This window comes from Tachysurus vachellii, chromosome 15 (genome assembly GCF_030014155.1).
Source record: "Tachysurus vachellii isolate PV-2020 chromosome 15, HZAU_Pvac_v1, whole genome shotgun sequence".
In the NCBI taxonomy this organism is placed as follows: domain Eukaryota; kingdom Metazoa; phylum Chordata; class Actinopteri; order Siluriformes; family Bagridae; genus Tachysurus; species Tachysurus vachellii.
Window position 1 is genome coordinate 13,704,562 of NC_083474.1, and position 268,547 is coordinate 13,973,108.

A 268,547-nucleotide genomic window follows, 5' to 3' on the forward strand; every position below is an offset into this window, starting at 1 on the left:
TTTTTGAGTGGCTACTAAACTAAAACTTTGTATTTGATACAACAATATAAAAGAAAATACACAATATAACAATATAAATACAATACAACAATATAAAAGAAAATAAACTCTGTCTGACAGTTTTGGTGTACTGTCAGTACAATATTAACAGGAGTCACAATTATACCAAACTTGCATATGAATATACAGCCACATTAATTACAGCACTTCTGCCTCTGCTCATTCATGCAATCATGCAATTGGCCAGTCATGTGGCAGCATCGCAATACATAAAAGATATGCAGATACAGAGCTTCAAGAGCTTCGGTTCAGAGAGAGGACTTTGATTGTGGCATGTTTGTTGGTGCCAGACAGGCTAGTGTGAATATTTCACATAATCAGGAAATCTCTTGGGCACAGTGGGCATAGGCTCACCCAAAAGACAAGTGCTTTTCTAATATTCTTAACCAGATTTCATTAGAAAATGTCAAAATGTCACCATGCGAAAGGTTATCAATACATATGGTATACATACTGTATACACGAAAAGGATCTTTTTACATTTTGTCAAAGGCAGCGATAGAGTTTCCGGAATGCCTCTAGAGCAATTTAGAATAAAAAAAGTCATACCAGATTATTTTCCATGACATTGACAAAACCTTTGCATGCTCTTCTGTTTACAGCCAAATTGCCTATTTTTGTGGTCTCTACAAATATTTTCAGCAGTTTGTGCTGCAGTAGCTTTTCTGTGAATCGGAGCAGATGGGCTAGCCTTCGCTCCCCATGGCATCAGTAGGCCTTGGGTGCCCATAACTCTTGCCTGTGTTTTTTTTTTAAGCATCTGTGAGTAAAGGGATTTCATACGTTAACCTCCAAATTTATTCAAAATTTTAGCCTGCAGTTTGAATACCATTGCTGTAGTTAGCTGTATGTATATAGTTTTTTATGCTGTCTATGTTTTTTTTAAAGCTGTATAGTTGTCTTATTTAGGATCAGAAACTTACATGGAACCATTATCCACAAGCCATTATCCACAAGCCATTATCCACAACTGAAGATTACTTGAAAGGGTGTGGAGAGTTGTGTATCCAAACAAAAAGGCCAATCTGAACCTGGCACTGACCTTTGAACTCTAAGGGCATCATGGCCATCAGAGAGCAACATGTGAGCATTCTGGCCACTCCCTGTTCAAGAAAAAATCAGAAGGGGCCTCTGTCTGAGAAAAATCAGCAGTGATTCCGTGCCATGTTTTTTTGTTTTTGTCTCTCTTTAATCTTTAAGAGGAGGTTATGGAGGGTTTATTGACATGAACTTGCTGTAAGAAATACCAGCTGAGTAAGCAGGCTTGGAACACAGATTCATATTGGATAGGCTGACATAAGCCCTAGGCTACAGGCTTTAGTTTCACAGCTACTTCTGGCCCTATTTGAATGGTCATGTGACAGGAACTGCAGCTTAGAGGTGAGTAGGGCTGCAAGCTGCAAAGTCAGGCATGAAGATTGTTTCGTCACGTGGCGCTCACATCTCCTTCCTTTTCTCTTCTGCTTTTGCATTATAAGCTATAAATAGTATTAGATCATGGAAAAAAGGGCAAGGTTTCAAACTCAGCAGGTCTTGCCATACTATTTACTTTTTAGGCTAATCTGGCTTCTGGCACCTGTAAGTCAAAAGATATTTTAGATGATGCCAGTTGCTTTGTTTACCTGTTTATCAAATCTATATTTAGTTTATGGTGGTAGTCTTATTATAAAATCACTGCTTGGTAATAAGTGGTGGAGCAGATGTGTTATTAGATCTTGTATATACTTCCTTTTCTTTTAAATGTGACCTTGATATAATAATAAAAGCCTAATGAAAATATTGTCAAGAAATGTTCTGCTTTCCAGATTAACCTGCAGTATATGACGTGTCAAAATCCAATCTTTACCCATCAGTTCTACTCACAGCTCAGTACTGGATGTTAAACATGGTAAATAATTACAATTCAGCATCCTGTTGTAGGCAAATACTGATTGTCTATTGTGGAAACCCGATGTTAAGTTAACACACGAAAGACAAGTACACAACAACTGAACCCTGGCTGAGCTGAACTTTCGTCCACTGTGCTTGCTTTATGACACTGATTTGTGAGTACAGTCTGTAAGCCTGTGAGGCATTTGATTGAATATCAATCTGTTATTATGTCTGGCCTTTTTTTTTTATCTAGGATACTCTTTATATTAAGTTCAGAGAGCACAGGGTTTAATCTAGCCATGGGGGTCACAGTCCAGTGACTTCTGTGCCGGTCCCAAGCCCGGATAAATAGAGAGGGTTGCGTCAGGAAGGGCATCCGGCATAAAACATTGCCAAATCTAACCATGCGAGTTGTCAGTAAGAATTTCATACCGGATCGGTCGAGGCCCGGGTTAACAACGACCGCCATCGGCGCCGTTGACCTACAGGGCGCCGGTGGAAATTGGGCTACTGTTGGTCGAAGGAGTAGAGGAGGGAGGAGAGTGCACAGACAGAGAGAGAAGAGGAAAGGTAAGAGTGTAGGACTGAGAATAGGGACTCTGAATGTTGGTACTATGACAGGGAAAGGTAGAGAGCTGGCTGATATGATGGAGAGAAGGAAGGTGGATATACTGTGTGTACAGGAGACCAAGTGGAAGGGTAGCAAGGCTCGTAGTATAGGAGCAGGATTCAAGCTGTTTTATTATGGTGTGGATAGTAAGAGAAATGGGGTAGGTGTGGTCCTGAAGGAGGAGTTTGTGAGGAATGTTCTGGAGGTGAAGAGAGTGTCAGACAGGGTGATGAGTCTGAAGTTAGAGATTGAAGGGGTGATGTTGAATGTTGTTAGTGGTTATGCCCCACAGGTAGGTTGTGAGTTAGAGGAGAAAGAGAGATTCTGGTGTGAATTCGATGAGGTGATTGAGAGTATTCCCACGGGCGAGAGAGTGGTGATAGGAGCAGATTTTAATGGACATGTTGGTGAGGGGAACACAGGTGATGAGGAGGTGATGGGCAAGTTTGGAGTTAAGGAAAGGAACCTTGAAGGACAGATGGTAGTAGACTTTGCTAAGAGGATGGACATGGCTGTGGTTAACACGTATTTTCAGAAGAGGGAGGAACATAGAGTGACTTACAAGAGTGGAGGTAGGAGAACACAGGTAGACTACATCCTTTGTAGAAGAGGCAATCTGAAAGAGATTAGTGACTGTAAAGTGGTAGTGGGAGAGAGTGTAGCCAGACAGCATAGGATGGTGGTGTGTAGGATGACTCTGATGGTCTGTAAGAGGAAGAGGTCAAAGATAGAGAAGAAAACTAAGTGGTGGAAGCTGAAAAAGGAGGAATGTTGTGAGGAATTTAGACAGAAGTTGAGGCAGGCTCTGGGTGGTCAGGTAGTGCTGCCGGATGACTGGGAAACTACAGCAGAAGTGATCAGGGAGACAGGGAGAAAGGTGCTGGGTGTGTCATCTGGAAGGAGGAAAGAAGATAAGGAGACTTGGTGGTGGAATGAGGAAGTTCAGGATAGTATACAGAGGAAGAGATTAGCCAAGAAGAAGTGGGATATGGACAGGACTGAAGAGAATAGACAGGAATACAAGGAGTTACAGCGCAGAGTGAAGAGGGAGGTGTCTAAGGCCAAGCAGAAGGCATATGATGAGTTGTACACTAGGTTAGACACTAGAGAAGGAGAGAAGGACTTGTACAGGTTAGCTAGACAGAGGGATCGAGATGGGAAGGATGTGCAGCAAGTTAGAATTATTAAGGATAGAGATGGAAGGGTGCTCACAAGTGAGGAGAGTGTACAGAGGAGATGGAAGGAATACTTTGAGGAGCTGATGAATGAGGAAAATCAGAGGGAAAAAAGAGTAGAAGGGGTGAACTCTGTGGAACAGGAAGTAGATAAGATTAGAAAGGATGAAGTCAGGAAGGCCTTGAAGAGGATGAAAAGTGGAAAGGCAGTTGGTCCTGACGACATCCCGGTAGAGGTCTGGAAGTGTCTAGGAGAGGAAGCAGTGGAATTTTTAACTAGTTTGTTCAACAGGGTATTAGAAAGTGAGAGGATGCCTGAGGAATGGAGAAGGAGTGTGTTAGTGCCGATCTTTAAGAATAAGGGTGACGTGCAGAGTTGCAGTAACTATAGGGGGATAAAGTTGATGAGCCATACAATGAAGTTGTGGGAAAGAGTAGTGGAAGCTAGGTTAAGGAAGGTGGTGGAAATTTGTGAGCAGCAGTATGGCTTCATGCCCAGAAAGAGCACAACAGATGCAATTTTTGCTCTGAGAATGTTGATGGAGAAGTATAGGGATGGTCAGAGGGAGTTGCACTGTGTGTTTGTAGACTTAGAGAAAGCGTATGACAGGGTGCCAAGAGAAGAGCTGTGGTACTGTATGAGGAAGTCAGGAGTAGCAGAGAAGTATGTCAGAGTGGTGCAGGACATGTATGAGAGGAGCAGGACAGTGGTGAGGTGTGCTGTAGGTCAGACAGAGGAGTTTACAGTGGAGGTGGGACTGCATCAGGGATCGGCTCTGAGCCCCTTCCTGTTTGCTATAGTGATGGACCAGTTGTCAGAGGAGGTCAGACAGGAGTCTCCTTGGACGATGATGTTTGCAGATGACATTGTGATCTGTAGTGAGAGCAGGGAGCAGGTGGAGGAAAACCTGGAGAGGTGGAGGTTTGCGCTGGAGAGAAGAGGAATGAAAGTCAGTCGTAGTAAGACTGAGTACATGTGTGTGAATGAAAGGGAGAGAAGTGGAATAGTAAGGTTACAGGGTGAAGAGGTGAAGAAGGTACAGGAGTTTAAGTACTTGGGGTCAACAGTCCAGAGTGATGGAGAGAGTGGGAAAGAAGTAAAGAAGCGAGTGCAGGCAGGTTGGAGTGGGTGGAGAAAGGTGTCAGGAGTTCTGTGTGATAGGAAAATATCAGCAAGAATCAAGGGGAAGGTGTACAGGACAGTGGTGAGACCGGCCGTGCTGTATGGGTTAGAGACAGTGTCACTGAAGAAGAGACAGGAGTCAGAGCTTGAGGTAGCCGAACTGAAGATGTTGAGGTTCTCTTTGGGTGTGACAAGATTGGACAGGATTAGGAACGAGTACATCAGAGGGACAGCCCATGTTGGACGTTTGGGGGACAAAGTTAGGGAGGCGAGATTAAGATGGTTTGGACATGTTCAGAGGAGGGAGAGTGAGTATATTGGTAGGAGAATGTTGGACATGGAGCTGCCAGGCAGGAGGCAAAGAGGAAGGCCAAAGAGGAGGTATATGGATGTAATTAATGAGGATTTGAAGCTAGTGGGTGCAAGTGTTGAGGATGCAGAAGATAGGGTTAGGTGGAGAGAGATGATTCGCTGTGGCGACCCCTGAAGGGAAAAGCCGAAAGAAGAAGAAGAAGAAGAAGAGAGCACAGGGTTAATAAATATGGTTTTATTAGAAGAAAAAAAATAAATATATTTAGGAATTAATTTCTTTATTGCTCTACATAAAGCATGTGTTGAAATGTGTCTTTTTTTTTTTTTTTTTGTGATTTGGAAGCACACCTGAACACTCGTGAAGCCTTTGTTAAAAGGGATACCTGTGTTTATGCAAGTTCCCCTCTAAATGCATAACATCACCGAGACCCTCACATGCACAAAGCAGACTGGGCTGCATACACAACTCTTATCTTATCACTTTAATAGCTGTCCCTCCGTGAGAATAACCAGTGAGAACGCACCCACACCCACACACACACAATGTTTCTCAATACACAATTCTTTGCTTTCACAAACAGACCTTGATAATGTATCTAAGAGTTTTTGTTCACACATAAAGCAGTAGTGTAGTTAGGAGCCCTATAAAGCTACAGCTTCATGTCTTGAAATTATATAATGATATATGGGATATAAATAAAAATCTGTTGATGTTCTTTTGTCTGCTCCCTGATTGGATCACGTGGTCAAAAATAAAGATTAAAATAAATAACCTTTTAGTTTTACAAACTAGCACAGAAATCCAGAATCATCCTTAGTTGAGCAGATTGTCCAGTTGTGTATTTAATTTAATTTCTATTTCAATCTAAAGGTTAAATCTTGCATAAAAATATTCGAGAACAAATAATTTATTTAAAAACTCTATATTTGGTTCTTTTTCTCAGTTGTACTGCTTTTGTACTCCTAGCAATTTTGCTCCTCTTACTAAATGACTTTAAAGGTGATATCTGTTTAATTTCAATTAATTTAGTAAAACTTTAATAAGACATTCCTCTCTGGTTTGCTCTCAGTAAAGAACCTGAGTTGACACATTTATGCCTTGTCTCATTGACCTGGTGAAAGGCTTCTTGTGGTGTGGTCATATGATGATGTTTATTTGTCAGCATGTGATGATTGATATTTAAGGAAATTAATACTACTAAAACAACAAAATGTAAGAAATCTCAGCATATTTGTATGTATATTGACTTTATATTTGTAGCTGACGTTAATAGTTGCCAATTTAATCAACTGGGTATTTTGCTTTATTACGTCATAGGCATATTAAAACAGTTGTCTCATTTCTTATTGATCTTTGGAAACACAGCTCTCTGGTTTATGTGAATAAGTGTGCTATATTAAGGACACATGCTTGTATGTATTCTAGGGCAGAAGACTACGTACAGTAACTATTACTGATGTGGAACTCGAGTCAAGAGAGCCCTTTTTTTGTGTGTTATTTTGTAATGTACAAAAACTCCTGGAGGCAAAATGGAAGGGTGCAGGGAGTAATACCACTGGCATGTCAACACAAATCACCAGTCAGTTGATAATAACAACTTGAATTGTGGTGTCTTGTGCCTTGTCAGTCTGCACTTACAAGAGATTTCATAAACTTCAGCATGCATGTACATGCTCGTGTATTAACGTATTAACTGACTACATAGAATAGGATTTTCCTGCTTCACTTTGCAGTCAAGTTAATAAATAAATTCTAATCTTTAGTTGAATTATGAAGAGATGTTAGAGAGTTGAGGATTTACATAATGAACAGTCATTCTTTGGTGGCTAAGTATCCATATTCCTCCCGTAAGAAACTAAAAGAAACAGGAAATTGATATCATCGACTGAAATGAGAAAACTACAGCCATTTCCGCAATTAGCAATGCCTGAGAACATCGGAAACTAAATAAAATAAATAAAAGATTGATCTGATTATTTATCAGATCTCTTTTGAATGAAATAATATACATGTACTGTACACTTGATTTCATACTAATTTGCTTTTCCTTTGCACACTGAAGCAACACGTGATTAAAAAATAGATAATAATAATAATAATAATAATAATAATAATAATAATGTGTTTTTCTATTTATTTCTAATTTAGACCTTCTCTTTACCATCCTCTGTGTAAAATTGAGAGAGAAGCTGGAATACTCAAACCCTAACCACAAACTTGACGTTATAATAATTAAGGCCTTTATCAGCACACACTCACACAAGGCAGGGCAACACTGACACGCAAAGCCTAGACAGGCAGGGGATAAGCCAATAAATTGCATGGCTTGGAACATTATTTACAGAGCTACTACTGTAAATAATGTTCCACCTCTGCACCCCGGGATCCAGCCAAGACTAGCATTATAATGCAAGTCATGGCTGGATCCAGGGGTACAGAGGTGGGTTGTGCCTCTCCATCATCTTCTACAGACTCAGGCTATGTCCACACTAATATTTTTCTCATACTTTTCTCTTCATCTTGGCATTCTGTCCACACCAAGACGGCATTTTTGTCAAGGAAACTGAAGCTTTTTGAAAACGCTCTCCAAAGTGGATAAATTTGAATACACAGTTATAGCAGTGCAGTGTGGCCTGTGAAAACCCAGGCTTTCAGATCCGATGACGTAAGTGTAGTCAAGTGGTGAGCGACACTGTACAGCATTTGTTTTGTTTACTCTCCGTTTTGACAGCCTTGTTAAAGATTAATGTCAGTTTGCACATTGAAAATGATTGAAAATGGTAACGTGGATGTGGAGTGTTTTTAGATGAAAATGCTGTTTTCATGAATCTGGATAAGTGTAGTCACAAATGCAAACTTCAGCCAAAAATGTTACATTATGTTCTATTAAAACATGTATACATTACTATCTTCAAATAGAATATATATATATATACGTATACATATATATATATATATATATATATATATATATATATATATATATATATATATATATATATATATATATATATATATATTTATATATATATATATATGTACACACACACACAAACAAGTTTGTATTGGTTTGTTGGTTTGTATTTAGTTGTGGTGTGTGGGGGCGTTCCCCTGAAAGACAGGTCTGATCAAGAAAAAAAAAAAAAAAAAAAATATATATATATATATATATATATATATATATATATATATATATATATACACACACACACACAAACAAAGTATAAGGTGCAAATACTTTTATAAGGTTTGTATTCAGTTGTAGTGTGTGGGGGCTTTCCCCTGAAAGATATATATGTACACACACACACACACAAAGAAAGTATAAGGTGCAAATAAATATTGGTTTGTATTTTGTTGTGGTGTGTAGGGGGCTTTCCCCCGGAAGACAGGCCTGATCAACGTGCATGCACTGGCTAGGTAAGTTGGGCAAAAATATAAAACATACTCATCTATTTTACAGCATGTCCCACTCCACAGAATAGTACATTTCTACAGATTTATTACATATATTCCTGTACAGTAGTCCTGATGGATACCACATACACTTAATTGAGTTTTTCTATAATATTAAAACAACGCACGTACAGTATATACAACTGTGAGTTTAAGTGCCTAGATCTATGCATTAATTAGTCATAAAATATTATCTGACCTTCCTCAAGATCATAACAATACAAAAACACATTCAACCGAAACCAATAACACACTAAATACAGTTGTATTTTTCCTATGTCTATTGAATACTTTGATTAATCATTGACAGTTCAAGATGGAAAACATGTGAACCCTTATATTTTATAACCTTTATCAGCAATAACTATCATTACACAACCATAAGGAAGTGTTATATATACAAATATGACAGATACCTGTGACACGCCATCGTCGCGTCCTCAGGTCTGTATTCTGATATTTCTTCTCAATAAAGGGCTTTTAGGGGATGTTTATACAATATATGGCCAAAGGTGCTGTATGTGGACACCTGACCATCAAACTCATATGTGAGTCACCTCCCAACTCAATTGTGATCAAAACGAAGAGTACATTCAGTACAGCTAATTAAATTACTAAATGTCTCTGTCACAATAATATATTCTTAAAGTTTACTAGAGATTTAAATCAACCCATGTAATCATCACAACCGAATCGTTGTACCTCCTACATCAACCTTTCTCTCATCTACAGATGAAACCACAGGAAGGTGTTTACATGCACGGGTGACAAAGTTTGGGGTTTTAAAGCTTGCTGCCGGAAGTGGTGATATGTAGGGAAAACGTACCCATGCACCAATTCACCTGCAGGTTGTTGGTAAAAGTCAGTGTCTCAAATGCTCAATATCATACGTGATGACTCATTATTAGTCATTTGCCTGCAGAAACGGCTTGTGAGTTCCTCAAACACATCTAAAATAATTCACAGAAATGTCCAGAATTTCACAAGCCTGTAGATGAAGACAGTTATTCCACATATTATATACTGATTAAGGCATTATGATCTGATGGTATGTGATTAAGTGATAAAGGATACAGATAAGGTTTGTTTGAGGATTCTGACAGGAACACAGGTATGTAGGTTTCTGGGAAACTCACTGGAAGTGATTGAACAACCTGCATGCAAAGACTTGTTGAGTTAGGTGGGGTTCTTAGAATCTATCTTACAATCAGTCCTTCTGAATTTAGCTGCTCTATTGGAGTTATTACATTTCTCAGATCTATTTGTTAATCAGAAATTAAGCCTGGTTGTAACATTTATCACCATATATAAATATTTCGTAGACTTTAGCAAAATCTGTGTTACTACTGGTGTAATAGGAATAAATAAATAGTTTAAAAAAAACCGCTCATGATGGAAACAGGTCAAAGCAACATATCATCAGTGTATTCTCAGAAATTAATCCTTTGTATAAAAGAAAGGAAAGAAGAAGAAGAAGAAGAAGCACACATTAGTTGAATCATGAATTGATTTTCATTAAGTAAATCCTGGGACTACATAAGTGCATAAGTCGATTTAAAGGTCACATCTGACAAGCAAAAGAGCAATACATACTGTATGATGCACTCTATCAAGATGGTGAGAGATCATAACAAGATCAATTAGACATAAGAGCTGTGAACAGCAAACTCTCTGGGTATTTCAGATGAGTATCATGGGTGTGATTTCTGAGAAAATTGCACCAGATCTTATTCTAACAAGTGGAAAAATGCTGGTGCATGCTTTCTGACAGATCTGTAGTTAGTGTATATAATGTATTATTTCGGTTCTCATAAACTAGACTCTCACTTTCATTTTCAGGTAAGAGGTGCTAAGTATTGCACTTGGTGCACTTGTATTGCTAAGAGGTCCTCCAACAGGAAGCCATAACCAATAAAGAATGAACCCTTATGAATAATAAATGTAAATATTATGCACTGGCATTTAAAAAAGTGTATTCCCTTTCTGAATCTCTATTTTCTATGCAAAGCACAGTACAACACAGTCACACATTAAACCTGTAAATGAAGGTTTTTATTATATAAGGGAAAACAAAATCCAAACCCACATTGCCCTGTGTAAAAAAGTGTTTGGTAAAATATGGTGGTGTTAGTGTGATGGTCTGGGGCTGTTTTGCTGCTTCAGGAACTGGAGGACTTGCTGTGATAAATGGAACCATGAATTATGCTGTCTACCAAAAAATCCTGAAGGACACCTCTGTTCGTGACCTCAAGCTGAAGCGAACTTGGGTTCTGCAGCAGGACAATGATTCAAAACACACCAGCAAGTCCACCTCTGAATGGCTGAAGAAAAACAAAATGAAGACTTTGGAGTCCCTAGTCAAAGTCCTGATCTGAATCCTATTGAGATGCATGCTCAAAAACCCTCCAATGTGGCTGAATTACAACAATTCTGAAAAGATGAGTGGACCAAAATGCCTCCAGTTCACGTACATTTGTTGGTTGTCTTGCACAAACTGCACATTCAAGATCTCTGTGGATTTGATCATTCTCATGTTGGAACATCCAAGTGTCCCATGTGCAGCTTTCGTGCTGTAGAAATGTAGAAAAATGCTGAAAATTGTCTGCTAGTATTTTCTGATAACATGCTGCATTAAACTTGCCATCATTTTTTAACTTCCCTGTGCCACAGAGCTCACGCAGCCCCAACACATAGGATATACACCAACATGCTTTACAGTGGGGTTGGTGTACTTTTCACCCTAGGCCTTGTTGACTCCTCTCCAAACATAGCGTTTATGGTTGTGCCTATAAAGTTCAATTTTGGTTTCCCCACTCCAAATGAGTCCAGAAGCTGTGAGGTTTGTCTATGTGCTGTCTGGTGTACTGAAGGCATGGGTGCATTGGTGGCATACGTTTGTGGCATGGGTGCAGTAACGTCTTTCTCCTGGCAACTCGACCATGCAGGTCATTTGTGTTCAAGTACCTCTTTATTGTTCTCCCTGAAACAACTTTTTTCCAGAGCAGCCTGTATTTCTCTCGAAGTTGTTTGTGGGTTTTTCTTTGCGTCCCAAACAATTCTTCTAGCACTAGTGGGTGAAATCTGACTGTGGCTTAGTATCAACAGAACTTTACCAGAGTTTAAACAGTACTGACTGGCATTTTTAAGTGTTGAGATATCTTTTTATATCCTTTTCCTGCTTTATAAAGTTCAACTACCTCATTACACAGGTCCATTGGCAGATCTTTTGTCTTCCCCATGGTGCAGTATCCAGCCAAGTCAGTGCATCACCTCATGTCGATTTATGCACAGACACTAATTACAATTACAATGATTCACAGACGTGGAAACTTCCCTTTAATAACCATTTAAACCTCTGTGTGTCAACCTGTGTGTTTATAATATGGGCAAACATTCAAGGATATGTAAACTTTTAATCAGATTTATTTTTTCAATTCTCTTTAGGTTTTATAAAGAAGTCAAACAACTATGTGATAAGTAATGACTTCACGTGACCACATTATATAAGAATAAATAAGAAAAAATCTTTAGCATTATTAGTCATATTTTCAGGCAATTCCTTTCAGGGTATGCAAACATTTGAGCACAACTGTACATCAAAAAATGCAGCTTGTAATGTTAGAGAGAATTTGCAAGATATCAGCCTGTTTAAACTGCTCTTATAAAAAATTAATCAACATCTTCTTCTTCATTATCATCATCTTCTTCAAATTACTGCCTTATAAGGACTTTCAAAAGCTGCACAGACTTGCAAATGCAAAAAAAACAAATTCTTCAGTCTAGTCACAAAGTCTCAGAATGCTCTTTAGGGGTCTTTCCTCTTTTCCCCCTATTTAGGCCTAAAGGAAGGAAAGCTTCAGGACTGATCCATCCTTCTTTCAATTCTTTTAGTAGAGGTGGTGGGAGGCGTCACAGAGACAACAGGGGGCTGACAACCACAACAATGACCAAGCAGCCCAGGCGATCCCTAAAGCCCTGAGCACCTTTTTAAAGAAAGCAATGTCCGCTTTTTCCATTTTTAACTAAGATTGACCTTTAAACAGTGAACACAGAATGCATTTCATAAAAATAGAAAACAGAGGCTTGCCACGCTATACTCTGTTGTCCCCATGATCCAAAAAGAGTGTGGAGAGATAATAGTGTGAGACAGTAAAATAATAACAATGCCAGCTGCATATAAATAGAAATATCCTTGCCGCAAGTTCGTGTTCTTTGTAGAAATGTCAAAATATATAATAATAAAATAAATTTTATTTATATATATATATATATATATATATATATATATATATATATATATATATATATATATATATATATATATATATAAACTAGGGAGGTTCTGATATTTTATGAACATATATATATATATATATATATATATATATATATATATATATATATAATTATAATAATAATAAAAAAAAAATATATATATAACTGTGAATTTATATATATATATATATATATATATATATATATATATATATATATATATATATATATATATATATATATACATATATATATAAACTAGGGAGGTTCTGATATTTTATGAACATAGTAGAATTTGGCTGGGAATTAAATTCTGTGTAGCACATTTACTGCTGAGCCTGAGCATAATTATAGCATTATCAGGCTCTATATGGATAAACTTTAATTGCAGAAATACAATTATTACATTTTGTCTGCATTTTTCTACAACTGAGGGTTAAGGGCCTTGCTGAGAGGCCCAGCAGAGGCAGCTTGGTGGACCTGTGGTCAGTGCTATTAGTCAGAGAAGCCACAAAGTAGCCTAAGGTAACTTTTAACATGATGCTACCACCACAATGTTATACTGTGATGAAGGTGTTCTCATGGAAATCAGCAGGGTTGAGTTTGATAAACAAACATTTTGTCGAAGCCGCAATGTTTCATTATTATCTCATCAGACTAGAGAAACATTCCCCACACATTTTCTTGGTCTACAACATGCGATTTGGCAAGCTATAAACAGGTTTTCATTTGGCTAACCACTCTCCCAATAGAGCTGTGGATCTCCGATCTCTCCAGCTGCTTCAGTGTTACCCTTGACCTCTTGGATAAAATACAAGGTTCAGTGTTTAAAAGATATAATGTTGTACCCCAGTTGTCTTAACTGTAAAGAGTTAAAACTATGGTGCTGTTTAGGGTAATTTAATATTGCATATTTTTCCTATTATTTCTTGCCCACAACTGACTTTAAATATTTTTTCCAGTGTGGGATGCTTAGGCTAGTTTGGGAACAAATAGATGTAAAGGTCAAATGAATTAGTGGGCAGAGTAAACCTTCAGTACCAGATATCCAAACTAGTGGGTAATACCACAGCACCCACTATTAATCATGTATAACCTGTTTTGTGGTGACTAACAAGATTTACTGGGAGATTTGCTTTAAGTCCCTAAAACTGTACCATAACTGTTTAATCACCAGGTCAGGCAGCATCTGCTGAACACTTCCTCTTCCTGTATTTTATTCCTCAAATGCACAAAGAAAAAACCAGAGCACTTAACACAACAGTTAGGCTAGACTGAGGACCTATATGTCTGTGTATAGATGTGATATTAGAAAGGATCTTAGTGGAAGGAAATTCTGTAATCTCACATCATGGCCCTGATATACACTGAAATACTAATATCACAGCCTGTTCACAACCTCTGCCAATCATTCAGAAAAAACTACCAAAATCAGTATTCTCAAAACTTACTGACTCAGTGACTGAACGTCAGTGAAATAGCAAGATACCTAAACTGTGACAAGCAGACAACACATTTACAACAGAAGGAAATGTGCTTCACACACTGCACTGTGGATAGTTTAACACCCACAGTAGTACACTTTTACTTTTTTATGCACCACTGAATATATTCACACTTTGAAAAGTTGTCACACAGAATTCTGAGAACAGGAAGGAGTGTAGTTACATATCAGAAATCTAAGGGTCCACAGTCAGAAGACACATTGTTAGTGCACAATGTGTGACCATTGTACATCCAAACAATTATTACAATGGGACATTTCAAGCCTGATTTATTTTTTCTGAGACACAGCAGACATTACTTCATGTCCCTTTCCTGAAAGGGGAAGCGCTCTTTGCTCGCTCTGAACTGAATAGTGACTGCTAAAGGAACAGCACTTCTGTAAACTATGGAATTTTCCGAAACATTATGGCTTTGTCTCTGAGTATGTGTCAGTGGCAATTGTGAATTTATTTACATTTACAGATTTATGATAAATCTGTACCAAATAGGGTCCCACTGCAGTTGCAGTCATAAAAAGTATAATTAGTTAATAGTTTTTAAGTAGAAGTTTATACCCGAGGATACTAAATAATAATGAGACTGGACCTATTTTTCTACAGCTCAACAATTCAAATTTGACCCAACCTGACTGATTCTCCCTCAGGATTACTGCTAACAATGTCCGATGTCTTGAAAACAGACAAGCGTTAAATTCTTCCTTCCAGCCCTTAATGCCATCTGCCCCTGTCAGGAACAAAATGGACTAGCCCAAGACTATGTTACTCAAATTAGAAAGACACATTGAGTCAGCATATGGGCCACTATCATCTTAATTGTTGTAGTTTTGCATGTTGTTTCTTTTTTTATCGCTGCTTCACATAAGACAATGGGCTTTGGCTGAGGTCAAATTGGGAAAATAAAAAAAGGCCAGGGGGCCAAGTGTGTGCCTTGGGGCCACTCAATGTGTCTTTCAGATAAGGCCTAGATGCCAGTCCTGTGTTTCCTCAATTACACAGCCAAGAGTTTATCTCCAGACCAATGCACCCCAACAGTCACACTGCAGACCACTTAAACATGACATGAAGAGGACTGGGTGTAAAATTAGTGTGGAAATGTAAGCTACTGTACAGTTGCTAGGAGTCCAAACTCATAAGGACATTTTGGAGCAATGCATTAAGTGGTTCATATATTTACTTCCACTTTATCTATATTGATGAATATAGAAATAGGTTTAAAAAGTGTTACATATTTATTGAATAAATGCCTCATTTCTGGCTTTTGAACTCCAGCCCTACCCTGCCCTGCTCCTAACATATCTGATCCAGCTCATGATAGATCTAATAATGAGCTTATGACTTGGACCAGGTGTGTTTGCAAAAAGGAAAATATAAAACTCTGCAGGACTTTTGGTCCCCTAGACTGAAGTTCAGAACCCCTGCTTTAAGCAATCAAGGTCAGAGATGGAAAATATATGTGAACCTATATAAGCACTTAAAAGTATGTAATTGAAGTCAGCTGTTCCGATCCGAGTTTAAAAAGACTATAAAGAGCTTTGGTTTTCCAACAGTCCATACGCACCATCAGTATCAGATAAAATCATGATACCGGTGACAAAGAAACATGAAGTGACAGCTGAAATGCAGCTGAGATATTTTGTACATAATAACATCTGCAATCCATGATAAGAGATACAAGGAACAAAGGCACTTGTATGAAGTTACCACAGAGGAAAAGGGCATTCGTTAAAAGTCGCCTGGCCACAACATGTTTGAGACCACCAGAATTTAGCACAGCATGACAGGAACAATGTTCTGTGTATAGATGATAACACTGCATGGAAAAGACTGTTTAAAAAATTATGCCAGAGTTGTTCAGTTTAGTCAAAGTTCTCACTGCATTGATCACGTTTTCACAACGACAATTTCCTAAGATCTCTGCATGTCTACAAGAAATTAAGTGTTTATTCTTAATCATATGACATTCATATTTCAACTATTCCTCCACTCTGGTTCTGGTTCGGCCAGCTGACAAAAAGGGACACTTGGGGATCATGACACATAAAAGCCAGCAGTAATTCCTTCAGAATTCATAATGAGGAAACATAATGGATGGTTGAATTTTAGATACTTAAACTAATAGAAGACAGAAATTGAGCTAGTCTAGCTAACCTGATTCACTGCACTGCTTAATATCAGCTAACAATTATAAAGCTTTATAATTTATACACTGTAAAACCTATGCTTTATATTTAGAATCTTTTTAAATGAACAAGTTTTGGATTGTTCAACAAAGGAAAGCTAGCTAACTTAAACTTCCCAGCATCCCAGCAAATTTTGGCTATATGTGGGTTGTTGAGGTTTAGTACCCATGCCTTATAATTTAGTTAGACTTACTCATTACAAACTGGCAACAAATCCCTCAAATTCCTTGTATTTACAAGCATATCTTCTACACATGCAGATATTCTTATATCAAAGAAATGGCAAGTAAAACAATCTAGGATCCGACAGAAGTGTTTTGCGAAGCAATCCAATTTATGTTTATAGAAATTTTATTTGTATAAGATATCACCATCTATTCTGATATTAGAGGAGACTTGCCTTTGAGACCTCAAAATGCCTTTTAAATATATTTAGAGCTTAAAATTCTGTCTTTTAGAAACATATAGGTCAATAGGTCATGCAACCTTGATTTTAAAAATGTATGGAGTGTACAGTTGGTAAAACACGATAGAAACTGTTATATTTTATTATATATTCTAAATGTATCTTAAACCAGACAAGGGACATTACAATAGTTCAGGCTTTCACAGGGTTCCCCCTTGTGGTCTGCAACTTGAGCGGTATGACTGGAGTGAGGGGTGGAGGGCAAATAGGATATCGCTTTGGGCCCCCAATGGATCAGAAATTTCCCTGATGGTAAGACTAATAGATTCCAGACTGCACCAGGAAATTAAAGCTCAGGATATCTGGCTTTGATCTGGGAAACTGTAAAGAGTCTGGGTCATAAAATTTCAATAATCCAAGATACAGGAATAAACCAAGAGTAGTTGGTGCTGTTCCACTTCAGTGTATTTGTATATAAATTGTATTTGTATATAAATAACATACAAAAAAATGATGATGGAAGTGTTTGGGTTGTAGTAGATAAATAAATGAACACTTACCACTAAAATGTGCAGTATTCTGTAGATCACTTAACGTATGTGCATTCTTGCTGGACTAACTCTTCTCTAACAGGCTTTTAGCCTAATGGTGTTCTTAGATCTTGACCTATTCAACTAGCATAAGGTGTTGAATGTTTTTGATAGAGCTGTGGATAAGGATAATGGGTAAATCTTAAAATTCAATATAAATGTAACTCAGGCACTTTTTGTTTCAGTGAGATTGAATGTGTGTATGAAGATGTTAAGCCCTGTTAATACCTAAAATACAGAAGTTCAATGGATTATCAAATTTAACTAAGCTAATGACAATAATATTATAACAATATTATACAATTGGTCACTATTTTATAAATAGATTATCTTATTTAATTCATTCAGTGGAAAAGCTGTAGGAAATACCCATTCAGACATCTCTTAAAGGGTACTTTTAGATCTGTGGTTTTGATCTGGTTTAAATAAGGACATCTCTCTGTTCTGTTTGTATTCAGTAAAATTTGCACACATAGACGGATCCTGTTTTGTTTTTTACTTGTTTGTTCAGCCGAATGATGCAGGTTTTCCTTTCCCATCAAAGTAAAGAGGGCAGAAGGGTAATGCTGAACACCTGCTTATATGTTATTGGAAATGTCAAAGATTATTTCCATGGAATTTAGGTACAATTTTAGCATTTAGATTGTTCAGATGATATTCACCTACTCATCTTTCCAATGTAGTGTAGAAATAGAATGTGATCGCACCGAAGTGTGTAAAGCAATTATGATATAGATAATTCGTTGAAAAATCTCTGAAAATATACCACAAGGATTCCTGACAGAGATCACAGATCACCTGTTTACATTTATTTATAAATTCAAACAAACTTTTAAATTATGGTATACTGTACTGTATAGTCAGGTACACACATACGCCTTGATGAATTTAAAACATTTTTAGCATACAAACATTTTCTCCAGCTCGGCTTGCCAATCAAATTGGCAATCCTCCTCAAAATCACTGTGAATAGAGGAGAAAAGACAAGATGTTAATAGGGGAAGTAAAAAAAATTGAGGGAAAATAGAGAAATGAAAAAGGGAAGACAGGAGACAAACTAGAAGAACTCACGTGTCTTCGTCATCTGAACGGGGTTCCAGTCTATTCTGGTCAACATGAACTTCTTCAGGTCCATCTGGAGCATCATCATCATTCAGATCTACAAGACAAAGCAGAGCTGTAGTTCTTGCACCTCAGACAAACATGCACAAATACACATGCACACGCACACACACAAACACACACTCACACACACTCAGACACATACGCACACACACACACGCAAACACACACACAAATACACAGAGGCAAGATTGTCCTTATGTACTTTGCTCTGTGCTGGGGCTTGGCTTGTCATTTCAGAACGATGTCACTTCCCAGCATGCTGCAGCTGATAAAGTGAATTGTGAAATAACTGATGTTTAAGAGAAATGCCACACCTGAAGCTCCACCTTCTTCCTACTTACCTAGCTAGGAATTCTCATTTCTCTCTTTCACAAACTATTCATCTCCTCTTTACACGATAGAGTCTGTAAAGGTTATGCAAAGTCGAGGCTGCTCAGAACTCTCTGCATTGTATAGTTCCTCAATCATTCTTCATGCCACTCAGCTGTGGGTGTGGTTTTCACTCACAAATTGCCCTTTTGCCCCACAATCACTGATGTACCACAGAACTAGAACAATTTACATGCACTTACTGTGCCTGTGGATAATGTATGTGCTGAAGGCTGTGCTGAGAGGAGCTTTCTCCAGAAGGCTTAAAAGTCTTTCAGGTGGATCCTTGTCCCATTGCCTTCTTTCCAGTTTCTGCATTTCTGTAAATCCCTCTTCTATATTTATGTATCAAACATAAAACATTGTAGGAAAGAAATGGATTATTCAGAATTCTCTCAGAAATGCACATTCATTATAAACATAAATTGTCCTCCAATTAAATGATCCATATTCATATGTACAATTGTGCCTCAAATCCTGGAGGGGACAAGTAATCAAAATGATACACAGGGGTTTGAAGCTAAATAAACACATAAACAAATAAAAATGGAGTAGCTTGCTGCACCTTTTGTGGGGTCAGACCCCTGTGCGGTTGCCGTGTCACCAGAGGAAATGATGTCAGCATTCCTAAAGACCTGAAGCACTGTGTTGGAGGGTTCTTTTGCCCACCTTTTCCGGGCAACAATGTTACCTGTCCGATTCTCCGAAGAAATTTTGAAACTTATGTCTGAATCTAACAAGAAGAAAATCACTCAGTTTGTCACTGACCCTCACCATATCAGTGCTATTGCTTCAGCCATAAAGACATACAATACGAAAATGGAATATTGCAGTCAATCACAATTAAATGATGCAAGTTAAACATTTACATTTACAGCATTTGGCAGACGGCGTTATCCAGAGCGACGTACAAAAGTATCGATGAATACATTACACTGGTTCACTAGGTTACAGACTTAGGATACTAGGATACCATCAAACTAAAACTTTTTTTTTTAAATATACACATACAACAAAAAGCAAACAGGAAAACAAATCACAGTGTTGTTCCAGTCCAGCTGGTACAGTAAGTACCTTTAGTTGTAGTAGTGTTTAACAAGCTCTTCTGACCCAGAAACATGGCCACTTTCTCTCCTTCTTCTTTTCTCCACTGATTTACTCGTTTCTCTGTCAGTTCCTTGGATTCTTTCTTGAGTATTTGCTTATACAAAAAAAATGGTACCAATTTTAAAAAAAGATCATTAAGGCACCTAACTGGACCTAAATTGGTCTGTGGTACCTTTCAGGATACATTGACGCAGTTTGTACTTGTACTGTACTACTTGGCAGTGTATTTTATAAAACATGTCTAACAAAGCAAATAATCAGTGAAAACAAGCAGATCATTTTAAGAGCTTTTACAGGGTTCCCACTCTTTTTCAGAAATCATTTTCCAGGACTTTTCCAGGACATTTCAAATTTAGCAAAAAAAGACAAGGCTCACAGATTCACGGCCTAAAGTAATATGTTCTTCTCTCCAGAAGTCTTAAAAACAACGTACACTTTATGGCTATTACTTAACTATACTTTTAAAGACAATTTGTTATGTGAATGAAATTTCAACTTTTATAAAATAAAAAGGCAGCACATATTAATACCCTTTCCTTTCTCAGGCCAATGCCGTCATGCATGCTTTAGTTTGCTGTGCATTCCCCTTGCACATGATATTCAGATTAACAAGGTTAATATAACCTGCTTAACCGTCACCATTTGCTGAAAACATTCGAGCATTTAAAAAATTCCTAGCACCTGAAACCGCCAACACAAGACAGCATCATCCGTCACAGCGAGATTAAACAGCATAACAAAAAACCCGTCAAAACTCAGCGTCCCTGAACAGAGTGCTTTTCTGTTACTAACGTTAATTGTTTCGACCAGTTGTAAACTGTTCTTTAAATGATCAAGAACATTTAAAAATAATAATTTTCCAGGACAAGAAGATTTTTTCCAGGACAATTTATGTTTTCTCTCATTTTCCATGTGTTTTCCAGGACTGGAACATTGGTCATTAATTTTCCAGGATTTCCAGGTTTTCCAGGACGTGTGGGAACCCTGTTTTAGTCTCTTTCTATAAATATATAGCAGGTACTTTTAACTGTCTTTGTTTCTTTCAGTGAAGTCTATATTAAATGTGTGAATGCAATTTTCTCCCTTTTCCCTTCTGATTGTAACCGGGCTTTAAAATGATATTTTAATTTTTGGTTGATACATGCAAAAGTAACACACAGTTCAGTTTTAAAGTGCAGTACCTCCTCAGGTAGATGTTTATGGAGCAGTCTGGACACACGGTGAGAGCTAAGGATGGTGTGTATTGAAGGCCTGTCTCTCGGGTTAGTCTTAAACATGTGTTTAATCAAGTAGTGAAGCTCATAGGGAAGGCGGCTGGGCAAAGGCGTGTATGACCCACGACACACTTTTAAAATCAAACTCTTCCAGCTACGGGCCTCAAACTGAAACCAGAGGGTAAACAACCATGAGGTCACAGATTATACTTGTCATAATCATTCCTTGCCTCTTAAGACCAAAAGGGTAATAAATGTACACACCGGATGGCGTAAAGTGCAGAGTTCATAGAGCACACAGCCTAAAGACCAAATATCACTGTAAATCATATACACAGAGTATAGTATGAAGTACTTTGCCCAGCTTGTTACACAGATATATGAGGTATGACAGACTAAACTGTAAGTTCTGTACCTCTTGTTGTTGTATGGTTGGTTGTCCCAGATCTCTGGAGACACATAGTATGGAGTTCCAACGTACGTCTGGGCATAACCTTTTGCACTGTTGAATATCAGAACATAACTTTGTCATTATCACCTCTTTTACTTACTAGACAAATCACAAAAGAAGCTTTTCAACAGACTACCTGTTAAGAGCACATGCTGATCCAAAATCTCCCAGTTTGATTGTGAGATGGTCTGTCAGGAATATGTTCTAAACAAAGAAAAAATGTTAGAGAACTTAGACAATGAATAATAATAATAATAATAATAATAATAATAATAATAATAAGAGCAAACATCAGAGATTAGGAAGCTCTATAATATGTATGATGTCTATTTCTTACAATAATCATTTTTCTTATGTCAGTCACAAGGACATACTCTTCCCAGTATCTGACTGGACAAGATAGTAAAGTCTATTTAAACGCTTTGTTTAAATTCAAAGCTGTATCTTATCACAGTAAAACACATTTATAGTGTGAAAACTAATGAAGAAACAATAAATCAACAAGATCAGATGTCATTAAAGAGAATGTTTGGTCAGTGCTGTTGACATAGATCTTACATTTACATGTATTCATTTGTGCCACATAATGACTTTACATGTAATATGAATGTATAAGCATGTCAAGGGGGGGGGAACGTTTAATTCATAAAGTAGGGATATATGCAACAACTTCTTTATGTCTGTTAACTTATAAAGAATGTAACAGAATGCATATCTGCTTTTTTACCTTTGATTTTAAATCTCGGTGAAGCACTCGTTTATCATGAATGTGCTTTGTGCCTAGACACATCTGTGAAAACCATCTGAGTATCTGCGGAGACAGATTAAGACTACACACTAAATCTTGCTTGTATATGTTAACTAACATACGTTAATGTTGAGAAGTCAATAAAATGAAATGAATTGTGTTCTTTTCGGTGAAATTCTGATTTTACCACATCTTCAGGGAACAGAGAGCCATTTTGCTGCCGTATTTTTTGGAGAAGATCACCTCCACTACAGAACTCCATAACAATGTACAGATGGCCATCATCTGGAAAGAGAGAGCAAGAACAGAAAGAGGGAATAAAAATGAAAAACAATGAATCCAATTGGTGTGTATGGGGTATACATCTCCAGATGTAAGCCCAGAGACGCCTATCCTGGACAGGACAGAAAATTCACTCAGCTTTGCTGCCCCCTACAGTATGTGAAAGGAATTGTAATTGGAATACATTAAAAAGACACGCCTTGTTTTTCCTTCAATAAAGCTGTGTATGCATTGCCTAATTGTGATTAGGATTTAAAAATAAAAAAACAAGCTATAATTTCTGGCTGAAAACATATAAACACAAGCCTAGTCAGATCAATTACAAAAACTCTTGTTGAGATATGACTATTATAGGGTTAGGATCATGATCCACAAGATCAACAGAACAAGTATGTGTTATCGGTTATCTGTGTTGTAATTAATAAAAGGTAAAGATAATTAAAAAATATGTAAAAAATTTAAAAAAAAAATATGACCGGGACCTTCAAATGATTCTCTGAAAGCCACAATGTTTGGATGCGTCATTGTGGACAGCAGCACCGCCTCTGCGCGCGCACTCTCCACTCCACCCTCTGCCTGTATGCATGGAGACCACACGCATAAACAAAGCATCCGTGTTCTTTATCTGCTGTGATATCAACAGGTCATCGTACGTTACCTTTGGCAGTCGTATTTCTTTCATAACCCATTTCACTTTGTCAGTGTTGAGTTGAACCAAGAGCGCACGTCCAAAAGATCCTTCACCGATCACTTTAAGAACTGTGTACCGATCCATTGTAAAACAAAACAAAAAAAACAAAAAACCTTTTCACAATTTCCAAAAAATCTTTCCAAATTAACCGACTTATTATATAAGGTTTATTTGCATTATTTGCACCAAAACCAAACTCCGTGTGCGCAATTCTTTGTTTATTGTTTGCGTAAAGCGAGAATAAAAAAGTAAATGAGATTTTTTTGATGCCTGGGAGATTGTCACATAAAGCACACTTAACAAAAAAACAAAACAAATGATGATTAATAAATCCCGTTTAACCTGTAGAGTAATGAAGCTATTAAAAGGAGCTGATGCTTTAAGGTATTAAACTTACTTCCGTGTTATTTTGTGACGCACAATGCAATGGGCGTGGTTTCTGCTGCCCTGATAAATAAACAAATGTACACCTGCGGATTTCTGCACTTGTCCAATCAGCCAATCATGTGGCAGCAGGACAATGTCCAGATTAATGTTCACGTTATCTGAGGCTATTACAGGCATAGACTCACCCAAACTGGGCAGTGGAAGCTTCTGACAGTATAAATTCTTGTTCTTGGTTGACTATGGTTGATTATTTTACTATAGACTTCCTGTCAGCTCAGACTAGTCTAGTCATTATTCTCTGATCTCACATTAACCAGTGTTTTGGCCTGCAGATATTCTTCTCACAGGATATTTTATTATAAACCGAGTAACCTGGTACAAGCGGAAAGGATGTTTTGTATGTTGAGATGCTTTTCTGCTCACCATGTTGGTAAAGAGCTTACAAGGTTCAGTCAGACTTTCCCTGACCTTTCTGTCAGACTCTTCACAGTGATGAAAAAGAAAGATTTAGTACAGATTAAGAAGAAAATAACAGTAGTAGCTAATAGTTTAGGGTATTCCAAGTCTTTCCTAGGGTCTTTGATGGAATAAGCATTGAAAGGGTCCCTTTTTGTGTGGGGGTGCATTTAGCACTTAGGCTTCTTACTTACATTTACAGCATTCAGCCTTATACAACATCCTCAGTCTTTATACAACTGAGGGTTAAGGGACTTGTTCAGGGGCCCAGCAATGGCAGTATAGTGGACCTGGGATTCAAACTCACAGCCTTCAAGTGGTAGTCTGACACCTTAACCACTAAGCTCCATTCAGGTATTCTTTGGGGTAGCATCTGGGTTATTTATGGGTTTAGAAGCGTTACGTTAATGTTAAAGATAAGGTGAGATAAATTTAGCTCACTTTGAGCTATTTCTAGGCTACCACAAGTAAGAAAATAGATGATTTTCATTAAAATGATCTATTTGGGCTTTGTGCATGTTGATCCCTTCACCACAATGTTTCTCTTACAAAAATGGTTCCAATTAGACATTTTGTGTAAAGCTAAGACCCCTTAACTACCCACAAACTTGTGAAAAACTCCACTTATCATTTTTATTGGTTTACAGTCACCAGATGGCGCAAAAGGCATCGAAATGAAAAGAACTCATCAGTGTTGTGTTGGGCTCCATTGGCCATGAAGAAATAATACATCTGCTCTTGGAAAAAAAAAAAAGAGAGAAGAATATAAATTATGAATTATGTGAAATTGACATGCCTTTGCTAGCTGTCAGTATTTACTGTTCTTAATCCTCGGTCTGCTAATGTGAAACAAATCGGTTAGGCAACCTCATGAGCTGGTGGATTCATAAAATTATGCGTAACGTATCAGTTCTACAGCTGAAAATGTGTTTCAGAGTCATGGGGTCTGTCCCTTTCTTCATGAATTTAATGATATTTGTGAACTGTACTCATACAGAAGAAAACTCCTGCAAAATAAACATCCTACTTCCTTCCAAAATGGCGATGTAGACCCAGCTGTGTTTGTACAAGGATTCACTTTATTTATCTGGCTCATGTATCCATTCAGGCCACATGCAGCAGCATAATCTGCTTCAGATAATGTGATTCACTGATGAATTTAAATAAATGCTGAACTATCGTTGAGACGTCCTTTTGTTTCTTTCTTTCTTGTGAATGATGTCTTTCTAGCTCTTATTTGACCGAATGCTAAATACAACCATGATAACAAGGGGACAGAACTCTGTACTTGTATATTTGTGGATATTTTTCCCATCAAGTGTTGATTATCAGGTTTGCGTTCCACACAATAGCACAGACAGAGTATTTGAAACACAGACTGAAGAGATGATACCCTTCTTTCAAGCATTACTTTTTTCACGCTTCACACTAAGGCTTGATAACATCACCTGCATCTGAATCGAGAGAAACTGATGTGACACAGTGACAGTAATGTCACTTTGGAATTATCAGGAAATTCATGCTGTGTATTTCAGTGTGGTGTCATGTAATACCTTCTGTCAAGAAAAAATTGCAATAGTTCACTCTGACATAAAGGGGTTTACAAAGGTTCCAGTGGATGCGTTATGGATTCTAATGAGCACCAGTCTATGCAAAACCTGACAATTTTTCAGCTGTGGTATATTTTGTGCTGCAGATTGCTTTACAGTCTTAAGGAATAACCTGAAGAACCTACATACAGGTGACAAATTCAGTGTGGGTGAGTGGGATCTTGGGTGGTTAATGGCTGTTGTGTTGATTTTACCATTATTTGTCACCTAACTAACCTTTCCTAATATAGTTGTGTGAACCCGATCGTATATGTGCATACCACAAAAACAGGGAAAGACATTGTGTATTATAATAAAATGGTATATATTGAAAAGGTTGCTCGCCCTCTCGCAATCATTTGTATTCTGTACACTACTTTCAATTCCTAGTATACTCCTATCATATATAATCACCTGCTCTGCCTTTCTGTTGAGCTGAATGTGCTCGCCTGCTGCCTGATGCTGGTTGCCGTAATGCCACGCTATGGCTGCAATGCTCCTACACTCTGGATTTGCCTGATTGAGCCTGATTTCTTTGCTCTCATGTCTGCTTTTCCTGCTTCTTCATCGCAAAGATTTTACAATTTATATAATCTCACATAAAAGTGACTCACATGGTAGATAACCTGGAAATGATATAAGACTTGATCTTCCTTAGACCTATACTATGATTTTATTAAGCAACATTGCACAAGCAATAGTTATATAGTGAATTTATATTCTTGTACCTAAAGCCGAATTACAGTCACAATGATTGCATGCAATCTAGTTTTTATATAACAGTTTTCTAAATAATTTAATTCAGTTTGATTTAATTTAGTTTCAGTTTCTTTAGCACTTTAAAGCAGCTTTACAGAAGCATTGAAACTGAATAAAACTTACTAGTTACTATTTATCACTAACATTTATCCCTAATGATCAAAAAGGAACCCTTTCTCATTTGGGTGACACTGGACAAGTAAATAATGTTAATGTCAATAATGTACTTTCTATGACAGTTTGTAGTCGAGTGCAACTGTGCAACCAAGAGCTCCTGAGGAACTAATAGGTCAGAATCATTTCCAAGTGCATTACACTAATTCTTTAACACTAATTCCTTCCTGCTGAAGTCTTCTAAATAATGTCAGGTAACTGGCATTTTAAACCCAATATGGCGACATATTTTATTTTTGCTCCCTGACTGAAGAAGCCGTTTATACTGATAACTTTATCCAGTCCTGTCAGCTAGATGGCTTGATAGCTCACAACGATTTGCATTTCCTGTTAAATCTACATCTGTTGCATCCAGTGTCGCTTTTCCTTTTTATCTTCATCTCGCATGCTTGCATATTTTAAGTCAGAAATATATTATCTTCATGAAAAATGTATCATTCGCTGAGTCCACTGGAAATGTATGTGGTGAATGCATACAAGCAGAGTGATATAAGCAGTGCAAAACGTCCCATCTTAGTTCCCAGGGGAAATGTGGTAAGTTATGATGGGCTACTCATCAGAATGTTGTGAGTTAAAATCCTATAACCACCAAGTTGCCAGGCATCTAAACAAGGCCCTTAACCCACAATTGTTTGGTTGTATAAAAGTGGTAATATATATATTATTTATAATTCCATCCCATATAATCTGGTGTATCACTCTGAAGCAGATGGGATTACTTTTTAAGTCTGGTTTCTTTCAAGAATTCTTCTTTATGTCATCTAAGGGAGTTCTTCTTCTCCACTGTCTCCTGTGTACATACAGTAGGAGACTATACTGTACAATGAGCATTATCTTATCAGTAGAAAAAGGTGAGGCAGAACTGCTGGTATTCTAACATGTACCAGCACTAATAGCATCAGGATAAAAATGATGGCATATATTTGAATCGTTTTGTAGGAAGTGGTAATAGTCTGAATCACTATAAACCAACATTTAATTAAAAAAATTGGGCTGTTTTTTTGTATTACAGTTGAGACTGGATACCTTTTTTTAGCATGTGGAGGCCCAACAAAGCAACTGTAGTGGTGGTGAACTTTCCAATCAGCAGCAAAATCCATTATCTATCATGTTATAAGACATTACTTTAAAAACACTAATAAAGGTGTGTTAAAATGTTCTATTTACGGCAACCAAGTCAAAGCGCAAAGTCTTGTGCAGTGTTGTAAGTCAGGTAGCTAAACCTGCTTTACAATGTAAATCAAGTATAAGTGGGGATTTTATTATGCAACCTTGGCTCCTGGTTCAATTTTGACCTTGGATTAAATTCTGACCTCTAGTTCCTCCCACCTGCCAAAACAGGCAGTAAGTAGATTGGCTAAAATAAATTGCTCCTACAAATGTAAATGTGTGCTGATGGTTTGCTACAGCTTTCAATTCAGGCTGTAAAAACTGAGATGGAGGATAAACCAACAGAAGTTACACACTCCTCTATGTCAGGCTACACTGCTGCCAGATGTGTATCTGATGCCTGGCAACAATCACAAACACAAAAAACCTCTGACAGAACAGATGTTATTCAACAGAGGAAGTAATACAGAAAACCTCAGATTCCTCAGGCATGAGTAAGGTGGAGTCAGACTGCAAAAGAAAGCTTCAAATTTATTAAAAAGCCAAGCGATGGACTTTAAACTAAATGATGAATATGTCTATTAAATAGTACAATATATACTAATTAAATACTGGACTGCTTTATAGAAATGTATCCAGAAGCTATTATACCTGTTTGTGAAATGAAAAAAGAAAAGAAAAAGAAAAGAATGGCAAAAGAATTTGCCTTATTTTTTGGAAATGATTCAAAAGTCTGTGGTCATATATACGATCAGATTATCGCCTTGCCATCTCTGTTAGGCATAGTATGGTGAAACAGCTCAGTGAACTAAAACAGTAATCCAGTTGAAGTTTTTTTTTTCTAGAGTTAACTATCCAAAAAGTACTCTTAACTATAAAGAATGCAGAAACAATTTGCACCTGAGTGAAAACAGAAATGTGTTTGCTCCCAATTTAGTCTTACACGGTAGCTTCATCCCTTTGCAGCACATGATACCAATCAGGGAATGTAATTACACAAGGACACTTAGCAGATTGTTAGTGAGCTTGCTATCAAAGCTGAGTACTGGCTTTCATTAAGCACTGTAATTGTTACTAATGTTAGCTGCAAAGAGACCCTATGTGAAAAAACACTGGACAGTTAGCTGGCTTATTTGAGGCTTTAGCAGCCCCAGTTGATCAAGCCTGCAGATCTTATGCTGGTCTGTGCTGTTTTTTGTTGTCTGTTTAGGGACCTGGCAAATGGGTTCAGTTATACAGGGTATCCTAAAAGTCTCCTCACATACTGTAGGAGATTATGTTTTCCAACAGCACATGGGTTGTGCCTTTGTCAGTGGATGATTAAAGATGTCCACTTCTCAGTTGTTCTGCAATACATTCAGATTCTGTGAATTTGTTAATAGGTTTGGCAACAGTGTCTTGTGTGATGGTTCTTGTCATGATTTCTGTTAAAGTGCATTTCAACCTTGTGAAAGCTCCCCAATTCAGCCATGAGAAATTTCTATTGGTTCTTCTCGTATTCTTAAATGCTATCGAAAAAAAAGTATAATATAAGCAAAATATTAAACATTTTGGATGACATTTTTCTTAAAAGTGGTAATTTCCCCAAAATATAGAGTTTTTGGTCAATCTGTATAATAGTTTGGTTATAATAGGAAGCTTGTGTAATGGTCTGGCTGCTTTTTTAATCAGTGCATTACCCTGATGTGAGCTAGCTTGTTAGTGCTTAGTTTTAATTACTTAAGTCTTAATTGGATAGCTAAGACAAGGGCCTAATGCTGAATAGATAATATAGGATAATCTAGCCATAGGATAACATTAACACAGTTCCCAGGTAGATGGTTAATTAGCAAATACTGCTATAAGAATATATTTTTGTTTGTTTAAGGGTTGTACCGTGTGATCAATGCTAATTTTACCCTGCTGCAAATACTCTCTGTCAATGAATCATTTGTATTGGAAAAAACATCAGTAATACAGTCAACCAGGTAGCTCAGTGGGGGCAGAACTATACTGTCATACCATCTACAGTCCCTGAAGACTTTCAAGAGCTCTTTAATATGGAGTACTGAAGCTCTAACCCCACATATGGTGCTATTTATATACACAGCTCTCTGCTAACAGCCAGCTAGATGAAAATTGTCGCATGGAGGATGATCTACAATGAATACAAATATTTTCAATTTATTTACACTTCATGGATGACTTTCTTAGTGGTTACTGTCAAATTTGATGCCACTAAGATTGTATTGATTCTTAGGCTGAAGGTGTCATTTAAATAAGCCACAATATTTCAGGTTCCTATGCATTTAAATGATTACTTCACCTGCAATTATGCAAGAGATCTGTCCTCACATTAGTATTAACATTCCTGTGTAAAGTATCCTTTTTGTGCCAGCGAGACAAGGCAGTCGAAGGCATTTTGCAGAAAGGGCACAGGACCATGGTTGATTGCTTCTGCAGGTCAGTGATTGAGACTTTAAGCCACAAACTTGTTACCTTGTAAATGCTTTAGCAATTCCCTCTGGGTAACGAATATTTGATCTTTAGAGCCAGCAACAGTAATACCTAACCTCAGTACAATAAAGCATCAAACCTCTCCTGACCCTTAGCAGTAAAATGACATCTTTAGTTTTTCATTTTATGGATTGAAGTGGTATGTACCATATGTGTTAAAGCACAACCTATTTACCAGGGGTGGATAAGTGCAGAAAAAAACATGAGTGAATGTATGGGGTATTATATCTCATTGGGTATGGATTTGACAGGATGACTTAAATAGACTTGTAGATATTTTAATTGCAGTTCAACTGATTCATGTAGGTCATGCACTTTAAGAAAATGTTTAAAACAAATGGTTAAGTAAAATGTACACCCATTGTTGATTTTAATAGAAACATTTGTATACACATTCACTCTCTCGTCAGCCAATCAGGGGTCAGTATAACAACTCAAGAAACCATGTAGATACAGGCCATTTGTTTGGATAATAGATGAACGAGCAGGAATGTTTCTATTAAAGCAGGCGGTGAGGTTTTTTTTCCTTGTGAATGTAATTTGTAAGTGTAAATATATGCACCTCAGTCAAATTATTCATTTTCCTACATACTTTGTGAAAATACAAAGGGCAAATACCACAAGATTATTTTGGGTGATTTGTCATTTTGTAGTCACATAAATAACATAATGGAAAATATCCAGTTTATTTATGAAATACAATATTATGAAGAAAAAGTTAGATGTCAAAGCAATACACCTAGCAGATAATGAACACCCCAGATGCCTATGCCAAACTTCGAGCATAAAATAGCATTACAGACACAGATGTATTATATTACTGCATTAAATCGACTCTTAAATACTCTGTAAGCGGTTTGAAAGAAAACCAGTTGACTGTACATGGAAAACTCAAGTCACCAAACATTCTGTTGATGAAAATTCTGTTTTATTTACAACATATAATGGCTAATACATGTTTTGTACATGATCACAAAACGTGTTTCGATATGAAGCATATACTGTATATCATAATGTACGATTATAGTGTATACTTTTCCATAGTATACATGATCATAAAATGATAGACATTAACCTTTTGATAATGCTTATTTAACAATGGATGTTGAATATGACATTTATTGCATTTTGTAGTTTTATGTAAATATAAACAATTTATAATAACGATGGATGTTTATCTTTATAACAGATTTTACCAGCTCTAGTACACAGAAAAAAAAGAGCACTCTCTGTAACAGAAGACAACAAGGGTAATTGGTCCTTCTAATTATCTGACATATGTCCTCTAGACATGTTTGATATGAAAGAGCATCATTTGCTGTGTGTGATCAGTCTATTTTATGTCAAAAGATACTTCCATGTGAGTACTCAGTGATGAGAGGATTCCAGCAGCCAGAAAAAGAAGAATGAAGAAAGTGCTCATGCCTTAGGAGAAAGAGCATCTCTGCTCTCTGTAGTCCACACTGAGGCATTCGTCCTTGGCTGCTCTGTGCTGTTGGCTCTGTGCTTAAAGCTGAAGATAAAGCTAAAGCTGTCTGAATCTCTCCTAATATGGGTACTGCTTCTGTTTCTTGCCAGCGAAGCAGGCCAGCCAGGTGCAGATCAGCATGGCTGTAGCTGCGCCCGCTCCGGTGCAGTAATACGCCCAGCCGATCTCACATGAGCCTACACACACACACACAAGAAGTTAGTGGCAAAAATTACTCTTGAGTCCACTTCATTTAACAAAACCGTTTTTGAACGGAGAATAACAAAACCTTGTTTTAAGACCCAGTAATGTCTTAGACAAAACCTCTTTCTAAATTTTGTATCTGGAATGTGTTGCTACAAGATTCCAACCACATGCTTTTGCACTTCAAATGTTTCTCTGGTTAGCATCTCTGATTTAAAAAGAAAAAAAAAATCTCTGTGCATTTGATCACCACTCTTTCTCAGCTATTTTATTCATGGTTACAGTTATTGACTACAAACTTCTAAAAAGTTTGAAAAAATAGATTAAAGATGTATAATGTAGCTAAAATGCATTTCAGGTGGTTGGGGCAATAAATAAACTGTAAATCTGATTGTATTAGATTCTGTAATCTATTTTTTCTTACTATACACTATACTATACTATACTAACCTATACTATATATTATGACTAATAAGATGTGATATGTAATAGTAATATGATATATTACTAATATAGTTATACTAATACTTTTTTTAGGTTAGTCATCTTACAGGGTGGTTATAATTCTGTCCTTTTGAATGCATTTACTCATACCTTGGTATTAGTTTCTCATTCTTGCATGCATTAAACTTTTGAAATTTTCAGCTCTAGTCTTGAAGAATTAGCTATGGCCCTGATCTTAAAGAATATAATTCACATTGTAAATGGTACATAGTTCCAAGAGTGAGGAGTTTAAATCTCCTGCCATGAATGATTGTTTTTAGAAATGTACACTGTAGTATATACAAATAAGCTACTTATATACTTATCTTCGCAGTAAGGCTTAGTGTAATGCTTGTCTTATTGATTTCAGAAGAGCAACAACAAAAGACCATTTACAATCTTAAAGTGTTGCTCCCTGGTGTGAAACAGGGCCAGTCATGCATCACACAGAGGAACTAAACCCCAGTGAAACTCATTTAAAGAACCAAACTGAAGGAGGATGTACAGTAGAACCATGAAATGTATTTGCTGTCTTCCCTTGTCTTACAAAAAATGCATACTTTAGCAAACATTCGTCCTTCTCACAAACTTTCAAATTCTCTGTCTGGATTTAAAGACTGTTTGGTGATTAAAAAAATTCTAGAGCATTCACATTTCTCCAGTAAATCTTGATAACACATTACACGTTTGATTGTTAAACTCCACTGACATGCTTTTTTTTTTTTTTTTTGCTGAAATCAGTGTTGTTTATAGCATTGAAATATTCCAAGATGACAAACAGCATAATAAACCAGGCACTGGCCTTTAACAACCTCTATTTCCGCAAATATTATTTCATGGTGGTCTCTTACAGAGCAGTTATAGCTGAATACAAAATAGACATGAAAAAAAAAACAGGAAAAACATTCTCTCTAAGACAGGAGCTGTGGTTTTTAGCTAACTGTGCATAATTTGAGGGAAAATACAATAATGTTTTCCACTTGTCTCATGATATACAGTATAATAACAAGAAAAAACATATAATATCTCAAAGAAGAAGTGGACAGTCGATTTAGTTTCAAAACAGAGAAAAATCAGTTAGCGTAAAATCTCTGTAGGCTCTTCTTGGAGCTCTTTGTATCTTGTAGCTCTTGTGATCTTATTGTGTTATTCTGGTGCATAAGTGTGACTGAATTTTTGCCTTTTGTTTAAACAACTATGGCTTTTTTCATGCTAGGAGAACCTTTTGAAACTAAGCACTTTCTTTAAAGGTCAGACTTGGACATTTGTTCTGTGCTGCACATTTGTCTCTATGCTGTAATATGATGAACAGCGCCTATGCTTTGGGATCACGCTCAACATTTTCCCCTGAGAAAGTTTTATATTTATGAAGCTGTGAACAATGAAGGAAAGAGAAAGAACACGACAGAGTACAATTTATTTTATCTACCTCGGTGCTTGAGCTGTTGCAGCAAAAAAAACTGCATTTTAGTCGCAAGATCTTATGGACAAAATCAGACATCAAATATGCAGAGTTCAAATGTAATACATTTAAATGGGTGATAGTGTATTTACATGTGAAAAGTGGAACATATAGTACTGAATGCTTTAACACCATAATTCCCATTCAACACTTGCTGACAGCGTGCACATTTTTCTGCTGGATTACACACAGTGCTGTTTTTTGCATAAAGTCTACACAAAAGTGAGTTTCAACTGGGGCATTAAGTTCAACTGCCATTTGCATTTATGAACAGTGAGTAAACTACACTGTAATGGGTACTTATGCATTCAAAGTTAGATTATAGAGACCCTGAAGGTATAATTCAGATGACGAAAAAATGTTAAAAGACAACAGAATCAGTATGGAAACAGCAGCATGCTTGAGCGCCGGTTTGTGAATGGAGGTCAAAGCTATAGAAGGTGAAATGTAAGAACTGCACACCGGCGGGGAATTAGATAAATGAATGTCCTGTGTTGCAGTGAGCGGTCGTGTGGGTTAAAAAAGGAGAGATTAGCGCCTTGTGAGAGAGAGAGAGCCAACCAGCACAGTGTTGTGTATAGAAAAAAACATAGTTAAATCACCACAGACATAGTTAAACTGGACTTAGAAACTATACAATCTTCTCCCATGTCTCGAGTGGGTGATCTGCCACACAGTGGCACAAGAATGCTGTTGGGTCATGTTAAGATCCCATCTTGGCTAGGGCTGAAATACCCACCTGATGGACCAGGCCTGAAAATAAAAGTAAAATAGTTGTTCCAAGCCTGCCTCTAATGTTCTCACAGTCAACTCAAACCTAAAAGTCTGTAGTACTGTTCATCCTGCAAGAAGGTCTGCATGAGGTGCTCCATCATTTTATGACACCCATTTTGCATCTCATCTTAATAAAGTCTGGGTTCTAAAAAGTCCACAAACTTCTCCCATGTAGCAAGTGGAAGTCTGCTCTATGATGGTGTCTTTTTTTGAGTTTTGGCACCATTGGAACAATTCCCAGGTCCAGGAAATGAGGAAGATGGATCCATGCTAAAAAGGGGGCTTAATTCTTCCTCTTTTACTCTTGTTTATTAGCAGTTTTATTTTCTACACATGGCTCTTTGCTGGTTGGCTTTCTCTCATGAGGCACTTGTCTTTCTCTAGTTTTATGATATAAATCAAAAACAGGTAGACTACGTGCAAGGCTGTGGAACATATGATGGCACATACACTAGACAAGGGCAAAAGCTTGACATGCACAGCAACCAGAATTGAAATAGGGCTACTTATTAAAAGTACAGAACAGGTTAAACATGTGACATGGACATGTGATGTGATTGTGCTGGCAGGTAAAGGAGTTCAGCCCTGATTTTAGTGTAACCATGACAACTAAGGACACAAAGGCTAATCAACATCCATAAAAGGACACGACCATGAGCTTAGCGGGATTTGGTATGAATTAAAGTATTACAAGCTTTCTCTTTACCATGTTTGGTACTTTTGATGAAACACAGTCAATTAATCAATAAATTCAGATGCCCATCAATTAGACCTTGCGAACCTAATATTACCATAGTTTAAGTCACTGCTAAGACTATTCACTTTTTCATATGAGGAAGCTCTTTTGTCAGCATGTGACATTTACATGAGCAGCTAAACAATAAATCTAACAGAAATACTGCACGATATGAATTCCAATTTCAGTCAGATTTATTATCATGCATTTGTATTAGCTCAGCTTAGCTTAGCTTTACTTCTAAATACTTCTGTTAGCTCTGTGAGATCAAATATCTCACACAGAATCCAGAAGTGTCATCACTGGAGAATTAAAGATTAATGCTTGCTGCAGAATACACAAGGTTCAAATCCTACCAAAGTTATGCTAACAGTTCACTAAGGTTCATGAAATAACTTCTGAATCTTACAGAAATCGGGCACTCTTAATGTCACAACACTACTGCATCATTTCTATTTGTAGATATTTTTACCAGGAACAATCTCATGATCTCGTGGTCCATTTATATGTGTTCACTGTGATGATGGAAACACCCCACACTTGTGGTATGTGTTATGTCTGAAACTGAATGTCATGAAGCAAATCACAAAACCTTGGGGTAAAAAAAATAAAATAGAAGGCAGATGCTTTGATGCTGCCTTATGAGTTTTCAAGCAGCACTTCATTAGTTAGGAATACAGTTTGAGATATGCTTAAAAGGTAATATACAGTACGTCACAAAGTTGCTAAAATATATATACAAAGGCTAATAGCCACTGAGCTCATATATATGCTCATAGACTATATGAAATAAAAGCTATTAGAAGAAAGCTATTTACAGTCAAATATAACTTGTTTCTTCTACTATTTTTCAAATGACATTCAGGATTAGCTTAAATGATAAATATACTGTGTCCTCAAAAGCAGTGAGATAAATAGCTCTAGCAGTTAGCATTCTACGCAAACATCTGACTTTAGGACTAGATTAGATGGCTTCTTTAACCATTTTCAGTCACATTATATTTTCAGAGCATTGCAGCAACATTATATTTGTAACACGGCAGCCTACATTCTGTCAAATGCATTACTGAACCTCTTGATAACATTCTGTGTTAGCTGGCACATGATGAGTGTTACTAACATTAGTCATGTAAAAGGTTTATTCATGCCATTGCTCCAGCATGAAGGCAATACGTTTGGTGAGATTAATGAATTTCCTTTCAAATGATATAGTTAGATGGACCCACCCAGTTCAAACTGGTCTGAGCGGTTATCACACGTCTGTCTGACCTCCTCACTGTCCCAGCCGAGAGGGTACAGGGCACATCCAGAGCCAATGAGAAGACCTGCAGAGAAGACACAGAAATACAATTAAGGATTTTTTAAGTAATTGCCATGTTAAACAATGTCTCCCTCTACTCAGAACTCATAATGGAACAAAATCACGTCTATTGGGAGTATTTTTTAGTGTGCTCAGTAAAAGACCATTTAAAAGTATTGGTCTTGAGAAGGCATCATATATCCTGATACTTCATCTTTCCCACTGAGGGCTCTTTGACAGCATGTATTACTTACATGAGCATTTAAAAACAGATAAATTAAAAAACTAATTTCAGTACTGCTGAACATGACAAAAGATGAGAGTTGGAGGAAAATAGACTATCTATGGTAATTCTTTTCTGTAGTCTAGGCATGAAGATGAAGAAGTCAGCAAACACTTTGAATGTATAATTTGGTGCCTGCTTAAGCTGCTTTGTGGCAGTAAGTGATATTAAAAGTAATCTAAAAGACCTCATTTGAACCCCAGTCCCTCATGCAGCCTCATGTCTGGTGTCACAAGAGGATTCTTGCTGCTCTTTGCATTTTTCTATTCACTGGGTCTCAACACCGAGCTGCAAGGTCAGTGCTGGATGGATATTAGCTCTCAATGCTCCGGCTGAGGGCTTTGCTGTCACATGAGGTTAATCCCTTCCAATTTGCCTCTTGCTCGCCTATCAGTTTTGGGCCAGTCAAGGAGAGAGCGAGACATGCTTAGGCCCAACCCTGGATAACCTTTCTGCATGGAAAGGCAGAGAGAGATAAGGAGAATAAATCAATCCCTACACAAGACTATCATGTGCCTCAGAAATGAGGAAAGGCAGATACATTCCTTATAGCCACAGTCCACTAAAGAGCACATCGACACTCGACAGCTTTCCTACAGTACGTAAACTCACTGGCACTTAACACAGAATATACAGAATGCATAAAGTAGTTGTTAAAAGACTGCACAGAAGGATTCACAGCCGGATATGTAACCAGAATGGAAAGAATCCTCAAATCCGCTGGTGTGCAGAGAGGCATGGTGAACATGTTGTTCAATGGTGTTAGCATTTATTTGCACCTAATAAGGAACTCACATCTTTTCTCAGCCTCCACAGAAGTGCACTGTATGGCAAATTTCGTAATTAGATTTTAATGAAAAATATCACCTAAGTGATGGTGCTGATGGTCATAAAAAGAATGTCTTATGTGAGAAACAACCTGACAAAATCAATAATCATGCAATCATTGCAACGCAGTCACATGTTGCCATTCCCAGCACAACAATTACTATTTTATGGCACATGATTTTTTTATGTTGCCATGTGTCTTTATTTCTGTTTTGACCCCTTTTTGTTTCATAATTAGCTTGTTGCTCTAATTATTGTGTGCATTTCGTGCATGATTTTTCACTACGCCTACATTTACCTTGTCTTTTCCTATGGACAGTGATTATGCCTCATAGATGGGAGATTAGATTAGCCAATTCTAACTTAAAGTAAAATTATATAGATGTCTGTTTACATGCAACATGTTCAGATTCTCGGGTCTCTTTCTCTTGACTCACTGTCCTAGTTTTGAAGTGTGGGTGGGTTTCTACCACAGTGAAACACTCAAAAGATGAGACGAAAAATATGCTGAATCAAAAGCTTCCAGGATTCTCTGATGGTCACTATTAAAAATAACACTGCTGAATTTTTTTTTTGCAATTTTTTTGGAGCTCATATAATCTTCTGGTGCCTGCCATAACAACTGAGAGAATGCATAGTTCAAAGCCATATTTAAAAAGCATATTCATTCTAAATTATAAAAAAAAAAAATAAAAAAAAATTGTGAATTCTCTTTCAAGTCGTCAGGAATGTCAACAGATAAAGAGGCATGTAATCAGCTTGAAATGTCCTGTGGTGTTGAAAAACAGAAACAAAAGGAGAATAGATTTTCTTCTCTCTACAGCTTTGAAAAAAATTATATATATTCATTTTGTTAAATCTCATGAATGTTTAAAGTGCAACAACTATTTGCACAGAATTAGATATAAATACTCTGTTATTTAAGAACTGTAAGGTGTTGTAGCTACCAAATATAAGCCAATTTTGTTCAGATGAAAAAAAGCCAGAAGAACTAATCACAAGTATGTACATGCCCTCTAGCCCTAATTGCCTAGCGCATAATCCACTAACATCTAACAGACACAGGACAACCAGTGAAAAGTAGACAATAATACATCTAGTGCATAAGTTATGACATGCACTCCATTTCAATTCATTTCTTTCATTATAAAAAGCTGGATGACAGAGAATAAGGGAAGCAGGTGGCTCCAGTCTCCAGCGATCATTCAACTGAGGTATAGCTTCACTCTTTTTCTCTTTTATCTTCCTCCTCTCTGTTCTTTCTCTCTTCGTCTGCATGCTCTATTCATCAATCCTTTAGCAAAGCATGTTATCAGCTCCAACAAGCATGGAACTTGTAGCAGATGTTGGCTGTTGATGTTCCTGCACATTTATACATTCCTACACAAAAACATAATGAAGTCCACTGAAAAGCTCAACTGGGTCTGGAATAGTAAACCTTTTCAAAGAGGATACAGAATTATGTAACCATAACAAAGACCAATTTACTTTTCGCTGTTGAAGTTTACAGCAGTTTTATCTGAAGGAAATGGTCATTGGTCAAAAAATAAAAATCTTATCAAATACTTCCTCAGCACTGTTATTCTGAGCCAGGTCAGTTTTCCCACAGAATTGGGTTAAATTTGACTTGATGTCATGACTTAATTTGAACATCTTTCACACATTCGAATAATTATATCAAAACTTTGCAATTCAATTATATAAAGAATTAACAATTCAAGTGCTTTGCCTAACAAACAGATGGGTGACAAACTGCCAGAAAAACAAATATGATGAGGTTGAGTAAGACGATCAGTTCATTGATTAGAACAGTTCGTGAACATCAACATACTTCTGAAACAAGTGGTGTCTTGGTGGTGGTGGAGAACATAGTCAAACAAATCACTCCAAACTCTCCTGTAGGTGTTTGGATGGCTTAATGATATGGTGATTATGAAGGTCATTGCATATGATCTACCTTATCTTTATATTCATGAAACCATTCAAGTGAACCCTCATGCCCTGTGCATGGTATGGAGTCATCCTGAAACAGAACACTTTCTTTGATAGAAATCTTTCATTACAGGGTTATGGTGAACAGTCAGAATGGTTTGTATTGCATTACAGTGAATCTTTTCTCTAAGGTGACAGAATATTAGAGCACCAACACAGACAAACACAGAAATGTAAAGGGGTGGGTAGGGAGGCTAATTCAGGACCACTGATGTAACATATCTAAATTGTTTTAGCATGTGTTTGTTCATACAAACATATCATGCGCATGAGTAGCAGACTGATTTTCACCATGTGGCCTCTCATTGCTCATTCCTTTGCATTTCATTAGGTATTCTGCATGCTTAATCTCATCCTCCACACTCCCTATGTGGGATATTGAGAGCCTGAGCTTGGGTGGTGAAGAGGGTGGGTGAGGATTACTAAGAATGGAAATGGCAACTGCAGATATGCCAAAATGCCAAGGGGGCAGACTTATGAATGACAGCTTGAGCTTGGAGGCATCCCTCTTTAATGTGTTTACATATTATAAAAGCTATTTTGGAAGTTGTGTACAATGATAAATATACTTTAGGTTGTTGGGAATAAATGCATCATAATTGATGAGCACCAAAGGGACCGATGCAGATCTATCAGTGTTTATTCTTCTTATTACTCCTTTTTCCACTTGATCTGAACACTACATTAGAGCTTTTGGAAATGTAACATTGTAGAAGTGAAGTTAATGCTGATGTTCCAGGCATACAGCACTGAGCAAATAAGTGCAAAGCATTTAATGACTAGATCATAGTACATCAAGTTACTCTGGAAGAGAGCCATCAAATCCAGCTGGAGACCTTTAATGCAGCAAAGTAGTCAGATGTTCAGATCACAGGACAGATGACAAAATATTCATTACTGTTCTCTTCAACATGGAATTTGGTGTCCTGGACGCACACCAAACACTTTACTTTTGTGAAAAACACTAAACATGTTGTACTGCTGGTTACAGTTGTTAAAATATAGAAGACATGATTTTATAGCAATTATTACAACAATTGTGGTGCTAAATGAATATTATTTCTCATGAGGTTTTTATGGACAAATACTAAGACTTCTACAGATTGCTTTGTGGCTGATGGTGTATGGATCATCTAGATAGTTTATATCTTGCTACAAAACCAAATTTTAAAATAATAGTTCTTTGAAGTAATGCATTTCTTTAATATTCCTAAAAGTATCTTTCAGTTTATGGGATATTAACCATTTTAGTTAGTACCAAAATGTAATAATAATAAAATAATAATAAATATTTTTCCAAGCATAAAGAATTTGTATAGAATTTAATACAGAATTCTGTACAGATTCTTTAGCTCATTGCAAAGCCAACAACAGTCGTTAACCACTTATCCGTCATAGATTCGTGTCATTAAGGAAAAACGATTTTGGATCTTTTTTATTTATGATTTTCCATTTAGCACCTTAAAGTCGTTTACAGTTCACAAAGATAAAAGCCTATAATAGATTATTTTACTTTCAGTAAGCACAAGGATTGTGTATTATTTATATTACCATGCATATCATTTTTATAAATGCTATAGACACAGCAGATTGTAATGAGATTTCTTTGGTATTCTCTCTGGAGAACCAGTGTTTCTCTATCAATAAATAATGTGCAGAGAACCACTATTTACTGGAAAAGCCTGTGAAAAAAAAATTGCTGTAGTCTTTAGAATGTCTGTTAAAATTCCACCCCTTCGACACACCTGACAAATGATTTGTAATTACACAACTAAAACAAAAAATGTGTAATAATGAAATACATTTCAAAAACTGTGAAGAAAGAGGTGCATCTGCTTTGACCACTGCAATCATGGAAACTGCAACTGGCTAGTGCTACAAACCCACAGCCTGCGACTTGCGACAGCCTGCAAAAATCTTAAGCACTGTAAAAACCATAGTAGCACACAAATTGTCCTCTAAACAATGTGATGCAAAGCCAGTGCAAGTACAGAGCCTTAACAGAAATGAGAAAAATGCAAATGAGATGTATAGCTACAGGCTGTATATTTGAAATTTGCAGACCTAACAATTTATTTATAACATATGCAATATGCGACTCACTAATACTATTATGTAATACTACTAATGGCTATTATAATGAATTCTGTAGGCTAATCTGAGGAATCAGCATGTTACCTTCTCTTTTGACATTCATACAACTTTTATCTTACTGAAAAAAAATATGACATTATAAACATAACCTGCATGGCAAACAATATACATCCATCCTTCTACTCCTCATACCCACATATACATATCCTCAATGTTCAATACCTTTTACAGACACTACATTATCTTTCACAGTGTGTATGACCTGGTCTACCAGCAAAACATCCCTTTTTCCTCCATTAGTGTTCTATATGCAGCCATGAGTGGGCCCTGATGAGCACTTGTCAGTGGTTGCTGCTTCCTCTGATTCTTGCTGATTGAACTACAGCTACTTATTCAGTCTAATCTAAGACCATTATGTCTACTTACAAGTAATTAAAGATTTAAGATGCAAACTTCATACACTGAGGAAATTGTGGAGTTTAACAAAAGCCCAGTGAGACAAGAACCAATTTCTAACCTTAAACACTTAAAGAAAATGTTACGATGGAGAATTAAACAGAATATAAGATATTATTTTTTGTTTACTTGGTGCGGTATATATATATATTTCATTATATTAATTGTGTGTAAAGAAAACACTCCACAAAATGTAATGGTTTAGAGAATTTAACAACGGTAATAAAACATTACTCATGCTGTTGTAGATAATAATTGATGAATGTGTGGTTTGGAAATAAACTGTTTTAATTATCTTATACTACAGCAATTTGCCTATGAATTTAAAGATTGTATGTAATACAATTAGTTACTTTTACCCATTTGTAGTTATAATCATGCAACATCTGTGAAATTAGTGTCTGTTATCGCTATCATAGCAGCTATTAAAAAGCAGTTCCCTCACCAACCTTACCAAGCATACAGGTTGTCATGTTACTGAGAAACTGCAACGTTTGCTGTACTGAAAACACTGATTTGAGTAAAGATTACAGCTTTAAATCTGGCATTTACAAAGCGGTAGCACTGGAGACTCCGTTCAAAAATTCTAAATATACTTCACATATACACATACAGTATATTTTGTAAATGTTATGTAGTGCATGTAGATCCTTATGAAATTTATTACTACAGAAATGATAACATTCTTAAATGGCCACAGATCTGTGCTGGTATAGAAAATAAATCAATACTTCTTTCCTTAGGACCAATCAGAATTAAGAATTCATCCATGCTGTTATATAACAGATTTAAAAGATCAGCAAAATACAGTAGACGTTACATCTGACTATGAGTGATAGCATAAAAGTAAAATTAGAATGTCACGGTACACCACAAGAAATAAAACTTGAATGACTGGTCTATGTTTATTCATGTTAAAATGTTTGGTGAGTGAGCTCCAGTCCAGTAATTGAAGGTTCACATAAACAATGTGAAATTCTTTCTTGTTATGAAAGCAAGGTCATGTCACTATTCTGAGGCACTCATTTTTTTTTCAACTCTTCCCCGGTTTCATCAGTGGGGTTTCTGGAATTCTGTGTCCCCTGCTCTCAATGGTCTCCTCAATTAGCATTCAAATAGATGGAGAAAGGAGAGGAGAGAGAGGGGAAAAATAATGACTGGCTTGGTTATTCAGTGGAAAAGGGGTGACATGAATAGGTCTGGAGGCCGTTTTAAAAGAGTATCCCATCATTCTTGGACTTGGAGGACGAAGAGGTGGGAACGAAAGAAGAGGAGTTGTGAAAACAGTGCACCCAAGTGCATTGGGGTGAAGGAGAGTTTTGGACAAGATTTGTCTTTTACATAAGCAAAAGAGAAAGGATGGGGTCAGAAGCATGGAGAGAGCAAACTGAGAACACATGAAATGTTCAGTGATTAAAAGAGTATTCTTAATATCTTAATCCATATCTTTCTGTTTATATTATTTTGGTAAGATTAAAATATTTTGGTGATATTGTTTAGTAAGTGATAATGAAATTGTGATATTTTGCTTATATGATCCTATGACATTTAACACCCACATGAAAAAAGACCAGACAGACAAGATACTTTTAGGTTTTGATCTTCTGCGCATTTTCTTTGTTCACTTGTCAAAGTATTTAACTGACCTCATGCTTCTCTGCCAATGTTTTGCATAGAATTCAAACAGGATCAGCGGATTTCTTGTAGGAGCTTTATTTCAGGTTGAAGGAATCCAAAGAAAAGGATCTATAGCATTAGTATTTAAGACTGGAGAAACTTCCATGGGAAATTCAGACACCAGAATGTGGATAAGAATGAATGAAAGTCCAAAGGAATACATTTCTTTTGAAGTTAAGACACAGAACAAACATAATTTCACACCATTCAGATTTGATCATCATCTGAAATTAAAAGCGAGAATGAGTAATTAGTAGGCACTGTAGCTTCACAGCTCCAGGGTCTCCAGTTTGATCCTGAGTTCTGGTTGCAGAATGTGTGGAGTTTCTATGCATGTTTTAACCACAAATCAATCTTCTCCTCTTTCCTCCGAAAAATGCCAGAAAGTGGTTTGCCTCAACCTAATTGCCCCAAGGTGTGTGTGTGTGTGTGTGTGTGTGTGTGTGTGTGTGTGTGCATTGTGCCTCGCAACGAACTGGCATCTCATCTCATCCATGGTGTATTCCTGCTTCACAAGCATTGTCCTAGGATCGTCTGTGTTCACCACAGTGATGAATCTGATTAGAGAATTTTAGATGAAAGGGTAACAACTAGTCTGATAGCCATAACTACAACACTGATGTTGTCTGCATCTAAGCACCAGCAAACTAAACATATTTCAACTATAATTTAGGTTTAAAATCATACATATTCTACCAGTCACTGACCTCCTAAAGACCAAAGTCAAAGCACCCTGCTTAGTGACTGTAGGTATTCTTTAGATGTACACAAAGCTGTGAACATTCTTTTTACCCTGAACCTTCACTCATGTAAATCTAACATCATTTCAAGTGATGATTATGATCAGTATTATTATCCGCACTGATCCAATAAAGAAATGGGCTTGTATTGGCAACATCATTTAAGTTCAAGTATTTATGCCTGAGGACAGCTCTACTTCCAAATGCAGTAATAATGCATTTTATAAAGTTGAACAATAAATAAAATGCATTTACCAGGTACATGCCATTCATAATGCTTGTGCTCAACCCCCAAACACCTACCGGCCCTCCAAACTAAACTGGTCAGCTGATTACAGGGATATATGAGTTGTAAAACAGTCCAATGGAACTTTTGACATGAACAGGGTGACAAGCAATCGAATGCTGTTAGTGGACTATTACTAATGGTTGATAATTTTATGATAATTAGACAGAAGTACATTCTATTTTACACTGCTGGTTGTTTCTATTGAACAATAGCACGACCAATTCCCACGGGAGAAATCACCAGAACTCTGTGACAAGGATGATTTTTGTTCCTTGTCTCAATAGCTGTCATGTCAGTGTCTGACCCCACGCAACCTGACCCACTTTTGTCCTGTTGATCTCAGAGGCCTCCATTTAACAGCAACTAATTAGATACATAATAAATCATGCATGTTCGTTTACTTATTGAGTGTGATGATTAATTGAAAATATCAACTATTGGATTAATAAGAGAATCATTCATTCATTAAGCACTTGGGCCTGGATAGAAGTTGTGGTGGATCCAGAGCTATTCCCATGAATACTGGACAGAATAACAGTAAAATGTAATATTTCAAAACCATTTTGTCAGCTGTTTAAATTGTGATTCAATGTGCTCTTTGACAAAATGGCTTTAAAAACAGTTTGTATGAAAACCTCTATCAAAGACACCTAAACGTTCATTCATTCAACTTCTGGAACACACCCTGGCAACCCTGGGAATGAGGCAGGAATACAGTCTGAACACAACACCAGTCCATCACAGAGCATCGGCCACACAGATACACTCATTCATGCCTCAGGGCAGTTTAGAGTAACATGTTTTGCGGGGTGGGAGGAAACCAAACCCTTGCAGACAAGAGAAAAACATGGAGTACTGAGGCAATGCCCGCCACATACCTGTGTCAGCTTATTGCTGAGAAAACCATCATAATGGATTCAACTCACATTCCTGAAGATTACCAAACTAACAATTTCTGTGCTTCACTTTGGAAGAAAGTAGAAAAAGTAAAGAATGGCTTTGACAAAAACTGCATAATTACAGGGCAATGTTCTTGTCAAATGTTCATTTTTATAATACTATCTTTAAAAAATACATACACATCCGGCCTCTTTGTTAAACTGCTGCGAGGACCCCCGGGCACGTCACAGCTTAGACACCATAGTGTGGACTTCTGTGTGTGACTTTACTATTAAGCCAGTTAAACATTCTACTGATGTGTGAGGATTTTTACAATGAATATGACAGCTGCCCGTGATTTTGACTGAAAATCTCACAACAGTGTGCAGTGGAGCGGCGCACTTTCCTCACTCCCTTCTCTGAATGATTAAATGCACTGCACACTACTAAATAAAATTCACACTGTCAGTTACCACCAATTTAAAGGAATTCTGTTCACAGGTACATTATTAATGCAGAGGGCATACAGCAGACAATGCAGTATGCATTAATATAGATAGAAAAATGCTTATATTTAAAAAAAAAACATAATTATTCCCACCTTGTGCTCACTTTGGAGCTACCCTGTCCAGAAAAAAAGTGGTTGCTGAAGGTCTGCTAGTTTGATTTACATAATCAATGTATAAACATTTTTAAAAAAACTCTATTTTTCGTGATATGCTAACTGCATTGTTGGGCGTCCTAGTGAGGAGTCTGTGGGATGCAATAGCCTAGTGGTTAAGGTGTTTGACTACTGATCAGATGGTCATGAGTTCAAGTCCCAGGTCCACCAGGCAGCCACTGCTGAGCCCCTGAGCACAGCCCTTTACCCTCAGTTGTATAAACTGAAATAAAAAAATGTAAATCACTCTGGATAAGAGCTTCTGCAAAATGCCAGAAATGTAAAATGATGAAGGTTCGTTAGTTATAGAGTCAATTATTTACTTTGTCTGACCTAAAATAAGCTGTTTTTAGGTTTTCCACAGATCGGTCTTAAACTTTATACTAGAAAACACCTAAGTAGGAAACAGAGTTATTAACAAATGTATTATGCTTTAGCACCAATATTTCCTTCTGTGTTCATCATTTATCTATATGTATGAAGTTGTTGGTGAAGTAGCCGAACAATGCAGAGACAAAAAATGTTCTGTAAGTATGAACCACAATCCACACCCACATGTAGGTTTTTCAAAAAGTCAATTTAATTCAACAAAATCCACTGAATCTTCAAATGTCATATGCCTCTGTTTATTTTAGATTTAGATTTTTTTTTACGAGTGTAAGCCTCTGGGTTCATGACTGACTGACTGACAGCAGGTTTTTTCCTCTTTTAGCTGCATCAAAATACAATTGCAGAATTTCACACTGAATACATCTTAACCTGAAATTTCAAAAAGCTCGAGGTTCAGCTTGAGGTTCAGAGAATGAGGTGTGACAGTAAAACTGCACTGCTGGCAGAATGTGATGAGGTTAACTAAAGGAAGCCCCAATGAAATCAGCATTCATTTTACAAATGCATGCATTAAACAATATAAACTGTCCAACATGTCATATTCAATTTACTGTTAATTAAAGTTTTGAAACCTCACATTCTAGAATATTCTACAACTAATTTCAGGAGTATCCAGAATTTTATTCAGCACTAATAATTGTCAATGTTAATATTTCCAGCTGAGATGAGCTACAAAGAAAACATTGTACAGCAAATCAAAATTGAATTAAAATTGTATTTGTATAGAACCTTTAACAATAGGCAGTGTCACAAAGCACATTCGTATAAATTCAAATTTAGACTACATCCTAATGAGCAAGCTAGAGGAGACAAAGGCAAGAAACAAACTGTGACAACATGAGTAGGAAAACTTTAGTCTACAGTATATTTGTGAAATGATCCACTAAAAGTCATTAAACTGTACTAAATCTTTCAAAAATCCATGTGCACTGACATCAGAAAAATTCATTAATATAGATAAGGCACAACACAATGGTTAAAACTCAGCATTTGATTTATTATGGTAAAATCTACAGTGGAGGTCAGAACAAAGGCTGACAAGATGATCATGGCCTATCCAGAATGTAGGTCAAAAATAAACAGGCATGGGTCAGCGAGAACTTAATTAAAAACAAAGCTCAGTCTAAATGACAATCAAGGTGAGACACAGAACAGGTGATCACACTAAGGTAATCACCAGGGTGGTGACAGGACTAGGAAAAAAAGGCAAATGTTATGAACCCAAAACAAAATATAAAAGTATCACTTGTTGCATTTTGAGTCACACTGTAGGCTGGCGTGTGTGTGTGTTTGTGTGTGGGGGTGTGTTTGTGTTTGTGGGGGTTTTGTGACAGATACACTCACTCCATCTCTCTATCTAAAGTGCTCTCAAGCCACAAAAACATCATCAGGGACATATAAATCGGAACACCACAGTACCATTTCCATTTGAGAAATGGACTACAGACATAATCAAAAGTCTGACGGCTTACAGTAATGGAATGGAAATAATTTCACCATCACTCCAAGTAATACTCAGAGACACAATATTTAAATATTTCCATCAATCCAGGACTTGCTCTTCTAATCTTTGCGAGCTCTATATATGTAAGTATGAAGGGATCACCCATAAAATGTCTTAGTATTCTTGTCACTTATAGACAAACTGACACATACTTGATTATCTGCCTGTGCTGTTCTTTCTTCTCAGAAACCCAGTGGCCTTCTGCTGACACCGTAACATCTTTGAGTCCACCAGTCGAAACAGGTAATTAATCCCATTGCAGATTGAGCCTTGCAGAATGCTGGAAGGTAAATCCCTCCCACTTCTACATTACCACAATGTGCTCAGCTGCTGACAACCCCTCTGATAAGACATTCAGCTGGGATCATTACACCATTACACTACATCCTCCCAGAGTTCTCCCATCAGCTTAACAGCCACAAAAATCCATGTGAACTAACACATCCTTCTAACTCAGTACAACTGGAGTGTGAGATGCTGATGACTTTGCTTCTGAAAAGATGGAGCAATTTCTTGAGTCTAGTACATGTTCTGCATTTAAAGGTATAGTCAGCCATTTTGTTAAAAAAGGATACAAATACACACTTCAGTGTAGTGTGTGTTGTGAGGTGTGATATCAGGATCCAGCTGTGCAAAGCTGATACACACATATTCCATAATTCTGTATGCAAGTATACATCCTGTGATTATAGCCAAGGTGGTTCTATGTCTGTTTGGGCCCAGGAATGTGAATATTTATGCATCTGGGAATGTCTGTTTTTTTTTTCCTTTTAATTAACATGTATGTCATTTGCATATATTGTGACACTGAAATGATAAAAATCATAATAAGGCCCATGTTAACTGCAGGTAGTAACACAACAAAATGAAAGGTACAAGGAGGGTGAATACTTATGCAACTTTTTCAGTTATTATAATCATGTTGCCCAATTATAAATGCTACATATCCGTCTACACTATTTGCCTTTCAGTGGTTCTGAAACATTAGAAAAAAACTGACTCTTACCTAAGGTATCACCATTCCACATCTGGAACAACACTTTAATTCAATACAGAGTGAAGGAAAATTGTGCACCAAACATCTGGATGCAGTTTAGTTCCACAAAAAATCATGGGAAAAGAAGGGAGAAATTAATTCGCATAGAAGCATGCCAAAGCAAGTGAAAAGACTCCCTAGGTAACAGTAACAGCCTGCAGTTTCAATACAATTATGTTAAACTATCTTATAAGCCAGATGTTAAAAACAAGTGTTTCAAATTCTCATGACTCATTTTATTCCCTGTAAAATGTTCAAGCAGCATTAGATCATTTGGTAGAAATGATAAGTTCAGCTTTTCAGCTTTAGGCAATTCTACAAAAGGCACACTGTTTTGTGAGCAGAAAAACGTTTGGATCTGATGCAAGACACGTCATTATGTTTTTGTTTCAGATAATGAATGGACTGAAGAAATAGTGAAGTGGTTTTGCATAAAATTCTATCTGTAAGTCACAATCCAGAATTGGGGCTTTAATCACAACAGCCACAAACCACAACCCTGGTTTATACTTCAATGTGTTGAAATGAATTAGATGAGGAAATTTGACAAAGGGATTAAAGCCAGCTCTGACAGCAGAGTAAATACTGTTTTGGGATTGATGAGATCTTTGTGTGGGTACATTTTGAAGGCTGACTCAGTTATCGAGTTGATGAGATATGAGATTTAATGTTATGTTGACTGTACTGAGCCACTGACTATATTGAGTAGGTGAAGATATAAAATCCGTCTAGTGAAAATGAATTTGCATTAAAGCATGACCAATGTGGCTAGAAGCAGTAGACATTTCATCACTTTTGACCTTGTGTGTGTGTGTGTGTGTGTGTGTGTGTGGCAGGCATCCCTTTAGTTTCTGAGCTGATTAGTGCAGTGGTCTGTTTCATCCAAACCATGGAGGCACTTGTGCATACAGAAAGTGACTGAATATAATGGATGTTTAAAATGGTTACAGAATTATCTTAAATATGCACATATTGTGTGTGTGTGTGTGTGTGTGTGCGCGCACTATAGGGCTGGGGGCTGTATGCTTTCACAGATTTGTGCATGTGCTAATGAATGCATGGAATATTGATGAGATCTTTGAGTGGGAAAGTTGGGGGTTGAGGCAAATATGTTCACACACACACCCACACACACATACACACACACACACACAAATACACACACAACGAAAGTCCAAGATCACCCCCTTTCAAATAAGTGAGAACAATAAGAGCTGCCGACACATGCACACACACACACACACACACACACACACACACACACACACACACCACACATACAAATCCCCCACACCCATTCCTTAAACTCAATGTCAGTGTGTCCTATGCAGCATGATCAGTGTTCTCAGGATCAATACACTATAGTGGATTCATAAAAAGTGTACAGAGTGCTTTCCTTTTACCTTTATATAACCTTGTTTACAATCTCACACCTTCCAGGCATCTTGATATGATTAAAGAAAAATTCAGTCAGCTTGATGTAATGATATCAAAAACCTGGCATAGATAAGGCCCATTACCTGTGAACCATGATTGTTAAGTAAAAATGTGACAATGTGAATGCAATAAATTGCATATTATCCCAAAAAGGACAATGTGACAATATGCAATTCATTACAAATAAAATTGTTAAGTTACTACACATACACATACCCATAGCCTCTCTACACTTTTTGCCTGAGAGACCCAACCAGTGATCCATCAAGTCCTGACAAGCTATCTAGACCCATATAAATTGCTTTTAGATGTAGGTCATAAAAATAATAAGTGAAATTCATACTTGCAATTTGCTTTATCTATCCCTCTACCTTTTCTGCTACAAACCTCCCATCTAAAATCGATGTGGAGACGAATAAGCAGCTAAAGATGACGGGACACCTTGTTGAAAACTCCCACTGAGAGCTATAATGATTCATAAGTAATACCATGAGTGCGGGTGGCCATGCATCACTCTCTTACAAAATGCACTTACACACTTGAGCCTAGTTAATGATATTGTCCATGAAATAAATCCTGTTCCACGTGTGCGCCTGGTACCAATAAATCACAAAAGGACACCCAGAGTAACATGCTCAGGAAAAGAAGTTCTGTTCAGCAGCAGATGTATTTATGGTGAAGAAATGATAACTCAGTCAAAGTCTGTGATAATACTCACTTAAAACGAGAGCCTCAATTCTTCATGCAGTGAAGACAATGAGATCTATTTCACATCAAATGTGTTTATGAGTCCAATTCACTTTGATACAGCCCTGTCTTTGTCTGATGAGTGGCTAAGCCAAAATTGATTTTAGTAGGAGTTATCTAAAAGGCTCAGATAACAGTACTGAAAAAGATGGAAAGATGGCTCACAAGAGAAAAACTACTGACCAGTGAGCTACGTGAGCAGCATGTAACCCTGAGATATTAGTTCATGAAGCTTTCCTTTTTGTTATCTTCCATCAGGAGCAGAAAAGGCTCTTTGATCATTTAGCACAACCCCTCACAGGCAGAAGTACAGAAAGGAGAGGCTCAAAATGGTTCCCGCAGACGCAGCAGAAAACAGATGAACGTGAAAATAAGGTGTGAAGCACGAGGGATTTAATGTGTTCCAGGCTAGAAAGGCAGATTAGACACACCTGTCAAAGATAAATACAAAATGCACAAATCCAAAAATAACCGCCAAGTATTTTAAATCACAGCAAATCTGGCACCAAACACTCAAAAACAACCACTTATAAAAAGAGGAAGATAATGTCTTCAGCACAAGTGGACCACGGCCATCCTCCAACATCAGCAGTGATGGGAAATAGGCTGTGTACAAGAAATCAAACATCACCATTTTGTGGTTTCTTTTCCCCTGGATTCCTGTTCCTTTGCCAAGGCTCCATTCTGCTTTATTTTGTTTAGCTAACACTAAAATAGGATTTCTCTCAGCAGGGAATGAGCGTCTCTTTTTGAAAAGCAGGCACGGTGTCCATTAAGATGCCACAACAAAAAACCGGGCTGAGAAATAAGTAAACAAACGAAACCAGGCTACTCTCTGTGGGCATACATTGCAAGTTCATCAGAATCAAAGGGGTGGCCCATTTAACCATTTCTAAGAAGACTAATGAGGAGTCTGTCTTGTGAGTTTTCTAAATAGGGTCCATACTGGGCTATGTGTTGGTGTATTTGCAATTCAGATATGCAATATTTAGTGCTATATAACAAGGATCACTAGATACTCTTGCTTTGCGACCTACTCCAAAAAAGTAGAAAGACACCAAAGAAAGGAAAACTAGTAGAAATGTGAGCTGCTTTACCAAAATAAACACATCTTCTGACCATAAAGGAGATGAAACTGGCTGCCGAATAAGCAAGCTAGCTAGCAACATTCCTCCTAGACAGCCTGTGCAAACAGTAATAATGTTTATGGATAATTACCGCAGCAGAGAATCGGTAAGTTATTTGGTGCGTCAGTATTTCACATACTGTTGTTTTATCACAGCTTCCCTATTCATGTTGTGGTTCCAATGGAGCCAAAAATAATGTTGTGTTGGGTTTTTGTTCTATTCATTTCTCTACCCTGTCACTGGCTTGTTGTCGCATTGTGTTCGGCTGTGCTGTGTTCTCATTAGTTTTGTCTATTGTTATGTTACATTACGCAGTTTTGTCTGTCATACTCTGTTTTGTCCACGTTTCATAGCAGGTCTTACTCCACATTTCTTTTGTTGTCTTTTTTCTGTATACTTTGACAACAAATCAGAATGTTTTATACAACAGCTGTCAGTATTTTCTGTGTGATGGTATATTATGTTTCATACCTAACTGTGTTAAGCTAGCTAACATCCAATTGTAGCACTCTGCTTAGCCAGACAAAATACACACAATAGTGACACACCTAAGATAAGCTCTAATCTTATTCTCTCTAAACTAGGAGACATGTCTCTGTGTATATGATGGTAAATATATTATTAATAGAATTTTTTAATTGTGTAAGATCTGCCCAATATTCCTTTAATAACACCTGCATGTGGAAAAAAAAACATATGTTAGAGAGAAAGAGAGAGAGAGAGAGAGAGAGAGAGAGAGAGAGAGAGAGAGAGAGAGAGAGAGATTTTATCACATATTTTGGGTATTGTGCCAAGGTGTAGGTACCAATTACTGTGTAAGATAGTGGCAGAGGGATTAAAGATGCCATGTATGGCCAGATGGCAACAATGTCCTCCTCAAAGGTCACCTTCAAAACAAGTATCCTGATGCATCCTAAATGATAATTCACATATTATTACTTTTATTATTATTATTAATTATTATTTGCTCAAAAAACTGCTTTCAACTTCACCCAGGAATAAAGCATGTATAGCCTTGTTTCACTTTAATTCAAAGATCTCTTCAACAACCCAAAGTCACTCGTGTGGGCTGCAGGAAGAAAAATAAAAATGCTATCAATATCTTTCATCAAGATGTTCCATCAAGAGGAACTTGGCCAAATGCCAAGACCCCATTACAATGTGTTATACTGGCTTCTCCCTTCAGACACAACCAACTAAATGAAATGTTATGATGGCATTAATTTGCTTGCAGAAGGTCACCATTGACGGCTGCTCCACACACCGTTCTCTTGGGTGAGGTATGGCTTGTTTATTTCAGGCGGTTTTTTTTTCCATTCTTAGAGGCTGTGTTCTACTGAATGCTGTATGGACCTGCAAGAGCTTCCTGTCACCATAAGGCTGACGCCCCCATAGGCGTTGGCTTCCACATCATCACCAGATGGTGCAACCTGGGATGGGATGCAGCAATATACACAGTACCAAAGGGTTCTTTCTTTTTTCTTTCTTCTGCTCCCTCCTCTTCCTTCTCGTTTTGCTATTCTTATCTCCCCCTCAGGGTTCTCTGACACTTTCCAAATAATCTAAAAAGGACATTTTTGCCAAATGGGATAAGCAAAATCTTGCCTTGGTTTTAGGCAAAATACCAGACATTCTTTTTTAATTTCCTTTTTTTAATGCCTTTGTTTTCACCCTATGTAAGGATATTGCTTTATTGTTGTGCCAAAACAGCAACCAAAAGTGGATTCAAAAATCAAAAGCAGGATTTGTTTTTTAATTGAAACCAACGCATATAAGCTGTCTTGTAGATGTTAACGCTTCAAGTATGCATGGTTTGGCCTTTGTTCCAGCACCTGAGTTGGTACTTGGAGTCAATCCAATCAGCTGTCTTTATTGTGCCTGTGATAAATACTACCATTCCAGCAAAGTGATGAATAGAGTGCATTTCCCCATGAGACCCAAACCGTTCATTACAACTCTTATTACTGTCCTTACTCTGATGGCTTAATTGATTCTCACATGTTCTTTCCTTGGTCTAGTATAACCAAACTCCATTAATGGAAAGCTTTAACACCGTGAAATATGAGCCATTCCATCCAAAGATGCAAGCCTTTGATAAGAGGCACGGACTGATGTTCAAGACCACCCCAATTCCACATTCAATCACCATCTAGTCAGACAATCATAAATCTACCAGAGGAGATTGGATGCTGCTCGACTGCCATTGTGTGTGTAAAACATTCTGTAATATATTTTCTCTCCTTTTCTTTTTTTCCACCAAAGTTATTAGATTGCATCAAGATACTGAGTAACAATATGTATTCATGAAATAGGCCTACAAGATTTGAGCACAGAGCAACCAGAGAGCAGAATAACTGGATCCTGCATTGCTGTTGACAGGAGTTGAAAGAAGTCATGAACGTTTTTACGCTTGCTCTGAAATCAGTCACACTAAGCACTGTGAAAACAGCAGTTTAACCCAGTCAAAGCACTATGCTGGCCCTCGCGTTGCATTGTGTGGTTTTTATGCTTTGGAAATTTTTCCCCCAACATATTTATAGTGCGGAAGCTTGTTTTAGACATTCCATCCTGTCTTACAGGATGGAGTTCGAAGTGCAGGCACCTTCTTCACCCATAAGCTTCTACGAGTCTGGTTTTTCCCACAGAAATTTTGACTGTACACATTGTAGAACCAGATGTCTGTGGCTAATACTGTGTGCAAGGTTTACATAAAATATGAAAAACATTCCCTTGATCTTATACATAATATATTCTCTTATAGAAAATAAACACTTTCCTAATCACATTTTCATCTTCCATTAGATATAGATAAAATTGTTCATAAAATATTCATTATCTAGATATTGTTTATTTTATATTAAATGGAAAAGACAAGAAAAGTTTATAAATCATTGGCGTAACATCACAGGTCTTTATGCTGACTGTCCCCTGTGATAAGGGCACATCTAACTGAATTACAGCAAGGATGATTGTTCAAACATAGTGAGAATGAGTGTCTGGAGAGCTTATTACACTGTTTCCACAATGCTTTGTGTGCATCTAATATAAGCGCATAAACATCTCCTCTGTTATAGCCCTTTAATTGAAGTATATTGCTATTTAAATGGAGGATTTTGGACTAACAAGGATCTATGGTTTTACATATAAAAATCACAAGATAATCCAAAGTATAAAAAACCTCACAGCCAAAAGATGAGACGCTTTTGAAGTGAACGTGAAACATTTTCTATTTTACAGAAACATGGTTCTGCAGCCATGATATCTAATTTATCAGCATTACACAATCTCCCAAAAGGGAAAATACAATTTTATGAAGAACATGACATTCAACACTATAACCCAAAAGCACATTAGCATTTTAAAAAGATCACACATAAGCTTCAGTGAGCACCTTAATTTCTCCTCATTCCTCTTTGTTAAGAACCATCTTTGACAAATCAAACAGAGTCGAAGCAATTTCAACCATGTATTTCTCTAGCCTGAGAATTCAAATTTAAAGAGTTTTTTTCTCTCTCTCTCTCTGTCTGTCTCCTGTCATATGAGAAGTGATGTGAGATTTAGCTCCAGTGGCTGACATACTTCCTCTTTGCTGCAGTAGACAACTACACAGCCTCTGCCCAGAGCAAGCCGTCACATACTTGTTACTGACTTAGAAACGCTTTTGCTTGACAGTCAACCTTAGAGTTTTCCTCACTCATACTGATGAACGCAGACATGTAGGGGATCCCAAAGTCTTAATAAACCAAATTTAAATCAGAAACATTCAGCTTATAGCAAAAAAAAAAGCCAAAAGTTTCTTTCATATCTCACAAGTTAATTTTGCACATCGTAACACATTGGTTCTCGAAATTGGGTCTGTGAAGCATATCCAGATGCTCCTTGAATTATTTTTTATTTCACTAAAGCACTGAAGTTAACAACCCATTATTATTAAAATTATTGTCGTTATGATCAAGTTATTACAGTTGAACTGGTTGACTTATGACTTGAATTTAATTCAAACCTGAATATCTCAAAGACAAGATGGTCTATAAACCACACCACCAGAACACTACCTATTGTGTTCAAATGTGTTTTCTAATATTATTGTACACCTCTCAATAATGAGTCTAATATCGTCCTACTCAAATTATGTTCATTTTCTAAAGGTAAAAGGGTCTGTAAAAGGGTCCCAAAACAAACAGCAAAAAAGTTGGTTCAACTCAAGATGTCTAATATGGCAAAGAACAAAAATCCATTAATCTGATCTCTAAAGTAAATTACTAAAGTAATTGCTTTAAAATACACTTAAACCACTGACATTTCTATTCACATGTTTATCCAAGTTTTTAAATACACCCATGTACTTTCTCTTAATTATCTTAAGGTAAACTGTAAAGAAATGGGTAAACACTAGATAATAGCTGTTTGTCCTCTTAACAGTGCAGTAAAATGAAGTACAAATATGCTAGGTTACATTTGGCCAGTGTTTGTTACCCTGCTCACAATCACTTCACACAATCACTTCTGCCTCCTGTTTCAAGCCAAAACCAAACTAGAACTAGCTGATTGCTGCAGGTTACTTTATTCTTTAATATGATTCATCTTTACCATGTTTATGGTAGCATGATTAGATACCATAGAAGGTTGATAAGAAAGTCTTGGCAGATCTACACACAGTCAGCTGTAGTGTCAATACCTTAAGGGCAAAAGATTTTCCATATGGTCAGCAATGTTGGTCACTATGCTCTGCATGGTCCCTGCATCCCCGTGAGTCTCAATGATAAATGGGGTAATTGAGAACAGCCCGAGGCCATTTGGCACTACAGGAAAGAGAGCCCTAGGCCTGGATCACTGCTGACACCAATGTGATAGTATGAGCCTTGTTTGAGTTGAGTTAAAGGACAACCAAAAAAAATATATATCTTTTTGTAAACAAGGTTTATTGCAATGATTAGTCCCATGACTTGGAAATAGCCGTGGAAATAGCCGTGACGTGGAAGAAAAAAACAATTTACCTTGCGTTACATTATACACAGCATGCATCTCAATATCAGGTCTGCTAAAAAAAGGGCTAATAAAATAACAAACTGTATTACTGCTTTACTGTACTATCCTGAGATTACACTACCCCCTGTGTGGAGTGTGATATCTTCTTTCTGTGTCTTTGTAGGTCCTATGAACAAAACTGGTCGTCCTCTGTGGGTTGTGAAAGGGTCATTAGTCTCTTCCCATCAATCACAGTAACACGAGTTAATCCTGGGAATCTTTGAGATCAGGTACTGTATGCAGAAGAGGGTAGATAGCTACTGTATATCCTCCATGTGTGTTATGCTACTCTGTGATGCCATAGGAATAGCAGATTGAAAATATGTGGTTCACTGGCTTTGTTTGTCTCAGAGACAGAATGTTTAAGCCTTCACCTATACTTGGTGGTAATTGCTGCTGGATGTTGGGTGGGAATTGGCAGGTAACAAAATTGGGCAGAAAATTGGGTATAATAAAATGTTTTTGTAGTTTTTTTTCTTGTTTTCTGCTAGAAACAGAGATTGTGCCTTTTTTACTCCCATAAAATTCACTTAGATTCACTTATAATGGCAAGCTGCGCACTGCTAGTTACACTGATCTGAAACTGCTTATGAAAAGATTATTTTGGTGCTCGATCAGGCCTTTTCTCATTCAGTAATTTTCTTTCTTTTCCCACACATGGATCAGTGCAATAAGTAATCAGTTTTCTCATAAGTCACTGCGCTGTGTCTAAACCTGAACCACAAAATGCATGTTCCATCTGAGACTGATGGAGAGCTAATTGAGCTACACTTTGTCAATGGATGGTAATATGGACTGACATGCCTACTTGACCCAGACAGAAATTGTCTCCTTTAATGGGGCAGCTACACAGCACAAACCATCCAATTAGGAAGTCAGCAAAGTTCAGTGTTAAAAGCAGCAAGGTAGTGGGATGAAGGTTAATTGCCATGCCATGGTAAGAATAAATAAATGTGCACCTCAGCAACCTCATTTAATTCACTAGTCCCACATTGCTGATGTTAAGGCAGTAGACATTCAAGATAAACAGAAGATATCTCTGCATCTAGAGCCTGAGAAATTATATTTGGGTTAAGATCTCTTCTCACAGATCAAGAGCTTTTGATAGAACAGAGGAAGAGGAATGGAGTGTGGGATAAAAGCAGGGTCTTTTCTTTCTTCACGGTGAGAAAGAGGGATTGTAGGTCAGACTGATAAGAGATCATACAGAGTGGGAAATGAATGCTATTCCCAGTGGGAATTCTTGCTCAGGGAAGATGAAGTTCTTGCAAGCGATTCTATAGCCTCTGGCTCAACACAGGTCTCTCACTTCCTCTCAGTGAACGAGCTTTCATATGCAGGAGCTAGCTAGGCAAGAGTCCCATGGCACTGCAATATTTAGTGGGACAGTGGGAACAGTTAAACCCCCTATCAGGAATCTAGAAAAAAGCGAGTCAGAGTTAAGCACAGTTTTAAACAACATTTAAACAGGCACACTATCATCAAAATCTAGACAGCTTCTAGCCCTGGAGGGACACAGCACTGCATATTTTAACATTCTATTTCATTTAATACACTCTGTTCAGCTCATCAGCTAATTGCCAAAATCATCATGAGCTGAGTTCAGTGTATTAGAAGAGAGAAAACAGCTGCAGCCTTCCAGGACCTGAATTTGACACCTCTACCCCTTTAAAGCTTCAATCATAGACTACTGAAATAACATGGATTAGACTTGTGATTACTCCATAGCACGATAATGACACATACTTTGAGGTCCTGACAACTTTGAGATTCTGATAAGGAAATGTTGTTATTGTCTAAAGCATTGGTTCTCAAACATTTTTCCGGTCTCAGACCCCTTTTAACTGTAAAATCAATTTCACAGACCCTCACAGTCAAGGCTTATTTCCAAACATTCCTGAACGTTCTACTGACAGAACACTTCTTTCTTAGCTAAATATGTTAACTAAAAATAACACCCACACACCCCAGGCTTTGCCTCACGGACCCCTGGCGTTTGAGGACTTTGGGAAACACTGGTCTAAAAGAATTATAGTGCTGTTAGTCTGCGAGTCTCAACTGGATATTTTAGTAGCCATGACTCTGGTTTGTGGACATTGTACTTACTTTAACTTTTATTGGTATTTATTTTTTAGAACCATTTCTGAATACAAATCATACAGAGGCACCCCTCGAAACCTCTGGCATGATTAAAAGACTTCTTTTCAGAATGCACTCCTATCTACCATTCTGTATAATTGTCATTTGCAAATTCCCACTACTGGGTATCGCAAAAACAAGAATGTGTTTCCTTTTGATTCAGGTTCATCTTACGGTTTCAACCTCATGTACTCTCAGGGAGTTTTTCTTTGGCACTGTTGCCTCTGGCTTGCTCATTAGTAAACTAGAGCTAGACTACTTTAAAATTTTTTGTTTTTTTTGAGTGAATTTGAACAAAAGTTAATTTTATACAGCTTTACCAGTAGCAGAAATGCACCAGCGTCCCAAATGTGTTTTTCCTTGCATCCAAAACAAAGGCCTTCGTCTTAAGGATACATTTTAGAACTGAAACACAATGCTTACTTCTATGAAACACACAGTGGAAATATGCTAGTACCACACCTACACCTCCTTCTGCCACAGTGCATCTGGATTGCTCATCAGGAAAGCTTTTTTCCTTCTTTTACCCAAAGCAGGGTTTCATTCTGAAAACCTCAACATAAATCATTACGGTGTCATTTTAGTCTAGTATGCATTATACAGCATTAGCAGATACATTAAACTAGGGTGTTAGACATATTTAAAAAAAAACATTAATATTAGATGATGTAGAGCATGAAATTGAGGTGTTCAATTTATTTTTTTAATTATTTTCTCAAATAAAATCTCCCTCTCCTCCTCCACAATAGGTTCTGAGGTGCTAACTAAAAAGCTTGATCTTTTACTCCTGCCAAGCATTGTGCAGGATCTCGTCAGAGAGAATTAGTATTGGGGCTCGCGTTTCAGACACAGTCTTATAAAATGTCTGGCTCAGTCATTGCTCATTACACAAACACTTTCTCAAGCCCCAAGAATGATGAGAATTCGAAATCCAAATAGAGCCATGTGCTGAGATCAGGCTGGGTCACAGGCCTGAAGTAATAAGAAAAGCTGCAAAACTTTTCAAGTTTCACTGTGTTTTTCCAAAATAATTTCTCTGGGAAATCTACCTTAATACCAAACTTTGTTTATTATATAATTTCAAGACTCCTTCATAAATCAAAAGCACACAGGTACATGGAGTGTGTATCATGACACTTAAAGACCTTAAAAATATGAAAAACATTTTTTTACATAGCTTTAGTAAAACAGGTTAATAAAATAAGAACATGAAGCATTTTGCTTTTTCTCCAGTTTCTGATCGCTGTTTGTTCAACAGGATACATTGAAAATCTTGCCATAATCTTATTACAGATGCTTTATTTTCATACACAAAGCTACAGCTATCTGATTTCTGGGTTTTTCAGCCATTTTTAATATCTTGAGATCTTGCAACCTGAAGTGACATTTTTTCCATAAAACCTTTTCCAAAATACACAGTTGTCACATCTCTGAGTACAGGTAATAAAACATAAACTATTTAGCATATTATGCTTATTAAAAATCTTGTAAACATCATCACAATAATGCCTTTATACTGTCTATTTTAGGATATGTCTATAAAAAGTGGTCCATTTTATGAGTGTGAATAATAAGCAGGACAAAATGTAATCTTCACTAATTACCAAGCCAGTGAACCTAAATTAATTCTAGCACATCTTTAATTATAGCACCATATCTGTGAACTCCATCTCTATCTGCTACACCCTCTGCTGTGTTAGCACATTGCGGCGATTAAAGTAGACAAGTGCAGACATACAGCACTGTTATGTGCTAGTTTCCTACAAAGAAATATGAACTCTGGCTCTGACAATGTAGCAAGTACTGGATTAGTAAATGACATTTAACAAAGTACCATGGTGGGTGTTCAATAACCGTTTGTATAACTGTGTCTGAAAAAAACTGTTGCACTAACGACAACCATACACATTACTGACTACTGCAATGTATGGCCTAATTATATGAAACGATTGCACACTACACTTACAAAACTGCTGTTTCAATAAAGAACCCCTCATATGTTTATAAACTCTAGCATCTCAATTGCAATGCCTTAATCACCCATAATATAATGTCAACACCGCTGTGAAATGCCAGGCTTCCACCTAAGTCATTTTACTCATTCTAGTTAAAAAAAAATCACTGCTGCGGGTAGCTTGTTATAGTGGAAAAATCTATAGGAGCTACAGCATCTTCCTATAAAACTTCTTAAACATAAATCTCAGCATATTGCTAGCACCACACTCCAGCATCTACCACTGCAGCAAACTCTAGCTAAGTGAGAAGCAAGCTCCAATGCTAGGTGAATGAAAATAACAGATTTGCCCCTTGCTTTTCTGAAATGGCACAAAATCTGCCCTCCACTGCAACGGTACTCAATCAAAGATAACCTATGTAAATAGCTAATGGCTCCCTTTAAAATCTTCTAGCTAATGTTATGAAGAACAAGTATAACAGAAGTGGATACAACTTTAATAGAATTAAATAAAATGTTCTGTGACACCCCCGATAGTAGGCTGGCAAGTATCAAAAAATATTTTTGGATAACATGGTCTGAGAAAATAGCATCAATGCATTCCTAGATTTCAGCATGAAGTAAAACTCACTCACTCACTCATCTTCTACCGCTTATCCGATTAAAATGTAAAAACATTTTAAAGTAAAACATTAAATGATATTATTGTTAAGTTTAGTTTTGTACATACATTAAGCTGATGTTTAGTAGGCAAAAGTGACATTTTTTCATGGTGAAAATTCAAGAATTTTCTTGCTCAAATCATTATTGTAGATGGATTTTTTGTAAAAATTTAAAAAAAATTGTGTTGAATTTGTCTTTAATCAAATGATTTGTAGAAAAAAGAAAATTGATGGAACTTTCAGTGCCAACTGGTAGCAATGTGCCTACACAAACCTCAGTAAAAGGACTGAATGTAGCAGTCATTGAAGAAGAGAAGAGCACTTCATTCCCTCTCTTCTCTCTCTCCCACACTCTTTGTAAAACTGAATAATAAATGAACACGCAGTGTTTAAGCAGTGCTTTGAAAGAGTGAAGAGCTTAGGGGCCACATGGGGAGCATGCATGAATCATGCACCATATATAGAGTGCATCAGTCAGGGCCATGCTCTGAGATAGTGAGATATGATGGTGACTTGTGTGCTTTAAAGCTTGCTTGCTTATTCACAAAGCTTTGCATTTTAGTTTTAGAGCCCACTTTTAAGTAAGAAGTCAGTTTACATGGCTGGCCTCTCTGCAAGGTAATTATCAATGACTCCAGTAGCCTGGGTGTGTGTTTGGCCTTTATTATCACCATCATAGCACACAACCTTTCATTAAGACAGACTGATTGAAAGCCTCAGCTGGCGTCTGCCCTGTAGTTATCATTTTGTGTCAGGCGGTAAAACAACTTGCTCTGAATTCTACATTACAATAGTTGAAATGGGTATTATCCTGTGATAAGGGGCATGACCAAAAGGTTTTACTACCAAATCTGGTCACTGGCAGATGGAAAGAAACAAATGGAGACCCTTTCCAATACTATAAAGAAAACATGTACACTTTAAGGTGCCAGAAAGGGTTCCTTTTGGTGATGCTGTAAAAGAAGCTTTTTTGTTTCATTAGAAACGTTTAGTTGATGAATCTTTAACAATTTTTAAAGAAATTTTTTTGTTAATGCCACATATATAAGTTAGCATTACCTTGACAGATCTTTGTGCCAAAAATTATTTGGCAAAAAATGGCAAAAGAATCAACAAACCAGAAACTACTGCACAGCTCTAAAGAAATTTTATAAAGGGAGTTTTTTGTATCAGTATATTTAACACATGCAGTAGAACCCATGTAAAAACATGCATGTGTAGCCATGGATGGATGGATATATGTTTAAAATATACATATTTTACATAATGTTCAATGTTCAATTCAATGTCAATGTCATGAATATTCATAGTTGTGAATTCAATATTCATGAATATTCATGAAAGGTTAAATAGTAAATTAGAACTTAGATTTTGAATAGATTTCAGTTGAATGATAATTTAAGTGCTATTTCATAGTAATCTATCTATCTATGCTAAGCATTCTGCTTTAAAAGAACTATAATTGTCAGCAGCCTAAACTCCCTGAGGACAAGAGAATTATAGACAGGAGTCATGTGTGGTAGTACGTCAGCATAGTGCTCAGTTTTTGCTCAATATAGTTCCACAACATAACCTTTGTTTCAGTAAGAATAATTATCATTTGAATGCTATTTACTTCTAAAATATCTGTCCCTTTAAAGCACTGCTTAAGATAGTAAATGTGTGAAAAGCAACAATTATATAATACTGTAGCTTCAAGGTAATTATGTGTTTATAAATGAACACATTAAAAAATAATTCTGTCAGTGAGTGTTGTACTGGAATAAATGGTAAAAAAGCCATAGCTCAGGATTTGGATTTGAATAGTCGCTTTATAAAAACATGGCATTGACTTGCTGGATTTAACTACGTTCGTGGACGGCCTGTCACTCAACAAGCAATTATTAAGTCAAGCCAATACATCCAACTCCTCATCTCCATATTTATTTTCCAAATCAATCAGTGACATCAGATAATCATTTCAATCCAGAATCCAATTGAGGAACGTCACACCTTTGGTCAGATGATGGATGTTAAAATGTAAAGAAAGCGAAAACTATTTATAGAATTTACATCACGATGATGGAATGCTTTGGACACTTGAAAGGACAAGGTGCTGTCTCTCCATAACAAATGATAACTTCATAATACAATATGCCTCAGCTTGTTACATTCATGGCATTCATGAATGCAGTGTATTTTAGCAGGCATATATTACAGGTAATAGACAGAAAGAAAAAGAAGAAGAAGAAGAAGAAGAAGAAGAAGAAGAAGAAGAAGAAGAAGAAGAAGAAACAACCATTAGCCAATCCACATTTAGGTTCCACTCCATGGTCCACACCTAGGGTCTTCCTCTGACCACTCCTGAAATGTGCTTAATGAGAATCTCTAAGCTAAATAAGGATTGAATGGTGTAGGCACTGTGCATTCACAATGCAATTCACACTGCAAGTCAAACCTTTTAAAATTGGGTATATAAGTGAACTAAATAAACTAAATTACATGTCATACACTCATTAGCAAAAAGTCACATTAGTTATGGAACAAGTGATTTAATTAATAATAAGCTGAATTATTGATTGAATTATTTTCCTTATTTTATTTCCAGTAGTGGGTAAACTGTGTATAACATATATAACATATAGCAGTAACGTATATTAAAAACTGGATTGGATTGAAAACACATTGGATTTGCCAGACACTCAATTTGGAAAAAGTAATTTCATGTGCAAATTAGTACCACTGGACACTTCTTTTACACTCCATTAGTTAACGTCTTTCAACATGTTCCATATACAGTTACACCAGAGATAATGTATAAAAAAAATAATGTGTTTTTTTTTTTTGTCATGTGATTATGTTTACATATTTCATATAGTCGTCATTCGTTTCAGCATCATTTCGTAATTTCAGATTACTCTCTTAGTCACTTACCTAGTGCCTTCTCATTGGATTACCTTTAAGGAAAAGGCTCAATTGTCAGGAGTCATTAAAGCTGCAGATAATGCAAGCTGAGGATGAAAGAACATGAGATTGTTTTCATCAGCTCCAGTGTTCTATGCCAGTACACTAGGGATTTGCTTTGTGTGTCACCAGGCACCAAAGCTATAAATTAAACCAAAGAAGTGTTATTCAGCTGGGATGAAAAGGAGCAGTCAGCAGACTTTCTGATCACTGATCTGATTTCTGACAAGATGCATTTAACCACAGAAACTGTTCATTTGAACTGAACAACCGCACAAGGCACAAATTCAAAACAAGCCAACAAAAATGTTTTATCATTCAGTTAACAATTGATTGTTACAATAGGTAACAAAATGCAAATGTGCATCACGGATTTAGGAACGTTTTAGATATGGTTTACTTCCTAAATATCTGAGTTTTTCAATCATTAGTGCAAAATGAATATAAGAGTGTTAGTTCAATAGTTTCTATGTAGTTCCTAAAGCCTAAGGGATTTGGCCAAAATGAAATGAACATCAGATAGACGTGATAAAGTCTGCATGAATTAATCAGTATCTGAAGTCAGAGTTCTGATTTTGATGTAAAAAAAAGTGGTGACAAAGAAACACAAAGAAATGTGTGTCTTTATTTCAAGTGTGTAGCCCCAACACTGTGCCACTATTCTGACCACAAACCTCTGTAATATTCCTTGTAAAACATTAATTACGTGCAGCCAATAAAAAAAAAGTTCTTTCCATCATTATGCTGCTTTTTGTAGCTCCAGGTAACATATAAAAGCATATTGTATGTGATATATTCATTAGTGTTGAACAATTTTTAAGTAGAGCTGCAATCTCAACATATATTATTTTTAACACAATGGCACTTGCACTAATTTCACATATTGCATTTTATGTTAGTTCTGCTCGCGTAATCACATTTCCCTATACAACGTCTATCAAAATCAAGATCGGTGAACGTTCCAGCTTATCTAATGCAGCCTGCATTCTGAACACAAATCCCGAGACAATCAGACTGAGACAGGCACACATCACTGAACAATGATATACAAGGAGAATAGAAAAAGACAAGGGAGAAAGGCAGAACATGTTATTTTTTCATTCTTCTATTTAATAAATAAGTAAAGGTTGAAATCGACACTAATGTTAAAATTAGAAAATTTGAAAATCTTTTTATTAATAAAAAAATTATAAACTCTTTGTGACTTTAAGTATGAAAGTAAAAATGTGGAAGAGATTCACATGAGGAAAATCCATCTAATTTAATCACACACTGATATTAGTTGCTGATTGTCAATTAATGCTCCTTTTATCATGGACCCAAGGAATGTGGGAAAAATATCAGCATACTAACAACAGCTTTATTTCTATTCCTGAAAATGTAACCCAGGTGGATAATAACTCTGGTGATTCAAAACTAGCTGAATGCTAAGAGTTATTTAATTAAGAGTTTTAATGTGCGCACATTGTACGCGGCAGCCAACAGAGCAGACTGACAGCTATTAGATCTCAATCATGCTGTTACCTCTTAGATCAACCTTCAGTGGCCTGATGCTAGTGTAAATATATTTTATATATTTTATTCATTCTATATCCATACTCATACTCATTCTGTCTCTATTGTATCTCATCGTCTGCATTGTTTTCTTGTATAGTATTGTGTTATTTTTGTCTGTACCTTTGAGAGTCACAAACTGCTGGAACCAAATTCCTTGTGTGTGTCAACACACTTGGCCAATAAATCTGATTCTGATTCTGATTCTGATGATTATATGTATGTAGTGATGTATTGTTTGAAAATGTAGTGAGGAAAAATGTAGAGATTTTTCTTAAAATAGCAATTTATTAAGGAATAGACGATCGCATTAGGTGACATAAAAAACCTCATGAACAGATATATTTAAAACCAGAAAAAAGGACACTAACAACATAACTGCGCGCTGTTGCTTTCACCTCGGCTGACAAGATCTTTCTTTGTTTCAGCATTATTCAGTTTGTCCTTGCGAGCAGAACACAGATGTGAATACAAGCATTGGGGAGGGAAAACCTGAGAGGAGTCTGATACGTCTGGTTTAGGGGAGAGCGATTTGGGACAATGACTTGACAGGGGTTTATGGGAAAGGAAGCATTCACTTACAGCAGGATTGTTAAAATAGAGAGAGAGAGCGCTGTGCAAGTTCTTGCCAGTACTTTAGACAGGTGAAAGAGGGGGGAAGAATGAGCTCTGAAAAAAGCCCCAGTTTCAGCTTTCACTCAAGCTAAAAATACAAGCTGTTTACCAGCTCAGAAGCACAAGTGCAGTTTAAGGCATTAGGTTCAACGCTGCTAGACGTTGGATGTTATTTCTGAACAGGATGTTTGACAGCTAGGGTGTAATCCCTGTAGTAATTCAACTGCTGTTAATAACTACACGTTACCATTTGGTGGAAAAGTGTTTCACATCTCCTCGAGTGAGATATCAACACAGGCATCATCAATGTCTAATAGCTTTGAAGAGTACTGTATAAAGATCTAGGAGAGACAGTAGCTGATTTGTATCTACAGAATTCTAAACTTCATCAGCCGTGAGAAGCCTTGAGCCAACATCTGTTTCTTCACGTCTTGATACTGATTGATATCATGAGTAATTTGTAAAGAATCAAATACGTGAAGGTAATGTGGTTTGAGTTTATTCAGTTTCACATACTGTAAGAACACTGACCTCAGTCCTAGCCCTAACATTAACCTTTTATACCCAATAACATTGGGCTTTGATATCACAGGCAGAACATGTGTTATAAGGTATTATTTTGATTCCTTTTTTTAATCACACAGAATTTGGTCCAATTCAAGTCAAATCAATTGAGGTTTATTGTCACTTCTCCATATAACTTGTATACATTGGAAAGAAATGTTTCTTCAGGAAATACCAATGGTGCAACACCATGCAATAGCATATATAACAATAACAAACTCTAACTCTCGACATTGTCTTACAATTTACGCAAAAAATATGTCCCTTTTTCAGTGGAGAAATTAGAAAAACATCCCAGTACCAAGATGGACAAAAATATAAAAAGTTCAAAGGGGAGTGAATGCTTATGCTAGGTACTGTATTTAAGGATCATAGTTATACTGCATGTGAGGAGTATTTCAAAAATTGTGCTAGGAAAGATGTGTTCAGATAAGAAGGAGTCAATGCTTCAGTGCTATCTGTAAGAAACTGACTAGTCACATGACCTTACCCAATCAAGCTGCACTGAGAGGAGCTGGATCGAAAGGTTTGTGAGAGGTCACTATCCAGCTCTAGTGATCTCTGAGAAGTTCTCTAAGAGACACAGATGAACCCAGGAAAATCTCTAGAAACAATGACTGCTACAGAAAAGTGTGTGCAACAGTTATACATTAAAAAAAACATTGGATGCCTTCTTTTGGTTGACGATGTAGAAAACTCTGAGTTGTACACGTATATGATTTGTTCATATAGTGGTTAGTTTGCCTTCATGCATATATGAGGAGGACAGGCCAAACATTACAATATAATATTGGTAAAAATGATGTTTATATTCTGATTTCTGAAGTCTAAAATGTTGACCACCTTGTTCTGACCACCCACAGTGCTGGAACGCATGGATATGCAACAACGAAAACTGAGTCTCAGTGGAGTCTCAGACTTGTAACGCATGAGCTATGGAATGCTCCATGAGAAACGCTTCTCTGATTCGGCTCAGCATGTTCTGTAAACATGGAGAAACTGTATTTATGTTTGCTTCATTCTCTGTATATATGCAGACCAAGTAGGGCTTTTAAAACCCATGTAAAGCATGATATTTTTCCTGGGACATACTGTATACCACAAAGGCTCAATTGTGCACAGTGTGGAACATAAATAACATGCATTTTAGAGGTCATGCAGTCTTTCTTGAGATTATAATGATATACTGCATCTTGTGCTATCTGACACTGACAGACAAAATAAGACATTTACTTTTCGAATTTGAAACTAAAACTTCATTTTGTTCATATGTTTCTCTGTGTGATATGATTAGGGAATCATCCTCAAGGCAATAAGAGTTATTTGTTTCCTGCTGTTCTGTTTTCGTGTTCAGGATTATGTTTTCCCCTTATCAGTCAGGAAATAAAACAAAATATTCATAGTTGTTTTCAGGCAAGTAAATTACTCAACCTAAGCTGTGCCAAAGTCTCCATCAGATATAAATTGGCAGTAACACGAACCACCTGAATATATCAGCTTAACTAAAAACATTCCTTTCAGCATTTGAAGATGGCTTCCTTTAAAAATGCATTTTTTTCAGATGTAAAACTTTGGAAATTCCCCTTCTACTGTGTCTATAACTGAGAAGGATTTCCACTAAAGGGACTGGTTACTGATGGATTGCTGAACATAGCTGTGGACATGCTCTACTCCAACTGTTTGACACCACTGAGGCGTGTGACCCTTTGCTGCAATGGGAACAAGATACCCCATAATATCACTAGGCCACCCAAACGCTGTGCAACCAAGATTAAATCCTGGAGATAGGAAGGACAGATAGAAAACCTTTACAAAGTAGAACAAGAAAGATCATCCAATAGTCCTTCTCTACACAACACTGAGGAGATTTGTTAGAAGATTTCCCTTTTTTCATTTCAACTCAGCCACACTGGCACTTAAAACGCATAAGCAATTAGGATCCTATGCTCAAGCATAACGTTCGGGAAATTAATTTTAAATTCTTCAGGAAATTAATTTGAGTATTGAATAACATGAAGAAGCAAGTCATTTAAATTGTATTTCGTGGTGTAATCACCATTGTTCCAATCAGAACAGAACAGGCTGTTGTTTGTTTTTTTTTGTATATTTACATTTGTATAAATGTGAAGTATTATTAATATAAACTATTAAACTAACAAACATATTATTTATACTATATAATTCTATGTCACCATTGTGACCAAAAGCTTTTATGCTTGTAAAGTGTATAAAGAGTTGTTGATGATTTTATATTAAAAAGAAAGCTATAAATTAAAGTACAGTTTGTCTAGATTTTGATCAAAAGACCCATTCCCTATATTTCATGCATGGAGACTGGAGACATCTGCATCAGAAAAGGAATGAAATAAAATGTTAGAATAGACCCATAATTTTCAAAAGGGTATATGATTTTTCTTGCTCTTTTTGTCTTCTTTTGGAAAAAAATGAATTTTTTTTTTACTTTCATTCACTCATTATTTGGAATCGCTTTATTCCTGTGAGGGTTGTGGTGGATCCAGAGCCTATCAGAGTAAAACCGGACATAAAGGAATACCCCAACCACACACACACATTCACACCTAGGAGAAATTTATTATAGCCTACCAAGAGGGAGGAAACTAGAGAACTCAGAGGAATCTCACATGAACATATTGGAAAAAAAAAGGCTCAGGATCAAAGCAGGAACCCTGAAGCAGCCATGGATTGCTTTATAAACACTGTGGTTGTTGGGGTTTGGCTTTTGCTTTATTTAACTATGGTCAATCTGTCTTTAAGTGCAAACTATAACTACAAGTTCATCCAAATCCAAAGCAGTTCAAACTGAATTTGAAAAATATATTATAAAGCACACGAGATAAGGAAGTGTCTGTATAAGGCATCTGGCATTTACAGTCACTGTGTCATTGTTATGCACATGTTTACAGGGTAGTGTAGTATTATGTATAATATCATACATGTCAGGACATGTGCACGAACTACAGGATCGAAAAACAGGATTTCAACAGAAACTACAGAAAGGCCTGCATTCAGATGCTGTCAGTTTTATTGGGAATGTTTACAACCCCCAGTTTCGACAGGCTTAATTCTATTTTTCAGAGAACCACCAAAGTATTTTGACTGCATTCTCGTTACGGATCTTGGTGTATCAGCTTGATCGTGCGTGACCATGCATGAGTAATGATGTGAGAGCAGTCTTTCAGACGTGGAGTACTGAGTCAGCACTTACAGTATTAAAACAGCTTATCGCTGTAAAGTTGTGTGACATTTCAAAGAAGAGCTACTGTCAGGATGCGCTGCATCAGAAAACTTGACCTTTTTTGCTTTTTGGAGGTCATCGTTTAAAGGCAGCACTGCTTTGCCATGCAAAGTCAAATGCATGCCTATAACTAACTCTGCAGGATGAGAATGGAAAAAACAGACAGACAGTTGACAGATTTCCTGTGGCACCTTCATAATACACACTTCTTTATTTACTCATCTGCTTCACACACTCACTGAGCCAAAAGCCATGAAGAATTACTTATACAGACAGTGTACGTCGTAGCCAAGTACTGAAAAGGTTCACCAATTCATTTCAGCATGTCTGAACTTATTGGAGTCAGTCTGTGTTGGTGTGTTTAGTTACAATAATGGTTCAACTGCAGTATATACAGCGAGATCCAAAGGTCTGAGACAACATTGGAAATCTGCAATTTCGTCAAAAAATTTTTGAATTAAAAAGTAGAAATTGAAATGAACAGGTTTTATATTTAAGTTTAAATTTAAAACAAAGAAAGTAAATGTTTAATAGCTTAAATATTTAATATTAAAGATTCAGCACTATTTCTAGGTCTCTATTTCAGTGTAAGCAAAACTAATAGAGACCATGTTAATCTAAATTGATCCTGACTTACAATGGATCAAAAGGTTCTGGACTGCCATTAAAATAAATATAGGGGGACGTACCGAATACTGTAAGAAATTCTGAAATTTGTGTAGATATTCCAAAAATTCAACTCTACAAGTGGCTGTGTATAATATAAATTGTAATGAAGTGTGATATATAAAATTTCATTAGTGCCCTCAGACACCATTATATATTGCAATCACAATAAGCAAAGCTCCAACATCAATTTCACATGCATTCAAAAAACAAAGATTTTTTTATTATGTTGGCTAAAATAAAGCATCTCAGAGCCACGCTTTCATTCAGGTTTTAAATAGAGACAGAATATTTGTTTAGTCAGAGGGTAGATAAAATAGCAGCCAGTGATTCTTTAAAAACAGTGATGATCTTATCACGCCACTGAGTTTGCTACAATGAGGGGTTAAATATGAACCGTGTTTACTTTGAGGAACATCATCTCATTAAAGTTAACTATTTACTACCATCACAAATCTCTATAACCGCTGCACACTTTCATCATACTACAGCTGCATATTCAGGTGCATTCCTCATAGATGGCCTGCTGGGCCTCATGCAGGACTTTGTGGAGCTGCTTGGACAAGTTACTTTGAAATATTTTAACTGAATTCCAGTCATAGCAGCTAGATCCAGTTTAGGTCAGAATCCTAATGGGGCCCTCCTTCTTTCCAGATATCACTTATACAGCTATGAATAATTTGGGATTGATGAACATTGGAAAATTAAATATTTTCAAACAAGTGTCTCCAAAATTCATTACACTATGTGTAGCATCTATACCTACATATATATTCATGATTAATGTGGTTTTCCTGCAACTGCTGCTATTTCTCCTTCCCTGAGTAAAGCCAACTACAAATGTGAACAGAAATGTGTGCATTAATAGAAAGAATTCCAGCTGGTTCCAGTAAGATAACACGGTTTCATGCGCTTCTGTTAAAATAACTGTCAAGGAATGTTTAAACCAGCTGCCTAAAAAATCGCACTAAAATGTGTGATCTTAATCCTACTCTAGACCAGGCTGTTAAACTAAATGTCTAAATGTCTGGATATCTTATTTAAAAGATAATTAAATGGAATTAGTCTGACCGAGCAGATGATGTGATGAATTTCTATATAAAGAAGAAGACCTCTACAAGTCAACAAGTCAATGCATGAGCATATGCTTTTTTTAACTGTAACTTTTCTGACATCACATAAACACCCCGTGTCTGCATTTCTGTCTGCAGAATCAGATCCGAAACATGCCAATTGACAAATTTAAAGTCACATAAACCTTTCATACAGAACCACAACTATGTTTGGGCATGAAATAATTCCCCCATAACCGTTTCCTAATTTGAACATTGGCTGAGCAATAACAATCCCCACAGGCGTCCTTTCCTCCATAGCAGGCGGTGCTTTAGTTATTTCAGACAGAGCTGAGTGTGGATTGGTGCAGTGGCCACTCCACACTTGGCCCTGTGGAACTGAAAACAAGGGTTTAGAATCCAAATGCACCGAAATAATGCTTCCTGTCTAACCTTTAGAGCTGTAGATATCCTGTTTGACTGAGACAAATCCCTGCTGGAGCTGGACAGTCCGGCACTGAGCTGACCTGCTGTCTGGCAATCTCTTTTTTGTTTTCTATCTCTCTTTCTCTTTTTTTGACTTTCTTTTTATATGTGCCCTTGCAGGTCAGTGAGCACTATTGAGTAGCGCTTCTCTTCCACTCAGCAGGCCTTGCTTTAGTTCACATAGAGAAGTGAGAGAAGGTCAGAGGGAAAGTGGGAAAAACAGAGTGGACCAGAAAAGTAATTTAGGTGAAAGTTGAACTGAAGTAGAGCTTAGATTCAAAACATACAGCAATCACCATGGGCAATGGGTGTCAGTAACATTTACCTCAGAGCTATACGGACTCACAAAGTCAATTGTTCCCTATCAGATGTGCTCTTATAATAGAGTCTTAATTATTCTCCGCTTTAGCATCATGAAAACGCTGAAAACTAGGAGAGTAGAAAAGATAATGTTACTACTAAGTAATTACTGGAATTAAGCCCGACTTAATAGTCTGACAGCTTTATACCAAATGCCAGGAGACTCAACCAGTGGGCTTTAATATTTAGAGCGAAAAAGCTGAATGATGATGAAACAATCGCTCCACTAGAAATCATGCTTATTTGCATATCTTCCAAGACATACAGGCATTCAGAAAACAAAGCATCAGCTATTTGCTTTCATTGGTGCTTTTTTATGTTTTCAGAGCTGAGAAAAGGATAAATATGCATCAACCCTGAAGGGAACTCTGTGTTAATGTATCAGTTTGTAATATACGGATCACTTTGCTGCCTGCGAAGAGAACTGCAATTACAAAATAAAATAATGACAATCCATCCCTTAATTAACTGTATCTTCTATGTGCATATGTCTTAACTATATATGCCTAAGAATTTTATTTTTACATAAAATTGGGCTACCTCAAAAATAAACAATCGCTTGTTTGCCAACATGGGAAACAAAGGGAATGTGAAAATGCAGATAAGAGTATCTACAGGGTACAGAATCATTTCTGTCATAAGATATATGGAAATGTTAGGAGAGGGATTATGTAAGACAGAAAACCATACTGCAAATCCAAAAAATGTGCAAAAAAACTCAAAAGAGAAGAACAATTTGTTTTTCGGTCTCCTTACATGGTTGCATGGTTTATGAGATTTAGTTGGGCTGAAAATATTGCTTAGATCTGGCAACCCAGTGCACTGGCTGATTTAAGGGAAAGACATAAAGAATCTTTGTTGTAATTGGCGGAGCTAAACTCTGGGCCAGATACATTTACACAGAAGCCTGGAATGAAGAAAAATCTAGATTCACTATACAGAATTATTTCACAGTTTTCTTAAGTACATTATTTTAATTCATGTTATTGAAGTTTTTAATACATATTGCATACAACACCTTTAATCCGGACATGCAGTATGCATAGCAAGATAGCAAGATATAGCATACTGCATGTCATCTGGGTGAACTGTATTGATTTTGTATGAATGAACAAGTGTGATATAACTTGAGTTCACTGGCCTACTCAATTACATCATGGTCCCCACATCTACAAGAGCCTGATTGATTTTTTCCTTAAAAGATGATCTAATGATTAAGGCCTATGAGTACAAATGCTTTCTTCTGTTACATACTGTATCTTTAAAAAGAACAGTACCACGCCCAAAACAAACTCGATTCATGTTTCTGTAAGTAATCTTTATTGGGCATTGAAGTTATTTCTGAAGAAGTCACAGGAGACTGGAATAAATATGGATATACAAACATAGCTGAATGGAATATGAAATTAAATGTATCTATCAAATACTGTTTGATTTGTCCAATTGAGCTGATGCATATTACATTTTAGAATATTGCAAACAATAAAGCTTTGTTTAACAGCAGAGACTAATCTATAATAAGCACCCAACGGAGGTTTGCAATACAGTACATTAGCCTCTCCTCTCAAACCCAATACCATGAGCATCAATCATCTCTGACAGAACAAAGCCAGCCCTTTTAACAGAGGAAGTGAGAATAGCTCATCAGAGCCATTTCTGTGATGAGACACAGAAGAGTCACCAGCGATTGGCTAAACGGACAGAAGCTGAATAGAAAGAGAACTATAGGGATTTTCTGTCATTGCCATGGACTCTGGTCTGTCATTAAGGCAGGACAAAAGAACCGAAGAGAACAAAAAGGGTGAGGGTTAAATGTGAAGGTCATTTTCTTTAAATATTCTGTTGCTGTCTCTTTTTCTTTGGCAGTTTTGGTTCAAATCAGATTTAACTGTGTGTGTGTGGTGTGTGAGTGAGTGTAAAGATGAGACAAGACAAGGCTACATCTATGCCACAATGTGGATGCTTTCAAGAGTACTCAGATCAAGTGAACTATGATTGTGATTGTTAATTTAGATAACATAGTAAAGCATAATAACATAACATAACATAACATAATAAAGTTTGCATTAAATCCATACCCTGATGTAATGGTGGAATGCGTAAGAATCTTTTTTAGAATTGAGGTGCTAGGATTTACATTAATTATACATCACCGTTACTGAGCCTGTTAGAAGAAACAGGAAAATGACACTGAGAGAACAGTGTGGTTCTGCCACCTGATTAAACTTTATTCAAAATAATATAGTAATGCAATCATAACTCAATGTGTGGCACAAACATGAGAACAAAGAAAAGACAATAGAATAGATAGCTCTATTCATTTACAGCTATAGTTTTATAATAGAAAAGGCAATTTATTGCAGATGCCACCCTGGAAAATATGTGTGAAACTGCTAGAAATCATCTTCCAGTTTCTGTTGCAAGCTCTTATATAAGTATGGAATAATACACGATAAGAAATGACTTCATGCAAAAATTATCAATGGCATGACGTGGTGTGATGTGGCCCGATACAGCAGATCCTGAAGTGATTCATTCCTCTTATACCAAGAAGAACAGCTCTAGCTCTATTACAAAGCTCTGACACTGGAGATCCCTGCCAAAATTCTAAATAAAATCTCTGTCTGGTCAATCAGTATTGAGAATTCAACAGTGCTGCAATATAAAACACTTTTAAAAAATCTTTGAGAAAAAAACTTGCCATATCAGAAAGACATCCCATCATCTCCTGCTAATGAACTGTTCAACAAGATAAACTGATACGACACACAACATCCATCAAAAAATTCTAAAGATATATCAATTCTTGCATATGTCTGCATTTTATAACAGGCTTCCTCTTTACATATCAGAGTATCATGAATCTAAAAAGTGGTCAATACCGTGTGGTTGTATGAGTTAGGTGCCTGCTCAGATGGGGTGTATGACAGCGGTGTAAGCTGATATGTGGTTTAACTTCAAAGGCATTGGATTAATGCGCATGCCCTACATATAAAGTCATGCAACGAGTCATTAAAATGCATGAAAGCTGAAGCAGACGGAGTGCAGGAGTGATAAGGAAAAAGCTGTCAGCAGCGATCTGCCTCTATTTAACACGACAGGAAAGTGACTCGTGGCCGGTTGACAATCCACAGTATGGGTCTGATTGTGTGTGCTTGTGTGTGTGCACGCTGAGTTAATGAAAGGGAGGAACTAGCAGTATTTCTAAACACAGTTCAGAGCATACAAGCTAAAACACACATAACAGACAAAGCTGTTCAGATTTTCCTCCTTTTAAGTGTTTCTGCATAAACATCAAACTATTTCACCTATACACTGTTGTGACAATGTGTGATTATCCAGAACACAGGGTTATGACTGGGACAATCCACATCTTTCCCAGGAACAACCAAAGAACTCGCTTTAATCAGAAGTCAATGACCAATTCAAGCTATTTACACTGCCCTTCATGAATGATGCACCACACTGTTACACATTTTGAAGCACAACCATGGAACCAGCACCGGAATAAGAGGCAGCATTCCTCAAAGAATCCCCACATAGCCTCTGTTTCTGATCTTCGACTTTGTGCCAAAAATCTGCCGGACAAGTGATGGGGGGTGGAAAAGAAAAGGCTATTATATCAGACTGTGGGGAAAAACTAAAGAGTATGGAATTACAGTCCTCAGCTCCCCAGTCTAAAGTAAACTTGGTTGTATTGGATTGAATATTATATGCAGGAGAAGGCAACCTGAATAAGAGGACTATGGTATCTATAATATCTAAACCACAAATATGAGGAAATGCAGTGCAGTCTGGAATTGAATAGCCTTTTGATTACAATGTGAACCATGACTTCTGAGTAATATGATACATTCTCACTAAGTGGACACTAAACATAGTGGGGGAATTTTATGGGATTGCGGTAATGTTAGCAACTGTTAGCTCAAGTATCATCTGTATCATCTGTATCAAGAAATGTTAGTAGACAAATTAGTACAGAAGTGTCACCGATACTTGAGACAGCGTCTCACAAGACAAAGACACCCTGGATATCAGGACAGACCTCAAAATCAATGCTCATTTGCATAGTGAAGGACTTCTGAGTATTTATGAAGCACCACACCAGCCCCATTGTGTCCTTAATGATGTTTTAAATGTGGTCAAAACTAAAATAGTGCAAAAATTTGGGCCGTTTGAAGGACCCTAAGGAACATTTTGGGAAACAGTTTATTAAAAGCACTCTGTCTTCTGCTGCCTGCAAGTAGGTTCACACTTGCAATCAAATCATTAACAAGCTGTCTCCTTCCCTCCAACTGCACCCCATCTCTTTTAACTATGTATAACTAATGGGCTTGCCTTTTAAAAAGAAAGGGCAGAGCTAAGCATGTTCTGGCTCTCTTCTGGCTGAGAGTAGAGGTAATTTCCAGGCTGGAAAAATGTAAACAGATGCCTAAAATAAATAAAGTATCCATAGCCACTTTCTAGGGTATGTGGAAATGAAATGGTTTCAACTTTACAAACTGCACCTTAAGCCATAAATTCTACAAAAAATATCTAGTGATGGGTAAATTTTATATTGGAACTAATACCCAAAGTTGACAGTACAGATTTTTAATTTTTTTTTCCATCATGAACAGATTATTCAATAGTCCAGTCTAGGATGAAGAGTTTTGGGACAGTCAGTGATTTCTCAGATGACACCGTTCTTGTACATAAAGCAGATGGTACAGTATACACACTATTCATTCTCAACACAGACATATATCTACTACACCCACAGGCTTCTGCTCAAATATATAAACCATAAAAACTTCATATCTCATGTTTGACAATATCTTACGTCTAGCAGAGATGGCAGCTTATGTCTGGAAAAATAAAAATAAATCTTACATCAATATAAATCTAATTCAGAGTTTTTAGACTGATGATATTCTTAGTCTGTGACCAATATAGTACACCAGTATCAGTAAGCATTTATTGATAGAGACTTTAAAGCACTTCTGTAAGCAGATCTGATAAGGTCATCTACCAAATGCTATAAATGTACATGCTCAGGAGTCCCATATTTTTTATCAATATAGTGCTTATGTACTTTAATATACCTGTTGGAAGTTGCTATGTTTGGATTCTGACCAAAAGTGTTTCTAATCTTAATCTTAGAAAACATAAATATATATCTTTTTACTATATTTAAAATGACATGGAAATATTTTTATTTAGGTTACTTCATAATCTTGCCTTGGAGTTCTGGCTGCAAATATCAGATACATCAGTAAATGCAGTCAGTCACCTAATGATATATAAAGTAAATGTGATTTGTTCACAATGTGTTCGGGTTTTTTCACAGCTAAGTGTCATAGAAAAACAAATTTCAGAATGTAAATTTAATCCTTTAAGTTATAATCTTGTATTTCAAGTGTGGAACTGAAATGAAAGCCTTGAACAAAGTTTTTTCTATTTTAATTTTTAGGGCAACCAGACTAGAATTTTACATCTGGTGGTTGTACGTTTAAAACAGAAAGACATTTCAGTATCAAAAGCCTGTAGTTGTCTGATTTATATATAGTTTAATGCCTAAGGTTGTTCATGTGCAAAGTGTTCCCTGGACATTACACAAATAAAAATGAAACACTGATGTTCTCAACTTCTGAGTGTTCTTATCTTTAGATTTAGTCAGATTCAACATTCTATGTTCAAACAAACAACAACAACAAACTTTTTAAGCCTTGCCAAGTTTTTCTGAGCCCTTTAAACACCAACTTCCACCACATTCATCCAAATGTACAGGGTTAGAATACAGACAGTGATCCACAAGACTTGTTCACAGAGCAATCACAGGGTCACAGGGTGAGCAGCTCATGGTTACTCACCACCGACGAACTGCACGCCCCCCGCCACGCGTCCCACAGTGCGAGAGATGAGCTCGGATACACAGCACCCCATCAGCGACGTGAGCGCCACGAGCAGCAGCAGACCGCAGCCGGTGCCCGTGATCACCGTGCAGATGCGCCACTCCACACTCGGGATGCCCTGAAACGATGCGTAGCGGCCGCACTGTTCCAGCATCACCGTGGCCTGCCTGGCCTCGTCGCGCACCGGATACGAGCAGCGGCGGAACGTACCGAAAGACACCGGCTTGTCCATCTGAGATCCCAGCAGCCAGTATGGCATAAAGAAGCCCACGCAGCACGCCGCGGCGCTCAGCAGAGACACAAGCGACCACACCACACCAGCACACGTTAAACTGGAGGCCATGGTCTTCGATATTTTAGACACTTCCCAAAGATTTCTTCTTCACGACAAAACTTGTATCCTCTTGCTCTTTTCCTGATTATCCCCACGCGTCTTTCAGCATGGTTTTCTGCGCACTGCGTTCCGTCTCCTACACACACAAACACACACAAGCAAGCACGCACGCACGCACACAAATACGCACGCACATACATAAAGTTATGCGTCGGATAGGCACACATGCACAGTATTTCCATTGTGTATACACATTTAGGATTATCTTAATACTAGGCTTAGTACTAACAGAATTACACAACAGCTAGTTGCACAAGTTTAAATTGAAATTCTTGAAGTCTGCATTCGTATTTAGTTTATTCTCAGTATCTACAGAATTGCCTAAAAAGACAACAGACGAGCATGAAAACTTTTTGGCTTCATCATTTAAAGACCTGCGACACCTGCGATACAGAGCAATTAAAATGAAAACAGTGACGATCAAATACCTACATGAAGATTCTCACCGCCTGCAGTCTCAAGTCCAAATCACTGAGGACATCCCAGAGTCAGAAACAAAACTTTCTCCAAGATTCGGAGACAACGTTTGCTTCAGGACGTCCGTGGAAATGCACTAAAAGTTCCCTGAACGTGCTGCTGGGAATCCAGTGTCCTCTTTCTATATGCACTGACGCAGAAAAGGACAGAGCTCAGACTCCGTGGTTCAGATCCTCAGCTCCCGTGATCACTGTTCAGCTCGCGCTCTGCGAGAAAAGTGCACTCGGTTCTCCATATGTACGCGTGTGCGTGCGCGCATCTCCGCCCAGGAGGATGGGCCAGTGCGCATGCCGCACACACACAGAAACTTGTAAGGAACTTACATTGCCATAAGTATAAAGGCAGTTTAATGCAGTTAATTAATACTATACTACACTTAAATCTAAACTCAATCTCACTAACCAAAGTAAAAGCTGCAGTTTGAAATAGAAGAAGAAGGAGAAGCAGTTTTAGGGACTAGGAAAATGTTCCTAAAATGTCCCTCAAGTGGTCAGAATTTCTTTTTCCTTGTATAGGAAAACAAGCACATTCCCTATACATTATTGAGTATGTGATTATTGTGATTGTGTATCCAATAAAATTTAAATCCGGATATTATCTTGTTATTGCCTTATTTATGTATTTCTACTGATTTATGTATGACGTAATGCTCTTAGCTCTACCATTATCACAAAGAAATCTTTGTATTTGAATTATTTATTTTTCAAAAAAAGGTTTGTTGCTGTTGTTGTTTTATTATTTTTCTTGCAGAAAAGAACATTCCACAGGGTTTAATCACCATGTATTCTCGTCACCACTAGCACATTTGGTCTCCATAAAGAGATAAATAAACCCACACGCATGTAGTCTAGACACTTTTGCAGCTAGTAATTTCTTTGTTCCTTGGAGGGTAGAAATTTTCCACAGAATAAAGGCTTCTACCAGAGTGGTGGGCATAATGCCCAGGCCCAAAACAAAACTCGATGCTTGATCCAAGTGTCATTAGGTTATAAGACTCTCCTAAGTGCTCCCTAGGATACCTTGGTAAAAAGGGCCGAACATCACACAGAATAATTTTATGAATAGAATTTTATGAATTGATATTTAAATATGATGACCAATAGGTATGTATGTATCATATTATTTAAGTTTTTCAAATGACCTTTTGATATAAGCAGTGACTATAAATCTACAAAGAGAAATGCAGTGAAAAAATAGCTAAGTATAAGTAAATAAGTATAGCTATGCCTACTTAAAAAGCAGAATTAAGTACAGGTTGAATTTGCTAATACACACAATAAGAGAAAGTGAATCAAGTCCACCACAGTGAATCTCTCTCTCTCTCTCTCTCTCTCTCTCTCTCTCTCTGTGTGTGTGTTTGTGTGTGTTAATTTTTTATATCTGTTATAAGAATTTTTTTAATACAAAAGCCATGACTTTATTTAAAAAAATGTTAAAAGCCACAAAAAACACAGGGTCACACAAACTACATGCATTTCCATATTTATTATTGTGACCTTGCTTTCCCTCAATTAATATGATTTTTACTTGCCTTAGACCATCTGTTATGTCAGAGACGGTCTCTGCAAAATGAAGCAGAGGGTGGCATGGACTGTGAATATGTAATTCGGGGTATGGTGTATCTTACAGTAGTTGAAGTAGGGCTTTCTGAGCTGTATGACTGCAGATCAGTGCTAAACATGCCAGAGAGTGCAAGCAATCTGTAGAAGGACCAAAGAGATACACCGGGGAGGTGTTGTTTGTTGAGTGCTGGAGATAAAGCATACTAGAGCATGGGGGTTTACAGACAGGAGGCACTGCTGTGAATTATGAGGAAAGTCACTCCACACAAAGCCATGACCCTGTTTTGTACCTGATTTTTTCTCTATATTTACTACTGTAATTTCATTAATGTGCAGTAATGCAGTCCTTCTAAAGAGCAAATATATTCAGGGTCAAGAGCTTGTGTTTTTGCCACAATATCATGTTTATGTGCAGATATGAGTTTGGGGTGATTATACTGATATACTAAGACTGTGTAAAAAATGTACTAATAGATTGTGTGATGCAGATTTTAAGCCAGCGCTGACTCTGGAGCACATATTTCCACTTTGAACACTGATTCTGCTTTTTTGTCAAAGTTATTAAAACATGTGTGAGCTGTTTAACACTATTCATTCATTACTCCAGTAATCGCTTTATTCTTCTCTGGGTATCAATCCAGATCCTATACTTGGCCCCTTAATGAAAAACCGGGTCCATTGCAGGTCACCACAAACTCACACACACACACACACACACACGCGCGCGCGCGCTCTCAAACACACACTCTCTCTCTCTCTCTCTCTCTCTCTCTCACACACACACACACACACACACATTCTCACACACTATCTCTCTCTCTCTCTCTCACACACACACACGCACACACGCTCTCTACTTTCTCTCTCTCTCTCACACACACACACTCTCTCTCTCTCTACTTTCTCACACACACAAACACACACACTCTCTACTTTTTCTCTCTCTCTCACACACACACACACACACTCTCTCTCTCTCTACTTTCTCACACACACAAACACACACACACGCGCGCGCGCATACACGCACACACACACACACACAGATACATTAGCATTGTGTTTTGCATTGACTTATCAATCCAAAACAATGAAACAAAAAACTCATTAAACAACAGTTTTTTTTATTGTTTGTATATCTAAAATTATAGTATATAATAGTATATTATATAGTCCCTTTTGCCTTTTATAGTTTTGATTGCGTTCTCTTAGTTAAAAGAGAATTATTAATGGTCGGAACTAGTTGTTGAGTATCGCGTGTAGCAGAGGGACGAATAACTGCGATGCTCAAAACAGCTTCCTGGTAGTTGACGTGGTTTGTTTATAATGGCAGATACCAAAGTGGACATTTCATCTGACAATCTGATCCCAAACAGCGGAAATGTTTCCTCTCAGACTAATAACCCGCTCTCAAGGAAGCTTAATAAGATTTTGGAAACCAGGCTGGATAACGACAAGGTGAGAGACAGATTTATTCCTGGCTTGCATGCTAGCTGGCTAACTAGCAGGTGTTAAACTACTGAGTTTATTCAGAGTCACATTAATGACAACGTCATTGAGCGTGAATTCTGTCTTTTAACAATCTGACAGTATTCTTAATTAAGGAATATTAAAGAAATATAACACAGTTAGCACACAGATTAGCTAATCATAACTAGTTATGAACATATAATTAATCTCTTTTCCTGTCCTCACCTGACTGTGTATATCACATTATAATCTGTCTATTTTTATTTAAATTTATTTAAATTATGCTTGTTTTTTTTTTGTTTTAATTTTGGTATTTTTTAAATAATAATATAATTTTTTAATATTGTCTTTTTTTTTATATAAGTTTTTTTTTCTTTTTCTGTCCATTGAGAGCTGCTTTTTTTGTGAACACTAAACTTTAACTTCCTTTTTTCTCTTCACTGTTAGGAAATGCTGGAGGCTTTAAAGTCCTTGTCAGTTTTCTTCACTGAAAACAGTCTTCGTACACGAAGAAACCTGCGAGGAGACATCGAGCGACGCAGTTTATCCATCAATGAAGAATTTGTGCATATATTTAAAGATGTGAAGGAGGTATGCTGTGTTTAACCAGATCACTGACTGCGATATTGCTGTAATAAAAAAGAAAAATCTTATTCACTTAATACTTGTTTAGGGGTCTCTTACAGAACTGTATCTTATTTCCGTAGGAACTGGAGAGTATACATGAAGATGTCCAAGCCATGAGCTCATGTTGTGAAGAAATGACGAATAGATTAAAGGTACACTGTTCTGTTTTCATATTCAGCAGACTTGGACAAAATGAAATAACTTGCAGTGTTCTGTCGCTTTGCCTTGTGTTCATCCTGCTTTGCACTGTGCTGTAGTTTATTAAATGAAAATCTGTTCTTGTTAATAGGCAGCCAAGAATCAAACCCAGGACCTGATTTTGAAAACCAACAAACTACAAGGAGAAAAGTAAGTTTTAGATCAGCACACACCCACAAAAACTGTCTGCTCTTTGGAAAAGACTGACAATGTTGTATGATTATTTTCAGTTAGTAAATAGAAACATTATTTTCTTCTGTATGTTCTTACTGTGATTCCGGGGTTTACTCTGGGTACTCTTCCAGTCTATAGACATGTGATGTAGAATGATTGCCATCTCTAAATTTTCTTTAGTTTGTCTGTGTGTGTGTGTGTGTGTGAGATTTCACCCTCCAATTGGTTTGCAAAATCATCCTGTCTTATGTCCTGAGTCACCTAGGATATGCTCAAGGCTTCCTGTAACCCAGTCTACTACAGAGAATGAATGAATGATGAATGAATGGTCTGCTTTTGTGTGTTTTTTATTTATTTATTTATCTCAGTTTGACTTTATTACATTAATTATTTTAATGCTAATTGCATTCAATATTTTGAATATTTTGGATGAAGAAGATTTTACTTGCACATTCAATCATGGTTTATGCTAACAGTGAGATTTCTCACTCAATTCTATATTCTCAGAAATGTAGAAAAGATACAAAATAAATCTATAGAAAAATAAATCTAATAGAAGGTTAACAGAAGGTTCTTGTGTCGGGAAGCTTAAATAACATATTCCAGCTGGATATCTCTCACTACAGCAGTTTATGTATCAAAAGGTTAAATCTGCTGAAGGTACAAACTTTTATTTTTGTCAGGTTTAGGGTGCTGTAAAAGCACAAGCTAATCAAATTCATTACCAAGCTGAATTGAATGAACACTAAAGCATATTACTTTGTGGAAAAATAATAGCTTGTGAGTGGAAAAGACTGTATATCAGTTTTGGACAGGATTAAAAGGGACTCTTTGAAAGGTTTGGACAGAGTGTATTAGATATTTTAGAGCAGAGGTCATCTTACTGTTCTGCAGAGCACATTGTAAAATTCTGTGCATTTGAAAGAGCGATTAAACAATAGTTCTGTAATTTTAGTTCTTGCTGAATTACTTAATTATTCATATTTACTATAGATCTGGTATAAATGTTCCATGTTATTCTTTAACACTATTGTTGCAGAAGTCTTTATTCTGGTAATACGTTTGTTTGTTTATGTATTTATTTATTGGCAGTATCTCTGAAAATAATGTCAGCTTTAGTGTGTGACAGAGTGTGTGTGAGAGTGAGTGTGTGTGTGAGAGTGTGTGTGTGTGTGAGAGTGAGTGTGTGTGTGTGTGTGAGTGTGTGTGTGAGAGTGAGTGTGAGTGTGTGTGTGAGAGTGAGTGTGTGTGTGAGAGTGAGTGTGTGTGAGAGTGAGTGTGTGTGTGAGTGTGTGTGTGAGAGTGAGTGTGTGTGTGAGAGTGAGTGTGTGTGTGAGAGTGAGTGTGTGTGTGAGAGTGAGTGTGTGTGTGTGTGTGAGAGTGAGTGTGTGTGTGTGAGTGAGTGTGTGTGTGAGTGTGTGTGTGTGAGAGTGAGTGTGTGTGTGAGAGTGAGTGTGTGTGTGAGAGAGAGTGTGTGTGTGAGAGTGAGTGTGTGTGTGAGAGTGAGTGTGTGTGTGAGAGTGAGTGTGTGTGAGAGAGTGAGTGTGTGTGAGAGAGTGAGTGTGTGTGAGAGAGTGAGTGTGTGTGAGAGAGTGAGTGTGTGTGAGAGAGTGAGTGTGTGTGAGAGAGTGAGTGTGTGTGAGAGAGTGAGTGTGTGTGTGAGAGAGTGAGTGTGTGTGTGTGTGAGAGAGTGAGTGTGTGTGTGTGTGAGAGAGTGAGTGTGTGTGTGTGTGAGAGTGAGTGTGTGTGTGTGTGAGAGAGTGAGTGTGTGTGTGTGTGTGTGAGAGAGTGAGTGTGTGTGTGTGTGTGTGTGAGAGAGTGAGTGTGTGTGTGTGTGTGTGAGAGAGTGAGTGTGTGTGTGTGTGTGTGTGAGAGAGTGAGTGTGTGTGTGTGTGTGTGAGAGTGAGTGTGTGTGTGTGAGAGAGTGAGTGTGTGTGGTGAGTGGTGTGGTGTGTGGGTGTGGTGTGAGGGAGAGTGAGTGTTGATGTGGGAGGTGGGAGGTGTGGGTGTGTGGAGAGTGAGTGGTGAGGTGTGGTGTGTGTGGTGGAGTGGTGAGGTGGTGTGGTGGTGGAGAGTAGTGTGTGTGTGGGAGAGTGAGTGTGTGTGGGAAGTGAGTGTGTGGGGAGTGAGTGTGTGGAGGGGTGTGGTGTGTGTAGAGGGGTGAGTGGGTGGGTGTGTGTGTGGAGGAGGTGGTGGGGGGTGTGTGTGTGGGAGAGTGAGTGGTGGAGAGGTGGTGTGTGTGAGATGGTGTGTGGTGAGGGGGGGGTGTGGGTAGGTGGGGGGTGTGGTGAGTGTGTGAGGTGTGTGGGTGGTAGGTGGTGTGGGTGTGTGGAGAGTGAGGGTGGTTGTGTGAGGTGAGTGGTGTGGTGGTGTGTGTGTGGGTGGTGAGGGGTGTGTGTGGGTGGGTGGTGGGAGTGGGTGTGGGTGGGGTGGGAGTGTGGGTGGGTGAGGGGGTGTGAGGTGGGTGTGTGTGGTGGAGTGGTGGGGGTGTGGGGTGGGGAGGTGGAGGTGTGGGGTGGGTGTGTGGTTGTGGGGGGGGGTGTGTGTGGATGGTGTGGTGTGGTGTGGTGGGAGTGTGTGGGGGTGTGTGGTGTGGTGGGGTAGAGGAGGGTGTGTGTTGTGTGTGTGTGAGAGGGTGAGGTTTGTTGGTGGGGAGTGTAGTGTGTGGAGGTTAGGGGAGGGTGTGTGTGGAGGAGAGGAGTGGTGGGGTGTGTGGTGTGTGGAGGAGTGGTGGGGTGTGGGAGAGTGTGTGTGTGTGGAGAGTGTTGTGGTGTGAGGTGGTGGAGGTGAGTGAGGTGGGTGGGTGTGGGAGTGTGAGAGTGGTGGGAGAGGTGGTGAGAGTGTGAGTGAGGTGGTGGTGTGTGGGAGGTGAGGGGGGGGAGTGGGTGTGGGGTGGAGAGGGGGAGTGTGTGTGTGGAGAGGAGTGTGGGTGGGGGGGGGGGGGGGGGTGGGGGGGGGGGGGTGGGGGTGGGGGGGGGGTCGGGGGGGCGGGGGGGGGGGGGGTGTGTGGGGGTGGGGGGGGGTGGGGGGGGGGGGGGGGGGTGGGGGGGTGGGGGGTGGGTGGGGGGTGGGGGTGTGGGGGGGGGGGGTGGGGGGGGTGGGTGGGGGGGTGGGTGGGGGTGGGGGTGGGGGGGGGGGTGGGGGTGTGGGGGGGGGGGGGGTGGGGGGGGGGGGGGGGGGGGGGGGGTGGGGTGGGGGGGTGGTGGGTGGGTGGTGGGGGGGGTGTGGTGGGGTGGGGGGAGGGGGGGGGGGGGGGTTTTTTTTTTTTTTTTTTTTTTTTTTTTTTTTTTTTTTTTTTTTTTTTTTTTTTTTTTTTTTTTTTTTTTTTTTTTTTTTTTTTTTTTTTTTTTTTTTTTTTTTTTTTTTTTTTTTTTTTTTTTTTTTTTTTTTTTTTTTTTTTTTTTTTTTTTTTTTTTTTTTTTTTTTTTTGGGTGTTGTGATGAGTGAGGTGTGTGGGTGGTGTTGTGTGGGTGGAGGTGGTGAGTGGTGTGGAGGGTGGTTGGGTGTGGGGAGGAGAGTGTGTGTGTGGTGAGGAGTGTGTGGGGTGGTGAGAGTTTGTGAGTGGGTGTGTAGTGAGTGTGTGTGTGAGTGTGAGGAGTGTGTGGTGGAGTTGTGTTGGTGTGTGTTGGGAGGTGGGGTGTGTGTGGTGGTGGTGTGTGTGTGAGAGAGTGGTGTGTGTGGGTGGTGTGTTGTGTGGTGTGAGTGAGGAGGTAGGTAGGGGTGGGAGTTGTGTGTGGAGTGTGTGTGGAGTGGTGGTGTGGTGTGGTGGAGGTGGTGGTTGTGTGTGTGAGGTGGGGTGTTGTGTTGTGAGGGTGTGAGTGGGTGTGGGGTGGAGAGGTGGTGGGGTGTGAGGTGTGTGTGGTGTGTGAGGTGGTGATGTAGTGTTGTGTGTGGGGGTGGGAGAGTGTGTGTGTTGTGGGGAGGTGTGGGGAGTGTGGTGAGTGTGGTGTGTGGTGTGTGTGGTGAGGTGTTGGTAGTGTGAGTGTTTGGTGTGTGTGTGTGTGTGAGTGTGTGTGTGTGAGTGTGAGAGAGAGAGTGTGTGTGTGTGAGAGAGAGTGAGTGTGTGTGAGAGAGAGTGAGTGTGTGTGTGTGTGAGAGAGAGTGAGTGTGTGTGTGAGAGAGAGTGAGTGTGTGTGTGAGAGAGAGTGAGTGTGTGTGTGTGTGAGAGAGTGAGTGTGTGTGTGAGAGAGAGTGAGTGTGTGTGTGAGAGAGAGTGAGTGTGTGTGTGAGAGAGAGTGAGTGTGTGTGTGAGAGAGAGTGAGTGTGTGTGTGAGAGAGAGTGAGTGTGTGTGTGAGAGAGAGAGTGAGTGAGTGTGTGAGAGAGTGAGTGTGTGTGTGAGAGAGTGTGTGTGTGTGAGAGAGAGAGTGAGTGAGTGCGTGTGCGTAAGTGTGTGAGAGAGAGAGAGTGAGTGCGTGTGTGAGAGAGAGAGAGAGAGTGAGTGCGTGTGTGAGAGAGAGTGAGTGCGTGTGTGAGAGAGAGAGTGAGTGCGTGTGTGTGTGTGTGTGTGAGCAAGAGAGAGAGAGCGTGTCTGTGAGTGTGTGTGTGAGCAAGAGAGAGAGAGCGTGTCTGTGAGTGTGTGAGAGAGAGAGAGTGTGTGTGTGTGTGTGTGTAAGAAAGAGAGAGAGCATGTTTGTGTGTGTGTGTGTGTGTGAGAGAGAGAGTGTGTGTGTGTGAGAGAGAGAGTGTGTGTGTGAGAGAGAGAGAGAGAGAGTGTGTGTGTGAGCAAGAGAGAGAGAGCGTGTTTGTGTGTGTGTGTGTGTGTGTGTGTGTGTGTGTGTGTGTGTGTGTGTGTGAGAGAGAGATAATGTGTGTGTATGTAGGTGGTTTTCCAGTTGTCCATTTTGCTCCCATACTGTAGCTTTAAGAAGCCTGTGCAGAAGCAGCAGTTTTATGAGAAACATTATGATCAATTATCTCTTTTATTTCCCTTCACATTTAATATCAGCGTGATTAGTAGCTCGAGCTGCTTCTTACTGAAGCGTGAATACTTCAATTTATACGGTTCATAAAAGGTGGATGTTTCTGACTCTTCAAGTGAATCGCGATTCCCTGCATTGAACAACTTCCCATAAATGATTCTGTATCTGCTGTGAGGTAAAAAACAAAGAACACACGTCTTTTTCCCGTTTCTTTTTTAAAATCATTACACGTAAACATTTTCTCCTACCCCGTCAAGCATTTAGTCAGATCTTTAGCTGGTCGTTGCTCCACTGATTTGTCTTCTATCTGTGGAATATAAACGAGTGTCCACAGATTCATAGATAAGCTAAAAATGTAACTTTTTATGAGGTCCAATGAATGATTCATGAGCCGTCTATGTGAGTGTTATTCTTGTCATACTCCAGTGCAGCATGTGTAATTAACATTGTCATATCTCTTGTTCGCTGCTCATTGTGAATTCTACTGATTGTGCTTACGGTAGATACGAGAGACAACAACGCTTGCCCCTGGGCAACAAGGCGAGAGTATGTGGTGCAGTGAGTGATTTTCCATTGCTTTTCACCTCCCACAGATCAGCTTTACAGCCCCTGCTAGTGGCACATAGTTGTTTATGGACATTGAGAGACTGCCAATAAACCTCATTTGGGAATAATTGATTAGAGGGAGAAGCGATCAAGGAGGTGACAGAAACACTCAGCAGAATGTCTCGCCTGATGAAACATTGGCATGCTGGCATGAGAGAGTGCGAGAGAGATGGATCAGGCAAGAGAAAAGTAGAGTGATTTATGCACAGGGGCTTTGGTTGTGAGCGTTTGAGTGATAGAACAAAGCTGAAAGTGATGGTGTGCAGAAAATGAATGCTGGAGCTGAGCAGTGCAGGTTTCTGACCTTGTGCACCGACATCTGCCACTGGCACGTTGCTGTAGCCGTGATGGGCATCTGGTGACTCCATGCTTCAGTAGCCCTGACCTCAGACTACAGTATGTTTTGAAAAGAGCTCTGAATTATACCATTAACATTGCACTAATGTTAATTCATATGCAGTGGGGCTGCACATAGGTTTTTATATTTTCAATATGATCTTGATATCAAAGCTTCCTGATACTGATTCAGTACAGATTCTATCCTATTTTAATCCTGATTCTTTCCCGAATTCGTTGCAGATTCAATACTAGTATGTACTGATTTTTCACTGAATCAGTATAGATACAGTGCAGAATCAGTAATGATTTAATATGATTTTGATTCGGTTGCTTCTTTCCTTTTTCTTATGGTTTTATCTTAACATTCATGAAATACAAATTTTATTTAGATTCAAAACTAATTCAATACTGACTTGACACTGAGTCAACACTGATTTGACACTGAATTGATTCTGATTTAATACTTGATGCTTGATGCTTGATCAAAAATGATTCATCACTTATGTGACACTGAATTTAATCATTAGTTTCATTTGATAATAATTCACTACCGGTTTGATACTGATTCAATATTGACATTATTTTATGAAATGAACTGAAATAAAATTCAATTAAAGGACAGTTTAACATCAATAAGCTGAATAACAAAAACCATCGACAGGACTAATAATCGGCTCTAACCCTGGGCGATTACCTTGCCAAGTAATTGAACACTTGCAATGTAGTCTCCGTATTTTTACACAGTTCTAGCTAAAATTTTAGGATTTTAGATTAGGAATTTTAGAAGGATTAAAAACCTTCTCCAGTGTAGAGTTCTTGTATATGCAGGATCATATTTAGCTTCCTGCTCTGGTATCGTTCGAACACATTTAAGAAGCAAACAGCATTTTTATTATCGAAGGAAAGGTCTACTGAATGAATCTGAAAGTTTTCTAAATATAGAGTGGGCAAGTTGGCGTCATCATTGTGTCCCCAGGCCCTTTGAGAGGAACTTCGTCTTAGTGACATTTTCATCAGGGAGTCAGTACTCTAGACCAGATGGGAGCTTCCCTGTCCGTCCAGCTGCTCTGTAACCTCGCCTGACATGTCGTATATCTAAAAGGCAGAACGCTGTGGGAGGTACAAGACAAGGACATAGGACACACTTTGACTTATTGCGAAAAAACGAACGAACAGATATATAACAAAAAGTTCTAAAATATTAAAACCCAGACCGCTGGTGTCAGCTTTCCCAGTCTGGACGACTCTCTGACCTTTGGGTATCCGCGTGGTTCTTTCTGCTGGAGTTCATTGAGTAGGCTTAAAATGATTTGACTTCTCACTTGAACACTTGAAGCATAATGATGTAATGATAATGTAAGGATCTCGACACAACATTTTACATGCAGGAAAAATAATTAACGATGTCTCATTTCTTTTTATTTTATTGAGGTATTCTAGTTTCTTAAGATTTCTTTTTTTTTCTTTAGTTAGAAGCAGGTGATAGAAAAGTAGTAGACTTTTATCTATGCTAAGAACATTTCATGCTTTAAAAAAAGCTCTCCTGTCCTTTTTTTTTTTTTTTTTGCTTCATTTAGAAGCAGCATGTATCACCTGAAAGCTTTTCAGACAAGCCTGGTCTCAGTGACAAATAAGCATCATGCCTTGATGAGAAAGTGCCTCACGCCCTCTGTCTGCCTCCCACGTCCTCCCTATCACTCAATGACACAGTGTCGTTTGTTCTCTAAAGAACACAAAAGCCATTCCTAGTGATGAGAGGAAAACAAAGCCTGAATAAAGAAGGCTGAGGACAGGCAAACAAGTAAGCACCTGGTAGCACTGATTGTCCACCATCCATAGCGTTATGGTAGCTTAAGTGTTTTACGTCTGAGCGGAAGTTTCGCTGAAAGCAGCTTTCGTTAGCAGAAATGAGAACTTGTTAACACGTTTTATGAAGCCCATATTTCTAAATCATTAGAATCAATTTTCTAACGCACTATACGTTTGTAATCATTTCTTACAAGCTGTTTTTTAACCGTTTATAATAAACGGCCTGTGAATAATTATGAAACAAATGTAATATTTAGCTATTATAAAAGCAGATTGTTAATAAAATGTCATTAAGCATTTCAAGTAAATGGAATGATGTTACATTATTTCTCATTACAAGATGTAAGACACTAATGTAGTTCTACATTTATTACATCACCCAAAAGATTTCTTCTGAAGCATTTAAAAAAGGCAGTAGGTAGTAGAACGTGTAGCATCTCCGTAACTTTTGGAGAGGCAGGAAGGTGCTGCGTGTGTGTTTGTGTTTGTGTGTGTGTGTGTGTGTGTGTGTGTGTGTTGTCATTTTTATTTTCATGTCAGAAGCTCTGACATTTTAAATGGTTTTATAATGTTTATAAATTACAACCGCTTTAGAATTATACAGAGGTCATTACTAGATATAAAAGTTATTCAGCTTGATAGATGATTGTTTTATTATAACTGCAAGGATTCTAAATGATCAAGGCATCATTAGAGTTTATAGAAATGCTCAGAAGGGAACATTAAAGAAGCATAGTTATACTGATGTGAGATAGATGAGTGGATGGATAGAAAGATAAATGGAAGGATAAATCGATATAGATATAATCACACCCTCTAGTGTCACCCACATGAGTATGGGTTCCTTTTTGAGTCTGGTTCCTCTCATGGTTTCTTCCTTTACCATTCATTGGGGTTTTTCCTCTCCACAGTCACCTGAGACACCTCAGACTTGCAAACAATTCATTCATTCATTCATTCATTTTCTACCGCTTATCCGAACTACCTCGGGTCATGGGGAGCCTGTGCCTATCTCAGGCGTCATTGGGCATCAAAGCAGGATACACCCTGGACGGAGTGCCAACCCATCACAGGGCACACACACTCTCATTCACTCACACACTCACACTCACACTACGGACAATTTTCCAGAGATGCCAATCAACCGGAGAAAGAAACAAAGAAACCGGAGTACCCGGAGGAAACCCCTGAGGCACGGGGAGAACATGCAAACTCCACACACAAGGTGGAGGCGGGAATCGAACCCCCAACCCTGGAGGTGTGAAGCGAACGTGCTAACCACTAAGCCACCGTGCCCCCCTGCAAACAATTCAGACACATTTAAACATGTCTAAGATTAATCTTGAATTTTTGTATTATATTAATCTTTATCTTAACTTTTAGTATTATGTTTATGCTCTGTAAAGCTGCTTTGAGACAATGTCCATTGTTAAACGCGCTATACAGATAAATTTTGATTTTAATTTAGATGGATAGAGATAGATGAACAGACAGACAGACAGACAGGGTGGGTGGGATGGAGGGATGGACAGACAGATGGATAAATAGATAGGGTGGGATGGACAGATAGACAGGGTGGTATGGACAGACAGACAGAGAGATGGATGGAGAGATGGATGGATGGATGGAGGGACAGACAGACAGACAGACAGATAGATAGATAGGGTGGGACGGACAGACAGGGTGGGTGGGGGTGATTGATGGTGGATGTATAAATATATGCATGGATGGATGGACAAACAAACAAAGTTTCTTGATCCCACATGGGAAATTGTGGATTATTACAGCAACTTAACACTATAATTAAAAGCAAATACAGATCTACAAAAAACACAGAGTATAAAATAGATGTGTGCATTATTTAAGAATAGTAGGTTTAACAGAAAGTGCTACATGTTTATTGATAAACTTGCCACATCTTGATCTCTTGATCTCTACAGTCAGGGAAATGACAGCAAAATGTCATGCTGGAAAAAATTCCTACCTTGTTTAACGTGCCTTATAAAAGAGTAGTCAAATAGTCAGAGAAAGGACACTTGAACTGTTCAGTCCATAAGACAAGGCTTTACAATCCTGGGACTATCTGTTCAGAGAAAGTTCTCTTTGTTTTAGAGCATGGGTGACTGGTCAGTACATTTCATGAGGCTGCTCATGTCCCAGTCTTTTGATTGATTCTGTGTCAAGCGTCAGATTGAGGATGCATGAGCGAGCAGGTACAGTGAAGCGTGAGCTCAGGCTGGAAATGTATTCCCATTTTTCCCACGACACACAGCTGCACTTTGCATTTGTATCAGGATGAAGACGAGACAGATATGTGCGAGTTGGTAAACAGCGTTCTGTAAGTTAAGGTTTTGCAGCAGGTCCGGTGTTGTGGCTAATGCAAGCTGGAGATAAGAGAAATAAAATTTCACATTAAAAGCTGTGCTGTGGATGTGTGGTGATGAGATAGATGGCTTACTGAACACCCTATAGGACCAGCGGTGCATGACTTCATAATCATTTAATGAGATGGCCAAAGCCTACAGTGAAGGAGGTTCCCAGTCCTGTGCAGTTTTTATAGATGAGTCGTATACATAAAATTAATGATTAAACCGGTGTGAAGAGGTGTGTGTCTGTGTGTGTGTCTCTGTGTCTGTGTGTCTCTGTGTCTGTGTGTCTCTGTGTCTGTCTCTGTGTGTGTGTCTGTCTCTGTGTGTGTGTCTGTCTGTGTGTGTGTCTATCTGTCTGTCTCTGTGTCTGTCTCTGTGTGTGTCTGTCTGTGTGTGTGTGTGTGTGTCTGTGTGTGTGTGTGTCTGTGTGTGTGTGTGTCTGTGTGTGTGTGTCTGTGTGTGTGTGTGTCTGTGTGTGTGTGTGTCTGTGTGTGTGTGTGTCTGTGTGTGTGTGTGTCTGTGTGTGTCTGTGTGTGTGTGTCTGTGTGTGTGTCTATGTGTCTGTCTGTGTGTCTCTGTGTCTGTGTGTGTGTCTGTCTGTCTGTGTGTGTCTGTCTGTGTGTGTGTCTGTCTGTGTGTGTGTCTGTCTGTGTGTGTGTCTGTCTGTGTGTGTGTCTGTCTGTGTGTGTCTGTCTGTGTGTGTCTGTCTGTGTGTCTGTCTGTGTGTGTCTGTCTGTGTGTGTGTGTGTGTCTGTCTGTGTGTGTGTCTGTCTGTGTGTGTGTGTGTCTGTCTGTGTGTGTGTGTCTGTCTGTGTGTGTCTGTCTGTGTGTGTGTGTCTGTGTGTGTGTGCGTCTGTGTGTGTCTGTGTGTGTGTGTGTCTGTCTGTCTGTGTGTGTCTGTCTGTGTGTGTCTGTCTGTCTGTGTGTGTCTGTGTGTGTCTGTCTGTGTGTGTCTGTCTGTGTGTGTGTGTGTGTGTCTGTCTGTGTGTGTGTCTGTCTGTGTGTGTGTCTGTCTGTGTGTGTGTGTCTGTCTGTGTGTGTGTGTGTCTGTCTGTGTGTGTGTGTGTCTGTGTGTGTGTGTGTCTGTGTGTGTGTGTGTCTGTGTGTGTGTGTGTCTGTCTGTGTGTGTGTGTGTGTCTGTGTGTGTGTGTGTGTGTGTCTGTCTGTGTGTGTGTGTCTGTCTGTGTGTGTCTGTCTGTGTGTGTCTGTCTGTGTGTGTCTGTCTGTGTGTGTGTCTGTGTGTCTGTCTGTGTGTCTGTCTGTCTGTGTGTCTGTCTGTGTGTCTGTGTGTGTCTGTCTGTCTGTGTGTCTGTGTGTCTGTGTGTCTGTCTGTCTGTCTGTCTGTCTGTGTGTGTGTCTGTCTGTCTGTGGGTGTGTCTCTGTGGGTGGGTGTGTCTCTGTGGGTGGGTGTGTCTCTGTGGGTGTGTGTGTCTCTGTGGGTGTGTGTGCTCTGTGTGTGTGTCTGTGTGGGTGGGTGTGCCTCTGTGGGTGTGCCTCTGTGGGTGTGCCTCTGTGGGTGTGTGTGCCTCTGTGGGTGTGTGTGCCTCTGTGGGTGTGTGTGCCTCTGTGGGTGTGTGTGCCTCTGTGGGTGTGTGTGTCTCTGTGGGTGTGTGTGTCTCTGTGGGTGTGTGTGTCTCTGTGGGTGTGTGTGTCTCTGTGGGTGTGTGTGTCTCTGTGGGTGTGTGTCTCTGTGGGTGTGTGTGTCTCTGTGGGTGGGTGTGTCTCTGTGGGTGGGTGTGTCTCTGTGGGTGGGTGTGTCTCTGTGGGTGGGTGTGCCTCTGTGGGTGGGTGTGCCTCTGTGGGTGGGTGTGCCTCTGTGGGTGGGTGTGCCTCTGTGGGTGGGTGTGCCTCTGTGGGTGGGTGTGCCTCTGTGGGTGGGTGTGCCTCTGTGGGTGGGTGTGCCTCTGTGGGTGTGCCTCTGTGGGTCTTATTCATCAGTCAGTTTGTCGTCAGTGTCATTTATAAGTCCATAGAATATGTCCTGCTTTATTCTTTCTGTCTCACACACAATTACACCAACCAAATCTACACTTCCTTCCTATAAAGCCCCTGTTTATGAGGCATTAAATGAAAGCCAGTAAGTATGCACAGTCATTAAAAGTGCATAAAGTTTTTTGAGTGAATTTATATATTATACTCTCATGTGAGACAGGTTTATTAACCTTTTTGTCTTCCTATTATCTTTATTCATAGGATGTTGAGTTTGATAATTGTCCTATTTGACAGCTTTCAAGGGTTTGCTTCTTAATGACTTTACCGTCAATGATTTATAATAGTGTGTTTGGGTGCAGTTTTTTCTCGCTGCACAGCTGAGCAATAGCTCTAGAATAAAAAAAAGTAGAGCAGTATTTCACTGCAAATTCTCAAGTCATGTTAGTCACAGCCGGAGGTATTGCTACACCTGAGTAATGCTGGGTGTCAGAACAACCGAGACTAAATAATCTCTCATGCCTGGAATGAATCTATGAGCTCCAAAGCAGAACACAGAGCTTTTTATCCAGGCCTTCATTATATAGCAAAACGTCCTGCTCACAAAAACCCACACTGAGAGAGTGTTTTAAACATTATGCAGAAAGATTGCCTAACCTTAGGGCCTTAGTGTCGTATTCTCAGCGCTCTCTGCGGCACGGTGCTGACTGACGACTTTAATAGGAACCTGTGGGAAAGACAAAGTACATAGGGATGGAAATTGTGTTTGAAAACTCATACACAATTACTGTAATTCTGTCTCATTAATTCAATATGTGAGGAAAAACAGAAGAGAGCCTGTAAGGTGATGGGAAAATGTCAGTGCAGGGTGTGATCAGACTACCGGTCAGAGCAATCGCATAACACCACAGAGAAGGATATTGTAGTAGAATAACAACACACAAACCCCAGTATAAAAAAGGCACATTTGAGAGTTCACTGGTGTAAAAACCGCACATGGCCCTACAGAAAATTGGGGGGGAATGGTGAGATATTCTCAATATGTTCTCAAGAAGAAGAAAAAGAAGTCTTTATTGGTCACATGTACATTACAGCACAGTGAAATTCTATCTTTGCATATCACAAAGTTGGGGTCTGAGCGGGCCGCAGTAAAATGATCAAACGTTGACCGGTCCGCGGCGATAAAAAGGTTGGGGACCACTGTTTTACACAGTGCTATCCATCACCATCATCAAAATCAAACAAACATCAAGAACAGTATGCTATAGAATAGCTAAGACGCTGTAATGTTTTGTTGGCTCATGCTATCCAAATCCCTTTTTCTTGGTATTATACGTTGCCATTCCATTCATTTGTCCTGTCTGTCGATCTGTAAGCTCACGGATTACCATTACATTTGTTCATTCATTCATCTTTCATCCAAGACTGACTTTATAGTGAGCCCAAACTTGACTGTCACCAAGCAGTCAGTCAAGCTAACAATAATACTGTTATGATGCACAATAATGTATGATTAATATTCTTTAAATAAGGTGCACACCTGAAGTAAAATAAACACACAGAAACAGACAGAGAGATAAAGACCTGAGGCTGTTTTTTTTCCATCAGTGATCAGGCGCTTGAAAAAAGCTGCGTCTTTCTGTGTTCTCGATGCTTGAGTGGAAATCGAGCGTGGAAGTGTATGAAGTGTATGAAGTGGGAGTGTATGAAGTTCTGTAGCTTGATCCATGGTCAACAGACCAGAATTGAGAATAGTTTGATGAAACGATTAACCGTACTAAATTCTTTAGCGCTTAAGTGCAGATCCTCACAGTGAATTACAAGGTAAAAGCTGCAAAGTTTCTTGAAGTTTCCTAATGTTTGAGGAGCAAGGATTAGTAATACAGTATGAGGTTAAACCGCTAGCTCACAGAGGAGGTACTTATCACACTCTCTTCACACTCTTCACTACTTCCACCTGAAACATCCTGTTCACTGTGCTAACACCTTACCGTTAGATGTACCACATCATTACTGAATTCTCAAATGTGATTGGTCAGAGGTTTAATTTAGGTAATTTTCTTTTGGCAGAACAATACAGATCTGACGGTGGTAGTAGCGCTTCAAATCACGGGTATATATTAATGTGCTAGTCATAGATTCACCTAATACAAGACTATTAATATGGTTCAAATTTTCTGTGACCTAAAAACAACATGGCCACCCGTGTGTTCATCTGAATATGAACAGATTTTGTTGTAAGTAATTATGTATAATCTTAGTTTTCTTCATTTAAAAACTACATTAACATATGAAACAAAATACGTTGCATGTTATGCTGAATTAGAAAGGGTCAATCTTCGGTGTGAAGGAGTCAGCAATGGCAGCTACAGTATGTTTTCCATCACAGATTCACAACAGAGGATGTTTATTTCAGTTTTCTTGGAAAGGTGACGATGAAAAAAGTGACTGTTGTGGCGTGAATGTTCGGTAGATGTCATAATAGTGGAAAGTTTTTTTTTTTTTTTGTTTTGTTTTTTTTAAGAGGAAAAAACACTTTTAATAGAAAATAATCTGACGCTGATTATTTCTTAAACAGCAAGTGATGCTTTATTCCTTATCATACCCAGAGTGTACATTCATGTTCCTGTTTTTAATATTCGATTCTTCATGGGCAAGTGATTAATGGGCAATTCTTCAGAAGTGATTAATATCCGCACACAAGTCTGTAAGTCTTTCTTTTTTTAGCAAGCACCTGTGTGATTAGGCACCACCCGTTTCCTGTTTAAAACCATGTCATGGTTAGTCATCAGACAGAAGGAGATAAGGGGAATAATTATGGAAATGATTCATAATCCTTTAATACACCAAGCTTTGCTGTTTAATGTAGACTTTTATTGTGTTTTTCTGCTTTATCAGATTCTTGTGTCTCTTACAGCTGAATGGGTGGATTTTTATTGTTCCCGATCGTTTCAGTTTCTTATGTTTGACACTTTTATTCGGACAGTTTTGTTTCTTCTCCTGTTGTCTGAGTCATATAATGTCTGGTGTGGTAGAGGAGTTGAATACGGTTTGTCAGAGCAGTACTGCAGCTGTGGAATAGTAATGTACTTTAGCAAACACAGATCTCTTATCCATAATTGATCTCATATCAAGAGACCCTAAGAACATGATATCTGATATCACTACAGTTTGAGGAAGATGTCAGTTCCTGTGTTTTAATGACTGCTAGAGTTAAATCAAAAAGTCAAGGTCAGCTGTGGAAAGTGTTGGATTGATACAGCCCTAAAAAAATTCGTTTAATTCAGCGAAACCGAATTATATTAATAAACGTACTCGGTTACGAACGTAACCTCGGTTCCCTGAGATACGGAACGAGTACTGCGTACGGGGAAAAGCTCCTTTTTTCCTCAATACTGAAGCCTTTTTCAATAACGCAGTGCAACTGCACTGCCATTGGTTTAATCTGTAAACTTTTTAAACCAATGACGGCGCTGCGTAGCTGCGCGAGCCTGTGGCGATGCAGCGCGCCAAAGCCCGCTAAAAAGGGGCGGGGCGTATAGCTATATAAGCAGGCAAATCGCCAGAGGAAATCAGGTCATACGACTGAAGCGACGACACTGAAGCCGCAGCCTCGTGGCACGGCATATAACGCAGTACTCGTTCCGTATCTCAGGGAACCGAGGTTACGTTCGTAACCGAGTACGTTCCCTTTCGATACTCCACTCATACTGCGTATGGGGAACGAATTCAACCGCGCCGTGCCACGGTAGGGAACGATAAGACTTATCTTGAACACCCTGGGGCCCAGAGGATAAGTGAGAGGGCCAGAGCCGTCGAACCCTTGACGCAACACTGCTAAGAGGGAGCAAGCTCCCCGGAGGTGGTATGATGACGGAGTCTGAAGAGGCCGTCGTATCAAACCGAAAGAACCCGAGCGTGCAAGGTCGGGATGTCCAGGTTATAGAATCTGACAAAAGTGGACGGCGAGGACCAACTGGCCGCCTCACAGATGTCCTTGATAGAGACACCACCAGACCAGGCCCATGAAGAGGCCATCCCTCTAGTGGTGTGGGCTCTTACTCCTATGGGGCACTCAAGACCCATAGAAGAGTAACATAGAGCAATAGCGTCGACTATCCAACGCGAGAGGCGTTGCTTTGAGACCGAAGACCCCTTGGTGCGGCCACCAAAGCAGACAAAAAGCTGGTCAGATTGCCTGAACGGCTGTGACCGCTCAGTGTATACCCTCAAAGCCCTCACTGGGCAGAGTAAATTCAGCTCTTGCTCACCTGACAACAGAGGCAGAGCCGAGAGAGAAACTACCTGCGCTCTAAATGGCGTTGAGAGCACTTTAGGTACGTAGCCGTGCCTGGGTTTTAAAACTCAAGGCATGCAGGGCTCACCGAGAGGGCCTGCAAATCGCCAACACGCTTGACCGATGCTAGAGCAAGTAGCAGAGCGGTTTTGAGCGTTAGGGGCCGAAGGCCAGCTGACCGCAGCGGTTCAAAGGGAGGTCCTTTGAGCGCTTCAAGGACCGTGTGAAGGTCCCAAGTGGGAGCGGTGAGAGGACGTGGGGGCTTCAACCGCCTAGCACCTCTCAGGAAACGCACAACGAGGCCGTTTCGACCCACTGATTGGCCAGCAATAGGAGCATGAAATGCTGCGATGGCTGCTACGTACACCTTGAGCGTGGAAGGGGTGAGACCCTTGTCCAGACGCTCTTGGAGAAATGACAGTATCGGAGATACGTCACACTCAACAGGGTCTTCGTTCCGTGCGGAGCACCAGTCAACGAAGACTGACCATTTCTGGGCGTAGAGGCGTCTCGTAGACGGGGCCCTCGCCTGAGCAATGGTATGTAGCACGTCCTTGGGGAGGCTCAGAGGCTCCCATCGAGGGACCATACGTGCAGAGCCCAGAGTTCTGGCTGCGGGTGCCAGATTGTCCTGTTCGCCTGAGAGAGGAGGTCCCGCCTCAGGGGGATCGGCCATGGGGCTTTCATGGAAAGCCTGAATAGCTCCGAGGACCAAACTTGGCTCCTCCAAAGTGGGGCCACCAGGAGGACTCTGTGCCTGTCTTCCCTGACTCGTCTGATGACCTGAGGGACCAGAACGATCGGGGGAAAAGCGTAAAGAAGGAGGCTGGGCCAGTCGTGGGCCAGCGCATCTGTGTCCTTTGAAAAATAAGTTGGGCAATGAGAGTTGCTTTCTGAGGCGAAGAGGTCGACCTCTGCCTTCCCAAAAATCTCCCAGATTTTGAGAACCGTCTGGGGATGGAGCATCCACTCGTCCGAGGGGACGTTGCTCCGCGAAAGCATGTCTGCTCCCAGATTCGACTTGCCAGGTATGTGTGTCGCCTTGAGCGATTGCAACCTGGGTAATGCCCATTCCAAGAGGCGCTTTGCCAGCATGTAGAGGCGGCTGGATGAAAGGCCACCTTGGTGATTTATGTAGGACACCACTGTCATGCTGTCCGACTGGACTAGGACATGGCGCCCTTCCAGGATCGCCTGAAACGATCGAAGGGCTCGTTCTACCGCCAGCATCTCGAGGCAGTTGATATGGAGATGGCTGTCCTCGTGCGACCACGAGCCGAAGGCTGGTCTGCCCTCGCACAGAGCGCCCCAACCCAGGTTGGACACATCTGTTGAGACCACCGTCCTTCTGGAAACCGCCTGTAGGGGTACTCCACGGCTGAACCAAACAGGGTTCATCCAAGGCTCCAGGGCTGCTAGACAGGCCTGGTTGACTCTGACGTGAAAGCGTCTGTGCCGCCAAGCGTGAGGTGGGACCCGGAGTTTCAGCCAGTATTGCAGGGGCCGCATTCGTAGGAGGCCAAGCTGTAAAACGGGGGAGGCGGAAGCCATCAGCCCTAGCATCCTCTGAAAGAACTTCAGAGGGAAACAGGCCTTGTTCCTGACAGAGGCCGCGAGCTGCTGAAGTACCAGAGCGCGTTCTGGTGATATGACCGCCCTCATGCGGACTGAGTCAAAAACCACTCCCAGGAACATAATACGTTGGCTGGGGAGCAGTGAGCTCTTGGCAAAATTGACCCTGAGTCCTAGGCACTCTAAGTGGCTCAGGAGCACGGATCTGTGGTGGTCTAGCTCGGTTCGCGACTGGGCTAGAATGAGCCAGTCGTCGAGATAGTTCAGAATGCGGATTCCCATCTGTCTCAGAGGGGAAAGTGCCGCGTTCATGCACTTCGTGAAAGTGCGTGGAGCTAGAGACAGCCCAAAGGGAAGGACTGCATATTGGTAAGCCACACCCTTGAACGCGAATCTCAAGAATCGTCTGTGATGTGGGGCTATCTGGATGTGAAAGTAAGCGTCTTTCAGATCCAGCGAGAAGAACCAGTCCTCGGGGCAAATCTGCGTGAGGATCTGCTTCAGTGTCAACATCCTGAACTTCCGTTTCATGAGGGAGAGGTTCAGGAGTCTGAGGTCTAAGATGGGTCTGAGACCGGCATCTTTCTTGGGGACAAGGAAATAACGGCTGTAGAACCCCGACCCGCTTTCTGAGGGAGGAACCATCTCTATGGCTCCCTTCCTCAACAGCGTCAGCACTTCGGTGCGGAGGACCTGGGCGTCGTCCGGCTCTACCAAAGTGGGAGTCACCCCGCGAAAACGTGGGGGTCTCCGGGCGAACTGCAGTGAGTAGCCGCATTTTATTATTCCCAACACCCACTTGGACACTCCGGGGATGGCCTGCCAGGCCTCGGCCCGCGTGACAAGGGGCTGGATAGTGTCGGATGGCAGGCCACTGATTAGGGGCCTGAACACTGACAAGTGTGGAAGAGGAAAATTGCTCTCTTTTAGAAAATGTGAAATCTTTATTGTGTTTGCCATAACAACAGTGCTTTGCGTGGACGCAACAACGGTGGGCCCAGGTCGCATAGCCGGCAGGCGAGAGAGCTTCTGGGGTGGTCCAGCCGTGGCGGGACTTTACTCTTTCCTCTTCCTTCCCAAACGATCAGGAGGATTTAGAGGGCGTCGGGTCCAGCACAATCCTCTGCCGGGGGCCCTGACGTCCAGGCGGTTTAGCGCGCTTAGTGGGGCGAGCTGGGTGCTGCTCCTTAGGGGGCGCCACCTGGGGGGCAGAAGGGACAGGTTTGCTCTGGCGCTGAGTCGGCGCAGTCCTGGGGCGACTCGGGGCGGAGGTGGAGCGCTTGGGCAGGAAGTGCCGCATAGCCTGGGACGACTTCTGTGCTGCGGTGAAGCGCTCCGTAAACCCTTCTACGGCCGGCCCGAAGAGACCGGATGGAGAGACTGGGGCATCTAGAAAGGCCACCTTGTCGCTCTCCTTAATCTCAGTGAGATTAAGCCAGAGGTAGCGCTCCAGCACAACCAGGTTGGCCATGGATCGTCCAATGGCTTGGGCCGTGGTTTTTGTGGCGCGCAGGGCCAGATCTGTGGCGCTGCGGAGGTCGCAAAAAGCAGGTTCACTAGGGCTCGACTCATCCAGGGAACGGAGAAGCTTTGCCTGGAACACCTGTAGAATGGCCATGGTGTGTAGTGCTGAAGCGGCTTGGCCCGCAGAAGTGTATGCTCTGCCAGCCATGGCAGATGTCATCCTGCAGGGCTTTGAAGGAAGGGCTCTCTTGCTTTTCCACCCCACAGCCGCGGGGGGGCAGAGATGAGCAGCCACGGCCTCGTCCAGGGGCGGCAATTGCTCATAGCCCTTCTCCTGAGAGCCATCTACTGCGCCGAGAGCTGCAGAGGAAGTGCGTAGGCGGGCCGAGTAGGGGGCGCGCCACGACTTTGTGAGCTCATCGTGCACCTCAGGGAAGAACGGGGCAGAACGCTGGCGGGGGGCCTGGCGGCTTCCCGGCAGGAACCACTCGTCCAACCTGCTGCGCGTCGGCTCCTCAGGGGGGGCCCACTCCAGATGGAGATCTTCGACGGCTCTGGAGAGGATGCGGAGAAGCTCGGCATCCATCCCAGCTTTGGCGTCAATGGGCTCTCGCGACGGCAAGTGGGCGGGGTTAGAATCACCGCCCCAGTCTTCCGTTTCAGAAGCCGCGAGTGACATGGAGTCGTCAAGCGGCTCGTCCTCCGATCCGCCAAATGAGACGAGGTCCCTCACTTCAGCTGAGGGACGCTGCTCTGGGCGTGAGAAGAGGACGGGGGACGGCTCTCTCGTTGGGGAGGGTGAGGCACGCGGGCGCCGAGCCGGCGTGAGCTCACCCAAACCCCGGCGCTGAGCCCCTCTTCCCCGCTGTCGCTTCCTGGCCGGCTCGCGGGAGGAAAAGGACGGGGGGGCGTGAGGGGCGGGGTCACTTTCATTAAAGAAAGCGATCCGAGAGCGCAGAGAGGCGAGACTCATGCTCTCACAGAAGCAGCATGAGGACTCAATGAGTGCAGTTTCAGCGTGGGATTTACCCAGGCAGGAAACGCACTCATCATGGCCGTCATTCTCGTGCAGAGGGACACTGCATATGCCACAGTTGTGACGCGGCATAGCCGCCGCCGTTAAAACGGCGTTTTTTGTGGAAATGCTCTTTTAGAGCGGTGAAAACCGCTGGAAAGCTCTTTTTTGTGATCGCCGGATGGCGGCAGGAGATCGCTGAGAAGCGGCTGCAAGCAGGAAGCCGGCAACTCGAGAACGGCGCACGAAGCGGCTGTCTATAGAGCGCCGGCGCTGCAAGCGGTCGGCGGTCTCAGCTGGTCCGCTGCGGTGCCTATTCAACGGCGAAAATCCAGCGAAGGCGTTCAGAAGAAATTCAGCAAAGTGAAGTCGTCGCTGAAGGAGTAAGATCTGATTTCCTCTGGCGATTTGCCTGCTTATATAGCTATACGCCCCGCCCCTTTTTAGCGGGCTTTGGCGCGCTGCATCGCCACAGGCTCGCGCAGCTACGCAGCGCCGTCATTGGTTTAAAAAGTTTACAGATTAAACCAATGGCAGTGCAGTTGCACTGCGTTATTGAAAAAGGCTTCAGTATTGAGGAAAAAAGGAGCTTTTCCCCGTACGCAGTACGAGTGGAGTATCGAAAGGGAAATGAAATTTTACATCACTATTTTGAAATATGCGGAAAAAAATTAACCACATAATGTGCTAAATATAAATGAACAAAATCTGGATGTTTACTGCTAGTTAAATAAGGATGCATTTAGATGTGCATCAGTCTGGTGTAGAATATATTTGTGGCACATTCTGAATAATTGAGGATGGAGAACATTCACTGTCCACTTTAACAGCTAATTAAATAACTTTTAATAATGTAATGAAAGAGGTCAGAGGAAAAAAGTCTATATTAACGCAAATGACTTTTTTCTAGCCATGTTGAGACACATCAAACTTTGAGGTGAATGGGCTACAACAGCAAGAGACAACATCAGTCAGATCCTGAGGCTACGGACTCGTCCAAACTGAACAGCTAAAGATTAGAAAATGACCAGGAAGTTAGTAAGATGATGACATTCATTACAAGATGTTTAACTTGACTGAGTCATTTGTATTCTCCTGAACACCACAATTCTATGTATCATGTGCTCGAGTATCAGAGATTTCAAAACCTTGATCCTTGCTGCCTTTTCCCTTAGTAGGTAAAATATCTAGACAACTCAACAACTTAAATTAAGGAGATCCTTCCAATGTAGCTTTATGCTACTGGTTTGAATGATGCACTGTTTCTCTGTGATAAACTAAAACGAGGCAGCTTCAACTGTAATCCCATGTGGAGCTGTAATCCCATGTGAGAGTTACCAGAACATTATGTCTCTACAAACCTCAGCATGATTTAGTTGTTCTACATCATTCTGGGGTGTAGATTGTAAATCACGTTGCTGGTGCTGTGTTGGGGAAAAAAGTGGGAATAAGACAGCTGAGTAATGGAAAGAGGCTACAATCCAGATGGTTCTCCCATGAGATACTTACATGCTCAAAGTGTTCAGCCATGTGCTGATTTGTGCCCACTATTGTTCTACCTGAATGCAGAAGTCTTCTCTGGCCAGCTCTTTTATTCTCTCTCTCTCTCTCTCTCTCTCTCTCTCTCTCTCTCTCTCTGTGTGTGTGTGTGTGTGTGTGTGTGTGTGTGTGTGTGTGTGTGTGTGTGTGTGTGTGTGTGTGTGTGTGTGTGTGTGAGAGAGAGTGTGTGTGTGTGTGTGTGTGTGTGTGTGTGTGTGTGCGTGCGTGCGTGTGTTTTGTTCTTTTTAGGTCACCACTGCCACCTAGTGGCAGATTTTAAGCATTTAGAAGGAATCTGACATTGTAGGCACTCACATTTGTCACAAACATTGTGAAAAGAAAAGTGAAACAAAACATTTCAATAAATGAATGAGCATTGAAGAATGAGAATGCTGAGTGATTTGTACCAAATGTACTGTTCAAACATGAATGTAGATGCTGGCATGTTAAACATTTTACAGATTTTATTTAATTGTGTTATTAAACATTAAAATTTTTTTTTTACATTTTTTATTTATATTTTGTAGAAATAATCACACTTGTCATGGGCAGCAATGTAATTGCAAAATACAGTTCTATGTCAGATGGCACAGAGACCTTTATGTACTAAAACTTAAAATGAATTGCATTTAGTGTAATTGAATAACAGCCCTTGCCAAAACGCCTCTAATCACGTCATGCAAATCATAAACAGTGCATGACGTGATTAGAGGCACTTTATATATATATATATATATATATATATATATATATATATATATATATATATATATATAAAACGCATTTAATATAGAAAATATATTTTATATATATATATATATATATATATATATATATATATATATATATATATATATAAATATATAAACAAACATACACAGAAAAAAAGCAATGTTACTTTATTCCTTTTTTCCAGTCACAGACTAGAAGTGCGAGCACAGGTGGCCCAGGCCTTTCTCTCTAAATTCCAGCTGTCCAGTGAAGAAATGGCCACTTTACGCTACGCCCATGATGGACCAATCACTGAGGTACCCATAAAACACAATATATAACAACTGATTAGTCACACGTTTACAGTACAGACTTATTGTACATCCAGTTTCAGATTATGTCTCTGGGATTTTGTTGTGTCTGTGGGATTTGTGTTCATTTAGCCACATTAGTGGAGTCAGACGCTGATGTTGGACGAGCACCGGGATTTGGCATTCTAGTTGCTCTTAAGTGGGGTTGAGTTCAATGCTCTATTCCTGCTACACCAACATAAAAAATATTTTATGGACCTTGAATTGTGCACAGCGGATCATCATGCTGAAAGATGTTAGTTTCAGGTGCAGGAATTAGGAATGTAGTCTATTTTTATATCACAGTGCTGAATTCTCAGATCTGAATAATCAGAAGATCTTGATTAATTTTCTACAAGTTCAACCTCTGGCAGTGATTATGGCTGTAATTCATATCACAGGTTTATGTTAATGTGTTTCTTCTAAAATGTCTTTCATAACAGCTAATCCACACTCAGTGTGAACAGAAAGCGGAATCTTTGATATGGTGGATTTTATTTTTATAAGGAGATGTTTATTTACTACTTTTGGAAGAAGTATCCAGTGTCAGAGTTTTCTCATGAAGAATCTTCATGAATGAGGACTTTTCGGGTTCTTCATCACATCACTAGTGTTATTTGTTTGAAGAGAGAAAATAAAAGAGAGGCTGGTGAGATAAAAACTCACCAATATCAGGATAAGATGAACTATTTTGTCTCATGGATCTTTACAGCACCATCAAATGTTACTATAAACAGTGAAACAATGGGTTTTCCTTTAACAAATAGTTAGTGGTGGTAAATTGTTGTTGAATAAGAAGAATAAAACAATTCATGATGTGTGGTTGTGTGAAAATAATAATCATCTTGTCGTTGATTCTTATTCCTATAACAATATATTATATCCCTTATAATTTCTTTCTTCCTATGAAAGAAAGTGCTTTTAAGATTAAAATAACATTTGATTTATACTGAATGTGAATCTGAACCTGTGTTAAAATGTGGGCCAGTTTGGCATGGAAAGTACATTGTACCCATTGATCGGTATCATTTTCTTGCAGGATTTCTTTAAAGCCCTGAATCGTGTGAAGAACATCCACGAAGACGTGAAGGTTCTTTTGCGGACTAATCAGCAAACAGCAGGGTGAGCGGGAAACGGAGAAAAGAATCGCTTTCACTTTGAAATGAAATCTTTCTTTCGTTGTTTAAAAACTCACCGCTCATTTGTTTTAATGCAGACTGGAGATCATGGAACAAATGGCGGTGTTACAAGAGACATCGTATGAGCAGCTGTACCGCTGGGCTCAAAGTGAGTGTGTTCACGCTCACGCTCACGCTCATGCACATGCACGTTAAAACATGATACCAGAAAGGTGACACATTTCTGCAATCGTGACACAGATGTTGTGAGGGAGTGTAAAAAAAAAAAAAAAAAAAAAAGTGAGTCATGGATAAATACTGAGCAATTATTTACTGTTCTTTTTGAAGTGGTTATTAATAGCCTTTAGTAAGGGTACTGTGATTGTTTGTTTTTTTTTCTTTTAAATCAAACTCACATATTTTTCAAGCATGATTTCATATCTGTTATATCTTTCTCTTGCACACTCTTGTCTTTTTTTCTTCCTGTCTCACGCTCTTTCACACGGTTTATCATAGATGAGTGTAGGGGGTTGACTCAGGAGACGTGTGATGTTCCTCCTGTGCTCAGTCAAGCCATGGAGGCTTTACAGGACCGGCCTGTTCTTTATAAGTGAGTACAAACACACACATACTCACACTTTGTCAACTTATTACAAAAGTGTCTAGTGACCGTGTGCAGCAGCTCTTTAAAAAATCTATTACGCTTGAAGTAGAATCCGTCAGAAGTTTTTGATTAATAGTGCAAACTGCATGGTCTAGAGTATATTAATGCACTTATACTAATACGTTTTCGTTTCTATGGTAACAAAATGTAGGATTTCTCTCACTCTTTCTTTCTTTCTCTCTCTCTCTCTCTCTCTCTCTCTCTCTCTCTCTCTCTCTCTCTTTCTCTCTCTCTCTCTTTCTCTCTCTCTTTCTCTCTCTCACTCACTCACTCTCTCTCACTCACTCACTCACTCACTCACTCACACACACACATACACACACACACACACTGAGAGAAATTGATATTCTCATGTAATTGATCTGCACATGTATACATATTCTTATGGAGACAAAAGAAGCAACATATTTCACTTTTTTAACCCACAAACTACTGTATCTGTGCTTTCCGACTCAAGGCTTATTTTTTGTAAACATTGACAGAAAGATCCCACTCCTCGTCTCTTTACAATTCTTTTTACATTCAAATAACCTTCAATTCTTCATGAACCTGGAGAAAACCCAGCTTTTTCTTCAGCGACTGTTAAACAATTCAGTATTTAGTAATCAGGCTTATGAGTCAGTTCTAATCACTGTCTTCTCAGTTGTGCTCTTTTCTGCAGAAATTAAAAAACTATTCTAAATTCTATTTTTATGAAAAGCTTTTGTTATTCATTTGTTAGAGAGATTTCATTCATCTTCCAGAAGAGTAACAGGCCTAACCCAATTATTTTAGAATAGGAAAATGCAAATACATTTATTATTCCTGCCCCCCGGTGCACGGCAGGATCCTGCGCTCTCGTTGCCGTGGCCCAGGTATGATAAAAATGGGAGGGTTGCGTTAGGAAGGGCATCTGGCGTAAAACCTGTGCCAAATCTAATATGCAGACCACCTGATCCGTTGTGGCGACCCCAAACAGGGAGCACCCCAAAAGAAGAAAAAAAAAATGTATTATTCTTATTTTTCATTTTAACACAAGTTACATCAACATCGTTTTAAATTGCTGTAATCAACCACATTTTCTATGATAAATATTGATCAAATATCAAAATCATTTTTTACCAAGTACTTGGTAATGTTGTAGTTACTACGCATTGCAGTTCTTCACAGTAACCACATGGTGGCAGATTCACACTAAATCTTACTACAGCTGATAAAATACACGTTTCAATGACAGAAGAAAGAAAAAATGCTCTAAAACAGAATATATGTTGAGCATGTTGAATTTAAAAAGGGTACAATGGTACAATGGACATTACTGAACTGTACAGCGAACATGTTTCACTTCTCTGCACAAAACACTATAGCACAGCTCTTGTAGAATACCAAATGTTGCTGTAACACACTCAGACTTGCTTAGCTCAGAACGTAATGCTGATGCTGGGTAAAATAAATGAGTAATCTGTCTGAACAAGACTGTCTGTGCAGCCTAAATGTCGCAACTAATAGCTTTCAAATGTCCTGCCGAGATGCCCGACTAAGAGACCCACTTAATACATATTGCTATGGTGGGATGCAAAATGCCTGAAACTATAATGCTAGCTTATTATTGACAAACCAAGTTGCAAGTACTGAGTGTTAGCTGAACAAATATGCCGATTGTGGGATATAACATCGAGGTTAGTTTTTTACGCGGTGATTATTACAGAGCACATATAATACCCATTTCTGTGCGTATGAAAGTGTGTCAGTTTAGGATGTTTTTATTTTTATCATCAACATGAACATAAGTTATTAATTAAAACATACTGTAATTGCTTTGAATTTAGAACAATCAACTATGTTGTCCGAATTGTGTCGTTTTGAGAGGTCTTATGCTTTTAGATGTTTGTGTAAATGTTTTAGTTATTTTTTATGTAATTTTTTATTTTTTATTTTTTTTACTAGAAGCTAGACATCAGTTCATTTCGTCATTTCCCCTCCAGAAACAACCCGATTTTTATGTAATCAGATATTTCTAAGGGGAATAAGTGAATGGCTATCTGACTGTTTCCGAAGACAGTATAATCTTTGTGCCAAGAGTTATTTATTTTTTTTTTATCTCTGTTTGCCTCAAAGGGAGGGTATGATAATATCCCTCCGTCCATTCATTTGGTGACAAATGCTGAAAAACTTCCACATTCTACAAGAATAGCTTCCTTACATGAGTATTTTAAGTATAAACCACAGCAGCATTAGTGGAACGTGACAAATTATGAGAGATCTTTTTATGCATTTTTATATGAATCGAGTTTAATTACAAACTGTCTGGAAGTAGCTGATTTGATATTTAAATTCTATACTTAAAATGTTTAACCTTTAAAAGCGTAAAAACATTTTTAGTATTTCTTTCTTCTTTTCCAATGTAGGTACAATATAGTTGTTTAAGAGATATATTTAATGATGATAAATTGTGATACATATTCTGTTTTTTAACAATGTCAAGAGTAATGTTAGACATCTTACAATGATTGACGAGATTAGATGTCCGATGTTAGAGTATCATCAACTGAAATCTAAATAATCAGCCATAACATTAAAACCACTGACAGGTCATTTATTGTGGTTGTTGTCTTGGATGAAGGATAACGAAGCAAGAGTAAGGATCTCGGTGACTATGACGAGTTAAATTGTGATGGCTACATGACATGGTCAGAGCATCTCCAGAACAACAAGTTTTGTGGGGTGTTTCTGGTATGTACTGTATAGTGCTTACTAAAAGTGAGCAAGTGAACCAGAGACAGGGTCATTGGTGCCCAAGGCTCACTGAAGCAAGTGGGGAGTGAAGGTTATCCCATCTGGTCAAATCCCACAGAAGATCTACTGTAGCACAAATTGCTTAAAAGGTTAATGCTGGCTATGGGAGGAAGGTGTCAGGACACACTGTGCATTGCAGCTTGCTGTGCAGTTGCACACCAATCAGACCAATCAGATGCTGAACCCTGTCCCTACTAAAAGCGCTTACAATGGGCACATCAGAGCATCAGAACTGGACCATTGACCACTTTGACTCCAAATTTCCTAGATCTCCATCTGATCAAGCATATTTGGGATGTGCTGGACACACAGGTGTCATCCATGGAGGCACCTACCTCATAGCTTACAGAACTTAAAGGATCTGCTGCTAAATTCTTGGAGCTAAATACCAAAGCACACCTTCTTGTGAAGTCCATGACGAGACAGAGCAGTTTTGGTGGCACAAAGGGGAACCTAAACAATATTAGGCAGGTTATTTTTATGTTCTGGCTGATGTGAATGTGTATGGAAAGCACAGATAGTAGTGCTCTATACTGTAGTTATGCTATACAGTAGTAGTAGTTCCAGACAAATTATTATCTTTCAGGTAAACCTTATTTTCTTTTCCTCCCACGCTCTTTATGTGAGTTCTTCTCCCCCTGTTCAGATTCTCTCCCACACTCTGTGCCCATGGCCCCTGACTGAGGCATGGGCTGTTGAAGTCCAAGGACAGAGTGGAGAGAGGATGAGAATGTGTGTTCTTGTAATGTGTGCCAAGTCTCTCCACCCCTCTCCTCCTCCGTCTTCTCCATGACTGTTGTAGAGCTACTGTTTAGTCTGCTCAGCTCTGTTCTCAGCCCATAGATCAAAACAGTGCTACTCTTCCGCACCACACCGGGAGCTTCCATTGTTTTCATTTGTGTGACTCTCTAACCTCACATATTTGTCTCTTGCTCAATTTGGAGGTCAGGGCTAAAATTTAGACAGGAGAGCTTTGTTTTCAATGTTTTATTCTTCTCTCTCTGATTCAGATACACTTTGGATGAATTTGGAACGGCGAGGCGCAGCGCGGTGGTCCGTGGCTTCATCGACGCACTAACACGAGGGGGACCAGGGGGCACACCGAGACCAATAGAAATGCATTCACATGATCCTATGAGGTAAAGCACAACGATACAATGTGCACAATTACCTTTTCCCTATCCTTTCAAAAGCACACTGAAAACCCAATAGCTTTTTTCAGCTCAAAACATAAACCAGTTGTTTCACGGCTAATTAAGGGTCATCTTTAAGGCCACGCTGTCATTTAGCGCTAAAAGCCACTTCATCTCTCATTACATTGCACACACAGCGCTCATCCTCATTCCAGCCTTTTTTTTCTTTTCTAAAGTAACAAATTTAATTCAGACCCATAAAGACATTAAAAGCAAGCTGATTTTCTTCCAGGGAATCCTCAGGTCTTCTTCAGGGAATCAGTTAGCTTAGGGGGGTTCAGAGCAAGGGCAGACGTTTAGATCTATGGATTTCTGGATACTGCGAGCGTGCCATCCTGTTGCTCTTCTAACATCTTCCACTCAGAAAGTCTCTGAGTCGTTTTCTCACAGTGAGGGAACATCGGGTTCTCAGCAGAATTCTGAGAAAATGAGATGTACAGTTCAGAAACGCAGATCTTCACTGGTAAAAAAGAAAAAAAAAAAAAAAAAACATTTAGTGTAATGAAAAGCTGCTAGATATCGATGTCATGTAGTAACACGTCGTTGTGTTGGAGACACCAATTACTAATGCCTATTTTACTGAGGGTCACCTGTTTTGTTCAAGAGCATAGACATGTTTGTTTGAAAATGTACACATGGGTGACAAAATGGAAATGTTGGCTTTAGGATTAGGGTTATTTCTGGGGTATTTTGATGACAGCTTTGAGTCACTGCACATCAGTACATGTATTTTTCTTTTTTGGACGGATCTCCTTTACCCTATGATGGAACATCCCAGTATGCCCTGTCTCACCCACTGGGTACAAGGGGCTCACTGAATGGTTTACGGAGAGTAGAAATTAGTTAAATCATCTGCTGTGGTCTTCAGTCACCAGATGATGACCTGAGTACTTATGGAAGATTCAGGAGTGATGTGTTAGACAGCGTTCTTCACCACCATCAACAAAACGCCAATTGAGGGAATCCGTTTTGAAAGAATGTTGTTTATCTTTCCAGAGACTTAAAGAATTTATGGGAAGAGGCAATAAAGCTGTTCTTTATGGCCTAAGACCATTTAATTTGTCCAGTTTTTACCACCACTCTATATAATGTTTAATTTCTTTTAGAGAAATACAGCTTTCAGGTAAAGGTCCTTCTTTAGCTTCTTACTCAGTACTGAAAAATAGTTTACATTGAGAGCCACAGACTCATGACATTTGGTTTGTTCGCTATCTTCCTTTAACACTAACATGCCAAATATACACAAAACCTGAGCGGCTTAGTGTGAGGTCTTGGCAATGAGGCCAAACAGTGTAATGTTTTTTGTGTGTGTGTGTGTGTGTGTGTGTGTGTGTGTGTGTGTGTGTGTGCGCGCGATGTGTTAGGTACGTAGGGGACATGCTGGCATGGCTGCACCAGACCACAGCCTCAGAGAAGGAGCATCTGGAGGCTCTGCTCAAACAAAATACGGGGCAAGGTACATTACCGATAAGATTTATAAACACAGTATAGCTCAAAAATACAGTATAGCTACAGTATCACTCCATATCGAAAAGAATTGTGGACATTTGAAAATAAGTTTCCAAAAATAACTTATCCGAAAATAAGAGCAAGTTCATTCTTTAGAATATAATTTTCACTTGAATATATATTTATAAAATGAGTATATAATAATTATGTAATATCCATTTTATATATATATATATATATATATATATATATATATATATATATATATATATATATATATATATATATTTTTCCGTTCATCACATACGTTTGAGCACTTTTGTTTTATACTTTTTGTTTAGAATTTATTTAAAATGTGAATAATTCATTATTTCGATTACATTCTAATTAAATATCGAGTCCATTCGTTTATGTTTAATTAAAAATCTTTGTACGCTATTTGCGTATGATGTATGTCGTCATTAGCATGCGTTAATAAGAAGCACAGTATGCGTAAGCTGTAATCATGTCTTATGTGTGTTTGGCTGCACAGGTGTAGAGGACAGCATGCAGGAGATTGTTGGCCACATCACTGAAGGAGTGTGTAGACCACTTAAGGTGATGGAATTGGGTTCATGTGCTGTACATGGGCACTACATCTGCAGTTTAATCAGTTCATTTCCCACTGTTTTGTATGGTGTTTTTTTCAGACTGGTTGACTGGAGTTTGCACACACAATTCCCTGTGCTGTATTTATGCTTAAAAGTCACTCGAACTGGGGAGTAAACCTTATAAACTGAGATCAAGTACAGAACAAAGCAATGCTACATAAGAAAATGATAAGAAGAAGGAAGAGAAGAAACTGTAACCAAAAACAAAAAAAAAAAAATCATGTTTTCACTGCTACTGAACACCATTTTTTATATCATTGTATGAATTTTTGTGTCAGTTTAGCCCTGACAAATTGTGTTATTGTGCATTTCAGACAGTTTTCAAAGCCTTTCAAAGCCAAAAAGCCTTTAGAGGTCTCACTGTGAAGTATGGAGCCTTCAGAGGTAGTTGGATATAGACATGATGACTTTAGAACACATTGCAGTGTACTGTACGTTACAATACAATACAATACAATACATGATTCTAATAATTGCACCAGCTGCTAGGTTTATGTTAATGCACTTGTTTTGATCCGTTATGATTTCTTTAATAACAACAGGGAATTGTAAATAAATAAACATTATTATTATTCTTAGAGGATGTGAGGTTTTTCAGTGAGCAGACGTGTGTTTAATTTTTTGTCTCTAGTGTGAGCATGTCGTTACAGTCAGTGGTAAAGGGAACTTTAGGGTTTTTGACAGGAAAGTCTTCAGGTGTTTGTGCATTGCAGGTTCTCGGATACATGAAAAGCAGAATTTTTCTTATTCACTTCAAGAGAGAAAAAATGGCCCCCATGTCAAACTTATCACACTCTTTTCACTTCATTACATTTCTACAACCTTGGAAGCTTTTCTCTTTCCTATAATGCTCCTGGCTTCATGTCTTTCATGCAGGTGAGGATTGAACAGGTGATAGTAGCAGAACCAGGAGCTGTGCTGCTCTACAAACTCTCCAACCTGCTCAAGTTCTACCACCACACCATCAGGTACAGCAGGACCCACAGATGCACTTAACACTTAACCTGCTGGAACAGATAATCTCACTCTGTTTCATTCTCTTCTACTGTCAGTGGGATCATCGGCACAAGTGTTGCGTCTTTATTGATTACTATAGAGGAGATGCAGGTTCTTAGTAAGAAGATGTTCTTCAACAGCCTCAGTCTTCATGCCAGCCGGCTTATGGACAAGGTAAATAAACTGTCATTAATTAGAGCTTGTTTATAATCATGTTTTCTCATTTTATGTATAGTATCATAGTAACTGTTTGGTACAGCAAGCGGAAAAACCTTTGTATTTCTGTGGTAAAATAAGCTGGATGATGGAGTCTAAAAATGTTTTAGAAGCAACTGACTTTATAAGATATGGATTGAAATGCAGGTTTAATAATTTGAGAATATTAGGTACTGGTATTAGGCTTTTTAATGTTTGTGTAGGAGTCATGTAAGGATTCATTATAATTTGGGGTGTGCAGTTACAAGAAACTGACCAAGAAAACATACGGAATGTTATGAAGCACTAATATTAGAGACTCGGATAGAGACCCATATTAACAGTTATAACTTTGTTAAATGCCAAATCATTTGCTAAATTCATTTATTATTTGCCTTATTTTAACATTTCAAGTCCTTCTTTATTAGTTTCTTATTAGAGAATCAATAAAATGACTTAAATAAACACATTCAATATAAACCTTTGATTTACTTTGCATTTGTAATTACTGTCATTTAATGTTATTGAAAACGAATCAGAATCTTCTAACCAATCAGAATCGGTTATTTCATTAATGTGAAATATCACGAATGCTTTATTTAATCCTATACATTTTTCTATGTAGATCAATTAAAATTGAAAAAAAAAGCTGTATCATTAAAACATATTAATATACAGCCATTTATATATATATATATATATATATATATATATATATATACACACACACACACACACACACACACACACACACACACACACACACACACACACACGTATATACATAATGTTTGGGTGTTGCATGAACAAAAAAGTGCAGGCAAACTAGAATACAGCAGGTAAAATCTGAATCAGAGCTCTAGGCTACAAAAGATCTGTAGTATCTGTCTTATCTGTTATTGCTAAATCTTTGAGTTCAATAACCTCAGAAGAACGTGTACCGTGTAAACAGCAGGGCCACACACCTCAGCTTAAACGAATACACCAGGCAACAAAACAGCACACCTCACACCAGCGCCTCTTAAATTACCACCAAAATATCAGGAACACGGTCGGACTTCCTCGTAAGGCGGTTTCATCGACAGGTCGATCAATTGAAACAACAAGGTGGTCTCGCCACTCTACAGAGAGAATCGTCACCTTAGCAGCACACTAATTGTATAAGCTCAGGCTCAGGGAGGTTACATATCAGGGGCCAGTGGCAGGTGCCAGGAACGCTGGCCAGAGCTAATAAGCTCCATTAGATGCTTCAGAGAAGGCAGGGCTGGCTGGCAGGGAGAGATGGATAGAATAGCTCAGTTTTTATTAGTAAGCACTGGAGGGGTTCATTGCACTCTCTCATGTTAGGCAGATATCAAATGTGTGAAGAGGGCAAGTGGCATTTAGTAAAAACGACACTAACATTTAATAGAATATATTTACTGTATATAAAGAGTACTGATAATAATCAGTTAAATTCTGTCAATTTTTTATCTATGGAAATTGGAAAATGTCATCTTTCATTTTAAAATGTAATAAAATTGAAAACAACATATTTTTTTCTTTGCAAGAACTGCAGTTGTACCAAATAAGAGTAACGGCAAAATGTTTAGTATGTACTTGTTATCTACGTAAAGGAGAAAATAGCAGTTTTACCGTATGGCACGTTAGTAGGATAATTGTTTAAAATGCTTGATCAGATTAAAATGATTAATCTGTGAAGAATTAAACCACCGCCATGGAACTACTTACTTCCTATTAACAGGTGTTAAATATTTAATGTGTTCTCTCTCATACTTGTATATGTGTGTGTGTGTGTGTGTGTGTGTGTGTGTGTGTGTGTTCAGGTGGAGCTGCCTCCTCCTGACCTGGGCCCCACAGCATCTCTTACCCAGACACTGTCTCTCCTAAGGGAAGTGCTTGCATCACATGACTCCTCTGTTCTCCCTCTAGATGCCCGGCAGGCAGACTTCGCTCAGGTTAAAAACACACTGAAAATGTCACAACCTTGGACACAGCTTACTAATACATATTCTTCTTTAAGTCTTTCAGCCACTGTTGTTTCTCATGGGAATTTTGCTCTTTTAGGACTGCAGCAGTAACAGTGTTGTAGGACCCTAAGTGGGCTATCCCTGACCCTGCACTCAACAATCTTACACTACAAGACCAATCTGCTGTTTATAGACTATTTCAGCAGTAGAATTATAAAGGCTTCGCCACAAGTCGTAAACCTCTCATCATCCTGCTTCATAACAGAAGGCCAGATTACAACAGGCTAAAAGTGGCGAGAGCTTGCAGAGCTGTGGTGTGAGCTTTTACAGGCAGGAAACAATTACAGTAAACATAACTTGATGGACATGGTTAAAAAAAAAAGTGGAGCGGAAAGAAAATGACAGCCAATCTAAGGCCTCGTTTGTGAGACAGGGTAGAATTTTTCGAACACATGTGAATGACTGGTAAGTTTAGGAGCTGCTTTAATAATTTCCACAACTTAGGAAGACTGTTTTAAATAGATAATGGTTTAGAGTATAGGATTTTACTACACCAAAATGTACAGTGTGACGCCACGCTAAGCAGTACAGTGACCCAAAATGCACAAGGCAACTAATGAGCGTGTTAAAGTCGAATGGTACAATGCTTTTTATCTATTTAATACACAACAATAAAACAAATACATTAATTAATGATCTGCTTGTCTTTGTTGTTCTCAGGTGTTATCGTGCATCCTGGACCCCCTGCTGCAGCTCTGCACCGTGTCGGCCAGCAACCTGGGCACAGCGGACATGGCCACCTACATGGTGAACTCTTTATACATGATGAAAACCACTCTGGCGCTCTTTGAGTTCACAGACAAACGGCTAGAAATGCTCGAGTTCCAGGTATACTCTCTCCACTGTATATTTAAAGCATCTGAATCTAACAATTCAATTCTAGTGTAAATACAAATATTATATTTGGAGATAATGCATTGTAAATGAACACAAATGCAGATGGGAGCAAGATTTTAACAAATGGAGGTTTTTTATTTTGTTAATCTTTGTAATTATATATAAATAATAATCTTTGTTTATAGACTTGTTATTAACAAGAGCAAGTCTAGTGTAATTAACTGGTTAGTTTTTCTAGTTAGACAGTACACAACTAAAGATGCAAACACACGTAATGATGTATATAAGCTCTGTCAGTGTGACATTACCTGTGTGAAAGCTGTTTTCATGAAGCCCTTGATCTCTGGCTATAACACAGCTGTTAACAGATAGGAAGTTTCATGCGTGTAAATGTTTGTTTTTCTTTGTCTAATGTCGTGTTAATTAGATCGAGGCTCATTTAGACACTCTGATCAATGAGCAGGCGTCTTATGTACTGACACGAGCAGGGCTCGGTTACATATACAACTGCGTACAGCAGCACAGCACCGAGCAGGTAAGTGAACCTTTACTGCTCATCCCATTTAAATGTTATTGTGGCTAAACTTAAACTGGTATACATTCTTATTTATATGCATGTTTCTAAGTGGGACGGAAATCGTTACAGACCTTATTACAGAGTTCAAAACCAGAATTCAGTGCAATATTTTTAATTAATCATATTAAGGGTCTAACTGGTTTTGTGGATTTGTTATATGATCTGAAGTTGCAAAAAAGTTGCATAGATAAGATTACATCATGAATCTTAATAACGCATAAGTCCATTTCAGCTACTGTCTATAAAAAAAGCAATATTTTATTTTGTATATTATTATTCCTTGTTTTTCCCCCATTTCACTTGCACCTTCATGAAAGATGGCTGTTAAAATAATGATTTTGATAACTACTGCCAGTGCGTTGGCTTACTATCAGACATGATAGGAACAATTTCTTAAAGATAAACCTAAGCCATAGCCCTTTTGTTGAAATTCAATTTATCATTCATTTATTTCCAAGAACAGGTATATATACAGTACATTTTCATATGAATTAAAGTCTAACATCCACTGCATTAAACCTGCTCCTGTGCTTATCAATCTCGTAAACCGTGCCTGCTTTTATTCTCAGTAATGTTTCTTTGTAATGGTTTCTTTATCATTTCCAAATGATCAGTCAGTGCTGCGACTAAAAAGCAGTATGTTTATATAAAAAAAAAAAAAGTCCCATCTTGTTTTTTTCAGGTAGACCCTAGAGAGATGAATAGAGAAGGCTTAAAAGCTTTTTTGCAGTGTGTGTTGCAGTAAAGCTTTTCTCTGCCTCATTATATTTAAAGCTCACTTTATGGCCATCATATTGTGTATAATCAGTGCACTGTCAACTGGAGCTCGTCCCACTCACTCAAGGCTCGTGTTGTTTTTTTTTTTCCTTTCTCTGTCTGTTTTTTTCTTCGTTTTACAGGAATAGTCACTTTTGTTAAAATAGCCTCTTGTTACACCTTGTTCCCATGGATACACTGTGGTAAAGCTATTATTATTAATAGATCTGAAAGAACCATATTCATCTCAAGTTTTAAGTCTTGGGGAAATGACCTGAGATTGTAAAGGCTGGAAGGAAAGAGAAATAAATGACCTTATGCACTCATTTATCATACATCTAAAAAAACAAAGTTCCATTTCCCCTCTTACTCTGTCTTGATGCAGTGATGGAGTTTGTTGTTCTTTTATTTATGTATGTATATTTGTATATTTTATTTATTTATTTATTTTTTAATTGCAGCCACACAGACAGTGATTATTAGTGATTATTAGCTTAATCAGTAAACTATTGAAAGTCGTGGCCTAATGGTTAGAGAGTTTCACTCCTAACCCTAAGGTTGTGGGTTCGAGTCTCAGGCTGGCAATACCACGACTGAGGTGCCCTTGAGCAAGGCACCGAACCCCCCCAACTGCTCCCCGGGCGCCGCAGCATAAATGGCTGCCCACTGCTCTGGGTGTGTGTTCACGGTGTGTGTGTTCACGGTGTGTGTGTTCACTGCTGTGTGTGTGCACTTTGGATGGGTTAAATGCAGAGAACAAATTCTGAGTATGTGTCACCGTACTTAGCCGTATGTCACGTCACTTTCATATATTCGTCCAAAAAAACTGAGCAATGTAGAAGTATTAATAAAATTCCTGATATTGCAGTGTGGTTGTACTGACCATAGGCCAGGTATGAGTATTATGTTAGATAAGATGAACACTTTCATCAATAATCAACAATGAGAATCTACTGATACCTACAGAATAGCATATCATCATTAAATTAAGAATAAAAATGACAGGGAATTCTGTTATAGGAAAAGAATCAAAAATGTGGTGCTGTGATGCAGCAGGATGTGAAGTAGAGTTATTGTTTATCACCCGAAGATGATCATTGTCCTATAAAACCAATTTGTTTAACTGTTTTATTTATGATTTTCCTTATTCTGTATAATTCATCCCCGGTGTTTACACAGCTTCATTTGCACCTTCTATTAATTGGCCATATTCAGTATATAGACTATTTATATATCTAATTTCTGTATAATAAACCTGTGTTGTACTTTTCTATTTGACCTCGTATTCAGTCATTTACATTGAGCTCTAATAAAACTATTTCCAACTCTTGTAAGGTGCTAACTTCATTTAATTGGCTCTGTACTTGTACTCTGCACCATGACAGTAAAGTTGAATCACATTCAATCTAAACCAAAGATTGGCAACTCTTATAGATTTATTTGTTTAAAAAAAAAATACATATTACATGCTTGTAACCCACTTTGTAGTTATCATGTAAACAATTTATTGATTTATATAAGATAAGTTTATCACTCACTGTATCTATTATAATAGCTATGAGTTGTTATTATTATTATTATTATTATTATTATTATTATTATCATTATTATCATTATTATTACCGAATAACCAAGCAGTGCCTCCAGCGTCCTCCATCCTTAGGCTTTCCACCTGTAGAAATTTGATTGGATCAGCTTTACATCTGAGTGTTAATAAATGCTGGCGTCTCCTTACAGACAACCGCCCCTTATCAGCAGTTACTTTATTAGGTAACATGATTTTAGAAAGATTGTATTATTAGGTTAGATTATACAGAGCTTTTGTGAAGATACATATACAACTCTGCTAAACAGCTGTTAAAGCTTCTGTTCTACAAGATCAACCAACATCTTCTGTACAATAAGATAAAAGAAAGCAGCATTGAACTAACTTAGAATAAGTCTGATTGGCAAACAAAAACAAAAAACAAACACTCAAAAAACACTTTTTCATTCAGAAGCAATCAGGAAGATAGATAAAGATGTTGGCAACGCTGTTGGAATGTTACTGTTGGCATGTCTTCGCTCTTTCCTAATTTAAAGAATGCAGCAGGAACAAACTAGGAACTATTTTGTTAGTCACATGATTTATCCATGTGTTTGGCATTTTAATTCCACGTTTAGTGTCTTGGCTGCACCAAGTTCATCATTACAGAACTGTTTGTCTTTTCAGAGTAAAAGTGTTGTTACCGAGATATTCTTGAAAATTTGAGTGGAACAAAAGCATTGGGCAAAAGAAAAAAGACGAAGTGAGGGAGAGAGAAAGTGGCCTTGGCACAGTTGGGCAGTCTGGTTGTTCCCTTGCCAGTCCTCTGCCCACTCCCCCCATGAGAGGCTGCAGGGTGACTAACTCTCTCAAGACACCTGCTGTCCACAAGTGCAGAACACAACTGTCTCGCCTCCTGCTTCAGAGGCTTCTCTGTCAACACTTGGCATTAATTACTGGTGCCTCCCGTTCTCTATTACTCAGACTTCTAAGAACAAAAATGTTCTGTGAATCTGGCTGGAAAAAGTTGTTTCATCAGAATCTATTTTTCAGACATTTAACTGTAGGCGATTTAACAGAAGGTGCTAATCTTTTAAAGCCTTACACTATCTGACCATATACTGTATCTGTGGTGCATTAGCATTTTTTGATTTAGGTATTTTTGTTTTGTTTTTGTTTTTTTTTTTACAAAATGTCAGTAATCAGTCTGCTCTACTCTTGAGGCTTTTTGGTCAGCTGTAGCTTTGTGAATCTTTGTGGTCAGACTGCTTGCTGATGAGTGATGTGTTTGGTCGATGTTCAGACAGCAGAGAAAATCTGGTTTATTTCTCAGATTTAAAGGATTTTATATACTGTAATGTTACTTTTGGTACCAAGTTACCAAACCCCATTGGTGCATTTGGATTATAGACACATTTACCCTTGTAGCCACTTTGGTTGTCATGGTAACAAAGTGATGTGGGGCAGTGGAAGCTAGGTGATTATATGTAGAACACGGGAGCTTAAACATCCAAGAGGTGATTTTTATTCCATTGAAAATATGACTGTAGTGACGATCCAATTGTAATACAGATGGTTTCAGTTCTGAAATCCGATTGGCTCGTTCAAAGCCTATGTAATAATGTATATTTATATATAAGATATATAATATATATTTATAGAAACTGCACCACAGAAATTGAATTCTGCATTAACACACTAGGTTTTAAACCATACAACAGTTCCACTCAAGCTGTTACTTAACCTTCAATGTTTCCTGTTAAGAGACAGAATTATTTATAGAGTTTATTATTTTAATGATATTCAGATTCTGAAACACATTTTCACAGACATCTCTACAGGTGTCGCTTGGTAGACGCTGGCTTGTATTTTCAGTCTGGTTTCTCTCAAGGGGTCTTAATGTCATTCAGGGAGTTTTTTTCCTACCACTGTCTTCTTTGGCTTTCTCATTAGCAATTAAAACTATATCTGAATTTCTATATCGCTGCCATATGAGTGTTGATTGTTATCCAAATAAAATTGCAAGCTATACAAATCATTAATAGATATTGGATTGAACCAAAAAAACTAAAATTGAAGTTTTGTTAGTTCTCCACTGAAGTCCCTGTTTCTCTTTTTTATCTGCTTAGTGATTAGGATATTTGCCTAGCACCAACGGGGTTGGGGTTTGATTCCCACCTCTGCCTTGTGTGCATGTATACCTCTTGGTCGCTTCCCCAGTTCAAAGAGATGTATTGTAGGCAGATTGGCCTCTCTAAATTGTTGTGTGTGTGTGATGGGTTGTGCCCTGAGACCCCTGGGATAGACTCCAGGCTCCACGTCTAACTATGTAAGATAAGCAGTTCAGAAGATGGATAGTTGGATGTTTTTTGTTCCTTTTGGGTTTTTTCTCCCCCCAAATATTAGACACTAAGAATAGCATTCACTGAATGCCCTGAAGAAAACATAAAATCTGACATGACTGGTCAGATTTAATCTCATCATCAAATCGAATTCAAGCCACATTTTGATGTGATTTCAAATCTTATTCAGACTGCAGAAAATCGTTTATGCTCAAATCAGATCAATGCCTGAACATAGACTCTCTCTCTCTCTCTCTCTTTCTCTCTCTCTTTCTCTTTCTCTCAGGGTCCTCTATCCAACCTCTCAAGTATGGACAGTTCGTCTCTGAAGGGAGCCATGGTGGGTCTGATACAAAAATATCACATCATTATCCTCTCACTGCATTATAAATATAACACAATATGTAGCTGTGTCAAGTTATATGTTCTTTATTTAAAAATGCTATTAAAGAAAAAATCTCATGATCCAGAGAGAAAAATTCAACCATTTAAAAAAAAAAAATGTCCAAAGTGCTTTTGATCTTTTACCACATGAGTATCAGTAAATGCTGTTAAAGTTAGACCTACAGTCGTGTCTGGAACGTGTATTGTTATTTTATGTAGACTTGACCCTTTCTTTACGCACAGGTCCAGTTTGATCGCTACTTGTCGTCTCCTGACACCTTCGTGATGCCTCAATTCAACTTCCTCCTCAGTGCAGCTATCAAGTGAGCCTTTCCTTCTTCCTACACCACAATACACAGATATTTCCATTTCTGAATGTCTGCAGTTGTAGCAGTGTAGTTGTTTTCAGTAGACGATTAATTTTTGTACCGTTTTCAGCATTGAACTGATCGGCTCCTTGGACGGAAAGCGATTTAAGTCCACTAATAGCAGTGCCTAAGGTTGTACACCTGGATAAATGTTTTTTAGTATAAAACCACATCATTGGTTAATGGGCAGACTTTTCATTCATGTCCAAGCAGAACACATCATCAACATTAAAAGATGGTTGTGTGTAAAAAGATGGAACACTGCTACACTCTCACAGGTTTTAAAAGACAACAAACCTCAGTCCAGTACAAAAGCTTGTGGAATTACTTAGAACAGCACTTCAAACATTAAAAGTTTGGCCAGAAACTGCAGCTAAATTACACCCAATGAGTGGAACTGGCAACTAAAACTGGAAATACTTTGACACTGGTAACTTGCCTTCCTGACAGTATTGGTGCTGTTTATTACGGTAAGGGTAATAGTTCCAAATAAAATGACACGTCCAAAATAATTCCTCGAATTTTCTATAAAAATTGTGGTCCGTTGACTTTGCAAGTGTCTGAGTATTCCCAAGGGATACTTATTGTCTCTATGGGTTCATGTCTGCCATTTTAGTTTTTAATACATTTATCAATTCTGCTTCAGTAGTTTCTAACTGCTTGGTTTGTTCCACGTCTAGTTCTTCAACTACGTCCTCCAGTAGACGACCTCTGCCCTCGAATGTCCTAATATTGACACAAAGACACAAAGCACAAAAATGAATCTGGTCAACAATTAATAAGCCAGATTTCTAAATAATTACTTTTATCCAGGCAGACAGTTTATTAGCATTGTTCAATATAGTGCTGGTATTGGTACATGCAACTCTTTCTTCTTTTTCTTTTCTCTTTTTTTTTTTGGATGCAAGGTTTTCTGTTGGTGTTATACATAAGATGATTCCCATTATAGACACCAAATAGTCTGGTAACCAAGAGAGACTGTATGTGCATCTGTTCCGCCTCCCCACTCGCCTTCACTGCACGAGTATGCTTTTAGCATTGAGTGTGGTGTTGCTCTTTCAGGGAGAAAAAGAGAGACTCTCTGAGTCACATTGTTACTGGGAAATGTAGCAGGGCCGAGGAGCACTCAGTGTGCCTCAGGTTAATGTTCTCTATTAATGGAAATGGAATCGTGGATGGGCTAACCACAGCTAATTATCCCCTGGTCCATTTCTCTCTCTCTCTCTCTCTCTCTCTCTCTCTCTCTCTCTCTCTCTCTCTCTCTCTCTCTCTCTCTCTCTCTCTCTCTCTCTCTCTCTCTCTCTCTCTCTCTCTCTCTCTCTCTCTCTCTCTCTCTCTCTCTCTCTGTCTCTCTCTCTCTCTCTCTATCCTTGTAGAAGCACAGAGTCTCGCTCGCCTACACATAACCGCTACATGTAGCTTGACTCTACATGGCTTTTTTAAAGAGTTAACTAGAGGTGGATTGTTTATTCCAAATCCAGGGACAAACAAGAGCATTATGCATTTCAGTTTGTACATTTCCAAACTTTGGAAAAAAACTGCTCATAGTAATGTACTTTTCAGTTGCTCATTTCTCTCTTTTTTTTTTTTTTTTTTTTTTACTACAGCAGCTAAGCTCTCAGGGAGCTGCAGGTGGCACTGTTAGACTTTTCTGCTAAGTGTGCGTCAGTGCTCAGTTGAACACACTATATGTGTGCTTATTCAACCAGCCGCGTCAATCAGTCCATGTTGTTTACAGTTAGCACAGTTGGTACATGGTGCATCACCTACTGCAACCTTTACACTCACCTATGATTGGCCTCATGTACTGAGGGGAGATTAGTGCTATCTTTCTGCCAAATATCAGTGTGCTTTAGAAAAAAAGGGTGAACAATCAAAGGTAGATTTTATAATTCCATGCAATATAATTCACTACATTTTAAGAATCGATTCAACTCTTTTTCTCTATGAAGTGAGGCCGTATCGGATTGCATAACAATTCACCGGGACGTTTCACTACCGACGTCAACTACTAGATGATGGAGTAGGAATAAAAAAGCATGATTCATCCAGTGGCATGAGTCTAACGCACCTTCACGGCAAAAGGTGTCGAGTTTTATGTAAAAATGTGGATACTGCGTAACTTTCTCTCGCCTTGTCGGTTAGCTAATATTTAAAGATTTAATATATTAAATCAGGTTTAATAACAATTTTAAGGTTTAGAAACAAATTTAACAAAGTGAAAATACAACTGATTTGGGCAAGAGAACCATTTGCATGTCATTTGAAAATTTCAACAAGCACTTAGAAGGTCAAATTGAAAAGGTGAGTAGTAAAGAGTGACTTTTTTTGTCTTGCAAATGTACTTGAGTATGAGGACAAGTATTTAAATAATACTTGATTAAAGTGCAAATAGTAAATCTAGGACTTCAGTGTGAGAAAAGTACAATTGCTCAAGTGTTTTCCAGCCTTGGATGTTTCAGGGGCTGTGGTGCCCATTAAAATGAAAAAGAAGGAAGTGAGTATGCACTAAGTGTGTACTTGGAGTATGCTGTGCCATATTTAACTGGTTTGAAGAGCTGTGCTGATTAGTGTAACATTGTATTTCAGGAACCATTGCTACTTCTTTAACATCGACCTGCCATTTATAGCACTAATGCTACAGTAGGTGGTGATGATGTAAAAAGTGATGAACATTTAGTAAAACTGACAGCTGATTATTGATTTGTTGTTTCCAGAGAGCAGATCTTTAAGCAGTCTACAGAGCTGGTGTGTCGTGCGTATGGAGAGGTGTACATCGCCGTAACCAATCCAGCTAATGGCTACAGAGAACCTGAGAACATGTTACACAGATCCCCTCAGCAGGTACAGACCCTGCTGTCCTGAGCCCCGGCATACAAGCATGTGCGCGCTCTCTCTCCCTCTCTCTCTCTCTCTCTCTCTCACACACACACACACACAAAAACGGATATCCAGAGGATCAGGTACCATATGTTGGCCAGGCTGCTATACGAGACATATGAGGTAGATTCTGGGATGGGGTGTGACCTTGTGTGTGTATGTGTGTATATACGTGTGTGTTTGTGTGTGCGTGTGTTTGGACTTTTAAGCCCTCTGAGTGTCCTTCCACTTCTACCCCCACACTGTTGTGGGTAAAACACTTTGTCTGAGGGAGAGACAACAACTCATGCTGAGGGAAAACAAAAGAAAAAAGAATAAAATGTTCCTCTCAATGTGAGCGAAGATTCCTGCCAGGAAACGTGAAAGAAAAAGCTTTAGATCCTTTTCACACTACGAATGAGCAAATACACACAAATGTCATTTGTATTAAATATTATATGCAAAAACATTTATGGCTTTTGTTTGTGTATAAATACACACACACACCAGTTCTGTAACCAGAAACAGTTCTGCCTTTCATCTCATTAATTAAACTGCATTAAAATGCATCCAAATATGCACACACTGGTGTCTTGCTGTTTTGTTTTTTTCCCTCCTTCGCCTCTTTATAAAAGAGACAGTTAAATGAAATTTTGTGGCTGACCAGCCGGGGCAGCGACCACTAGCATAGATTCTCTCACATAATGGTGCTTTTGTCATGATCGCTAGTCATGCCTGATTGCTAGTCACGCCATCCTTTAATTACAGGCAAAATGCCTGCCAGGCCTCATTCAACGTCTATATTTAGCTGATGAAAAGCAGAGTAAAAAAAAAAAAAGGCTGTTACACTCTGACTAATAATAGAAGTTTGTGTTAATGTTTTTTGCTAAGTGGAAGAAGGCCAAGTGTAAAACCCTGGCAGAGATGCAGGACAAGAGGGGCAATGGGTGCAGCAGATGACTACAGGGAAGCAGTTGAGGACATATAGCATCTCATGTGGAGTTAATGTTGGGAAAGAAAGTCACATGGCTGTGGTACAGGGACTCTCCCCGTTATGCCTGCAGTTTGTAGAGCTCTAGCGAGATTCACATGCCTTGCAATTTAGCTCCAGGCCCAATCAAAAAACCACAGTCAAGCAAAAGTCAAGGAAAGTACAAGTGTTGCTGAATGTGGTGTTTTTCAGCAAAACAGGGCAACACAGTTTGTTTTATTGCACCGTTATTCCATGCGGCAGAAACAAATACGCCAGATCTGATCAAGTTACTGTAAAAATCAAACCTTTCTCAAAATTAGCTGTCATATTTTCTCTCCTTTGGCCTATATATAAGAGAATGTTGTTACTTTTGCACTGGTTGCCAGATATCACTGGTATTATCCACTGATATTAAGTTACAACCATTGTCGTGTTATTTAAGCTGGCTCTGAGTTGAAGGCGATGATGTCATTTGGTTGTCCCCACTAAACTCCACTCAGCACACTGATCTTGGCAAGCACACCAAGTGCTCTGGAATGCTGTACAATCCATCTGAGAGAGGCAAATTTATACGGGACGTTTATTTTTAAGTTAATTGTTACACCTTCACATTAATTTTAGGCAAAGGTATTCAATTAGAATGAAGGAATTTAGGACAGTCCAGCTGTATAAAGTTTCTTCTTTTTTTTTTTAAAAACATTCAAATAAGCAACTAAGAAGAGAAAATATCACCAGCTGTTACATTTTTAATAATTAACCATTAACGGGTAGTTTATGGCTAATAAATTTAAAATGCCTTAAATGTAAAAGTTGTAAGTAAGACGATTTAAGGTAGTTATGATTTGTTTCACACTGGCACCTCACGTAACATTGTTTAACATACAAGACATATCCATTTTGTTTTTGACATATTGAGACGCAACTCATATGTCTTTGTTAGTTGCCCCAAGAACTCTAGTCTGCACTATATGGCTTATAGAATGTGGAAATTCTTTTATGGACAAGAGCATTCTTGAAGTCAGGGATTGATGTCAAATGAGAGGGTCTGGTTTGCAGTCTGTACTTTCCAGAGCTCAGGCCACTGGAGTTCTTCCACATCAACCTTGTCTTTGTTCACAGGGGCATTGTCATGCTGTGTGGGTCTTTTAGTTCCTCTCAGTTCTTAGGGTGATAAGCCACAACTGAGGATCTGCTACAGAAGCTGGCTGAAGATTTGCTACTGAAGGTCTATGTTAAATAAACCTAGAGTCTCGAAATTATCATTTAACAACTTTGATCGGCTTTGCCAGGGTATATTTTCAAGTACTTTGCTGGGTCCACATGTTCATTTAGAAGGCTTTCAAGCTCCTCCATTTATTGCAGAGTTTGCTTGATTTTATGTTCATTTCTGTAAACACAAAGTCTCCTGAGGAGACTGGACATGGTGTACATGTTGATGCTGCCTTCAGATAGCGATTTAGCTAAACTAATTGCACTCACATTTATTGATTTGTAACAGTTGCTTACAGAGATTTGTCATTTATGTCCAGGCATGTTATTGACCTGTCCTACAGCTTTATCAATGATGATCAAGGGCACAACATATGAGGATATGATTCATCCTCACAGCAAAAACTTCATTGTCCCAAGTGTGTTTTAAATATTTTATTAAACAATATGTATAGAAATTCCACTGCCAAAGGACTTACAGAAAACCACCTAGAACATTAAAAAGCATGTTAATGACAATAATTCATCGCTTATTACATCATGCTGTGAACTTCCCTGAGGTAAAAAGAATACTTCTAAAATGACATGACACTTGATACTTAAGTATTTATTGTCATTATTTAAATGAGTTCAATTTGCAATCAGTTCCAGTGTTCATTTTGTTTATCCACATGACCAATTTCTATACCAGTGTTTGAGTACCTCTGTGTCTCGCACGAGAGACACTTAACCTTAATCTAAGTTTGTTGTAAAAGCAACAACCTTTAGGAGCTTGGATCACTTTTGTGCAGATTTCCAGTGTGCAATTGTAAAAATTTATGGGGTGCTCAAGCTTTCAATGGAAATAGTTTTTAATTCTTTTGTTTGGATAAATTAAGAAAAATAACCAACGGTTGTAATACAGAGTATTACATGTTACTACAACAGACTCAAATCCACACTGGACTAATGGAAATTTTATTAAAGACAAGCTGCTGGAATGAAGCATTAGCATCCATAGCTACTCCTTATTGTAAAGAGGAATCATGGTTGTTGTGCTGTGCATAATATAAGTTACGGGAATGTGCCTGTGCCAACGTGCAGTGAAGCACGAATCTGTGCTTAGCCTGCGATGTGGCCATTTAGCACGCGTTACACACTAAGCTAGCTGATGTGCGACAGGTGGTCAGCCACATAAACAGGTGTACGAGGCACCATTAGGGTCACCACTTACACAAACACAGGTGACGCATTCATGTGCCCATCCAGTCATCCATCCAACCATCCATTCATTCATTTCCCCACCCCAATCGCTCTTAGTTAACTAGTGCGGAAACGTCCTGTGTTCACCCTTTGACCTACTATGTGTGATAAAACAGATGTGGGCAGGATTTTTTTTTTTTTTGCTGATGTCTGCAGTTTCTTATTACAGTTGAGGTTGCCATACAGGTTCCTGAAGCTGCAGATCTGAGTAGATGAAGAATTAACATAAACACATAGTGATACACTTGGTTTACTCTCAGTATATTTGTGTATATATAGTCAGATATCAGTATATCTGTCTGTAGATTCTAATTGATTTTCATAGATTAGAGTGTCAAACATGACTACCTGTCGCAAAAAAGAAAGGAAGACACAATCTAGCAGAAAGCCTTCACAAAAGAGTGGAAATAATTATACCAATCAAGGAAGATTAAATCTACAATGGGAATGTTCATAGAGCACATATTGGTGTGATAGTTGAGGTGTCAACATACGTTTGACAAAATAGTGTTCATGTGTAACTAATATTTTTATATCGTCTTTGTAGCTAACGATGCCATTTGTGTTAGAATATTTTACCAACAATGAGATATAAGCAATGAGCAACAAGCAAAAAGCTAGCCATGCAAACTCAGTTCTCACCAGCAACAAGTGTATAGGGAATTTAAGCAATGTACAGTGAAACATGGCTGCTAGCTGCTGTTAGATAGTGTTTTAAAAACTAAACGTGTTATTTGTGATTTGGTTGTTTTGTTTTTTAATCTTAAATCTTAACAAGACAGCTACTATCTGGGGAGGGTGAAGGCTAACACATGCTTCCTTTCTATGACACTTAACATACATGAAACAAAATCTGCTCTCTTCATCCATGAGCTCATAGACATCCATGATTGGCTAGTGTCACTGTGACTCACGGGGGGAAGAGGGTATAGCCGTTTTTCTAGTGAATTTTGCTCTCTTGTTTTTTTGTTTTTTTTTTATGGACTATTGCCAGGATTAGATCTTTTGATTTCCAGCCAATAAGGCAAACTGTTTTCTGTTGTGCCACCCAGGAGTTTCAAGACTTAATTTAAAAATGCATGTTACTGACTATTAACTGACAGAACAGGAAGTGGTACCCCAATCAATCAGCTCTGAACTTTAACCAGCACCTTCATGTGCTGAAGATAACGTTAGCGAAGAGTGTGTATAACACATTTTTATGTCTTTGGCAGTGTTTCTCTTTTTCACATCTGTCATCCTCTGGAAAGGGAAACCCAGTCACAATCAAAGCAAACCTACATTTTTATTATTACTGTAAAGAATAGATGGCAGTCTTCTGTTCTCGCTTATACTGTACTTCCTTTGTGAAAACTTCTGAACACTTTTTTCTGCTGGAATTCACCACGACAGGCAAATTCTTAGACACCTATTGTGTGGTTAATCTTGGCGCCTCGGTCTCAGCATTAATCCGCTCATAATAAAAGCAGCAGTTATGTGAGTTAACTCTCAGATTCTAGTATCTGCGTGCCACAAGTAATATGGGGACGTCATTGTTCCTGTTCCCAAAATCTGTATACAGTCCCACATTTACTGGCAACGTCCATGCATATAACAGTACGGTAAAGGAGTTTGAACTCTTCCTGTTGTTGCAGGTATTATGGCAGACAAAAGCGAGAAGTCCCTGTACAGACCATTTACTAATAACAGCATGGAAGTCGAATTATAATATAAAAGAATTCCTAAAGATTGTAAGATATCCAGGAATCTGATAACATGTCTTTTGTTTTACTGAGGCATTGACACAAAGCTTATTGAGTTGGGCTTAAATAAAGATGTTCAACTAACATAATGCAACAGTATATTAACATAAAGGAACTTAAAAAAAAATAAATAAAAAGACTGATGTAACTAGAAGCTAAAAGAGAGTGAAAAAGATTATCTAATGTGATATAAAGCGCTAGGACACAGTGTCCCCAAGTCAGGGATCATGAATAAGAATTAGGTGTTATAGGTCTGATAAAGCCTAGGTCTTTTTGACTTCCCTGTTTAAATATTCATTGCTCTGTCAAAGCGCCAGATGCTTGGGACCGAACCAACGTGAAAGTCCAATGAAAACACTATGTGCGTAGTAGCTGTCTTGATAGTAATTTGACACCCTGTAATATTTTTTCAGACATCATATCAAGTAAGCTTTCATTTATATTGCGATTATTAGTGAAGTATCATGAGTATCATATATCATATATGTATAATATATTGCGATTATTAGTGAAGTATCATTAGTGAAGTATCAACGATTCCTCCTGAATTGCACGCTCAGTTCAGGAGTGAGCACCGCTGCTTACTACTAGTCATTATGTGTAGTGTGACATCTGGGAGAGTTGTTATTCCATTAGGCAGGAATGATTCAGTGGTCATACACATATTTACACAAATTTGTTGCCCTTTTAGTGCTCGACTTTTTGCACTTTTAATGAGGTCACTGTGCCAATCCAGAGAAAACATAATATATATAGGCTTTGTGGTTTAGGGGAAAAAAACACTAACCAAGAAAGATGAAACTTTAGAATAAGTGACACAAACATTACAGGTCTTGTTATAACTATAAGTTTTGTTCTGGATTTAATGGAAAGTCTGAGCACATCCAGAACATCATCATCTCAGCTTTTTCTCAATCCTTAATCAAGGGTTTTGACACTCCATGTTTTATTATGTGTTATAAAGTGTTCTAATTGTATATTACTATCATAGTTGTCAGAATGTCAGAACCCACAGGCAGAGCTTTGCTGAATTATTTAACTATTTCAGCTGAGAACATCATAGTCATCCAAATACATTTTTTTAATGAACAGCTAACAGACAAAGATGATCATGCTTCCTACTGTTTATTCATTCATTCATTCATTCATTCATCTTCTACCGCTTATCCGATCTACCTCGGGTCACGGGGAGCCTGTGCCTATCTCAGGCGTCGTTGGGCATCAAGGCAGGATACACCCTGGACAGAGTGCCAACCCATCGCAGGGCACACACACACTCATTCACACACTAGGGACAATTTTCCAGAGATGCCAATCAACCTACCATGCATGTCTTTGGACCGGGGGAGGAAACCGGAGTACCCGGAGGAAACCCCCGAGGCACGGGGAGAACATGCAAACTCCACACACACAAGGTGGATGCGGGAATCGAACCCCGACCCTGGAGGTGTGAGGCGAACGTGCTAACCACTAAGCCACCGTGCCCCCTCTACTGTTTATTGCTTAGTTTTATTTATTTATTTGTGGATGTTACAATTTTAACTTGCATACTTTCGCCATATGTATTATAAAGATTTCTGATATTAACACGATACCTTTATTTCCACCTAGCTAACTAAATTAGAAGATGAAGACTTTCATTGTCACATATACATTACAGTGCAGTGAAATTCTTTCTTCATACAGTATATCCCAACTTTGGGGGTTGGGGTCAGAGAGCAGGGTTAGCTGTGATGCAGCGCCCCTGGAGCAGAGAGGGTTAACGGCCTTGCTCAAGGGTCCAACAGTGGCAGCTTGGCAGTGCTGGGGCTTGAACCCTGATCCTACAAGCAACAACCCAGAGCTTTAACCACTTGAGCCACCACTGCCCTACATACAATATATCATAAATGTAATTTTCAAGCATTAATGGACAAGAACAGGGCTACGTCTTTAGTCTTTTTAAAGGAAATTTTGAAGTCACTGATGTTTTTGGGTGAACAACAGTGTAATAAAGATTCAAAGGATTCAGAACTAGGCAATTATAAATCATACTATTATTAATAATGATAGCAAGGTTTTGCCAATAATAACCTATGGAGAAGCAAAGGAATGAAATTTTGCAGACTCTGTCCTCTAGTCTCGGTTGTCTGACATGGACTGCTGACAGCTTGAGCAATAACCTTATGCACTGGAGCAAATCGAAAAACCCTTTACAGTGTCCCAAAATGCTTGTACAGTATTGCATGTGTCAGCGATGCCCTATTGTGCAAGCCCTATTCCTCCTGACCCTGTAGAAATGTGTTTGCTTTGCTAATGTGAACACTTTGTCCAGGTTCCTGGAACATAAACAGAAACCGGTTACATAATTTCCAAATAGTGGCAGTGCGATCTGCTCTTGGACGCATTTTGGTTGTATTGTTTTGGTTGTTGTTGACGTTATTGTTGTGGAGTAGTGTTGTGCTTTGATGCAGTTGGAAATGTTAATATTCAATACAGAAAAAAGTCCACGTAAGCGGATTGGCCCGATTACATCCACACATTTCACCCGAGGTGTGACAACACCACTGGGCAGATTTGGTGTTTTCATTCATGAGTTCATGTCTGGCTGTGTTAACTGCAGCTTGGGTGGCACTGTCAGACCGCTCTACTCACTTATCATCATAAGTGTGTCCCATGGAGCAGTAAAACTTCTAGTCCCGAGACACTGATATCATCACAGCTGAAACTTTTCATTCATGAAGCACTGCTATTGTGTTTCATGTTATATGGTACTGACAAATTTACACCGACTCCATTTTTAACTAGGGTACTCACTGTTCACTTTATTAGGAACACCTGCTCATTTATGTATTTACCTGATCAGCCAATCATGTGTTAGCAGCAGAATGCAACTAATCATGCAGAGACATCTCAAGAACTTAGACAATGTCCATATCAAACATCAGGATGCAGGAAAAAAAAAATTCTGATTTGGGTATTTTAGAAACTGCTGGACTAGAGATTTACACAGAATGGTGCACAAAAAATGTCCTTTAAGTAGGTCTGCAGGCTGGAACACCTTGTTGATGAGAGAGGTCCAAGAAGAATGAGCAGACTATTTGAGCTGACAGGAAGTCTATGATAGATCTAATAATCACTATTTATGTCCACGGTAAGCAGAAAAGCATCTCAAATTGTACAACATATCAACATATCAAGCTTTGAGATGGATGAGCTACAAAATCAGGTTCTCCTCCTGTCAGCCAAGACCAGGTATTTATCTATCTATCTATCTATCTATCTATCTATCTATCTATCTATCTATCTATCTATCTCTCTCTCTCTCTCTCTCTCTCTCTATATATATATATATATATATATAAATATATATATATATATATATATATATATATATATATATATATATATATAATAGTCATTGACTGGTATTGACCTACTAAATAAAAAAAACATTTGCAAATCTGCATGCATCCTGATGTAAGCAGGAATGATCAAAATAATCAGTGTTGAAATAGTTTAATTACAGCTGAAGGTGAAATAGAGTTAATCTTACCACCGTATTGCGGATAAAAGAAAGAAAAAAAAAAAAAAACTTTTTCACGTTATCAAGCAACCTGTAAGGCTTCTGTCCTAAACGTAGCAAAAAGACATACATACTTAAACATACATAAAAAACACAGACTTTTACAAATGTTAATAAATTGTATCTCCTTACAGAAAATTTCACTATATCTATGGTTATACATTTGTCTTTGTTAAATAAAAACTTACAAATTCATTAGTCTTTGCTTAATAACGCATTTTTAAATATGTTCATTAGCATTAGAACAATAGTATCCTCCATAGAAGTCCCAGAGGATGAGCTTATACTATAGAAACAGTAAAGTTTCAGAAGCGTACATTAATATAAACCTGTGATTTGCATTATAATCTGTGATCGTTGTCAGACAATTAATCAGCATCAAAAATTAGTAAACATCGTAATCAAGAATTCAGCAGCACTTTTTTGTGTGTGCTTGTATTTCTATACTTATAGGTCTGCAGAGTGCATCTAAACTTCATCCTGAGAGACAGAGTTTAAATTCGGTCTCCATACTCCAGGTCCTGGTGCATAGAAATTAGCTGATCAAAGTTAGTGCATGGTAGTGTGATGTCTCCCAAAGTCACAGTGAGGAGTCCTGATTGCCCTGTTTCAATGCCTCTCATGCACTCAAGGTCAGTAAACAAACACAGAAGAGATGGCCTGTGCATACTGATCTGTTAGAGTGGTTTGGCACAGGAGGTGTTTATTGTTTTTCTGGCATCCACATCGCAGGAGAAGTATGGAGCGGAGAATACCACTATGTCCATCTGCTATTTTAATATTCAGAGCATCATCACACAACTGCCATTTAAATTGTGTTAATTATGTCCAGGTATATTTAGCTAACACATTTTGGGTCAAATGAAAAAAAAAAATCAGACTGTGCTTTCAATCTGAATGTGATTAATTGGCCTTTATGCTTAAAAGCCACTTAAATTGAGTCGATTTATAACTGACAGATTCTTCACTTTTCATAGGGTTTGAGTAAAGTTGTCTGTTCGTGTCACCTAAACCACAGCACTGTTAAATTTTTGAATCAGGTCCACAGCTCTGACAGTAGTTTTGCCTGTAGCATTAATGATATTAATGCATTCATACTAATACATGATAATTTGATCAGTAACATCTCATTCACAGGTACTTGTATGGAGAACGATCAACGGCTAATAAAAAGCAGATTAACAACATGCCAAGAATGCTAACTGTAAATCCATTGATATGGGCTGGCAAGGGATCAACTGTTTATAGTCATAACAGGAACAGACATCTTTTGAGGATGTTGTATAGCATTTACATGTATATTTATGGCGTTTTGCACACACCCCCTAATCCCGAGCAACGTAGAAAGTGCTTATGTCTCTATTGATGAATACATTGACACTGGTTCACTGGGCTACAGGACACCATTAACCTAAAACTGCTCAGGGTAGTTTATTTATTTATTTTTTATATTTTTATGTAACATCATCGTATTTTGACCAAAATTGTGATTTTTCCCTGGAAGTGTCATTTTATGCTTCTCTTTTGAAATAGCATTAATATTTTTAACCAAATTGGTATAGAAATAGTTTTAATTTACTTACTCGTCTTGCTTAGGCTTGGAACGAAAACTCCATTTGGTAAATAAAGAAGGCAGTTTAACAAGACCAGCTTTAAAAATGGGTTGAGGCAAGGCTAGCATGAACATTATACTTCAATCAAGTTGTTGCTTATGTCCTGTAACAAAAAAATGATATTAGTCTAATTGATTAATGTGTCTTTAAAGTAAAATGTAGAGGTAAGAGTTTATATCTGATAATAGAAATCAGTTGAAAGCAGTTGCTATAAACAAGCGGTAGGTTTTTCAATGGAGATGAAATGAAGCCATTAAGTGGAATTTGATCTCATTTACTTCTGAATGTAACCAGTGTCTAAAATGCTTTAACTTTACTTGGCATGATACAAAAAAAATCATATTGCTTTCATTAGCTTGCATGTTTTTTTCTACCTTTATACAAACCTGTTGAGACAGAAACATGTTCCGTCAAATGAACATCAGACACGTGCACGATCTTTGACTCTTACACTGTACCAGCATATCTAACTAAACATTGTTGTAAACACACCACAGCTGAGCTGGGAATTGAAGATAGTCCTCAGAGGGAGGACACTGGTGGATGTGGTGCTGAAGGGCTGTGTGAGAGGCCTCGAGGAGGAAGGCAATCACCCTGGTTACTTAGTAACCTGGGGCAACAGTTGTTACTCACCTCTCCCCTAATACCCTCTCACTCTCAGGCCCATGTGAAGAAGGACTGCTCCGCTGATCTTCTCCACCCACACAAACACACAGACTAAGACTAGAGCAGATTCAACTCATTGAGGAGAAAATGAAGGCAGGTGTCTATATCAACTGAATTACAAGTGTTTTGACATTCATTTCATCCTTAAACAAATTTACATGCAGATTTGTGTAAATGGGTCCTTGCCGTATGACTTGTTTTTGAAGCAGCAGAAAAAAAACAACCTTTGTGCTCAAGTAAGAACAAACTATGCAAATGTTTTCACCTCATTTTACTCCCTAATTTTAGTCATTGCCAAATCTCTCCCCTATCACGCGACAGCTACCATCCGGGCAGTGTTAGGGCTAACACATGCTTTCTCCAAGACAAACTTACTGAAATTAGACATGGTAATGCCATCTTTGATATCCAGAGAGCAGGGCCAATGGCCTGAAGGGTCTGGCAGGCAGTCAGTGCTCCAATTCATACCAGTTGGGTTGAGGTCAAGGCTCTGTGCAGACTGCTTGAGTTCTTCTACTTCAACCTTGCCAAACCATGTCATCATGGAGCTTGCACTGGGTACAGCAGCCTTGTCATGCTGAAGCAGGTTTGGGCCTCTTAGTTCCAGTGAAGGGAAAATGTCATTCTACAATATACAAAGACATTTTATACATTTGTGTACTTTCTGTTTGTGGTTTGTGGTAACAGTTTGAAAAACCACATATAGATATGATGATCAGATGTCCAGATAAATTATATACAAATAATATATGGACACAGATAAATATATTTGCCAGATATACATACATATATATATATATATATATATATATATATATATATATATATATATATATATATATACTATTTACATGTATTTGGCATAATTTATAGCATTTAGCACACTTATCCAGAGCAACTTACAGATATATCCTCATGTTAGTAGAACAATGGGGTGAAAATAGTAAACAGGTTTTCTAAAAATATTATAAAGCTGAAATTAAAGAGTTAGTATATGCTAAATCAATTCACTCGGTTTCTAATTAGTGAATACATTTGTGTTCCAGCAGACATGTTGTGTACATGTTGACAGGAAGTACTTTACAAATGACTTTTTCCATATGTCTATAATTGACACAAGTAATCCGTGAGCTGTGCTGAAGTGAACACCACCTCCATTATCAACAGTACATTAAAAAGGTAATATTACCTGGCTAGCAAACTTCTTGCTAAATTTGTTGGTTAGCTAGCTAGCTCATGCTCATACATGTTTCTAGTTAACTAGTTTGTTTTCTAGGAAAGATGACACCTGATACATTATCTTAAGAATAACCTATATGCTGTAACTTGGAGTGAAAGGTGGTGATATAAGATGGTAAGCAGTATTAAAAGTTTGGCAAATAAACTATTAGGTTTGACCAATTAATTATATAGCAAAGTCTTAGCGGTAAGTGTGTAAGTTTTTAGTGTTTTATGTTTAACGCTCCAATGGGTTCATGGTTCTGTTGCACTCCTTTTCACAAAAAAATCGAAACAATAGTCTTTAAAAGCTTTGCTGACCACAAGTAAAACTTTATATTTATTTTTTTTTAGCTTTGACAGTGGCTGCTTAGCATTCTAGCACATCACCTTTGGCTGTAACACAATTTAGAAATATTTAACACAAAAGCCAGAACGCTACTGAATATTGAAGGGAAAATATTTAGAACCTGCAGAAGCTTTTGTAGCTTCTGTAATAGATTACTTTCAACCTTGATAATTCAGGGTAATAGAATTTTATATATTTTTCTGGTAAAAATAAGAATTATGAGATTTATTGGTATTCAAATTTCTATAACTGGGTTTAAAGGCCAAAAAAGGGGTACATTATTTTTTTCATTACTTATTTCATCTGAAGGTCATAACCGTTTTGAATAGGTTTTTGCTAAATTTCTAAGACAAATAGCTTACGATAAAGAGGAAGAAACATTTTTCCAGTGTTACATATGGCGACACACACATAACTGCTCATTATTGTTAATTGAAAGTGATAAGTGAACTTTTTCTCCCCTCTTGCACAGGGCTCTCCATAAAGTCACACTAATTTAATGATTTTTTTAGGTTGACCTGTACAGTAAATAACTGGTGGAAAAACTCCACAAAGTGTTCAAGACATGAAGTTTTGAACAAACACACACTTTTTCCTATAATATTTAAAATGACGGGTGATAAGGCCTGCTTTACAATCTGCTTAAATATATACAATAATACTGTTAGAAATGACTATAACATGAGCATATAGAAATATCAGTGAATGAAATATGGAATTTAATGGCCTTTATACTGTATAAAGGTTGTTGGGTTAGTAGGTTCCTTCTAACTGTTGTATAAAATTGATGCCAAAAATTTGTGGTTAAAATATGAATTTAAAAAAATTAGAGCTGTAACCCATTTGTGTACAGTATGTAGCTGATATACACTGGATATAAAAAAAACTGTAATCTCATTTTGCAGATGACTGTATTTTTGCTCTTTTAGCTATTTGCACTAAGACAGACACGAATAGCTAAATGAATGGCTGTCAGTAAAACACATGTTATAACCCAGCAATAAGATCCAAGCTGTGACTCAGAAGATGAATCAGACAACCTGTTGTGAGGCGAAGTCAGAGGAGCAGCTGTCTCAACACTGAGGTTACAGTTCTTCAGAGTTCCACCAGGGAGCTTGTTTTCCCTTTTCCTTTTTTTGTGCATGCGAGACATTTCATTTGGTCTGCTCTTCATGATTTAAGCAGCGGCCCACTAAAAAACATGCTCAGAAATAAACACGAGAGGTCTAGTGACTACGTGGAATAACAAAAGCTTCCATGGGCAAAGAAATGCCTCATATTGTTTTAGGTTACTCTGGAGCTTGGGATAAACTCATAAGGTCATTTCCTGTCATTCAGCTCTGAATGGTATTGACTGGCTTTTTAAAAGAGAGCAGTTGCCTGCCAATAACACTTCAAGATACTTTTGTAAATGATCTCTGCTAGGAAATAACAATAGTAGTACTACTGAGCTGTTGTAGGATAATGAAGGGAGATCATAATAGGAAATTAGATAATACTAACACATGAAAAAGCCTGAGCGAAAATAGTAAACAGGTTTTCTTTTTATATTTGCCATAATGAGTGATTCATGCACTTGGCAGTGCTCCTTCAGCCTTTTGAGTAACTGGAGCTTATGAAACAACTGGACCACAGTCAGATTACGGTTTCTTCTACTCTTGGCTGATTGCCTTTCTGGGAGCTTTTGCTCCAACATGGCTATTATTGTCACTCTGGTGCCAGAGGAGAGATTCATCTATTTCATGTGACAGCCTTTAAATCATAATGATATGCAGTGCATATTATAATTGTCAGGATAATTTTAGTCTTTACTTCATACTGTTGTTTTTTTTTCCTCCCCTCTTCTAGATTGTCCTTTCTAGTTTGTGTAAGGCATTAAGTCAAGCAGAAGTGCTTGTTTGCATTTTTCCTTCTTCTTCCCGTATACTGCGTCACCGCCAGTGTGTAACAAGGCACGGATTTACTGTTTCTCTTCTTCATAGTCAGTGTTTAAATGTGCTAGTTGTTTTTGTTTACAATAATTTAACTAAGTTCATCTATTAGAAGATTTGAGATCTTTAAACTAACATACACACACAAAGAGTATTAATTCAGACACTGACACTGTATACACTGTAAAGCTGATGGTTGCAAGGAAATGTTTTATTGTCACGATTGTCCATAAGAGACAGTATTTAGATAAGGGCTTTTTCAGGTTGTTATAGAAACTGTCGATCTGATGCTTAGCCAAATATGTGACTCATCAAATTAGATTTCTGAGATCTCATCTGCTGTCACGATATGTGAGAATATTTTGAGCTGGTTACATCATCACCATCACGACTCATGCCTATGTAAAGTGAATAGCTGTAGTATCGTTTTTTGTTTGATAGCATATGCACGTGCTTGGTTTCAATTCAAATAATACTGTTAAGATATTGGAGTTGAATTTAGAAGTAAAGATTTAATTGACTGTGGAATACCTTTAAAGATACTTGACTGGTATGAATTTTTTTCTTTTTTTTAGAATCAGCCGCCCCACCCCTTCTCCACCAGCCACCACACTGCTATTATCCACCCAGTTTGCTCATTTGCCAATTCCTACCCATTAGCTACCGCTTTTCTATCACATGAACACTACCATCACCTGGAGGTTGAAGGCTAACATGCGCTTCCTCTCAGTCATGAAGGCAGCCTTTTTGATCTGCTTATGCTGCATCACAGGGCTGCATAACACACTTAAAGTGAAGCACTATCTAGCCTTTTCCACATGAATGTGCTTAGAGGCAGCAATGCTTTACTGTTGCTATGATTGACAGGGGATAGAATATGCCATCGCTCCCACTCAGATAAAGCTGCCAGTGTTGCTCTCTGGACTCATGGGCACAGATGGCTGAGGCATTGTCTTTACTGTTGTGCTACTCAGGAGTGGTGTTTTTTATATATTTTTAAGAACTACTGAATTTTTTTTTTTTGTCAGTGACAGACCTGAGCTATTATACATGCAATATGTCCACTGCATATGTGTGAGTTTTTTTTTTTTTTTTTTACAAATGCAGGATGTAAAAGTAATAACAGATATGAAGGCTTTGGCCTATAATGAACGACACAAGAAGAGCTAAAAGTCCTTCTAAATTGAGAGGAGCCAGTTTTTGTGGTTCAGGGATCTTAGAAGGATTCCTCCTGGTCATCTCTTAATAGAGCTTTATCAGGCACATCCCACTGGATGGAGACACTGGCACTGACCAAGAGAGATTATCACAGTTGGCTTGGGAACAGTATAAGATACCACGAAAGCTGTATAATCTATGTCTGGGGATAGAAAAGTTTGGGTCGACCTTCTCACATTGTAGCCAATGTGACCTCTATAGTTGACAATTAAGCTCCACTCTCAATACACACAGAATCTCTTAGTATGAGTAAAAGCAATGCATTTTTATAGGTCTATTCTGGTTCAAGGACTTACTGTGATTGACAGACATGGCACTTTATTCTGTCTGTTTTCTCAAAACCCTTCACATCTTCACATTCAAGTCTTCAAATCACTCTATAGTACATGATTTGGCCATTTTTACCTAATATGAACTTTGGATCAGGAGGTATAATTGAAAAAACCTAGGCCTTAGCTTAAGATATGATGTCATTGAATGAGTCACCTACCTGACTCACTAATCTGAGCACGCATTCAGGCATCTTATTCCCATCTTGATCCCAACTGAAACATTGATTCCTGTTCAGGCTTGTTATGGTACACCCAACCCAACTCCCACTGGTACCAGTCAGGCCTGTTTTTGTATGGTGCAGCTTCAGCTGGAATCTCTAACAAGGTAATTAGTAGAGCCTGTTGACTCACTCAGACTTTTCCAGCTAGTGTAAGGTGTGTAATGTAACATCTGTGGCATTATTAATGAATTAACTCAACTCATTTGGAGGTTCCCTTGCTAGTGATTAGTCTTCTGTAAGAGTGTTTGGTGGAGGTGTCAGAGCTTCAGTGTAATGAGATGATTGTGGAATGTTTCATGGGAATATCGTGCAAAATTGTCAAATGTAAAAATGTGATGACCAAAAGTGTCTATTTAATATGTCTTATTTATACTAGGGACAGGTTTAATTACCCAACTATGTCCTGACAGCATTAAGTTTTAGATAAGGAATCTTTGAGTATATTCTGCTCAGGAATAGTGGCATCACCATTCCTTCTGATTATTCCAGAAGTACAACCAAAGGGATTGTCTGATGTTCTGGTTTAAAGACTCTACTTGACTATTTATCAGGGGGTGACACCCAGAAGAGAGACTAACATAGATAAGTAAGTAAATTAAGCTCTTCTGTCTGAAACTGTGTATTAAGGGATACCATTTTTCCCTGGGCATGTGGGGAGTTTGGGTAGGGGTATTTGGTGACATGGATTTCAAAGCAGTCATTGATACATTTTCTGAATATGTGTAGATCAATAGTAAAGCTATTGCAGTGTTGAACTAGACATTGTGACGCATGGCTTGTGATTTTACTAAAACTGTGGGCAGATGGTCAGAATGTTAGATATTGTACACAGAGACCTTATGAACTACACCCACCTCTCTGATCTGAAAAAGCTTGTACACATTGTACCTGATCAAATAGTAAGGTGAACAGTACTAGGGACAAGTGAGGACTAATGACTTAGTCTGGTATGGAACATGAGTAAACCAAACATATATGGATAAATATTTCAGCTTGGGAACACAAAACTCTTAGAGACCTAGACATGGCACTATTGTTGAGGTCTGGACACAGCAAGATAAAATACAGACAGGTTTAATTACAACTGAGAGTAGGTTAGAAGTACACAGAACTGGGGGAACATAAAAAAAAGAATAATAATAATAAATGGGGGGCGGGGGGCGGGGGGGGGGGGTGTTGGTCCTGTGTGTACTCTGAGCTCTGTGCTCAGGGAGATTTATTTAATGTAGTAATAGATTTATAATGAGGTTTTCTGGTATGACGTTGTGTCAGTAATATGCAGTGACACGTGTCGTATTGATGTTTGATGCTATGTTATGGGTCCATTTGAGTCCAACAATGAGTAAAAGTCATTGGGGCAGCTACATACTTTATGGAGAGAGAGAGAGAGAGAGAGAGAGAGAGAGAAGTATGGAGACTGCAGGTTGCCTGGCAGGCTGCGATGTCTTTGCTCTTGGCCATGTGATGATGGATGGGTCTGGAAAGACTTGTTGAGAAAGAGAGGGAGCACATGTGCGGCACGACGTGGCAGGTGGCAAGCATCGACTTGACAGCAATTAGATGTACAAATCTTTGATTAGTCTCTTGGGAATGAAGTCATTAGCAAGACTGGGTGGCCCAGTCCATTTTTTGCTTTTATTCCTCTTCTGTTTTCCCTTACACTCACTCCATCTTCTTGTCAATCTTTTAACACACTCATCATATTAAGCTAGGAGCTTTCAGCAATTTTAAAGTGCTCTTTTTGGCCTGTGTTAGAAAAAGAGAATGGGAGTTTCAGAGGGAGAGAGATACGGTTTGTAATTATGTTTAATTTACAATAGATGCAACATGATATGCCTCATGTGGCCCAAACCACGTCCACAGATATGCTGAAATCTTGTCATTTCTGGTCATGGACATTGGGATCATTCCTTCCTAATGTGATCATTCTCCATGAAGGAAAGAAAATATGTGTAAAATCAAACCTGCAGACTAGAAGACAGACTAAATAAACACAAAGTAAAAAGGATCGCTACAGTATGAGTGTAAAAAAAATGTAAGAATTTAAGAAGGTTTACTTTTTCTCAAATATAATTGAGTAGCTTGGTAACGTTACAGCAAACACAAAATTTCTGAAATGAGCCAAACTGTTGTTATGGTTAGAACTCTTTTTGCTACAAAAGTGTGGATGAAATAAGAGCTTGAAATAAATCACACGAAAGGTGCAGAAAGGAGTGTGTGTGGGGGGGGATTTTTTGCATATACAAACGTGGCAGCATCAGCTTAGAAATTTAGGTTCATTTAGGAATTCATAGTTTGTGTGTAAAAATCACAGGACTTCCAGCTGGACTGCTGTTCAGGTGAGATGAAGTCAGAGCAATTTGTCCAGAGGGTCAAAACTGAACCACAACAATGCAAAAACCTGCAAAATTATATCTTACTGGTGACAATTAAGCTGCAAATGTCTAGAGCAATTAGCTTTTCAACCATGTACTAATGTTGGTCCATGGAATCTGAATACTTTTTGCCTTTCTCACTATGAATTTCTTTTCATGTTTAAGAGTTTATTGTGTTTAGTGTGTGAAATAAGTGTTTTAAAATGTCTCTGTTTGAACATTGGCTTTTATTAAGTTATTGAGGAATTGAAGATTTCTGCTATTGCTGAAGCAAAATGAGTAAATATCAAAGTTTAATTATTCTCCAAACTCCCTTGCATGTTGGCAGTGAATCCTCTCATGCTTGTTCCCTCTCTCTCTCTCTCATTTGCTAATTAGGACAGCAGGTCTTTCCCTCTCTTCTTTTCCCCTGGTGTGGAGAACTCTCACCATGGAAACTTTGGCCACATAATACACAAAGGCTGGCATGTCTCTTTTTTTTGTCTTGTCTCAGTGTAGAGAAGGCAGAAAAGCATGTTATATACTCTTATACTCTTACTATATAGTATAGTATAGTATAGTATAGTATAGTATAGTATAGTATAGTATAGTATAGTGTAGTATAGTATAGTTCTGCAATGAAATGTTTCATTAAATATTTGTTTGAGGTTTTATTATTAAAATAACCATTCGAACTGGTCTCATTTCAGTTCAGTAAATACCCTTAAATGTTTTTCCCTTTTCTGTCTGTGAGTCACTCAAATTTGTTTTACTAATGTATGCAGTGTTAGATTTACTTTCAGGTGTGAGTGTACCGTATGCTTTGTGGTCCCAGTCGAGTGTGTTTCTCTCGGTAGACCTCCCGTGCTGAACCCTACTCTCTTTCTCTCTTGCTTTCAGGGGAATCTGTCACCGTAGCAATATGGCTGTATTCCCAACCACAGTCTGAACCAGCGCTCACTGATCTAGTTTTAAAACGAGCACACCAGAGACATGGTCACATGCTCTAATTTTGCTTTCATTAAACATGCAGACCAGATTTGTTACATTTAATAAGCGTTCCACTGGCTCTTCTCCATTTCTTATGGTTTTTTTTATTATTTTTTAAGAGCAGTTAAACAAGAAGAAAATAACCCAGTAAGGTGACAACTCGTGATTAATGCTCAAGATTGTTCGGAAGTCACTTTTTTTGTTTTAGCCACTGTTTTGCTATGTTTCCTTGCACGTCACCTAAATCAACTTCCCTTTCTTATTCTGGTACAATAGAAAAAAGGCCCAGCTGTGGATGTTTTGAAGTTAGTGTATGTGCACATGGCTAACGTTCAAACCCATTAACCTGTTCCGTCATAAAAATAAAGGATCGTATAAAAGGGGATAAACATTAGGTCCATGTAAATATAACAACTTTAACTGGAAAAAAATGAAACACAGGCATTTTCTTTAGTTACATTAAGTGCTTAGGTTTTCAAAATATTCCATATAATACAATGATGTTACAGTTTGTGTCTAATTCATTTAACATAGAATTCTATCTAACAGCTACTTTTATTGTTATGATCTAGTTAACCAGCAGATTCGTCCTCTTGAGCTGTTCATCTGAATCTTCCAGTCTTTTATTTGGTCTCTTTCGTGCCTATATTACCAGACAGAGACCACTAATAAGTGAAACAGGATGAGAGTAGTGCATGCCTTTGCACATAGCAAGACAAATTAGAGTGTCTCCAGCCATAAGGCTCCCTAATTCTCTGGCACCAGGACTCTCTTTGTCCCATGGATTACAGCCCAGTGCTTTATTCTGCACACACTGCTTTACTGACCCTGTCATTCATAGAGCTTACAGTCAACACGAAGGCCACAAAGCTTCAGTCTAGATCCACTGCATATTAGAGGTTATCTGGAATTTGGTTATTATAATAAGGATTAAAATATGATTAATTCTACTGAAAAACAGGAATGATTTTTTAAGTCAAGAATGTGCAATCCATGATCATGTCTGGACTAGACTCATTTAAATGCTTCAGCAGTGTTTGTTATACTTTGATAAGAGGGAGATATCAAATTAAAAAGAACTGTCAACCAGTTCATAATAAAGAGGTTTTGAAATTCTACCATCACATCACCATGATCTGGCCTTGTTTTTGTATTAATGATATAATGATGTATTAAAGGAGCAGTTAGTAATTTTTGGAACTGCTGCTGCTTATATGGCAAATATTAATTGCAAAAAAATACAGACAAGTTTCTTCCTCCTAACCAGCCCTACGCCGTTTATTGCCATGTAGGCCTGTAACACACCAAGACCAACTCATGATCATGTCACACTGCTACCGAACGTCTATTCAAAATTAGATTTAATCTCACTGATAGAACTATAGCTTATGGTCAAAGTACTGCACATGTGGAAAAGAAAATATATTGCAAGTGATGGAGCTTGACAATGTCCAACACTCGCTTTAGGGTGTCAGAATATTTAGACAAAAGTGGCAGAACTAAGCTGTTTGTCTAGGGCTGGAGTTAATGAAAAAATTTTAAATTGATGTTTGAAGTTAAAAAAAAAAAGACAGGTATTAAAGGAATAAATCAAACATTTGAAAGTGTTCCAACATTTTAAAAAAATGACAAACCACAGCTTTCATTTTAAATATAAAACATAAAGGTTATCAGAATTACAGTTTTTGTGTAAAAAATAACACACGTAGGGAATTTTCTATTTTTTGTAAGTGCAATGAGAACTTTCTGATTAATTTTTGGGTCCTTAAAACTTAAAGTCTGAAGCAAAGAAAAAGTTCCTGTTTCTACCTAGACTTGTTACAGGTGTCTACTCCTCCCATGTGCTCACTAATTTTCCCACAGCTACAGATCTGGGAATAGGGAACTTCTTGTCTTGTGCTCCCTATAGACATAGTCTCCTCTGTGTGTGCACAGTTGCACGGGTGAGCAAACAGCCACCACCCTTTATGTCCGACAGAAAGTAGGTTGTTGTCATATAAGTTCTCCTTATAGAGCCCCTTGGTGATTTGTTGATTTTCCTATTGACACAGAATGCCTTTTTTGCTTTCCCTGAATGTGTCCAGCAGCAATTCCCAGCCGATTGAGGTGTTTAAAATAGAAAAGACTGGTGTGAAAATAAACACAGTAAATAGGGTGGTCTATGTACACAAGGGATATGGGGTCAAGAAAGAACATTATTCACATTTACATTTACATTATTTACTTACATTATGTCCAGTGTCACATCCAAATGAGGATGTGGTTCCCTTCTGAGTCTGGTTCCTTTCAAGGTTTCTTCCTCATATCATCTCAGGGAGTTTTTCCTTGCCACCAGCATCTCAGGCTTGTCCATTAGGGATGAATGTTAGAGATAAACATTCATTTGAAACTTATATAATAATAATAATAATAATAATAATAATGATAATAATAATAATAATATAACTTTATAATTATTATTATAATGTTTATTCTGTTTCTGTACTTCTGTAAAGATGCTTTGAGATGATGTCTATTGTTAAAACAGCTACATAAATACATTGAACTGAAAATATACAATTTCTGTACAATTTCAGGATTGGAAGCTCCTCATAGATTTAGTTTTCATTTTCTGTTTCTTGTATTTGGCCCTTATGGTTATTAGAATCATCACCTGTCACACCCAGGAGTCTTCTATGGCCCTTATTAAAGGTACAACTATTGTGTTATCAGTTTCCTTGAACTTTCATAGCTGAATTTTGGCCGTCATTAATAAGGTTTTTTGCCTGTTAGGGTTTTCTTCTAACATGGGGTCCAAACTATTTAATTGTACTGTATTCAAATTGTACAAATTTTTCTCTGTGTGATATAAAATATGAGCTTTGGCTAAACAGATAAAGGCCAAACAGACTTTGTTGAAGATTAAGCTTGTTCTACTAAAGTCTGGTGCTAGCTGTAGTTCTTTTGGCGCTTCTTATTATTCTTCAGATGGAGATGGTTCTGTTTTCATTTAAGTTAAAGCGACTGCCTAAAGGTATTAATGGAACCAGTAAAATTTTCTTGAAAATTTTTATTTGGTGGTTATAAATGGTCATAAGGATTGGCATATCATATGCAGCATGAAGAATTCATATGCAGCATGAAGAATTCATATGGATTAAAAATGCAAATTAATTAAAAGCATCTATAAAAATCTATTTTTCTTTCATTTAGAAAGATAGGAGGTACTGTACATTGGAGGTATGAACTACACACAATTGATTTTTTTGTAATATGATTGACACATCCACAAAATATTTGCAGTATATTTCAAGCTTATGAAAACCTGACTACTCACACTCACATGTGCTTTTTGTACATCCCATTCTAGATTTAGTTCCCCTTTGCTTTTACAATAAACTCAATTATTCTGTGAAAGATTTGTTCATTCACCCAAAAAAGTGTTAGTAAGATCATACTCTCATGTCAGGTGACGAGGTCTGGTAAACAGTCAGCATTTAAATTCATCCCAAAGGTGTTCAGTGGGGTTGAAGTCAAGGTTCTGTGCAGAACACTTGAGTTTTCCACTCCTGCCTTGAAATATAATGCTGCTGCATATAAAGACATCTTAGACAATTGTGTCTTTCAAACTTTGTGGCAATGGTTTGCGGAAGACCCACATATGGGTATGATGGTTAGGTGTCTACATACTTTTGGCCATGAAGTGTATTTAGGGAATAGGATGTGCCCAAAGGGAATTCAGACAACATTACAAAATGGCTACACCAAAAATAGTAGAATACATGGTAAACAAAGAGGGGCGATTTTTTTAGACAGAGACACAATATTTTTTGCTATATTTTAAAATCTTTCAATATATTTCAAAATATTCTCAAAATCTGGCATGCAAGAAAATCGAATTTCCTGTTGGATCGAACATCTGCTGAAGAGTATGATGAACTGGTCAAGGTCCAGCAAAGAATATTTCTCTGACTAATGGGGCAGTCCCTTTCTCTCTTCCTAGCACTCACTTTATTTCTTTCTTGTTTGCACTTAGTCCCTAAGCAATAATTATAATGAATCACTTTCTAGCACAACCATTTCCAAGCACATTCCACTAAATCCATTCCAGGTTTGGATTTTGAATCATTTTTGTGTCATGCTCGTGCATCTGACCTGAACCATTATTCGAATGGTGTCTTCCGGAACCTGCTATAAATATTTGACATGTTAAATAAGTCCTTAAATTCCCAGAATCTAACAGCTTCAGACTTAAATTTCTCACCAACTCCTTTTAGTTTCACTGTAGTAACTAAACAAATCATTGTAGTTATTTGATTCTAAGCTATAAGTCAAATAATAAGGAAATAATCATCAAAGATTTGATAACATGCTGTTACCACACCAAAGGTCTTTATTTTCTGATAACACTGATAATAATCTGATACGAGTAAATTGTTCATCTTTTACCACAGTAATTAAAGAATGCTGCAATACTTTTAATCAGTGTATAGTTATATTTAGTTTTAGGAAACGTCTATAAAACAAGTTAGTTCTGTTATCACTTCCTTATTGTAAAGCAGATATAAACAGTTACTAATTATCTGTCTTGCTTTTTTTGTGATAAATTAATAAATAATAAATAAAGTTTTGGTCATAAATGCTTGATTTTGCTGCAATTTGTGATGCATTTTTTGTGCTTTTATTTATACTTGAATTGGCAAAACTGCAAGCACAAAATTCTTCTTTTAAACTCCTCCCAGTAAAGACACATATAACATATTTTATGATAGCTGTACTTATGTTTAAAGCACTTGAAACAAAAAGACTTCAGCTGAATGCATGTTGTGATGATGTCACATGACACATCTCACCCCAAATCTGCAGAAAATCTGGAGTAATTTTGAAAAATTGAAAACATCCCTGAATATCTGGGCTAGATTTTGCTTTATTTTCTGTGATTTCAAAATTTCAAAATCCTGGAGGTACAAAAAACTTCCCTTGTCTGAAAAAGTAAAGTTAGACTTGATCCCTGACAGGTACAAAGCGCAGACACCTTGTAGACACTGGAGATAAATGCCGTCATAAATGTAAATCTCCTAATTATCACATTTTAAACCTATTTAGATTTAGATTATGTGAAGTCTCCACAAAAAGCATCTCTGTGTGGTTGTCACTATAGAAATTATAACATTGCAATGTGAGCATTCGTATAAACTTGAAGTTTCACTTGCACATGGTGTTATACTTAGATCTACTAGTTATAGAAATTGAATCAGTGCTTTCTAACAAATCAGAATGGAGAATTGTGCTATACTATTATACCTAGGACATTCCCCTATATGTGGATTTGTTTATTCCTAAACTTTTACAGAAAAAGCCTTATGGTTAATTGTATCTATAAGCAGAGGGCATCTGTTTAGACCTTCAGAGTAACCACAGATTATGAAGTTTATTTTACTTATGTACATGTACTGCTAAAAAATGCAGATTGTACTCTTAAGATGGTCTGGTTTGAAGATTATTATTTCCAGAATCAGTTCCAATGGGTTTTTCATTGAGTGTCTATGAAAATGCTGTACACCAAATGTTTCTACACCTTCCACTGCTGGGCCAAGTTGAATAAAGCTTCTAAGAGGGCATCGTAGTTCACAAAAGTAATGAGGCAATGAAAATAAAACATGTTTGGGTCTTTACATGTTTTTGTGTAAAGGAGAACAATGCCTGGTTAAAGTTTATCCTTTACCATGATGTTAATAAAGCTGTTGTTATCCAGCACTTAAGTATTCGGTCAGGGTTTGTTATTGTTTTAATGGTTTTGCTTGTACTGAATGGAACAGACCAGAGTAGGGCAGCACAGCAGAGGAAGGAAATATTCACCCAAACATGCACAAACACTTGCATGCACTCAAGCGACACGCACTATTGTTGTTTTGCCGCACTACGTGTTGTTCTTGATCCTTTGCCACCCACGTGGCGTGGTGGAGTTTGCCAAAAGGGTTCAGGTAACTGGGATGTTTTCCTGATTCTAATACAAAAACACAGGCAATGAAGCTCACCAGCCAGCAACCAGAGAGAGAACAGCATCTAATACACTCATTAATGATTTTATTCATTACAGGACACTGTACAACTGGATTTGAGACTTGTGTGTGTGTAATTCAACAAACGTGGCTCAAAACTGGAAAATGCCCACACTCTCCTATATTATCTTCATACATCTTTATCGGGTCCATGGCATTGCCCAGTGTTTATTATTATTAAGAAAGCAGTCTCATGTACTTATTAATATTTAGTAGCTTGCGTGTTTTGCCTGTATATATCTGAATATCTGCATGTAAATATCTAAAGTCTTAAAGTCTTTACAAATATGCTGTATTATTCATTAAAGGCATGATAAATGAGACAAATCCTTAATATAACCATTGAGATAAATCAGTTGCTTACAGTTGCTGTAAATGTGTACATACAATTTCGTCTATACTGTATATGTCATTCTGTTACACTGTGGAGCTTCTGTCACTAAAACAAACTCCTCGCATGTGAAAACATGCCTGGCAATAAAGCTGATTCTGATTCTGATTCTGATTCTGATCAGTAGTGTGTCTGTGTGTGAGAGTTGGTGGGGTGAGGTGGGGGGGGGGGGGGGATTTCACCAATATTTCTGGAGAATTTTTTTTTCAGTTATGGAACGGATAATCAGAGCATCCCTAATTGTATAGTAGAATCCTGAATAGTATGGGAAAATGGTTAGCCACAAATGGTTATCCCCTTCAGTGAGGTAAACGATAAAAATGTATGCATAAATCCTAAAGCACTTCCAGTCACACTATTTTGACTGTGAATTCTTAAGAAACCTGGTTTGCCCACAGACTTTTACTGAACTGACTTATCTCAATGTGTTTCACTGCCTTGCTGCTAGAGGGTGTTTACAACAGTGAGATTGTAAAAACATCACAGTTTGAATGCTTCTTAGCAGAAATTTTAAAAATATTTCCAGTTACCAGTGACCTCACTTCCTCACTTAAAACAGTGTATAGGGGAGTAGATAGATAGATAGATAGATAGATAGATAGATAGATAGATAGATAGATAGATAGATAGATAGATAGATAGATAGATAGATAGATAGATGGATGGATAAATGGATGAAGAGACAGACAGACAGATAGACAGAGACAGACAGATAGATAGATAGCTTTATTGTCATTGTTTTAACATCGAGATTATGAAGGGTCAACCCACCCAGATCTACCAACTACAAATAATAATCAATAAATAAATAAATGAACACACCTAGGGTGAAGTAAACACAATTGCTACACACGTGTTCAGTATTAACAGTTGTTATTTAAAATTATCACAGCTCTTGTAAAGAAGATATTTTGCTGCACGTGTTTGTCATCTGGTCCAGTCAGTGTGAGTTATTTAATAAATCTCTTGCTGAATGATAATGATTTACTGTAGAATGGAGCAAATAGGGAATGTTTACTCATTTCGGAAGTGAAGAAAGACTATTAGTTAGGCTAAAGATTTCACATGTTCTCAGTGTTGCTGCAATTCCTTACTGTCCTAAGGCCTAAACACAGGCATTGTCTACTTCTTCTGAGTTTATTTCTTGTGATGCTTCTTTGGTAACTCTCATACAAGAATGTGTAAAGAGCATGCTTATAAGCATGCAGACTTTATAGACTTTTTTCTAATAATTTAAACATTCACCAAGCCTTCCTTTGAAGCTCAGACTTTAAACCTAACAATTTCAGCACTGGCAAAAACAAAAAAAATGTAAAAACAAATGTCTTTGTTCTATGTATGTGAGAAAACTGGGTAGTTCAGATAGAGAAGAAGTCATAGACATATAGTCACAGGCTTTGTGCTGAGCGACATGGAACCACCCATGATAGTAAGCTTTGGTTTGCCCAGTCCCCCACGCCTGCACATATAATCATCATAGCCGACTGATCAGTCATCGCCAGCCAAGCGTAGCATACTTCCTCTTCGGCTTCATAATTGAGTGCAGGCCTGCATTAAAACACTGTCCTAAAGTCAGTGGGGTTTTGTGGAGAAAAAAGAGGGCATTGAGATGCAAGTTGGAAAGTGTTTTAGTTTACTGTTCAGACTTGTTCAGTGTGTGTGTGTCTGGGTCAATATAGGCAATGTCTTATTCTTGCTCACGCACATACACTCACCGCAGAAGCATTTAATCCACTAAACTGCAGATAGTTAATGTTGTCCTGTGCAAAATATTTTTTTCTCTTTTAGATCTAGGTGGTGTTGCTGTATGGTATGAAACCTGCTCAACATGAAGAAAATTTGAAAAACAAGCAGACTTTCACTTCCTCTTTGTAAACTCCATGACCTTTTTTACAATAGCAACCACTTATATACAGAAAGAAGAGTTTTCTTGGGAATGATAATGATATGGAACACAGTTCGTATTCCTCAGGTTCTCATCTGTGCTATTATTATTTTTCTGTACAATTTCTGAATTGGTCTCATGTAATTTGTTGTAAATAACTACAGTCATGCTTTCCAGGAATCTTCAGACTATATGTGATAAAGGAGGAAGTCGACTATGATATTGTGGCAGTAAAGTGTATCAAAACACCACATGCCATGATTATGCACGAGGCATTCTGGGCCATCATCATCATCATGTTACACGTGCTCTGCCACAAGCAAACGGCATTTTAGGGAAATCACATTGGTGGCACGTCTGTAATGTTATGTTGGATATTATGAAATAATATCCAACATAACTTTACACTTTATAAGTGAAACTTTCCAGAACATAAACTCAAACTGGACCTGGTTTCTGTACACTGTCCTGGTTTTCATGTTCTCAAAACTCAGATTGTCTCTCGGAATGTGTGATGAACATAAAACCACAATGAACTAAGTGTTTAATGAACGAGGGTGTCATACATGAACGCGTGTACAATACAGACCTCAGTTCCATGCTGTGACTGGCTTGAAACAGAATTTTGTCTGTCAGTAATAGTCACATTCCAACCTAATGTCATCCAGAAGTATTGGCACCCTCCCTCATTTCCCAGAAATCACATTGCTAGATGAAAGAAATGTTTCATGGCTGGTCTTGTCAGACATTTCGCCACTAGGGATCTCTTTCACTCCCATACAGTCATATTTTTATGATTATTTAATGAAGGCAATTCAATGTAATTTTAATTGTGTCACAATTTTAAAAATAAACTTTGTCACAAAGCAGCTTTACAGAACTCTTGATATAGATTGATATAGATTGATATGGATCGATATAGATTCAGATCCTTACTGTGTAAGCCAAAGGCAACAGAGGAAATGAAAATACTCCTTGGGATGATTGAGGAACCAAATAGTGAGAGTATATGTATGGTGAGATTAAGGGTCTTTATAATAACAGCAAAAAAGTATCCAAGTGAGATTATCTACTGAGCACAAACTGTTTCTGGTCAGTAAAATCTTGAAGTTATCAATGTGGGGGCAGAAAAAGAGTCACAAATGCAGAAATCTCCAAGAAGAAATAGAGTATCGTGATGTTTAACAAAGGTCCAGAAGGCAATGGGAATCAGAGTCAGGCACTGGCATCCCGTTATAATCTGACTATTAAAAGAGTAAACAAATAGTCAACAAATCTCATTTAGTATCGTATTAAATGTATTGTTTTTCTTGATTCTAATTGCACGATTCAGTTGCTTTTCATAAAAGAAAGATTAATGTCACTGTAATGTAACTCATTTAAAACCCATTCAGTTACAGAGACCAATCTTAAAACTGTTAACTTTCATTTTAACAACCAGTGATGCATTGTGAACATTTCTGTCTTAAAGTGAAACTAGAATTCAGTTGATCTGCTGCTCTAACTTGCAAACACCATTTTTAATATCTTGCTGATTTTTAAATAATGAATTTGATTGAGTGTTGAAACTATGCTTGGTTTTAGGAGTAATTATGTTTGTTTTATGAAAAGAAAGTAACATTTTTGACGTCAGTGTTCAGTGAAATCACAGTTTTACCTACATCACATCATTACAACTGATTGATGATCACTTTGTCTGAAAGCAGTAAGTTTTCACCAGCTGTATACTAGTTGTTGATGTATGAGAACAATCCCTGAGACATTTCCTCCATGCATAATGTCACCAGTGGGTGGCACAGTGGTGCAGTGGTGAAAAGAGTGGAATAGCTACCCTGAATTCCCCTCAGGTGTGTTTCTGATGCCCTGTGATAGATACATCAGTGTATTCCTGCTCTGTGGCCAGTGTTTCCGGAATTGGCTCCAGATCCACCACAGACCTGACCAGAATAAAGTACTTACTGAAGATGAATGAAAATGTCACCAGATCCTTGGTGCTTGCTTGTGAACTCCATTCAGTTTAGCCCACATGTTTTAAATTTGCTATAAATCATCGGACTGTGACAGACATTCCAAATTGTCTGTATGGTACCATTTTTGTGAAGATTTAGAGGAATTCAGTCTATTGTTCTGCTGGGAATTAAAACGAACAGTGACTCTGTTTAAATCTTGCCTACGACTAAATATCTTAGAAATAGACACACTAAGTTCAAAGTGCCACATGTCCTAGCAATGTGCTCAATGACTTGTCTCTTTATGACAAGTCAGAACTATACTTTTCTCATTATGAATTTAAATCCTTTCCACCTACGCACTACCTTTTTCCACCAAAAATGACTAATCTACATGCCCAGAGGATCTCAATTTTGGTCTATAAAATCTGGCCTTAATAAAGATTCCACTGTTGTTAGAAAGCACCAGGAATCTACCTATATGTTTTGAGGAGAGTGAAAGGTTTTCTTTGGCAAGCTTTTCAAAAAGCTTGTTGACATGGAAATGGTGTGTTATTGTACTTTTAGAACTTGGTGACCCTCAGATACAAAGCCACATCTGCAAATCCTCCAACTGTGATCCTCACAGAAATTCTTGCCTTTTGAATCACCTCACAGTTTGTGGGGGGAAAAAGTACACATTCATCATATTTAGCCAGGATCATCACATCGCCATCTGTTTAAATTCTCTTAATTACTATCCTCATTGGGACAATAAGTATCTTCATACATGTCGTATATTTTCGAAAATATTACCTGATGTAGGATGGCTATATTCTTTTTTTCTCTCTTTTATTTCCCACCATGATAATAGATCAGACGTTTAGTGTGAATATCATTTCACAGTGCAGTTAAAGCTGATTTAAATGAAGTGAAGTGCTACATTAATCCCAATTTTTTGACATTTTAAAGTTTTTAACACTTTTTGACATCTTTTCAACCAGCTTTATGAGGAGGTTTTAAACGGGTTTATGTATTTCTTAGAACTGGCCAGTAAGCGGAAAGTACTTGTTTGGGGCAACAATTTCACTGTAAGTAAAAGGTCATTAAATGCATTGAATAGATATTTTCATTTCAATATATTCTTGTGTGGGTGAGTCTATATGAAAATTTAGACACAAGTGTATACTTAGGGAAGAGATGGCACCAGGATGCACTATGGGAAGAAGATTAGTTGGGGTAGGCACTGTGCAATGTTCTGCTGTAAATCTCTGGTCCTGGCATTTATACAGATGTTGCTTTGACACATACCACCTACCTAAATGTTGTTGTAGACCAAATACACTCCTTCATGGCAATGGTATTCCCTAATGCTATTGGCTTCTTTCAGCAGGATAATTCACCCTGCCACACTGCAAAAATTGTGATGACATGACAAAGAGTTCAAGGTGTTGTTCAAGTTCCCCAGATCTCAGACTAATTGAGCCTCTGTGGAATGTGCTGGACAGACAAACACGATATGTATATATAAAACATTTTAGCCCATTCTCGTTAATAATTATAGAGTTGACTGTATTTGTGTGTTTTAGAGTATAGAATAATTTCATTTCAACTAATATATAGGAACTGATGACAGGAATTGATGATAGGGTGAATAAACAAAGGCACCTTATTTGGACTTTTTGGATCTAGTTTTCTTGAGGTACAATATCGTTAGAAGTACTGAGTGTTTGTGTGGTGATCTCTTTCCTACAGAGAGCTTTAGTGCTGTGTGTCTCTTTGCATTTGCTGTGAAAAAAAGAAATGGCCTTTTTCCCCCCACAAAGCCTTTATTTCTGGCATGCTTTATGCTTAGCAGAATGACATAAGGCTATGCTAATGAAACCCATTTGTGGGGAGCAGTGAGGCCACAAATCATATGTGCTGTGAGAATAGAACTGTTAGCACTGGGGCAGTGTCACAAAACATAACTATAACTACATACATACATAACTATCTACTGTACATACAGATATTTATTAACTTACAAACTTGCTTATTCAAATCCATCTAAAAATGTATTTAGTAAAGAATGTAGAGATTAAAAAAAAAATTTTTGGCATAATTTCTTCCTACTTACTTTCCTACATATTAATTTCCAATTGTGCATCAGCTGCTTTGGCACATTTTAGCCAATCACACTGGTTGTTTTCTCCTTTCCCTAATTGTTTTAAAGTAATTTTAGTCATTTCCAGTGTTCATTGGATGACCTGGTTTACCTTTAACTGGATAGAATGCTAACAGCACAAAGCTTTCTTCAGCTCTGCTTCTCTCCACACAACTCCACAAAAGAGTCAGCTGAGGACAGACATCGTTATGCCAGGATAAGACGCTATGCCATGTCTCCTCTAACAAACTAACTACATCTGCTTCTCCTTTTTTGAGAGAGTGGTTTCTCTTCACACACACCCCACCCCTTCCTATGGCTTGATGGTTTTGCTGGTCATGTTCACTTTGTGTGGCGCTTCAATGAATTGAAATCCTTCCAAAAAGTGGAGTAGAACTGACTGGATTCCAACCACCACACTGCAACCTGTCAAAGACCATCACCACCATCATAAGCAAATGAAAAACAAAAGCTACATTCGATATATCGGGGACACAATTTAAAATGGTTACTCTTTTATATTGCTTATATAAAAGAACATTTTGATTTGGTTTAGCATCACAGGAAAGAGATTGTTATAAAATGGTATTGTTTGCTTCATTGAATGCCCTCTCTACTAAAAAAAAAAGATGATATGGACCATGAACTTTGGCTTAAGGATTGATTTAATAATAAAATAATACTAAGTGTAATTCAAATCATAGCTTTAAATTAACATGCTTTGATAAAATATTATTTCTGTAGTAACAGCTTACAAATGTTTGTGACTATTGGGGAGGTTTTCTGTGGGAAGGCATCCTGATACTGCATGCAGACCCATTAACAGTGGTGTTACGAGTAACCTTTGGTTGAGTCACACCACTGTTAATGGGTCTGCATGCAGTATCAGGATGTATAACTTTGAAACTGAAGATAAATAATAATAATAAAGAAACAACACCAAGTGGATTGTTTAAACCTTTTTTAAAAGGGAGAGAAGCTATAAAATAAATGTCTTTTGTCAGATATTGTGACAAAACCAAAGCCTGTTCATGTCAGAAGTACACCATTCATTTTAAAACCAAAATATAATACTATTGCGTACTCAGTAAACATATGAGTATAACAGTAGTGCTTATTATGCTATGTTGTATTAGCAGTGCACTTAAATAAATGTAAATTATATTTAAAATATTTATAGAATTCTATTTAGATGTAAAGCTTTGCTATTTGCTATTTGTGTATATATAGTGTCAGATAAAGTGTTTGCATAAGTAATGTTCATATTTATGCAGTTTAATGCTAGATTATACTTGACTGTATCCATGTTATAGACTTTTATACCCTATAGGATTGAGCAATGAGATGTGTAAAGCATGTGGAATGGAAGAAATCCCTTTAGTGTTTCCCATGAGTCTGTGCTTATCAGGCGTGATCTCTAGAGTAGCATGAGGCGTTAGACCCTCTTCTCTCAGCCCCATTGTGGCTCATTTACTCCAACACAGGACTGGGAGACAGAGGCATAACATTTGTACTCAAAGAGATGGGAGGGTGTCTTATATGAGTATTAAAACATAGAACAAAATGATGTGTTTCTGATGATGTTCATCTCAGTAAAAAAGCAAAAAAAAAAAACATTTAGAGGTAAAATGTAAAATGTTAGTTTTACATCATTTTAGAATAAATTATATTCTTTTTACTTATTTGTAAATAAAGATAAGATATTTCTTTAATTGTCCCACAATGGGGAAATTTCTCTGTTACAGCAGCAAAAATATATATAAAGAATAAAGACATAATATAATATACAGTATATACAAAAACAAAAATGTATAAAAAGAGTAGTGATCACCTTTCTTCATTACGTACTTCAGATCGGTGATCACAGATCAGGTTAGATCACCTTACTTCATTACGTACTTCAATTACGTCAATTCTTACTTTATTACTTACCTTACTAAAAATGGGATGAAAAATATTTTTAAAATGTTGGTGAAAGTGATGGAAAAAAGTGTTGGTATGTGTCCGGATGTAGCCTTTACCTGCTGGGAGAATGCAAAGGTGGCATATATTTTTGGCTGCTGTCCACCCCAGCCACACAAACACACACATACACACACAAACACACGCACACACACACACACACACACACACACACACACACACACACACACACACACACACACACACACACATCAGTGAATTCCAGTGGAGTCTGCTCATAAGCAGCCTCCAGGGGGGAGTTGTCCCCTCCCTCTGAGCGTTCCTCCTCCCTGCACTCTCCCCTCTGTCAACACACACTGTTTAAAGGGAACATTGGACCACACCACTAGACAAAAAAAAAGTCAAACTCAGGGGAATTATGAGGATGAGAAACGAATGCCAGCTCTCAGTCAGCGTTCAGCATTTCCTCCTGTCCTTTTCCCATCTGCAGTCGAGACCTCAGCTGAACCATTTTGAGGTTTGAGCTATTTTACAGCTATTTTCACCTTCATCTCAAAGATCTTAAGGGATATAGAGTTATAGAGAGTTCATAGCTATAGCCAGTAGGCAGAGAATTCCTCTACATCTGTGTGGCAGGAAAGCCTGAGCTCCAGCTTGGTATTGTTGCAACTCAGAGCCCCCAGCTGGAAGCTAGTCATAAGAGAAACTCTATAGCTAAAGTTGGAGGAGAGAAAGGAGTAAGAAGTGCCAAATCTGCACATATTTTCTCCCTGCCGGCTTTCTTATTCTTATTATCAAAAGTGAGGACTTAAGAACCCCACAGCTTTTCTCGTGACTGCTCTGCCCAATGCTGTCTGGCTTTGAAGTCCACAGCTGATTGTATCTCCACGTCAGGAGAAAGCCAGAGTATGGGTCAAAAGGACATGAAGTCTGTGCAGAGGTGAATGGGTTCTTCATGCATACACAGTTCTAGTAAAATGACTTGCATCACTTCTTTGTATTTTGAACTTTGACTATACATATCTAAAGTTTGATCACATGAACATGTCATCTTAAACCGTTAGAAAGTCTAGGTACAACATTTTTAATGCTAAGGCCACATAGATATTATAAGATTTCTACAATTTAACCCTTAATTGAAACCGCAAGAATTAACTTTATTAGAATAAATTTTTTTTAAATGACTTAATATTAATAAATCTGTCCCAGTATTATTCTCAGGCTTCAAATTTCAGAAAAAAAAAAGTTTTTATCTATATTTAGTTGTACTTATTTCTTTCGGCATATTAACAACATGCTTAAAGCTTGTTCTCAATCTCGTCTACATTTGAAAACTGAAGGGATGCTTACTCTTTAAACTTATTGTGTGTCAAGAAAAAACCCACGACCTCAGACGATCTTGGACTTCACCTAACAGACCAACTGTTATTCACTGCATCACTTAAATAAAAGCAACTCAAAAGCACACAATACATGACTTAGCAGTTATTAAAAAAAAACAATCCCCTAGCATTTCTAATCTATAATCACCTCAATTAAATTAAAACACAAGACACACACCAGATTTTTTCTTAGTTTAAGATCATTTATATACATATATGGCTTCAAACAGCAGCAACATATTCCGGTTGTTGTATTGGAATACAAGCACATCAGGAAAAAAAGGAATTTGTTAGAGCCTCACACTGTACAAACTGTTTGGCTAAAAGACAGTCACTTACTGCCAGCAATCTCAAAAGTAAGACAGACATATGTATCAGTAAGGAAATATCAGCATAATGATCTCCAAACAATGGCATTTTGTCTTGTATATAGATTTATTATTTATACATACATTGATTGCACATTGAGATATAGAATTTCATTGTGAATTTCTGTACATAATTTAAGAAATGTAACAGTTTTTTTTCTTTTTGTTTTTTTCAAAATAGGTCACATCTTCACTGCTTTGTTTCTTTATGAAAGTGCAACTTCTTAATTTATAGATTATTCTCTATAAAAATTGGTCCAAACCTCAATCTGAATACACGCGAATTCATCTTTATCAAATTGACTTGCCGTTTAGCGATTTTCTATTTTTTTCTATTATTTCTTTATTTAATTTAAAAACTGCTGTAAAATACAAGAATAACAGAGTCAGTTTACAAAAAAAAAGCTTTACATGTAAATCTAATGTCTAAATACTTCATATTTTTTTCCATAACATCATAATTTCTCCACAAGCCCATAGTACATGAAATATATTGTCATCAGTAAAAACAAACCAACAAACAAGGTAACAAAAGTAATAAATGAAGTACAAGAATGCATAGGTTTAAGCATTTGCTAAATTAACAAAGCATATACAATACAAGTTATCTTGCCCATATCTAAAATAAATTTTAATGGTTTATCCAATAATATTAGTCATCATTTTCTATGTTATAGTCCTCTTTTTAATAAGTGGCCTGCACAAGAAGTATAACTCATAGGTTTAAAAGTTAAAGAATCATTTTTATAATAGATATGTGGCAGTCTTGTAGCCGCTGCCTGCGAGTCCCACACTAACCTCATGTAAAGAAATCAAATGACATTATTTTAATAATAGTTCTGTGACACATCAGCTGTTTGACATTTAAAGAGAAGTCGCTGTGTATCACTTAAAAAGATAGATGCTTTCACATAATATTAAAATATAGGTGTATTGTTACAATGTCAGTATTCAACAAGTCAGAGTTCAGCCTGCAGGAAAGATTCAAGTCTTTCAGTGATGTACTGCTTAATGTTTCAGCAAACACTGTTTATTTACCATGCTTCAGAGTAAGCTTGTATCTGGCTCGGCCAAGTTTTGGAAATTCGAGGCACGAAAGATAAAAAAGAACATGGCATATATCACACGAGAGAGAGATAGAGAGAGAGAGTGAGAGAGAGAGAGAGAGAGAAAGAGAGAGAGAGAGAGAGAGAGAGAGAGAGAGAGAGAGCGCACGAGAGAGAGAAAGAGAGAGACAGAGAGAGAGACAGAGAGAGCGGAGCGCATGAGAGAGAGAGAGAGAGAGAGAGAGAGAGAGGAGCGCACGAGAGAGAGACAGCGAGAGAGAGAGAGAGAGACAGAGAGAGAGACAGAGAGAGAGGAGCGCACAAGAGAGAGACACAGAGAGAGAGAGAGAGAGAGAGAGAGAGAGAGAGAGAGAGAGAGAGAAAGAGGAGAGCGCAAGAGAGAGAGAGAGAGAGAGAGAGAGAGCGCACGAGAGAGAGACAGCGAGAGAGAGAGAGAAAGAGAGAGACAGAGAGAGAGACAGAGAGAGCGGAGCGCATGAGAGAGAGAGAGAGAGAGAGAGAGAGAGAGAGAGAGAGGAGCGCACAAGAGAGAGACACAGAGAGAGAGAGAGAGAGAGAGAGAGAGAGAGAGAGAGAGAGAGAGAGAGAGAGAGAGAGAGAGAGAAAGAGGAGAGCGCAAGAGAGAGAGAGAGAGAGAGAGAGAGAGATCATTATAAAACTATCATTATAAAATTATAAAACAGGAACTTTTAAGGTTGAGTAAATATAGTAAGCAAAATTTTAAACCAACTGTGTGAAAGGAAATCACTCTGTGGAAAGAATTGATCTAATCAGCATCATAATGTTGGTATGATTTCATTTGGTACTTCTGTTTAAATTCACTAAATAATTCTTATGATTTCTTAAAAGCTGATCATGCAAAAAATATTATCCTACTGAGGTGTTGTCTATGTAATATATTCTCATCTGTAAAGGTTTACTGAGTCCACCCTAGACTTCTGTGTGTTGATTGGTGAATTGGGTAACAGTCTGTGATTGTGATTATTATGCATAGATTAGGGATATGCACCCATTTCTGTTAGAGATGCCAGTATTTGTGTACTGAAATCATATACATGTTATGCCAAATGTGCACAAGAAGTCAGCATGGAAAATGTGGACAAAGAAATTCCTGTCTGGAAATATTTTGATTTAGAAGCTTATATTAAGCAATTTCAGAATTTTACACTGAGCACAATTTAAATTTGAAGTGACAACCCAAGATTTTCATTTTATACAGAGATAAAAACTGAACTGCAATAAAAAAATATGATGCTTCATTATATCATACAGTATTAACATGTTTTTCTTCCCTAGCAATTAACCAAATATCAGTCTCTTAATTCTTTTGGGTATTCAAATATAAAAATTGGGCAGATGGTGCATTGTTACCTTTGATCCACTAGACTTAACATGTGCAGTTTTTTTGCACATTATAAATAACACCTACAGCAAGTCTCCAGATGTGTGCCAGAACTTTTAGACATATACTCTGACACACCAGTTTTTCAGGGTTTTCAGTTTAGTCAGAACAATTGGTGTCCTCAGTGAACTCAATTCCAGCCAACAATGAAACTTAGAAATACACCAATAAAACCATGACAACCTGAACAACCTGACATATATCTAACTGTGTTAAAGTAACAGTAACTACTGTAAATAATTTGATATGAAATTACATTGATTTTCCAAAGGCATGCTATCTGTTTTCTCTGAACTGGGCAACTTCCAACAATAATTGTCTGAATAGCATGGTAGCTAGACTGAACAAGCCAAAGTGATGGCTAATGGGTTTTATGATGGTTGTATGACGATAGTGAGGCAAGTCAGCTAAAAAGGATGGAGGGTAGAATTTTTCGAGATGGCATTTTTTTCCTTTTTTTTTCTGACATCAGTAATTGGAAACATCACAAAAATATTGGCATGTACATCACAGTGCCTGAATTATGAGAGAGGGAGATGCAGAAAGAAAGAAAGAAAGAAAGAAAGAAAGAAAGAAAGAAAGAAAGAAAGAAAGAAAGAAAGAAAGAAAGGAAAGAAAGAAAGAAAGAAAGAAAGAAAGAAAGAAAGAAAGAATCTATGATTAATCTGTGACATGACTCAATCACGTCTCTTCTCCTTCACGCTAATAAATAAATACATTTCACTACACTTTCTTAAAGTCAGAGGTCTGTAGCTTTTCTGCATGCACAGATGGTGCAACATAAGTGCCTATCTGCACTGTAGTTCTTAACTACATCAGGACTTTTGTGTGAGGGCCTTTACGAGAAATGTTAAAGGACATGTCCAACAATTTGTCAAAATTTCTGCCATGCTAAGTCAGATAATAGGAGTCTACCAGATAAAGACTCATCACTGGTACACTATTAAATCATAGCATCTTAGGATGGCAGAATATTCCATATACAACTGATTAATAGAGCACCCAAGGCCAGAAAATATATACATATTGGCTCTTTAAGGGAGCTTTCAGGATACAAACAAATGAAGAATCTTTGCAAAATGTGTGGACCTGTCCTTTAAGGACCCCAAAACACTGTTCAAATGCATTTTACAAGCTTAAACTAACCTCAGCTAAAGCCAACCCTACACACACATACACACACACACACACACAAAAAAAAAACAATAACAAAATTTCGAATGCATCAACTATATACTTCTGCCATATATATTTACTATATATTTACAGGAAATGTGGAAAGGTGTACACAGTTATAAGTGAGAATGAGCCAACCAAAAAGTCAAGCGTCAGATCCAATTTCTCTCAATTTACAAAACTTGTCAAATCTGCTGCAATGATTGCTGAATTCTTCGTGTAAACATTCTGTACATGACTAATCAAAAATCTTGTTAAAAAGTATGAAGTATGTCTGCTGTGATTCAAATGCATAAACAGAAAACAGAAAATGATGTAATAATTCATGTAACATAGTCTAAGTAGGCAGAGTTTTTTCTAAGCTTCTTCCAGGCCCTGCCAACAAAAGGACCTTCTCCAAATAAAAAATGTACACAATTTTTTAGAATCCAGTTCTTTTTCCCATTAAGGATAAGTTTGAGCTATCTATGGCATAAAGCATTGAATGTAGACATAAGAAAGTGAAAGGCAGCAGGTTGGACTCTAACAGCATGCTAGACATGTACAGCAAAGGTATACATAACCATGCAAAGGACGTTTTAAAGGGCTGGTGAAGACAAAAGGCATGAATTTAAGAATAGGTGCCTTAATTTAGGGTGTCACCTGGTCACAGTGTGAATTTAGTAGAGATTTTGATTGATGGTTCTGATAAGTATGAAGATCTGTAGTTGCATAAGTGTATGCATGCTGCAGTTAATAAAGTCTTAGTTGTGAACCACACCATTTTTGCCCTGATTTGACCACTGGTAGCAAAATAAAGCACATCTGATTTGGCTAAGGAGCACAGGCACCTGGTTTGGCACTTGGTTTGAAGGCGCATTGCAATGCTGGAGCAGGAGCCTCCTCCTTCAGTTCCCAACTGAACGAACGTCCTTGGCAAAGTGCAGTCACATTACAGCCATGGCTGAGCTGGGATAAAGCAGAAGAATGTCTGTGATGAGAAGCGACTGAAGAGAGCATAGCTTGAATGTGTGTGAATTGCCTCTTTGGGGTCTTCCTCTCTTGTCTGAGAGGCTGAAAGGTCTTTCCTGAGGGAAAAGGAATTTAATGTATTGTCAGTGGTGGCTCTGGCAAGCAAAGTTCTCAAAATGTTTAATTAGAGCCAAAACTAAAATTCAATTCAATATGGAAACCTTGAAAATATAGTTTGAACAGATGTGGTTGTATTGATCAGGAGAAACGAAGGCTAGTTGGTAGTCGTAATGGAACAATGTGTACATGTTTATTTACCTTTACCCTGACACCCAGCTGTGAGTAGTGGTCTTGACCCCATGTGGTGGGAACCCTGGCTGGCTCGACATGGAGTCAAAGTTAAAGTCCAACGTGTCTCCGTCCATGAGTGTGTCATGAAGGATGGATTCCATGTCACACTCAAAGCGCTCCACAGGCATGCCATCTAAATCGCTTGGCAGCTTTTCCATATGCTGAATGGGGGGCAGGCTTGGTCCAGGTCCATAGCCATTGCCATTGATGTTGCAGAAAGGGAGTCCTCCCCCTCCTGCCCCACTACCTCCAGCCATGTGACCAGAAGCCCCATATTGCATCTGCATAGCTGATTTGACTGACCCAATACGTCCTCCGTGGGTCATGTTGCTCATAAGATGTATTGGACGGCCATTCAGAGCCACGGAGGTAGGTGGTGCCTGGCCATGTATGCTGTGAGAGTGAGACAGGACATGGCCATGGGAGGTGCCACCCCCCATTAGTTCGGGTCGCCCGCTACCATAAGGCAGCATGCGTCCTCCTCTGCCAGCTGTGTGGGAGACCACGCTGTCTACAGAAGGAATGAGTTCTGTATGTGGGTCTGAATCAGAGGTCAGGAGCTCTTTAAGAAGCCCCGCTGGGCAGTTAAACTGCCCCATGGATCCAGAAGATGCTGGGAAAGAGGGCTTGCTCTCCATAGTCTGCATTGATATAGAGGACAGATTTCCCATGCTGGCCTGGCCATACATGCACTTGCGGTAGTCTTGCTGGGGTTGCTGGTTGCTGTATGGTGCATATCCAGGGCTGCTCTGTAAGAGAGAGGAGGGGGATGATTGGTTGGAGCTTGAACTGGGGCCTCCAGCTGATCCAGGGTTATTTGGCGAGAGCAGGTTGAGATTGTCCAGAAGGTTTTCCATCACATTCTCTGTGCTGCCATGGGCCAAGGAGCTAGTCATCTCCGAAAGGCTCGGGAGAGTAGAGGTCATTTTGGCAGATGAACTGGGGCCTGAGTAGACCATGTGCATGTCTGAGTCAGTCAAGTCATCCTGCTCAGGCATGAAGGGTGAAAGACGACCGCTCACTGTGCTGGCGTTGGAGCTGGTGCGAGGGCGAAACGTTGTCCAGGCCTCTAAGTCATCATTGCTATGTGAGTTGGGGCTGCCGGGCCATTTGCTATACTGAGAGCCTGGGCTATCAGCACCAGCATCAGGACCACCCTGAAGGCCCAACTACAGGAAAAAAAAGAGTGGGTAAATGCATGAAAACTTGAAAGGAAACCATCATAAATATCCTAATGAATGTTATCTCAGGTAGTAACAGATGTTGACCAGTTATTTATATTTAGAAAAACGAATAATGGACATACACGCAAAACTACTTCACGTTCCTTAGGGTTCTGTAAGTGAGGAGTATGACAACCAGTCATTTTTTAAACTTTATTTTAGCTTGGTAACCAGATCACAATTTTCAGGGTTAAGTTAAAAAATGTGTAAAAGCATTTACATTTACAGCATTTGGCAGACACTCTTATCCAGAGCGACGTACAAAAGTGCTTTTAAGTCTCTATAAGGCTTTCAAAGTTAAAGCCGTACTAAAATATTATCACAATTTTAATTGACTCTCAGATTTAACGTATAAATAAATGCTGTCTGGGATGTGAGGAGGTTGGTGAGGACAGTCTATTATAGTGTACCTTTTTCTTGGCAGCACGCCCTCTACTCTTGGCAAACTTGCCGGTGTTATCCATGGACGCGGCACGACGACGAGGTGACTTGCCGTTCTTACCACCCTCTGGGTTGAGCATCCACCATGAGCTTTTCCCCGTCCCCTCATTCTGCACTCGCACAAAGCGACTGTGCAGAGACAGATTGTGCCGGATCGAGTTCTGAGAAAGAGAGATGAGAGAGGGAGAGACTGTTATGAACACATTTGCTCTTTTTTCCAGTAAATTCAGTTCTGATGGTATATCACCACAGTGCAAATCCTCATAGCAGCTGTTTTCTATTCATCCCTTGCTTTTGACCTTTTCTTTCACATGTGGCCTACAATTTGAAATCCTACTGTCTGTCCACCAGTCTTCACAAAGTCCTGGGTCACTTAACAAACTAAAACTAAACAAACTGAAAATACTTAATCAAATACTCTCTTATAATCAGTAAAAATCAGCAAGAAAACATGTACTATTTATTAACATTCACAAAAGCTGTGATATATAGTTGGTGAATAGTACAAGTGCTAATTTTTTGCCAGTTGATACAAGCCAATGAACAGTATGCAAGCCAAAGACCCCTTAATGCACATAAATATACAGCACATAGATGTCACGTAACTAGTCAAATTATGGACACATTAAGTAAATGTGAATCATTTATAAACAGCTGCTTAAATGATCTCACTCTTCTTACCATATTAAACCTAACCATATTAAATGATCATTCTTTATAAATTGTTCTTAGTGGACAGTACCAGAAAAGCCTATAGACATATCTGTTGGTTTACACTTCAGTACAAAACTGATGGAGATGCAAGAAAGAATGAATGGATCTACCAAGGTGCTGTGGTGAGTCAAATATTAGACACACGTTGTTGCTTGGAGAAGGAGTGAAAACAGGAAAACAGTCACACAGCACAGGTACTGTAAATATTCAGATGGCAGGAAACAGGTATTACTTAAGCTGCTTTAGTAATATTAACCATTAGAGCTATTTCTCATGAAGTTAAACAAAAAACTGGGCATTTTTCAGGTACAGGCCTAATGGGTTGTGTGTGTTATTTGGAGTTGTTAATGGACGGAACATGATGTGATGGCAGTGTTTTTTGTGAACTAAAAGCGTTGTGTTTAGGAAGAAGCCTTGTGAATGTGTGTGTTTGTGTGTGTGAGTGTGTGTGTGTGTGTGTGTGTTTCTGTTTGAAACAGTCTGTGCTGTATATAAAACATAAACAAAGTGGAATTTATTTAGTATTTTTCAAATATGGCCACCAGAACTGCATCACTGAAGCACAAAAATAGAAGAAGAAAAAGGAGAGAGATACAACTAAATGCATCCCAAAACAACAGAGAGGTACCCAGACTTATGTGTATATGGTGTGTGGTTCAGCTTGTTTTATAGTTTTTTATAGTAAATGTAATGATAACACAAATAAGGTAGATAAACTTGGATATATTATGGCAATAGAAAGATTTGAAATGAAAGCAAGAACAAAGCTGCCTCTTTAAAATAAAATAAAAAAATAAAAAATAATTGAAAAAAGATAATGTAATGCAATACCTTCACCAATGTGAAGTTGGAGTGTGACGAATACTTATTAGCAAACATGGCAAGCAGTTAGTTGTAATGTTATCTAAGTTGTAAGCTACCAACATTGACGCAGTGTAAATAACTAAACTATGTAGTCAATGCAAACTGGCATGAATAAATCTAAAAATATATGAAATAAAATACAATTTATGTTAATGTCCAACTTGTAAATATTTGGTACTCAATAATGACCATTACTTTTTTTTAATAAAAAGCAGTGTGTGTGTATTTGTGTGTGTTTGAGATACATGGCGTCAGAGAACGATTGCGATTTTCAGCCAGACGGCAAAGCGTCCTGTGACCGTCACATATCAGCAGGGCTACAGGAAGGAGGCTGGCCACAACACTCCAAAGTCTATCCAAATCTAACACATGCACATACACACGCACACACTATCCAACACCTTATGAGACGTAACTTTATTCAACACAACAGTTTTAACCAGCAACAGTTTTTATTTTGGTTTTCAAGTAAACACAAACCCATATCTGAACCTGTACTGTAAATGTATTAACTCAACACACACTTTCAACTAAATCACCATAATCTGAAACCTGCTGAGGAATGATCATGTGATTACTGTGATGATTACCTCAGAGGCTGTGTACGGTCTGTCATGGATGAGAAGACAACAGGGGAAATACCAAGGCAGAACTCTGTGTGCTGTGTGAGAACAGTCTGGCAAATGACTATGTCTACACTGTGGTCATACTCAGAGTAGCCCAGTTTCCTGCTTTGGGTCATGTGTGTAACTAGGTTCTTTTTAACTAAGCATGAACTAACGGAACTCTTGGTCCCCACCCTGCCATTACCTGTGTCTGTGTGTGCATATATATATAATTATTATTATTTTCATTAATCATAATAACAATATTAATATTAATATTAATAATTATAAATTGCAGATTTTGCCGCTTTAGTGGAATCCCTCTTCCTGTTTGGACAGCAGTTTATGTATTAGCAGTAACTGAAGACAGGAACCTCAGCATTCCAGCTAATCACTGTGTTCAAAGTTCAAACACAATCACGGCTAGGCCGTTGGGGTGCAATCGCTTAGGAAATGGAGAACGTGGGATTCTGCTTTGTCCCAATTCACATTCCTGAGCAAGGTTACCAAACCACATGGTTTGTGTTCTGTGGAGACACTGTAATCTCGGCTTTGCAACAGTCCCACCATTCCCCAAATACCATAATAATACAACAAAACGACAAAAAACAGGGCGATTTGAACCAAATGTTATTGGGAACTTATAGCACAATAGTTCACATTCAACAAAGTGATGTGGATGCAAGAACAGACTTGAGAGTCAGGGAAAGATATATGAGCTGTTCCACGTCTGAATCATGAAACTGCTGTACGTCAACAAATTAAGCGAAGACATGAGGCATTAGTAAATCAGCTACTGCCGTGTGGAAACAAAACGCTGCCTTCATCTTCATATGAATGTGTATTGTCCCAGAGAATTAAAGTATTAAGACTTAATTTTTTTTACCCAGAATGTTACAACTTCATTATATTTATCTTCATAAGACATTTTTTATAATAGATTACATAGGAATTATGAGAAATACTATTTGATTTTATGAGACATATATCATTTTATAATACAATGTGTTTTTATTCGTAACTGAGGTCAAACATTGTTTAGTATATCCGTATGTCTAATTTGTCTATTATCTCTATTATTATTATTATTAAAATGACCAGTCTTACAAGTTCAAATTCACAACTGTGAAAATGTTTATTATACAGATATGGCAAAAAAAGAAAGAATACTGAAACTGTAGGTGCAGCAACTTTGATGAATAAAGGCCAGTGTATCAGCTGTTCAGAGATAAAGCAGGTTTATTTACATCTGCAGTATAAAATAACACTCTTTTCTTATCTACACTGTGCAGAGACGGTATTTCTTTGTAAATGCTAATGGATCGTTTTGGATACAGTTGTTATGTTGGCAAACGGCACTATTAATACCTGATTACAGTATACTCAGTTCTAGAGATCTGAGCTAATTTAATCATTTGTAAAATAGTAAGAGCCTCTCAGAGCTGCCGTGTATGAAGCCAGGTGTCAATAGCAACAGCCAAACACCAGGAAGTGACCACATGAAAGAGACTGTCACAGGAAGCCAGCCTCAATTCCTGTCTTTCAGGAAACAGTGGTTGCAGGTCAGTGTGTAGATGTGTGTGAGTAAAAAGGACTGGAATGCCAGCCCGCAGCAATCAGCGCCAAGTCCCGGCATTTTGGGAGGGGGATGTCTGCTGCGCTCCCACCCCAACAGCCTTCTGTTTTGGCTCCAGTGCCAGCAGCGCTTACACTCGCTGGCAAGAGAGAACACACAATGGCCTGGAGTCCATCACAAATCCTCACGAAATGCTGATCTACAAAAGTACAGTCCAGAATGGCTCGTTCCACTGCCCTTCTTTTCATATGCAAAAAGAAACCATAACATGTCAAGTACAATGGATGTAAAAGTATACACACCCCTAATAAAATTGTAGGTTTTTATTATGTAGAAAAATAAACCCAAGATAAATCATACCAGACCTTTTTCCACACTCAGTGTGAAATTACAATGTAGAAAAAATTAAGGGAAATACAAGCTGAAACTTTTTTAAAACATAAGGAGAAATAAAGGAAAAGCGTATAATAACTTAGTTGCATAAGTATGCATACCATAAACTCATGGTTTTTTTTTTGGAAGAAAGGTGATCTGACTGTGCTGCTCCATTTTCTCAATTTTTTGATGATGGCCTTCATATGATTTTACATCTAAAGTTTTAAAAAAAAATCTTATACAATTCTCCTGATTGATATGTTTCAACAAGGTCGATGTTGGGTTGATTACTTTGGTTTTAACCAAAATCGGTTCATCAATGTTGGCTGTATGATAATTCATTTTGAACATGAGGTTAAATTTGAGGCTTATTCTGCACACAGTTACATCCCCACACGAAGGGTGTACAGTTTTATGCAAACAGTTCATCAATATCACAAAAAGTCTGACATGATTTATCATTGTATTGTTTCATCACAAAAACATGCCATGTTAACAGAGGTGTGTATACTTTTTCAAGCCCATTGTACAAAATCCAGTCCATCCCGGGGGCCAGTTATACTGTGTAGAGCTGTGTTTTTTAAATGCAATGTGAAATGAAAACCATACCGTTCTCCTCCTGTGACATTTCAGACTCAAACAGACGTGTTCATAGCTGAGAGTGGAGCATTATGGAGAGATGTAATGGGACATAATATTGTTGGTGAATGTTATTATTTCATATATAATTTTTTTCCAATGCATGGTGAGATAATAAATAACAGGTTTATTAACTTTGACCTGCATTTCAATTGAAGATTAAGGACAAATGTTTTAATTAAGTGAGCCATACTGATAAATCAACCTGATCATACGAGAACCTCGCATGATCCCATCAGACCTGGTTCGATTTCAGATAAACGTTGAAAGATAAGGAATGCCCCATAGATCATTTTAACATTATCCATCTTATCTTTTCATATGTATTGTTGAATTTGAAAGAGTGAGAGCGTTTTGAAGACTGATATAAATCAGAACCAGGGAAACACACATGGTAAAAAAAATGGTTTCGATTACAGGTTTGATTTCAATCTAGCCAGGAAAATTAAGGTTTTTAAAAAGTGTCATTTAAGAGACCATGAGCTTGAATCCTAATGATGCCATGGCTATCTGTGGCTGAGAGTGATTTGATTAGTCTGTTTGCTGAGCTCGCTCTGAGTTCAGAGCATTAATTAATACTTCTGGTTTGTTTTCTTGGGAGAAAAAAAAAACTTTGGTTAAGGCACATGTAAAGCTTAAAAATGTGCTCACAAAACTCATAAAACTTTCAATGGCCATGAATACGGCAATGAAGTAAGATAAATGAGCTTTGCTTAGTGTGGGTATAAATAAAAAAATTACCCAAGTGTGGAGAACATGGTGCTGGCACTAAATAATTAATTAGACAATTATATAAACTTGTATATCTGATTTTATTATCTCTTGTTTTGTCCATCCTTCTAAATATGTACACACAGGATGCAAAGATGTGCATGTTTTCATTCCAATTATACAGGAGCCACACCAGATACACACCTGCTTATTATTCAGCTGATCTTGGCTTTCAGTAGATTCAGGTGTGTCTGCTTCTGCATGGTTTGAATGAAAAGTGCCTCCAATCTAGAACATAATCAGATTTCTGTAGCACTGCAGCTCAGTCTTTTGGCTCACTTGGCATTTACATAACGATTCTGCTCAAATGCATAATATACATCATTTTTGGCTCACTTCATGCAGTCAGGTCGATTCAGAAATGATTCATTTTCACCCGGAGGTTGAACCGTGCTTGAAATCAGACCAACCCCACCTCGCACAGACAACCTGAGCACACCCAGGTGTGACTGCTGTGCTTTCACCTGCCTAAATGAAGTTCACCATGGGAAAGGGAAAACGAGGGTTTCCCCTGCAACGCTGACATGTCTCTGGCATGTGCTCTATTTTTGGCACCTGTTGTGCAATTAGGGAGAATTAGTTAGTAAGATAATTGCCAATGATCCCTGATTAGTCCTCTCAAAAAGAGACATGTTAATAGTTGTTTTAAATTACTAATTGTTCAATTGTAACCGTTGGCTGTAAGTTCTATCATTACATAAATCTCTGATTATTTTCTTAAAAATTATAAACAAAAAAGTTAAATGACATCTGTGGTGTGAAAATGAGGCATGCATATATTGCTTCAGAAGTGTGTGTATGTGTGTGCACTTGTGTGTGTGTATATATATATAATATATATTCTCCATGAGCAGCTGGAGGTCAGGTCACTGGGACTGTCCATGCCAAGGACATAGTGTGCAGTTATCCTCTTTCTCTCTTACTTTCTTCCAGTCCAATGAATCTGAAAGACCAGACTGTTCTCTCTCTCTCTCTCTCTCTCTCTCTCTCTCTTTATTTCTCTCTCTGTCCCATTTATAAAGAAGCCTGCAGACTACACGTGGTCAAGTTCATCGCTCACTTCTTCAAAAGATCTCAAATGCCACATTAGCCTCTTATGGGGGAAAAAAAAATCCCCATAGAGAACATGAAATGAAGATGAGTAGGAGCTGGTTTGAGTCAGCAGCCAAGTCCACATTAGAACTTTTCTTTTAAGGGATTGAATTAGATAAAGGGGGTAACCATCTCCAACGTGCACTTGATGTTTAGGCGTCAGAGTAGATGGAGAAAAAAGAAAGCATGCAATTACAGGAGAAGACTTCAAAGCAGATTTTACACCCCCATCAGAGAGGTTACAGTCAAACCGTGAGGTGGTAGTGAGACATCTATTCAAGCCTGGCAGAGTTAAAAAATCCCCCTTAAACTAGGTCCCTTCTGAAGAACTTCCCCAGGGAGACAACGAGTAACAGGGACACTAAGGCCAGTTCACACATCAGCACCGAACTCATGTTAGGTCATGTCTGGTTGGGAAGCCATCTGTTGACAGATCTATGCGCATGTGTGTGTGTGTGTGTGTGTGTGTGTGTGTGTGTGTGTATGTGTGTGTGGTTAGCAGCAGACTGAAAGACAGCCCAGACCCGTCATTACCCCATCACTAGCGCAGCAGGTTTCTAGCAGTCTAACACCCTAAGTATAGCTTGGAGCACTTACAGGAGGTAAAGTCAGGTAAGAAAACAAAAGATTAAAAAAACTAGCATTTAAATTTGCTTCTTGACAAGGAGAGTACACTTTAAACTCGTAATGCTGCATTTTGCTTTCACTTTGCTGAAACTGTAGCACTGCTGTTTGGGTGCTGATCTGATCTCGCTGCCAAGTTTGAAATGGAAAAGTTAGTCATTAGGTTAAACTATACTGTACTGCCACTTCCATGGCCTGTCTTGACCCCTCATGACCACTCACATGACTTGCTATGACATGTGCAGCAGCTTGATGACAACATGACACTTTACAGCAGCCGTGTCATCGACCTTTTTGCTTCCCTAGAATCGTTCCCGTCTGTTAAGCCACAGTTTTTAAGAGAAATATTTGTCATTGTACCATGGCATCAGTCTTTGTTAATAATGATGCCATGGAAGTCTAAGTTACACAGAACTTCATTTGACTGTAAAAATGATTCATTATATATTCAGCTTCTCTATTTCCAAAAGTTACATCTATTGAGCAGAAATGACGTGCTTTATAGTCTTGCAGAAATGAAAGTTTTTTTTTTGCTGACAAGCAAGTAGGTTTTTCAACTTTTTTTTCAGTTGTTAAACATGGATTAAGTATTTAAAGTGTTTATAATAAGCATGTTTACCAAACTATGTGAAATATGCCGTGAAATATGCCAAAATGCCATGTATGCCACTTATAACACAGTGTTTAATAAATAATTCCAAGTGGACTACCTATATTTTGTCACATACTGAAATATAAACCTAAACAAAACTGACTTTTTATAGCATGCAATACAAGATAATGCTTGTGTTATAAGGGGAAAATCCCGGCCGAGAGTCACATCAGTATAATTAAATAGTCCTGTGGAGTCATTTTAGCCACATGAATTATCAGAAGGGTTACTGTGGTTTGATAAATCGTTTTTAAATCGCGAAAAATGACCACACACATAACATGTCAGTCAGAATTGTGCAGTTCTTACCTCCAGCTGTATAAAGATAAGACAAATACAGAATCAATCTTCTCCTAGATTTGCACCTGCGGCAGACCCACTGTGCTTCACCACTTCCTGCCATTTACTTCCTGTTCTGTTTGTCCTCTTTAGGTTTACAGCTGAAAAGTGAGGTCCTGGGATGGAAACTTTCTCCAAGCTAGACACTTTTTGTTTTATTTTAGAAGCAGTGGTGGCTCAAGAGTCCTGAACTAGTGATTAAAAAGATTTGAGTTATGACTTACAGGGAGTCACTTTGAGCAAAACATTAACCCTTAAGAATCCAGTATCGACTATAAAGAAAAAAAACACAAATATCAATCAAATGATGTTTCTGTTACAATATTTATCTAATTTAATAGTTTTGATGAGGGCTGCTGGCAATGTGGCATGTTTCTATTTAACACAAAAACAAAACAAACCAAACGAAAGTCCGATCAGCTGCTTGTGACTGAACCTGTGAGCTTGGTTAGTAGAAGTAAAGTAATATAACTCCATTTTGTGATATTATAGTTTTGATATTTCCATACTGAACAACATATTACAAGGACATCAGTGAAAGAATAAAATCACAAGTCCAGACCCTCTTTATAGCATTGCATGTATTTGAATGCAACACCTTGTCCTCTTCACTATAATGTAAGAGAAAATTAAAGTCTCTAACCACACTGGCTACCACAACACGTGCCAAATGTCCTAAGCAAACATAAGCAATTCACCCCACAATAATAAAACATGCCATAACAAGGAAAGGTTGCGATGGAAGAAAGGTCTAATAACTGTGAAACGGGAAGGCTCAGAGGGGACAATAGCAACTCCTCAAGCGTCTACTGATTTCCTATGTTTATATTGTGATAAGTTATCTCGGCCAGGAGTCGAGGAGTGGATGGGCTGTTATTTTGTTGGTTAGACACGGCAAAGTACACTGGCCTACTTTCGGAAAGTCAATACGAAGAAGCTCTATGAACGTGTCCCTAAAGAAAGGTGGACAGGAAGCTTTCATGCTTCTAGCGTCCGGTCCTATTTACATGGCTCATCTTGTTATAAATGGCTCCAGAAGAAAACCATCACTGCAATACTGTAATACCTGGCAACCGACAACGCGTTGCCAAAGTAGCACAGCACAGGAAAACGAGGCAGGTAGGAATGAAATCCCAAACCAGTAAGTGGACCTAAATATGCAAAACAGAACCATGTAAAAAAAAAAAGTTATGTAAAAAAAAAAAAAGTTGAGCATGTACAGTATTGTGTTTCGAATAGTGTTAGTGACCAAAATATTAAAAAAAAAAAAAGTTATATATATATATATATATATATATATATATATATATATATATATATATTATGATTTATGAAATGAAATTGATTCTTTTCATGTTTCTCATAATAATGGATATTCCATGATATTCCAGTCAGAAAGTGTTCATCAGGGGATTTTCTTCTTCCCCCTCACACTGGAACATGCACACACACACAGACACACACACACACACACACACACACTCAAAAGGACCAGCTGATCGGGTGCTCGTGTTGCCGCTGGTCACAAACGAGTCCTTGAGTCATGCAGTTACGTTAGTGCTGGCTAACTGAATTACGAATGAGGAGAGGCACGTAAGACAGAGCGCTCATTGTGGAGATCCTCAATCAAATTTGCTCTGCTGCTCTTGTTTCCTGGAAAAAGTGCTTGTGTCACTCCTCTGACCTCATACTTCTCAACATGCACAGAGTTATACTGTAATGAGAATCTTACGTGCTAATGGAATATTTTTCACATGCACAGATTGTTGGTATAAAAATAAAAAATTTAAACGTAAATGCTGGCACTGCTTCAGGCAATCTATTTTTTTTTCTTTTCCTTTATTTGTGGAAAAGATTGTCTTTCCACACAAGCATGGAGTAAAATATGTAGCTTGTTTTGCTGACTGTTTGATCCACAAGTCTATCCGTCATCAATGATAAACATTTGCCAGCCATTATTACAGGCCAGTGTTTAGTCTGTTCAGCTCTGCTAAATAGACCCATGCTATTTCAAGACTAAATTCTCCAACATAAACATTTTTTATATTCCATGTGCTTATGCAAGTAAATCATTTATTCATTCATCTTCAGAACATACTTTATTCAGGTTGCCGTTGTGGTGGATCCCGAGTCTATTCCGGGAACCCTGGGTGTAAAGTGTGTGTGTGCTCTGGATGGTATTCCAGTCTGTTGTAGGGTGCCAAACACATACACACAGACACACAATTGACAGCAATCAATCCATCCACTACAGTGTCTTTAGGAGGAAACTGAAGAAACTAGACACAAGAAGAACATTCCCAGGATTACATCAGAGACCCAGGAGCTGTGGAACTGCACCACCAGGCCACCCGATCCATGACAACAGACCTTAAAGGAACACACTGGCATTTTTAACCTAATCTCTTTCTATCTTATTTGTAACATATGTTCCATAAACACACATTTGAACACTTGCCATTTACTGAGAAAAGAATGAAAGACATATCTTATCTCTTTGGTAATGGTGTTAGGGCAGTCAGTAAAATGATTTGTCAGTGATACTGTAGCTCTGTTACAGTCCATTCAGAGATGGGACTACTATATTGTCTAGTTATTTGTTGTTGGATGGGGGACCAGTTGGCTTCAGGCCTCTGTGGTTAGGGTTTTTTTGTTCATATTCAGATAGTTAAATGAATCTGAATGCTAGTGCTGTGATTGCTGTTTGGTGTGTGGTGTAAATTAACCTGCTCTATATGGCTTATTAGCTTATGCACTCAGTGACTCTTCGAGGGCCCCTCTGTGGCATTCAGGCAGGAATAAACCCAGCTTGGGTGTGGGTTAGGGGGCAAAGAGCAGGAGAGTAAAGCAAAGCAGTGGAGAGCTGTGCTATTAGCAGACTTCCTCCTCCATTGTATCCGCACAGGAAGTGCTGGCTAGCACTGATAGCGATCCTGCTAATGCCTCTGCATTCTCTGCAAAAACACCGCCGTCACCGTGCACCGAGTGAGGCCAAGTGCCACAAACTATCTGAAGACGACGGGTTCAAGAGCCAATGTTTCCGAATCAAAACGTGCCACTCTGATAGTAGCAAAACAAGAGGAAAAGCATAAAAATAGGAAGTCTCTTAGAGGTTTTCCTCTACTGCATATACAATGGTTAATAAACACCTATGTTGTGAGGCAGCACCTAAAAAACTCTCTTAAACAAGTTACTACTCAAGAAAATTAATCACCTCATACAAAAAAAAGTTGGCTTTTTGGCATGGTGCTGCATTTTAAGTGGACGGTTCTTAGTAATTCTGCTGTAATGCCATCCAGGTAACAAATCTAAATTCCAAACAGAAGAAGAAGACAAGGCTTTTGGTTTTATGTGGGTTTGGCCACAGACTGACATGGAATTGAGTAATAAACCACTGTGACGTCAGCATGAATGTAGGCGATGAATCAAACCGAGAGTGCTACTGCTGGCTTTGGTAAGCAACTTTGGAGGAAACAGAGAGAAACTCTCATGCTTTGTATCTTTGTAGATTTTCCATGTCCCTGTAATGACAGGAAATACATCTGTAACCTTTATGTGGGCAGCTTAGTGCAGTAGGACAGCCTGTGAGGTACTTTACAAAGCTTGAGAGACTGATTTGTGTAGTTACTGCTGCAGTGTCGGCGACACTAGCGGGCCCTGGGGGGCGTGGCCCGGCCACTTGAGTCACTGTGCCCCCTTACTTCTCAAAATAATAACGAACTTAATAATTTAAAAACATGTTTTACAAATTACTTTTATTATACCATGAATACTGGTTAAAGAATAAAGAGTATAAGTTAATTAAAAAAATAATAATTGTACTAACCCATAATGCAGTGCTAACATAGTCAGCCAATTACATTCACGCTGCCACTACGTCAGTAACGTAAATCAGTAGGCTAAATGGTCAGTGAAATCGTTATTCTAAAGTTTGCGAAGTTCGTCTGAAAACATCTACTAAAACATTGTTTTAATTCAAAAAATCTTTAACAATGGATATAAGAAAATGGCTCGCCAGCTCAACAGAGAAAACAGCTCAACGGCTCAGTTCAAGTATGTCTAACACCCGTTGACACGTTTAATATTTTATTATGTTTATTGAAGTTTAATAATAGTAATAGTATGTGAACGAGATAGGCCCCCCCAGTTAAACATGAGGGCCCCCTCATTCTCTATTCTCTGGCGCCGACACTGTACTGCTGTATGAACTTTTTCTAAAAACTGACTAAAATTCCAAGTGTGTTTAGCACTTGTTTGTTATTAGAAAGTTAGTTATTAATTACATACTAGGGTAATTGGTAGCAGAGAAGGTAGCCTTTCCACCTTATAGCTTTAGGGTCCTTACTTTGTTCCTGAGTCACCTTATAGCTTCAGGTTACCTGGTTTGTTTCTGAGTCACCATGAGTGAGTAAGAGCCTGTAACAGAGTTTCACATGTTCTCCTCATGTCTGCATGGGTTCCGGTTCACTGGTTTCCATCGACCTCACGATAGCAAGCTAGCAGTCTGATTGGTGAAACTACATTTACATGAAATTTTCCCTAGGTGTCTGTGAATATGCATACCCTGCACATGCATACAGTGTTCCCTCTCATAAGCTATGGATCCACCGCAACCCTCACTAGGATAAATCAATTACTGAAGAATAGTGTAATAGGTACTAATCAAAGATCAGCTCTAGAGCAGTTCCCACACCACAGTGGGGGGGAGTAAACCTCAGTAAAACAACAATCTGTAAAATTCCAGTAAACTCTATTCTATTTTACTTGTATAGCACTTTTAACAACAGACATTGTTACAATGCAGCAGTACAGAACTATATCAATTCCAGATATAAATGTAAACTTCAGAAGCTTATAAACTCTACTGACCTCTACTTCATATTCGCAATCGTACAAGCACCTATATTGCTGCTGTCTTCATGAAATTGACCCCATGAATGGACAGAGTCATGTTTGTGGTGGTCAAGGTGGTAGAAGCGTTATTTTGGAGCGTGTGTGGCTGTGTTGTACTGGTATAAAGAAGCAGTGTAAGAGTGACACACAAGCTTGTGTCAGGATTGGTGAGGTGGGGCTTCAGACATGGTTTTGCTTGCAGTCTCTGTGTTAGATATCAGCAGACTAGGCTACAGTGTAGACTCTTGCCCTTGGGGTGTTGTCCTAGCCTGGCCACAGAAGACCATCTTTAGGTCCTGTGGACATTAATTGAGGCTAAGTGCCATGCAAATTTCAGGCTGCAGAAGTCTGGCTGGATAACTTGACCATTTTCAGAACACTATGCTATCAAGAGAGGACCAAGTACTTTCTCAGTATCCTATGTATTCTGCTGGTGTCGTGATAGTAACAAATGTTTTTCCTGGTTCTTATGACTATCCTTGCTGATTACATTTCCAGAACCTGAAATAAACAGGCCATACATAGGAATAGTAATAGACCTGTTGATTTCCCCTCCCATTTCTCCTGAAAGACAGGTTAGTTTTACTTGAGCAAAACCACAGTTGCACTACAGCCAGGCCTATTTTTACCGTACAAGTCGACAGCAGCAGAAACAGCACTTGACAGACATCTTACATCGACCACAAAAACACATCACTCTGCATACGTCACCAGACAGACACGAGTCAGGCTACACATGCCTTCATTGCATTAGCATGGTTTTTGCTGAACAGGTTATTTGTGTTTTGGCTAATTATATTTCATAAACTGCTTGTTACAAACCAAGACCAAAGACCAGACATATGCATTAAAGCTTATTATGATCTAAGAAGGCAAATTTGCTTACTTTCATAGGTTATAACAAGAGTTAGGAATGAGAGACAGAACTGGTAGTCTTCTCTGTCAGTGTCCTAAGGGAATGCATGCACATGTAATGGCTTCATACCAATAGTCACTAGTGAGACACATCTGTTCTAGCCCTCCCTCTAGCTCTGGATTTGGTTATGCAACAGGAAAGGAGACTAGCAAATGACAGAATCCAGTTACTCTTGAGAAAGTTACATTGACCCAAGAAAATCCTTTAAGTATCCTTTACTCTCCAAGTAGACGCATGGAATATAACCCACCATTCATTTATTAGGAGTATAAACAAGAAGGGAATAAGCTTTACGTTTTTACAACAGAGGTCAGGTTTAAGACGAGCCTGTTGTTTGAAAGCCCTCACTAAGTGTACGTCAATTGTAATCTTTCAGATCTCGATTGTTGGCTTTCAGACAACCGAAAAGGATCTATCATGAAAATTCCATTTCTGTTCCATTAACATTCCAGCTGAGTCTTGTAGCAGTGAGGGAAGAGGACGTGGGAAGGAAGGACGAAAGGTCCAGGCGAGAGAGGAAGTAGAACAGGAAGATCACATTCCACTGGCGTCAGAGTCACAGCTCCGCTCCATGATGCTTAAATCAACTCTGCACTGCTGCATACCTTACTGCTTTTTAAAAGGGTTAACTTCCTGTTAGTGGTTAGAGCGGTTTGAATTCACAATTAAGGAATATATGATGCCAGTGTTCTGTGATATTCTATGATATGATACTCTGATATCTATGCGCTACATCATAATACCGGTGTCACACTTTTTTGAAGGTAATTGAAGAAGTTAATATTTCCATAACACTGACCAACTCCACTGTTATTTACAATAGCTAGCAACTAACTGGACAGAAATAATAATTTAGATTTATTTAATACTTCATTGTTTTATTTACCTTGTTAAATATTTTTAACATATATAATATATAATATATATTTGCATTTAGAGATGGCCTTATCCAGAGTGACTTTTATCTCATTTTATACAGCGGAGCAACTGAGGGTTAAAGGGCTATAAAATTATAAATATTTAACATAATATTCTGAATATAGGCAAAATGCATAAAAATTAAAAGCAAAATTTATATAACAACTGCAGTAACACAACTGTAAGACAAAGCTCAGATTTACATTAACGTATTTGGCATAGTGTGTTTATATTAGCAGCTCATTACCAGTGCCGTATACAGTGGATGATCCATGTATTCCTGATAAAACATACTTTATAAAAAAATAAAATAAATTAAGACAAATTTAAACATATTTAAAACAATAGATGATATGCCATTCTTTAGTGAATACAAAATTGTAAGCAATGGCAAATTGTTGGCATATGGGTGGAATTAAGCTCTTTACATATACTGACCTATCATTCACATAATTAGAAAGCAGACACAAATTTAGCTTTCTTGGGCCTTTAACAGCAATCGATACAGACTGACTCAGTTATCATGATTCATAATCCTTGCTTAAGGTTGTGCTTTCCCAAATGAGGTATCTACCCATGGCTTATGATCAAAGTGTGGCCCAATGTATGAGGCAGTTTGAATTGCTCAGTTTTTCTAATCAAACTAGGCATAATTCTTAATATTCATTTCTTGAAATAGATGACCAACAAGCCTCACAGAAGCTGGCGTGTTCGGTCAGGATAGTTTTATTCCTCCAGCAATGATGTATAGTCTGGAATTTCAGTGTTAAATTGCTAAAAGCTTCTTTCTGACATCTTAGGATGACTGTAAATATGTCCAAAATTACAAGTGTTATTTATGTGGTTCAGCAGACACCAGAGGAAAATAATGGTTCATTAACAAATACCTCAAAAATGCTCAAAAATTCCCCAGAAAAATAAAGGTTGGCCAAACAAAAAAGCATTCTAAAAGTTCTGACCTTGAAAAAGAACTGTTTGAACATTTAGGGGGAAAAAATCAATCAGCATGAACCTCAAAGAGGCTCCAACAGGCAACAAATCTATTGAGTATAGTTAGCATACAGACCCAGACCTTTGGGTTTAAAGAAATATTTGCCACTTCAAACATTTCAGCATCATACAGTACTATTGTTTTCTGATCTTAAAAAAGATGTTTTCAGAGCAAGTGATGATACTGAGAACAATAATTATAGTTTGTACTCTAAAAGCAAATTAGGGCACTGAGTATATCCAATGCAGGCTCAACTGGATTAGAATAGCAGTGAACAGTAAGAAGATGGGTAAATAGTCAATATAGAAATAAAATGTAGGTAGTAACCTGTGGAATGGAAAGAACATTGCATGGGAATCCCAGGCATGAAAACACAGACAGCATGGGCAGTGCAAAAAAAACAAAGAAACTCAAAAATCCCGCCTGTTCGGTTGCCTCCGCACACTCTGCTCCAGCAGGCTGGCGAACCAACACATCAATGATTCATTGAGACAAAAACGAGTGCACATGTGGGCACACGGTTAATCTGCCCCACTGGCTTGGCCTCTGCTCAGGAATTTACCATCCCGAAAACACCCCCCTCCTTCTCCCTCAACACCCCCACAAAACACACTCACACTTCTAAAAAGTGGCACAAACAGGTTCCATTAAAGGCACTTTTAAAAGTGTGGGCCTCCATTTATGCCATTATGGTTAGGATAAAATGCATTAGATAGCCAGAGAAAAAAATTGTTAGACTTGCTAGAAAGTAGTAATATTTGTAATAAGATTACTATTAGTGTAGCTATTATGCTTGTTTTTCTTGAATATGTGTTGCTGAATGGTCATGACTGCATTTTGCTGTGCAATACCGTGACTTCTATTCGTTCCTATCAATCCAAATGAAGAAAAAAAAACATACATAAAGAGAGTAAAGAAACCAGATGCCATATTAGACAGAAAGCTAAAAAGATGATAAAGGAATTCCCACATTGTGTGCATGACAGAAAAAGCCAGAGTAGCAACAAATCTTTTTACTGTGGAAAGAAGAGCTCTTTTTGCTTCTAACACAAAACTAACAAGATGCAAATACACAGTTTCTTTTGTGGCGTTGTCTTTTGTATGTGTATGTCTGAGACCATCTGTGTATACATATAGTTTACATGCCATGCAGGGAAATGTCCTGAGTTTGTGATTATTTATGCATGTGTTTCAGTGTGAGTGCGAGCATGAAGCAAACCGGGCAGTGTGTGCGTGAGTGTGGTGGGCCAGCCTGACAGGCACCACTCATAATCGCTTTAGGGCAGGAGTTGCACAACAATGTGGAGAGTCTAATGCCTGTGGTTTGAGCCCTTGGCGGCAAATGGGCTCATAAAAATGACTGCTAAAATCTCAAGCACTGACACTGGATTCAACACACACATTATCTCATACACTCACACGCATAGCATTAGTAAGGTATCTGTAGCCATGCTTAGAAGTAGGCTCTTAGTTTGACTTAGTATCTTGTCTTAAATAGTGCTTAACTTCTTTCCTGGTTTGTGTGTTTATGTGTGTGATCAATTTGCATGGCCCTGTCCTACACTTCTGGAACACTTTTAAAGTCTTATAGCCTATAAAATCTCATTCTTTAGCATGACATTAAACATAACCTACCTCTTATTTCTAGTAGTTCTTGTCATGTCTTACGAACTAAATAATGTTCACAAGAATATTCCATAACAGCAAAATGTTCTGATATGACAATGTGCATGAAAATTCAGTTGATGCTAAATAGTTTCATTTTAATAGCATACTGCCATTTCTGTGTTTTTAAATGACCAAAATATCTGAGAAAATATTGATAATATTGAAAATATTGATATTGCTGATATCGCATTTCCTCTCTCCCTGTACCTTAGGCTCATGTACTAGCTAGCCAAATTGTTAGCCTCAGCTGCTAGCTTACTGTGAGTGTCCAAATTTCCCTCTTATTCCACAATATTTCTTATGACAATAACAACATGAACATACTAAAATCAGAAGTCATTTTTTAAATGTGTTTTTAGATTTAGAGTTCATTGTTGATATTTCTTGATATGTTAAAACATATCGTCGCTGTCGGGCGGAAACCTCGTATGTCCAAATTTGGTCAATTTCATATTCTTTCACATATCGATGCTATTGGTCAGTCCCCACGTGGGTCTGTTATTTTTACAAGTTATTAACCAATTTAAAGTCTTGAAAATAGCTTGAGCGTAAATCTCTTAACTCCATTGGACACATCAACTGTCCACCTCTTCCTCACTCCGCGGGAGAGATTCGCGGCATATTTCTCCTCAAGAAGAGTCGCAACGAATCAACACGTCTTCTGAGGTAAATGTCTCCAAAACACTGGGCTCAAAGAAAAAAAAATCTTGACCCCCGCTAGTTCTGGTGCTCGTCTGAGGACAGGAGTTTAGCGTGAGACAATCCACTGCAACGCGGACTAAACCCTGTGCCCTGTAGATAAGGTACGGCGTTTTTTTAATTTCCTGAAAAATAACGGTTTTGGAGATACGAGGATTCCGCCCGACAGCGACGATATGGAGCTTCAGTTTGAGGGTTATGAATTACTGTAATTATAATGTAATTGTAATCATTTCCTTTTTTCAGTAAATTTCCAACATATCTGAGGGAAATGTTGATATTGCTGTCTATTTTGTTTCATTTCACCTATCATCATGTGCAAGTGGCACTAGCTAGCTAAATCGTTAGCTTCATGCACTAGCTAGCTAAATTGTTAGCTTTGGTAGCTACTTTAAGCTAGTTTCCATTCTGAGTTGCCTAACAGCTTCTCATGATAATAACCACTTAAATGTGCTTATATTGTGTTTATGTCTTTCTAAATTTTGTATATCGAGTTTAGGGAACTGAAATTGGTCATGCATTTAGCCATGAGCCTGACAAGAGCTCAGCCCAATAGCTACTCTGACACACAGCCTCTCCTCGCACGCGTCTCTCCTCCCGGTTCGCCAAAACAGCTCCGTGACTCACTCTGACTCACGCACTATGACTGCTTGCTTTTTAAATGGTCCAATATGTGTATTCACGCCATCCGACACTTTTGTAAACGGAGCAGAAAGAGAAACATGAGGTGGAGAAACTGGCTTGTGTCAGTGCCCTGGGACGAGTCGACCTACGTGTGGAGCTGAGGTTGGTTCTGTTTAAAAGAGCTGTTTGTGACCCCTTTAGTGAGTTCTCTGAGTGAGGTATCTACACATCGCTGATGAAAATCTTTGCCGTTAGATGTTGGGAATCAGTCACAGGAAGTCTGGCTTAAGTGTTTTCTTGATCTGTTGGAGAGCTGGCCAGCAAAACATGGAATAATTTCAAACCCATGACCTAAACGATTCCTGTCAGTGATATAGACATAATGTCACTAGTTGACTCTAACGTAGACTCATTCATCAGCAGACACGACAGTTTTGGGTGGAATACTTTGAGGTTGACCTATTACATTAGGAAAGTAGAACTGCTTGTAAATAATTGCACTTATTAACATGCTGACTTTTTCATAGACACAAATCTAGTTTGAGTAGGAGTCACAAAATTGGACCAAGGCTTAAGATAAAAGTGAAGCAGAATACTAACCAGTTATATGAGCAGATGATAAATGAATGATTCCCCATCCTGCTCCACTGCCATTATATTTTACACCACTCAAAGATTAGCATTGGTAACATAGTGAACATACTGTCTGACGACTTGCTCACACACACACACACACACACACACACACACTCTCACTGCTAAACTAAATCATGAGGTTGTGATGTACTGTCCCTGGACTTTGGCCAGCAGTATGCTGAAATAGCAGTGTGCTGTGTTGTGGCTTGAGTAGGATCGAGGCCTCTCTTACACCACCCTGACAGCACACACAAATAGGCATAGGAGGGTATATGGGGCGAGGTGCCAATGCTCCTCTGATATCATGCACCAAAATACTTCCCCACCACACCCCCTAGCTGTAATTTTGACGTACCATGCATTTTAAGGAAGACCTCCTGTTTAGAACGCAAGCTTTTACTTCTACACTCGGATCATGCAGCTGCAAATACATGTCCACACCTGATTGGCTAAACAGATAAACACGGGATCTTGTTTGATAAACAAACTCAGATTGAGAGTCAGTGACCTCCAAGTAGAATCACACCAAATGACATACAGTACCAGCTTTACAGGAACACTGACACAGCAGACATGGCAGCATTTGGACGCTTTAAAAGGGTGCAGTGATGAAAAAAGTTTTGTCGTCACGCATAAATCCTTTTATTTAATTCGTTTTTATGGATAAATAGTGGACTAGTTTTGGCATGTATGCAGCAGCTTGGATAGGTGCTGACAGTTTGTCCGTTGCTTTACTACTATGATTTTTGGAACGTTTCAGCATTCGCTGAGTACTAAATACAGATCATTTTTCCTTTACCCAGTTCTGCTTGTCATTGGTATGTTTAGTCTGGAGCAGAAGCTCAAAGAAGACATTCCATTTTTCATTTTTCTTCCTCTCTTTCACTCTCTGGGTTGTTGGCCGGTGCAAAACAAGGTGCTGAATTTCATAAATGACAAATAATGAATTTTTATACATTTTTTGCACTTAGCTTGAGAATCTTACTTAAGGCATGCATATAATAAAATTTTTGTTTTTCACTGAATGCGTGGTGAATACATACTCTGCCATTTCACAACACATCATCTATGCATACACATATCCACATACACCTCTGCTTTTTAAGATCTCTCACATGCCAGGACAGTGATTCATTAAACCAAAGGAAATAATAATGATACAATTCCATTAGTTCAAAATAAACACACGGACAAGATGGGAAGGAAGGCAAATAAAAGTAAACAAAAAAGTCACGTCACTTGTCTGTCGTAACCCGGATTAGAAACTTGGCTCAGGTTTGTCATGTGCGTTACTAAAAGGCCTCTTCTTTCCGAATGCTTCTCTCACGAACAAGTGCCACCAAATTCTGGCCCAGGGCACTTTGTTTCCTGTAAAAAGGCATCGTTTTGCAACTTTTAAGAGTTGTCACCTTATTTGAAACCTGTGAACCTTGCACTTAGACTGTCAGCCTCAGGGGGCTAGAGAGAGAAGCAGTCTGCTCTGGATGTCTGTGCCTATTGACATCTAACCAAGTTTATGCCAAGTCATGTTTGCAGTGTCCCATGCCGGCGCTGGAGGAAGAGCAGCTGCTGCCAGGATATAAGAAGTCAAGAAGTGGGTGGAAGAGGAGAAGGTCAGACATTCTGGAAAACACAGCCTTTCAGTCATGGTGCAAGGCTCGATCATGGCATCCCAATGGGAGCTTCATATTTGAGGCACAGATTTTCTACGCTGATGTCATCCAGTTTCCCAAACTTGCCAATATTCTTAGGACATGTAATGACAAACGACAGCCACAGCTTGGGCCAATAATCAGGGAGAAATGCGCTTGAAGAAAAATGTCAGGTTAGAAGCCGCTTTTTGGTAGTTGGTCTGTTTTTCAGTAACTAAAACTGACAAAAATATTATTTCTGTAGCTTCTTTCTCCATTTTCCTAATTTCAAGATTTTTGGGCAAAGTAATTATACCAAGATCCTGCTGAATTACTGACTTCTTGGTCAGATGACATACAGACTTGCATAACGGACACTACACCTAATCAGACTTTTTTTTTTATTAAAAAGCACATATATTTGTTGATATAGTGGCAATTGATGATAGCGAAGAGAAAACCCCACCATATCATATGGAATGTTTTTGGATGAGTCTCCAGTGTCAGTCCTTTGTACCAGTCAAAGTCAGTTGTAACTTTAAGAATGTCTTCAGGACAGAGGGCTTTATAGTTTCTCTGATTTTATTTGCCTTATTAAATTGTTTCATGGGAGTTCCACAACATTTAATGCATCAATAAAGTAAGAAAAAGTACAATTATGTCTGGATGGAAACATTATCATTATTCCTTACACCTCAGTGTAATTGAATAACACCAGCTATCCAAAAGATGTTAAATGACTGTAGTAAGAAATGATTTCAATTCAACATGATGCCCTTCAATTGAATGCAAGAACCAAGCTTTAGTTTGTTTTCAAAGAGGTCTGGGTGTATGGTGGAGGTGGTAGAGAATGTGCTATCATGAGTGTGACGTACTGAAGGACGGGAAGAATCGATTCTTGGCTCGTAAGCCTACGCTGATGATTGGTGGCCGTGTACCGTATCAAATATTTGCACTAGCCGAGTGACGTCTGTGTCATATAGAAGTAACAGGAAGAGCAGACAGAGGGTCATCTGTGCATGGAGCAAAGACATATGGTTAGGTGTGTTTGTGTAGAAAAACAGTGCACTGCACATTCATTTGTAATTTTCTGAAGACACTGATCCTAAACACAAACTGACAAACTAAAGACCCATTATCTGCTCACGCTGGTTTTTGCCTACTTTTAATAGAAATTTGCATGAAAGGTGTAATCTAAAGATGGAGTCTAGCACTTCATGTGCTTTTTCTGTAAAAAGAAAAACTAAACTATAGTCAGCTCTCTTAATGCACTAAGAAGCTGAGAAAGGCTTCAGCACCAAAGGACACGATGACTCACCTCTTGCTGCACGGATATGGCTCGCTGAACATCTTCCATTTACAATCAGTGCCATTCACTCGGTTATTAAGTTCCAAAAAGTGCTGGACATTTAAGGCTATTAGAAATCATTTTCCTTCTGTTAATTGCTTTGCCTCTGCACTTCTGCAGGCAAACCTGTATCCTTCCCTAAAGAACAGAAGTCTTTAGTCAATTTAATATGTGAGTGAATTAAGTTAACGATCATTTAAGAAAAAGAGCTGAGTGACTAGAAGCAGAGGACAATCTATACTGCTAGCGTGGAGATTTTAGAATAATACAATACACTTTTATGTCCTGTGATGAGTTCGTACCATGCTAACAAATACATTTCTGAAATTTTCATACACCTGTCACATATCACAATATACAGCTTTAAACATTTTCGGGTGTGTTGCCGAGTTTATAAAGAAATTTGCTAGGTAAATAAATAGCTGTTGTTTCCGTTCTTCTATGAGAGCAACTCATTGCCACTTGAAGGTGAAATTTGGTCTTGATAAATGTGCATTTGAGCATTTTTTGAACAAGTAGGTGAGTGCAGCCTTTACTACTTGAGTTTTTCAATTGTGTTTCACTCTTTTTGTTCTATATACTCTCTGAACGTCAGGTATATATACCTGAAGTTCAGAGAGTCTATAGAACAAAAAGAGTGGGTGAGGTCATGCGATACAACATCTACGCTACTATTTACAACCTTTTTACTTTGTTTTTACTTTGTTATGTTAGTACTTACAGTGAATATGAAGGAAAATTGTCGTTCCATTGTGCAGTTATATGCAATGGTTGAAAAAAGTGCAGTATTATGCAGAAGCAAGATCATTAAGAAATGAATAAAGATCATGATTTATATTTGATTTTTGTGTGTGCAGCCTAACAAATTCCTCTTGTTGTACTCTCTATGTACAGCACGGTCTTGTGTCTCGTGCTATAAGAGGAGATCACAGCCGGCGTGACCACAGGGGATTCTCCCTGGGAGGTTTGACATTAAAGCAGTGTGAGTTACTTTGTAAGAAGTATCCGTTTACACTCTGGACTTGAGTTCAACTGGACCTGCTTCAGAATTCTTCTCCACTCCATGAGTCAACAATTTAAACCCAGTGAATCAGGGAAAGTGTTTGGTTGCCTGTGGACACGGGTAAAAAAAATGCATTTGTCAATTTTGCCATGATGAGCACTCTTACGATCATTCACTCTCGCTCTGTGTCTTTCTCGTCAATTCGGAAAAGGACGCACACTATTATCTGAAGAAGAGATCAGGTAAAAAAATGTCTGTGCCCTCCTACTCAGTGTCTTTTAGGCGCTTCTGCGTAGTAGCTGAGATAAAATAAGCAGTAAAGCTGCTTACAAGCTCGACACTGAATTTACGAATACTCAATGTCGTGATGCCTTCATGCCTAGGCTGACCAGATTTACACTCTTACTCACAATCACACACACACACACACACACACACACCTGCAGGACAATAAAAGTCTAATGTTCATCTATACAGGCACTGCAGTTATGAGTAAAATGGTTAGGAAACTGAGTTGTGTCTAACATTTTGACGCAATATCAAATGCAAATGAAGACTTTTAAGAACAAAGGGTAATGTAAGTGCTAAATGTAATAGTTTTCGGTAACAGAAAAACAGCCTAATAGCCACCGACTGACCTCACACTTCTCACAATGAGATTCAACGACTTTTACTACCACAACACTAGAGAGGAACAGACATCATGTAATCTGTTTCACTGAATTCCTTTTTAATTCCCGAATCAAAACACTGTCTACGTTATTACGTAGCATGTGTCACAAGTACACAGCACCTTTCCTGACAGAGAGTACTGACTCATACACACAATTAGGCAGGTCAGAGAGCACTAAGCTTGCAAAATCTCACTCACAAAAGCACAAAGCCTGAGGAATGCTGGGACAATGCACTCAAATCGGTGGGTGGAACCGAGGTTTGCCTGCATGTGTAGTCTTTCATGCAAACATACCTGGCATGCATCGTGGGCGAATTGACGCATAAGCCGTTGGTTATTAATAGTGCAACGAGGTACTACACCTAACAACGTAACTTTGGCTCCTGTCTCACAAGGTGGTTTCCATGGATTTCCACGGCAATGTTTTTTTGTTTCTCTCGTTGTCAGGTGGCTTCGGGCGTATGAGGAACATGAGGGTGTCTGTGCCATCCAAAGAAGCTGTAGTGTCGCAACTGTCTTCAGAACACTGTGTCACCGGGGTTAAACTGGGGTGGCCTTGAATGCCTGGAGCTCTCCATTCTTGTTTTTTTTTTTTTTTGTGAGCAACAAATATAATTGAACACTGGTACATTAATTTGCCATAAAATCAAACCCAGCATGGCATAGAAAGGTAATAAAAACAATGACAAAAATGGACCACAAGGCCTTGTCACACCTTGGTGGACAGGGTGCCAACTTATCGCAAAAGCGCAATCACACACTACAGACAATTTACAGATGCCAATCAGCCTACGATGCATTTCTTTGGACTGGGGAGGAACCGGAGTACCCAGTGGAAACCGCTGAAGCATTGGGAAAACATGCAAACTCTAACGCACACAAGGAAGTGGCGGGAATCGAACACCAGAGGTGTGAGGCAGACATACTACCCATTGCATGCAGGAAAGAAGGAGAAACTCCTAAGCCCACAATCACAGACAGTATGACTACACAGAGAGAGAGAGAGAGAGAGAGAGAGAGAGAGAGAGAGAGAGAGAGAGAGAGAGCACACAGCACTTAGTAACACTGCACAGCTGTAAACTTTATGCATCCAGAGCCAGGAGTCCTCATTGTCAGCAGACACTTCATGCCTAACTGATGCCTAACTGTCATATGACACACTGGCATCAAGAGACCTGTTGTGGGCGCTTTAATTCCCCAAAAATTCCTCATCCAAACCATAGACTAGGGACTCTGACACTCCAATGTTTAAAGACTCAGGACAGACTGCACTGTTTACTGCTGTTTCCTTATTGCACGTGTAATGTAGTCTGTGCGCGGCATAAATACCTTCCAGCCGGCGGAGCTGTTGCTGTCGCCCTTGTCCTTGAAATAAGGGACGCTCTTCACCATCCAGTCGTAGATCTGAGACAAAGTGAGGCGCTTCTCCGGTGAGCTCTCAATGGCCTTTGTGATCAGGTCAGCGTATGACATGTTGCCCCAGGCGTTGCGCCGCGCCGAGCCGCTCTTCCTCTGCGCCGCCGCTGTGGACGAGGAGGAAAGTAACGGCACCTGTTGCTGCTGCTGCTGCTGCTGTGGGGGAAGCGGAGCGCCGGGGATCGGCGGCCGCTGCTGCTGTCGGTGCCCGCAGTTTTCTTGGCACTGGAAATCCGAGCACAAGACGAGCGGCTTGTCATCAGGATAGTCCTCGGATTCTTCCAGCAGACTGAGACTCGTCAGGAAGTCAGCTGTGCCACTCGGCTCGTGCTTGACCGAAGGCGCCGGCGAGGACGTGCTCGAGTCTGCGGGGTTTGTGAACTCGGGCCGCGGCAACGGCCAAGTGCAGGACCGGGGCCGCGACAGGGGCTCAAAGTCCGGGTCGATGTCGACCAGCTGCTGCTGCTGTTGCTGGGCCGCTTCCGCCATGGTACCGACAAACGCCCAGCGTCACATAGAGGTGGCAGCGCACAAGTGACAGCCGCGACGGCGCACACAAGAGCGCGGATTAAACAGGAAAAAGAACGCGATAGAAAAAAAAAGCAAGAAAAGTTTCGTGTAAAAGTAAAAAGTACAAAAACCTACATTAGTACTAAAGCCGTGAATCAGACCGGAGAGTCTGTGACATCTAAACGCTTTGTTATGGAGTTGTGGTCAAAGTTTAAAGCGATCCGGCCAAGCTGTAGTGTGTGTGCGCCTGTCACTATGTCTGTGTGTGTGTGTGCGTGCGTGCGTGCGCGCGCGTGTGAGTGTGTGTGTGTGTGTGTGTGTGAGAGAGTCACAGCGCTGGTCTGGAAGCGGCGTTACTGGAACTCATCTATCATTGGTCAGATGACACCGCCCACAGTTGATTGAAAGCAAGCAGCAGCCAATCACAAATGCCCTTTGAAAACGAAACAGCACAAAAACAGAGCTTGACTCCGCCCACACTGCTAGTAAACACATTTCATTACACGCGCTGGGTTTCAGGTCACAATGTGCCTTCGAGTGCACGTGCATCCTTCAAGAAGCTTTAATAAACATCATGGAGTGTTATGAACAGGCATAAGCCACATTAGTATTATAACTAAACAAATTAGATTTTTTTTTACAGCTATTAAGATAATTCACTATTGTAAAACATGATAGAAATATCAACAGATATTGTCAAATAGAAATTAGGACCCTGTAATGAAATGGTGCCATTTCACTGTGTCAGTAAAATATTACTGTAGTTATGTACACTGTGCAGTCTTCAGTACCAGTGATGGCGTGTTGTTTCGACTCAGTTTAGAGGGTTAGTAGATGAGAAGTTTTATTTTGGCCACAGAAATGAGGCGTGACTATACTGCCATCTTGTGGCCAGTATTAAATATATATAATATATGTTCCAGCAGTAGTCACATCTTTGTTTATATATGTTAAGTATAACTCATGTAGACATGTAACACATTTCTTCAAATAATAAATAATGTATATATTTTTATCTCATGTCATGTTTCATGTATTTACTTCTTTCTTTTATTGTTCATTTACTGTTTATTCACTTTTGGTAAACTTTCTGACTTATTTTTCCTTTTCTGTATTTATTTTTGTTGTACTTTTTCTTCCACATTATAAATAACTCAGGCATATCAGTCAAGACCAGATATGAGACCAGATCTAAAACAGAAGTTCTTGGATTTAATCAGGATGGACCAGGTTTTCATTCCAAAAAACCTGGAGCTACACTTGATTAAATTTATTTAATAAATAATGTTATTCTTCAAACTATTTGGCTGAGATTACTTCCTTTGTTTTACAAGCGAAGAGCCAAATCCCCTCAGAGGGCTGTGTTTTTACTGCACCTTATGTTTTAGTATATCTGACCAATCCTGTTCCATGCCAGGGGAAGAAGGCACTGTGTGGATCCTGATGTGAAGGTGGAATTTATCAGGAAACCCATCTGATTTTCTGTAAGAATAATTTCAATATTTATGAGAGAGCTTAAACCGAGCAAAAATTTCATATTCATCACCTCATTTTCATCATCCCATATTTATCATAAGATGTGTCTGTGTTATATAAGTATTTGACCCTTTGGCTTCAGCTTAGTTTTTTATTTTGTGATAAATATTTCACTAAACGGCTCCAGCAGTAGTCACATCTTTGTTTATATATGTTAAGTATTAACCCTTTAAATATGTGGGCTGGTGAGAATCAGCTTGATACCTTGTCTGATTTGTTTAACAAGGTCATCATTCCCCTTCCTCTCACATTGTAGATATAAGATTTTACAAGTTTCCAACCGTTTGCACAGGTTATATGTAGCTTTGACCACATGTAGCTTTGACCTACAGTTGCAGTTATAAGTTTACATCCTCTTACTCAGCAAAATGTTCATCATTTAAAAGAAATAAGCAGGATCTTATAAAATACCATTTAGTTCAGCCCTGAATGAGCCGTTTCACATAACAGATGTTTACATTTAGTCCACAAGACAAAATAACAGAAGTTGAGTTCAAAACTTTACATATACTTCATTTTTAATACTTTTTTTTTTTTTACCGTGAATATACATGAATATAATTGTGGTATAATTATAAAAATATGTTAAAGTAGTTACAGTGGTATGTTTTGTATTTAGGAAATGTGAATTAGTAACCCCTGTCCAAACTCCACACTCCTCCACCACTAGTATAGAGTGTGTTAATCTACTTATACCACAGCAAGTGACAACAAAAACATAGTTTCATTTATTAAATATCAATCTCTTAAAAAATAAGAATCATTAAACCAAAGTCCATTTTTAAATCAAGGTCTCAGGTTATGTTCCCAATACAAGTCTCTATATATGAGATGCTACTATAAAAACAATACATATTAACATAATATTAACCAATCATACAGTAAAATACAGGACAAAAAGATAATTAATAAAAAAAAGGACAGAAATATATAAATAAAATAGTGCATGCCTTCTTTCAGTTACATCTGAGCATTTGTTGTGTTATAAAATATATTAAATGTTTTCTTTTAAATGATCATAATATTTTCTTTATTATTGTTCAACACTCATGTTTCTGAAGAGTCTGAACCTGAAAAATCTGTGTTTATCACCTATTAATAATAGGGTGTTGTCATAATTCCTAATAAACTGATAACAGGTTCATCTCAAGGTGTAATTTTACAATTACAGGAATTAAAACAGTATGAGAAAGAAACTTCTAAGTTCTAAGTGGCATTATCTTAGAATATGGAGGAAAAGATATTAAAGAGATTATCTTTTGAATATTTTAGTATTTCATGGTACCATAAAATAGATTTTATTACCAGAGATGTACTGTTGTGCTATAATTACTGTTTTATTGTGTAAAAAAAGAATGAGCAGATGAGGTAACCTAAGAGAGAGAGAGAGAGAGAGAGAGAGAGAGAGAGAGAGAGAGAGAGAGAGAGAGAGAAAGAAAGAGAGAGAGGAAGAGAGAGAGAGAGAGAGAGAGAGAGAGAGAGAGAGAGAAAACTCGTAAAATACTAACCGGTATCAAGTAAATATTAGCACAGCATCCTTCCAAAAAAGTAAGTATAAGTAGTATTTATATATTTATACATGTGTACATTTATACATTTTTATATTCATATTTATTTTCATTCATTTTCTACCGCTTATCCGAACTACCTCGGGTCACGGGGAGCCTGTGTCTATCTCAGGCGTCATTGGGCATCAAGGCAGGATACACCCTGGACAGAGTGCCAACCCATCGCAGGGCACACACACACTCATTCATGATTAGGAACAATTTTCCAGAGATGCCAATCAACCTACCATGCATGTCTTTGGACCGGGGGAGGAAACCGGAGTACCCTGAGGAAACCCCCGAGGCACAGGGAGAACATGCAAACTCCACACACACAAGGTGGAGGTGGGAATCGAACATTTTTAGATTTATATTTCTTTTATTGTAAGTAAGCATTTATATGTATAGATACATTATAGACAAAGGTCTTTAGTCTGCGTCAGATACTAAATAAGTTCTGCTACAAAATGTTTAACATTTTTTCATCAGTATTTCCTGGATGGAGTTGCATCAGCTGAAAGGACGGAAACTGCGTGACTGTAACCACGTGACCCACAGGAACATGGAGCTGGATCTCCTGCACCTTGCCTCTCCAACCTATCGCTCATTATACACACGATGCACTGATGAAAACTCAAAGAACCAGTGAAGATATGGATGAGAAGACACGAACATTATTTTCAGAGCTCCTTTAGCTTTTCTTGCATCATTCCACATCATCATTGCACATCATCGGATCACACAGGATCTGATCTTAGACCTGAGGATCCAAGTCGGAGATCCAGTTGGCGTAAAAATCGTGTAGTGCATATATCCGTGTATAGACTAAAGTGATTGCTTGTCGACGTGTCTGAGTGTATTATAGCCTCGTAACACACACACGCGCGCGCGCACTCACTCACTCACACTCACACAAGCACACACACTCACACGCACGCACCATCTCTCTCTCTCTCTCTCTCTCTCTCTCTCTCTCCCCCTGTGTACTTGATGCCCTTCAGTTCTACACATTCTGCTGAACCAGGCAGGCGGATTTAACCCTAGATGTGGAATAAAGACTTAAAATACCTCACATAAGAAGATACGGTAAGTGTGAAGTTGTTGTCTTTGATGGAACCCGGAAATGAAACTCTTCATGTTTAACTTCGCAATGAAACACGCGAAGTGCACGGTGTGATGTGGCTTTAAACATGTGAAAGTGGATTACTTCTGATCAAGATCAAGGTCGGGTTTGTTTAAATTAAATAAGAGATTGCTTATATTGCTTTAGGGGTGTTTAAGTCCCTTATACTTAAGTCCCTGTCCTTCAACTGCGCTGATCTTCAGAGTTTTACGCATATGGACACATTCATGGCACATTAACCACAGTTTGTAGCACATCAGTAAAGTGGAGTAGATGTTTTCATAAAATTGCTTGATGAATAACACATTCAAACTTCTTACACTGTTCATGAAGTGTACATGTCTAGGCTGTGTATTGCATGTATCTTTGTGTGTTTGTGTATTTGACAGGTGGTAACGCAAAGAAGGTCAGAAAATCATGGCACCAAATCCTGTCATTCAAGCCATGATTGATCTATCAGCCGGAGCATGTGGTGTGTAGGCTACAGTGTTGTAATTTTAACATTATATATGCGTATGAATGAAAGATTGCTGCAGATTCAGCTGTGAATTAGTGCTAATGGTGTCTGGGTTTAGTTTGAATCCATTGTCATAAGACCAGTTTTATGGCCTTTGAGCAAGGCTCTTATCCCTCTGTGTTCCAGGGGTGTCATTATTATGACCCTCTTCTCTGACCCTAATATACTCATAAACACATTGGTGTGTATGGATGAAAAAAATGTACTAAAAGTAAATCTAAAAAACGATGGTACATGTTACTTTCTCGTATCTGTTGTTTAAATCCACACAACAGCTGTTCCTTTAAATAAAACCCAAACGTTTACTGTAAATTGTGGTAAATGACAGATTTAAGGACCAACACCTTCAGTGTGTTGCCGTTGTCATCAGTTTCAGTTTGTGTTTATGAACACTGAATGCTGTGATGTAAATATGAGCAGACCAACCACAAATAAAGAGCACTGGGAGAGTTCGTGCTTCCTTTCAAAGTAATTAACAGTAGTGCTTCAGGTGTTCAATGAAAAAAACAGTAATTCATGTAAATGCATGAAATTTCTGTTCTGTAACTAGCTAGAAAGGTGTTATTGGTTGTTTTTCTTTTTTAGCATACTGACACCTCTCTCATGCAAGAAAAAGTATGTTTTACTTTGGTCTAGTGCCAAAACATGACAGCATGTTTAGAAAAAACAACAACAAGATTTTGAGAATTGTTGTAATATTTCAGGAATTAACAATAATATTTAAGTAAAAACATCATATTACAAGAAAACACACAATCTCCATATTGGAGCAATGGAAATATAGAAATGGTTTATCAGCACCAGATTAGAGTTACTATTCTAACTGAAATGACTGTAAGAAATTGTTCATTAAGAGGAGAAAAAAGCACAAATAAATGAAGACAGGATGGTTAATGGATGGTTAAATCTGTGTCATTTAAAGAGGGCGTGTAAATAAGTGATAAGCAAAATGATCATTGCCAAAGGACTTGGACACCAGGCATTCACCGGTAAGCCCTTATTGGAAAGGTTTAAACTTAAGCTTAAACTTATGCCATAATGCATTGAAAAGGTAGCTGGAGTCACTGCTGTTATTCTGCAAAAGTAACTCTTAATAGGTTTGAAGGTGACCACTGTCTGATATTTTCACTTTAAAAGAAACAATAACCACCAGATCCTCCATGTTCTTCATATTAACACAAACATTAAATGTCCACTTTTGTTGTTTATATTATGAATATTAGTTATTTTCTTCTGATGTTACGATTTTATTCTCAAATTATTACTTTATTCTTAAAATTGTGACCTTTTTCTCTGAAAATTAAAATGTATTTGTTTTTTTTTCCCCCTTGTCATTGTTGTTGCTGTTATCTCTCTTGTTGTTTAAGGTGGTATAGCATGTGTGCTGTGTGGCCAGCCGTTTGATACCGCCAAGGTAAAGATGCAGACGTTTCCTGGGATGTACCGTGGCTTTGTGCACTGCTTTGTGTCCATCTCAAAGCAGGTGGGGTTGCGTGGTCTGTATCATGGCACTACCCCAGCCCTGATGGCCAACATCGCTGAGAATGCAGTTCTGTTCATGAGCTATGGCTTCTGCCAGAATGTTGTGCGCTTTGTGGTTGGCCTGGACAGAGGAACAGAGCTCAGGTTAGATTTTTCCAAACTATTTAGCTTATATAAGATAATTAAAAAAATTTATCTTCTCATAATCAAATAGACACATCACACAGATGTGTAGGGCCAGTGGTTGCTATAGAACACCCACAGTATTTGAGGGTTTAGCATTCTGCTTCATTTAACATCCCTGATTCAGCTCATCTGTTGATTAACAAAGCTGACATAGGTAAGATTTAGTTTGTCTTAAAAGGGAGAAAACAAATCCATGCAGTACTTTGGACTTCAAGGCTGGAGACACACCAGCTATAGAGCTCATGTTACCATAAATAACATTAGTATAGTTTCTCAGTGCTTTGTTGCGTCTACTGATTTTTGGATAAATTTTTCCTGATACCATAGTAAATAGTAAATGAAGCATGAATTGGCACAGATTGACACTCGCGCCATATCAGTTGCTATATCTAGTGGAATGTAAGCATTTCATTGGACACGCTCTTAATTTATACTCACTGACCATTTCAACCACATTGAACCTTGAGTCATGTTTGGACTTTGTTTTTCAGTTGTAATAAATGGTTATAAGTTACTGTAGCCTTCCAGTCAGCTCACACCAGCCTGACCATTCCTCTCTACATTGTGTGTGTAATTGTGCATGGAAATCTTAGATCAGCAGTTTCTGAAATGCCCAAACCATCCACAAGGTCAGTGGCCATGTCATGGTCAAACTCACTGAGATCACATTTTTCCCTATTCTGATGTTTGCTGTGAACATTAATATAATATAATATAATATAATATAATATAATATAATATAATATAATATAATATAACAGTCATAAAATATCCTCTTTTCACCCATATGCTTCTGCCACCATAATAATTCAGTTCAGTTCAGTAAAACAGATATTATTTTGTTATCTTAATATTACAAATCATCTTACAAGCAAAGAACATGACATCAAAAATGACAGAAGTTTTATAGTGAATCCTTTCTATTTTCTTCCTGCATTGACAAAGTGAGGAAGTTTATATACAGGTGTATAAGAGGGGGTGGCTAACTGTTTAAGGCTGTACATTGGAGTTGTCATTTCACTGTAGTCAATTTACAGTAATCAATGCAATCCATATATCATATGTCGACCCAAAATGGCCACTAGGATAGATATGTTTACCTCTTAGCCATATTAGATATATACGCATTAGCTATATTGTTATAAAAATAAGCATTCTATATGAAAAAGTGGAATATATTGTTTGTATGTAAGTATTGTATGTGTCACTGGTAGTGTGCCAGAACATTTGATACTTGTACCCTTGCAACACTGACTACCATGTCACAACCTGTCAGTGATAGTTAGGGACAGTTTCCCTAAGAATTTATCACCAAGTCACTTGTGTACGTTATATTAACAGTTGGACTACGGTCGTTCATTGCATACTTATACGCTGAATCGTATGATTAAAATGGTCATAGAGTGCAAACAAGCTACAACAAGAGAAATATCAGTTAGTTGGTATTTGAATGGAGACACATTTATTCAGTTGGACAGACTATTTACTGTAGATCACAACTGACAAAAGAGTGCACCTTAACCTTTAATTCTGTTATTCAGAAGCTATTCCGATTGCTTGCTTAAATAAATACAAGCTTGGGCAAGCATTTGTCGGTTATGAATTAGTGTATAGTCTGTCTCTGTCATTCACCTCTAATAAAAGCTCTGTGATGGGAATGCAGCATTGTCAGCTATTGTTCCTTGTATCTTTTTAGACTGGGTGTGGCTTGATGTCTGGTGGGCTCGTCGCAACAAGAATCCACATATCAATTATGGACATTTATTTAGAATTATTTACATTGTTGTTTAATGGTATTTAATACCATTTAATGTGAAATATAGTACTTTACATACTGTAACAGTTAGGTTTGGGCTGCGCAATATCGGTATACAGAAACTGAAATTGTGATATCTTGTTTTTCTTTGATATATTTTGTGATATAAAAATACATTTTCATCAGATGACACGTTCAGCTTTATTTGGAGAGAATTCATCACTGTAGAATGATTGGGGTGATTTTTTAAGGAACTGTATTTGCATAGAAAAGAAAGATTTTTGGTGTGTGTATGTTTTGGGAGGGGGTTTTTGACTTCTTTAAGTAGTTTACTACACTGATTGCCTAACCAATGATTGATACCATATACTCTTATAATACCTTTTTATCCATCCAAGCTAAAGTCAATGATCCATACAAAATATTTCCATACAACGGACGTTGCGTTTCTTTTTGCAGTGGTGCTTTTCATATCACTCACTAGCACCAAACATCTTAAGTCTGCTATAAATATGTTATAGCAGACAGATATAATAAGAACGGTGCAGGTTTTCCTTTTGTTTAAGCATCAAAAAGTTAGTATGATATTTTTAGATTTAAAAGTCATAATATTTTTGAGTTAATTCAGCTCACTTGAAATCGCCTGTCCTGTGACTACGATGTGATCAGCGCTAATTTACACTCAAATTCAAATTCAAATTTTATTTGTCACATACACATACATGCAGGGTACAGCATGCAGTGAAATGCTTTTTGCATCTGTCCGGTATATAAGCATAAGAAAAGGAATGCAATTTAGGATAAAAAAATAAACCAAAACCAAAAGGAGATAGATAAATAAAAAAGTATAAACTATAGAAAAAAACTATAGAAAATATAAGTGGAAAAATAATGTATATACATAAATATACATACACATAAATGTGTATGGTTTTTAAAGATTGTCCTTAAAGTGTCCAGGTGCAGTATGGTGTGTAAATAGTGTATATAGTGTATAAAGTGGCACTGTGCTGTGCAAGTCCAGAGTTAAGTGTCAGTGCAAAAATGGTGTGCATAAAAACAGTGAAGATGGAGAGAGAGGTCTAGTACTAGATCCTGGGTGTTTCCTGATTTAGACTCCGAAATGGCCTGTGGGAAGAAGCTTCTCCTCATTCTCTCTGTGTTTGCTTTCAGGGAGCGGAAGCGTTTCACTGAACGCAACAAAGAAAAGAGTCCATTTTTGGGATGGCTGAGATCCTTTACAATCTTCCTGGCTCTGGTCCTGCACCGCGTGCTGTACAGTAGATGTCCTGCAGGTCAGGGAGCTCAGTGTGGATGGTACGTTCAGCTGATCGCACCACCCCCTGGAGGGCTCACCTGTCCTGCATGGTACTGTTCCCGAACCAGGAAGTGACTCTACCCGTCAGGACGCTCTCAATGGTGCAGGTGTAGAAAGTCTTTAGCATTTGAGAGGGTAGTTTGAAGTCCCTTAAGCGTTTCAGGTGGTACAGTGGTACGCTGCCGGGCCTTCTTCACCAGGGTGTTGATGTGAAAGGACCAAGACAGGTCCTGTGTGATGTGAACACCCAGGTACCAGAAATTGTCCACTCTCTCCACTGGGGTCCGGTTGATGTTTAGCGGTTGGTATGACCGCTCCTGCTTTGTGCTGAAGTCCACCATCAACTCCTTAGTCTTGCTGATGTTCAGGAGAAGATTGTTCTCCTGGCACCATCACTCCAGGTTTTTAGTCTCCTGTAGGTAGGCCGTCTCGTCGTTGTTGAAGATCAGACCCACCACAACAGTGTCGTCAGCAAACTTGATGATGACTAATAAGATTAATATAATAAGAGTATGATAAGAGTAAAAGTGGCATCGTTTTTTTTGGGTTTTTTTTTAAATGAATGCTATCTGACTAATGAAAACTATTATATTAAAGATATAAGAGGTTTGAAGAGGTTACACTTGTTTAGTATGTTATTTATTATGAGCTTTTTGAGGTGATATTAGTCATGGTACATGGTCATTATTTTCAGTTGGTGTAAATCTGTAACAAAATGTTAGCTGAGTCAATGTGATAATGAAGCCTCTGTCACATCTAAGTTTAATTCTTGGCTTGATTAATGAAAGGTGTGTTATGTTTTAGTGATTTTCAGAAGGCTTGCTCTGGATCTGTGGCCTCCATCTTCTCCTCACTGGCTTTGTGTCCCACTGAACTAGTGAAGTGTCGTCTGCAGGCAATGCACGAAATGCAGACATCAGGCAAGATCGCTGGCGGACAGAAGAGGTAACTGTGTCAGATTAAAACTACAGGATTTACAGATAACCTTCAAACATCCTATCCATTTTTTGTATATGTTCACATAATGTAGTGTGCTTTTTTGTTTTTCAAGTTATATTTATATACATTTTCAAGATGAATTACTGCCTGTAAATAAATGAATTCAATTCAATTCAAGTTTATTTGTATAGCGCTTTTTACAATGGACATTGTCTCAAAGCAGCTTTACAGAACATAAACAAAGAGCAGAAGGTAAACATAAGGAGAAGTATAAAGATATATATATATAATAAAAATTCAAGATATATATAGTTCACAGTATGTATGTATGTATGTATGTATGTATGCATGTGTATTTATCCCCAATGAGCAAGTCTGGGGTGACTCAGGCAGCAGTGGCAAGGAAAAACTCCCTTAAATTGGTAAGGAAGAAACCTTGAGAGGAACCAGACTCAAAGGGGGCCCATCCTCATATGGGTGACACTAGAGGGTGTGATTACAAATATACAGTCAAACAAATGCTGTATTGGTGTAAGGATCACATGGAGTTCAGATCTCCTCTTAGTATCACAGAGTCCAACTGGAGCTGGTAGATCTGTAGATGTCTCAGGATTCTCACAGAGTCTGCCCCATCTCAGTGGAGGTCCGAGATCTTCATCGCACGGAAGACGATCGGAGCTAGTACAATGTCTGGAAGCCTCAGGATGGGTAGAAAGAGAGAAGCAGTGGAGAGGGATTAACATATCTGCTGTTCATAAGAATGTGCAAGTAATAGTGCACAAGATTATGGGATGTATTATGTGTATGCCTGACTAAAGAGATGAGTTTTTAATCTGCTTTTGAACTGGGAACGTGTGTCTCAGCCCCGAACACTATCAGGAAGACTATTCCAGAGTTTGGGAGCTAAATAAGAAAACGCTCTACCACCTTTAGTGGTCTTAGATATTCTGGGAACTACCAGAAGTCCTGAGTTTTGTGATCTCAGAGAGCGTGAAGGATTTTAATGTGTTAGGAGACTAGTTAGATACGTGGGAGCTAAACCTTTAAGAGCCTTGTATGTAAGTAGCAGCAGTTTGTAATCAATTCTAAACTTAACAGGTAGCCAGTGTAGAGATGATAAAATTGGGGTTATATGGTCATACTTTCTTGTCTTAGTGAGAACTCTTGCAGCTACATATTGGACTAACTATAAACTAGTCTGGACTAAATGAATCTCATTCTCTTTCTTTTTTCTTCCCTCAGCACTGTGTGGTCTGTAATTAGACATGTGTTAAAGACAAATGGACCTCTGGGCTTTTATCAAGGCCTGTCTACTACTATAGTTCGTGAGATTCCTGGCTATTTCTGCTTCTTTGGAGGCTATGAGCTGAGTCGTTCTGTTTTTGCCCATACTATGGGCAGGAACAAAGAGGACATAGGTAACTTGACTGTAATCTGTTCATTCGGTGCTTTTTAGTAAAACCCACAAACACAAATAACTTTGGATTTGGTTGAAGTTTACATTTTTCTTTGATTATTTTTTTCAACTTTGTGACAAGGCTACATGTCCAGAAAAAATGTGCTCTATTTATAAACTTTAGAATATACAAATTTATGTAATCTGGTGGAAAAATCTAAGTGAAATTTGTTCTTTTAATTTATTCATCTTGGTGAACCCTGGAAGATTCAATGTAGAACCATATATTAGAGACTTTCCAAATTGAACTGTTTTAGGAAGTGATGAACCGTTAACTCATCAAAAAGTGTTTGAGGAACCAACAAGCTTGCCCAAGAACAGTTAACTTGTCAGAAAGTGTTTGAGGAACTGTTTGTGTACATAGGCAAACAATGTGGGGTCTTTCCTGGACTGCAAGATGTTGAAATGCTGGCACTTCCTTAAACCACAGCTGTTTATTAATGTGCACATCTGTTTGACAGGCATTGTGCCGCTGATGTTTAGCGGTGGGTTTGGAGGAGCCCTTCTCTGGCTAGTTGTCTATCCAATAGACTGTGTGAAGTCCCGCATTCAAGTTCTGTCCCTGGCTGGAAAACAAGAAGGCTTTATAAAGACATTCCTTGGTATTGTACACAATGAAGGTAAGCATTCAACTGTTTTGGTCACTGTCAGATATTTTTACACAGAGGTTTAATATGTTATATGTTATATAATGTTTTAGATAACAATTTTACGCGAGTAGCTTGGGTCATTTAAATATATAAAGTTAGATTTTAGTAACCCTCAGGGGAACACAGTGTTCAATGCAAACTCACAAACTGAAAATTGATCCTTTGCGTATGCATAATTAATATTTAAATCTTAATAAAATACATTTTAAAAGCAGAAATGTGACTAACATGACTCCCCTCTTTCCCAGGAGTGCGGCCTCTGTACTCAGGTCTAACCCCAACTATGATCCGGACATTCCCTGCCAATGGCGCACTTTTTCTAGCCTATGAACTTAGCCGTAAGGCAATGATGAAACAGTTTGATGTGTGACACAAGGAACATTTTTAAACATTCTGTGCTTACTACACATTAGAGTTGCCCTTTATAATTTAAAGGTTTATTCTAAATAACTTGAATGCTGCTTATTTTTTATATTATTTTTAAAATTGATTTTATTATTTTATGCTCTTATTTTATCTAGCAGCTCATTAAATCTTTAATAAGAAAATATTTTCCCAGAAGCACAATTAATTATTTTACCATGTAACTTTACTTTTCATCCAGGACTGTGTGACAAACGAGATGCATTTCCTTTGTCAATAAACTTTTAAGAAAACATTTTTGTGAGAGTAAGAATTTTATATGGTATGACATTATATCTAAAATGTACAAACCATGTATTGTTTTTAACAGATTTGTAAAATTAATTGACTGATTAATTATAAACTGTTTTGTGACTAATGCATACATTGTTACAGTTGTAACACATGTAACATATATGTATTTAAGCAGTTAGCTATGTGACTGTGGGTGCTAGTATAACGATATCCAGTTAGACTAGCGGGTGTAGCGCAATATTAAGTAAACTCTTAATATAATTCCGCATACTTCACATTTTCTTTGTCATGATCTTCACTATCTGGATTTACACTTTATTGTTCAGGTGAGCAAAGCCAGATAATTTATTTCGGTAACGCGAGTGACCCCTTGTTGACGTTACAGCTACAACCACTCCTTATAATGTCAATTTACAATTTTGATAAATCACCTTCCAAGACAGAGTGTGTTATCTCTAAGACAATTCGCTGAGTGTTATACAGTGGACAAAGTATTGCTTGAAAGTGGATGGTTAAGACTTTGGAGAATAAACCGTACGTATTACTTTTTTTTAGGAAAATTCTCTTTGATACCGTACCTCTAAATATTGGACACTATAAGTTTGAGCTGGATTTTTGTGTTTTTATGGTTGTCTGGAGTTTTTTTCTTTTCGACATCTGGCAGAGGAGTGTGTAGGTAGTTTATTTATCTCTATATATCTCTGTAACATTTTCAATCTAGTAGAGCTTGTGTCTGTGATGAGCAGCATTGTGGCTCCCAACACGTCCAGGATCTGAGGTAACAGCGGACATTCAATTCACCAATAACACTATGGTTCCTAAGAGACGTGGAGCCATTGTCCGTATATACACAATGCTAAATAAGTATTGTCCTGTTTGTAGTTAAAGCTATATACAGAAGTAACATGTTGTGAACATCATTAGGATTATAGGTTATAAGTCATAAATGATTATCTTGTAAATCTCTGTATGCTTCTTTTTGTTGGGATTTTAAATAATCATTTAACTATCCTTTAAAATGTATCATGATTATATTAAGCTCATCATACAAGTACATTTGACTGGATTCTGTAGTACTACTACTACTGATAATAATAATAATAATAATAATAATAATAATAATAATAATAATAATAATAACAACAACAATAATAATAACAATAATAAATTCAGTGTTAAATCACTTATTTATTATTTAAGAATTACTACTGATAATACAAAATATACTTAGTAAGTTATGTCCCATGAACTACTGCAAGAATAGGTTAATTTGACAAATACATTTGTATTAAAATCACCCATTCAGCTGCCATTCCTCATGTTCTATGTGCTATACAGTTAGTTCCATATAATGAAGTCTTAACAAAGCTGATATTTCTGTTATCGTCGAATAAGGCACCCTTCTCTTTATCTCCTTTGACCCTTTTTTTTAACATCCTCTCACCTTGCTCACTGTTAAATATGTCATTCCATTCATGAACACCCTAAAAATAATGTAGCAACATAATGCCCTGCAAACACAGTGACACAGTGCTGAGACCAGCATATAATTTGTGTATTATTTTGTGGATTGCCTAGTTTATTACTCAGCAAACTGGTCATGGATTTGGCCAGGGCTGTGGCAAATCCAAATCCTGGAATGTTTGATCCCTAGAAAATTCCACAATGGCTTATTTTCATTTGCGATGTTAATCAGATGTTCTAATGACTAAACTAGCCTACAATCCTGCTTTGAAAGACATTGACAGAAATTATTTTTCAATATGTACTTTAACAACATCAACATTTATCTTCAAAGATATCGTCCTGCCTGCTGTTTATAAAAGCCCATTGTTTTGCAATATGAAAATGTAGTCAGGTTGCTGATAATTCAGCCAACAGTGTCCCAAAGCGTAGTGAGCCAGTGTCTTTACCAGAATCCACACCAGTGTCAATACCAGGGTCCACACAAGGGTCCATACCAGGGTCCACACCAGGGTCTATACCAGTGTCCAAACCAGGGTCCACACAAGGGTCCACACCAGGGTCCACACCAGGGTCCATACCAGTGTCTATACCAGTGTCCACACCAGGATCCACACCAGGGTCCATACCAGTGTCTATACCAGTGTCCACACCAGGGTCCATACCAGTGTCTATACCAGGGTCCACACCAGGGTCCATACCAGTGTCTATACCAGGGTCCACACCAGGATCCATACCAGTGTCTATACCAGTGTCCACACCAGGGTCCATACCAGTGTCTATACCAGTGTCTATACCAGGGTCCACACCAGGATCCACACCAGGATCCACACCAGGGTCCACACCAGGGTCCATACCAGTGTTTATACCAGGGTCCACACCAGTGTCTATACCAGGGTCCACACCAGGATCAACACCAGGGTCCATACCAGTGTCTATACCAGAGTCCATACCAGTGTCTATACCAGGGTCCACACCAGGGTCCATACCAGTGTCTATACCAGTGTCCACACCAGGATCCACACCAGGATCCATACCAGTGTCTATACCAGGGTCCACACCAGGATCCATACCAGTGTCTATACCAGGGTCCACACCAGGATCCACACCAGGGTCTAGACCAGGGTCCATATTCCTATACATGATATTTTGATTCATAACCTAAGGTGCTGATTGACAGGCAACCTTCATGTAATGTTAGCACAAAAACAGACATTCAGAACATAATCATAAAGTAATCACTAATATTGTGTTCGCTATTTATCTTAAAAGCTTTGCTGAAGGCAGTAAACAATAAGTTGCCTCTATGTTGTCCATTATTTAACTGGACAAAATCCACCCAGTATCGCAGCTTGCTTGAGTGTCTCCACCACTGTGTGCGCGTGTGTAAGTCATCCACAAACTCCAATTCCCAGAACACACCGCGGCCTACAAACATGGGACTACTAGCTCTGACAGAAACCCCACCTTTTTGGGACGGGATTAAAAGCCCCAGGTGTGACGTATATTCGTACACACCATGTAACCTGCTCCAAACAAAACAGAATGACTTCAGTGGATACAGTACCATGAAAACAAATAAGATCGACAGGGAATCAATGGACAGGAAATCTGAAAGCGTAACCGCTATTATAGAAGGTATATATATATATATATGTGTGTATATATAAAGAAAACCTTTATCTATATTTAAATGATTAGTGGCAGGTTATTTCCGTGACAGAAAATCATCTGTGGTGAGTGTTTTTGCCTAGAAGCCGAACGTTAATCCGACTTTAACATGCAGTTTAAAATGAAATTTAAAAAAATGCATGGTCATGCTGGTAAATACAACATTAACGGCTCGTGCAGTATATAAATGTAATTTAAATATTTAAATATAATGCAATATTAAATATTTGCATTTAAATAATGCATTTTATATCACACACACACACACACACACACACACACGTATATAATAGAATATAAAATGCATTATTCAAATGCATCCCAATCAAGGTTCATTATATATGCATATTAGGCACATCCACAGGTTCATAGTGGTACAAATAGAGTCTCAGGCCCAGGAGAGTTTAGTAGTCCATTATGATACAAAATTAATACAGACCTTAAAAAAAGTAGGCCTATATAACGTTTGCTTTAATAAGATAAGTAAAGATAAATAGTTTCCATGTTTTGTAAAATGAATTGGTCTGTCTGAATATTTATGGTAAAGGCTGCCACACCCATTGGACATTTATCATTGATTGCAGACCATTTTTATATGTAAAGGATCTCGGGTGTCTCTAATTTCAGGCAATGTGTTTACTAAACCATAGCAACAGTATAACAATAACTTTAGGGGTGTGGCGTGGCCCATGTTCTTAGTCCTTAGATTCCTGTCAAAAAAGAAAATAATAAGAAAAAAAATGAAAGTGTGTGTTTTTAAGTCACTTTCTCTCCTCGTCAGATGATAGCCCTCGTTCTTTGGGTTTCTGTGGCTGGATTTTTCTCTTCATCGCTGTCATTTTCACAATTGTACTGTTTCCTGTCACCATATTCATGTGCATCAAGGTATGTTTAAGATCTAAAATGGATGTTACAGGCTATGCTAGGATTATAACCCCTGATAACTGTAATTTCTAAATGGTTAGTGATTAAACCATCAACTGCAGTCTGGAGTCTAAGATGGCAGAACTGGCTCTGGTCTCTGTGTGGAAACATATCCTTTGGATTACTTTTCAAAGGTTGAGGTTGAAACCTCAAATTGAGAGAATAGTAGTTAAAAGTGATGTAAAAAAGTAATGAATAGTAGTTAAAAGTAATTTTCTAATGTCATTTCTGCTTCCTGATTCAGCTCGTCCAAGAGTACGAGAGAGCTGTGATCTTTCGTTTGGGTCTCATCATTGACAGAAAGCCAAAAGGACCAGGTATAAGAGCACCTTCAGTTTATGAAATGGTGCTCCTTATTTAATGAATCTTTTAGAATTTTGTGAATTTCTAACTCCTATATAATATATTATTCTGTGGTTTTTGGAACATCAAATAAAACAAACACAATTGCTCTTGGTTGTTTTTGCTTCCACTGTTCTGCAGGAATCTTTTTTGTGTTGCCATGTGTTGATACTTTTAAGAAGGTGGACTTAAGGTCTAAGACGTTTGAGATTCCACCTCAAGAGGTATAATCATCACTGGGCATTATTTCAAGTCTCAGATTTGAAGCGTTGATCAGCATTTCTCTTGCTAAATTGCATGCTTTTCTCTGAGCGCAGATTCTGACAAAGGACTCAGTGACGGTGTCTGTAGACGGTGTGGTTTACTTCCGGGTCAATGATCCCATCTTGTCTGTAGCTAATGTGAGAAATGCCGATGAGGCAACACGCCTGCTTGCCCAGACCACACTGAGGAACGCCTTGGGCACTAAAAGCCTGTCAGAAGTGCTATCAGACAGAGAGGGCATCTCCCACAGCATGCAGGTTTGGAGAACATGTCTTATGATTTTTATAGCAGTATAACCAGACTCAGTGGCCACTTGAATACACATTTTAAAATGCCTGTACATTCATGTAATTGCTAGTAGGGCATCCAGTAAGTGGAAGTGTGAAAATATGTGCTTTTAATGACTTTTACTATGGCATAGTTGTTGGTGTCAGACTGGCGGGTTCGATTATTTCATTAGCTTCTGAACTCTTTGGTTTTTCATGAACAGCAGTTTTTAGAGTTTACACAGAATGCAGAGGGGGAGAACATTCAATGTGAGGCAGTTCTGTGAACGATATTGAATTTAAGGCTACATTTAACCCAGAAATATTTTTTTACCAGCCTTGAACTGTCCAGTTTCAATGATCTTATGCACCAGTGTAGGCTGATAATAGTGGGGCTCAGTGTGGTCTTCTGCTGCTGTAGTCCATCCATCACAAGGGTTTGACGTGTATTCTGAAATGCTTTAATGTGGAACCTACTGTGAGAAGATATGAAATGAGATGCTGATATTTAATGAAGCCCTATAGCACCTTTATTGTGAATATACATCCCTTGTTTATCGTTGCCATGACAACTGTTTATACTCCGTATACTTGTGTTTACAGCATTTTTATTTTTCGCATCGTAAGATTGCTTGTTAAAATTGACAGATGTTGCTGCTGCTTTTTTCCTGTTAACTAAATGCTTTAAGCCACGTTGTTTTTCGAGTATTCTCTATTGCATGAACGTGTATGAACCAGCGCGCTGTTCATTTGTTGCGTAGTGACGGGTATGTTCAAGTAAGCTAGATATGCGCAGTGGCTGCGCAATTAGGCTGTATTTTAAAACATCATGATGACTCAGGAGTTCGGTATTTGCACTGAAACTGCGCAGATTTGGCTTCCATGAATCTCATGAATGTGAGCGTGTGGTAGTCTAGTGGTTAAGAGGTTGGGCTACCAATTAGAAGGTTGTGAGTTCGAATCCCATCAAGCTGCCACTCTCGGGCCCCTGAGAAATGCCCCTAACCCTTAATAGCTCAGTTGTATAAAGAAGTAAGATGATGTATGTGGATAAGGATGTCTGCAAAAATGCTGTAAATGTAAAGGAATCTCACAAAGAAATTAATTTATGAACATCAATAATAATAAATAATCGATTGCGCTTTTGATTGAAAACAGTCCGTCTACACTACCCTTTGTGTCTTTGTGTTATTTATCTCACTGGCAGTTTGCCCTAGATGAGGCCACACATCCATGGGGTATCAAGGTGGAGCGAGTGGAGATTAAAGATGTTAAACTCCCGGTTCAGCTCCAGAGAGCCATGGCAGCTGAGGCTGAAGCTTCCAGAGAGGCTCGTGCCAAGGTAAGTTTTATCAGCTCTCAGTGAACAAAGCTATGGAAGGGCAGGATGTCTTTTTAACTTTTAAACTAATTTTATTTACGTATTCAAATTGACTACTATTTAGTTATTCATAGCTCTGGATGACTAACATTTTTTTAATCAACACAGATGAAAATATAGCTATGAAAGAGTGAAATAAAAGTAAACAAAAAAATATAAGAATAAAATATAAAAGATGTATACTGTGGAATTAAATATAGAATGAAAAATAGTGTACATGAAAGTAAACTGTAGTTTTAAATATTGAGATACACAGGGATGTACAAAAGGCAATGTGCATATGTGCATTATACTGTAGTCTTAAATATTAACATACACAGGAATGTGCAAGAGGTAAATGTGCAAACAGGTTGACACTTACAGTATGTCAATGTGAGGTAGTGAATGATGAATATATCTTACTGATAAAGTGAATATTAAGTGGAGACATAAAGATGTTAAGAGGCTGGTTTTGAGTTTAGGAGCCTGATGGCCTGGGGGAAGAAACTCCTCCTAAGTCTCTCGGTTTTTGCCATCAGGCTACGGAAGCGCTTATGGCAGCAAAGTGAAAAGATGGTTACTGGGGTGGATTGAGTCCTTGATGATTTTAACAGCTCTGTTTTTGCAGAGTTTGAGGTAGATGTCCTGCAGAGAGGGCAGAGCAGACCCTGTGATGCACTCAGCTAAGTGGACAACTCTCTGCAGGGCTTTTACACATTTATACTAAAGTTTGAAATGTTTTGCTCTTTTGGCTGGTAAACTTCCTACTTTCTAGAAATAAACATTTGAAATATTTACAAAATTCTCAAGCATATTTGCATTTGCTTATTTAAAGGACACGATTCCATCCCTCCATCTGTCCATACATGAATGATCTGCAATTTAATAATATAATATAATATAATATAATATAATATAATATAATATAATATAATATAATAATGGTTGAGATGCTGGTACGTTTTTATGGAAATGCTCATCAGGAAGTTTCTACCCTCTTCTTCCATGACAGCTAACCATGAATTATGTAGAATGTTTTAGTTGTGGCGGTAAAACAATAGTAGTGTTCAAGCACCTGGTACACAATAAAAAGGTGTCATCTTTACATAATCTTTGTCCTTAATAAGTTATGTTTTCATTCTGCTGAATGGATACACAGTTATAAACCTGTGTCCTCTGGATGCATGACGAAATGTTGATATTTCAGTCCTCCTTTCAGTGTGTTGTGTTGTTTTTGAAGGTGATCGCAGCAGAGGGAGAGATGAACGCATCACGGGCATTAAAGGAGGCCTCTTTGGTTATTGCTGAATCACCTTCAGCTCTGCAGTTGCGCTACCTTCAAACACTCAACACCATCTCAGCTGAAAAAAACTCCACCATCATCTTCCCCGTGCCCATCGACATATTGCAGCACTTTGTATCCCGTAAATGACGGTAAATGTTATGTCTGCAGGAGCGGAACTTACATTCAAGCCTATAATCATTTCTGAATATCATTAAGGTCAGGTATTTCTTACATGGTCATTGCTTTTAGCCCTTAAAAAGCTTTATTAAGCTATAAAAATGTTCCTAATCATTAGTAAGGTTCATAGGTTGTGTGTACTGTAAGTGTACTCTCAAAATTATTCAAATGAGAATAAGTAACTCTTATTTATATTGCACTACTCGAACTATGAGAAACACTATGAAAAATACTTTTATATTTTATTTGTTTTTTATTACCTAACATTAAATGGTATATAATAAATAACAATTATTTAAATATTGATTTAGTAGCACTTTTTAAAACAGCCTACAAAATAATTTACGGAGCAAAAATGCCAGAATTAAGTTTTCAGAAAAAAATGGTTTAAAACAAAATAGAAAAGGTATTAAAAAGCATTTTTGCATTATATAACAGAGCATTAAATTAACATAATGATTACATGTGTTCATCTATTTTGTTAAGATGCTGCTCCCATGATTGTGAGTGTGATGTTTAATTTCTATAACAGTTTTATATTTAAGACATTTCATAATTTCATAATTATTGACATTTCAGACACAGTATAACCAAATAACTTGTCTGCTGACTTGTTTGTTTAGTCCTCACAGAGCAGTTTTTTCAATCCAAAACTCAGGTCACTGTCTAGGAATATATTCTGTGCATACTGTCTCTGTATCTTTATTCCCGTTTCCTCCTTCCTGCCAGAAACATGAATGCAGGAGGAGACACACCATGTTAAATTGCTTTCTAGGTGTGAATACTTATGTGAATGTATAATCCACAGCCTTTCTGACTACTAAAGATTAATGAACCAATGAGCATTTTGATGCTAGTTGTAGGGTTTTTAAACTGAGTTTCTGAGGGCCTTGTATAAGGACCCAGTGGGAACAATGAACAGTACTGGGATTTGAACTCATTACCTTTAAATCAGAAAAACAGCTTAACCACTGAGCTACCACTGCCACTAGTTTCTAATCCTGACAGGATAGCACAGCTTTGAAGGAAGTGGCAAATATATTCATTTAAAAATTATATCTGGACAATGTGATGATGCTTAAAAGTGCTATATAAATAAAACTGAATTAACAAAACAAGAGTATAAATGGTACTGTTTTCTTTTATTTATTAATTTTATAAATCAATACAGTGAATTTAGTAGATCATATATAGCTGCTGCCTGCTGTTATATCATATAGGCTTAATTCGTTTAAGATTCCTGTAAACTGTAAATAATGTTATAACTCATTCTTTTAAAAGTGCCTGATTCATGTCCTTGAATTTACAGTGAAGTCCAAAGTGCAATATATACAAACAGATCTCTCTGAATACAGTCCAAGTCCAAACTGTAATCTAATCTATACTTACATGGTGTACAGCAACAACTTAATAACCCTAAGGAAATCCCAGCTTTAAGACATGCTCCATTTTTCTGGCAAAACATAAAAAAACAAATATATATTTTACAACATAAATTAAGTCCCAGTAACTGAGATGGAATAATGTGGAGTTCATCTCTTAATGTCACATCCTTCACACTTCAATTTAGTTGTTACTAACTCCATAAATAAATGAAATTTAATGTCATTGGGATTGACTTTTCATACACAAATTAACACAAACATAAAAACAAGAAAAACAAGCTACTGTAAAACTGGCAACCATGTAATTTGAGATAGATGGATCAGATACGAAATCATGAAAACATTACAAAATATTTCTGAATCTCTCGATTTTCCCAAAAGTATGTTTAACTGATATGTTCTCAGGTGATTTGTATTTTACATATAACTGTTTAATACCTTTTTTAAATGTGTAAGCTGTATGCATTAAAAACGGATATTGTTGCTGTTATTTGTACATCTATAGAATTTAAGCGCCTTCAAAAGAATCTTCTTATCCTGAGATTAATTTCTGACTGGGATAAATGATTATACATAATACAAAATGCAATACAAAAAATAAAATTACGGAGCTCAACACTGAGAATGAGACAACAAACACTGTTTTAGAGGCTTCAGAGGTTTGTGGGATGAGTAAACATTGACCAGAAATATTGTCTGGTTGAGCTTAATACAATATTGTATTGTAAAAACTGACAGTGATCGTAAAAAACATAAGTTCACTTACCATATACTTACACTTTTAAATAAATAGCACAATTCATGATTTATAATAAATTAAAAACATAAAGGTATGAAACATTTTTACCTTCTCATTCCCACCTTTGCTGTTGTATCTCAGTGCATCACCTTTACATGTATTGAAAATAAGTGGCAGACAAATTTGAATGAATTATTAAGCATTTGTTTCACTTGAATTGTGGCAGATGCAACAGAAACTAGGTTAAAACAGATAACTGTCTAGCTCTCAACTCAGTTCTCAGGATTGTTTCCTCCTCATCTGATTCAATACCTTGTTATTAAGCCCTTTGTAAGCTCATTTTTTGTGTAGCAGTAAAAACTGAATACAATCAATGATGCTTGGTTAGGAAAAAGCCTACAGAAAGATTTGACCTTTTTGGGTATGTGTGTGTGTGTGTGTGTGCATAACCGGTGCATCTCAATAAATTAGAATGTCGAGCTTTAAGTCGCACTGGATAATGGTGTCTGCCAGATGTCGTAATGTAATGTGAATTTGTCTATCCTGAAAGTCTCTGTGGTAACCAGAAACACAGCTAATAACAAGTAAACTATTATAATGCTAAAGTTCTTACTATGCTTGCAACACATCCTGTTTTTTTCCTACAATATCATTTAGCTTTCTGTCTCTGTCAGCATCTCATGTTTGACAGACAATAGCACATGACATTGAGCATGCTAGCAGTTTTCGCATAATGTGCTGCAGCTCAAATGCTAATATTGTTGTATCTTGCTTTAGCTGTATGTTAGCTTAGCAACATTACAAGTAGTACAAGTTTTTCTCCTGCATGAGATGAAATCTCTTCAGTGTTGCCAGGTAAATAGTATAGAAATACAACATCTGCGTTTAAATGGAAGACTGGAGGAGCAGGAGGAGGTTTGTTTAGCATATAAACAGTCCATGAGAGGAATAGCAATGGCAGTTTTTTCCTAAATGAAGGCTGACATGGAGTTCTGTAAACATTGCTACCAGAAAATAAAGGCATGGTTATTATTGTTATTATTTTTGCACTGAGAAGATAGTAGTCTTGACAACAGCCTGATAGTGAAGTACATTAGCATAAATATTTAACTTTTCTCATTTAATATCCATGGTCAGTCATTTTGTGTTTAATATCTTGTTGAACAATGAGCTCACAAAAAATATAAATATTACAGAATGCATGCAGAGTTTCTCTAGGTGTGAATGAGTGTGCGAATCTGTTCCCAGGACAGTGATGATCATTATTTTTTTCATTGCTAAAACAATAATGATTATACAGTATATTTGTAGGAAGAAATTTCCAAGTTAAACATGTGTTCTTTGTAGGATTAGTGTGTGATTCTACACATAAATTATTAACAACTTACTCTGAGTGACAGATCGGTGTCACAGCAGGTAATGTTTCTTCACAGCTAAAGGACAACAGTTCATATTAGAGCTTTAGGTTAAAGTTTCCTTGGTGAGTTTTTTCTTGAAAATGTCTGGTAAAAGAAGCTGCTTAGGGCCCTCAGTCCACCAGGGTAGCTTTTTACTTTTTTTTTTACACAGATATGGAAAACAAAGTGCACCTTTTCTGTCATGGGTGGAAAGGTTTATACATCAGGCAGTTCCAGGGCGCCCCCTTGTGTTAAAGAACACACTGCTATGTATGTAACTGTAGTTAGAGCAAGTCTTGCTCAGTTGTATTTATTGTATTATTCATTAAACTGTTTTTCCATCATTGAAAATAAACTGATTCGCTGAAAGTTATAAAATTATAATAAACTTATTCTTTCAAATAAAATAATATAACTGGTTTGTTGGAGAAATGGGTGCATACGAGGATTTGGGGGGGATTTTGGATGGATTTTGGGGCTGGAGTTGAATAAGTTGTTACTTAGGGCCTGAAATATTCTGTGGTCATTTTTGTGGATGTTTTTTGTGACGCAATTCTCCAGTTTCTTTCCACCTACGAAAACATGTCGGTGAGTGACCTGTCTACACTAAAGTGTCTCTAAGTGTGAATGAGTGTGCGAATCTGTTCCCAGGATAGACTCCAGATTAGTAGGTGACCCTGACCAGTATAAAGCACTTACTGAAGATGAATGAATGAATAATTGACTGTTGAATTCTTGTATTTGGTCTTGTACTTCATTTTCAGCTTACGTAGCCGATATATGGAATTGGTAGTCAAAGCAAAGCTTGGCATACAGGCACCACAGAAGCTAATTAAAACTGCCAGTTTGCAAAGCATGCCAGTGGTAGTCAGTACTTCATTATGCATGGTACATGTTGGGTAGAAAAATCTGCAGCTCAAAACGGGCTGTGTTCATCATGTTTGTATGGTGATGCTCATTAAAAAGTTGTTAAAATGAACAAACTATTGGGGTTTCTGTCTGTGTACTGTTATACTGAGTCCCATATGTTTAGAATTAAAATACGTAAGACACAGATTTACAGACGGTTAAAGGATTTAAAGTAAGACACGGTCCTCCTGAGCCTCCTGTGATAACCTAGTTATCAGCACCCATTTACAGCACATTTAGCTCAACTGATACAGTCTATAATCACTACAGTAAGCACCTCAAGTGTCTTCTTGCACTTACGCCATATAAATGAGGTTACAGCTGAAATAAAATTGATGAAAAGAAAGAAAGATAGAGGGGGTTCATCTAGGAAAGGGTGGGAGCTGGGATGGCGAGCCTGGGCCTGGAGAAGGTCGATGGAGTGGTGACTGGTTGGGTGACATGCGTGGGCTCAATTCGCCCGTCTGCAGACGCCAGAGCAGCTCCTCGTTTGTGCGACTCAGTCGCTTTTTCTCATTGCTCTCCTTCTCCACGTACTCCTGCAAGTTTGCATTCTCCTCTGAGAGTTGTCTGAGAGAATGAGGAAAAGGATTATCTTGACATCCAAGATGCTAATTTTCACAAACCATTTTAAGTCAGTTATTGCTAATGCTAAGTTAATTCTATATGCAATGCTGATTCTGATCATTTTCTATAACAGCAGCAATTACAAAAGGTAAATTACAGGTTTACATTAATGCTCTAATATATTATCGCTTCAGTAGTAACAACTCATACAGTGACTTGTCCAGCAGATTCTCCACATGACCAGATGTGTGTAATCTTTGATATATTGACATTTTCTTCGAGGAGACATTTACATAGAGGTTTTAGAAGGAATTTACAGTGTTTGCACTTTGTAACAGTAGTAAAGTTGTAGCATAGTATATTTTTTCAGGATGAAGGTCTCTGCACTTTTCATGTAACAACTTTAAATGAGAGTAAAAGTAAGTTGGGTGCTGCTATACTGTAAGACCAGTGATATAAGGAACGAACTTGTTTTGTGGACATTCTGTTTCATTAAACACTACTGTAAACTGCTCAAAAAGTTAAAACATTTTTAGTGTTGGAAAATGGCTGTGGTATAAGAGGATTTAAGGATTAAATTAGTGTAGTATTATAGGAAATTTGTTCCTTTGTTCATATAAAAGCATGCATCATCATTTTGTGTAGTTGTGTTAGAACATGTATGTTTGTATTTGTAGGATTTAGGATTTTAAACAGATAATTATCTGAAGGTGTGAATAATCATTTAGTGCTCTTTAGTGTGCAGATGTGTAGACACCTGGACATGGCAAGGTTGAGGTCTATTCTCGCCTTAAGGTCCTCATTCCGCTGCTGTAGAACCTGAACACGCTCCTCTAACAAAGCATTCTTCTGGGCCTGTACAAAGACAAACATAAAATTAATTTGTTCAGATGTACAGAAATATGCTAAAAAAAGGATTTGAATTACATATAATATTGCATAATATGCTAAAGTGTGTTATTTCATAAGAATGATCAGAATGGGTTGGAATCTTTAACTTGGACATTCAGTCCTGATTGTTGTTGTTTTTGTTGAGAACAAGTCGGTTTTACAGTTTTTGTTGAAGAGTAATGCGCACGAAGTCAAACTGTGATGCAACGATATTCGGTAGTTTCAAGGCTTCTGTTTAAAGAAGCCTTGAAACTACCGAATATCGTTGCATCACAGTTTGACTTCGTGCGCATAGTCACAACATAACTGAAAGATCCTGTCCATGCAATTTTTTGATGTTGTCTTGCAAGCCAGACTTCAAGCATTTATTAGCGTGATACATTTTGTCACTGTAAATGTCCAAGAATTCCCAGGTTCACAGGAAGAGGACAATAAAGCTGACATTGCAGTTACACACAGAACTTTATGGTATACCCATAACAAACTGTTTTAAGAATGCTAATATCTTTTAACGATGGAATGCAATAAATCCATTCATCCATCCATCTTCTGTACAGCTCATCGTACACAGGGTCACGGAAAGTCTACACACACATTCACACACTTTGGTGAATTTAATGATGTCAATGAGACTGCAACACGTCTTTGGACTAGGGGAGATAACCGGAGTACACTGAGGAAACCATAAGGCCTGGGCACAATGCAAACTCCACACGGAAGGTGGGAATCTAACCCCCAACCCCAGAGGAACCATATCTTGGTCTGAACAGCACTTTTTTGTTACAGTATTTAAATTTCTGTTTTCACATCAGAAATTTTCTGAAGAACACAGAGCTTGAGGAGATTCTAAAGCTTGTGGAAAGACAAGTGTACCAAAAAAATATAAGACTCTCCATTGATTATGTACCATGAGGTTATCAGGTTAATATACACGAATAAACAAATGCCCTTTTAGACAAGAAGGCAGATGCTGTGTGACGTAACATTGATTGTCAACCCCACAGCAGACATGGACTGGCTAGATGCTAAAAGAGGACTGTTACAGCATTAGACCTGTTAACACTGTAAGACAAAACCTTGTTCATTACCTTTATTTGATTCTAATCATTTTAAATAGATACAAGGCATAGGTTTTGAGAAGTAATTCCATTTGTTGCCATGGTTACAGGCCTACAGTCTCATCATCTAGATATGCTTTACTTTCACTTTCCCCTGTCCTTCTGTAGCAGCACTGACCAGTTTCTCCAGCTCGGATATCTTGATCTCTTGTTCGTGGATCTGTTGATTCTTCATCTCCAGAACCTCTTTGAGACTCTTCAGATCCTCTTCTATGTGCTGATACGGTGCCAAAGCTTCCTGAGTACATATAAACACAAACATACACATTAATATATGCCAATAAATTGGAACTCTTATACCCTCTGAACTGCACACACAGCCACATAAATGCAAGTGAAGCAACTGCAGTACCACTATCTGTTCGTCTGTACTTCTGCGTAGTGCCTCCTCGAAACGCTTAGCTCGATCGCGCAAGCTGCGGTTCTGAAACGTCAGTGTGTCCACCTGATCCTGAGCACATCACCATAAATAACACACAAATGCTGCTGTTTAATCTCATTGGCTGTCAGAAATAAAAGGTAATATATACGCTCAGACAATTTTTGGGCATTTTTTTTTTTTACCTGCAGTGACAATCTGAGTTTTTCGAATTCTTCTTCCAGAGATTTCTTCTGCTGTTCGTGAGCCATCTTGAGATCTGAAAGAACAAACTCTAAAATTACTACTGAAGCCATGAGCTAAAAGTAAACTATACACAGTTTAATAGGAAATACAGCACAATATTTGTATTTTATAATTTAGTTTATTTCACAAATAATTTGATACATGCTTTCAAAATCCTTGTAATTTTTACCCATTTATAATTACATTAATTATAAAAGAATGCCAATAACCCTGAATTCTAAGCATTTATGTGAAAAATCCTGAGTTTAAAATATCAAGCGGTTCTGGCCACAAAAAAAAAAATCAAACCATTTTGGTTAAACCACCAACTTTTTAAATTAAAGAACTGGTATGCAAATAGCATAGTTATTAATTTAAGCAGAACAAGCCAAATACAACCTTAAAGCCCCAATGCCTTTTGAAAACGTTAAATAAATACTTAAATAAATAAATACTAATACTAGTAAATAACCTCCTTACGCCAATCTGGGCCACAGTATTTTTCCACTGTTAAAGAACAATTATTTTTAAAGCCATTATTTGCTAGACACGTTAAATAAAGCAGTGCATCTTCTGATCTCATCTTTCTGAATTCTTTGTTAGTAAAGAGGATGTGTGAGAAGAAATCAGCGCTATGGTATATCAAGATTTATTTGTAAAATGCTATAGTCTCTTCAATTTTGTTATTTTTAAGGTTTCTGGATTTCCCAGAGGACTCACTCTTGACCGTCCTAGCATGCTCCTCCTGTAGTGTGGCCAGTGTGGCTTTATGAGCGGCCTCCATCTCCAGCAAGGCCCCCTCATGGCTCTCGCTCATCTCCTCCACCTGACAAGCCATATTATTATTATTATAATAATAGAAAACTGAAAGAAAGAAAAAAAGAAAGAAAAACTGGCTAAAAGGCTGATGCATGTGTCTGACCTGCTGTTGGTGCTGGGAGTTGAGCTGCTCTAGCTGACTGTTCTGCTGTTGTTGCAGAAGCTCAATCTCCTTCTGCTGCTCTTCCCTCAGCCTCTCCTGCAGATCCTGCAGCTCCTTCTCCTGCTCGTTCTTCAGCTTCCTCAGCTGCTGCTCAAAATTGCGCTCCAGCTCAGCCTTCTCACCCTGCAAGCGCTCCCACCGGCCCACGCTGACCACTACAGACAGGCAGATTAAATTATAAAGAAGAGAGCAGGAGATTAGAAACAGACAGTGTGGTCTGATGGATTTCCCTACATTTATTCCTCTTTTTTTTTGTAACCGGTAACTGACAGGATGACATCACGCTACCATTTCAAGTACTCTATCTCAGGAGGTTTAGTGTACAGAGTGAGTCAAAGCAGCCTCATCTTTACTTACCCACTTCATCCCTGATCCTGGAAAGCTCCAGGGACAATTCCCTCTCCTTCACCAAGGCATTCTCGTTCTGCAAACAAGCATACATAAAAGAACAATATATTAGTTTGTATAAATGCACCAAAATGATAAAAATCCCTAAAAAAAAGAAAAATTAGATTTTTCTTGCTGAGATGCCTAGATGGTCCCCAAACCTGTCCAGGATAAGACTGCAATGGTTCACAAAGAATATCCTGCACTGAAATCAAGTCAAAAAAATCACATCATGATATTTTAATAAAACAATTGTTTCTCATTTCTAACTGGATACTGTCTTATTCTGCTAGCACATCATTTAGTTATATAAAGCAATAAGCTTTGAGCTAAAACAAAACGTCTCTGCTTAATAATTTTAGTTGCTGTATCATAATCTCATAATTTTCACTTGCTAAAATAGCACTGAGATATCGAATTCGTCTTTCCTTGCCGTCTTTCCTTCTCACTGTCATTTGTAGAGAATGCGAATGCAAGTGAAGATTTGTATTTTAATGAAACGTGATCAATACAGAGACATGAAAAAACATGACTTCAGGATCTAAAAAACAAAAAGACATACATGGACTAGACAACACAACACAACAAACTGTGTAAGACAAAAGCTAGACAACGAGTGAGGTGCAAGACATGAATTAAATAGTCATGCTCAACCAAAACATAGACACACGTGCAAATAATCATGTGACATGTTCTTCAGTGAAGTGTAGTGGCTGATGGAATACATAGTCATGCGCTGATATTTGTGTAACTGTGACACTCATCTAATCTTCTTCACTAACTATTTTAAACTAATTAAAGGCCAGTAAGGAACCTATATATCCATCTATAATGTGGGATGTGGTACTGTAGCCTAGTGGTTAAGGTGCTGGATTACCAATCGGAAGGTTGTGAGTTCGATTCCTACATCTACTGTACCAAGCTGCCACTGCTGGGCCCCTGAGCAAGGCCCTTAACCCTCAATTGCTCGGTTTTATCAAAATGAGATAAAATGTAAGTCGCTCTGGATAAGGGCGTCTGCTAAATGTCGTAAATGTATAATAAAAATATAATCTCAACTTTTTTTTTAAATCTATCTTTGCTGAACATGCCAATATTTCTGTATCTTACTGTATAAAGCTAAATGAAAAGGATTTGAACAAAATCAGTGGAAAAATAACTTAAGAAACTGAGATCCCAGTAAAAATAAAACTGAACAGAAATACACAGTGAAGGCTTTCAAAATTCAAACCCGAACCTAGTGCTATTGATTTGCTTATTTTCCTTTTAACTCACGTCTGTACAAAATGTGTGTAATCAACCAACACAGACAGTATATATAACTCATATGGATGAAACGTACTGCAGGTAATTCTTTATGTCTTTGTTATCTATTGCATTAGAAATATTCCTACATAATCCATGGCAAAGTTAATGTATGATGACTCATCAATTTCTAATCCTAAAGTACAAAGGCATTAAATACGATAAGTATTATAGTCCACAGACTAAAGAAATCCATCGCAACGCATCAAGCACTAATAAACTACATAGTGAAAAATCGATAGAGAGAAAGTCTTCACATACAGGGTCATGACCTCTGAGGTTGTTTACACCATTCTTCCATTCAGATCTTTGTTTTTTGTAACCATGCTAAGACTTGCAAGTTTTAAAAGAAGCCTGTTCATGTATATAATTTGCTGATTCCTCTGGTTTTATTTCCTACTAAAGACCACCTGCACTGGACGTGACAGGATCAAGGACCCACCTATTACCAACCCCATAAATCAAAGCCCTTTAAAGGGATTAAACCCCAGCATCTGTGACTGCACTGCACATAAGCATGAAAAGTGGAATGTATGATTATATTTCAACCTTTAAAGTCTAAAGTTTAAAGAAACTGATTCAAAGCAAAGGTGTAAATGAGTATTCTGAGTGATTATAGATGATAAATGGTGAGAAGGCTTTTAAAGAATCATCTGGCTTCAGGTTCAGAGGGTAAACATGGGGTGTGATCTGATCTCTAGCATGTCTTGAGGATAGCCACAGCTGCTAATCAACAAACAGTGATATCACAGATAAAAGCTTTCACACACAAGTGAATCTACACAAACAGAAAAAAGTAGATAAACTACTTAAACAACAATATGACAGCAGTTGTCTAAATCAGTCCATTCACCGCTGTACACAATCTACACACTGTACACACAGACAGAGACAAACACACAGGCATCCTCCCTGACAGTGCAACTAAAGCTACGTCTGCTTTACCCGTGTCCACTGAGCATCCAGACAGCAAATGAGGGGGACAGACTTAGAGAAAGAGCATACACTGCAGCTCTGGCCCATGCTAATGCAGAGAAAGAATGAGAAAAAAGAAGAGAGAGACAGAGATAGAGAGAGACAACGTGGGAAGAGGGAAATCACGCAAAAGAACGAGAACGTCAGCATCCCTTTAAATAGCTTACCTCATTCCTGGCATCATAGCATGACCGCTTTGGCAGTAGCTACCAGCAAACGCCTAGATCTCAGTTTCTCCTAAAACACCCTTACCTCCCTCATTCCCTCCCTCCCTCCCTCCATCCATCCCTCCCATCCTCTTCTCTTCCTTATCCACCACCCCCTCCCCCCTCCCCGTATCTCCTCCCTTCTCCCATCACACCCTCATCGTCTCTGCATCTCATACACTGACATGCACATGCTCGTCCGTCGACTATAAAGCGGAAGTGGATGAAAGGGGGAGGGATGGAGAAATGGAAGGACCAGATCGATAAAGGGCTGCTTTAGCGCCTTGCATGCAGGATTCAACAGTGTCCACAGGGAACAGAGACACATGAAAAGCAATTAAAGACAATCGGAGAGCGTCAAAGCAGACCCCGCTATTACAATAGCACCACAGATTGTTAGAAACCACCCTCTGTCCACAACACTCGACCCCGGATAAAAGATGCCTTTATTATTTACGACATGACTAAAAGAATCAGTTCCACCAGTGATAGTGATCATAATTCATTCTTGTGAGTTGCAAAAGAAATAGAAATATAAGTAGCACAACATCAGCAAAAATAAGGACAAAAATGTAAACATTTTTTATGTAAAAGATCAAATATTTTACACATGGGGAAAAAGGATTATTACATGTATTAGCTGTAGTAATTGACCACAGGAGCTTGTGCAGTGTAGTGATTAGACAGTGAAGGTCCTTAAATGAACTAACTCCCACATCTGATTTATTGGCATTTTAAAAACCAGCATTTTTAATAAATAAAAATTGTTAAAAAAACACCCTCACATACTACCACCTGGCATGGGCTGATGAACTACATTACCCATCAGCCCCAGCATGTTACATATTTCTGATCACTCACTCACACTATTTAAAAGTTCTAGTTTTTCACGTTTCTGTTTTTGTTGTTGTGTTGTCACGTGTGCCTCAGCCTTGCTCTTAGTCTGTATATTTTATCTTGGTATATAATGTTTATGGTGCTTGTGTTCGCTGTCGAATATTAATGTTCAAATATTTTAAAATGATAAATAAATGAATGAATGAACTGTTCTTGCTTGCTATGATTTTTTCTAAAGCATTTCTAAGCTGCATTTTAGATGCATGAATAAACTATTACACCCAATTACTACTATTAATGTCTATTATTGCTAAGTTAACTCGGAATATTGCATATAATGTACTTTAGCAGTCGAAATGAAATCTAAATGGAAAAAGCGATAATTGTCTCTAATGACACACACATAACACAGTAAAGATTTATGTTTCATAGTTAATCCAAGCACTGTCTTAGTACTAGCAACATCTTTAACAATAATTATTATAATTATTATAGTAATTGTGTGTGTTTATAAAGCATTCATTTAGAGTCTTAGAGTTTAGTTAGTTTCTGAGAGTTGAAATTTAAAACATTCCACAAAGATTTAGGTTTCCTTTTGTTTTTTCTGTAACAATAATAGTAAATAAAATATAAGAAACTATAAGACTATAACACTCTGGGTGTTTCTATAGGAATATTTTGAATGTCAATGTATTTGCAATAACACTACATAAAATAAACGAAAAAGAAAAAACTGCATTCAGTGGTTTTCTCTCTCTCTCTCTCTCTCTCTCTCTCTCTCTCTCATTTTCTACCGCTTATCCGAACTACCTCGGGTCACGGGGAGCCTGTGCCTATCTCAGGTATCATCGGGCATCAAGGCAGGATACACCCTGGACGGAGTGCCAACCCATCGCAGGGCACACACACTCTCATTCACTCACACAATCACACACTAGGGACAATTTTCCAGAGATGCCAATCAACCTATCATGCATGTCTTTGGACCGGGGGAGGAAACCGGAGTACCCGGAGGAAACCCCCGAGGCACAGGGAGAACATGCAAACTCCACACACACAAGGCGGAGGCGGGAATCGAACCCCCAACCCTGGAGGTGTGAGGTGAACGTGCTAACCACTAAGCCACCGTGCCCCCCTGCATTCAGTGGTTTTATCTTATATAAATAATATAATAAATATAATAAAGTTCAATATTTTGTACAAAAATAGCTTTTAGAATCTAATCAGCTGCTGGTTTTTATTGGTAACAGTGATTAAATATTAGATATTATTAAAAACACTAATTTAGCTTGTGATATCAGAAGAAAACTGTATTGTGATAAATATTGCGTCATCACGTCAGTCCCAAGTCACAGTTGAATAAATAGCAGTGTGTGTTTTGCTGGCATGAATGTGTGTTACCTTCTGGCAGAAGCGCTGAGTGGTAATCGCCAAGACATCCATGCAGAGCAAGGTTTTTCCAAGTTGGGCCTGTAGGGCGACGATCTGCTTAGCCTGCTCCTCACAGCGCTCTCTCAGGCTCTGTACCGCCAGGAGGCGCTCTCGCTCTGCATCCAACCCCTCTGTCCGGCCTCCAAGACGAGCCACACATGACTTCTGACGCACTGACAAAATATATATAAGACTAAATAGTTTGTCTCCAGAATCATAGGAGATGAAGAGAGTATAAAATAAAAAAACCACACTCTGCTTGCTAGCCGTGATGTGGCACTAACAGTGGCTTACTTCTGTCAACAAAGCTTCAGAGTCGGACATGTAAAGAAGTACTTGTTAAGCTGGTTAACTTCGTTAAAAGTGAGAGAGAGAAAAAAGTAGAAAGTAAAAGATATCATGGAACACAGAAGTGATCCTTAGCACAGCACAATTCATTTTACTTTGTGAAATAGCTACTTAGCTAATTTTTTATATAAAACTATTTGGGTTTTTAATTTTTAGTTTTAGTCATTTTTCACTCAGTTAGCCTTTTCAGGCAGCTTCTGTTTACTCCGAATCCTAACGCAGATGCTCTTTAGGGTCACTTATTTTGTCCAGATTTCAGCAGAGCTTGACACACACCAACCCATGAGTAGACCTTCCCACAATTCTGTTCATCCAACCAGAGTTCTATGAATGATTTGACAAAGATGGAAGTCTACACAAATGCTTTGATTTAGAAATATATTTAGAAATGCATGTAATATAAATATAAATGAACTGCTTGTCTAATAGCTAACAGTCAGATCTTTGGTTTGTAGATTGCCAAAAATCATTTCATTATAAAACATAGAGTATGTGGAAAACTGATTAGTTTGCTAAGGGATTCAATAAATACAATTGGCTTGAACACAGTTTATGTCATGCTTTGATCAGGTTGTTGAACAGCTAGTGAAGTGCCGCAGCAAAATGGACCAAAGCCTAATGACTTCAGTGTGTAATCAGATACCGGCTGTTAAAATGTCTGAAAATGTGTCACAGTTGTAAATAAATCTTTAAATGCAATTCAGAACACATAAATAATGATACCATGACTGAGTCTGTGCATATTTATGTGGAAAATGATCTGACCAGACACAAATGGACTGTACACAAACCTCACACTCATACATAAACACAAGCACAGATATTAAAGGCAGGGTGCACGATGTTTGAAAAACGCTTCAGAAAACTGAGTTGGGCCGACTAACAAAACAAACGTGTAGCCAATTAGCAAAAAGGGGCGGGTCTTCTCAATATGCGGCGGAGAGAGTGTAGAGTGCGGATACCTGCCGTTACCTCTGCCTCGGGTTCTAGGTGTTGAACGTTGTCTTCCACGTGAAACTGAGCTAAGCCTTTCACAGTACAACACACAGTACTACAAAAACACATCTGACCTGTATTACCATAGAATTACTCATTGAGTTGATTTATTGATAAAAATATCCCCTCGGCCATCTGCCCCAGCAGGTTCCGCCATAATAGCTGCCTGGGTTACGCATGTATGTGTGGGGCGGAACTATTAAAACAGGGTTGACATACATTTGGGTTAGGGGCGTGTTTGTTTTGGTGATTTCAAATGTCAACATTGGCTTTCAAACATCGTGCACCCCACCTTTAATGAGTCTTAAGGGAAGTTGGTGTATAGGGGCAAATTTACAGTAATTTAGGAGGAATGTATATATTGTAAAGGTTCATGTTTATAGAAACAAAAGAGTCTCACACAGTTCACAGTGATATTTTCCCCAAGTTTGTCACAGTAATCCTAAATCTTACCTAAAGTAAGATCAATTTATTAAACTGAACTTGTCTATTCTTTTTTTTGTACATGCATTAAGATGTGATGAGACAAGCCTGTCTTCTTATGGTCCTTTTTTCCCGTAATGTTGCCATGATAACCCCATGTGCAGGGTAATTTGATATGAGGTATGTGTGTGGGAGTAGAAATCAAGACAGATCTTGCACACACACACACACACACACACACACACCAAACACACACACGAAAAGGAAAGGAACAATACGCTCACCAGGGGAATGAGGCTTGGGCGAGATCATTGCAAATCTCTTTGGGGAGGACAGAACAGGATGAGCAACATCTCCAGCTCTTTGAAACTCCTTCCTAACAGCTTATGTACAACAAACAAAGCAACATTAGTACATTATGACACACAAAAAAGACTATAAGACTATATTGTTCTAGACTCATAGAACTAGATTGAACTACATAACAGGTTTGTTAATACATGTTATCGTATTACACTAAATGGCCATAAGTATCTGGAGGCAACCTGAATATCACCCATTTGTGTCCATTTTAAAACCATGAGCATTAACATGGAGTTGGTCACCTCTTCGCTGCCATAACAGCATCCACTTTTCTGGGAAGTGCTTTCCCCTACATTTTGGAGTGTGTCTTTGAGGATTTGTGTTCATTCAGACAGAAGAGCATTAGTGAGGTGGGGCGCAGATGTCAGGTCTGGCATCCTGTCAGCATTCGTGTTTCATCACAATGGGGTTCAGTGGGGTTACAGTGTCATGATGAAACAGATTTGGACAATTTATTTCCAGTAAATTAAAATCTAAGAATAAACATTCTATATAATTATTTTCTTAGATCTTTGTGGCAACACTTTGGGAAAGACTTTCACATGGGCATGCAATGGATGTGAAGTGTTGGCCATAGAGTCTACAATTATAGGTAGAGTGTAGCATGTAGTTGTGGATGTTTTTACCTGTGATACTTGCATAACTAAAATGTTTATCGACTGAGTTGCTGTAAGAATTGCCTTCATTATAAATTTTTGAGTTTTGAGTCAGAAACTTTTTATTGTTGTATTTTTGTTTTTCTTTTGCTCTTTTCTCAGTACAGGAAGATTCTGACATCAGTGTCCAGGGAAAAAGTGCATGTATCACAGATTTAGTATACTGAGATTCTGAAGTGGTAGCTCACTGGTTAAGATGCTGGCCTACTGATTGGAAGGTTGAGTATTAAAAAATTGAGATAAAAAGGATGTTGCTCTGAATAATGGTGTTAACCAACATAGTAAATGTAAGTTTAAAGTGAAATAATGCTGGTATATTCATTTAGGTTTTAGAGAAGAGAGAGGGTTGCTGGATATCTACATCTATATATCTACAGTTATTCTGGATATCTATCTATCTATCTATCTATCTATGTATCTATCTATCTATCTTACTATATATATATATATATATATATATATATATATATATATATATATATATATATATATATATAACTGTAACAAACTGAGAGAGAAGTAACATCAGTGGTGCAAGATTAATGATTTATGTCATGTATATAATATAAATCTCTTAACTTTCCAGCTATATGAAATAATCAACAAAATTCTTTCAAATTATTTGAATCTACAAAAATCATGAATATAAAACTGAAATATATATTTTTTTCTAGACAACTAACAATGAACCAGTAAAAGTTCACTTACATGTATAGGATTGAATGGATTATGTGATACTTTTTCATTGGACAGACGTTTTCATGTTTTCTAGGTCTGCTAGCAAACCCTCAAAGTTATACAAGGTTCTGACCAGTAGGTGGCGCACCTTTACCATATCACCACAAGTCTTTTTTTTTTTTTTTGCTTTAAACTCTGCAGCAATCTGACGAAAAACAGAACTAGCTTAGGTCTCAGTCTCTATTCCACCACCAGATGGCTCTAAGCTACAGTTTCACCCCATTTTAGACATCTTTCCAAGATCAGGATGCAGACATCCTCTACAAATTTCACCTTCCTGCGTCACAAAGAAACAAATGAAAGTGCTGACTGGCTGTGTCTGAATCCTTAGATGAACAGTGTGTCCTCTGCCTTGACCATGCTCTTTGAGAAGCTATGTACATGATGTAGTTACTCTTAACGGATTGAGCGCATTGTTTTAGAATTTAATAAAGAATAATTAAAAATATTTAATAAGATTTCAGTTCCAAGATATTAATTCATTTTAACTCATTCATAACATTTATGCAAGACAGTTCAGAGAACAATGAACAAACATATGTACACTTTTTTGCTGTTGGTTGTGTTTATGTTACTTGTGTTTCTGTTGTTGGTTGCTAGTATTGTTGTTCAGACATTGTTGTTACTGTTGCTGGTGGTGGCATTACTTGGTGGTGTAATTTATGTTATTGTTGATGTTAGTAGTATTGTTATGTTGCAGTTGTTGGTTGTTGTGGTGTTACTTGTTTTGGTGGTATTGTTTTAAGTGGTTTTAGTGTTGTGTGGTGGTGATGTGATTGGTGTTGAGTTTTACCGTTCTCAAATTCTCAAGGGACAATATACAGTGTACAGAGTCAGCGATGACATAACACAACACCACAGAATGATGATAAAAAGCAGGACGCATGAAGATGCTAGATATACACAGCAGCTGTAATAGCAGCTGCATGTCTAAATGTCTGTGCAGACAACATTCTTTACATTACCCAGTGTAGGAATGACACCTGCAGACGTGAGACAGCCTGGAAGACTAAATATATGTTCTTACACCACGCCATTAGAGATGGGAATTAGATTACAGGGCGCTAAAGGGATCGTCGTTATATTAGGTTTTAAAATTTCTGATGACAAAGAAATCACACTAAGGGCCTCTGAGGCACAGTTCTGTACACTGTGTGTGACAGGGTGCGAAGTGCGAATGCTACCATAGTGACAGTGGCATGTTCCTGACAGCACAAAACCACTCTAACTGACATCCCGGCCTCCCACGTGACCCTCTGGCCACAGTTTGAGCAAGTCAGCAGAGGGAGAGAGGGAGAGGGAGAGGGAGAGAGAGAGAGAGAGAGAGAGAGAGAGAGAGAGACCTCTCCATAAACCAAATGAATCCAACTCTAGAAGTTCTAAAATGTTTTCATGATTTTCATATTTGCATAACGCCATACTATCATTTTTCAATGAAGCAAGAGGAGAAACTATCTAATTTTTTTCTAAGAAAAATAATTCTCATACAAATGCATCAATTTATATTGTATTATTTTGTCTTTAAAAATGTATGGCAATTTGTAGGTTTTAACAAATTTGTGTTTTTCAGCCAGTAACTTCAACTTAATAATAAAGTCCCATTTACAGCAGTCAGGACAATGAAAAGAATGTTTCAGGAGTCTGTAACAATTGATGATTTGGCAGGAAATGGACACACACACATGCACACACACATACACACACACAAATACACACACACATACACACACAAACACATATTACACATGAAATAACATTTAGACTGAACACTACCTTATCAAAATTAACAGTGTCTTCAAAAACAGACTGTTAAGATACATAAGTTTGATAAAAACACTCACCAACTGGTGAACCACGTGGTGGAGGCACCACAGTGCGGCGATTTGCACTCTGAGTACTTCCAACGCTAGATCGTCTACCAGTCCCACCATCACCAGGGGAGAAAGAAGCACGCGCCATGAGGGTCTCCTCATTTTCACTGCTTTGACCTACAGACAGCAAACCCAGAGTCTAGAATGTAGTAACACTGAGAGTCCTGACTCTACTGCACTTTCCAGATTTTTTGGATTATTTCAAATTATTTCTCTTGTACATACAATGTACATAACGCACACATTTGCACAATATTTATATATAACTCTCTATATATATTTTTAGACATATTGCACTTTGTCACTACAACAGGCACATATTCCTATTTTGCACATACTATTTTTATGCACATAACACCTGCCATAAATGTATTTATTGTTGTACATATACTGTAATATTTATCTGCACGTGTTCCTTTGCACATTTGTTTCTACTATTTGCACTTCTGGTAGATTCTATGTACTTGTACTATGCAATGAAAATACAGTTTATCTTACAGTTTGTCTTAAAGAGATTACACTGACACTGTATCTCTCTATCTCTCTCTCGACTACCCATGATCACATTCACAAACCAAAAAAAATTGCTGGCTCTGTCTAGCAGTATCAGGAACACTGACTAACACTCATTCTCCATACTATTCACACTAGTAGACATGAGCTTGCATGAGTGTGTGAGTACTAGAAAACAGACAGTTGTGACTCAACAGGTTGATGCTGCCTGCAAATGAATCTGTTCACACAGCTAAATCAAAGGATTAATTTCAGCAAAGTTAGCAAATGAAGTTTCTTTTTTTGATTAATGCACCAAGAAAGAAAAAAATTATAGTGACATCTGTGTGTGAAAAGATACTAGTCATGACCTAGAATAGCAAGTATTGTATTCCAAACAGTATCAGACAACCATCATCATAGATATATTTTCAACATGACTCCCAACATATAGCTCTGGTCCAGTTCCACCAATTCCTTAGATCATGCTGGATGTAGATTATGCTGGATGTATAGAAGATCAAGAGATCAAAACAGCACAATAGAGATACAGATTGATATTGTAAGATGTAAGAGGCCTCCAAACCCACCATAAAACACACACTGACAGATTACAGAGAAAATACTAACTTACATTTAGCATGTGTTGCACACAACTATAATACTGACTTATTTAGCTACTCACATTTAATCCTCATATAAAGTACACACAAATCTCAGTTTATCATCATGACATCAAATCTCTGAGACAGCTAACTTTTTGCTAGACAATGCTAACTGCTAACAGGAAAAGCTGATGAGATTTTCTAGCAATTTTAAACTTTTACCAGCACCATTAGCAAAACATATCTGCATCCACATGATAGTGTTTCTTTAAAAATATATAGTTTTTACATTTTACCAAATTTAAATAGCTAGCATTTATAGATAAATAGCTAACATTAAATAGCTAGCATTTCTTACATAATGTATTTTTCTGGTTTTATAATGAAAAATGTATTTTTTTTATTTTACTTCTTTTACAGTAGTATATAGGTGTTTTTTTATTCAGTAGGCTTAAAAAAGATATTTACATGTTGTATTATATCCAAATACAATTTCCCTCCATTTCTCCATGCAAACAATGTAGCCCTACCAAGCACAAACTTCACCAAAGCACATATAAAGTGACCCAAAACATTAGCATGAAGAACATTTAGATTATGTACAAGGATACATATATTATTAAAGTTACAATCAATAGGTGTCAAGCATTTTAAGAGAAATGGTATAACACATTCCCATAACACATAACACTTTAATACTTAATCCGCACTTACATGACAGCAAATCCTGCTTTGGCGTGTCTCTTTGAAAAACAAAGGTAAGCAGCGGTACAAAGTATCCTAGTAATGTAAACATTTTAGAAACAAACCCGTCTATCATTAAAAAAAATCCTCTTGACTTGAATTTCTTTGCTACATCATTCACAATGAACTCTTCATCCAGGTTGGTGAATCTTTAAGATGAGAGATGTTAGCCATACCAACACTGTGTAAATGGTTGCTAATATCAAGAGCTACCAGCCATGTCCACCACAGAAGAATAACTGAAAGATAGCTGCTGTAATCACCATGTCTCTCACCATGAACTAGACCATGCCAGAAAGCAAAAGTGGTCATAAAGGCTTGTACAAGAGATCATTCTGGGTGTGGAAGGACAGCTGTTGTTTTATTTCTTATTCTACAGTAGCTTTCCATTTGTGCTTTCTGGCACCAGTATCTGACAGAAATGCTACAGGCACACATGTAAATAACAAGCAGACGAGTTGTGGATAGCGGGGCCATAAAAGTCGGCAGCACTAGAATGCACTGCTGCTGAACCTCCAGCTGTCTAAGAGCCAAATGTTTTCTCACTATAGAATCAGACAAGAATGGACTTCTTAAAAGTCATAGCAGGGGAGACAAACTCTAGGTTTATAGTGTGATGTAATGTACAGGGTATCAATGGATCAGTGGGTTGATTGTTTTTTATCTTAGAAGATAAAAGATTGTTTTTATCTTGCAATCTCAGAATAATGGGTTGAATACTAACTGCATGTTGTAGGTAGATTCAGAAGAGAGGGTGTGTGAGAGAGAGAGAGAGAGAGAGAGAGAGAGAGAGAGAGAGAGAGAGCTCAGCATTTTCTCACACTGCAGCAATTGACTAAGCACTGCTTCTGCAGCAGAGGAAAGACAATACATTCATGCAGTGATTGTGTTTAGAGAAACAAAGTTGAGGCAAGAAATTCTATTGCACTCTATACACTACAAAGTACTCAGATGCCAGCTCACATCTCAAAAATTTCGAAATATATTTTAATTTAAGAGGTCAAAACTCAGGACAACACATTTCCCAAAAATGAAGCCTAAAGGCAAATGTTGAGGCATTCAATAAGTGTTTATGCCAGACATGTACTGTACCATTAATTTAAGGTCACTTAAGTTTTAAAAAAAAAATTAAGTAAAGTTTGATAAAACCTCATACCATCAGTATTGCTAACATGCTATCACGTCTGTCTCATTCTTAGTGAAGTTGTTCTATATGTGCTTACTATTTATGTAGCATCTTTCTGACCCTCGAGGTCACTGCTCACAAATAATACAAGAAAATGGTGCATTTTAAATAAATGTCTAAATACAGTTAGATCAACACAGGAAAATTCAAGGTTAAAATTCTTGTCAGTGGTTATGCCACATGCACTAGTGGGTGGGGAGTGGAGTAGGAGACTGCAGGGTCACAGTCATACTAACAGTCAACTGATATGGGTTTGTCAGTGGCGCATGCTGATATTTACATATTAGTTTGAGGACTGAAAAGATTCTGATTTACTGTTCTGAACATTCTGAACATTTCTGCTGCAATAAACATCCCTCACGCAACAGCAACCGCTATTTATTTTATGGTCAAGATTATGGTCAATCAAAACCAGCCTATTCAGGTTAATTCCGTGTCAGATCATTTTTTACATGGATTAAGCATTTATTTAGCTGCAATTGCTCAATCAGTTGAAAGAATATAATTATGAAATATAAAAGAAAACATTTCTGTATTTGGAATAGAAATCTGAGACAATCTGGATCAAGATCCTTTTATTTCAAGTACCATACAGCCAGGCCAGTATACAGTTCATGTATACAGCTGTGTAAAGATGCCCTTGATGGTTTTCTTATCGATTATTAACAAGAGAGCTACTGATGTTGTAACAGGTAAAAATTAAGTTTTCCAATTATACAAAGAAAAATCTGCACAGTAGGTATGACTGAGAAAAGCAACACAGGTACATTTCACCATATTAATGAGTACAGTTTGCTCAGTTGAATCCATTACAGAGCCCCATCATTAGCAACCAGAACAAATCTGTATTTTGAAGATATACATTTCAAATATAAAAAAAAAAATTGGTTTACTTTCTCACTCACTCACTCACTCACTCATTTTCTACCGCTTATCCAAACTACCTCGGGTCACGGGGAGCCTGTGCCAGGCGTCATTGGGCATCAAGGCAGGATACACCCTGGACGGACTGCCAACCCATCGCAGGGCACACACTTTCATTCACTCACGCACTCACACACTACGGACAATTTTTCCAGAGATGCCAATCAACCTACCATGCATGTCTTTGGATCGGGGAGGAAACCGGAGTACCCGGAGGAAACCCCCGAGGCACGGGGAGAACATGCAAACTCCACACACACAACCCTGGAGGTGTGAGGCAAATGTGCTAACCACTAAGCCACCATGCCTCGCGGTTTATTTTCTATTGAAAATAATTATGGAGAGTATATTGTTTCAGATGAACACTGAAAGTTTAAACCTAAGAACAAAGCAGCATCAAACACATTATACAGTGGGTGAGCGGACTTGATGAAAAGCAGTAAAGCTATGAGTCAGTCACACAAAAACCAAGCACACACAAGTCTGAGTATAAATTCATACACTTACTTGTGTCATCTTGGCACAGTGAGAAAATATTTCAGCATTTAATAATATATAGACATATGTAGTATGAATAGATTGTGTTAAATTATATACCTAACAAGAAATGTAGGACCTTTAAGAATATCCTAAATTTTGAAAATGCTAAATCAAGTATCACTGGCTATTTGTGTGTAGTTATTTTTGTTTGTGTGAATGACACCCTCTATTCTACCAAAACGGTTTTGCTGTTGGAGCCATTAGTAAGTAATTTTCCCTGCTCTGAGAAATCCTTCTTTCTGTGAGGAAAAAAAATCACCCAGAGAAGCACAACTAACATAAGAGATTAATGATAGATATCCTTCCCTAGCAACAGTGAGCTGGAGGAAGAGTGAATGAAATGGGTGAAATCAAACCCCACACAATACACAGTACAAATCAGGCTCACACCAAACACAAGAAGAGAAATCTGTCACTTGACTGCGGTCTTTTCTGCCCTTCAAAATCAATCCCATGAGACGATTAAATCAATCAGAACTCTCTCCACTTTTACTCTGCCTCATTAACACCACTATTTACTCCCTCCCCTTTTCCCACTTTTCCCACTTTTCCTTTCTTCCATATAGTAACACCATAAATTGCATTTGGCAACATCACAAACACTTGAAAACACTGCATTTGACATTTGGAACTGATAAAAAAAAAAATGCCCCTGGCACAAAATCATGTTTTACTATTATGGCTCATTATGTATATAATGAGAATAACAAGCCACAGTTCATTTCTGTGTTTAATGAGGTTACTTAAAATCTGTTTTACCAAATTATGTTCCCTCTGGAGAAAAAAAACTCTGCATAAGACAGTAAGCAATTTAACTTTTTTGCTTTTCTCTGACATTGTCTTTAGAGAATTTAAAAAACAAAAGCGGTAAACTATAAATAATTTAAGTCCCAGATGTCCTATAGTACTGCTAACATTAGACACTCTTCTATTGCTAAATCATTTATTCTAAACTTTGTTACTATGTCCCGAGGTTAAGAAGCATGACTCTATGCAGGAGTCTAATGAGAATGAAACGGCTCCAGTTTCTAAGCTAATCCCAGCATTGTCACAGATAGCAGAATGGAACTTCAATCCTGCAAATAATAATGAAAACACAGTGTACAACCAGAGCAAATTCCTCACCCAGTAAGAAATTCAAAGTAAGTAAAAAAAAAATCAGCACTTACAGTGAGGAGGGCGGCCAAGGCTGCTGTTAGTACTGTCATTGGATTGGTTGCTGGACACAGAGGACACACTGGCACTGCGGATGAAGCCGAAAGCAGCCAGGCGAGCAGTGGGTAAGTGGGAGAAGCCCGGTGGGCGCAGGCCAGACTGACCTGATTTGGGGAGGAGGGACTTGGGAGCGACCTCTAATATAGGCTTCTTCAGCTCCCCTGATAGAAATTAGAAAAGAATTTATTTTGGATTCCATCAATACACATGTAACATAAGGTACAGTAACATTTATTAAAATAAAGAATATTAATGATTGCCTTGCAGGATTATTGGTACTCATCAAAAATGAGCAGAAATATACATGGAGGTCAAACCTTTCGGTCAAACAATAACAAAAATAAAAAAAACAGTTAAATTTCACATTACAAGAGATGCTACAGCTTTTAAAATAAAAACACTACCAGTTACATAAAGGTAAATAAATAATCAGAAATAAATGATTGCCTTATAGCCTAGAAACTGGACTGTACTGCCAGCAAATACTACCAGCATAGGTCTCCAATACAAGTAAGATTTTATTCACAGCAGTAAAACATTTAATTTCATTAATTTCAATCATGAACTGTTTTACTGCTAACAGACATCACAAACAGCATTACTCCTTCTCATACTGAATTTATTTAATGGCCTCCAAAATAAAGTATGATATATAAATCTTACTATATTTTTCTGCTTTTATTCAAGACAAGATAAGCAAAGAACAATCCAATAAAAGTCTAATAATGGACGATTAAGGTTAAGGAATATGGTTTTACAGTTCAAATGTATTCAATATGGAGCTAAGAATTTAAAAATGCTCTATTTTAATATAACTAGACAGAGTCTTCAGCTTTGGCTATATGACTGGAAAGAATATGAAGGAATCAAAGCTCAGTAAACATATTCAGAAGGTGTAAATGTGCAGCTCTTGAATTTGACTGCTGACATGGGTTTCCAACTTTAAAGAGAGAAATGATGTAAGAGGTCCCATGCATATGCAATTCTCAAAATGATTACAGTACAAAGCCTCATGGCTGGTATGGAGACACTTTAGTCTTAGGATGAAAAATTAAACCATGAACCATTTGTGGAAGAGAGTGTTAGCCTGTGCATTTATTATCGTACTGCGGCGTACTTTATTACACACAGGACTAGAGATGCAGTGTTTGGTACAGCATTTATTCACAGCAAAAAATGCATTAATTAAAGTTTATGACAATAGAAATATCATAATTTCCTTTTCACCACATTGAATCTGACACTTAAGTGCTTTTTAATTGGGCTGGATATTTTTTATTTTAATACTAGGTGCGGACACGGTGGCTTAGTGGTTAGCACGTTCGCCTCACACCTCCAGGGTTGGGGTTCGATTCCCGCCTCCGCCTTGTGTGTGTGGAGTTTGCATGTTCTCCCAGTGCCTCGGGGGTTTCCTCCGGGTACTCCGGTTTCCTCGCCCGGTCCAAATACATGCATGGAAGGTTGATTGGCATCTCTGGAAAATTGTCCGTAGTGTGTGATTGCTTGAGTGAATGAGAGTGTGTGTGCCCTGCGATGGGTTGGCACTCCGTCCAGGGTGTAACCTGCCTTGATGCCCGATGACGCCAGGCTCCCCGTGACCCGAGGTAGTTCAGATAAGTGGTAGAAAATGAGTGAGTGAGTAATACTAGGTGCATGCATTTTACAGAGTTAATGCTGGGCAGTGGTAAATTAATACATTATAAAATAGTTTATAATCACCATATATATAAATCCCTTGTCTACATAAAACCTAACATTCTGTTGTTTTTGTGAATTATTAACAATATAATATTCAATTTAATTAACCATAAATATATAGGGCAGTTGGGGAATATCTGAAATTCATTCAACAAATGCTTTGGTTTGGTTGGTATTCAACCATTTGGCTTATACTTATGACATCTTTTGTGTAACCAACCATTCAAATTCTTGCTAATTTATATATATATATATATATATATATATATATATATATATATATATATATATATATATATATATATACACATATATATGCCAATATTCTATTAATTTGTTGCCTTTCTTGAAATTGCACAATCATGAGTCAAAAAGGTAACTGCAATAGTTGCTTAAATAAACCCAATGAATCATGTTGCCTCATGCATGCTCAGGAGGAGCAATAGTCAGAAAAGTTAATGTCAGGGTTGTTATTATTTTTTATTCATGCCAACTGGGGTAGTTTTAAATACTCCATGGCCACACAGAAACCTGGAAACCCTGGATTAAGATTTGCTGTTCACACATTTCAATGAAGGTATATTGGGCTGTCTGAAAATAAAATGAGCTGCTATACTGTATGCTTGATGTACAACGTCAAACAGAACAATGTCGACTTTAAACTGCCTAATAATGGGCTACTCTGAAAAAAAAAGTGTGATATAAGAGTGATAGCTTCTTGATTCAAATTTGTTGAGGCTATATCTTTATTAATGTCTTTCTACCCCACGAAAATCTAGGGTAATGAGGCACTGTTTTTTGTTCAGTTGTCACTGCACATCTTCAGCGAGCACAATTTCGTGAATTTTCTCTCACTATTGGATGTTAATTCGCAATGTATTTCTGTTATTTAATAATCCAGGAACATGTGCTAACCTGTTGGATCTTGGTAGCAGTGAGTAGACTGCCCCATTGGAGCTGAGTGGCTGAGAGGTGAAGTTGACCTTTGGCCTGTCATCGGCATCCTGGCTTTGGTTGTAGGTTGTCTTGTGACTGCTCCAAGGCCGAGCTGAGGCCTTAGAGCCCTTGGTGCTCGATAGGCACCAGCTACTTCAGACACACCACGGTGTGCTCCTCTGCCCACCTAGAAAAGAAAAGCAGGACCTTATAAACTGTCAACATATGGAAAACATGTACATGAAAAAAATTTAATACAATTCCAAAGCCAGAAATGTAATAAAAAATTGTAAATATTTTACATGAATTCTCACCTCATGCATAAAGTTGCCTGGGAGCTCACCATGAAAACTTTCTGATTTTCCCACCAATTTATGAGGTAAAGTATGACCTGTTGGTCTGATGCCAGACACCATCAGGCCAGGTGGTGGGTAGTATCCTGATTTCTGCAACTCCTGTCGGTACTTGTCATGAAGAATATTGGAGGAGCTCATCACTGGTGAGCCTCTGGATCGTGCAACTTTTGGCTCTTTGTTGGCCGGAATACTAGAGTACGTTGAAAGCCTTGAGGGCAGAGTAGACGCTTCATATGGACTGTCTGTAGAATGGGGCTTTGGCTGAGGGCCCTTACGGACGTAAGTGATTATTTTTGGGCGGACATTTTTAGGCCTTTGAGGAGGAGAGGACTTTATAAAATCAGATTCTGATTTAAATGGCTGTTGAGAGGGAATTGGTTTTGGGATGCCACTATTTAAATAGCTTTTATTTGGAAGCTTCAAACCACTAGCAAGACTTTGTGGAGAACCAGACAGTTCCTGACTTGGAGTTCGTGTGCTGGCAGTCTTGGCTGGTGAAAGTGGTTGCCGTTTAGGGGAGCTGGTGCATTTAGAAGATGGAGGAGTAGGGGTGCGTGAAGAAGTTCCCATCGGTATTCTCCTTTCCAGGTGAGATGGGCTAGCTCTCTGAGTTCTTTCAAAAGATGCCTGTTTCTGGTACAGTCTGGGTTCTGCAACTACACTGTGACTGGGTGCTTCTGTTGAGTCTGGCTTAAAGGACCTTTGAATCATTTCTACAGTTTCTTCCTTTTGGGATTGTTTGGATTTTACTTCATGACTGGTATTGTGAGGAATCTTGCTGGCCACTGAAAAAGAATGTTTGTCATCTGACCCAAATGTTTGGCAAGATTTTTGCTGAAGTGAAACCATTTGTGGATCTTCATGTTTACATTCTTCCATAATTGAAGCCGGGTGCTTCTCAGCAGCATCCGCATTGTTGTCATTGGCATTTTCTATTTCATTGTGCTCATTTTTAGCACCTGCAATGGTTGGTTTACATTCATTTATGTCAGTTTTTGACTGGCCTGAGGATTCTTTGCATGTTTTTACACATAGGTATTGAGCTGCTTGGTTTTCTTGTGCTTCCAAATAAGGTTCCTCAAGTAATACAGTATTGTTCAGATTGAGATCTACATGAGTTCTTTCAGTGTGTGGAGAACTTCTGCTTTTATCTGAAATTGTCAAACAAGACTGTGAGGCAAGACTGGACATTGTGGAGTAACAAGATACAAATACATCATTATCAGAGCTACACTCAGCCCTTGAAGGGCATGTCTCCATCTCTTTGCTGATGGATTGGTGGGAATCTGTTTCTTGCTCTTTCGTTTCTAGTTTTGTGGCTTTTTGAACATCAACCTCAGTTTGAGTGTTAATTTTGGAAACGGTCCCTAGTGTCGGTCCATCATCTTTAATATAACTGTCCTCTGAATCGACAAGGTAAGCCTCCAGTTCCTGGCATTCCAACATCTCAAACTCTGCCAGCTCAGGATCATCATACTGAGAGTCTGTGCCCCAGATGATGATTTTGTCCTGTTCCTCAGTGTGAGATACAAAAGATGATTGAGTACCAATGTCCTCCAAAGTTCTACCATCTTTACTCTCAATCTCATTTGCATTGGCATCTCCATCCCATGAATGCTCAGAGCACCTGTTGTTATTTCTGATTTCTCCATGATCGTCCTGAAAGCTGGATCTAACAGATCCACCAAGCTTCTCATTCATGCTCATGTTTCATTAAGAAACTGTCTCTAGGTTCTTATGACTGTCACATTAATTTTAGTGTCATTCTTTTGAGACTCTTTTGACATGCCTTCATCCTTACAAACACAATCTGATAATATATTCTTGCTTCTTTTATGAAGCAAAGGTGATTGCTCCACTTTGACTGACACCACAAGCTGTTGCTTTCAACTCGCTAAAAAGACAAAAGAAAAAACAATTACATGCTGTCACAGGGGCTTCACATGCAGACTATACATTATTATTATACAAAAGGCTGAATTGGTTAAATTATATCATTATGTATTGAATGCTCCTTTACATTTTTATCGACTCATTTTCACAAAACATCTTTAATTAGATATTTGCCCCTTAATGTATAGAAAAATATGCTTGAATATATTTTATTATGCTCATTAGAAACACAATATTGTCTATGTCTGAGAGCCTCATTGCTTATGTTATGACTTGTTTCCCTTTCACAGCAAAATGTTTCCCTTTCACAGCAAAAAAATACTGGATGTTTTTTGCGCAGACTGTCTTATTGTCCTCACAGATATTTTGGTAAAACGTATTGTTCAATGGTGATATAAATGCCTCAGAGATGGGAGAGATTTAAGAGTGGTATAGAGTTTTCAAACTAGTGTTAGGCTTTGTTATCACATTACCTATTCTATGATCATCTTTTCTATCTGATTCTTGTTATTAAGTCAAATCCAGACTCAGACCGACAAAAAAACTGTCATCAGGACATAAAAAATTAGACATAAACAGATTATTCTGTATAGATTTTTCTAAACAGGAAGGATGCTTACTCCTTAAACATTCAAACTCTAAACACTAAAACTAAGCTTACAATATGTTCATATAAAAAGACCTCTCTTGATTTTCATGATTTTTTTTAATAGATAACCCACAACACAGGCCACACGATGTTTAGTAAATATACATCAGTATATGTAGCCCTGAAAAGGAGCCTGGCATTTCTGTACATCGCAAGAACAATTACTTCCTTCTTTATGTGCTTGCTGTAAATAGCACTGTCAATGTTGCATAATTTTGTGAAATCATTGTAGAATTTGTACATTGTTATTTATGAATGCTGGAAAATACAGTAGGCATACAGTAAATGATCAAATAAAAGCAAAGCATAAGCTCTGTTTTGACCCAGCAACACGTCTGGCTCTAAAACCATGCCAGAAGGTTAATCACTGCCTGAGGTAAAGACACACAAATGTTTTGAGAAGGTACATTTATTCCCAAACGAAACACACGTGTATACTGTACTTTAGTTAAAAAAAATTAAAGTCTTACAGTAGATAAGATTACTTGAAAAGTATACTGAGATATTTTAGTTAGGCCAGACCACATTAAACAGCTTTAATGTATAGTATTGTACCACAAAGTCTAAGTAGATGCTTGAAAAAATACAACTATATATTTAGATGTCTGCCATTTCTGTCCATTGAGTCTCAAATCTAATCAATTTATATTTATAGGCTTAAAATGCACTGACTAAAAATGAAATGGCAGTGTTTAAATTGATTGGTGACATTTTCATGATTGAGAAAAATTCTTTAAACCTGTTATGTTGTGACAAATACCATAGATGCACTGAGCAGATGGTCAGAGTAACCGTGCCAAAAAAAAAAGCATTCATCCTTCATAGACTTATTCATACATCTCTAAGGTATAGTACATGTACTACTAAAAACTGTAAAAATGTCTTCTTTATTAAATATGAAGAGTATAGTGACTGTCAAAGATTATAGTGATTATAGTGTCAGGGAATTATTCACAGTACATCACACTAATATAATCATTTTAACAGTTATGATTTCTAAAGTAATAAATATTCAACCAATGTGAAGCAGAAAAAGACTGTGACAAATTGCCTTGTCAGTTACACATGACAATTCTTGTCCCTGTCACCAGCAGAAAACAAGAAGTATGGCTTGAATAAGAGACCAAAATGTATGCTGTCTGTCTTACTGCAAAAGAAATAGAGGTAAAATGATAAACGTAGGCTTATTATTCAAGCCTATTCAGTGGAAAATGGCTTAACAGTGTACAATTATCTGGATTTTGTGACCCTGAATTTGTAGCAAGCTGCTTTGGGTGTACAGTATGTGTCCCTCCATCTTCCCCAGATATGAACCTGACCTACTTTTTTCATAGATTAAAATGTTCTGTGCCTACAGAGCTTCTGGTAGTCTAAAACAATTTCAAACAATCTACATAAAGGAGAGCATTTCTTGTTCACAGGGTGAATAATTACAATATCGTCTGCCAAAAGTGTCTGCAGCTATGTGTAGAAATCGTTCATGATTTTTTTGACTTTAGATGTTGTTACTTTAACACCTACGTTAAAGCAAAAGTTGAACAATATTCAAGTCTTTATTACCATGATGCATAAAGGTCTAATAAATCTGAATAAACAGATTAGAATACAGTGTCAATACAAACCCCTCTGTTAGAATCAGAAGAATGCCCAAATGTCATGAAACTGCCCTAAAACCTGTTTTGTAAGGACGAAAGTTAATAATATACAGTAAACCTCTGTCCAGCCCAAACACCAAAACATACATTAACCATTTTGTTAGCTAGCTAGTTAGCTAAAGGAAATTCAGCAGATTTCAACAATGGAACAATGTTTGTAATGATATCATATAATCACTTTATTCCAAAGAGGAGTCCAAAATTGCATAATCATAAAGATTTATGATAGATAGATAGATAGATAGATAGATAGATAGATAGATAGATAGATAGATAGATAGATAGATAGGAATTTTAAATATATCATATATTCCAATCAGGCAATCATATGGCAGCAGCACACTAAATAAAACTGGTTCAGTTACTGTTCAAATCAACTATCAGTTGATTTCAGGGGAGAAAATAATCTCTCTGACCTTGGCAGTGGTATGGTCTTTAATGCCTGGCACACAGTAGTTTTGCTGGATTTTTCAGCCACAACAGGGTCTAGAATTTACACCGAATGGTGTGAAAGTCTAAAAACATCCAATATGCAACAGTTCTGTGAGTGAAACCCCATGTAGATGAAAAAGGTCCAAAAACAGAAAGGCTACAGTAACGTAAATATCCACTTGACATATCTTAAGGCAAATCGGCAACAGCATAAATTCTCAAGGGGTTCCACTCCTGTCAGCCATAAACACAAATCTGGGGCTACAGGTGGCACAATCTCACCCACTGGACAATTGCAGAAGACTTAGTGACGTTAACTGAAGCTCTTGACCTGAATGATTTTCACCTGGAGCTTTAGCTGACTGGTTCAGGTGGTACATTCCTATTAAAGTGGCCAATAAGTGTAGACTTACCACAGTTACTAGTTACAAGTACCAAGGCTGCCACAGTCAACTATAATAAATATCTGGAAAGGTCCAGCACAAAGACCTTAAACCTTCAAAACATCAAAGTTTGATTTGCAAGAAGTTAACAATGGCTTTAGAATTGGCTTTATTAGTCAGTGCCTTACTCCTATGTGCAAATCATCTAAAGTGACCTACTTTCTAGAAAATCAAAGTCTAAATGCCTCAACCTTTTCCAGTAGCAATTAGGTCCCAAAGGCAGTACTTAAAATAAGCTGGAATAAAACAAGGATACAGTCCAATCAACTTGTAAAAGATGTAAAAATATATTTATTTATTTAAGGCAAGAATAAAGAAAGAAACTGGATCAGTCAAATATTTAGATAAAAACAACCCAGGAGGACCAACACAGATGACTACATCTGTAAATTCCTAGGACAGCTCAATTAAAGACAGACACACATACAGAATCAGCTTTCCAAAGTGGAGGTAAAGTGTGTCACAAATGCAGCAGTCATTTATTACAGACACATTTCTAAAAACATGAAAGGAGAAAGATCTGTCTCCATCCTCCAGACACATCAGACTGGAACTCCTTGGTCTGACTTGTACAACTCAGCACTGAATGCAGATTTCATATATATATATATAATTAAAATGTCTAATAAAGAAGGCGAACAGGAGCTGATGTGTGTCACCTCATTTCGCTAAAAATACCGTTATGATCAATACCTCATTGTATTTTCTAATTTTTCCAAAGTCCAAACATAACTGCATTCTTGGCTGGCCACTACCATATCCAGTGGCAGTCAGTAAACAGAAATACTATGGCCTACTGTGATGTTCCATAATTTTGTACATCAGAACAGATCAGTCCTGTGTTTAAGGAGCAGTTTATGATTTACAGAACCCACTGCAACCTATGAAGGGAATTACCACTAAAATTAAAAAAAAAAAAAAAAGCGCAACATGAAATAAACACCACAACTTTCATGTGTTTTCTTAGTAAAGAAGAGCTGAACAGATCTGTTCTGGCTGGGGGTAAAGCTAAAGTCTGTGCTGGAAAAAAACATTAATCAAACACCTGAAATGAACAAACTAGCCAGATCCCCTGGAACACACCAACCTTCTTTATTACGTTTTATAGTATGTTTTAAAATTCTAGGCTTTTATATGCATAGACATACTTTTAAAAATCAAACTGCACCTTTAAAGGCAACATGACAAAGTCAAATCTCAGTAATAAGAATCAAAGCGTAAGGATCCAGAGGCTTGATTCCAACTGAGGTGTACTGCTATGTTCTCACCGGATCAGTCCAAAATTTCTCATCTACTGTATGATCAAATCTATAGCCAAAGTGACTCAAGTGTTAGTGCAGTCCACTGACCTAATGACAAACAAATACAACCGCTGTGTTATCTTTAACAGTTCTCGGTGACTTTTAGCTGCTCATGGCTCACCTCAAGCTCACTACTAGCAACCCATTAGTCATAGCTGCATTTGGTACCTTCTCTTGTTTCCTCTTTCACACTTGAGTTTGTCAGATTTATTCCTGCTGTGTAACCAGAATCACTGCTGCTGATACTAAAATTCACCTTGTCACCATTTATGCATTCAGAGCACGCCTGTTACACCTGTTCCCTAATGAGACAAGCAAACATACACTGGACTTGTCTGTTACATCTGTTCTTCTCTTAGGCATTAGGATACAGTATGTCACACAGCAGGCATTTACACGTGTGTAATGTATGTTGTGGGTTTGTCTATGTGGTAAATCTAAACTCCATATATATCATTTCCACATTTCCTCGTCACCCCTCTTTAATGTTTTAGTTCAAGAAGTAATGGTAGAGCAGTTCCTGTATTAAGGCACTTAGCTTTCTGAACTGCTGTCCTCATGAAATATTAAGACAAGAAAGAAAACAAGCTGGACCCCTATTTCTCTATAAAGCCAATCCTTCATCGGATTGTCCTAGCAGAAAAAGTTACTCGTCCATAATAAAAACAGCAGCAAGCCACTTCACATGGAGGTTATAGAGCTATTCTAAAGTGATTACACTTTTTTTTTTTTTTACAGTTATATCATCAAACACGCCATTTTAATCCTATAGGATTATATCTAATATATCTAATATATTATTCATTTTGAATAGTGTTTGTATTAGATGAACTCAATCAAAAAGCTCATTTACACTATTTACTCAATGGATTAAACTAAAATAAAAACATAACATGAGATAAAATTCTGTAGATTTCTTGCGTAATTGTGACTTCCACTTTGGTGCTTCTGACATGCAACATCTACATTCTGATACAGACAGATGCACCAAGAAAGTCCTCTAAAATGTGATCATAGAAAATATTAGACATTTCATTATACAGCATGTGGTGCCATGGTTTGTACACAGGAAAATTTGTACACTGAGATTGTACACTCTACTCTAGATGGTGTGTTAGTCAGAAAGGATTTATAAAAGTTGGATGTATTAATGACGGGTAAGATTTTCAGTAGGTTTGCTCTAATTAGTGGTATACCACATTTCATTACACAATAAACGTTGTCATTATTCAGATCAACTAATAGAATTATAAATAGAATTTACAAATTCAAGAATTTGGGTTTTAATAGATCAAAAACAACCAATTGTGCATTCAAACAGCCTTGTAAATATCTCCATAAATCTATTATCTATATCTATTTTCATGCATAAACATTTGAAGTGCACACACACACACACACACACACACACACACACACACACACACACACAGAGCAAGTGATACCTGTCACACTTCATTATAGATCACAGCTATATCCTGCATGCAGTGGTGTTTGCCTACTGACCCAACACGTTTTAACGCTTGTGCACGTTTCTGCACAGAAACACATTTACATAAGCTGCGGCGGTTGGGGGGTAAATGCAGCAGCACCAGGGTATTTATGGGCTTCTTGGGTAGGAGCAGGTGACAGGTAGCTTAACACTACACAGACTGCACAGCATCATGAAGTAAACAAAATGTTCTTACCTTAAATGACGTTCAGCGTCAGTGACAAAATGTTGCACGATCAGTCCACATGTCTGTATGGAGAGATGGAGAGATCGTTCACACACAGCCTCATCATCAGCAGAGAGAGAGAGAGAGAGAGAGAGAGGTGGGGGGTTGGGGGGGAGGTGGGGTGACAAGGAGCGATGGCACAAAAATGGAAGGATGATGCGGAACGGCTTGATGCTGCTTGTTAGAGGTTCGTCTGCCCAGGATTAAGTAAAGCGCGGCAACAGCGCCCCTACATGGCCCTCTGTGGGAGTCTTTATTATTATCATCATCATCATCATCATCATGATTATTACTCTTATTATGATTATTAGTTATTATTGTTTATTATTACAATTATTATTGTTATGCTATTATTATTATACAGAGCATGGCAGTAAATCTCAAACTGAGATCTAAATTACAATAACTGTTACAAGACCAAAAGTATGTCGACACCTATTCCTCATACCCATATGATGATATCCCCCAGACCGTTGCATCAAAGTTTTTAAGACAGCTCTATTGAATGCTTCTGTATGATGTAACATTAAGATTTCCCTTTATTGGAACTAAGAGTCACAAACCTGTATTCCAGAGTGGAAGAACTCAAGTGGCCTGCTCAAAGCAATGACCTGAACCCCAATGAACACCTGTATGAACACTAGAATGCTAACTGCTCTATACGGGTAGATGGTCAGGTACCTTTGGCCAAACACTTGTTTACTGAGGCAGAAACTGGTATTAAAATCCACCATGTTTCCTCAAAACAGAGAATTCTTTTGAGCACATCAGGTGTATAACCAGAAAAGCAGACAAACCCACCAAACAATTAAAGTCTATGAAATAAAACTACAAAATCTAACAAATGGAAAAAAGAAATAGTCAAGAGGACCTGATGGGTATTCAGATAGTGCTCACCAACAGAAGCTCAATTTTATATTGAACTTCATATTTTAAAAAGTGAGGCTTTTTAAATATACTGACCTCTTCTGGTTACATGCTGCATCACACAAAGACCAAAAGAAACTTACTACAATTTGCATGATTCAAATGAAGTCCTTCAAGAGACACAAGGCTTTAACAGCATATTGTAATCAGTATTGCATCAGCCAATTCAATATATTGTGGTAAACTAAACCTGCAGTGTTAGGCTACCAAACATTAGAGTATCCAGAAACCACAGAAAAAGAGTTTAATGTAAAACAAATGCAATTGAAGCAATAAATAAATGGAACTGAAGCAATAACCTTCACTGTAGATGTACATAATTCATCAAAAAAAAACAAAAAAAAAAACACAACCCAAAGAGATTCATGATTTTTTTTTTAAAAGAAGTAAATAATTTATTAGGACAGAATACAATATATACATTATATATATATACAGCTGGTAATTCTATACATTCTGCAAATAATGATGTCAGAAAGACCCATCTGTGTCAAAAAGATCCACGCACATTTTGATAGTGTTCTGCAAAGAACTGTTAAAGGTCTCCCTCAAAGGGGATAGATCATAAATAATTACTCCTAAAAGTGTAAGGGTACTTTTGTAGTATTTTGGGGGGAATTATTATGCAATCTAAAAATGACACACACAAAGTTCCATGTATGAGATATTTAAAAGAGAAAGCATGGTGTGAATAGACAGAAGTAGTAGGTGGCTCAAATAAAGTAGGATGCAGCATAAATAATACATTAATCCACAGACCGTCACATCACAATACAAAAAGATGAAGAAAACACACACACACACACATTATTAGACCATTAGAGGAAAAATATCAAGGCACTGCAATTCTTACCTATTAGTAACCATTTATATTACAGAACAAAACAACCCTATAACCCTATAGAAAGTTTGACCAAAGCACTCAATTAATGCTCATTCTACATTCTCCCGATTTCCAACATCTTTACTGCCTCTTTCTTGATAATGCTAGTTTGTTTTATCCATCCTCCCCCTGTATTTGCACAGAAAAGACTGAATTGCAAAAATGAATCCATTTTCCCTCAGGAAAAGCCATCTGACCTGATGAGAAAAACTTGAACGTTTAAATCTATGGCACAGCAGCTGGAGGTGTAGCGGAGAGACATTCAAAGATAAGGAAGTGCACACAGTCATACTTAAAGCTGATGAGGGAAGAACAAAATATTGCAGTAAAAACCAGAGTGTCCTCTCTGATAGTACAAGCCCAGATACACACCCAGGACAGAGAAACACTCAACACACAGCCTCGGCTCATGAGCAACTTATACATGATTCAGCAATATACATGATACGAAACATTTCATAACTTACTAAAGGAAAACAATTTGGCAACATAATTTAAAACCAAGTAATTTGTCAGACAAAATAGCACCCAGTACTTCTGTATTCATGAGTACTGAAAGAATCTGAGACACACGCACAGCTGGTACTGATCACAGTCAGCAATACTTATCACAGTCAAACTCATGAACATAACCAATAAAGCTCTGATTCTGAAAATGCTCTAGACCTTGGCATCGCAAAACGACAGGTCTGTAACCTTCTGTCTGCGAATAGCCGAGCTGTCCTGTTCATTTCTCTACAAAACAAGACCAGAAGGCATTAGAGCATCCTTAGGAGTCACTGTCCTCTTCCTCCTCCTCGTTTGCATTGACACTATGGGGGAGAAAGGCCTCTTTCTCTGAGGCTGGAGGTCCATTTATTCTACACACTGGTTTGCCTGACACACAGGAGTTGTCATCTTCTGTTATATTACTGGCCAATGTGGCCTCCGTGCTGTTTCTGATCCCGTAAGCAAAGTAAATGAAGAACCCTGGGTTAAAAAAATAAGAGACAAATTATTTTTAGATTGAGGGCACCGAGGGAATGTCAGTTAAAAGTAGAATAATGGGTTTAATACAGAATAATGAGTTGCAGAAGCTGATGGCTCCAGGAGAATCTGCAAACTTTTTCATCAGTACTCTGTGATTGGAACTATCACTGTGTTTGGGTACATTATAGCATTATAATATGGTACTTCATATACTGGTAACTTGATGACTGAAGACTTCAGTGTCTAAGGAGCTAGTTAAGGGGTGAGATTTACCAATTGCCATCCAGATAGCAAAACGAAGCCAGGTGCCTCTGTCCAGCTGCATCATCAAGTAGACATTAATGAACATACTGAGCACAGGCAGGAAAGGGAGCAGAGGAACCTGAAAAGAGCAGACATGCACCACTTACTTACACTTCATATGTTCACCAGCTTGTCATTTCTGTAAAATGTTACCATTGATTTAAAAAAAAAAAAAAAAACACCAACATGTTCATTATAGCTTTTTCTATCATTATTGTCTTGCTTATTTATTAAGCTACTATTCTCAACGGTTTCTTTCAGTTCATTTCTAAAGTTGTCATTACCTTAAAGGATAGCTTGGTTTTACTCTCAGGCTGCCGCCAGATTACCAACGTGAATAGGAGACATACTGCAGCAAGAACTCCCAACATAGCTAGAGACCAGACCTGAAAGGCACCCTGTACTGCTACAATACAGAAAACACACACCAACACACCTGTGGAGACAGACATGCAAATCCATAAGAAAAGTGTGTACAAGTGTTGTATGTGTGTTCTGAATGTAGATAATGTGTAAATGTAAGGAATAAAAAAATGGCTGTGTGTTGTTATAGGAAAATAATCAATCAGAGGATAGATTTCTTTTTTTAGAATGGCATGTTAGACTCTTTCCCTCACTGCATAGGGCAACACAATCTCTCAATCATGGCTACAATACAACAGTTTTCACTTAACATTAGATTCAAGCTCTCTTCAGTATGAGGCTTTATGTGTTTGGCTCAGTGAATAAGAGAGGAGGTCTAAACATGAAACCTACACATCACAATGTTGTACAACATCACAATAATTCAGTTCATCCTAATTACTCACATATACGTATTTAGGAACAAAACAATGAAGGTCAATTTTATATTAAGAATCGTTAGTGAATAAACGATTCAATGAAACCAATCTAATGATCTAAAAAACAAACATTGCCGTCAGTCACGTTGAACGAAATAGAAAATCGTGATCATGATTTAGAAAGATTTATGTAGCCCTGCAAGTTTTAAACAACGCCCTACGTTTGCAAGTTTAAGCCCTGTGGAAAGTGTTTCAGTGTTTGGCTTGTGTTTCTGACCTATTATACTGGTGCAGATGTTGACAGTGAACCCAGACAGCCGTGAGGGGTCTGTGTTTTTAGGGAAAAGCAGGTTCCTGAGCGTGCACTCGTCTTGAGCTTTAGTTAGGTAATTTGAGCTGCTATCACTAATGGAGTCTGGCTCAGTGTCATCTTGAGTCCCCGCGATCTGATATTGCACATTCACACTGGGCTGCTCCGGCTGGTACCTGAGAAGACAAAAGATTTAAACTTTGGGGTATAATTCTGACTGAAAAACTGTTAGGGGGTATTTGCATAGTAAAATTTGCTCTTCAGTTCCTCCAGGAGATTTTTTGTATTTTTTTTTTAATTGTTACAGCAGAAAATGGCTGAAAATGATTTGGCTGAAGCTTTTTAATATTTGCAATGCAACCTGTGAATTTTTCTGCTTTTTTCTCCCATAAATCTACTTGAATTGGTGAAATTGCAAGAACAGATATTTTCTGGAACTACTAAAAGTAGACATGTATGTGATTACTTTGTACAACTTTTTTTTTTCTTTCTATGTTTGATGGTGTGTTGATGACCTCACACAAATCTGGCCAAATCTGAAGAAATTGCAAGCTTCATTGAATATCATGAAGTTTGCTTGATTTTGGGTTTAATTCTGCAATCCCAAATAAATAAAATCAATCCTGAATGGACTGAATTACACCAATCTGAGGTCTCTCCTAGGTAAAGTCTATTCAATATAAAGAAATACCTCAAAACCAAGACACAAGCAGCCACTAGGGTGTACGCCAGCAATGTCCCAATAGACATGAGATCCACCAAATCCTTCAGGTCAAACAGGAAAGCCATCACAGCTACAACAAAGATGAAAATTAAGCTTAACATTCAATCATTTTTTTATTAAAAGGTTACAGATGGTCACATGGAAATAGCAGAAATGTACTGAATTTAAGTAATTATTAATGAGCAGAGATAAGGATTAGCATGTTGTAGGCATTGTGATGGTGTGGTTTGGCTCCACCTTTCTCCTTCACGTAAAAGACTACTGCAAATCAGTGTAAAACTAGATTTGTAAAGTTCGTCACGACAAACTTTGATGTTGGCTTTGATGAAGCAAGTATTCGCAAAGGCCGGTGCGTTATGGAGGCGAGTGGACATAAGGGACAGTTTTACTTTTAGAAGCAAGTGGACAGAAAGATAGGGTGGCAAAACATTTGGAGGCAAGTGGAGACAAGCATGTGATATCATCTGAATACTCTTGAGGAAGTTTCCCTCATTGTTCTGAGTGTTTTGATATGTCACATGTCCATGTTGTGCTAATTTTTGATTTTGCATATTTTGGGGGCGGGGCTGCGGCACAACCGGAAGGCCAGTCGGTACACAAATTTAAAGGTTTGTTCAGAGTATCACCCTAAAGGAGTTGGCTGAGTTTGGTGTAGACAGTTCGAAACCTTGCCGTGTTATAAACCTCCAAAATTTATAATGGGAGTCTATGGGAAAAAAGGCCATTTTGAGACCCGGTACCGGAAGTACCGGAACTCGGATCGCTTAGAAAAGTAATAGCAACAAACTTCAGAGCAGGGTCTACAACATATCCGAATTTAGTGCATGTGGCTCGAAAGCCCTAGGAGGAATTACTCTTGAAAAATATTTGTCTAAGCTTAAATAGGAAAACAGAATGTTGGCTTCTACAAAGCCAACATAATTATATTTTACCATGAATAAATATTTCTGAGCTGATGGTCTTTCTTGGATGAGAATGTTCACATTCACAGGACATAAAGACTCCATGAACGATTTAATGAGTGTGAAGGCAATAGCATATGATTTACATCATTTTCATAGTCAAATGATGGTGGGCAGTGCCAGGCTGAAGACACCTGAGGATGGGAGTGTTCACATATTCTTCTGTGTAGTATTGTGCCATATGTGGTGGGCTTTGTATCTTCATCATCATCAGACTGCTCTTGGTTTCTACATGTCCTTTTATCTATATATATTTATTTAGACGCTTTTATCGATATGAAATTCACTGATGACTGATAAGATCATGTTTGCATAAAGGCACGAGAGGCTGATAACTAGCACAGTCAAATATCACTGACCATCGAGCATTTTCAATTAGATTCAAATGCACTCCATATGCTTACTGTTTCATTCCAATACATCACACAGATGTGCCAAGTTTCTTAGTTTTAGATAGTTGAGGTCTAAAAGGTAGCATAAAATAAGGGAATTTAATCAGGAACACTGACAGGGTTTCAATACTCACTACTATATGTTTCAACACACTCGTTGTAGGACCCATATGACAGATGCTCTACTGTCAAGGGCATTTCCAAAATGTTTATTAACAGACATTTTTTGCAGTAAGTGAACCAAACCTTGCCTGAGTAAGATATTTCTTCACGTCACTGGGCACTTATCACTCCTCACCAACTAGACACTGCTTCTTGTCACACAATGAGGGATTAGTAAAGTTTTATCAAGGTAACCCTTGCATATAGCCGACATTCAGGTTGGTCCTCTTCCCCTTCAAGCTTACCGGACAACAGCCCTGCCACAATGGTGGAGACAATGGGCGTCTTCCTCTCACTGAGGGGAGACAGGTAGGAGAAGAGAAGACCGTCGCACGCCATGGAAAAGATAATGCGTGGCAGGGGAAACATGGAGCCCAGCAAACTGAGGCACAGAATGGATGGAATGGATGAAGAAAAGGGGGAGAAAGGGAGAGAATTGAGGGATTGTATTCATTCATTTGACCCAAATACAAACTGAAACTTGCGCCAGAATGGAGTGTTCTCTTTCCAGAACTAATCTGACTTCATTTACAGGAGCAATGCTGCCAAATTCTGAACAAAAAGTTGCCATGGCAAAGGTAGGATTTTTGTATAACCGTTCAGTGGGGACGTGTGGAAGAAAGTGCGTGCTAAATGACATTTCCAGAAAGATCTGTGAAGGAAACCACTCGATTAGTGGTTTTAATTTCTTTGGGTTAGATCGATTAGTGGTTTTAATTTCTTACCTGCCACAACGCCTGAGGTTAGAGTGGCCATTAAAGGGGTTTTGGATTTGTCGTTGATCTTTGCCAAGAACTTAAAAAGCAGCCCGTCCTCAGCCATGGCCCATATAACTCTGGGCATTGGAAACATGGATCCTAGTAGACTAGTGGAAGGTAAGGGAAAAAGACAGAGCCATGCAAGTAAGTAATGGCACACAATTTGATTCATTAGGCATAGACACCATCAATATTGCTAATATTAAAGAAAACACATTGCGGGAAACGTATTAGCACGATGTAAACAAATTATGCTCACTAGTTCCTACTAACAATTCATTGTTATTCATGTTAGCAGGTTTGTGTGAAGGTTTTCATTAAACACAGGTAAAAGATGTTAGCCTGTTATAAAGACCTGCATTGTGACCGCCATCAAAAAAAACATTTATGGGAGTGGTCTGCTTTTACTCTCAAGTGGGCAATTAAACGTGAAGCTTGTGGAATGAAGAACGGCTGCATTCATTAACGTAAGAGTGCATCTGACAAAGCGTGTTCCTCTGGTGGAGAGGTGCGACACTTTCAGTTTTCATTTTTAATCCTCAGAAAATGCTTTACTGCGGTCAGAGTCACAGCAGGTGAAACGACTGATTTGTTTAAATTCTGGAAAAGAGAACCAACTAAGAAAATAATGTGAGCCGGTACAGACTGGCAGACCAAAGGGGTAGCGGGGAAAATAAATGAAGCAGGCCTGTGCACACTATGAGCTGAAATTCATTAACTTATCTATCATACCTGCAAACTCACAAGAGGTGAAAAAGGTGACAAGGTTCGAAATATACGTAAAATTACGTTAAAATGCAGGACATGCCGTGGATGGGAAAGAAAATTATCAGTTTGATCCAAGAGCGATTTTTTTACTTTGCTTTTACGTGCGTGCGTTGTAGTCTTTCAAAAGTGCCTTATTTGAACGGAGAAGCACAGGTACGCAGAGCATGCACGCGCAGTCAGAGCTGGATGCGTTTATCTATAATGTTAATCGCCGCAAAGACGGCAACCAAAAGCAGTGAAATTTCACTATTCTTATTACCAGAGTTGTCAGATAATATATAATATAAAACTCTTCTTGTTTTAAATTCTCACTGAGGGCTAAGCCCCCCTAAAGCCGCCTAAGCACTACTTCGCCTAATTATTGGATGGAAGTAAGCGGTTTCGGACGCAGCTTAAAGACCCCCCCCCCCCCCCCCAAAAAAAAAAAACCTCTTCGGGTCTACACGATTCACACAAATGACATATTTTGATTAAAAATGGCGAATTTCGCCGAAAAGCGACTAGTTTGCAGGTATGATCTATAATTAAAAACATATTAATGTGGAAGGAAAGAATACAATCAGTCAGCAAAACCTAACTTAAAATCTGTATGCTGTAAGGCTTCATGAGACTAACAGATCATTTACATATAGGACCTCTTCAGATAATCATTTAGAAAAATACTCAACATTGAAAGCTTATTGACTATACAACTAGACCGATTAAACCCCGACATGAGAGCTGCGTTTACCTGGTGGAGAGCGCACAGAGCGATCCGACTGCCACCGCGTACGTAGCACCATCCCAGCCCACGTATTTAAAGGCCACGGGCAGTGGGCTGTTTTTATCTAACATGTAATATGGCATCATTACAGTAAGAGCTGCAGACACGCTGAAATAGGCCACGAAGCAGATGAGCAGTGAGGACACAATGCCAATAGGGATGGCCCTCTGTGGGTTCTTCACCTCCTCTCCTGCAGAAAGAGAACAGCAGGCACATTAAACACACACAGCAAACCTAGAACCAGTGTGGAGACATTTTTAGCCCTGTACAGAGATTTACAACACATTACTACAAATCTGATGTTCATATTAAAAAACGGGTAGTAAGACGGAACAAGCAGAAGATAATTAGTTGTAATCTTTTCTCTCTCATGTTTTACCATCGCTTTTTTTCCCCAAGAAAAACCTGAACAATGTAAAAATCATAATATGCAAAATTCAGTCTCTTACCTGTAGTAGCGATACAATCAAACCCGACAAAAGCATAAAAGCAGGTAGCAGCGCCTGAGAGAACCCCAGTGATGCCAAATGGCATAAAGCCTCCATCTCCCAGACTGTCACGTGAAGGCAATGCTGTTTCACTAGAAAGGATTTTTAAAGAAAGAAAGAAAGAAAGAAAGAAAGATAGAAAAAAAAAAAGTATATTTACCCAGATGATTAACATGTTTAAAAAAACAAAAAAAAAATAAAAAATAGGAGGCGGATCGCTCAGGATCGCCCACGCACGCCAGACTCACTCATGATGAACTTACTTTGCACTCAAACTTCTGTTAAGAATCTCTTCTGGATTCAGGTTCCAGTTTTTGATTGATCCTTTGATCAGCCCCGCGATCACGACGAACAGCAGCACCAGCACGTTGACACAAGTGAACACTTTATTCACCATAGCAGACTCCTTCACTCCAAATGCCAGCAGCCCTGAACACAACACATCCACAAAGCATAAACAAAGCAGGATCTGTGCGTAGTAAGTAAAGATACAAGATCCTATTTGCACTGTATGAATAGCAAGAGTGCAATATTTACACTCATTGCAAGCTCATATTTGCAGTGATATAGTAGGTCAGAAAGATTAAATGTGTGCTTTTTGTCTTTAAAAGCAATTGTTGTACAAAAAAAAAAAAAAAGTTATGCAAAAATATACTATATAACTATACTCTCATTTCTCTGATGATATTTATAGAGAAAAGCATGTTAAAGTTATGGACTGCTGATCAGAAGGTTATGAGTTCAAATCCCAGGTCCACCAGGCTGCACTGCTGAGCCCTCGAGCAAGGCACTTAACCCTCAGCTGTATAAAATGAGATAAAATAATGTATGTCGCTCTGAATAAGGGTGTCAGCCAAAATTCCAGAAATGTAAATATAATTATTTGGAAAGAAATAATATTCTAATATTCATTCATCATTAGAACTAAATCGGTCACAGTCAAATTCTCAAATGAATCTCTGTGGCATATTAAAGAAAAAACTCCATACATGGCATGAATATGCAGCATACACAAGTCACGTGTCATGGTGGATGGACTGATGTAAATAACATCTGTTAACAATTAGTTAAATAATTATTAACTTTATTCATTACTGAATAGGTTTTAAGTTGAGAAAAAAAATGATCAAAATCTAGTTAAACTACTAAATCGATTTCAGAGGTGTGGAGAAATATAGGGAGGTAAAATCATTAAGGAAAATAAGTTTAGAAATACATTTCAGCTGATTTACCAGTCAGGATGAGGATGATGAGCACAGCGAATATGTCTGGGTACTCGGCTAAAACCCCCGGTGCGTTTATGCTCATGTGGTTCCTGCAGAACATCTCGATTTGTTTTCCTATGAGCTCGTCGAATGTAGCGCTCCAGGCTCGAGCTACACTGGATGTCCCTAATAGAGAGATTTCAAGACAAAAACAAATCACTTTGATTTCCAGGAACAATCACGGAACCTAAAACGTCAGATATTAAATATCACAGTCTAGACAAGAGATGAAATCTAGATCCAAATCTAATCTAGAATAATCTATTGCTGCGAAGCTGCTCTGTGTATTTTGTGACAACTTTCAACATGGACTTGACCAAGATAAGGGATAATATTTACCGTTGTACACTGGTTAAATGTTTTTATGAAATTTTATGAAACTGTTCTTCTAATTCCAGTGAAATGGCATTCGTGGGGAAACTACATACAGTACTACAGTCAGTATTACACAAAAAACACAAATTCTATTCCAGATTAGACATTTTTGTTAGATTAGCTGTAGTAACTGTAACTCTGAATAGTTTTACAGACATGATCTTTTGCCTATGTCTCACTTCTGTTTCTCACTCTTACATCTTTTCCCCTTTTTGTACCAGTGTAAGGCGTTACTCGTATTTGTACTTTCTACTTCCCTTAATCATGCTTGTTTTTCTTTTAACCTCAGCATGTATTTGAATCTAACCCTGAGAGATGGCTCTGTCCTTTAAGAATATGGCCATAACTATATTTTGTAAATAAGCCCTATTAAACAAACTTGTTTTCCTCTTTCAGGATAAAGACCTATCTTCATGGATAAACCTAAGATAACCCACCTATGACGTATGACAGGATGAGGTTCCAGCCGGTAATGAAGGCCCACAGTTCTCCCACAGTCACGTAGCTATACAGATATGCAGACCCTGTCCTGGGCACTCGTGCTCCAAACTCAGCATAACACAGACCAGCCATGACCGAGGCCAGAGCAGCAATGAGGAACGAGAGCACAATGGCAGGGCCGGCATTTTCCCGAGCTACAGCGCCTGCCAACACATACACGCCAGCGCCGAGGGTACTGCCCACACCCAGTGCCACCAAGTCAAACGTGTTGAGACATCGTGAAAGGCGTGAATCCTCAGTGCTGCAATCCACCGCTTTCACACGCAGAAGCTTCTTCCCAAAGCTCTGCAGCACAGAGAGAACCATGGCAAAGCTTCACACGCACACACATACACACAGTTCTCCAATGTAGGGTCTATGACCTGTAGGGGAAGAAAGAAGGGGATTTTTTTTTTTTTTTTTTTTTTTTTTTTTTTTTTACAACATACAAAGCAAAAAAAATAACTCACGACTGAAGACACTTTATCTAATCAACATTTTATTAACACAACAATGTAGAATCATGTTAAAGTTAAAAAAAATAATGTGGAAGTTAAAATAGTTAGTTTGTAAAATGCATAATTTTTAACATAGAATCACTATTTATTTAATTCAAGAGAGGATTATTTTTTGTCGTTATCTTCTGTCGTATAAACCCAAAACAAAACAATTCCAGTAACCAGATGACGAGTCAGAAAAATACTCACTGTGCCACAGTCTACAGATCTGAATACATGTCGCACATGCAGACGTTAAATTAAACATCCTTCTTTTTTTAAACTGTATTTACCCTAAAGATGCTATCCAGCTGACAGCACAGTTAGATTTCTAATAATAATAATTACTCTTAAAAAAAAAAAAAAAGTTTAAAAATGCTTGAAAAGATGCTTTCAAGTGTCAAAACAGTCACAATTGTTAATATTAGTGAATGGGTTGTAAATGCAGGCTGATCCCCAAACCATTGTTAAATATGTTAAGAAAATTAATTTCATTTCTTTGGAAATACGCCAAAGGTTTTAATTACATGGAAACTGTTACTGTAAGTCTAATCTTCAGTGTTTCACTTGTATTTGTAGATAACGATGGGCTTAAAAGCTGGAGATGTTAACTAGATTTAACAGCAAGGTTTTTTTTTTTTTTTTTTTTTTTTAACAAAGGCAAAAGCGGCAACACATAATACATGGGCACACCTGCATAGTCAGGCTCATGTGGCATGGTGAAACAGGATCATACTCGCACTGACATTTACACCACACTGTTTAACAAAGCTCCAATGTTTAGAAATGTAAACTCTTTGCGCAATCTAAAAGGGAAACAAAGTGCAGTTCACCTCATATCTTAAAACTGTACTCAAAACCCTAATTAAGAATAAAATCCTAATTAACAATTAAAAAAATAAATAAATAAAAAATCCAAAATTAAGATACAAAACATAATCGACTTACCAACGCCTAAAGCTACGGCACAACCCAGAGCAGATTAAAGGAATCTTTTCACGTCAAAATCATTGACTAACATAAATCAGAAATCATCCACCAAATGAAGGTACACGGCTGATCATAAGCAAGGGGATGTAATTTTCTTCTTTGTACTTCTCAGACACAGCAGATTCCCTTGTGAGCACCAACCCAATCAGGCCCAGAAATAGACCAGAGTGTGGTCACATGGCCAGGTGACTCTAGCAGCTGACTTTGCCAACACCTCCTCATCTGCTTTTTATAATATCCACTGTCTACAATGACATGCTTCATAACAATAGATTAAAGGACTGCACAGTTTTGATAAGCAAAGAGTCCAAAGAACAATTAAGCCTCTCTCACCTTCAATTAAACTGTGATGTTCTTAGATATGAAATTATATGAGCTTAAAACTAACAATGTGAAACTAATTTTCTGTTCTCTGACCCAACTGATATAAATAATAAATAAACAAATTACCCAGAATTGTGCAGTTGTCTCTAAGGTAAATTTCTAAAACGCAATATAATTTTAAAAGTTTGCCTGGCTCTGCGAACGATTATTGGTTGAAATGTTCCTCTCTTAGCCACAATCATTTAAAAATCTTGAAATTCGTGCCAAAAGCAACAGGGGGTACGTAAGTTTTAAATGTATAAAGCTTGGTGAGTGAATGATTTACTGTAGGTTTGCACCCAGTTTATCGGCAAACACTTTTAGCAATCCATTTATTATAGCAACACCAATGTCACACTCCTTATTTTAGCTGCTGAGATTGTTGTACAGTAGAGGAATAAAAAAATAAAGAGGTACAGTAGAGGAATAAAAAAAATAAATAGCACAATGCCATTTCTGATTAGCAAACAGAAAGGAATTTTTCGGTCATGAAACTGCTTGGTATTTCAAGGAGAACCTGCACCAACCAGTCACACCTTTTACTGTCATTTTTTTGTCTCTCTCTTCTACGATGTTATCTAACCACTGATTTAGTTTACAATCAATTGGATTTTCCAACCGTATTCATAAAGATTAGTTGCATATAGAATGCCATTATTAAGGAACAATCAAACGCTTGAGAACAATGATGGGTGATGTCATCGCTGGATCATCTGAAAGTCCTTGTTTACGGGCATCTATCAGTGGCCCATTCAGACGTCAGTAGAAATCCCTATGAAAAACCAGGTGCTGGTGTGAAGCAGGCAGTTGCACAATACACAGCAGAACATTCACTTTTGTCTTTTACATTTTAAGAGTGACAAAAACAGCCTGTGAATCCAACCTTCCATTTATCATTGTTATGTATGCACAGTAACTTTCACAAGTGCTTCTATTTATTACCAAAAAACACCACAACGACCACAACAAATACGTAGGCAGGGTTGAGGCCCAGCCCCTCTGTCCACCAATCACAGAACAGAGGCTCGACAGGAACAAGTGACATACTAGGAATGTCACATTGGAAAGGACATCAGTTTGATATTTATATAACTGTGACTCCTATGCAATGATGTGTAAAATGAACCAAAATAAAAAAGTTATACTGCTAAAAATAAAGTCCAGTGAACTCTTATCTAATTAACAGGATTGTGAGATTGTCTTCTCTAGAACAAACATATTTCTTTTCATTTGTTAAGGAAGAAATATTAATCAGTTGTCCTTAAAACTTCAT

At 38.2% G+C, this 268,547-nt stretch overlaps 8 protein-coding genes across 10 annotated transcripts in view; 3 read left to right on the plus strand and 5 right to left on the minus strand.

Annotated features, from left to right (window-relative positions):
• Positions 1-18,352: 18,352 nt before the first annotated feature.
• Positions 18,353-23,939, minus strand: nek3 (NIMA related kinase 3). Its single transcript, XM_060887994.1, has 13 exons — positions 23,520-23,939; positions 23,344-23,437; positions 22,767-22,864; positions 22,559-22,642; positions 21,968-22,035; positions 21,796-21,882; positions 21,645-21,699; positions 21,348-21,548; positions 20,134-20,260; positions 19,625-19,792; positions 19,263-19,394; positions 18,637-18,724; positions 18,353-18,528 (listed from the first exon to the last, which is right to left on the minus strand). The coding sequence occupies exons 1-13, from the start codon at positions 23,634-23,636 to the stop codon at positions 18,465-18,467; spliced, it is 1,383 nt and encodes a 460-aa protein (XP_060743977.1). The 5' UTR covers positions 23,637-23,939; the 3' UTR covers positions 18,353-18,464.
• A 7,490-nt stretch (positions 23,940-31,429) lies between these two features.
• LOC132858277 (LHFPL tetraspan subfamily member 6 protein) lies at positions 31,430-81,357 on the minus strand. Of its 2 annotated transcripts, none has more exons than XM_060888544.1 (4): positions 81,090-81,357; positions 80,222-80,733; positions 36,877-36,975; positions 31,430-32,188 (listed from the first exon to the last, which is right to left on the minus strand). In XM_060888544.1, the coding sequence occupies exons 2-4, from the start codon at positions 80,604-80,606 to the stop codon at positions 32,070-32,072; spliced, it is 603 nt and encodes a 200-aa protein (XP_060744527.1). In that variant the 5' UTR covers positions 80,607-80,733; positions 81,090-81,357; the 3' UTR covers positions 31,430-32,069. The 2 variants fall into 2 exon arrangements, with proteins under 2 accessions (XP_060744527.1, XP_060744528.1); XM_060888545.1 differs by having other exon boundaries at positions 81,086-81,357.
• Positions 81,358-83,963: 2,606 nt separating this feature from the next.
• cog6 (component of oligomeric golgi complex 6) lies at positions 83,964-129,384 on the plus strand. Its single transcript, XM_060888073.1, has 19 exons — positions 83,964-84,154; positions 84,614-84,757; positions 84,874-84,945; positions 85,083-85,141; positions 107,941-108,052; positions 109,125-109,207; positions 109,302-109,372; positions 109,720-109,813; positions 113,653-113,781; positions 115,200-115,291; positions 115,817-115,881; positions 116,811-116,902; positions 116,987-117,104; positions 118,952-119,083; positions 119,816-119,983; positions 120,420-120,527; positions 125,479-125,532; positions 125,820-125,899; positions 128,662-129,384. The coding sequence occupies exons 1-19, from the start codon at positions 84,023-84,025 to the stop codon at positions 128,807-128,809; spliced, it is 1,953 nt and encodes a 650-aa protein (XP_060744056.1). The 5' UTR covers positions 83,964-84,022; the 3' UTR covers positions 128,810-129,384.
• Positions 129,385-165,606: 36,222 nt separating this feature from the next.
• On the minus strand, positions 165,607-197,579 carry foxo1a (forkhead box O1 a). The gene is made up of 4 exons (XM_060887594.1): positions 196,682-197,579; positions 171,071-171,262; positions 169,405-170,606; positions 165,607-169,202 (listed from the first exon to the last, which is right to left on the minus strand). The coding sequence occupies exons 1-3, from the start codon at positions 197,255-197,257 to the stop codon at positions 169,407-169,409; spliced, it is 1,968 nt and encodes a 655-aa protein (XP_060743577.1). The 5' UTR covers positions 197,258-197,579; the 3' UTR covers positions 165,607-169,202; positions 169,405-169,406.
• Positions 197,580-200,902: 3,323 nt separating this feature from the next.
• Positions 200,903-210,444, plus strand: slc25a15a (solute carrier family 25 member 15a). Its single transcript, XM_060888393.1, has 7 exons — positions 200,903-201,447; positions 201,874-201,956; positions 203,369-203,627; positions 207,548-207,688; positions 208,925-209,100; positions 209,600-209,758; positions 210,037-210,444. Exons 2-7 carry the CDS (start codon positions 201,902-201,904, stop codon positions 210,156-210,158), a joined length of 912 nt encoding a protein of 303 aa, XP_060744376.1. The 5' UTR covers positions 200,903-201,447; positions 201,874-201,901; the 3' UTR covers positions 210,159-210,444.
• Positions 210,445-213,426: 2,982 nt separating this feature from the next.
• On the plus strand, positions 213,427-219,318 carry stoml3a (stomatin (EPB72)-like 3a). The gene is made up of 7 exons (XM_060888423.1): positions 213,427-213,547; positions 214,362-214,465; positions 214,749-214,821; positions 214,988-215,070; positions 215,164-215,367; positions 216,584-216,718; positions 217,977-219,318. Exons 1-7 carry the CDS (start codon positions 213,478-213,480, stop codon positions 218,166-218,168), a joined length of 861 nt encoding a protein of 286 aa, XP_060744406.1. The 5' UTR covers positions 213,427-213,477; the 3' UTR covers positions 218,169-219,318.
• A 3-nt stretch (positions 219,319-219,321) lies between these two features.
• On the minus strand, positions 219,322-254,216 carry mtus2b (microtubule associated tumor suppressor candidate 2b). Its single transcript, XM_060888424.1, has 15 exons — positions 254,084-254,216; positions 245,981-247,916; positions 245,646-245,853; positions 242,987-243,193; positions 237,297-237,443; positions 233,983-234,081; positions 231,902-232,104; positions 227,148-227,214; positions 226,731-226,945; positions 226,529-226,634; positions 225,769-225,842; positions 225,557-225,655; positions 225,323-225,442; positions 223,953-224,050; positions 219,322-223,198 (listed from the first exon to the last, which is right to left on the minus strand). The coding sequence occupies exons 2-15, from the start codon at positions 247,727-247,729 to the stop codon at positions 222,991-222,993; spliced, it is 3,600 nt and encodes a 1,199-aa protein (XP_060744407.1). The 5' UTR covers positions 247,730-247,916; positions 254,084-254,216; the 3' UTR covers positions 219,322-222,990.
• Positions 254,217-255,424: 1,208 nt separating this feature from the next.
• slc7a1b (solute carrier family 7 member 1b) overlaps positions 255,425-268,547 on the minus strand; it is a 16,142-nt gene continuing 3,019 nt past the window's right edge. The window contains exons 1-12 of one of the 2 annotated variants that reach the window (XM_060888244.1): positions 266,870-267,009; positions 265,382-265,807; positions 264,537-264,695; positions 263,568-263,733; positions 263,266-263,396; positions 262,784-263,006; positions 261,253-261,392; positions 258,979-259,081; positions 258,255-258,463; positions 257,480-257,631; positions 257,166-257,274; positions 255,425-256,892 (exon numbers count right to left, since the gene is read on the minus strand). In XM_060888244.1, the coding sequence (XP_060744227.1) occupies positions 256,693-256,892; positions 257,166-257,274; positions 257,480-257,631; positions 258,255-258,463; positions 258,979-259,081; positions 261,253-261,392; positions 262,784-263,006; positions 263,266-263,396; positions 263,568-263,733; positions 264,537-264,695; positions 265,382-265,751 (1,962 nt within the window). In that variant the 5' untranslated portion in view covers positions 265,752-265,807; positions 266,870-267,009 and the 3' untranslated portion in view covers positions 255,425-256,692. Of the gene's footprint in view, positions 256,893-257,165; positions 257,275-257,479; positions 257,632-258,254; positions 258,464-258,978; positions 259,082-261,252; positions 261,393-262,783; positions 263,007-263,265; positions 263,397-263,567; positions 263,734-264,536; positions 264,696-265,381; positions 265,808-266,869; positions 267,010-268,547 lie in introns of those variants that run through there. The other variant, XM_060888246.1, reaches the window with a different exon arrangement.

Coding starts and splice junctions, on each gene's coding strand:
- nek3 (XM_060887994.1), bottom strand. CDS start 23,636: ATGGATCGGTACACAGTTCTTAAAGTGATCGGTGAAGGATCTTTTGGA. Junction 22,865..23,343: donor TTTCAGAGAATCATTTGAAG/GTCCCGGTCATA, acceptor CTCTCTTTCCAG/ATGATGGCCATCTGTACATT. Junction 21,549..21,644: donor TCTGCACTTTACGCCATCCG/GTGTGTACATTT, acceptor CTCTGGTTTCAG/TTTGAGGCCCGTAGCTGGAA.
- LOC132858277 (XM_060888544.1), bottom strand. CDS start 80,606: ATGGCCTCCAGTTTAACGTGTGCTGGTGTGGTGTGGTCGCTTGTGTCT. Junction 36,976..80,221: donor GGGCGTGCAGTTCGTCGGTG/GTGAGTAACCAT, acceptor TCTTCTCTGCAG/GTCTTCTCATTGGCTCTGGA. Junction 32,189..36,876: donor CTCAGACCAGTTTGAACTGG/GTGGGTCCATCT, acceptor GTGTGTGTGTAG/GCTCATGTGAGATCGGCTGG.
- cog6 (XM_060888073.1), top strand. CDS start 84,023: ATGGCAGATACCAAAGTGGACATTTCATCTGACAATCTGATCCCAAAC. Junction 84,946..85,082: donor AAATGACGAATAGATTAAAG/GTACACTGTTCT, acceptor TCTTGTTAATAG/GCAGCCAAGAATCAAACCCA. Junction 117,105..118,951: donor CCAGCCGGCTTATGGACAAG/GTAAATAAACTG, acceptor GTGTGTGTTCAG/GTGGAGCTGCCTCCTCCTGA.
- foxo1a (XM_060887594.1), bottom strand. CDS start 197,257: ATGGCGGAAGCGGCCCAGCAACAGCAGCAGCAGCTGGTCGACATCGAC. Junction 171,263..196,681: donor ACAGCTCCGCCGGCTGGAAG/GTATTTATGCCG, acceptor TCTCTTTCTCAG/AACTCGATCCGGCACAATCT. Junction 170,607..171,070: donor GGCGTGCTGCCAAGAAAAAG/GTACACTATAAT, acceptor TTTTTCCTGTAG/TTGGGCCTTCAGGGTGGTCC.
- slc25a15a (XM_060888393.1), top strand. CDS start 201,902: ATGGCACCAAATCCTGTCATTCAAGCCATGATTGATCTATCAGCCGGA. Junction 209,101..209,599: donor CAGGAACAAAGAGGACATAG/GTAACTTGACTG, acceptor TCTGTTTGACAG/GCATTGTGCCGCTGATGTTT. Junction 209,759..210,036: donor TGGTATTGTACACAATGAAG/GTAAGCATTCAA, acceptor CCTCTTTCCCAG/GAGTGCGGCCTCTGTACTCA.
- stoml3a (XM_060888423.1), top strand. CDS start 213,478: ATGAAAACAAATAAGATCGACAGGGAATCAATGGACAGGAAATCTGAA. Junction 214,466..214,748: donor CCATATTCATGTGCATCAAG/GTATGTTTAAGA, acceptor TTCCTGATTCAG/CTCGTCCAAGAGTACGAGAG. Junction 215,368..216,583: donor GCATCTCCCACAGCATGCAG/GTTTGGAGAACA, acceptor TCTCACTGGCAG/TTTGCCCTAGATGAGGCCAC.
- mtus2b (XM_060888424.1), bottom strand. CDS start 247,729: ATGAGCATGAATGAGAAGCTTGGTGGATCTGTTAGATCCAGCTTTCAG. Junction 225,843..226,528: donor GCATGCTAGGACGGTCAAGA/GTGAGTCCTCTG, acceptor TTGTTCTTTCAG/ATCTCAAGATGGCTCACGAA. Junction 223,199..223,952: donor CTCAACCTTGCCATGTCCAG/GTGTCTACACAT, acceptor TCATTCTCTCAG/ACAACTCTCAGAGGAGAATG.